Source organism: Hermetia illucens, chromosome 4 (genome assembly GCF_905115235.1).
Source record: "Hermetia illucens chromosome 4, iHerIll2.2.curated.20191125, whole genome shotgun sequence".
Lineage (NCBI taxonomy): Eukaryota > Metazoa > Arthropoda > Insecta > Diptera > Stratiomyidae > Hermetia > Hermetia illucens.
Genome location: NC_051852.1, coordinates 161,979,723 through 162,268,080, shown reverse-complemented (window position 1 = coordinate 162,268,080; position 288,358 = coordinate 161,979,723). Strand labels below are relative to the sequence as shown.

The following is a 288,358-nucleotide window of genomic DNA, read 5'->3' as shown; positions in this document are numbered from 1 at the left end:
GTCAGTCAGTCGAAACTCGACTGACCTTGCGCCAAGTCCTGCTCTCTATCATCGCGCCACCGATGCAGAGGAGATGAAAGCTTCAAAAGGCTAAAAACCTTTTACCATTTTTGTTTCGTTCACCTAAACTTTGCCTCATATGACAGGGTAAAGTGTTAAAATTCATCTTGGTGGGACATTATACGCGCGCAGAACCTACCATAAGGTTTCAACTGACCAACACCGTACTAGACCACTATGAAATTAGCAGTTGATCTAGGTGCTATCTCCTGGATGTGCGTATAAGAGAGGTACTGACATCGGCCTTGAAAAGGGTCACTATTTAATGGTTGCTTACGTTCCCATGCGTGTTGCGTCCGCCACTTCTCGTAAAGTTTAGGAGCTGTGACTCCATAAGTTCAATATAGACCGCTTGTATGATCCAACTGTCGGCCGACAGTGAGAGAAGCAGATATACTAAGTAACCCGCCTGAAAATATCAATGAGCCTTGGGCCGCCATGAAAACTACTCTTTTATCGGGAGCTACTGAGGTCACCCGCCGCGTCCTGAAGGGGCGTCCTAAGATTTGACTGACTGCGAAATCGTGGAAGTGAACCGACGAAAGGAAGGAATTCAAGAAAGCTTTCAATAGAGTGAGTGGGTAGATTCATAAGTTCTGAGTCATTGTGCCATCTCAAGGCTTTCTGACTCATGAAATAATTTATCTCATCGAATCACAACTAAACAAATGTCTTTCCTTTGGATGTTACTGTGGACAATGGGGCTGAGTTTCGAGTGTTAAATTTTTAGTTCCTTAGGATTTGGAAGTCATCAAGTTCAAGTCAAGTTATCACTAAAATCACAATCAAACTTAATTTACTGAACATGTCTGCAACTCGTGTAAATCAGCAAACAACACCGGATTTCCTTCGCACATTGAGTCCCTCTCCATTCAGAACTCAATTTTCCGTCGAGATTCGAAAGGCCGTGAATACACATAATGATTGGGGAGCTTTCCCGCAGGCATTTTCTCAATGCCGTTTTGCCGAAGTCAGCATGTGGCTACGCCCTCAACTGTATTGGATTGGGTGTGGTTGGGCTTGTAATCGGACATAGGGAGAATTATGGGAAAAGACATTGAGGGATTCAGGGCTATATCCGGGGAATGACCGCAAAAAATCGGCCTTAATCCTATCCCCAAGGTTAAGCGTTGTTCCAAGTTGTTAGTACTTAAATGGGTACCAATATGGAAATATAGATTCAAATAGGTTCAATTAAGTAAGTAGTCGATAATTCGTGTGGTAAACTAAGTAACAAGGGTGCTAAACTGCTTCCAACAGCACAACCTTTGAATTTGATTTTTTGCCTATGTGGACATTTCGAGCCTTTGTATTGGGCACATCCATCGATTTTGCTTTCGTAATCTCCTCCCTATTATGTGGTCACCACCATCTAACTTTTCTCAATTCTCTCAAAATTTAGGGCTACTAAAGTGTTGCTTCCTACGCTACTTTCATTCCATGAATCCTGGAAGAATCCTTCATCCGCATACAGACCATAAATATTTGCTTACTGAAAGTTAGCGAATGAAAGCAAGAATCCCATACTTTGCCCAACAGGAGAGCATCCACCGCATTTTGCTTACTGAAACGGAAAATTCCTTATCTGACATCAAACAATTAAAAGTGGCTCCTGCACTTTACGTTCTCTAATGCATGATATTTGTCCTTTACTCCAGAAGTTTTCTTTATCGCACTCTCAAACCTGCACCAGCTACCGGTGACCGTTACTATTCCACTTGAGTTATAAATGTGCAGAAGAGAAGTTGAAGTAAGTCAACAAGGTGAACTTATCGCATATACGAGTCCTATATATATACATATATGTTTTCACGTGGAAGCAAGTAACAACAAATGGCCACCGCAAGCAACCCTTTGTTCGCTCTGTCGTCGGTCAACAAACAATATTTTCCCTGAGATGTTATGTGTAGAGTAGAAAAGTGATATAGGTCACACAAATAACAAATAGACCATTGAAGCTGCTCCACCCACTCCACCCCCAACTGAACATGTTTACGGCGACGTGTTAATAACAAAGCGAAATTTACGTAGCGGAATGGCATATAATTCAGCGAGAATTTCCAATGAGGTATTGGATACAAGGCTCGAAGTTTGATTGTAACCAGTTGGTTTGAAAGTTCAACATATTAAGGGTTTGACTGGGAGGACATGTTGAAACCGCTTCTATGAAACATTTTTTCATAACACTCTTGCTGCTTGCTGTTATTGAAAAGCAAAAACTGTGCCAACCACATCAAAGAAAAGGATTAATTGGTTCACCCTTCAGAGGAAGCTAGTGTTCAACTACCCCCTTAACATGATGTTATTTTTCTACAGAGAAAAGCACCTCCAGTCTCAGTTAACATAACAAAGATGCTGACCCTAGGGTTGAAGTCTATTCGAAAATTAATGATGATCGACTTCTCAGGCCGGTTGTGTCGTAGCTGGTTTTACCATATCTGAAAGTCCAATGTCAGCTCAAATGCTTTGAAGAATAGGTGTTCCCAAGATGCCTAGATTCCTCCTCCACTATTTTGCGCCATACGATTCAAGTCCACCACTCGTCGGTTACTCTGACAAAATTGAGTCTCATTGCATGGCATTGTCAGCAATGGATTCGTCGCCCCTTCTTAAAGTGTCCTATCCATAGCCACTTCCACCCTCGACTTTACATAACGTCGTACGAGATTTCATCAGGCTAGTGTACCCGGACGACACAGGAGAGATAGGTATTAACGAAGTCTGGAGCTTTCGAGTAACAGCGGTAGCCATTGCCCATGCATTACTCCCAAAAAACGCACATTGACAACATTGGCTCGGAACAGTATAGTATCGACGACAGATTACAACCCTGCAGGACTTCACTTTGAACTTCAAACGCCTCAGACGTTTTACCTTGATGCAGACATAATGCCCCATTGCATATTGCCCTCCCTCATAATAGTTCTTAGCTTTTCCGGAATGCTCCTGCTGCGAAGCTTGTCCTTATCGATGCATTGCTTGAAAATAATCCACAGATTGTTGATATACTCAACGCAGCAGGATCCAGAGCGGAAACTAGCCTGGTCTTTGTCGCTTAACCTTTCGAGATGTTCTTTAATGCGTTCTAGCATAATTTCAGTTAGTATCTTTTCGGAGTCATGAAGCACACAAAAGCTTCTCGAATTGTCGCAATGAAAACGGGTACCATTCTTCGGAATTTTGATGATCATCTCCATCTTCCACTCACTGGGAAAGATCCCGGATTCCCAAGATGTACGGATGAGCTAAAGCCAGCGGCCCTGCCCCACTTAAGCACATTGATGGTCGCGATGTTACCTCTCTTGTTTGGAGGAGTAGCCCAGGTTTGCATCTGGCAGTGATTAGTCATTTCACCTACAGGAGGTGGAGCCTCACCAGAAATTATGAATTGCTCGACGTCATAAAAGAAAAGTCTACAATTTCGCTTGCACTGAAAACAAGAGCACTTTTGATAGCGGACAATATTATTAGGCGATCTGTTCAATATGTCTACCGTTCGACCAGCAAGATAGTTATTCCACAATAGAACAACAGCTGGGTCCCATAAGCGAATCGTCTTTAGCTACGGGAGTCAAAGCTCCTTATCGCTGATAGAGAATGCAGCAGTGACACGCAAGCTAAGGCGAATGACCATCAAGTCCGCTCGTTAGCGCCCCTCTTGTTTCGCATATCCAGAGGACAACTCCTAAGTCAACTGCTTATCGCCATGTGATCGACCTAATTAGATATATGTTTCCGGGTAGTTGAAGTCCAATAGGCGTTATGTCAAGCTCTTTACTCAAAAGAGTTGCTGTCCAAGACGAAGCGTTGAATGCTACAAAAGCCGAAAATTTCTCACCTTACTCAATACATTCCAGTTCAAGCAAGTTGCTGTCAAAACATGCCTTGACATTCAGGTCCCTCATCGCAATCGCATTATCTCCTTTAGGAAACCTCTCGTGGACTGCGTTGATTTGCTTATAGAAATCCTCTTTCGTCTTTACCAAGTCTCTTTTAGGGCGTGACACTACACTATCGAAATGTTCCTCACCCTAAACCGGAAAAGTACTATATTCTGACTGACACCAATTCCCAGTACATGAGGCCTGCCTAAGCGATACGGTAAGCGCAAATCCGACAGTGGCTCGCTTCCGGTAGACTTTCCAGTACAGTGCCGCAGTAGATAGAGGGTACTATCCTACCCTGCTTAGCCGCAGAATATCCAACCTGTATCACTGAAATTCTCGCTGAAGCTAAAGAGAATGAGCATTCTAGGGAGTCTTGATATCTTCGTTGAGAAAGGTTGGTACATTCTAAAATCCAGTCATGAACCATTGACGAAAACAAAAGGTTGCTTCGAAAAGATCAATTCGGGCTAATCCAATGGTACCTTCTATTGATACTGTAAGGTGGGAAGAAGTGACTCCCTGTGTTTTGAGGATGGTGAACTCCACTCAAAGTATTTCCATGCCAATCCAGCGAACTTTATTTCGAAAGCTACGGATTACAGTTCACAAAACTTCATCCCATCTTTATTTTTACCTACTCATCCAAAATAGTAGAAAAAGGCTCTTTGGTGCTGTCAAGATAAGATAAAGAGGCATTTGATGTGAGGATGCACCCAATGTCAACGAAGAGACAAATGACTGATACACGCTGGGACACACTGAGATTCCCCCGGAGTCGTCAGCACCTACTTGTCGATATCGATGGGGTGTTGTAAGACTAGCTCTGCCAAGGTGGTAGTTGTGGCACGTGTATCACGAGCCAGACCCTTCTGGATCCTGATCGGGTAGTGTGCCTTGAACCGGTATTAGTAGACCGAGTTGTCCCGAGCGAGTGCTGAACCGTCCGCGAGTTCCAGGATCAGCTAAGTGTAGGTCGGGCCTCAGGGAACTGGGGGGAGGGGTAGTTTCCCCGAAGGTATGCCCATTCCTGGCTGGTGTGGCTATTGCACACGATGTACTGGTAAAAGCCTAAATGACGAAAGAAGAAAATTATAAATGAGGGGGAACGGAGAATGAGTTGGCAACGATTGCATGCAGCACCAAAGCGACGGTCACCCCAGCGCCCAGCGAAGGAGGCAGCAAGGGCTGAAATACCCGACAAGCCATCGTGATGCGCAAACTGAGAAGAAAACTCGCAGAGTAATACAACATCTACAATGAAAACGGCAACCGGGACTGTACCATGCAATGCTGTTGTCGCGGAAAGAAGCATAAAGTGACGACACACATTCATGCGCAAGCCAACGAGGAAAGGTTTATCAAGAAATTTGCAGCAGTTTTGAAGCGCATGCGGTCTGTGGCGTTCCTTTAGAGAAACGTCAACAAAGAGGTGAAAAACGAACTGACAGAGTTGAAGAAGCTCTTGAGCTGTATTTCGTATTACAGGCGGACATGTAGTGTAACAGAAGATTCTCGAAAAGCAGAAATAACCGCATCCCCCGCTGAGAACATCGCAAACGCCAAATGACTGGCAGACAGCCTATTGTAGAGCGAACTGGGCAAAAAAAAACACAAGGAGGAAGGGGAATCTGAAGGAGACTTCACCCAGATACTCAGAAGAATGTGAAGATGGACAAGAGGCAACAACACACCGCGTCATCAGGAAAACCTCTGCCTACAATGAAGGGCGGATATGAAGGACGGACCACCGAAAGACCAACAGGGAGAAGAAAGAGGACTAAACTTTAACAAACTCTGCTTATTAAGCCGATGAAAGGTAAGACCTTTACAGAAGTCCTCGGCGAAATACGAAATCATCCAGAAAACGAAGGATGGTCGAGTCCTGGTCCAATTAGGCCTGAGGACAACAGATAAAATACGCTTTGTGAAGCGTCCAAGAAGTTACTGGGAGAGAAAGCTTTGTCTTCTAGCCTAGAACCCACGTGCTCTCTGAAAATCCGAAATCCAGGCTGCCTGGAGAAAAAGACCGAGGTATGAGGGACTATCAAGCGCGAATGTCCGGAGGTAAAAAGTGTCCGAATTGGTATCACCTCTTCAAACTCGCTGTGGTGGAAATTGCGGAGCTTTGTTGGGTGAGCTGTAGGATTCGAATTCGGGCCGCCCCAACCAAATATTACAGATGTTTGGGTTATGGCCACATGTCTGCAATCAACCGGGACCCTGACAGGAGGCCAACCTGCCGCAGATGTGGTCAGGCAGTCCATAAGGCGAAAAACTGCAACAAAAAACGGGGTTGCATTATATGCAAGGATCGTGGCGCGTCCGGTGACAGCGTCGCCCACACTGCGGGCCGGGCGCGGTGTCTAGTCTTCAGAGTAGAACTGGAAAGTGCTAGAATCAACTTGATCCACATTATACAGATAAATATGCACCGGAGTGCAACCGCTCACGAGTTCCTGACGCAGTTCGCTGCGGAGACCAAAACCGCGGTAGTGCTCATCAATAAGCAGTACCGAAATAGGGACCCAGTTTCATGGCACCCCGACATATCAGGTACCGCTCTCGGGAAGGCACCCATCTTAGAGTTCTTGCCCAGGGTCGGGGCTACGATTTTGTCTGGGTTCGGTGTTCGGAGGTAACGTTTTTCAACGTCTATCTAAGGCCGAATGAGACGATGCTAGACTTTCGGCGTAGACTTGATGCTCGAAAGGACGCTATCTTGCGAGCAGAGGGGCGGATCCTGCTTGGGGGTAACTTCAATGTCAGGACACTTGAATAGGACATGCCTTACCCAGACTCAAAGGGGAAACGAACTCTCGAAACAGCAAGAACTGTATTTGTTGTTTTAAACACCGAATCCACCCAAACTCTCCGGCGTCTAGGCTACGAGAGAAGCATTCCCGACGTAACCTTTGCGTCAGAATCACTGGTGTCGCTGGTGGACGGGTGGCGAGTTCTGAAAGACTATACGACAAGCGACAATCAATATATTACCTTCAAAACGGCCGATACAAATTCTCAGTGTGCGCCACTCCGGCGCTCTATCGGTGCGTAGAACGTCGCGAAGACGAACGCCGAGAGGTTTGTCGAAACTTTTACAACAAATGACACCACTGTGGTGGTTATGGAGCTACAGCTGACACTGTCGTAAATTCAATTATGATCCTGACAACGGCAGCCTGCGGAGCTTCCATGTCCAGGGGGACATCGACACGTGCCAAGACTTCTATGTATTGATGGAGGACGGAAATTGCAATCTGCGGAAGGAATGTCACAAATTCTGCCGCATGATGCAACGTCTTGACGGCCGGGAAGAGGCATGTACCATAATCAGAGAGTACAGGTCAGCCAAAAAGAGACTCCACAGCACTATGAACAGGGGCAAGGCTCGCTGCTGGCAGGACTTGGTAGACGAAGTGAATGGAAATCCGTGGGGATTCGGTTACAAACTGTTAACCCGAAAACCCTGCTCACTTAAGGCAGAACAGATGCGCGGTCTGTATGGGATGATGACAACAGTACGGATATCGCCGAGGACTGCCCGCTTTTCTTTATAAAATAGTTGGAAAACAAGAAAACGCCAGTACCAGATCGCATTCCAGCAGAGGTATATAAACTGGTGCTGCCAGACCTACTGCTCGGCACATTCAATGCTTATTTGAAAAAGGGTCGGAGGAAGAAGGAGGTCACATCAGGGGTAGTGCAGTGATCCACCCTAAACCCGAACCTCTGGAACGCTTCTTACGATAGACTGCTTAGACTCGACATGCAAGAAGAGTCGCGTCAGGTCGGTTGCGCAGATGATGTTGCAGCGCTTGTAGCTGGATGCACTGTCGAACAGGCGCGTAGCAGACTTGGCATATTGATGCAACGGGTAAACGGGATAATGACTGCTCATGGTGTCAACCCAGCACTGGTAAAACTGAAGCAGTCATTATTCCGACCCTGCGCCCTATATCGATCGATGAGTCGATAATTGAGTCAAAATCAACGGTAAAGTACCTTCAACTGACTCTTGATTCAAAGATAAGCTTTTTCGAGTAAGTCAAAGCAGCAGCGGACGAGGCTGTAGCTGCAGTTTCGACCATAAGTCGACTAATGACAAATATTGGAGGTCCTACATCTATCATAGAAGGCGACGTCTCCTGATGAGTTCAACGCAGTCGATTCCGCTCAACGGCACAGAGGTATGGGCTAACGCTCTTGGCCAGGAGTTATATCGTAAGCATCTTGCACAAGTACAGAGACTCGGAGCTTTGCGAGTGGCATCTCCCTACAACACTGTCTCTGAACCGACCGAGAGTGGTCACCGTTACCGTTCTTAGTAAGGAGCGTCAGGCCATATAGAAGAGTGACAGAAAAGAGATCTTAGTGGTTGACTAACAAATTTGATGCAAAGGCCCTCTTCACCCATGTTTCAAAAAAATAGGCTTCATCTCATGAATGTCGGCGATTCTTGGAGACAATGGAGAAAAGGGATAAAGCAGTACATAAGCAAGACCTTTGAAAAACACCCCACGCGTGCCCATGGAAAAAAGCCCGCTGGCGAGGTGCCTATGGGACACTTTTAAAACCGATTCAAGGGTCTACCTACCAAAGGAATGAATACGGTATGTGATAGATGATCCACTTACCTTCCTTGGCCACAACAGATGGAGACTGTTATGTCTATAGAAAACCCGAACACGCCAGGAGAACAATTAAGATCTTGTTTTTGAACACAAAGTACCACCATGTCACTCCATGACTGGCAGAATACTCTCTCTCCCACTGTGAGTGGAAGAGAGAGTATTCCACGTTATAACCGGAAGTTTAATTTCAGTCCCTGCAATTGATTCTATTTTATACCGAAGAAAAAACGGATGGAAAGAAAACGCCTGACAACACATGAATGACCAGAACGAAACCCTGGAACCACAACCCACAAACTAAACAAGGTTTTGTTTAGGGTGGGGATGGAGTGGGTTTCTAACAGCAATGAAAAACCAGTTTAACCTCAGTAAGGGAAAATAGAAGTCTTTAGGAAAAAAAGTGGGACCTACTCAAGAAGACTATATACGAGAGATTCGTTTCCCGCCGTCTCTTCCAAAGCCAGCCAGACTAATCCTTTGTCAGACTACCATTGTTCGTAACGAGGAGAAAAATTATTGCATCCTCCAAAAAACTCTACAAATAATTCATGATACTAAGTGAGAATTTTATCGTGTAGACAACTTCCACTTACCCGAAATTTTCCAACCCCCAAAATCCACCTCAAACAAAAACAAAGAAGAATGAAATTTAAAGTAAGCGTGTGGAATGAATCCAGGCCAACCGCAAATTATCTCTGATGGTTGAATGACGCATTTCATTTTCCGACCGTCCTGTAAGGTTTGCACTTCCACTTTCCTGTACAGCTTTTCCCAGAAAATTGACTCAGACTCCAAAAGATACGGAGACCGATATTTGTATAAATCCTATAAGAGACTAAGAAAAGAGCCCTTAATGTAACTCCATGCGATTGTGCGATTAGAGTCCTAATATTATCGAAAATAACAACGTCAACAACAATAGCATGGACTTGGACAGGTCCTTTTTAAACATCTAAACGATATTTTAGGGGATAAATGGATATGACAGAATACATTAACATAACACCATTAAGTGTGCCTTTCTGACAATAAAATGTCAGAAACTGAAATGGACAAACTTAAAGGCTGGGCCGGAAAGTATCCAGAGGAATTGAGTAATGCTGCTCGCATTACCGATGCTATCAGTTGATCCTTTATCTTTAAGAGATTATTATAGCTTACGAGAGCCAAGCAAGACAAGGTAGTGAGCATACTATGCCCACGGGCTTTTGTGAGTATGCAAATGGATTTGGTTTGCTTCCAAGCTGTTACGGAAATTAATTTTGGGACACATTTTTATGTTCAGTTTAAAGGAGGTGTGATCTGTCCTTTTCAATATTAACGTCGTGGACACTCTACAATCACTTAAAACTTAAGAAAAGGTATTGGTTTTGGCTCCATAGTATCCTTTCGAAAACGATTGTGTGGGGACAGGTTTCCGTAGTCAACAAAAAACTTCTTGTAAAACATTTTAATTGTATCTGACAGTTAAGTTCTCTTAGACAAGCGGATCGTCCTTCCTAATTATCGTATTGTCAAGGTTCATAAGTCCTAAAAAGTGACAAGGTAGGAGATTGTAACTTAGGAGCAGCTGATAGCTAGCCGTTCCTGGTGTCACTCCAAACGGTGTCATCGTATCAGCCAATAAGCTTCACCTATTCCTGGATGAAAGCGCTGTCATTTCAGGAAAATGGCAACCTTTCCCAATGGCAAAAGAAACGAAGTTTCGTGCCAAAATCACAGGAAAGACACTCAATTTGTTGCCTGTTCCATCGTTGCCTGATTTATAGGCTTGATCCTTTCTGTAATCACGTTGTGTTCGGCTGCGTTCTACCCTTCAAGTCGGTATTCAACACCTTCACTAAGTCGTCCTTTCAGCGGCAGAACTCTTGTACTAGGGCGATGTCGACAAGCAATTATGCCAAGGCACAGTTCGAGTGCTGCAGATTTATTGCGCTACCCTGCGCATGATATGCTTGTGTAGGGAGTTCATCAGTCCTCATCGGACCGTGGATCCTCATCTCCTGCAACAGCTCGTTGGTGGCGTCAATTAGATCAAGGTCGTCGTCTGATTTTGTGGAACCTTTTCCAATACCTCCAGGCACTCTCCGTTTATACGGAGCAGGAACGATTGGCTGTTCGACTGGGGTTCTTCCACCTTGATAACTACCCAGTCAGTGGGGGTTTTGAAGGTGTAGGGATTGGACAAGCTTGTTCTTATTAATGCGGATCTTCGGTAACCAGATGCAAGCCACCGGTCTCTTGCGTATATCGTCGTAGGGTATGACTGTGATCTTTACACCACCCCAGAAGTCTTAGCGAAGCACGAATCGAGAAACAGACCACCCGAAAGGAATCGAAGCAGGAGATGTATACCCTTTGGCATCCAGGAAAACCCTGGCCTCAACATTGGTCCATATCTTCGGAGCTAGTTTACCGAACGTCTTCTGCTCATCTATCAGACTTTTGCTGTTATATTCCTCAACAATCGCCTGGAATTTAAAGTCCTTTTAATTCCGCTCGTCGGCTGTACCAGCCTCCTTATTCTTCACAATCTTGCTCAGTATATGCATAGCCTTGTGGTACTGTTGCTTGAGCAGGACTCCAGTGGACCCCCGCTTCTTAGCCTATTTGATTTCGGTGGCCGACTTTCTTGTCAGCCAAAGAGGCCTCGACGTCGACGGTTTCAGTTTAAGAATACTAAGGCTGGTACTCCCTATACCTAAATCGAGGATAATGGATTCCAAACTGGAAACGACTACTGCACCTGTAAGCAGGGTTTCAACACAGCGTTACTGCGGCTGGCTCCGACTGTACTCCCCTCGACAGCTACTGCCTCCTGGCTGGATGCCAGCAGCTCATCTTTCGAAGATGCTTTTTGCAGTACCTACGCTCTTCGAGAAACACGATGGTGTCGTACAAAGTGCTGCGGCATAAAATGTGAACGCTTTAAGGTGGTTGTAAACTCGTTTGCTTTGAGAACCTGCATTCTCCCTTATCTCCAGGAGCTCCCGTGACAATCTCAAACAACACCTTTGTTTGACGATCGCGGGATTGCTTAGTCCGCCGTCCTCCGGACAGCTCACTTGTCGGTCCACCCACACGCAGCCACTCAATGTCACGTTAATTTATCGGTCCAGAATATAAACCCAGCATTCATTATCAGCTGGGATAATAGCAAAACTACTTCGAATTTGTATGAATTTTACATGGCTCTATTTTTTATCGAACCCACAACCCCCACCCCCTACCCAACAACAAAATATCCTTCATATCCCTACATTTACATTTGCATACTTAAAATATTGTCGTAGCCCAAAATGGATGCTGAGCTTTTAATTCACCTTTTGGAAGTCTGGGGCTGATAGCAGAGTGGGGAAAGATGCCCTTGTCGGGAAGTCAAAAACTATGGACTATGAACACTGATGTCAGGTTCTTTTTTTCTAGAAAAGGATAGGCCCTAAAATGATATTTAATGAAAGTTCTCTTGCTGATGATAAAACAAGAAAGGCTACCAATGGCTACCATTGGGCTGAACACTAATAGGTTGACACTAGGATGAGACTTCTTTACAACCGGAGAATACATTCTCCCTTCTTTTCAACCGGTGTTCCGAACCACGACGTGAGCGTGCAATGACGGGTGTATTGACTTAAAAAATCTGCATGATGGCCGAAGGACCTTTTAAATTCGCCGAAGTCCTGAAACCTAAAATTAGCCGTGGAAGTCGGCGCGCCAAAAATTCAACTTCACTAAATTATTCCGTCTATGCGCGCCTGCGTTCTTCTTTGCTACCTAGGCTCGGGAATAAAACTTCAGTTCCTTAAGTTAGTTTGGTCCGAGCAATGGAAGTGAAAAGATATATGTTGATGCTGCGCGATGTGTGGCGATGGATGGAAAGATATGAAAGTGGAAAAAACGAGAAGTGAATCCAAAGCATTACAGAAACAAGTATCCCCGTAAGTATTGAGAGGCAGCTTTTTTTCCTAAACATTAGTTCTCTAGTTTCAGAATAATTTTGGTGACATTCAGGAAGCAGTCAATGACTATCTCGCAATGCCACAGGATGACCTACTGGTCATATCTTAAGGGCAAGTGGATCTGGCAGGGGGATGAGCCGAAGCAACAGCCCGGGGATCGGCCTCCCTGCACTTGAGAAGATGGCTAACAGGACCCTACGCCAAGGTGAAACATCATACCCCGAGGACTACCTGGTCAATATGTGCGAACTCTAAATTATTTGAGCACCTTCAAATGTTTCAAATCAAACCCTTACCCTGATGGCCGGGCCAGCAATCAACAGCCGATGTGGAGGTTCGTTGGAGTCACAAAAGATGACTTTGGTGTCAGGGAGAATGAGAAAACGGCCCCACCTTTTGACAAAAAACATAAAGCAACCGTTTCACAAACCATGAATTAACAAACAAAGTCATGATTATCCGTAAATTCGACAATATCCTCGTCACCTGTGTTCATTTTCCTTTTCTCCCAAATGACCATTTAGATTTCACGTTACAGGCCTCAGAAGTGGTCCTTCTCGGCATTGGATTGACCTATCTGTACTGCGCAAATGGGAAAAAAATGAAGGGCGTGGCCAATTGAGATAATAGTGAGCTACAACAACCGGTCGCTCCTTTAATGGCGCTCAACTTGCTTATTGGCATATGACTTGCGGTTTCGTCCAGGTCAGAGGCAACTCATCCGACGCTGCCCCACCTCTACCCTAAGAGAAGCGTGACTGAAGTGGTTATAAAGTGGAATTTGCTACCCTTATATCAATTCAGAAACACGTCATCTGTGTGAATTATAACGAAGGCAAAAACCACCTTGCAAAATTCAGTCCGAAGTCGACCGAGGCTAAACTCGATTTTTGTTGAAGAATCGAGGGATTCTTAAGCCCATATCCGCTTCGGGCGAACCGGACCAGTTGACAAGCAACATATTTCCATGGTCGTGGTTCACGGAACCCTTATTCTTGGGCAAGCACCTAAGTTGCAAAAAGTATTTGACGTGCGGTTTCGTCCAGGACAGAGGCAACCCATCAGACGCTGACTCCCCTCTGCTCCGGACCAGAGGAGGAAAACAACCGTGGAATTATGTTGCTTTCGGACTGGCCCGGTCCATCATCAAGTGGACGGCAGGAATCCCTCGATCCTCAAACAAAGGTCTTGTTTAATGATGTCACGGGAACTCCTGGAGATAAGCGAAAATGTAGGCTCTCAAAGCCGCAGCACTTTGCACGACAACATCGAGTTTCTTGAAGAGTGCAGGTACTGCTTTTGTACTAAAGGGCTCTTGCAAGTTTCTCGGTCTTGTCATCAGGAGTACCAATATTAAGTGCGCTGGCACGGATTTGTTTTGTTCGGACTAGTTTGCTTACGCCGAAGTTTCTAATGACCACCTCAATTAACTCCCTTATTTTTCTTTACCTTAACTCTTGAGGAAATTTCGAAAATATCCGGAAAAATCTACCAAACGGAAACGCAACAGTATATTGTTAACCATTTATTTATTTTTGATGATAGATAACCACTCCCTGACGAAGATTTATTCACCTGGTTGGGCCAGCAGCTAGCATTCATTTGAATGAGGAAATCAGAGCGTGAATTCACGTTGCCACCTCATTCATGTACACCTTATTGGCCAACATGATTTGTTACTACATAAAAATCCTTCAACGCCTCTGTCTCCATGTTTTCTACGTTATAAATTATACGGTCAAGCAATAAAGAGCTAGCCATGAAATGAGTCTATTAAGGTAAACCTTATTACTTAGATTACCACAAGTTTTATGGTGACCACCATTCCGGGATTTATTCCAGTGAGGCAATGTGCCTTTCTAGGAAATGATTGGATGTATCAGTGCGCATTGAGGCAGCATATAGCACCCTTTTTCATGATGATTAATGGAATAAGTGCCACAATGGGCTCAGATTCCAGGCTCCCTCGCTCCACTAGACGAGCTACGTGAATTCGTTGAAATGTTTGTAATTGGATTGCTGTGTCACAATTTCGAATGTAAATTGGATCAGATAAGGATAATTAGTCCTTTCACCACCACACTATCGGAATCGTACGTTCGACTCCTTTTCAGAAATCCAGGTACATATGAATGTCATACACTTTCAGTTAGCTCCCTACCTCCTTCGTCATAGATCCTTGCAGGCCCTTGTGCATGCCTAATTACATATTCAGTCCCCACCTAAAACAAGTTTCTAATTTCAACCTAAAATTTACCTTAAGCAACTTCACTTTTGGGGCTTTTTTGTATTTAGAAATTGAATGTGAACTTTTGACATTTTGTAATCAATTTGAAGTGAATACTCATCACTAAAGGTCACCAGGATAACAGCCTGCTGCATGCGACATGAATTGAAAACTGAAAATACCACTGCATGTGTGGATACACTCACATAACATATCCATGCACATAGACTGGATGCAATTAACTTGTTGCATTACTTTAGCTTTCCCACGCTAGAACCCACTTTAATTTTTTGTATATATCCTCGTGTACTACGGGATGACGTAAATGGGTTGCAAAACTCCTTTACAGCTTTATATTTTCACCAAATTGAAACACCGCAACATCCTTTGGAGTTAATTAAGTTCAAAACTTAAAGCTGGTAATGGGTTTTAGTTGATGCAAGCGCTGCATGTAGCTACTTTTATCGTCAAAAGGGCGCATAACGCGTAAAACACATCTACGCGTCACCACTGTCGATTCTCCCAAACGTCCTTCAGTTCTTCCCCCGTCTTCGCAAGAAGTCTACAATGCTTTTCTATTGTTTCGTGCTAAATGCTCCAGGGGTGACCTAATTGTCACTGCGTGGCACCGCCTGCAATGAAACTCGTGTCCCTTCAACACCTGGCGTGACCCACAAGCAGTAGTAATGTGACCTATCCACTTCCACTCTCGACTTCCATTAAATCAAATAAGGTTCTCTTTGTATCGGTATGTTTGCTTTATATTAATACTGTTGGGGTTTTCCACCAGAAGGTTTATCTTAATGATATTTTATTACTTCAGTACTTTATTAGTTGCAAGCATCCGAATGCCACGTACTGATCTAAGACATGACATCGCATGCAGAGTTTATTGCTTTTATGAACCAGCCCTGTTTCAACATAGGAGCGCCTAATCACTTCCACGATTAACCTTTGTATCTTGTGCTTTTCATTGCCATCTCCTAAAAGTAATCTCCCCCAGTAATCAATTGGTGAAGACACTCCTTCGTGTTCAAATCATATACTTTGTTTTCGACTTGTTGGCCTTTAGCCTGTCCTCCATGATACTCAACTTTACTCCCTGGAACACTCCCTTCACAAAAGGTCAGCGTACAGTATTAGCTGTGCAAATTTTCTAATAGCGATTATGATCCCAGATCCCCACCTTATTTTAGCCCGAACTTGCTCCAGCAGTCAGCTGATTTACGATTCGTGCCTGTTTTCCAAAGAGACTCCCTTTTGCCAGAAAGACTTCGGGGACACTCCGAGCTTTGTATAATTCGATACAAATAATGCCACTTTAAGGTTAGCAGAAATTCAGGAACATTTGGAAGAACGGTACACTACAGTACACTGTAGGAGCCAATGTGGTCAGCATTGCGCTTGCCCTAGACTATTACCTTGATTTGACTCAGGTACTCACCCACAGCTGAGTCGACTGGTATCCCACTTCAAATCACGACACAAACCCAACTGCTATTTGAACCGTGACCTTCCGTACGGCAGCCTTGTGCTCTAACCACTCAGCTATCCGGACACTCCCTAATCTCCACATAATTTGGCAATGTGAAATGTAGGGAATACCGAGTCTGGCGGCATAGTGCCTTATAGCCCCCAGTCTCGTGCAGACCGCCATCACCTTGTACGCATTTGAATCCTCCTTCATCTTCACCTTTACCTTCCGTCAAATTCACCGGAGTTGTATTCCTTTCAAAGCGAGCTATTAGTCCGCGAAGAACTTCTGACCAGCGTGTTCGTCCCTCTCCATATATCAGTATGCCCACTTCAAAGCAAATTTTTTAAACCCGCTCTTGACGAGATAATTAAAATGGTAAAACGATCACTAGACAACAAGCAATATACTCGAGTTGCCTTTCTGGATATAGAAGGAACATTCAACAACGTTAGTTCCACTCTTATAAGGGAAACTCTAACCAGAATAGAATAGCATAATCTAATCAGAGTTGCGAGACAGCCACTTCTTAAGCTGTGAGCTGGTGCTTTCAATGTTCTGACAATAGCCCAGCCAGGACTGCTTCCTTACAATCTTGATGGTCGACTTGTACCCCTTCAGGCAATTCTTATATGACTGCCAGTAATTGGCCAACTTCCGGAAGTACGGTAGATCTTCATTCCACCGGGGTAACAACATCTCCCTTCTGTATTTTGCAGGGTACAACACCTTTAACTCCAGTTCGTCTATCATACCAATGCTAACGGAGGGTTTGTTCTTGACAGCCTAACTAAACATCCTCCAGTTAATCTCCCTAAGGTATCTGAAAGGTTTGAAGGCCTCTGCAGCGAGACTCAGACTGGAAAGTATTCAACCGTAATGTGAGAAGGATGTCTAGTCAGACGCTCTCCAATTCTTCACCTCAAAAATCCCATTATCTGTTAGCAGGATAATATCAAGCAGGACAATCACAGTTCTGTGAGGTAGGGATGTAAAAGTTTGATGTACTGTCGCTGTTACACACTGACACCAAGAATATTTCGCTTAAGTCCTTAGCAGGTAACGGAACGAGTCGAAGCGTATCAGAGAAGAAACCTTAACAAAAATTTATAGCTTTTAGGACAGATCCTAAATTGTCGGCTTCTCGTTGATTTGGATGTCATTTTGTGCGATGCGGGAAGTGGGTCGAGCTCGCCAGTGAGTCGTTGATCATCGACATTTTTGTCATTACGAGGGCTAGTCCCCCTCCTTCCCTTACTATACCTCTAAGGGGCGGGGCTCACTGCCGACATTCAAGTCAGCAGGAGAGATTAAATTGTTTATTGGGGCAAGGCTTAGGCAGCAATGCATTGTCGCCAACACTTCGTCGAATTCTGATCAACACGTCTACAGGTATCTGGTCCATATCCCGCGACGCAGGTAGTTGTTTAGTCCACTCACCTCTCGTTCAGGGCTTAGCACCCAAATTTAAAAATGTTAGGCGAAGACTACTTAACGGTTTCTTACCAGGGCAGAGGGAGATCGCCAGACGCTGCTTCACGCTGCTCCCAAGGCAGAGGCGAGGCAGCGTCTGACAATTTGCCTCTGTCCTGGTAAGAAACCGTAAAGCCACCAACATAAAGGACTTCACTGGTATCAAAAAGGAGTTGCATCGGTCGACTTTGAACTTCAAATCCCTCCGAAATTTTACCTCCATGCAGTACAAAACTTGCAATAGAGGACTCTCTTCTAGAAAATATGAATTTCAACTCAGCGCTGTTTCCATATAAAACAAAGGTAATGATCATGCTGCAACAGTAAAGCTGGTTACTCGCATGCATTGGGTTTAAATTCTAGGATAAACATTTCTGTGTACGTATTTCTTCTATTCTGAAATTACGAACAATACGGTCCAGATACCTAACCTAGGAGCAGCGTGACCGGGCGAAGCGTTTAATATTTGCAAACTGCTTTGGTAACACTGCTTCCAGAGGTGAGATAGTGTCTGACGGGTTGCTCCTGCGCTGATACGAAACCGTAAAGCCGTCTTCGCTTATTTTTTAAGCTTGGGTGTTTTGCACGAAAAGGGGGAACCCTGGAACAAAAAAAGGAGGTTGTAAGTTTCTCCCATTTGTTCCGGTCAGATATCAAGTGAATGCGGACTTACATAGGATCCCTCAATCCTTTAACAGATAAGATTAATTATAGATGAATGCGCCTGGTTTGTTAGCGCACTATCCCTTGATGATTCGTCGGTTCTCTGTAGCTGACTCTTTCTGCCCCTTTTGATTTGCCCATAGAAATCGATGTCAATGGCCGTCATGTAGCCATTCTCGTTCGTTGTTCTTGCAAGAAGAAAGAAGGAAGCGTGGGTTACAGTCCATTGTTTAAAGTGTGATGTGGAATCCTGTTGTGCCAAGATAACACTAGCAGCTCCAATGTTGTGCCAACATATCTAATCGCCCGTTGGTATGCTTTGCCTGCTGGGAACACTCCTTCATGTTTACACAATACATTTTGTTTCCAACCTGAACTCGCTAGTCACTAACTTAATTCCTTGGAACTATTGGCTGAACAAATTTTCTTACAAGGGAGCTGCTTTTATGCATTTAGAGTACCTTTCCGACCTATGACTCCAGTACTTGTTCTTCGATGGAAAATAGACGATTATTTAGGACCCTTACTCACCAAAACCATCTCCTTCTCCTTCCCCTCTCCCCACAGGACTCCAATTTGGTATTACGTCGCCTAGCTGCCTCAAAATTTATCCTCCATGAAACCACCTTTAAATATTACATCACGGTGCGGTGTTATTTTACTTTAGCTAGGTCTCCTTTCTTCTGTCCGCGGCAACGTCTTCTACATTTCGTAGTTGATCGCATCCCAATCCTCCTGACAAGCTACCGTTCTCCGGACTATATATTCAGGTGGTAGCCCTTCACCTAGAGTTTCTTCTCAGATTTTTGCAAACCTCAAGCCTTGGAAGAATACGCGCGCTGGGTTCTCCGAAACCAGTTTGGACAATCAAATGAGGGGTCCAATTTAAACCTATATAAGTATTCGCAGTATCCACCATGGCCGGTAAGAAACCACGCATTATTTGTTGGTGCTTCCCTTTCCGTGAATTGCATTTTTTGCCAAGCCAATTTGATGGTTGATCTAGCCTTGCGGAACCCATAATTTTCTTAACTCTCAGCAACTGCGAGCAATATATTATATTATAAATTACCCGCTCTAGAATTCCCGCTTCGAACAACTCGGCGAACATGTCCGATCTGGATTTCACGACGAGTTTAAGGGCCCTATTTGGTATTCCGTCCAGGATCGGAAGTTTGTTGTCACCCATTCTGCTGCAAATATTGCGTAGATCATCTGTGGTGTCAGACAAAATTGCCGTCACATTCGAAGATCTCTGTCAGGTCAGGTGTCAGCGCTTTACTCTTGCTGGGAGAATTATTTTCAACAACATCTTGGAGGAGGGAATTATCGCATCACAACTCTATAGACGCTCCCCCATGGGTTTACATCTGCCTCCGAGCAAAGCTCCTTAAAAAATTCCCGTTTGTTCCACTGGATGGCATGCTTATATGCGTCCCGATTAGTACTTTCCAAAGCCGGTATTAGTTTTCATATCAGTTAGGGGGAGTGCGGGGCTGAAAGTGAGCATTTATTCAAAGGGGCCATTCTCTGAAACTACCCCACTGAATATTCTAAAAAAATCATGAACCTGCCACTATCCGATACCTGGGGCTGAAAATACTTTCTATACCGATATTTTTTCAATAAACTTCGGAAATCGGCTATTGAAGTGCTCTCCTGGCATCTATCAATATCTCAAACTGAAGAAAACATGTATAAAACACACAGGACACCGTTTAAATGTAAAAGGATACCAGCGATAAATTATGTACCGAAACGTCAAATCTAACTGAAAGAAAATCGTATGGGGAAAATGGACTCAAAGAGGCAGACGGCGTTTCTTGAGACGCCGCGATGTGGTGCTATGCAAGAAAAGGGCAAACAAATCAATAATTGTTAAACGTAGGCCTTCAATCATCATCATCATCATCATCAACGGCACAACTACCGGTATCCAGTCTAGGCCTGCCTTAATAAGGAACTCCAGACATCCTGGTTTTGCGCCGAGCTCCACCAATTCGATATCCCCAAAAGCTGCCTAGCGTCCTGGCCTACGCCATAGCTCCATCTTAGGCAGGGTCTGCCTCGTCTTCTTTTTCTACCATAGATATTGCCCTTATAGACTTTCCGGGTGGGATCATCCTCATCCATAGGGATTAAGTGACCCGCCCACCGTAACCTATTGAGCCGGATTTTATCCACAACCGGACGGTCATGGTATCGCTCCTCCGATCGCCCAAAGAAAGTAAGCGAAAGCAAATCCTGGATGAAGATAATGGCTCAAGAGTTGTTGTCTTTTATCAGCATAATTCAATAATTAATTAAATTCAAGTTCTTTTCTAATTTCGCATCATAGCACAGGGCTACGTCCACACCTTAGTTTTTGTGCATACGTTTCTTGCCAGGAGCAATATGTCAACATTTTCTAAGTCGGCATGCAATCGAGATTGTACCCCACCGGACTTGTATCTATTTCCCAGAAAAGGGGCTCAAATCTCAAGTAAGATGTGACCCACTGCCGACAGTGGGTTTCCCAAAAAAATTCTTCACGTCATTGAAGCGAAATAAGGATTTCTAAAATTAATTCATATAAACTATAAGTGCGAGGACGCAAGAAACGACCAAATCCTTCGACCATAAATTTCAACTCCCGCCTGAACTCCTTGAGAAATTTACTCTGATTTGCAGGATACTACATATCACAGCCTACACAGTAATGGTTCCACTACGCATCACGGCCTACATGGTAATCGTTGCTATTTTTCTATGTTTAACTAATTCAGTGTCACTTCCATCTTCTAGTTAACTAGTCCCCAAGATGACGTAGTTTTCATTAGTGGTGTGTCAGAAGGGAACATCCCTGAAGCAAGGCTCAGCAAAAGTGTAGAATATTTGAAAGGTACTGGTAATCAGATTGACGTGGAACAACACGAAATTGATAGTAGTATGTAGTACGGTAACAAAACTTCCTATATCGAGCCCACTGCTCCCGTCAAGAGAAGTAACGCTTCATAGATTGACATCTCCATTTTTCTGTTCGGTAATGCAGAAAAGAGAATGAAATTACCCGTCGGCTTGACAATCGTTTGAATCCTCTTTGCTTCCTGTTCTCAATCCGGAGTTATTTTGCTAGGGTTCACGGCACTGCGGGGGAGCCGTTAAATGTCATACAGGTGATATGGGCGAAATCTTGGAGGGTTGATGTTATTGTTCACTGAACTCCTCTAAATCACAGAGGTAAGGGAGAGTGACGAAAAAGAATACTATCTGTAATTCATGTGACATTTTCCATTGACATATATTTCAATGAATATAGTTTTAGGCTAGTCCAGATTGTCCCTGAGACACACCGTTCTCCCCAATCATATCAAGCCTCCTCGCAGATAAAGCAGGTTAAGTAATAATCTCAATCCATTTTATAGTAGCACTATAACCTTCACAAACGAACGACGAACAAAGATTACTTAGTGTGCTTAAGGAAAACTTTTCCCTCCTTGTTGATACTATGATATTCCCGGACCGTAGCCAGGAAATCAAGCCCCCCATTGATAATTATTCGGTCCTCCTTTTATCCCCTAGATTTTATTAAAGTTGAAAGTCAGTATTCCGGGCCCAAGAGGGATAACCACTTCTCCACCCGACTCTTATTAGTTCTCTTCCTGTTCACTTCTTTATGAAGCATAAGGCACCCATTCACCCATTTCTTACTTACTTACTACCCCGTGTACATATATGGACACATAAAGCCCACGTTCCCTCTTCCGGCAGAACTAGATCGAGGCGTGGCCAACCTACGGATAGGCTGAAAGAAACTTCGAAAGGCCCACATATCACAGCAAGGATGCGTTTCAACTCTAAGTGCTACATCCCCCAACTCTTGTATGTTAGAACAGCCCTCGGATCGAGTATCTTCACCAACCTATGTGAATCTTTCGGAACTAATCCTGACCCATTTCTCAATACACTGGATAAGTGTGCTTACACAGCAACTTTTTTGGAAGCGTCCCATACTGCTCCCATTCTATGCATATTACCATTTTCTAAACAATTTCTTTTTAGTCCTACGAAAGTCCGCAATTACCTCTGACAGATTCGACCTTCATCTCTGGCCAAGAGGCGTATTATCATTCGGGAAAATGGTTAAAAGGATAATTCCCACGATAATACACAATACTTCAGCCAGTGGTGTCCTTTATACGCCGCACACTTCCATCGCAGTTGGTCGATATACTGAACTCTCGCTCTTCCGATTTAAAGCTTTATCCAACTCTCCCCCGAGACAGCATTTGATGCCTTCAGTGGCGCCCCCTACAGATAAGCATCCAGATGATCCGTAATCACTTACGAATTGGATTCTCAACGGCCAAAAAGTCATCATCCCTGCCTTGCTTATATAAGGTGTGCCAAAAGTCGTGGCCAACAGTTGAGGGTCTATCTTCCTGTCAAGATAAGCGTTATCAATGCACTGGTGCAAAGGCCACTAATATCATTGTCAGAAATTGACGAACGGTGGCAGTAGCTGAAGATACTTCATCGTAGAATTTTTGCACCAGCTACAATCCAGAACAAAGTGGAATAAGGAAACCCCTCACGAAAAGCCTAGCATAGCTTGTACTTATTCGAGAATGCGACACAGTCACCTCCTTCCCCCACCCAACCCATACAATGTGCAGAGATAGGTTTTCTACACTCGCGTTTTTCACCAAAAGGCACGACATGCGCGTGTTCATAATACACCCGCTGAGCACAAGGACACGTCCGTGATGGTAGATTTAACTACTTCACACAGGATATATTCATCTGGTTTGCCTCAATCACGCTTACACGTCATTGTTGGTGATTTGAAGAAATGTCCTTCAGTTGCCCGATGATTTTCCGAGCAACATGTACTGATCCTCTATTGTTTATGCTGCGTATATCCTGGATAAACCACACATCGGCCATTCTGAGCTAGTGGTAGCCTACAATGAAGATGTAACCTTAGCTTAATATATGACCTATACACTGCCACTTCTGCCATAAGATATTGAAAATGTTCATTCCAATCGAAAATGTCCAAGCAGACTAGATTGGGAGCCAAAACACAAGTCCCTCCCTGGGGCTATTATTTGGCTGCAAAGGAAACAAGCCTCCTTACTATCAAAACCCTGTACTAGGTACCCTCTCGATTAACAAAACCCTACGAATCTAGACTGAGGACTCGAAAAACACCTCCCCGATCGAGGGTGTTATACCAACCGTGCCCATTAGATGTTTTACAATCAGGAATAACTGACAGTATTCCGTGAGTAATTTTGGCATTACCATGCTACGGGGGCTACAGCACGGCGGACTTCCTTCCCTACTGCGAAGATTGCAATCAACTAAGGAAAGCTGCAAGGGCTCTAATGACTTACAGGTCCATAGCAGGAAAAAATGGGGGATGCATTCCGGAAATACTATGCTGTATGTACACTACCATAGTAAGGCCAATAACCACCTATGGGCGGTCGTCTAAACAGATAGAATTGAATTCAGCACAACAATCAGGAAGTTACCTAAACTGCAAAGACCGGCTTAGGTGAGTGTCAATGGGGCATTGAGGACATGTCTAATGACATTTCCCTTCTGGCATTTAGTCTTCTCCGCAAGCAAGCAAGGCAATCTGAAGAATGTCTGGGATATTAGCGGGTGGTATCTCGAATTGCTGATACTTGCTTATGTCTGCTCCAGACATGTACCACTGAAGAAGAGAACAAATGGTTCTTGAAGTATCGGTATATGCGTTTTAAAATAAAATACCAGCGAAAAAAAGCCTTCCATACATTTCAACTATGACAATGAAATTTTACTTCGGCAAATGATACACAATTGAGCCACAAGGTAAACTAGGAGAGCGGGGCTTATATCAGTAACCGATTATGTTGGCACCCTTCCGAGTGCCTCACAACAAAGGGAACGGGCACAGAAGTCATTGGTCAGAGGTCAGAAAGAATACGCTTAGCCCCCGCAATAAAGTCCTTGTGCTCTCAGAGATCGTCAGCGATCCTTAACAGGTCGCTTCCAATACGGAGAAAGGCCTTACCAACGTGCCTGAGCAAGTAGTTCTGAGCTTCTTAGTAGTAACCTGTCGGAAGTTCCTTGAACACATTGGGAGTTCCGTGAATCGACGACGTCAATGTGGGGATGTGAGCCCAGCTCTGCCAAGGTGGTAGTCGTGGCGTGTGTCAGGGGACCTTTGGGACCTTTCTCGGGTAGTGGACATTAAATCGGTTTTGATAGGCCGCATTGCACGAGCGAACGCTGATCCATCCATGAGTTTCGAAATCAGTTGAGCATGTGTCAGGCCGCAAGGAACTTCGAATGCGACCCGCTCCCTTGCACATGATTCTGAAAAAAAGACCTGGTAAAAACAGCAATAATGAACAAAAATTGTATAAGTGGGAATGAAGAAAGAGTTGGCTGCGATTGCGTGCGCCACAAAACTGCGTCGCTCTCCACATGGGCAGGGGGAAGTGGCTGGAATACCCGAGGAGACATCGCAACGTGCAAATAAAGAAGGAGACTCGCAAAGTGATTGGGCACCCGGAACGGAGACGACAACCCAAATAATTCCACGCCGTGCTGTTGTTGCAGAAAGACATCGTGGAAACTACTAAAATTGAACAGATTGCTTCGAATATAAGTAGTAGAGAGTAGGAGCGCAGTCGGCTGTTTTTGCGAAAGCCGAAGTGAAAAGGTTTATCAAGGAATGTGCGACACGTGTGAAGCGTCAAAAAACATCAGCAAAGGCGTAAAAAATGAACTGATGGAGCTGGAGGAGCTTCTGGATCGCATTTCGTACGACAGCGGGACATGGAGAGCAAGAGAGGATTCGGGAAAAGTAGGTACAACCGTGCTCCAAATGGGTCGCAGATAGCCCGTTGCCGAGCGAACTAGAAAAAGAAATCAAATGGAAGGAGGGATATCTGAGAGAGAATTGCCCCAGGTACTCTCTAGGGCTCAGTGTCTTCTATTCATAAAAGAAAGGGTGGTGGAATCCTCGCCATTATGCCCGGAAACAACACATAAAGGTAAGTCTTTTCATACCGTCCAGGGGCTATTGGGATAGAAAGGTTTGGTTACGAGCCTAGAACACACGTGTTCTCTGGAAATTCGAGATATAACTGCCTCACAAAAAAGGACAAGGTAGAAGAGTTGAAGGAAGAATTTCCGGAGGTAACCGTAGAAGCCGAGGCCAAAAACTTACTGCCATGCCAAGCAAAATGCGAGGAATCCCCGCCCCGCGAAACATTATAGATGCTTAGATTGTGGGGACTCGTATGCAACCTGTCAGAGACCTAATAGACGCGGCCTGGTAGGTCATAGAGCTAATAAGAAAGAGTGTTTTGCGTTCAATACCGGGGATACTGTGGACACGGGGCAGTGACCAGTCTCCAGAACAGAACTGGAAACAGCTAGAACCCGGTTAACTATTATAACTATAGATCTATATGCACCTGAGTCTAACGGTCCATGAGTTGCTGGTGCAGTTGGCTGTACCAAACAAGGATCTAGCTTCATGGCACATCGCTGTATATGTCGGTGCGCTACCTATAGATACCGCTGCCATCCGGCTGAGGGAACTGGTTTGTCTGGATTCAATGTCTAGGGGTCACGTTTTCAACGTCTTTCTAACACCGAATGAGTCGATACCGGACTTTTAACACTATCTTGGACACGGAGCGGGCAGATGATGGTCGGGGTGACTCCAATGCCAAGGCACTTGAATGGGGCATGTCTCAATCTGACTCAAGAGGGACACGAATTCTCGAAATGGAAGAACAGGAATCGTATTTTTAAATATCGGCAGTATTCTCGACGTAACCTTCACGCCGAAATCGCTGATGTCGCTGGTGGACGGGGGGCAAATTCTGGAAAACTGCTCGGCAAGCGACAATCAATTAAACGCCTTCAAAGATGAACCGTATTATGCGCACACTATTCCCTGCGCATCCCATACGAGATGATGACAGCAGGCGGAAGGCACCGAAGACTCCCTACTTTCCTCCATAAAAGAGTTGGAAGAGGCAGTTCTCCATATGAAAAACAAGAAGACGTCAGGAACCGATGGTATCTCAGCAGAGGTAAACAAACTGGTGTTCCTACAGCCTACAACAAGACCTATTGCTCGGCGCATTCAATGCATGCCTTCTCGTTGAAAGTTGTCAAGACTGGCGCCCAGTAAAGTGACCTTGAGTTGCCGTCTTCATACTGACCACTTCGTATGCTTACCACTGCTGGGAAAGTGGTCGAAAAGCTCATCAAAAGTAGACTCACTGAAGCGATACTGAAACTGCCGACAACTTATCCCCACTGCAATTCGGCTTTAGAACAGAAAAATCCACATTTGATGCTGTCATACAAGTCGTGGATGACGTTCATCGAGCGTAGGCACACAGCGGCGGTTCTCGACGAGCGGTATTCCTCGTAACGCTTGACATCAGAAATGCTGTTAATTCCGTAAGATGGAAAAACAGTCAGGCACATTAGAGAATACTTTCTACGAGCAAGAAGAGAGGGATTATCTGAGAAATCGCTCCTTGCTCTATGAGAAGTTAGAGGGCCAGCGGAGGATAAGGTCACGTCAGAGACGCTTCCTATGATAATCTGCTTAGACTCGACATTCCAGAAGAGTCCCAGCAGTCTGCAACTGAAGTTTCGGCCCTAAACCAGCTAATGTCAAGGATTGAAGATCCTACGTCTAGCAGACGACGACTTCTGCTGATGAGTCAACCCAGTCAATTCTGCCCTATAGCGAAGAGATCTGGGCTGATGCTTTTAGCAAAGAAGTATATCGTACATGCCTCGCCCAAGTACAGAGACGGGAAGCTTTGCAGCCGGGATCGCAGGAGTAATTCCCGCTGCCCTTCTTGCTAACGAGTGTAAAGCCATATGCAAACGAAAGGGAGGAGAGCCAAAGTAGGTGGTTGGTCGTGAAGAACTGCAACGTACACAAGATGAGTGGTAACTTTCTTGACAAAATAAGGTAAGTGGCAGATGGATTGCGCAGTTCATTGACAACTCAAGTGTTTAGGGCTGAATCGCAATCATGGTAAAACTCTCCCCTCTCTCCAGCTCCTAAGTGAGTATGAAGGTTTTCAGTTTTGCCTGCACATGGAGAAGGCATGATCTCTTAATTTTGTGTTGCACGATGGGGTTGCAGATGACGTCCATGTGATACCTTTTTCAGGTCTCGTGTGAAACACACATCCTGGAAACATCACATGCACTAACATAAGCCATCTCCCTCGACGATTACCTACCTTGTCGTGGTGAGGGAGCTCAGTAAGGAAGATCCTCCAGGAAACGGGAGGTGACACCTGAAGCCAAGCGGTAATCAAAACCCCAAGCCAAGGTGTGACTACCGTGCCGAGGACTGAATGGTCACAGAGGTCAAGATGTGGCCGTAAACGGTGAACTCTGGGTACCAGGCGACCCCCAGTTTCAACTAGCCTTGTCTCGGCAAAAAGGGGCTCTGCCGAGATGGACTTACTTTCCCCGGAAAAATTGAGACCATGGCAGCCAACTATGAAAAACAAAAAAACAAAAACATAAACCTATTAAGCAAACACAGTTAAACTTCGATTGTGACGATCCAACCCCGAGTGAAGGGGCAACCCTGAGCTCATCGTTGGAGAACCTGAGTCGAGACTCAGATTCACCACTTATTCAAGTGGGAACCAATTCAATTGGGACCCAGTCCTTAACGGACGAGCCGAAGCAGACCCCTTCTGTCAGTACTCCTGACCCCAGGCTCTAATCGGCGCCACCTGCTGAGGCTAAAGTCTTGCCAATGGGTAAGTACCTGTCCACGGACAGCAAACTGCCTTCGGGCAAACCGCCTTTGGGCAAACAGCCTCCGGGCAAAACGCCTTCGGGCAAACCGCCTCCGGGGAAACCGCCTTCGGGCAAATCGCCTTCGGGCAAACCGCCTCCGGGCCACGCACAACCAAAGAGCTGTGCCAAGGTTCAGGGAAAGGAGCGTTCGGGGCACCTGCGGCTAAGGGGAAACCGAAGCGGCAGCGATCCTCGGACGATCCTAACTCTTCGACACAAAAGGCAGCAAAGAGGGCTCGGCCGGCAACGACTAGGCCTTCATTTGCAGTCAAGGCTATCGAAGCCGATGGATGGGTCCTGTATGACGACTCTAATCCATCCGGCTACGATACTGAGCAGTGCGAACAGCTTAGGAGGAAACTCCTCCTAGCTGTAAGGACTGCGTCCGCGCAAGGCATTAAGCTTTGCTTTGAGTCGGTAGGTGTATACCGTAAAATGTTACGGCTGAACTTTGCCGACGAAGACACGAACGAGTGGCTCAGGCAGTACTGCTCCTCCCTTAACGATGTGTGGGAGGATGCGCGACTAACCTTGAAAAGGGTCTCTGAGCTTCCATCAATCAAAAAGTGCTTTCTCTGGCTTCCAGAAGAAGAGCGAAACGGTGTTGGGGTTCTGGAACAACTTGGTGTACAGAACAACCTTAACACTTCCACCTGGTTGCTGCTAGGCAGCAAAACAGGAGAGAGAAACGATAGGCGGGAACTTTTCTTACTATCGGCGTTCCCGAACCTGATGTTAAGAAGTTTCGGTAAAAATCGGGTTGCCGGCTCTACTATGGGCTGGGGACCGTCACGTTACAAGTGTTGGCTCCTAAAACCATTGAAGGGGACATGCAGCCCCCGGCATCTACATCTGAAACGTAAATGAGGTGCCACATTTCCCAAGTAAATTTGCAGCATTGTAAAGCGGCGACTGCACTTATCAGTCGTCGGATCAGTAGCTGCAAGACATTTATATACCTCATACAAGAACCGTGGGTTGTTGATGGGGCAGTCAGGGGCCTAAACTTCCAACATGCTGACCTACTGTATGCCAATGGAATGGCCTAAACTTCCAACATGCTGACCTATTGTATGCCAATGGAAGCGATCGACCCCGGACCTGCATGGTAGTCTCCAAAGACTTCCAGGCTAACCTGGTTAACGACCTATGTGATGGCGACACCTCATTGGCTAAGCTAACCATAAAAAGTCAACAGGGAGATAAAGAGATACTATGGTGCACTGCATATTTCCCCGACGACGCAGAAGACGTTTCCAGTGGAACATTCATCAGAGTTATCCAATATAGAAGCATGGGGGTAATAGCAGGATGTGATGTCAACGCTCACCACATATGCTGGGGAAGTTCAAACATCAATGCAAGAGGATCGAGACTACTGGAGTATCTAGTAGGAACCGATTTGCAGATCCTAAATGTGGGTAATGAGCCCACTTTCTTCAACGTGGTCAGGCGAGAGGTCATCAACATCACGGTGGCATCTCCTGACATCGCGGCTCTGATCGGAGAGTGGAGAGTATCAAACGATATCACACTCTCGGCTCACAGACGCATTGATTTCGTTATGGGCATGGATCCACCTCCACCCACTCCATTTCGGAATCCGAGGAAGACAAATTGGGTAATGTATAAAAGACAATCGAGCTCCCGAGTCACGATCCCTGGGAAGCGCATCAAATCCATTGCTGGAATTGAGAAGACAACCCAGATGATCACAACTAGCATGAGAGAAGCTTTCGAAGAAAGCTGTCCACTCAAGATGCCAAAGAAGGGTAAAACACCATGGTAGAACTCGGATTTGGCAAAACAGAGGAGAACGACAAGGATGCTCCTTAATCGTGCTCTGAAGGGTGAATCAAGCACTAGCTGGAATCGCTATAAAGAGGCACAGAAGGCTCTAAAGAAGAGCATAAGATCGGCTAAACGATCATCTTGGAGACGCTTTTGCGAAGAGACTAACTCTCTTGAGGCAACCTCAAAGCTGAAGCGGATTCTGGTCAAAGAACGTAGCCAGAAACTGGGTTATTTACGTTTACAGAATGGGAAGTACACAGAAAGCGATGAAGAAACGGCAAATCATTTGCGTGAAGTAGACTTCCCAGGCAGCATCCAAAATCTAATCTCGGGGCCAACAGGTGCATACAGCCCTCAACCGAGAGACTGGAATCTGGCATGCAAATTAGTATCACTGGAGCGAGTGAAATGGGCATTTAACTCGTTCCATAGATACAAGTCTGCAGGTCCGGATGGCATCATCCCTGCGCTAGTAATAGAAGGAATGGATGCCCTGGGTCTACACATTCGGAATATATATCGTGCATGCCTAGCACACGCTTATATTCCAATTAAATGGCGGGATGTGAAGGTGTTGTTCATTCCCAAACCAGGAAAACCCACCTACACAGACGCAAAAAGCTTTCGACCGATCAGCCTAACGTCCTTTCTGCTAAAAGGACTAGAAAGACTAGTAGATCGGTTCATAAGGGATACACACATTCCTAAATGGCCACTTCACCATAGGCAACACGCCTACCAGAAGTTGGATCCTTTACAAGCTAGAGTGGAGAAAAATCCATATATCGGTCGGCCAGAAGTCTATTCAAGCAGGATGTCTCAGGGGCTGCCCACAGGGAGGGGTTCTCTCTCCACTGTTATGGCTCTTGGTGATGCATACCCTGCTGTGGCTCCTGGAGACCAAAAAATCTTCGCGCAAGCATTTGCGGACGAACTAGCCGTAATAATTACCGGCAAGTTTGCGGACACAGTATGTAACCGCTTGAATGCAACTCTGCATGTAATCCACAGCTGGTGCCTCCGCAATAGACTCACGGTGAACGCTAGGAAGACTGGACTAGTTATGTTCACTAAGAACGTCAGATGGGGCAGCTATACGCTACCCACCTTAGCAGGGGCGGAAATCCAGCTGGCACAAACAGTCAAGTACTTAGGAGTACATTTCGACTCCAAGTTAACGTGGAAGCATCATATCAGAAATCCTGCAGATTACTCTGGGGCTGTAGGAATGCGATAGGTAAGACCTGGGGACTTTCACCTAAACGGATATACTGGATGTATACATCCCTAATAAAACCCATTTTGATGTATGCATGCATCGTATGGTGGCCAAGACTGAACTTTGTTAACAGCAGGAAGCTGTTAACGCAGATTCAAAGACTTGGTTGCCTAAGTATTACTGGAGCAATGAGTACTACGCCGACTGCGGCACTTGAAGCTATCCTAAATTTACCTCCCATTCACTTAGAGGTGAAACGGAAATAAAACGACGCATATAGGCTCGATACCATTGGGGCGTGGAAAGGCGGCCAATCCAACGGGCATGCGTCTATCTGGAAATTGAGAAGAACATTCGGTAGCCCTGATGCCGACCGATCATATGGTTTCCAGATTCGTCTTTGAAAAGACATACACTATCTTAATCACCGAAAGAGAAGAATGGTCGACAAGTGGCCATGAGTCTTTTCAGATTACAGACCTAATAATCCTCACCGACGGGTCAGTCAAGGAGGATGGTTCGGGTGCAGGTGTGTTCTCGGAGAATCCGATTATAGAACTGGCCCGACCCCTCGGAAAAATAACGACCATATTCCAGGCGGAGATATATGCCATTTCATTGGCAGCAGAAGAATGTCTGCGACAAAAATGGAGGGGTCGCACCATTCGAATCTGTTCCGACAGTCGGGCGGCATTATCAGCACTAAATGGTAAAAACATATCAAGCCAGTTGGTGTGGAGTTGTCATCAGGTGCTGTTGAAACTTGGCCGACTGAATGAAACATTCCTGATGTGGGTGCCGGGGCACTCTAACATCGCCGGTAATGAGGAGGCTGACAGACTGGCTCGCCGAGGGTCTGGATCCACAATGGTGGGGCCAGAACCAGCTCTTGGAATCCGACCATCTACTGTCAAGTCTACTCTGAAGGGCGAAATTGCAAGGATACACGCAACCGAGTGGAGAAATTTGGACTCTTGTCGGCAAGCGAAAATCCTTGTGAAGGAGCCTAGGGCCACTAGAGCGGCATTTTTGTTGTCCCTTAAGAAGTGGGACATGAAAACCCAAGTAGGGCTTTTGACGGGACACTGCCCCTTAAACTACCATGTGGAAAAGATTGGGGTAGTGGTTTCGGCTGTGTGCAGCCAATGTGAGGAGGAGGAGGAGACGGCGCTGCACTTTTTATGCAGCTGCCCGGCATCCTCACATCTCAGACGAAGACACCTTGGCAAGGTTTTCTTCAATGAAGAATCTGCACACTCTCTGCCTCTTGAGAATGTTCTCAGATTCGCTAAAGCCTGCGAACACCGTAGGCGGGAAGCCATTGAATAGACAACTTACGAGGATAGTACAATGGGCCCCAGTTAACTAAACTAAACTAATTATAAGCCATAATAAGAAGCATGATGTCACCAAGTTTGGTAGAAATCGCGCTAACTTATAATAGATCCAAATTGTCACTTTAGTGTAAATTCTAAGACAATTGGTTTCCCGATGGGGGGATGGGATTCGTCAACAACTTCATTTAAACCCGGGGGATCTCTCTGCAGACAAAATTGCCGAAGAGATGCTGAATAGCTCTGACAAGGGGAGGCAACATGCCTTTACGTTCGGGTCCTTCTCGTTGCAAAAAAATATAGCTCGACCGATGGATAGCTTGATGGCCAGGGGCTCCGTGAACTAACAGTTCACTTCCTCCTCTCCGCTCCCTTTGGTGAATGGAATTCACCAAGGCGGGAGAGCTCGGAGCTAACCGGTTCCAGGTTAGCCCTCTGACGATAGAGAGGTGTTTAGTTGGTAGTCTGACGGCGTACCAGGAGTCCAACACTGTACGTAAACGCATTCACCTACCCTAATCAAAAAAATAAAGAAGATATTATAATTCATTCATTCTAATGACTAAGGGCTGCATTCCAACCTAACTTGCCATTCCATCCCCGTTACAGCTATCTACCTTCAGTTTATGAAAGTCCGGTGTAGTATTTACTCCTCCAAAAATACCTCAATTCGGTTTAGATTTGGTTTAATAAATCATCCCTCTTCATTTCTATATCCCACCAAAGAAGATATGATCTTGGTACCGAACGGGACAAAGACTGTAGAATAAGATAAGGACGAAGACCAAAAAAGTATTATTTTCCAAAGGATCATAATTCTACTGCCCAGACGTCATAGATTCTTAGTCCTCCAGTATGCAGGATGCATTTGAATTGAAGTTATTGGGTTGGTATTCGATAAATAAATGCGCTCCATGACGACCCATAGTACTCCCGCTGGAAGGCTATGCAAAACGGAAGGACTTCTTATCGGTTATCCCACTATACCTACTGACCAAAACGTTGATATCAATTGATTGATTGGGGATCCTTGTACAGACCAAAAGGATTTGATTTTTATACTCTGGATGCATTCCATTCCAGTGTTCATCTAAAAGTTCTACGAAAGGTCAGATTTCATCGATACAATGTCTGAAAAAGGTTAAACCTTTTGCTGTTGGTGCATCCTTCAATTATTTTGGTTACAGTCCTTACTATCATACATATTCTTTCAATATAAAATTCGAATTCGGTTCTCGTCTGCGTTCAGAATATTTCAACCCCTAAATTTGGACATTTGATACTTTTGCTGATTGCTCGCAATTGTTTGCCGATATTTGAGATATCTTCCTTCAAGTTGCCACCTCCTTCGTCCCTCACACCGGCCAACATTCGAATATTTAGGATGAATTTTTATCGTAATTTGCATTCTTCTTCGGTACGCTCTATCCACGTCATAAAACCATGAATAAATGTTTACAGTTTGTCGTAAATACAATTTAAGGATTACTCAGTCCTACGTTATCGTCCGTTGCGGATGACGCCTTATGGTTTTTATGTTCAAACGTCTGTTGACTATTCTGTGCGGATTACTTCTAAGCCATAACATGCGATTTATATCCTTTCCATGTTGACTTCTTCCTTCAAATGGTCCTCGAGTGGGAATGTGAGCCGAAGGTGGCGGTGGCGATGACGGTGAATTTCGAGATACAGGGGAGGAAAAATAAAGGGCACAGCATACACCACACATAGACATAGCGACGGGGGATGGACATTGAAAGGGGGTGAAACCAGTAGCAGTAGACTGATAGTCGGACTGGGACACATGAAAACTAAACGAAACAATTTGAGGGTGTTTTAATTGGGATCAGAGCGAACGTACTGGAATCTACGTAAAATCGTGGTATTGGCAGACTCCTCACCTGTTGTTCGTGGAGTGAATGGCGGAGATAGGGCTGTAACCGCTTACACAGCATGGCTCCGAAAAGGACTGAAGTACACACACTGGCCAGGTATTTTTGGAGAGCTGGAATTTACGCGGTTACTGAACTTTCTGTCGAACTGAAATTGGCATTACTTTAGGGTTCGGATAAAGGTAAAGAGAATTTCCGAAAATTGCATGTTCAGGTGATAAACAAGATAATCTGGATTTGTAATTTGGTTTGCGGTCGGCGAAAGCTGGAGCCGAATTAAGTGCTCTGAAAACGATATAGTATAGAGAGATACATTTTTTTAAAATTAAGGCTCTTGCCAGCAATTCAATATAAATTACTATTCTCCATCTCCATAGGAAAGACCCAAATATTATTTTAGTTTCGGGGAACATTACCCTCATACCGAAAAACTTACCCTTTTTGGCCTGTTGTTTTACATACCTTCAATGGAAAAGATTGGGGTAGGGGTTTCGGCTATGTGCAGCCAATGTGAGGAGGAGGAGGAGACGGCCTTGCACTTTTTAATGCAGCTGCCCGGCATCCTCAGATCTCAGACGAAGACACCTTGGCAAGGTTTTCTTCAATGAAGAATCTACACACTCTCTGCTTCTGGAGAATGTTCTAAGATTCGCTAAAGCCTGCAACACCATAGGCGGGAGGCCATTGAATAGGCAACTTACAGGGCTAGTACAATGGGCCTAACAATGGCCAGAGTACTCGGAGCTGCGGCTCCCCCCAGTTAACTAAACTAAACTAAAATTCATACATTCAAAAGTGTGAAAAAAGGCCCCTCTATACTGGGAAATTGCGGCGACGCCTCTCTTAAAAAGTTACGGTACCTCAAAGGCTATTTTAGCGTAAGAACCCCACCCCGGAGGAAATAGAAGAGTCTAGAGTGATATGAGGAAGGTCTTCTTTCTTTAACTCCATTGGAAAATTGCGACGGTTACTCCTACCCCTTGAAAAAGTGATCATTGTAGTAAAATTTAATTTTTCAACCCCACTAGTTCAAAGGAAAGGTATAAGGAGGGTATGAAGCAGGAGCTTCTTCTGTTTCTCACTCTCTCGCCCAATTATTGAACTATGCTGCTTACCCCCTCTTGAAAACTACAGTCTCCCGACACCCGGAGGAATGAAAGTCCTGGGGGCTTAACGTGAGTACCTGCCGTGAAGGCATAATCCCACGGTCCTCTTCGGACACGGATTGATTTTTGGACCACATCCCATGCAAGCACAGCGGTCCTGGTTTATACTGAGTGCAGGCTCAGCATTCATACCAGTGGATGCGAGGCCTATCTAACACCTCTGCCGCAGCTAAGGAGTACAGCACCCGAGTTGTACAGCGCAACTCCACGATCGAGCTCCGAGGAGCTCTGCCCGCGATGTAGGCATAACCACAACCACCATGAAACTCCTACAAGGGGGCCAACCGCAAATAACCGAGCCGAGAACACATCCTCCAGGAATTCTCCTGGAGCATATGCTCTCAGAGGGCCATCCCGGTTCCCATGGTACCAGATAACCTCCGGTGAGGCTTCGTGGCAGAGCCACTTCAGATGAGTCCCTTGCAGACTCGGGTCTGATCGTCCTCCTCGAGTACGTGGGGACAACACCCGGGGGAATGGGGGAAATCGCCATAATTCTCCAATCGAGCAAGAAAAGAGGGGAGTTCCTCGTTATCGTACAAGGCGACTAAAAGAAATAAAAATCTGTGGATTAGCAACCTATTGTCCCAATGTTAATAACGCCCTGGATAGGGCTTGTCCTCAAACCAAAGACCTTTGGCAATCCGAAACATGATGAGATAGGTTCGACAATGGTATCGAGGGTCTCTAGAATGCTTCCTTTCTCCAATTCGAGTAAGAATTCCAACGTCATAAACATTCTAGACCGAAGCAAAGTAAGTAAGGTTTAGAGATTTCTACAGCTTCCACCACATCGTCATTGGTAGGGAACAGAGATTGTCATAAGTTCATAAGGTTTGAAATTGAAGTCACCGCACAAGCAATCAGATTGGAGGCTGACATCGGCCTCGAAAAGGATCACCATCTGATGGTTGCCTACGTTCGCTTGCGTGTTGCATCCGAACTTCTCCCAGGGTAAGAAAGCCGCGACCCCTTAAGTTCAACATCAACCGGTGATCCAGTTGACGTTCGGCAGGGGGAGAGCTATATTGCTGATCAGATGGCTAATATTCTGAGTACCCCGCCTGAGAATAACAATGAGCATTGGACTGCTATCAAAAATGTTTTTCTCGGCTGCTACGCAGGTTGTTGGCCATGTCACGAAAGGGCGTCGTAAGATCTGCCTGGCTGCAAAATCATGGTAGCGGATCGATGAAGGGAAGGGACTAAAAGTTCTATTGGCCGCTGGTAGTGATGTCCGGGGTGACGCGCTCGATATCCGGAATTTACTTTTGGACCGACGAGGGAAATATAAGATACCGCGGATCGTACTGATTCCAGAGGCGTTACCGTATCACGAAAGGACTTGCTTGCGGCCATAAATCTTTCGATAGTCCTATGAAATTTGCTCAATGCACTCAAACAGTGTAAAGCTACTGAACCTAGCGGTCTTCCCGTAGAGTTATTGATCAATAGTTGATCTAGCTTCGTGGATCCCATACCGCCGATCCGAAAGGCCTCCATGGCTCTCAATAAAAGAGAGGGACCAATAGGACATTATTATTATTCTGTTAAGGGAAAGTCGCACCGCGTCCTTGAAGAGCTATTGGATCCCCCCCCTTTTCGCGTACTTTTGACCGTAATTCAATGCAATATCGTAAGGCCCCATTTTGGCCACCAGTGCCGCTGTTGGATCAACAGGTTTTGGCTTCTCCTTAAAACGTCTTTCTTTCTCCTGCGACCTATTATAGCGGACTCTAATAGTTCTTACCATATTCGTTATGGCTCGGTGCACGTCGTGCTTGTCTTTGATAAACTCGGCCAGCTGAACTATTTTTGTTCCAAGCCGAGTGAAGGGTATTTCCCTCAAATCAGAGTTCTGTTCTCCATGAGTCCAAATAGTGGTACTCCTTTTATAACGCCTTTTCACCTTTGGCATGTACTTACCTTCCCCATACTCAATTTTTCACGGTCTTTGACATTGATGGAAGTTTCGGAGTCAACGAGCTTTTAATAAATGGATCTTCTTCTTGGTCCTGAAGAACCTTCTGTTACCTCTCCTTTTGAACATACATACGCGGTGGCTGTTGTTCTTTTGTTTTATTACTGGTGTTCTTGGCAAGGAGGTACTACCTATGAACACTTCTTTCACCAAATCTAAATCACTTCTAGCGTCATAAACCACGTTGGCCAAGTTGTCCACCGTAGAGGCACTACGATCGAAGGATATTGACGAACGGGAGCCCGCTTGCTTACTTCCAAAAGGCACTGATTCTGGGGTTCCGAGCTCCTGCACCGTAAATTTACTTCTTCTTCCAACTTGGTCGTGGTTTGGGTATCCTTAAAATCGCCATTTTGATCCACATCCCAGAGATGAGCAAACACTAGCCAGTGCAGAGTCTAAAAAATCGCATCAATACGTATGCCCCTAACCTGGATTCGTGCTTGATGTTATGCGGAGATAGAAAACATCGAAGGCAATAGGATGGGACTTTAATCCATTAAAACCACCTCTCCTCATCCGCTATGCTCTATAGCGAAAACCATTCTGTTGTGAGGACATGCCTCCTACTTCTTCTATTATTGGTGGCAATCTAATGCCCTGGGAACAGCTTTCCTATACTGTCCAAAAAACAAATTGAACGATGACTTATTAACTGGTTTGCCACTCTTTGATAGCTGCTCCAGTATCTGCTGTTTCCACTGGGTGGGGAAGATTTCCTATTCCAAACAGGTAATTTAAATTGGAATTGAGTCAACCCGGTCATGCTTTTATCGTCGCCTTAAAAGCCGCGAATGGTATTCCCTTCAGCCCGGATGCTTTTAAACACCTAACTTTTCGCCCCCCAAAGATCGTTAGCGGCCACGCAATAGTTGATGTTTACCTAGATTAACCTTGTTTTGTTCGGAGTTGTTTGTAGGCCCTTCCTCCACAGTAGGAACTTCCGCTTTTTGAGGGGTGGCATTATCATCAAAACATGCCTCTTTGCACATCATGCATTGAGGTTCTTTCTCGCACTTCCTTGCCTAGTGGTCATTTTCGCCACATTGTTCAGATCGACCGTGCTTGTGTGCGCGAGATCTAGCTGTATGACCGTACTCCAGCCATTTAAAACAAATAGTTGGCGATACTTTCTTTCGGATCCTATAGACAACCCATTCGATCTTGCCTTTGCCAGCTTCCAACAACTTGTTGGCCCAAACAGCTCATAGTTGCCGATTGCGTGCCGTCGTATGCTTTCCCCAAGTTCTTTACTCTTTCGACAGTCTGGTGTGCAATTCGAAATTGTCGCGCAATTGTATACTCTGCAGCTATCTTGTGTGTCAATTGCATTACAGTAAGCTCCTTATTTACCTAAGGATCTACATACCAAGTTCCGGTAGTTGAACGTCTTTTAATGCTTTGTCTCTTAAGAGCTCCCGAAGAAGTTCTCCCTTCTGCGTTCTTCCCATTCTTGTGACATTATCATTTAGGCCGCTTAACGTCGGATCTCCCTTGACATTCCGCAGAATCTCAGCGCAAGAAAAGTCGCCTCTGGTTCGCACTGGCTCGCTTCGTTTCACCTACGTCATTGGCTTCGCAATGGTCTGAAGATTTCCGCTCAATCTCCCGGGTATTCATTTGTGAACCGAATTTGAAATCTGGACGCTGTCCTTTCCTGCTGATAAATCCTTGGACTTTTCCTCCTCTTTCTCTTTACGCTAATATCCTCGATCCCTTCTTCGCTCTTTTTTATGACCTCTACAGCTTCCTCCTTTGGGCTGTTTGAGTGCCTCGCTCTATGTTCTTAGTATTAGCAATAGGTACCTCCGTATCAGACAATCTGTCCATGACCTTTTTCAGGAGTCCTTAAGGTTTCGGACCACCACCTTAATATAGCGGTGTACGTTGTACTTCGTAGATCGTGTTCAGGATATTGCCCATCTCATTCAGGTAATTTTCGATCCTAAGTAGTTCGCTAGCAATCAAGCCATCGTTGGCACGTACAACTTCTTCCTTACAGGGCCGATCACAACCGTTGCTAGTATCAACGCCTGGCCTTCCATTCGTCTGTATGGGTCTGGGTGGATCACCTAGCGTAAATCGATCCAGGTTATTCGTTCCTTATATCCATGATTTTGTTCGGGTAGACTCGAGGTCACGGATCACAGCCGCGATAATCTCGTTTTCCTCCCACCTACCGAGCTTGCCCATTAACATGCCAATCTACGCTCGCTTACAAATGGGTACGAGGGCATTTTCGTGCATCATAAGAATGCAACCACCTGTTGGGAGATTCGACAACTCGTTACAAATGTATGTCTATCAAACCTCCCGTTGGCTCCTAAGGTACGGCCAATGAAAACTTCGCTAGCTAAAGTCACACCCCTTCCTTCGCTCACTGCGCGGGACCACCATTTCGCTATTACGTCGCGAGGCAAGATCAGTTACGAACTACTCTTCGTGTTGTTATGTACTGCTTTCCTGTGAAGCCCATCCTTCCTCACCAGAATGTGGATTACCTTAATTAATAATTCCGACGATAGGTACGGAACTCGCCAATTGGATATGATAGGTCATAGAAACGTCTACTATTATTCACGAAGATCACGAGGGGGACGATGCCTGCTACCCACACATGTTGCTTCATCTGTTATTGGGTGGCAAGGGCACAACTATCACCAGTACACACAATCGGTATAGGGCTATTTGCTTCTTGTTTTAATACTAAGAGCCAGATAGGTGCTACATAAAACAAGATGGAACTGGCAATTCCCTAGATAAGGAGCCGACGGCTTTGCCTTGGGCAATGCAGCAATCCCGGAAACCTTTGTTACTGAACTCTCAATATGCGGGCTTGAAATTTCATTTTTGGTTAATCATAGCTCCTAGGTTCGCAGCTTTCGAATGTATGGTGTGTTAGCAAATCCTAGCCTTCATCGACGTTTGGTTCCTTCGTTTGGTGACCAGGACTACCTCGATTTTATGCTATACAAGTATCTTCTTTACATGGATCTATGCCAGGTATCGAGTGAGAATCTGATAATCTTCAGCCCATCACCAAGCAGACGACCAGCCAAGCTTCGGCCATAGACGACTGCGAAACGCAGAAGGTAATCCCAGTCCGTACTTTTTTTCAAACAAATCCGCTTGTGAACGCTTCATTCAGCAATCTCGAAACTGTCTTCCTTGAATTGTTAAATGACGCTCTTCCCCGTCATTATACTGAGGCACTATCCTACTTCGCTTAATTTCAAGGCCAAAACGGGTAATTAGTCACAAATCTCACAAAAATATTCCTGATTACGATTTTTTCTTTTCTTTTTCCCTACACCGCCTCCAAACTCGATTTCCTTAAAATTCAAATTACCCAATACCGTCATATGCCGGCGACAGCTCTTCACAAACTCCAGGAGTCCTCGTTCTACCTTCCGAATCCGGTCGTCAGCGAACCTTACTGGGCCGCATACGATACTAGAGGTGGCATCCCCAAAGTGCCCCAACAAGTAGTTCTGACCCCCTAGTTGACATAATACCTGCGTCCTAGGTAATAGCATCAAAGAAGTTTCTCGATGAATAACGAATTACGAATGACCGATACACCCCGGGACACACTGGGAGCCCCCGGAGCCGTCCATAACTCCTTGCCCACGTCGATGGGGTGGTGTGATCCTTGCTCTGCCAAGGTGGTCATTATGGTCCCTTCGGAATCCTGGTTGGGTAGTGTGCATTTAACCGGTATTAGCAGACCGCGTTGTCCCGAGCGAGCGCTGATCCGTCCGTGAGTTCCGAGATCAGCGAAGCGTAAGTCGGGCTCAGAAAACTGAGGTAGGGGCTTTGTCCCTGAGGATAAACCCATTCCTGACTAATGCGACTCGCTCCCTTGCACATGATGCGTTGTGTGTGTGTGTGTGTATGGCGGGGGAGAAGCTACAGCTTCTGAGCACTCAGGCCGGGTTGGCCCATCCTGTAGCTTTGTCATTCTCTCTGCCAACAGGTAGGAGGGAGCTTTGGCATGCTGCAGGTTGATTTGACCAATCTTTATGTTTTTCGACATAAACTTAGTCTATTGTCTTATTGAAAACAGTTAGAAGCGTATGCGGCAGTCCACGTATGGCGGGGTTTCCCCCACACCGTACCGCCAGAGACTCGATCCCCTCGTGATTGATTTCTCTGAGAAAAACCCTACTTGGAAGTACCGCAATTCCCATGTTCTCATCCAAGAAAGATCTCATCTCATCCCGCAGAGCATTCGTCTGTTTTCCACTTAGCACCTTAATTGGTTTGCGGTGTCCGGGTTGCATAGATTCGGTCACTCGAACTGGCATCAAGTCAGTTGCGTTCACGTCTCTGGCTTCCCTTCCTTCCGCCTGTTCCTTGGAAGGTGTAGGAGAAGTTACTAGCAGGTAGGATTTACTCTGTAGTCCCTTCCTCAGTGCGAGCCCCCATACGGGGGGCACACCGGTCCTAATCCCTGCGAGACGCGTGGATATAAGCCCTGGTGCGGAGCACAATAAAGCGTTGGCCACAGCCGATGTGTTGGTCTTATGCTTCTTGCGTGCATTACCGCTGACAGAAGAGTCTGGTTCATCCAGTGTGGATCTTACCGGGTTTTCAGTTTATCCCCACCTTCCGCCGGAGATTCCGCTTCCTTGCGTCCGATTTCTCTGGGCGTTACCGCGCCTAGTGGTACAGCCACGTCCATGTCCTCATTCCCAAGGTGCTTCATCTTCCTTCGCAGTGCTCTCTTCTGCCGTCGGCTTAGGACCTTTCCAGGTTCACGGTGTCCGGACCGCTTGGATCCATTTCCACACACCGGCGTTAAACCAGTAGCGTCCACGTCACCAGCTTCCCGTTCTTCCGCTCTTCCCGGTAAGGATGAAGGAGAAGGTTCTGACAGGCAGGATTCAGCCTGTAGTCCCCCTTCCTTAGTGGCCGAAGTTCCCTTCCGCCGGGCCTTCCTCTTCCGCTTGCGGGTAGATTTGGGCTGTAGTACCGCGGACGAGCCGGCCTTAGTCGGATTTCCAGTTTCTCCCAATTTAAGAGTTTCCGTACTTTCCTTTCTGGCTAACTTCGCCGTAGGCATCAAGTGCAAACTTTCCACTGAGTCGGAAAGCATGCCTTCTACAGATTGATCTGTAGGCGAAAATGAATGTGGTGAGGCCTCCAAAGTCCGCGCCTCGGCCGCGACATGATTGCTCATGGTCGCGGGTGGATTCGAAGTCTGTGACTTCCTACCACTTGGAGAGTTTAAATCCATCGTTTCCATATTCATTTTTTTGGACACCCTTAGTGTAGTAGTAAACTACTACAGGCTCCCCCACCACGGCAAGGTGGTGTCCGAGGGGGAGACTGCGTGGGTAAGAACTTAAATGGCGAATAAAGAAAATATAAACGAAGAGGTAGGGGAATGGAGAATGAGTTGGCTGCATTGGTACGTAGCACGAATGTACAACGCTCGTCCCTGCGCCCAGCAAAGGACCCAGCAAGGGTTGAAATACCCGACGAGACATTGGATGAAACAGACAACAAGGCTCACAGAGTGATGCGGTACCTGCGTCGTGGAATCCACTCTCCCAAGATGGCCGACGAGTGGGTTGCCCCAAGGGCTCGTGGGGTAGAACAGTAGAGGACGGGTACGAGGGTCTCGGGAAGTCGTGGAAGGAGCTGATACGGGTAGGTATGGTTGACGCGCTATACCCCACCAAGGGGTGGGGGCAACCATATGATGTTGTCTGCATCACAAGCGCAAAGCAAGTCATCATGCAACGAGCACCTCGATCCAAACTTAAAATTGTACAACGTCTACCCCTTAAAGTTAAGCTTCTTAAAGACCAATTAATTTGGAAAGATACGACTCGAAGCAACTTCCGTATATTTCTTTCTGGAGCCCACTATCTTCTTGATTTCATCTCTCTGCAATACTTTTGCCAAAAATTCAACTTCAAACCGAAGCAGTCAACCCCCAGACCAAACGCCTAATGTGTCTCCTGTTCACTTTTCGGTGGAGCTTAGGGCATCCACACAGACTCTTCTCTGGTATTGTTATTTTTCTTTTAATCTTAAATACTTAATTTCTATCAAATTTTCAAATCCGCCGCTTAGCAACGTGAACTGTGAACTTATTCCCATCAGTACCTTCCCACCTGCAACATATCAAATTATTCAGTCCCATGATCCATAGTTAATATCTTTCCAACAATACATATTTGTCGCAAGAATCAAGTTTCAGAATAACTTTGCAGAGTTTTTATACTTTTGTGCCCTTGCGTTATCACAGAGAAGGGACAAAAGAGCCATTAAAACTTCCCGACTAGTTACCTAATCTCTTGGCTAAAAGAAAACTTCTCAAATTTTATTTGGTACAGCAGAAATGGCACCCCACATCCCTGCGTGTCTTACCTGAAATGATTGCGCCTCATCACATTTAACCCCTGCAGCCTACATTTCGTCCTGAAGCTTCCATTATCCAGGACTCTGTTGAGTTTAGTGTCGATTTTCAGGCGAGATGCTTGCTTCATTCGAGGACATTGTTTTCAGGCTGGCGCTTTGAGCGTCTGATGCCAATTATATTTTCACTTTTACGTAAAAAGTTGTAAGCTTTTAATCTACAGGACACTCTGCCGGCCGCCATGCTCAATTTACGATAGGATCAGGAGGCGAAAACTAATTTCACCTTGTTATAGCTCATAAAGTTTTCCTAACTTCTCAGGTGTCAGTGATTGCTATCTTTCGAAAAGGCGAGCAGCTTCGATTCTATCACCGGAGTTCATTGTCCATACATAACGTCGTTAACACCTCCAGGACTCATATATCGGGAAGGCGCGTGTACGAGGGTGGATAGCAGGTGAATGCACCCGTTTGAAAGCGTTACGACAAAAATAAGGGCCCGGCAGCAGCTGAGGGCGAATCAGATAAAATCGGGACCACTTACGTGGAACTTATTTCGCCAGAAATGAATGTTATTGTCCAGCATTAATAATTAAATGACAAAGCTAATTTTGGGCGGGAAAATAAGCGAAAGCTCAAAAGGATACCATATCAAAAAGGAAACCCCTTAGACGCAGCCCAAGTTGATAGATTTTTATGACGGACAAAAATAGACCACATCAATCCAAAGCCACCCCCCGGCAAACTCACTTTGGTAACTTGTTGCATCACTGGTAGGAATTCCGATCCTTTCACACGTAAATAGCACCCAAGGAGTCCGCTTGGGGACCATCAACAATTAGCCTTCACACCAATAATACAACTTCCCATTTCCAGGAACCTCGAGGGAGGGGGTGCGCGAGTGAGTTATTATCGGTTAAACGACCGACTAGGGCTTGACTTCCTCTTGACCTCGAAATTTTCCCAGCTTCTCCAGTTCGCCTTCAAAACCAACCACGCTAGCTAGGTGGGTCAGGAGGGTACACGCTTGGACGTCAGCCAAGAGCTTTTTAAGGAAAAAGGTTGCGTGTTTACGTATTTAACCTGGGCCCGAAAACAACATCTATTTGTAGACAGTCGTCGTCGAAACGGTTAAGGATAATTAAAGTTCAGTTCGGCTAAGGACAGAGGGAGGGCAAGCAACAATTTCCCAACAAGACGAACATGACGCTATGCGTATGTGTTCGTCCTGTAAAAGTTTTTCATGCAAATCGACAATTTTCGTGGATCATTAAAAGGTCTGCACTTTTCTTTGTCGTGTAATTGTCGTTATTTATGGATGTGATAATTTTCGGGTACTTGAAAATAAAACACAAGTTTTTTAATAGCCATGTAATAAAAACGGGCTATTTTCTAAGTAGATTGAAGAAGGATAAGGCTAAATCGAAATGTCTTAACAATAAAGCGCTGGAATAAAAGTGAATTTTCCGTGAAATGATAATGGATCAAGAATTTGGCCTCGTTGGAAGGAGGTTCCGGTTACGTAAGTTGTGCTATCAGCAGTTTTTTCGTTGTCGCGATTATTAGGAGCATATTCGTATTTGTACACTTTTAATGTAGCAATTAATTCCGTTCAACTTTTCGTCCTTGTACAACTTAGTTTTTACACACTTCGTGGTTACCTTTTTCCAGGAGCGGAAAATGATTTTCTATAACCTAACAGACATCGGTATAGAGGGTATATCCAAACCTAGGCACCGGATTTTTCGGTTAGGAAGGTTCTGAAAATGGGCCCATGAAAGAAGCGACCACTTTCCAGCCCCATCCTCCTCTCTTTTTCGGAGAAAAATTACTAATTGAGAGCTTTTATTTGATACCCCACATGACTATATTTGGGGAAAAAAATAATCACACCCCCCCCCCTTTTGCATGTATGAAGATCCCCCTAAAGTTCCCCATAGTATCCTATCATCCGAAAACAAATTTGGAACCATATTTTTTGAGAATTGTGAGGTCCTAAAATCGCATCAACTTAATGCTGGACCTGACCAAATGGGGAGCAACTTACTCCCTCGTTTTTCGTCCATGGACTCCTCGTTTAGGGCTTAGCACCCAAATTTTCCAAAAATTAGGCGATGACGGCATTACGGTTTCTTACCAGGGCAGAGGCAAATCGTCAGACGCTGCCTCACCTCTGCCCTGGGAGCAGCGTGACCGAAGCGTCATCGCCTAATTTTTGGAAAGTTTGGTTGCTAAACCCTAAAGGAGGGGTCCGTGGACCAAAAAAAAGGGAGTAAGTTTGTCCCCATTTGATCCGGTCCAGCATTAAGTTGATGCAAACTTAGGACCCCAAAATTCTCAAAAAAAAAAAAAAATATTTTCAGCTCTGGCCAAGCTATGGCCAAGCTCTGGTCAATGATGGGATTTGCGCTCAATATAATTGGTAGTCATGTTGTGAATTATATAAAGGAGCACTCAACATCTGCGAGCCGTTTCGATCACGCTGCTCCCAGGGCAGAGGTGGGGCAGCGTCTGACGATTTTTCTCTGCCCTGGTAAGAAGCCGTAAAGCCGCCATCACCTAATTTTTGGAAAGTTTGCAAGCGTTAGACACATCAGCTTGGGTTAGCCCTCCCGTTCCTCGGGCTTTGGGATCTGCTGTTCTATTACATGTTTGCACAGTAAGAGTCTAACATGGTCAGGAACTTATTAGGTTTCTTTGGAGCATCGAGTGACCTACATAACAAATGGCTCGTATGATTATGAAAAGACCGCCCGGCAGGCTAAGTTCCGCAATCGATGATACAATGGCTTTCCCTCCATCGTTTCTGTGAGTTCCATCTGCGGCGGATTCTAGGGTGGTCTGGACCACCAAGTACATATTTTGCAGCGATAAACGACGAATATGACCAATTTTTAGACTGCGATGGGTTCTGTGGAACTCCACGCCACGCCAAATGTTTGGGGATTTCCTCTTTCGTTCATAGATATTCGCGCAAAATGTTCGACCCGACGTCATCCGCCAGCCAACTGAAAAAACAGCCTCCATCCGAGGGACATGTTCCCTACTCAGCATCCACTGCGCTACGCACTTCTAACGATTGTCCTACTGTCGCTGAATTAGCACCACCACAAGTTTCCTCACGTGCATCATCGACGTCCGCCATCGCTGAACCGCAGGCCCCTCTGACCTCATGTCGCCCTAGTAGGCCCGAATTGAACGTCGCCTCGTCGCCGAAGCAACAGTTCGTGTCAAGGCTAGCATACTCCACTAAGTCCGACGAAATTCTGACCTATATCAGAAGCAAAGCCAACTCAACTTTGCCACCTCCCTCATGTGTGAAGCTGACGAAGAATGGCTCTCCTTACCGGGTGATAGCTTCCTTCAAAGTGACATATCCCCACGACTTCGAATGTAAGGGGTCTAAAGGCAAAGTTGTCCGATTTTAAACTGTCTGCCTTAGCATTCCAACATCATGTCATCTGCATTTCTGAAACCTGGCTGGATGACAGGATTTTAGATTCCGACCACCTCGAAGGTTGCTCTATCTTTCGTTAGGGCTGAGACAGTGCTGCACTTGGCAAGACGACTGGCGGAGGTGCCCTAGTAGCCGTTAAGTCCCATCTCCATGTCCTCCTCCTCCACCTACGATTCTGTCACCATTCGTGTCATTCCACCAAACGTGTGCCCATTTATAATATCGTGCGTATATTTTCCCTGCCTCAGCCAACCTTCTCTGTACGAGAATTTCTTCGACAGAGGTCAGAGGTCCTAATCGTTTTGTTTCCCTCACTTCCTTTCATCCTCTGTGGCGACTTTAATCTTCCCATGCTCTCCTGTCCATTACTCCTAGCCTTCGCTCTCGCCCTAATAACCCCACCCAGCCTTCCCTTCCTCTATCCACTTTCATGTACACCTGTGCCGTCCTCCAATTTAACCTTTCCAAAAACCACTTAGATCGCACTCTTGACCTTCTCCTCTCTAACCTTCTCAATCGCTTCATGCCCCGTCTGCTTATCATCCTGCACTCGATTTCGATGTTCAGATATCACGACTCTACTCTCCTGTCGCTCGCAAGCCTACCAAGTTCAACTTTCCTAAGACGAACTTCGAAGGTCTGAACTCAGCCCTGGCGGCAATCAACTAGATCCTCCTCCTCTCTCAATTTTCGTGTGACCAAGCACTCAACACCTTCTATACCATTTAACCTGATCTTCTTCCTTGTTACGTCCCCTCCTCTCCTAAGTGTTTAGTCTGGTTCACCACTGAAGTTCACAGAAAAACTACGCCAAAAACACACTGTGAGGAGGAAGTTCCTGTCTTCGAGGACCTATGTCCAGAAATGAATATTTGACCAGTCTTAAAGATTCAATAAAACGCGGAAACCGCAAACCGAATACTGAATTCTCTAGCTCCTCAGCTAACTCCCCCCAACTATCTTGTGATTTACTCTGCCGCTACTTTTCCTCAGTCTATGTTTCGCCTCCTTCTTCCGAATCCCTCCCGATAGGGGATGTAGCCTGCCCCGCATCGCGTACCATTCCCCTTCCTACCCCTATCCTTGTTGAGTACCTCATTGGCAAACTTGATACCAATGTCGGACCTGCTTGTAAGTATATCCCTCTTCCCCTAGCTCTTATTTTCAACAAAAGCCTCGAGGCTTGTGGCTCCCATCATCCCCATACACAAAAGTGGCGGTCATATGCTTGGCGAGAATTACCGTCCCATTTCCCTCCTCTCCTCCTGTTCCAAAACCCTGGAAAGAAATATCAGCGACTGGTCGTCCGCCCAATTTGGTCACCGCATAGTCAAAGAGCAACACGACTTCGTTAACCTTGCCCGCGGTAACTTGAAACCCTTTTGGTCACACACTTGCTACCCTCATAATCCCACTCAATCTCTCCTTTGTTCTATCAGTTTTCCTGACTCCACTACCAACTCCCCACAATAATCCTGCGACCTTTTCTGCACCTACTTCTCGTCCGTGTTATCTTCCTCGACCACTCTACCCTCTACGCCTCTTCTAACTGCAGACTGCTCCGAATCTCTGGCTATTCCTCTCCTCACGCCTTCCTTGGTTGAGTTGCTCATTGGAATGATGACTGACCCGTCGGTGAAAAGAAGCCGCGTGACGAACACCAGATGCCAAACCCTGGTCGTAACGTTCACAGAGGTGGACATCATACTAGCCAACGTTGGATGCTCACCCACCTCTCGAGACACAGGTTTAGGCTAGACTTACTTCGGTACCTCATTGGCCGGTAGGATGGTCTATCGGTTGAGCGAACACTACATACCCAGTGACCACTAGGCCATCTTTCTCAATATTAGAAACAGAGGTTGCGAAGTTTGAATAAGCAACAGAAGTGAAAAAACCAGGATAGCTGGCTGGTCCACTAGAAGAGACATTCCAGATGGAGAAAGAATACTGAGATCTTCGAAGTAGCTTTAAAAACCATACAGGAAAGTAAGGTTCCGGGATTGGACGGAATTCCGAGCAAAACCCTCGAGTTGGCTACTGGCCCACATGGTTCATAAGCACATTTGAATCGTGAATGGCGAAAGAAGTGTTTCTCGTCCAGTGGAAGAGGCAGCAGGATGGGTTTCAGAGAACACGTTCTATAGCCGATGCAATAGCAATGGTCGTGGATCTAGACGGGATCAATTACCACGTGGAGATCGATATCTGTGGATTTGCTTTTGAGGTAGGCGTGCTGAGACTTAGAGAAAGATGTTCTCTCCATAACCGCCTGTGTAGATATCCAAGACACGCTCCAGGATCTTCAACACGAAGGAGGTGAAGCTGATTGGTCGAAAGTGCTTCGCGGACCCATGGCTGCGCCTGTCCACTTTCAGTATGAAAACCACTCATGGGCGTCTCTAAGACTGTGGGACGTATCAGATACAGCTCCGGTAAATTCAACAAGCCACGGTACAACTCTTTCCTGTTGCTTCTGTAGATTGACTGACATTATGCTTTCTGGACCTGGAAATTTATATGCGGAGAAGCTGTTCATAGTCCAGCGATTTTATCCTTGGTAATTACCGATTTGATAGTCTCGCACGGCGAGAGCGACTGCAAACGCTCCAGCCAAGGCTCCGACTCACAGTCCTCCTCACTGGCGGAAAAGTGCATCTGAACCAGAAGCTTTGCAGATTTGCTGGTGCTTTCGATATATTGACAATAATCCACCGCCTTTTGGCGGTCTTGATGGCCGACAGGTACCTTTTTAAGCAGTCCGTGTATAATAATAATCGTTGACGCAACAATCATATTGGATCAGGGCCTTGAAGTATGTTAGAACACTTCATTCAAAACCGTAACGGTACACTATAGGATTAGAGACAATGCGGTAAGCATTGCGCTCGCCCGAAATTATTACCCTGATTTTGAGTCAGGTACTCATCCACAGCTGGGTCGACTAGAATCCAACGTCAAATCACAATACAAATCCCCCTGCCAACAGTGAGATTTGAACCGCGACCTTCCGCTACGACAGCCCAGCGTCCTAACCACTTGAGCCATCTGGACACTAGTCCGTGTAGGGTTGCCAGTGTTTATATCTGCAGCAGATGTTGAAGATTTCCCAGGTCAGCCTCCTGAGGCTGGAGAGATCTTCATTCCACCACAGTGGCAACGTCTACTTGCTGTATTTAGCAGGGCAGAGACTTCAAAGGCGGTATCGAATGCCTTCTCCAGAGCCTCGACCTTTGACTCCAGTTCGTCTGTCAATCTTGCCAATTTGCGCACCGAAGAGTTTGTTCTTAACTACTTGACCAAACTTCCTTCAGTCAATCCTCCTGAGGTCTCTGAAGGGTTTAGAGACCTCAGCGACGAGATCTAAACTAAAAACTATCCAACTATGATCACTGATCAGACACCGTCTAATATGCCACCCTAAGAATTCCATTGTCGATTAATAGGGTAATATCAAGGACCTCTTCCCAACTATCACAGTTCTCCGAGCTGGGGAAATGCAAGGTTGGTGTACTGGCCCTGCTACACATCGATAGATTTGATAATAAAACCAAAGAATGACGCACCTCTTTCATTGATTTCCAAGCTGCCTCAAAGCGTATGACTTGCGTTAGTGTTCCAATCTATCAATAGATTAACCTTCTTTGTTACTATGGTGCTCGTCAAATATTGTAGTTCTCCTAGCGGAACTGATCGTTCGTGAGCCATGTAAGCCGAGGAAATATACACGTTCTCTGCCCCCGCCTTCAGTTTAACCACGACCAGGTCTCTGGAACTCTGGTCCGGATACAGAAAAGCGTGCAGACTCTTCCTCGCAAGGCTTTAAGTCTATCCTAATCAGTGTCTCTTCTGCTGTGGAAGAAATTATAATGTTTGCTTTGTAGTCCTTTGAATGTTCGGTCGCCTCCGATCCAAGGCTCCTGTATTAGTGCAATCTTGATGTCTTCCTCTAGGAGGAAGACAAGTAGATTAACCGAGGCGGGCTTCGAATGCTGCAGATTTATCTCCGTGGGGAATTCGTCAATCCCCGTTGAACCGTCAATTCTCATCTCCTCCAACAGCTCGTTAGTGGCGTCGATTGGATCCAGGTCGTCGTCCAGTTTTGCAACGCGGAACATTTTCACCTTTGCGTTCCTGACTCCGAACCACACTTTATAGTTGACCGTTCCAGTGCCTCCAGGCACTCTCCGCTTATAGGGAGCAGAAAAGGTTGGCTGCTTGTCTAAGGTTTTTTCCTCCCTGATGAGTAGCTAGTCGTCTACGGGAGTACTGGGGTTTTGAAGGTGCAGGAATTGGACGAGCTTACCCATATGCATGGGGATCTTCGCAACCAGATACAAGCGACCGGTCTTTTGGGAATCTCGTTGTAGGGGATTGCTTTGAGGTTTACACCCTCCCAGGCGTTGCTGACCTTAGGAATGCACTGGCCGAGAAAGTCTCTGGAGAATCGGTCCTCGCAAGCTGAAACCCACGGACCACCTGAGTGGAATCAAAACAGGGTATGGATCCCGTGTTTCCACCTCTGGCGTCCTCCGACAGTCTAGCCTCAACACTGATCCAAATCTCCGGCACTAGTTTGCCGCTGGCGAAATTGCCATCCGCCACATGTAAGTGGTTCCTGCCCACGTCGTTGAAGGGTTTCGCAATTCATGGCTCGTCGACTGTCGGTTGCTGCTTACTTTTCTCCAGATGTTACTCAGCGTACGGGTTCTTTCCTACTCTGCTCCGCTTGTGTTTTTGTTCGATCTCGTCTTGAGATCGATTGCGTTTGAGAACGGTGAGCTTCGCTTTCTGCTCTTCAGCCAAGCGTTTTCTGTCATATTCCTGAACAATCGCCTGGTATTTAGTGAGAGCCTTTTCATCCGGCTGGTCGACAGTACCGGCCTCCTTATTCACAGTAATTTTGCTGAGAATGTGCATGGCTTTCTGCTACTGGCTCTTAAGCAAGACACTTGTGGACCTTCGGTTCTTAGCCGATTTCCGGCGACTGGCGTTCTTGTTGGTCCTTACTTTTGAGTGATCTCCCGACGTCGTGGAGTTTCGAGTTAGGAGTATAATGTCTGAAACTCGCTACACCCAGTTTGATGGCAGTCGACTCCAGGCTGAAAACCACTAGTTCGTCTGTCGCCTCGCCCCGGGAGGTCCCCGCGGTTTGAGCGCAACGGTCCTACGGCTGGCACCGATGATGCACCTGGCATCACCACCTCTTCACATCTCGTCGGTTTATTTCTTTTTTTTTGATAATTGAGTCCATGTCTTGGTCCCACGAGTAGTCCGGAAAGAATATCCATCCTGGCTAGCCCGACCACCAGGGTAACGCTGTTACTTGAAACTGAAGGTGTCCCAGGCATTCAGAGTTCACATACTAAAAACCAAGCTCCCCATTGGCCACGCAGCCCTTGGCATAAGTTGTTCCCCTTTGGCTGGGGCTCCTATCAGGACCTTCTCCAGTACAGGGAGGACGATCCCCAAACTGTTACTTTTGCTCATCCCCCTAATACATTACCAGTTAGATAGCGTCCTCAGGGTGCTTTATGGAAGTAAAACCATTTACGCCATCAAAGCTTGGTTACAAATGGGTAAATGAGACCTGATGGATGAATAGATGGAAGCGGTCCTTATTACCGCAGGAAAACCAATACCTTCAAAATCCAGGTTGGTAATCACGGGGTCTTTACCCTAAGCCGAAGGAGCCAAAGTACAAGAGGACTCAATAAAGGAAAGATACGAAAAATGTAGAAGTCGCTCTGTCTTCATCTGTGTCCCGCACAGGTTTCATCTTAAAATTATTTTATTCTTTGAAGATAATATGATGTGATTGCCACTATGCATTCATATTTTACCCTCTTTTCCAATAACTACCCGAAAATAGAACTTTTGTTATTCAGCATCCGTTTTTATCCCGTCAGTGTGACGCACAAACCACTGAAATGGAGGATGTTTGCGCAACTCGAGAACTGACTCGCACATTAGGTTTTTCCTGGAACAATTTCGGAAAGCGGACCACTGCGTTAAAACAATTTATGTATGTTGAATTATGACATTGCAAATCATTTTACCCAAACAATTCGAAGGAACCCATCAAGCTCCGTGGGCATATTGCAGGCACTCAAGCAACCAAATCAGAATCGGTAAACGAAAACCTGAAAGCAAGCATGGGTGATGTAAAAAACAAGAACCCTTGACGGTACCTTTCCCAAATTTAATAATAAAATATTGTCAAAAAAAAGATTCTATTATCAACTCTAGGCTTCTTACTTTCACCCCTCACACACCCACTCGCCCAAACACTTTCCACTCAAATATTTTCTAATCTGAATCCTATTTTCCAGTTGATGTGGTTGACGAGGTACCGCACCGAATGAAATGATTTAGTCGGAGCTTCGCATTTTCCTTTTTCGGAAAAGACGGAAAACGCTGATGTTTATATGTGCCTATGTGTAGGTATATTTCAGGACAAATTGCTTTTTTAAAGAGTGGCTCAAACGAAGATTTACTTGAATCAGAACTACCCCACAGTGTTCGGGAAAGCAGGAGACATTGGCCTTCCATTCTCTTGTCGTCTTCTCCCATCCTTTGATTTCCTATAGGAACAAATTTCTGTGAAAAATTGGACCCAATAAAAGTCGGAGAACATTCTTTTTTTTTGCAGAGGACGTAGGAGACACGGAGATAAAATATAGAGGAACGATTGAAGACGGTTGAAAAGGTAGAGGACAGATACAGATTTTGCATCAAATTGAAATTGATTGATAGTAAATAAATGTAGTAAAATAGACGAAGGATCCTTTTGTGGATTGGAAACAGGACAGGGGTTTGTTAGGGAGACTACAGCAATATTATCTTTTTTTGCTATAAATACTCGATATCGCTGCAGATAGTGACAATCGATTCACGAGGAAAAAAGGCTAAATGTTAAAATATTCATCCCTAATGAAACAAAGGGTGTCAACTTTGTCAATAAGATACTAATAAATTGGAAAGAACGAGCTCTCTCCACAAATTCCGACAAGAACGTGATTTAAAGCCGAATTCAAATAGTAGATCCCAAATTTATCTAAAATTCATGCAGTCATCTCTTCACAAAAGATTCAAAGTCCCGGCTTTCCTTCACAGAAAATTACAATAAAATCCGAACTTTAACCTTATAATCTCCTTTCATCATAAAACCTTTAGAATTTAACGATAAAAATGTTAACTCTTTCCCTACCTTGTTTTCTACCCAAAGTTACTTAATGACGGCAAAAGATAATGCATAAACAGAAATGCAAATTGACGACAATGAAGGGCAATTACGAATTACAAATTGTTGCTCAGCACTTGCCCTTTTGTCTAGACTCCTTCACAAACAGTTCATTATACGCATCCTTTGCATTGACTGCAGACGAAAAAAGCTATAAAATTTTATCAAAGGACATGTAACTTTTACAATTACTGTGGGAACTGATTGTAATCAAATTATACTTTTTTTCAGGGGTGAAAAGATACTATTTGGACCGCTCTCAGCTTGGAAATGGAGAATAATGTATACGTGAAGATTACTCCAAACAAGTAACAATAAGGGTTTCAATGGTGCAACGACCACTCTAAGATTGTCTATAATTAGATAGATAGACAGACAACACTAATTCACCTTGACCATTAGTTATACCAGTACTTCCTGCAAAGTGTTATCGGGTATGATCTTAACACTCCAGACCTCCCCATGTACTCAACTACATGTGGAACGCCATTGCTTTCCAGGTTAAACCGCCTCTTAGGTGCCGGCTGCGTGGAAACCCTGCAACTTCACCAAGGATTTCCTGCGTCTAATCCTTAAATACTTCTCAAAAATAAAGAGAACCACGCAATCTTTATGAACTGTCTTGTCAAAAACTAGACGAAGCTCTTCAGTTCTACTCTCCCTTCGGAGAAAAACAAATATCTTATCACTTGAGGCCTAGACGCAACTGCAAACAGGAGAGGACCTGAAGGCCTAAAGTGTTTCCATAGTGCTTTCCTCGAAACCCTTCTTCACAATGAAGGCGAAGGAGGAGGACCGGAGAACGAACCTGTGGTTAGTCAGTTTTGAAGCATTTTTTGAGATCGATAATCACCGCATAATTACGACGATAAACTGATCTTTGGTTTCTCCAATGCGAGAACTGTCAGCGAGTCAATCATGGAGAACCGAACTTGAACACTTCTGCGTCAAATGTGGCGACACACACGGGGCAGCAGAGTTTTTGAAGAAGCCGGAGAAAATTCCTAATCGTCTCACCAACTACTGCAAATTCTCTATCTTCGTCATAATTATGACCAGAAGAAACGTCAAAAAACAAGATCTTCCATCAAACGCTAACCTGATCTAATAAACCAAACTTCACATATCTCAACTCCTTTCATGACTCGGCCATTTGTGTCCTTCACTGATGCTCTACGCAGGTGCAACTCAATCCCTTCAACTCTACAAGCATCACCAAACCAAATTGCCCTGGATATCCGTTGGTTTCCTGAGTAATCTCACCAGTTTTTGAAGATGTTCAGCATAATAACCATGGATATTACTGAATGGAACATTAACTCTGTAGCCAGCTGGGCCTATAGATATGAACTGTTCCTTGGTTCACACAATCCCCAAATTGTGAAACCAAGCTACATTACTGTCATAAGCCCTTATTTCCCAATTTTAACCTTTTTGGTACTGGCAGACACCATCGTGATCAGTCAACTACACACTTTGCCGGAGATACTGCAATATACGTCTCTGACAAATCTCTAGCCGCGCAACACTTTTTACCTACCGTTGCCTTTAAATTCTTGAAGTGACTATCGCCTCATTAAAAACCGCATCCGGGTTCGTCCATAATGTTTCCCTCTACTGTCCAAACTAGCTCTTTAACCCGAAAGTCATCTCCACTATTGTATCATTCTTCTTGGACCTACCCCTCCCAACTGGCAATTCATGTTCGTCAGTTACACCATTGGCTGACATCAAGTCCTGCTGCACGAGCATTGTTTCCCAGGAGTCCCACTTGTCTCGGCAACGTTAAGTGATTTTTCAAATTGCATAAGAATTTTTTTTATCAAAATGTAAGGCGTTTAAGGATCACACTGTCTAGTTTCAACATATCTGCCTTAGTTTTCCAGTAACCTAGTCAGGTTCACCACGAAAGTTCAAAACTTCATCAAAACTTGCTACTTAGAAAAGTTCCTGATTTCTGGAAACCATAATTACCCCTTTCTTTTCAAAACTCTGCGCTCTTCGGTCAAATCTCTAATAGTTAAGTCCAGAAAAGAATATCCGGTCAGTGCTGAAGTCTCACTGGAGCGCGGAAAACTCAAATCATTCTGGTCTCGCATTCGCAACTCCCACCAACTCGCCTAAATATCTCCACCTTCCATCAACTTCATTGGTTCCTCTATTAACTCACCACAAGTATCCTGTAATTTACTCTGCAATTACTTTTTCCAAGCCCTCATTCTCGTTCTCCATTCCCTATCTTACTCTTTTTTAAGTCAATTACCTTATTGGCAACCCTGACGCCAATGTTGGCCCTGATCACGACGATCTCCGGAACTACTTTTTAATAAAATTAGGCAGTCCATTTCCTTTCCTGCACCATAATCTTCAACAAGGGACTTCAAGAGAACTGTTTGACTAGCCAGTGGGAAGTGGCTCAACATTCTCCATTCATAAAAGTGGCGATTCCAATCTTGCTTTTGTTTACCGTCCTATTTCGCTCCTCTACTTCAGTTTAAAAATCAGGTAAAAGTACGTGAACGACTGGTTCTCCGTCCGTTTTCACCATCTCAGAGTGAAAGAGCAATCTGGCTTTATTAAACCTAGATCCACCGGTTCAAAGAGTCCCGCATCCACTTAATGACGGATCGGACCAAATGAAGAGCAACTTGCTCCCTTCCCTTATGATCTGCGGACTCCTCTTTTTGGGTTTAACACCCAAAGTTCAAAAATTAATAGAGGGACGACGATGGTTACGGTTTCGTCCCAGGCAGAGGCAACTCTTCAGACGCTGCCTCACCTCTGCCCTGGAAGCAGCGTGACCGAAGCGGCTCGCTCATAAGAGTGTGAATTATATCCAATGTAAACCCGCCCACAGTTCGGACCAAACCTTGGCCGGAGGAATACCATTGTTGGAGGGATTAAGGGATCCTAAGTCCGCATCCACTTGATGTCGAAGAGTAGAACACCTGCGAGCTGCTTCGGTCACGCTGCTCGCAAGGTAGATGTGAGGCAGCGTCTAATGAGTTGTCTCTGCCCTTGTAAGAACCGTAGCCATCTTTTAACTAGACACTCTGGTTAGCCGCAGAGCATCGCTAATGCCCCTTAACTTCCTTCAGATCCTTCGTTAGAAGTATCCTTGGGTACTTCTCCATTACCTGATCACCCTCCCGAAACTGTGATTATCACACTCTACAAAAGATGCAACGTGAATTCACCCATTACCTCTTCCTTAAAAGAAATTTTTCTCCGTGAGGACTACCCTTTCGGCCTTCGCTCTCTTAGCCTTACCTTACCTTACAACAACGTACAACCTACCTCGATTTATGTACCTTTCTAAAACTTTCTTTAGGCTTGGTGGACTACTCCGCCTCTAACAACATCATTTACCGCTCCACCTTTAAATGCACGCCGCACAAATATTTTCAGCCTGGCGGACCCAAACCCACCTTTATTTCTAGAAATCCACGATGCTATTATCTTTAATATAGATTTCCTCAAAAGAATCATACATCTGACGCCGTTAACAAACAAGTGGTAGCAAACGCGGCGTCGAACTGTTATAGCGGCTTTCATGACCTTTTTTATAGCTGGCAATCGTAGCAAGACACTGCCGCGCCAGGTCACGTGTGCCTGAACTCCCACCCACTAAAACCACCCCAACTTTTTCCTTCTTCCATGCTCAGGTGGATTGCCCTTTAAGCGACCAAGCCGTCCGTGCTTCACGTTGCGCCCTCCGCTTTCCCAAGTTCGCCCTGAATCCTTTTGATTACGAAGTTCACCAGCCACCAGTTTACCTTTGACTTCAGTATTTCCTTCACGATGTTCTAAAAGCTTACGCTGATTTTCAGAGAACCTTTTAGACTCCGCCCCTCTGAGCAAAACTTTAGATAGTATAGAACATGAAATGTTACGGGTTTTCCAGGGCGCAACCACACTCAAGGCAAAAAAGGGAATCATCCAAACTGAATCGATACAGATATTGCTTGTAACCTGCACTGACAGGAATTGGGGCAGAGGGTAGTTGTTATCGCCAAGTCGTTGCTAAATCTCGTGCTCAACACGGAGAATCAGCATAAGGGTCAGCGACCCCTCTGCGAATTATTCAACCATTGTAGCCACTTTTTCAGTGACTCCTGCCTTGCTGCCCTTCGCCCATTCTCCCTTTCTCATAGAGACAGCGTACCTCATTTGCCAGAATTTCCATCGCGACCATTCTCGCAATAAGACACGCTGCTCGCCTGAAATTGTCCTGAAGACACTGCACACTCTTAAAGTCATCATGCAGTAGGTTATGTTACCCTCTTCCAATTTCTCTCACACGGCAATGCTTTCTCCTAGACCGGTACTGCGTAAATTGTGTAGAGCAAAGCACTCGGGCTGTAATTTGATCCTGCAATGTCAAGGATCATCCCTGCTAACGATACGGTGTTATCCACCGCGTTCTCACAGGCATAATCCAGGTGTCCCTTGAAATTGATCTTTGCGTCAGTCACCACCCGCAGTTATTTGATAACTGGCTTTGAAGTAATAATGAAGCCACCAAGACCAATACCAATCGTATTTCTTTTCCTACGGTTGGTAATCAAGACCTCCTTTGTCTTTTGTTCCACAAGGTCAAATTGAACTACCTGCAGACACGCTTTTATAGCGTTGACGGTTTCATCTACGAACCCTACAAAATTGTTAGGTTATTTCGCGACGAGAACCACGGCTAAATCATCTGCGGAATCAATTATCGTCTTAGAACGGGAAGGACAAAAACCCTATACTGAACGCTGTGGTATTCCAGGTGACAGTAGGTTACTCGCTTAGGTCGCTCATCCGTATCATACCAAAGTGTCCTTTCCGAAAGGTTACTTTTGAGTAGCTTAGTCAAGTAACTAAGGACACCCGTTCTAACCAATGAGCCTTCTGTCCACTCCCAGTTGGCTTAATTTGACGCATTTTTTGACGTCCAATGTTACCAAGGCACAACATTTGTTGGAGGACATCGGGGAAATCCCGTGTTGATCAACGGTAAAGGCAAGACCCAAGAAGTCCGCCAACAGTTATGCTGATGCGGTCGAGAGCATTCGACCGGCTATACTCCTGAAAGTATTTCTGAAGCAAATACTCACTCGTGGGGAGCAGGAAATCATGAAGAACTTGTCGTCCCAGCGATGTGCAAGGGATGGAGTACCAAGCTCGCATTCACCGGCATACGCTTTCGACCACGTCGTATATTGGTCGACTGCGTGACGGAGAACACTGCCTGCTATCTTAGAATTATATTCCTTAAATTGCCAGGCTGAAAAAGAGAGTATTATCGACATTTTCTGAGGATGATATACTAGGGACACACGGGGTGATAATGCAGCTCCCTAAAACCGCAGGATTAGAGATGGAGGATTTTATGGGACTCCTAACTGCTGAAAATGATGATCTCCGTACGCGATTATGGAGAATATCGAGTAGCACCGTGGACGACAAAGGCAGACTCTCCACGATTGGAGTGGATAGCCGGTCCCTGTAGGTTATCAAACGACAAAACTGCCTTATTAATTATGCATTTGGTAACATATCGAGAAGCCAAGGAAAGATACTTCGGATAGTACGTCGTCGGGACTATTGACAATTGCCGCAGCGTAGGTTTGATAAACATACCAGCCCTTGCACTCTTATGACAACAAACTAGACCTGTCAGGGGCTCTGGTGACAGCTATCCCAAATGTAGCACCTTGTCGCCTAACAATTTAGGACCCCTTGAACCGGCGCCACTACTTAGTCGATACAGACGCTGAGGTTTCAGTTTTCGAGCGCACAATTTACACGACGAAGGCATAGTTTTGACAGTCAGTTGTTTTTGCGTATTCTGCAACTTTCGGACATTCTGAGAATAGATTTCTTCATTAGCCTTTTTACGTTAAGATTAAGAGGTCCAGTCTTGGGCCTATTCTTGTGATTTAGGTGATACAAAAAGTCTCTTAGAATGTGGTACTGTTTTGGTAGCATTGGGTTGTGTGTGTGTGGTGGGGAAGAAGCTACAGCTTCTAAGCACTCAGGCCGTATTGGCCCATTGTACTCGCCACCCCCGTCTAACGGAATCGGATCCGACTCCGAATTCGTTAACGTATCGCAGGATTTCCGTTAGTGGATGTGATGCTACTCGTCGCAACTGGGGAATATCGGCACCAAAGATCTGATGCCTGATGCGTCTATAGGCAGGGCATTCCCATAGGAAATGTTCCGTGGATTCCGCTTCCTCATTACGGGAAGGACACGTATCATCTTGAGTAATTCCTATTCTGAGCATATGCCCAGCCAGTGAATTATGCCCTGTCAGCATGCCCACAATACACCTGCAAGTCCTCCTGCTTTTCGACAGGATAAACTTTGCGGTACGCATGTTCGGTTCTGGCAGGAAAAGTTTGGTGCGTCGAGCAGCATTTAGGCTCTGCCACCTGTCATTGTGGGAAGCTTGTCTGGAGCTCGTGAAAATACGTCGGGTTTTCTAGGAGAGTCCAACTTGGCCGACTCATCCCTTTTGAGGACTCTTCACAACCTTAAAGTCTCTCTTTTGCCATCCAGTTCCTCACAGTACGCTCTAAAGGAGTCTCATTGCGAACACCTAACAAGCCTCTTATATTCACGTTGTAAGTTCCTGAAATTTAACCAGTCCTCGTTCTTATTACTTTTGCGAGCACGGTTCAGAAGTCACCTGGTTGATTTCCTGAATTTTTGCAGTTCCCGGTTCCACCAAGGAACATTTTTACCGCTTTAGCCTAGGGAAATAGGACAAGCCTCTTCATAGCACTCTAACAGTGTGCAGTTCAGAGTTTTCAATTCATCTTCCAGCGCCAAAGGAGTCCTTAGTCGCCTAGGGAACTGTACTTTATTGAACTTTGTCCAATCCATTTTCCTAGGGTTCCGTCTTTGTACTGCAGATTGTTCGCCCGAAATAGTCAGATTGAATTCTAGGTATTGGTGATCTGACAGTGAGACCTCGTCCAGGACTCGCCACTGTGTAATCAACTGTAACAACTTTGAAGTGCAGATTGTTAGGTCATTTACTTCCCTTCTTCTTGGCCCCACGAACGTTGGGGTGCACCCTACGTTCGCGGTCATCAGACCAGCTGAAGTAATAAAATCAAACAGCTTTTCTCCTCTAGGATTGCATTTGCTACTGCCCCAACAATTATGCTGAGCGTCCACATTAGTGATACCATGACCGTCAAGTTGTGGATAAAATCGGGCTCAATAGGTTACGGTGGGCAGGTCACTTAATCCGTATGGATGAGGATGATCCAGCCCGGAATGTCTATAAGGACAATATCTATCTGGACCTCGACGCAAAACCGGGATGTCTAGAGTTCCTTATTAAGGCAGACCTAGACCGGATACCGGTTGTTGCGCCGTTGTTGATGTTGATGTTCGCATCACAACTTATTAAAAGTTCAAAGCCACTTGATTCTGCTTACACTACCAGATCCCTTAGTTCTTGCGTCGGCGGAGGGCACAACGAATCATAGGGTAAGTAGGCAGAGGCCACTATAATGTTTCGCCTCTTACCATTATCCTGGTATTGTAAGTTGACCGCAACAAGGTCCTGGGAAGAAAATTGTCTCAGCATGGTTGCCTCTAACAATTTTGACATCAGAACGCAGGCCCTATGTCTCGAGGATCTTTCATTGAAGAAGATCCTGGTCCCCTTGACTGATACAATATCACAGATTCTGTTAGAACGAACCCATGGCTCTTGAACCAGAAATATATAAAGACAGTCCTGCAACTTGCCAGCTTTACCGCCAGCAGATAGGAAGGAGCTTTAGCATACTACAGGTTGATTTGACTAACTTTTATGTATGTAGCCATAAGTGCAGTCTAATATGAAAACCGCCGCTAATTGAAAAGTCTACTGCGTTCAGTGTAGATCCCCCCGAGGTTACCAGCTTGTCCTCACCTTCCATCGAAAGTTCCGCATTCTTGCGTCCGATTTCTCTTGATATCGCCACGCTTGGTGGTGTAGCAACGCCCACGTCCTCACTCCCAAGAAACTTCGCTTTCTTTCGCAGTGCCTTCCGTTGTCCCTCCTAGGTTTACCAAATCCAGGCTGCATGGACCTATTTTCACATACCAGCGTTAGACCAGTTGCGTCCACATTACCAGCCTCCTTTTCTTCTGTTTTTCCGGGTACAGGCTGAGGACAAGGTTCTGACAGGCAAGCCTGTAGTTTCTTCTCCTTTGCGGCTGAACTTTCCTTCTGCCGAGCCTCCCTCCCCCGTATTTTAGAAGAGTTAGGTAACAGTGTCACCGGCCGTACTTAGATTTCCAGTTCCTCTCAGTAAGGGAGCTGCTGTACTATCCTTTTGGACTGACCGCGCCGTAGACACCGGATACAGGTTTTCCACTCAAGTGGAGAGCTTGTCTTCCATAGATTTCTCCGTAGGGGAACATGAATTAGGTGAGGCCTCCAAAATCCATGCCTCGGCCACGACCTGATTTCTCAGAGTCGTGGGTGAATTCGAAATCTGTGACTTCTTACCGCTTGGAGAGTTACAATCCTTTGCTTCCATCTTCATGTGTTTTTCGACACTCTTAGTGTAGTAGTAAAATACCACAAGCTCCCCCACCACGTCAAGGTGGTGTCAGAGGGGGTTCATCGTGTATTTTTTTGTTATATACCCTAGACTCTTTTGGAGTAATACTGCGAAATGGCCTCTTTGGTCGGAGTCCCTATTTCTCCACATCTCATTGTCTGCGTTAGCAGTATAGTCGCGAAGAGAAGCAGTAGCACCTTCGCTTGGCAATACATCACTAATCTATAAATTTGCTCCGGTGCGGCTCGCATGTCATACTGGTGCTTTTGAAGGACTAAATCTTTTCTGAGCTTTATTGAGGACTTTCTCTGGGAAGCCTTCTTTTATACAGCGCGGATACCATTTGGCTCCTCCGCCACTGAGGGCTGTTTTCTTGGGCCTTGTATTCTGATCCTTTTTCGATCCGGTTTTCGCGGTGGGTCAAGTTGAACTTGGCTCCGCTAGTTGACTGTTCAGTCCTTTCCTTTTTTGGTGTTATCACCCAGCTGCCAATGTCGTGGAGATTCGCTTCCAATTGATGTATTAGTTTGCGAATAGTATGAGGTCCCTCCTGCTTTTTATCAGCAACGCTATCAGAACGTAACTGTGAAATTATCCCAGCATAGAAGGTAACCAGTTTTCGATTGAAGTACCTACGGTAACCTGCTTACACTGTAAATATTTTTCATAATTGCCCACATTGACCTTCCTCGGCCTGTCAAAGCCATTATATACCAAGTGTACCCGGGTGTTGGTACCATTTCAATAAATGAACTGCCTCGACCCCTTTGGCGGAATAGCAACCGTGCGAAATAAATTCCAGGGAAATCATCATTTTCATTATTAGAAAAGCATTTTTCGGAAAAGTATTAACTTATTCATTCATTCGTTGCTTTCAATTTTTCCATTTCGGTTAACAAGCCCCTGGGGATGTCCCTCCCTCCAGTGTTTTTGCATTTGAATGAATGTTCTATTCATTACCCAGTAATTAAGCAATTTAATTTGAACACGAGAGAGACAAGAGAGAGAAAAACTTGAAGATTTCCCGGAAAAGGACTCCATAAATAGGCCAGGGAGTAAATACCTTCACTTAGGAGTATGCCAGGATATTTTATTTCATGATGGATTCCAGGTAACAGTTGCTCCCGCCTTAGTCCTTCTTATTGTTATGTAATTGTTTTGCTTTTTTGCTCGAGTTAAATTTTATATGTTTCTACGTGCATAGCAAATTGATGGGGGTTCCTGGAACGCGAATTAATATGGATGTTGCTGGTTGTTGTTTGTGATGTACATAGGATAAAAGTCACGTTATTTCAAGTGGGTGAGGCTCCTCTGCACCACGGGCTAGGCGAAAGGGGTGTTAGTAAAATGTTTTTAGATTAAATTGATTCCAGACAAATTGTAGTACTGAAATGTTGTAGATGAAGAGCTCGCGTGGGGTGGGGGATCAAATGTTTTTTCTGTAAATGGAAATAAATTTTATGTTGACATTTATGCGATCCTGAAATGTGTTTCGAAATGTTATGGTACTCCAGCACTCGGTCTTCTCTGTTATGGCAAAAATGATTCGATTCTACTCGCCATGTTTTGATGTTGTGTCTCGTATTATTATTGTCTAACCACCTTTGCTTGACGGTATTTATTGTCAGTGTCATGGTCACATTAAACGCCATCCTTGACCTTTCAATTTGTCATTTTCTTCGAGTAACTGATGCATAAGCATCTATTGCCTTACCAGCATCCTCTTCTGAATGTTTATGGAGGGAGAGGAGACGGTACCCCGTCTGTAAGTCCCCTTGCGCATTGATTCTGTGATTCATCATCATCAACGGCGCAACAACCGGTATCCCATCTAGGCCTGCCTTAATAAGGAACTCCAGACGTCCCGCTTTTACGCTGAGGTCCACCAATTCCATATCCCTAAAAGCTGTCTGGCGTCCTGACCTACGCCATGGTTCCATCTCAAGCAGGGTCTGCCTCGCCTTCTTTTCCTACCATAGATATTGCCCTTATAGACTTTCCGGTTTGGATCATCCTCATCCATACGGATCAAATGACCCGCCCACCGTAACCTATTGAGCCCGATTTTATCCACAACCGGACGGTCGTGGTATCGCTCATAGATTTCGTCGTTATGTAGGCTACGGAATCGTCCATCCTCATGTAGGGGACCAAAAATTCTTCGGACCCATATTTTTTCAAGGGGAGGGGGGAGGGTGGTTTGTTTGACCACCGCGATTTTTCAACGAAATTTAAGAAAAATGATCTCTCGTTTCTCTCTGCATACCCTCTTTTAAACCTGTGTGAATAGGGTTCTAAATTAAACCGCAACATTTCGATATGAATGTAGCCCCACTTTGAGGTACCATAATTTTTTTAAGGGGGGTTAAGCGCCACAATTCTTTAATAGAGTTAGAAATGGAGGGCCTTTCCCTTTCTTCAACAGATATTCTCTCTCTCACGGGATCCAGTTGAAAATTTAAACTTGAGGAAGAGGGAAGTCCTTTTTCTAAACCCCGTTGATAAATTGCGGCAGTGACTCCCTCCCGGGGTAAATTACACCGGCTCAAACTGAAACTATTTCGATGTCATAAGAGTAGGGTTTAATTTTAGAAAACAGAAGTGGGAGGTCCTCCCTCAATCCAGAATCGTGGCTAAAATGTTTTTTCACTTCACCACAAACAGCATTCGACATTGTATTCCCCTGCGAACAGATACAGCGGCGACAGGCAAGTTAAAATTAGCTTCCATCAGATGATACCCCTTTCGAGATAAATGTAACTCCTTTTTTTCTTACGCGCATTCAAAAAACAACTCCTAAATCTACTGCTGGTCACAATATCGTTGAAAAATAAGTTTCTAATTACATATTGTCTTGCATTCAAGATTACGGCGGTCTACACAGGGCACTGGCCCATAGGGCACCATGCCCTAAGCTCGGCATACCCTACATTTCGTATTGCCGAAGCTGCGGAGAAGGAAGGGAAACCCTCATGCACTTTCTCTGCGATTGCCCAACTCTAGCTAGAATCAGGCTACGGACACTGGGTAAACTATTATTTGTAGACCTCAGAGAAATTTCTAGGTGAAGGGTGGGAGAGCTGTTTCCTTTTGTGAATGCTAAGGGCTGGCGCTGAAGATCCGAGCCGGCTAGACTCTGCCTCCCTGCCCCCATAACAGCAGTCACGGCCTTAGGAGTTTGTGGCATCAAAACGGCGCACCAAAGCGCTAATTAGCTCCTCGGAGCGGCCCCTGATACCTACCTACCTGCATATTGTCCTCAGAAGGAGGAGTCAATTAGTCCCTTTAGTTAGACTAAAAAAGTAAGTAGGAAGACCCAAGAGCTCAGGCTGTACCGCGTTGTAGGATCGGCACAATCTTGTGATCGGAGAATGAACATTAAAAATCTCTGTTGGTACGTAACATTGCAAAATTCTGACAGTTTTTAAACTGGACCTGAATCTAGCGGCCATGATCCCTCCAAACCGGCTTCCAGACCATGTGAGTGTCCCTGCTCCAAGGAAAATTAATAGACTTGTCCCAATATATAAAGAACGTACATATGACACCACGTCGTTAAGAACATGTTTAAAGTTATTCCAGTTCTGTATAACAGAGTCAAGGACGAAAAAATTCCTTGAAGAAGACAAACGTCAGGTAACACAAGTGATGTCTCCTAAAAGCTGAACGGGTGGTAAATTCAAAAAAAGGACTAGAGGGGAGCGAACGTTTGTTTAGACCGTCGCAGGAGGCTAACAGGCAAAAAGGTCACTCACCAGAGAGGGGAAACTTCATCTTCTTCTTCAGTTTTTGTCCCGTTCAGAAGCGGGGTCAGCTCGCCTTGATCGTTTGGGCTAATTTGTTGTGTCAGAAACTCTATCTAGGTGCCATGGCGAGGCTTTCAGATCGCTATCCAGTGCATCATACCGCCGTTGCTTCGACCGTCCTTTTGGTCTCTTCCCATAGACTTCGATGTTCAGACAAATCTTGGGAAGTGAATTTACGTTAGCACAAATTACGTGACCATACCATCGAAGACGCCTCCCTCGCAATTTTTCCACGATGGGTGCAACTCCATATCGATCTTAAATATCTTTCAGAGAAGAAAAACTCCAAAAAATTAATCGCAATTGTAAACAGCCGCGTCGGAATCAATGAACTCAAGGTAAATAAAGCCCCAAAAACGAACCGAGGAAGCATGGATCAAGGTTGGTTCAAAAATGAGCGACGAGCAAAAGAGAACTACTACCCTAATTGATCATCAACCACAAAAAAGTAATATGACATCCGCCTGTATTCTCAGGAAAGTACTAATGAACTTTGGAGAAGACATCAGCCAAATCTTACCTTCCTAAAAAGGAGATTTGAAGCTGGAACTGAAGGAGTCTTCGGCAAGTCGGCTGAAAATTTCCTTGGCAAGATGGTGAAGTCCCTTTTCAGCTCCCTCGTGGCTTATGCTGCTCTACATACAAGCGGGGGGGGGGGGGGGGGGGGCATATAAACAAGGGTTGGACGCTTTCACCATATCTGATGAGGCTTGCAAAAATTCCTCAGAGAATCCTTTGGATGCTTTTCTTAACAGAGTCGTAAAACTTGCTATTATGACCAGGCCCGACTGATCTGTCAGCATATTTGTCTCATACATGTTAGAAGGGGTGGCCTGTCAGAACGACACTTTCATTTTCGTTGAGCTAATTGAATGGTTGACATCGTAAATATAGTTTCGAGGCTGTTCGTTCAGGATTGGATTTTTTGGGAGCATACTTGGCCCCCTGCCGCAAAAAAAAATCGGAACGGCTGGTTTGACGATGAATGTAAGCTAGCAACGGAACGGAGATATGCAGCATACCGAGTAATGCTGCATTCTCAAAGGACCCGGGCACGCGCAGAGACTTATCATGAACTCTGTCGAGTAAAGAAGCCACGTCACAGACGGAAAAGGGAGCCTGGGAGAACCAGCAAGTCTGTCAACTCGAAAAGTAAAGGGAGCAACCGCACCAGACGCGGAAGTTTTACCAACAAGTCAGCAGGATCAAGCCTTACACACCTCGAAATCTGATTTCCGACAGAATGGGCATATTGGAGCGATGGGTTGAGTACTTTGATGAGCTACTGAACAACCAGAACATCGGCGAGTTGGAGGTCCCGCCAACTGAAGACGATGGACAAATACTGTCACCACCAGGTATAGAAGAGACAGTCCATGCAATTCATCGGCTTAAAAATCATAAGGCGCCAGGAGCCGATGGAATTACAGCCGAATTGGTTAAATATGGAGGCGACCAATTACACCAGCTGGTTCACCAACTTGTGCTCAAAGTATGGGACAGCGAATCAATGCCTGACGATTGGCAGCGAGGCATAATCTGTCTCATACATAAAAAGGGAGATATCACACAATGCAGCAATTATAGAGGTATCACGTTACTGAGTACCATCTATAAGATATTCTGCACACTTGCTAAGCCGGATAGCCCAATACGCTCAAAGCATCATTGGCCCATACCAAAGAGGCTTCACTCCAGGCAAATCAGCAACAGATCAGATTTTTTTTTCTGCGGCAAGCGATGGAAAAACTGTTGGAATATGGACAACAGTTACACCATCTTTTCATCGACTTTAAAGCCGCCTATGATAGCATAACCAGGATAAAACTGTACACGGCCATGAGAGAATTCGGTATCCCGATGGAATTGACAAGACTGACTAGGCTGATCCTGACTAATGTGCGAGGCCAGATAAAAGCAGCAAGATCACTCTCAAGACCATTCGACATCAACAACGGTCTACAACAAGGGGACGCCCTATCATGCGTCCTCTTTAACCTGGCCCTCGTGATGCTGAGGTAAATACAAGAGGTACGGTCCTCTTTAAGTCCACCCAACTACTGGCCTGTGCTGACGATATCGACATCATGGGAAGAACCACCCGAGATGTACCAACTGCCTTCATCCAGATCGAGCAGCAATGGGCGCGAGATTTTGGGCTGCACATCATTGAAGGCAAGACAAAGTTTATGGTGGCAACGTCAACAACAACAAACCGCACTGGTCAAACGGGAAGCATAAAGACCGTTGATAATTTCTCCTATCTAGGGTCGAAAATCACAACCGATAACAGATACGATGATGAAATCCGCGCACGGTTGTTGGCAGTCAACAGAGCCTATTTCAGCTTACAAAAACTATTCCTCTCGAAACTTCTCACCATAGGGTCCAAGCTCTTACTGCACAAGACAATGATCTTGCCAGTCCTTATGTATTCCTCGGAGACTTGGGTTCTTAGCAAGAAAAATTGCGAACTCTTTGCCACGTTCGAGAGAAGAATCCTCCGAAGAATTTTTGGCCCGCTACAAAAAGATGAACGATTCCGTGGCCTACATAACGACGAAATCAATGAGCGATACCATGACCGGCAGGTTGTGGATAAAATCCGGCTCAATAGATTACAGTAGGCGGGTGATTTGATCCGTATGGATGAAGATGATCCAGCCTGGAAAGTCTATAAGGGCAATATCTATGGTAGAAAAAGAAGACGAGGCAGACCCTGCCTGAGATGGAACGATGGGGTTGATCAGGACGCCAGACAGCTTTTAGTGATATCGAATTGATGGACCTCGACGCAAAACCGGATTGTCTGGAGTTCCTTATTAAGGCAGGCCTAGACCGGATACCGGTTGTTGCGCCGTTGATGATAATGTAATTCCCAAATATTTAAACTTGATTGTTCGTTTCACCTCCATGTCGGGGAAGATGTTAGGCAAATTGGTTTGACAGATTTAGGGTGAAAGTATCCTTTCTACCCGCTTTCGGAATAAAGACCACTTTTTCCCATCTCTATGCCCTTGTTATATGTCCCAGAGCTATGCTTGTCCTTACCACACCTAAAAGAAACTCTACGATGATTTCTAGACCTCTCTGGATTAGTGCTGGGAAACTGTCTTCTGCTCCGGGTGATTTCACTTGTTTAGTAGTTCCCTCATCCTAGCTTCTAAGGATTCCTCTTTCCCTAGTTTCCAGTTCTCCTTTTTTCCCCTTTTATTCATTGTTGGAGTGTCAAGGGTGTTAAGCAGAACGTTGTCGCCTGACATAGGACCCCAGGAAATGAGTTCTGAGAAGCAGATTTACTCTGTCGTCCTCATTTCCGGTAACTGTCCCATCCTCCTTCTTCAAACAGAAGATATATATTGCGTCGGCTTTGGCCACAGCTTTATAAAGCCTGGTTGCTTTGGTGGTTTGTTCGATCCCTTCACAGAGTTCCCTGAAGCTGTTCCGTTTTGCTTCCCTGATCGCGTTGCTATACCCAGTCAGTACATTTTTGTACCTCGTCCAATCCCCGGTTTGTTTGCCCGGTTGAACCGTTTTCGTACCTCCGTTCTCATTCTGGCTAAGTTCCTATTCCACCAGGGTATATCCCTTAACTGTCTTAACCGTACAGCTGTCGTCATATGTGTCAATGACAACTTTATTGAGGTTTTCTAATTCCAGTTCACCTCTGATGTCGCTGCCCCTTGAAGGTGAGCCATATTGTTGCTCAGGTGCATTACATTGGAGTCCCAATCCATTCTCCTGAGATTCCTTATGATTTCTTTTTATTTCGGAGTTGCCCTCAATCTCGAATCTGATTCTTCTGTGATCAGGCATAGAGTACTCATCCCGCACTCTCCAATTCCTGACCAGTCCGTTCCTCAGGGTATTCTCAAAAGTTATGTCCAGTACCTCTTGTCTAGTCCGCTTTTTCTTCAGCCTTTGTCTCGTTCACAAGCGGGATTGGCTCATCGCGGTCGGTTTCACCATTTTATTTGTTGCTTCGGCCGACCATTTGGTCGTTAACCATCGACTTCGAAGCTCAGACCAATGCAAGCCGAATTACGTGACCATACCATCGAAGACGCTTGTCTCGTAGTTTTTCCACGATAGGTGCAATCCCACATCGATCGCGGATATCCTCATTTTTCGATGTGATCAAAACGTGGAGTGTTTCCTTTGTTATATATTTCTAACTTATTACTAAGAATAAATTCAAGAAGGTACTCACCTCTTCGATTGGTGTCGCTGCTTTCGCAGACTTCGTGATGGGCGTTAGCATCGCAGCTGAGGAGAAGTGGTGACACCCTCTTCTCACATTACTTCACCAGTTTAGTGACTAGCTCCAGTGGGACCCGGATATCGTCACCTGAGAAGTAACCCGATCTCACCACTGGCTCTTGAGTCCTCCTCCCGAATTCCAATGAGATTTGAATAACCGCATGGTCCCAAGTCGAAAGCTCTGCAAGAAATTTTAAATTTCGTTTAAGAATTATGCAAGCTCTTGGTTTTTCATCGCCATCATCATCATCAACGGCGCAACAACCGGTATCCGGTCTAGGCCTGCCTTAATAAGGAACTCCAATTCGATATCCCTAAACGCTGTCTGGCGTCCTGGCCCACGCCATCGCTCCATCTTAGGCAGGGTCTGCCTCGTCTTCTTCTCCTACCATAGATATTGCCCTTATAGACTTCCCGGGTGGGATCATCTTCATCCATACGGATTAAGTGATCCGCTCACCATAACCTATTGAGCCGGATTTTATTCACAACCGGACGGTCATGGTATCGCTCATAGATTTCGTCATTGTGTAGGCTACGGAATCGTCCATCCTCATGTAGGGGGCCAAAAATTCTTCGGAGGATTCTTCTCTCGAACGCAGCCAAAAGTTCGCAATTTTTCTTGCTAAGAACCCAAGTTTCCGAGGAATACATGAGGACTGGCAAGATCATAGTCTTGTACAGTAAGAGCTTTGACCCTATGGTGAGACGTTTCGAGCGGAACAGTCTTTGTAAGATGGAATAGGCTCTGTTGGCTGACAACAACCGTGCGCGGATTTCATCATCGTAGTTGTTATCGGTTGTGATTTTCGACCCTAGATAAGAGAAATTGTCAACGGTCTCAAAGTTGTATTCTCCTATTCTTATTCTTGTTCGTGTTTTTCGGCAGTCCCAAATTACCTGCATGCTTCCTCCTCGCTTATCGCGAATCCGGTACACCCCCTGACCAAGCACTATTCCAATGTTCTCCTTGGAACTTGCCCTTGCAATTTTTGCAGATGCAACTTTCGCATGGTGGAGCTTTATCTGTGTTATCTTAGTGCTGCCCACTGGCTCTTCTCCACCGTCGAAGTATCACATTCCTCCTCCGACATGGCGCTTTCCTGCACGTCGCTGCCCACCCTAGACTCTATAAGATCTAGGTGTTGGTCGCCCAGCTTCTGCTTCTTACTGGACAGCAGGACTACTTCCCTGACTGATTCAGTCCTTTCCATCTCTATTGTCTTCGAGTTTTCTTCGTTTTCCACCCGATGTCTCCTCCGAAGTGTCTTTTCTCGGCTTTTCCTCGTGCATGCGCGAACGTATGTTGCCAAATCAATAGCTGATATGGCCAATCCGGCTTTTGATTGCCTCCAGGGATCGGTTATTCACCCCGATCGTGAAGAGTCTACCCTTGCCCTCTACTTTGCTTCTGAAGACTATATAATCGCGCGATTAGGATTCTTATAAGATCTTCCGTCCCTATTTTTGCGGCTTTCGGAAAAAACACTGTCACCGTGTATGCTCCTGGTATGTCATCCCCAGCACATGTTGCTCCTTTAGGAACTATGACCCCATTATCCTCCGTCGCGCAGTCCACCAGCATGTGACCTGGTGGAGAGCGTATCCCGATGAACAAAAGCTTTGCACTCCATCCCTCGCGCATCTGCCTGACGACATGGTCTTCGATAATTTCCTACTTCTCACCAGTATTCGAGAAACATTTTTGGCAGTATAGCCAGTTGAATACCCTTGACCGCACCAGCATAGTTATTGGCGTGCTTCCTGAATCCTGCCTTCGCCTCTGACCTACCGGGGTTTTCCCCCTCCTTAGGCTCGGGTTTGGATTTTTTGGGAGCATTTCCATCTTATGGGCTAATCTCCGCTACTCCCCGCTTTCTTAGTTCCGATGTTGAAGGCTTCGGTCTGTGCTGAACCTTCCTAGGTGCCTATTCTAATTTCAGGCCTTCCTTCAAATAGCGGAAATACCATTTAGCACGTGTGCCATTGAGGCCTGTCTCCTTCCTAGCATCTAATATAGTAGTTTTGGTTGTCCCTGCTTTCGGACCAGTGGCCTTTGTTGGTTGCGGTCTTCGCGATGGGCCAAGGTTGACCTTGCATTCACTGCTTGGCTTGCGAAGTTCTCCTTTTTTAGGTGTAGTTACTTGGCTTCACGTTGGTTGGCCAGCTTGTGTGCGGCAAGGGTTCTGTTGATTACCCTGAGTCTAGGGTTAGAAACCTCCGTTGCATGGTAAGGTTAAGCTTACTCACTGAAACGACTAAGTATCAGTGAAGCTCCGTTCGAATACGTCCAGTTACCCCCGAAATGGAAACTATCCAATAGCCACGGTTCACATGACACCATGGATTTGGGGAGATATTTTTCGACTCCTCAGTCTAAATTCGAAGCATTTTGTTGATTGTGCCACCTCAAACAGGGAGTCGCTATCATTAACGGTCTTGGTAGACGAGAGGCTTGGCTCCTGAAGAGCCTGAAGAGAGATAGGTTGGCTGCCAGTCCACTGCTTGACCCCTTTGATTGGTCACAGTCACCAATAGTCTCGGGTGGATTCGAAATCTGTGATTTCTCACCACTGTTACGGGCGACCCCACTATCCCAAGGTGGTGTGTGGAAGGATCAGGTACGGATGTGGAAATAAGTTATACAGTAATGTTTATTGCACCCCTAATTGCCAGAATTTTAGTAGGTCAAATATTATTCGATTCATTTAATTCACGCAAGCGATAACATTTATCCTGAATTCCCTCAACTTCATAATTGCCCATATTAGCTCTTCAAGTCGAATTCAAAGGCAATTATAATAATCTAAATACATTTAATATTTGAGATAGTCTGACACACATAATTAGCAAATGTGTTCATAATGAGCTCCCAAAGGAGCTGACGATATAGTAAGCTTACAACCTGTTCAGACAACATCTATCGATCCCGAAATCGGTGATACGTGCACCACAAAAACAATTAATGCCATTAGGTGTGAACGCTTCAAATATCCCTGACGAACTTTTCCGTCGACTCCTCCATAAGTTTCCTTTCCTGCACCCTCCTTGATACTTTCTTCCCCTAGATTATTAATTCTAACACGATATTACTAATTGAATCTACTTATTCACAGCCTACTCAATTGAAGCATTAACTGTGCCTATCAACAACCTACAAATTAGATAAGGGAGCGAAATTGCCAACTAGTCCCAGCAATATTGTGTGCGAAATATTGGTGGACTCCGTAAAAACCAAGAAATAATCTAAGGAAATTTTTCGAACCCGAACCGAAATAGCATAAACGTCACACGAGAAGGGATGGGAAAATTGAGAATAAAATGCGTACATTAAACGGAGAAAATTGAAGAAAGTCTCGCGGGGATCTACCCATAGAACCTCAATTAGGCGGACGAAACCGAGTTCAATGCATCATCCACAGAATAAATGGACGAGGTATGATGAGAATGGAGGAACTAGAATATTCCTGAATTGGGACGAACGCACCCCCAATAATTTAATTGATGGCTATCCAAATAAACCAATTTCTGGGAAATATTTTGCTGAGGTAATAATGCAAATATTAAACTTACCAAAATCATTTGTAAATATGACGTGGTTATAAAAAGCTCCTGCGCGATTTAATGGGTGGTTATTTTTGTGGTGATACCTTGTTGCTTTTTCGGTGGTGTTAGCATTGGCAACCGCAATGCAACCCCGAAAACCTACACAAAATTTCGCTGTTAATTTATATAAGAACGGTGGGCTTTACGCTGATAGTGCGATGCTTTACTCTAGCCAATACTATTTCTGTCATTTATCAGACAATTCAAGCTACTGGGGGGATGAATAAGGGAAGAACTCCTCGCAAGAAACTAACAATATGTCATTCAACTCAATTTTTGATCCTTCGTCCGAAGAGCCCAATTAGCATTGTGGTGCGCCGTTTTGACGCCACAAACTTCTAAGGCCATGACTGCTGTTATGAGAACCTCTTAGCGGTCTTGAGGGGCAACTTGTACTTCTTCAGGCAGTCCTTGTATGGCTGACAATATTTATGCCTGCAGCAGATGTTGAAGATTTCCCTGATCAGAGAATTTGTTCTTGATAAGCTTGACCAAACTTTCTCCAATAGATCCTCCTGAGGTGTCTGAAGGGTTTGAAGACCTCTACCACGAGATCTAGACTGAACTTTGATCTGAGGAGAATCTCTGGTCAGACACTCTCCAGTTCTCCACCCTAAGAATCCCATTGCCGGTTATCAGGGCGATATCAAAGACCTCCCCCCAAGCGTCACAGTTCTCCGAGCTAGGGAAATGGAAGTTTTGTGTACTAAACCTATTACACACCGAAGGATTGATATTAATAATAAAATCAAAGAATAGCTCACCTCCCTCCTTGATTTCCGAGCTGCCCCAAAGCGTATGCCTTGCCTTGGAGTCGCAACATATCAACAGATTGGCCTTCTTTGTTGCTTTGGTGGACGTCAAATGTTGGTGTTCTTCTGCGAAGCTGATATGTCGTGAGCCAAGGAAGTATACACGTTCTCTGTCCCCGCCTGCTCCAGTTTAGGCTCGATTAAGTGGCTGGAACTCAGGTCCGGATACAGGAAAGCGTGCAGACTCTTCCTCGTAAGGATACATGCCCTAGATGTTGGCTGTTTGTCTGGGGTTCCTCCTCGTTGATAAGTACTCAGTCTTCCACGGGAATCCTGGGGTTTTGAAGCCGCAGAGATTGGACGTGTTTGTCCTTATCCATGTGAATGTTCGGCAACCAGATGCGTGCGACGGGTCTTCTGGATATCTCGTTGTAGTGGATGACTTTGAGCTATACGCCCCCGCAGGCATCGCTGATCTTAGCGACGCACGAACCGAGATAGTCCTTGGAGAATTGGTCCGCGCAAGCTATAAGGTCGAACCCACAAACCACCTAAGAGGAATCCAAGCAACGGATGAATCCCATGTGTTCGCCTTTGGCATCCAAGAAATACTGAATGTCCACACCTCCGGAGCTAGTTTGCCGCTAGCGTCGCTGAAAGGTTTCGCAATTCGTAGCTCGTCGACTGGCTGTTGCTGCTTGCCTTTCTCCTTCGCCTCGCCTCCTGGTTGTCTGCTAGATGTTTTCTTTTATCTAAATAAAATAAAATAGAATTGATTTTTTCCCGAAACGGGATATATTATTTGTTAGTTTTTCACACACTAATGTTTCCCGGTGTCACCCTTGCCACCTCTCCCAGAAGCTTCGATTGCATGTTGCACGCATTGTAGTATAATATGTTTCCTTCTGGTTCCCTTAGGATTCCCACCCACCCCACTGTGCCGTTGGACAGAGCACGAGAGAGACCCGGAAACTGCCAGGAAAAAAGTCAATTGTATTTTATTTTATTTAGATTCTTTTAGAAAGTGTGGATAGAGCCACAAAATTGAATTTGTTGTTTTCTGTAATATTCCTCCTGATATTTAGTGATATCCTTTACATCCCCTCGTCGGCAGCACTGACCCTCTGATTCATCGCAATCTTGCTGAGAATATGCATGGCCTTCTAGTCCTGGCTCTTGAGCAGAACCTTCGCTTATTAGCCAGTTTCCGGTGAGAAAGGTTCTTGTCGGTCTTTGCTTTTGTAGCATCCCCGACGTCAATGGTTTCGGATTAGGAATACTTTGTCCAGTACTCACTACACCTAGCTTGACCGCAATGGATTCCAGGCTGGAAGCCACTAGTCCGCCTCCCGGCTTGCTCCGAGAGGTCCCTGTGGTTGGTTTCAGCACAGCTGTTTCACAGCTGGAACCCATTGTCCAGCTTTCGGCAGCTAATAGCTCTTGGCAGAATGCCAGCAGCTCGTCCTCCAATGATGCGCACGGCATCACTACCTTTTCTTCTCTTGTCGATTTTTTATTTCGTTTTTCGTTAATCGAATCCCTGTCTTAGCCCTACGAGTAGTTCGCGAACTACGTCAACCCTGGCTATCCCGGCGACCAAGGTATGAGTCTTATTTGAAACTGAGGGGGTATAAGAGAGTTCGCATACTGAAGACTAAGCTCCCCGTTGGCAGCGTAGCCCTCGGCGTATGTTATTCCACCTTGGCTTGGGCTCCTATTAGAACCTTCTCCAGTGCAGGGAGAATGCTGCCGAAGCTGTTGCTTTGGTCCATCTCCCGCTAGATCCACGTGGGATATCTATTGCAGGTAGTTCGACAAGGGGGGTATTAGTGGTCGATTGGAGCAGCCAAATCCGACACTCCATAGTACGGGCGAAAGCCTTCACTATCTGGAGACATCGACGGCCAAGTAATGCGAGTAAATTCTCCCCTTCAGTCGACGGTAGGACGTAGCCGGTTCCCGCCACGGGAGTATCAGGAGTGGAACCCCATCAGGCCATTTCAGTGGCCGGTTCATGCCTTTCTATGCCTCTATGGCTGAGAACTCGGAAAAGTGTGACTATAAGTGCACCCCTCAGAGTATTCAGCGCGTCTCTGCACTGGTCCTGGGCAAAGGGTGTCAAAGGCTTAATAGAGGCTTGACTGTCGGTAGGAATGACTACGTTGCACTTGGGGTTCAGATCATGACTCTGCTTGACGATCATAAAACTCGAATACACCGCACATATTCGAGAATACCCCCGTTGCGACACCAGAGATCATGTTTAATCCCTTGGTAAAGGATACTGCACTGTAACCTCTCCACTCTGCTCTAGTGGTAAAGTCCACCATTGCGAAAGTGGAGAGCAGCAGAAAACGCGTGGAAAGCAGAAACAGCAGCATTCCCCGCTGAGGACACTGGAAGCGCCAAACGGATCGCTGATAGCTGAAATGTCTTCCTTATGGAAAACGAAGGGTGGCGGAATCCGAAGACGACTAGGAAGACTAAATTCTGCGAAGCGGTCAAGGGGTTACTGGGGGAGAAGGCTCTTGTTTCTAGTCTAAAGCTTACGTGCCCTCTAGAAATCCAAGATATTGACTGCCTCGCAGAAAACGTCGAAGTTGAGGAGGCTATAAACGGTGAATATATAGAGTTAACCAATGCCTGGATACTTATCACATACACCCTCGGCCAAAAATTCACTTTGGTGGAAGTCCCCGCACAATATTCGAAGAAACTCCTTACCAGCGGGAAAATCAAAGTTGGATGGTTAGTATGCAGGGTACGAATGCGGAAGAAAAAAAAGACCACTCTCTCCTCTATGGGTTGGTAGAGGGCCAGAGCAAGATAAAGATCCCGTCGGGAGTAGCATAGGGATCCACCCTAAAACAGGACTTCTGGAACGCCTCCTACGATAGTCTGCTAAGACTTGCCATGCCAGAATAGCCACGCCTGGTCGGTTGTGCAGATGACGTTGCGGACGCGCTGTTGAGCAGGCGCAAAACAAAGTTGGCATATTGAGGCGACGGGTAAGCTACTCATAGTTTCAGCCTTACACTAAAAAAGACCGAAGTAGTCATCTTGACCGGAAAGAGAATTCTGACCCTGCGCCCCATATCGATCGTCCAGTTGACTATAAAATCAAAACCAGCTATTAAATACCTTGGCTACATGCTCGACTCGGCTGCAGTTGGAGTCTCAGCCTTGAGTCAGCTAACGGTGAATATTAGGAGATTATATTTACTGACAACGGGGTGCATCATAAGCGCCTTGCTCAAGTGAAGAACGTCAACGTTCCCTTGCCGAGTGGCAACTCTCTTGGCAAAATAAGCCAAGAGCCAGAGAGACGCTGAGGAGCGCTGGCAGATTGAGACGTGTTACGCATTATGTTCGGGCTCTTCTTATTGCGAAGAAGATTCAAGTCGACCGGGGGAAGGATCGGATGGCAAGGTGGTTTCTGAACTAAGAACTCCTTTCCTACCCTTCTCTTCAGTTTGACTTAAAGGCTCCCCGAGGGACCGGTGGGGCAAGCCCGAAGTAATGTGTCAAACGGTCCAGGCTAATTTTCTGATGACTTGGAAGTGTTTAGTTGGTAGTCCGAGGACATACTGTTCCGGAAGTCCAACACTCTGGGCGCAAACGCATTCACCTACTCTACTCCCTAAAAAAAAATAAAATAGGGTCTGTCCCCTGCGTACGTCAGTGCCTGTTAACAATGCCCAGAGTTCCGTGGTACTTTGCTTGAGACGCTATTATGGGCGTAGGGTTCCGTTGCCCAGCATTTTGACTTATCTAATTTGTCGTCCGGACAGTTGAGCGGTTACAGCACAAGGCTATTGTACGGAAGGTGGGAGCTGGGGAAGTGGAAGGCTGGTGTACTGCCTATGCCACTACCTGACAGGTTTGAGTTAATAAAAAGTCAAACCTCTTTCGTTGATTTCCAAACTCTACGGAAACGTATGCCTCGAATTGATATCGCAGAGAATGAATAACTTGGGTTCCCTCAATGCGACGATAGCCGTGAGTTGGAGATGCTGATCAGTGATGGGCCAAGTATATAGATATATAAGCTTTCCGCTCCCGCCTGCTCCAGTTTGACCTCGGTCAGATCGCTGAACGTGGGCTCTCGATAAAACTTGCTAACAAGACTTGTTAGCGCTGATGAAGGGAACAAGTGGTTCCCGAAATATCGGTTTTTGCAAGACCAATAAATAACAGTAGCGAATAGAAAAAAATAAGTTTTAATTATTGCAAATAGCCCAACACGTGGCTGAAAAAGAAAACGTCATTGTGGACGCTTTGCCACGAATCTCTGTGGTCACAGTCCTCGCCGCGGTCGATAATACGGCTATCGCGGAGGCAACGCAGAGCTTGAAAGCCTGAATATAAAAACTCCAGATACAAATTGAAGCGGCTTAAACTCCTGCTTATTCTGCGAGACCTCAGACAAGCGACCTAGGCCATTTATTTCGGCCGATTTTCGCAAGGAAGTATTCCACACAGTACAGCATCTTGCGCACCCAGGCATCAGGACGAAAAACCGATTAAGTCACTGGAAAATACTTCTAGCCGTCCATGAACAATGACGTAAACTCTTGGGGCAGACAATTCATCGCGTGTAGAAATGTCAGAACAACAAGGAGTAAAAAAGGAGGTAGGTGTATTCCTTTGGTCGACCAAGCGCTTCCACACCATCAACCTCAACATCATTGACCCTTGCAAGATTCGCACGGATACAAGTATTGCCTCACAATCATCGACATGTTTACGCGGTGGCCTGAAGCAAAACCTCTGACTGACATTACGGCGCAATCATGTGCCGAGATCCTCTGTCGAGAATGGATCGAACGCTTTGGTGTAGCAGCCCTAATCATCACGGGCTAGAGAAAGCAGTTTGAGTTTACTCTTTTGTTAGAATTAAGCAAGACCCTGGGTTTCAAACGCCTTAGGACCACTGCATACTACCTGCTGAAACGTTGGCACCAGACTACAAAAGTCGCCTTAATAGCTTGCGACGATCCACCGTGGTCGCAGTCCTTGCGTTTCGTCCTCCTCGACTTTGGCACAGCACACCCAGAGGAGTTCACGGCCAGCCCCGCAGAAATAGTGTGCGGAGCGATTCTGTATTTCCTCGCCGATCCTGTGCTGTGTATCAGAGCAGGGTCTAGCGACTCCAACATGCTGCGCGATTTCGAAACTGCGGTCGACTCCACCTTCCCCACATACAACCCGAGAGAGCGGCACCTGCCAAGGACCTCAAACCATGCTCGCAGGTCCTCATTAGGGTGGACGCTCCTCGGAGGCTGTTGCACCCACCATACGAGGGCCCCTTTAATGTCCTGGAGCGACGAAAGCACTCCTTCGAGCTCGACGTTCGGGGCGGGCCCAAATGGGTCTCCTTGTCAAGGCTCAAGGCCTTCACCGAACCGCGCGGTTTCTCCTGGGGGCGCAGTGATTTGGCGGCATATCGGAGACAATAACCAGCGACTGCATTGTCGGCAGTACACTGAACTGCCGCGGATACACCTGACGGCCTGACATGAATCCAAATGATAACAGTTGTTTATAATCTTAGCTGGATTTGGAAAAAGAGGCAAGTAGAATTGGACTGAGGATAAACACCAAATCCAATGTTCTCAGCCTGACAGATCATCACACTCTCCCTATCTGCTGACGATGGCATCAAACTGGATGTTGTCCGACGCGCTGGATTCGCTTCCGTTGCCTTGTCTAAAATCTGGAATTGAAGTTATCTCATTGTTCGGCGTACTTACTTTGCAACCGACAGTGGATAGGTCACACATTAAGAAGGGGCGACACTTGCATTGTTGGATCCCAAGATGACCGACGAGAGGATCGCCCCGAGGACACTTGGCAGAGACCAGTAGAGAAGTAGTATGCAGTGTCGTAGTAGGAGCTAAAGCACATTTCAGGCAACCGAATGGGATGGCTCGCAGGTGTGGTTGACGCACTATACCCGACCAAGGGATTAATGGTAACCATATATATTCGGCTAAAATGTGAAACAGTCATGAAGGCTTGCGGACGCTTTCAGATGAAAGACATGGTGATTTTATCTTGCAAATCCTGATGTACAGGAGGAAATTGTCCACCCAATATATTCTCATTGGATATCTCCCAGTCCCTCTGTTTCTAATGGACTCCTCAAATCGTGCTAAATTTGGAATTAGTGCAGCACAATCCTGACATGTTGCTTATAACCTCGACCTTCCTAGTGAAGCAACATGTAAATTCCTGGAAAAGTAAACTTTATCCATTCACTTCTCTCATGATTACGGCATACATACCCCCACTTGGCGCGAGAGTAAATTTACATTTTCGCCTGTCACTTCGCTTATCCTTTTCACGTTCAGTCGAATGTTCCCCCAGCATTCCCATAATTCCTCATTCGCTGTGAATAAGGAATGATAACAGATAAACTACTTACCGTTCTTCGGAGTGAATGTCATCGTTTGCGGAAAAATAAATGTACCACAACCTCTTTAGGATGATTTGAAAGAAAGTGGAGTCATTCTTCTAAACAGGATATAAACGCCCCACCTTAGACGATCGCGTGATATTCCCGAAAATCCACTCTACATCCCGTCATCCCTAAAGAGCCTTCACAAAGTTTCAGAATTCTGTCAGCAGCCGGAAAAGTTTAAGGCCAGGTAAGGTAGGCACATTTGATGGTCAAATGAGGAAAGGTATTGTCCTGGAAAGCATCGTTTTTTCGTGAATGGAAGACATTTTGTATACAAATTCGATTTAATCTGGAATTTTGAAAGCTGTGAACTTCTCCGTCATGAGGGCTATTTCACTCTGGTTATAAGGAGCAACGTCTTTGTTGTTTTCCATCAAAAACTTATCCGTCACGCTCACTTGCGTCACTTCGAGTCGAAGTCGACTTCCTGACACAGAGTGTATAACCGTCCTTATATAGACACATCATAAAATCCTGGAATTTTTGTCAGGATTTCAAAGAAGATATTAATAACTTCATTTGCGGTTTTGTTCCACCTACCGCAACCATATTGAAAAGGACATAAATTTTCAAGAAAAACTAGGTCAATGTATGCATGATGGAGCCTCTTGTTTTTTCGCAAGAAAGATACTTCAAACTTTTTTGGATAAATTATTTATTGTTCGTTGTTGATAAATCGAAGGACATCCAGCTGGTGATGATTGAGATACATTTAACATTTTTTATTCATTGCCATTTTTATTTCTTCTTCAATAGGAAATTAAGCCTCCTGAAATCGTGGGCAGCCAACGTCCTTCATATCGAAAGTTTTCAAATGGATGGTGAAGGAAGATAAACTTTGTTTGACTCTGACTAGCGAACTATTCCGAAATGTATCTACATACTTCCTCCCTGGTTCCAAATCGCTTAATTTATGTTCCGAAAATTTGATTTACATAATGGAATGCGCAACTCATTACAGTGATTAGAATTTCCACAAATGCTTGTTCCAATGTCCGTGGGTGTGCAACGTCCTTATCAATATGCATTTCTATTTGCTCAGCGAATGCAATTCACATGCATCTAATTGCTGCCAATAAAATATGCTCATTACGCTGAACAAATCAATAGTCAGGAATGCAGGATTCATCAGTTAATTCATATTCGTAACTCAATCGTAAATTACACTTCATTGCAGATTACGCCACATAATGAATGCGTGGGAAGGACATGCCGTCAATGTGCAATTAGAATAGATTCAGAAGATATCGCTGGCATTTATAGGAATTTCTACATTTTGTGAATCCTGGGAATTCCTGCAGCATATTTAAAATAAATATCATTTATGTGAAGTTGACTTATCCAATATTCGGAAAAGTGTCTACCAAATTTGCATGCTCCATAATGGAAACCTCGTCCTCCACACCACAAGCTCCCCCAAAAGGCCGAGTGCATCCATGCCATCTTTCCCTAAGTATGTGCCTAAACGAATCCAAATCCTGCGGCGTGCTACATGAATGGAATCGAAAATATAAAGTTTTCCAACCCTCTGTCTATCACACTACAATCTTCCTAGCTATCAAGTAGACACCCCATTGCGGAAACATGACTTTAACGAAAACCGAATCAAGTTCTACCACTTTGTACCGTACCAACCTCGTGGGGACTAGCTGCACACTGCTAGCTTGGTCCTGAATTTACCTTCCAAACTCTAAAAGTTGTCAGATTTTGGATCAAGTCCATCTTTATCGAGCAACTACCCGAAAAGTTTCCGGACGACTCAATTGGTTAGAGCCCTGGACTATCGTAGCGGAAGCCGGCGGTTCAAATCTCACTGGTGGCAAAGGGATGTGCCAGTCAACTCAGCTGTGAATGAGTATCTCAGTCAAATCAGGGTAATAAGCTCGGGTGACCACAATACTATCCACATTGCCGCCTGAATGTTAAAGGGCAAGCTCAACCACCCGCTTCCCTAATCGAACTCCGACTGACATCGAAAAATAATTTTCGCTGTCGAAAATTGTTTTTTGATGTTGTGGCCAACTTGATTCGCACTTGCGTACGTGCGACACGAAAGTTGCTCGTTCCACCACAACATTCCACCCCCAGCTGAAACCAAAAGGGATTTCAGCAAGGAACCAAAAGCACGGCCCCCTCAACTTGGCTGCCGCAAAAGTGGATACGTCATGCACCTCTCGTCCCTTCTTGCTGGACGAAGGACTTTAGTCGAGCCAAAGAGCCCCGTTTGGTCACGCCCCCGACGTTGAAACTATAATAATATCGCCCTTGCTCGTGGACTTCGAAGGGCCCTCATAAGGTGACTGCAGCCGAAGATTGTCCATCTTAATTAGGACGTGCGTACAGGATTCAAGATCCCAGGGCACATCAGTCACGGTTTTTGCGGGGTTTGTCAGTTTGGTGGTGGCGGCTTTAGTCTTCACATTGTGCCCTTGACCAGACACAACAGACCGGTAGTGTTGAGTCCCGACCGGATGTCGAAAACAGGGTCACTGGAGAGTATCAGATTTTCCCCGTATACCAACTCCACGGGACTTGCAGCAAATTCTTCGCGATTGGCTGTTCGGAGGCCAAGAAGAACGAGCGTCAGGTCCGGGGACCAAGAAGGTTTGTCTTGGGCTATTTTAGCAGCCTTCAGCGTCCTATGGCACCTTTCAAGCATACCATTGGACTTTTATTTTATGGACTAACTGAAAAAGAAGAGGAGGCAGACCCTGCCTGAGATGGAGAGATGGCGTAGACAGACAGCTTTTAGGGATATCAAATTGGTGGACCTCGGCGCAAAACCGGGATGTCTGGTGTTCCTTATTTAGGCAGACCTAGACCGAATACCAGTTGTTGCGCCGTTGATGATGACTGCGAGTGTCCGGTGGCGTCTAAAACCTTGAAGTTTGCCCAACCCTGAAACAAGTCGCGATACCGGAAGGTCGGCGCTTCAGGTAAAAAGTTCTGTGTTCATCTTATGTGAGCAACTCTTTATGCACGATTTTCCATTCGTACATAGCTAAGAATACAAAATGTTCCGCCATATTTTTCTAAACTGTAACTGTAATTTCTAAAACATGGTAATATACTATTATTAACCTTAATTGTGCAGATATCGGAACGGGATGTATTTTAAGGCCTAGATTTCATATAGATGTGTGAATTTTTTTTTTTTTTTAATAAATTCTGGGAGCCAGACCTGTTTTACTTGTTGGGGCGCATATTTTCTGCCCTATCTCCCCTATGTTTTACCCAATGTTAGAAAGTACTATTCGAGCCCTTTTATTTGATATCCCACATGACCATATTCTGTAAAAAAAATTACACTCCCCTTTCGCACGTATGGGGAGCTCCTCTTCAAACGTAACACAAACTGGCACCACTCGCTGCGTTTAAAGGGGCATACAGATCATATATTCTCACCATATTCCGTGACAATCGGTTCAGCCGTGCGACAGACTGACAGACAGACAGTCAGACGGACTCTAGTGAGGAGTGACCAGATCTCCCATCAGGCACGATCACAGCTGGCGGATTGGAGGATACCCATTGATGTGTAAATATCCTGCCCTAAGGGTGTGCTCTGCCTTCATATGTGTTCATGCACTTTTCTTTTCTGACTGTGTATGGGCTAGTGTTTGCTCATCTCTGGTGCGCCGACCAAAGTTGCTACGGGAAGGATACCCAGAACATAAAACCACTATGAAAGGCTTGAGAAGAAGGAAACTTACGGTGAAGGGGCTCAGAACCCCAGTACCGGCAGCTTCTGGGAGTGAGCAAGCGGGCTCCCGGTCGTCTATATCCCTCGGCCGCAGTGCCTCGGTGGTGGACAACTTGGCCACCGTGGCATATAATGCTACAAGTGATTTGGATCTGGCGAAGGAGGTGTTCAAGCGGAATACCACTCTACCGAGAATACCAGTAACAAAATCAAAGAAAGATGAGTAGAAAGCAGATCGCTGGACGACAAAAACGGCAACAAAACTAATCGCACATATTCAAGAGGAGCCACAGGAGAAGGTACTCTAGGACCAGGAAAAGGACCCATTCAGAAGAAGTTCGTCAACTTTGAGATCACTGCCAATGCCAAACATCAAAAAAGATAAAACAGAGGGAAGTTCAATGAACGCGAAATATGAAGGACTATTTAAAAGTAGTAATCCGGTCAGGACCCATGGAGAGCTGAGCCCTGATCCACAGTAATCACCCTCCACACAGTCTGGTACAAAAAGAGTTGAGCTGTCCCAGTCCATCAAGCACAAGCACAACGTGCACCAAGCCACAGAAAATATGGTGAGGGCTATTAGAATGCTCTACAATAAATCGCAGCAGGAGGAACGAAATTCCAAAGTGTCACAGGCGACCCAAGGGACGCAAAAGAATTCGGGAAAAATATGGGGATTCTCTGGGAAATCAGCAAGCATCTAAGAGAAAAAAGGACATACGAATAGTTCCGACAAAAGGAACTAAATGCACTGAAGAGAGAAAGCAGGTCCCAAGTGTGAGCTCCGGCAATCGAATCGACAAAATCCAAGGGGATTGAAAACGGTAGATGGACCAAGGTAATTAATAGAAAGGCGAAAAAAGAGGCAAAAGTGCGAATTCGCCCAGAAGCAATTGGGATCTCCAGCAATGGAAGTTAAAAAGGTCAAGGTTGACCCCTAAGTAAAAGATCTAGGTGGAAATGTCAGCAAGATTCGAACGACCCAGAAGGATGACCTTATGTTTGAGCTCAAAAAACCAGCAGAGAAAGCAAATTTCTCTAAAGAGGTGCTTCAAGTACCTCGCGTTTTGTCATTTCGCGAAGGCATGCAATAACAGCATTGATTGGTCTGATCGATGCAGAAGGTGTGGAGAGAAAGGCCATATTGCCAGAGCGTGCAATAGAGACCCCAAAGGATCATTGTGTGAAGGAACTGGGATACGGGTTTACCGTCATATTGCCGGAAGTGCTAGATCCCCGGAATTTCGGAAGTCACTGATTTCAATGAAAAATGAGGTTTATTCAAATAAACCGCAATCATTGCAAGGTCACTCAAGATTTACTCGAGCAAACCACCTACGAATCCGAGGTAGAAATTCCCACATTAGCGAACCCTATAGAAACCGTCACGGTGGCGTATGGGTTATTGATGGAGGGGCGATATGGGCATGCGGTCGACAAACCATACAATGTACTGGAAGTCAAACATACAGCGGCTTTGTGTGGGCGAAAATAAACGGGGTACATGTATACAGCTGTTACGCCCCACCAAGTCTGACCCTGTCCGAATTCGAGGAAATGCTTGACAGTCTTGTTCTCAACCCAAGAGGTCGTAGTCCAAAGGTGATTGCTGGTGACTTCAATGCTTTGGCCGGTGAGTGGGGTAGCAGAGAATCAAAGGCAAGGAGGCGCAGTTTATTAAAAACTTTGGCGCAGATGGATATAGTTTTAGTTAACGAAAGTACTGTAAACACTTTTCAGAAAGGGTCCTGTCGAGTGGTATGTCCTGGTGGGTTAGTGAACGCTACACCCACAATGATCACCAGGCAATCTTCTTTGAGACATGTGTCGAGCCACAGGGCAAAGAGCTATCATGCCCGAAACCGAAAAAGATTTCAGGCTGGTCTGCAAAATCTTTGGATGACTAGACCTTCATAGAGGTGTGGTTAGATCAACCTGATAAGGCAGGCGCCTCTACGGAAAAAGCCGTCCATCTGGCTCAATGCATCGCCAAAGCATGTGACGCGTCGATGCCTAGGAGGTGCTCATTCGCCACTAGAAGACCAAACTACTGGTGGAATGCTCGCCATCCAGCGAAGCAAGAGGAAATTCTTTCATTCAGAAGCGGACATAAACCCGTGGGGGAGTGCTTACATAATCGTGATGGGACGATTCAAAGGCCGTTCCTCTCCGCAGATCACGTGCCCCACCCTCTTGCTGAAAATCATCCAGGAGTTATTCCCCCAGCAAGAGGAGAGTACCGACATATTCCAACCACCTCTGAATGTGATGGCAATTCCTCCAGTCACCAGACACGAACTGATGGAGATCTGCGGCAGAATAGGAGACAATAAAGCACCGGGTCTGGACGGAGTACCGAATAAGGCCTTTAAGCTTGCCGTGAAATCTAGGCCGGACATGTTCGCTAAGTTGTTCGAAGTGTGCATGTCCGAGGGAATATTTCCAGCGGTATGGAAGCGGCAGAAGCTGGTGCTCCTGCCTAAGCCTGGTAAACCTCCAGGTGAACCATCCTCATACCGACCCATATGTCTTTTGAACACTGTGGAGAAAATGTTAGAGCGGGTAATCTATCATATAATAGATTACTCCCGGTTGTTGAGAGCCAAGGCGGCCTTTCAGATCGGCAGTATGGGTTCCGAAAAGCCAGATCAACCATTGATGCCATCAAATTGGTTACTGGCTTGGCAGGAGGAGAGGTGCTGGCACCAGAAAATCTGGTGCCAAAAATACTAGCACATCAAGAGAATTGGGATGCGGTCAACTCCATGATCGCATCTATTCAAGATAAATTGCGAAAGACAGAGGAAAGGAGAAAAGCGCGGTCACGTGCGCCGCGTATAGAAGAAAAGGGATTAAGCTAGAGTAAGCTAACTCCGCCCCGTGATGTAACACCTTATGGTGGTTCCGCGGGGCAGGGAGGGAGTCGGGGGTGGTTTTAGTGGGTAAAAATCCCACACGCTGGTGTGTCCAGACCAGTGTCTTTTGAAGGTTTCCACCTCCTCAAAAAAAAAAAGACAGACAGACCCGCTAAACGGCATCGGAAAACTTTTCGAACGGGTCATCTTCAATAGACTTGTACCAATCACAGAAAGGGAGGGTAGTCTCTAAGACAGGCAGTTCGGATTCCGAAAGGCAAGATCTACTGTCAATGCCATCAGCACGGTGACGGAGATTGCAGAAAAAGCAATGGAGGCCAATAAATCTTGCGCGGTAGTTACTCTCGATGTGAAGAATGCCTTTAATACGGCAAAATGGAACAAAATAAGTGCGGCTTTAACCAAATTGGGCGCTCCTAAATATCTGGTGCACATAGTCATGGAATTTCTCCGGGAGAAGATATTGTGTTACGATTCGGACGACGGACCTAAGACGTATACAACAACCTGCGGGGTTCCACAAGGATCAGTCCTCGGTCCTCTCCTGTGGATAATAATATATGACGAAATTTTAAAGTTGCAACTACCCAAAGGAGTGACAATCATTGGCTTCGCAGACGACATCGAAGTAACTATCGTCGCACAAGACATTGATGAGATCGAGGTACTCACAAACGAGGTAATTTTTTAAATCAGGTCGTAGCTAGAGGAAGCTGGTCTGACACTCGCGGAGCATAAAACCGAGGTAGTTTTGATTGCAAAGCGAAGGAAGCAGACATCAATAAAGATCAGGATTGGAGAACACATAATACAGTCGCAGCCAACGCTTAAATACCTAGGAGTCATGGTTGACCAAAGACTGAATTTTAAGTCTCATCTTAAAAATTTAGCAACCAAGGCTTCCGGAGTGGCTACATCGTTGGCAAGAATGTTGCCAAATATAGGTGGTCCTAGGCAAAGCCGTCAGCTCCTGATCTCCAGAGTTGTTAGCTCCATCTTGCTTTATGCAGCTCCAGTCTGGGCATCGTCTTTGAAGGTGGAAGCAAACAGAAGCCCCATACCGATTGAGCGCATTACGTACGTCATGCGCTTACCGTACAACTTCAGATGAAGCAGCTTGTATGATAGCTGGCATGGCATGATCCCCATCGACATCTTGGCGAACGAGAGTCGACGCCTCTATGACCCATCATATGCAATCGGTGAGTCTTATACCAATCGTCGACAATTGGCACGAAGTGATTCTATTTTGGAATGGCAGAAAAGGTGGGATGATTCACATAAAGGACGCTGGACACACAGGATTACTCCAAATGTCTCTAAATGGATCAAGCGAATGCACGGTGAGGTTAGTTACCACCTAACCCAATTCCTAAGCGGACACGGAGGGTACCGTGCATACCTTTATCGCTTCGGGCGTGACGACTCCCCGTATTGCCCGACATGCGTGATGACCCCGGAAGATGCAGAGTATGTTGTTTTTAACTGCCCGCGGTTCGCTGCACACAGAGCGGAGGCGGAAATTGACGCCGAGGCACGGTTAACACCCGAGAATATCGTGGACTACATGCTAACCTCTGAAACATATTGGAGGGCGGTGGAAAAATTAATGAAGGCGATACACAATCTGCTGATGAGGGAGGAGCTTCGGAAGAAAGTTACGACAGAGGCTGCAGTTCATAACTGATCCTACCCCGGGATGTAATACCGAAATGGCAGTCCCGCGGGATAAGCGAAGGAGAAGGAGGTGGTTTTAGTAAGTAAAAGTCTCACATAACCATATGGCAGGAGCCAGCGGTTGGTTTTGAACCTTTCCACCTTCCAACGTATAAAAAAAAAAAGAAAAGACAGACAGACGGACAGACAGACAGACGGTGGGGACGAAGTCCAAAGGTGTCCCTAGAGTGGGGTAGCAGAGAATCAAATGATAGGGGGCGCAGTTTATTAGAAGCTTTTGCGCAGATGGACATGGCCTTGACTAACGAAGGTGCTGTAAATATCCTTCAGAAAGGGGGGTCACGCTCGGTTGTAGACCTGACCTGTGTCAGCCCTGCGCTGGCATGTGGTATGTCCTGGTGCGTCAGCGAACGCTACACCCACAGCGATCACCAGGCAATCTTGTTTGAGACATGTGTCGAGCCACAGGGCAAAGAGCCTTCATGCCCGAAACTGAAAAAGATTTCAGGCTGGTCTGCAAAATCTTTGGATGAACGGACCTTCATAGAGGTGTAGTTAGATCAACCTCATAAGGCAGGCGCATCTACGGAAAGAGCCGTCCATCTGGCTCAATGCATCGCCAAAGCATGTGACGCGTCGATGCCTAGGAGGTGCTCATTCGCCAGTAGAAGACCAAACTACTGGTGGAATGATGAACTGGCAATGTTTGTGATAAATAATCCATTGCTAGTATGGCCCTGGCGAGGATGATTCCGAACGTAGGAGAGCCACGACATACATCTAAGTTGCTTATAGCCAGGGTGGTGACCTCAATCATGCTTTATGCGACCCCAGTTTGGAGCGAGGCGTTGCGGATGCCAGTTAACACTAGCAAACTGAATGCAGTCTACAGGAGGACAGCTCTGAGGGTATGCTCTGCCTTCAGGACTGTCTCGGATGATGCAGCATTCGTCATCTCTGGAATGATGCCGATTGACATCTTGGCAGATGAGATAGCGAATAGATACCATGCAAAGCCAATTTCTCCCTTATTGCAGACGAAGAACGCTGAGAGGGAGAGATCCATAAATAGATGGCAAGAGCGGTGGGAACGCTCGGGAAAGGGTCAGTGGACTCACATCGCATCTATTCAAGATAAATTTCGAAAGGCAGAGGCAAGGAGAAAAGCGCGGTCACATGCGCCGCGTGTAGAAGAAATGGGATTAAGCTAGAGTCAGCTGACTCCGCCCCGTGATGTAATACCTTATGGTGGTTCCGCGGGGCAAGGAGGGAGTCGAAGGTGGTTTTAGTGGGTAAGAATCTCACACGCTGGCGTGTCTAGGCCAGTGTCTTCTAAAGATTTCCACCTCCTCAAAAAAAAGAGAGGCTAGGTCCCTGGAAAGCAACACATCACCTTAGAAGGGAGACACGTCACTCTCAGAGGAAGATAGGTTGGCCCCAAGGAGCTATATTCCGCATCAATCTGTCCTGCAGAGCGCTGCTTGACCCCAAACGCACGGTTGGGAATGCAATCGATGGGCGAAGGGTGAGGCTAGAGCCATTTCCACCCCGCTACGAAATACTTTGTGGTGGTTTCGCAGAGAAGAGGACAGAAGTAAGGGGGTGGTTTTAGTGGGCAAAAATCCCACACGTTGGGACATATGTACCAGTGCCTTTGGACGATTTGCACCACCAGAAAACAAAACCTTAAGAATTGATAATAGGCGGCAGGTGGATCATATTTACTTAAATTTAAATTATTCTTGTACATGTGGAAAACTTCCCCTTCCCGTAACTGCTCTTCCCGTATTTCCACTTCATTGAATTCCTCAAAATAACTCCCTCAAACCTTGTCAGGGGAGATAAAAATATTTATATATTCCCAGAATATCAGCTTTTAATTGCTTCTTCCATAATGAGTACGCTTGAATTACATATGTACATTCCCAAATTACGAAAATAGATTCATTGAGATTCATTTTTCGCCAATTCGCTCCCTCTAAAAGTTTCCTACGAATCACCGATACCACCCCCAGGTTTCTTCCCTATCGGCACATTTTACTTAGCTTCCAGTCATTGATTTATTAATGTCAAATGAATTTACAACGCCACAAACATACATATGAACTCACCTACATATATGTCGAATTCTCTTTAAAGGAAACTCTGGAACCTCTGCGAAAGCATTTCGATATGTATTGATGAAAATCATTTCCTTCAGAGCTAAAAGAAAATATTTCCGAGAGAAACCAAAACACATCCGGAGGGAATTATTTTTTATTCTCCTTGAATACTTCCGAACCGTCAAAGGAACATCACCACCAGAAATCTTCAAAGATTGTATAAATACGAAATTCGTCAAATATCTCGCAGCTATTTCTGACGGCACCGCCATCAAATCGGGATCATATCGAAAGGTAGACTTTTCATCTATAGGAAGTATCGTTTGACCTTAAGTCCTGGAAGCTGACGCGAGGCCTTCAATGGTGGTGTTATATAACGTTTTATACGGTATCAGAGCTTCCAGAACCTCCTTTCTGTTTACTTGAATGTCCTCGATATTTTCTTTCAAAGGACGCATATCATGGTCCTTGGATGTTGCCTCATAGATACGCGCCAGGTGGGTGGAAAGCCTGCAAATTTCGGGGAGAGCTGACACCAAGGGAGGCTCCAGTTCAACACCTCATATTCGTCTTAATTCAACTCTTCCTGTCCCGATTAGCTTCCACTAATTGTTGAAATGGGACCACAAATCATACATGTGCCTTCCATCCCCCCCGCGGGCCAGGAGCAAGGTGTTATATGAAAACATTATGTCAAGAAATAATTATCCCCAGATAATACCATCATTAAAACACAGAAATCCATTAAGCGACCTCGTTCAAGTAATTCTTCACTTTGGGGACGGCAATTTATTAAACGCCGAAATGAACATGTTGACCGTATCCAGGGCGGGGGTAGCAAAGCTCGCAACGGGTACGTAGATGGTTTCCTGTCTGCACAATATCTGAAAATCAGGTTGGGGATTAAATAATGAAGACACGGTTCTGTTCACGTTAGCGGAGGCGGGGGGGTAGGGGGTATGCCAAGAAAATTTACACTGTAAATATCATATAACGGGGGCTGCGTGTGGCGTTGTAGCAAACTTCTCTATGAAACACTCATGGTCATATATTTCCATTTGCTCGCCTAGTGAAGACAGAGTGCCGAAGGGGCTAGTGGAAGCGAATACACATGTAGGTGGGTAAGAATAGCATTATTTTGACCTTCAACAATCCTTAAAAAGGACACTCATCCCTCACCGAGGCAACTTACCTGTTGCGAAACAAAAATGAAACAAGCGCAATATTTTCTCATAATACTGTTCGACTTGGCTTTTTTTGTTCCGAGATTTTCCCATCCTTTAAAGGAACTTAAAGATATTTCAGGAAAAGGAAAACGCACAGACGAGTGGTTACATAAATTTTCGTAATAATATACCAAGGAAACTTGAGCAGTTTTCCTTTATTCAATGCCGAAACCTTAGAATGAAACCGACTCGCTTTAATGGCGTCAATTTCCTTACCCGATAGGGTTTTCATAAAATTACGAACCCAACCATTCTTATTAGCTCTGTAGTGGGGAAGCCTTAATTGGCTGGCATCTTTCTTTTCCCGAATTGCTCCGGTAATAGAATCTTAAAGCGCAATTTCTAAAAGAAGCCTCACAAAAACTTCCACCATTTTAAGGAAAATTCAGCATAATTAGGGCAATTGAGGTACCCAAAAAACATTTTCATAGAAAATCAAAACCCAATTTAAGCCCTTCATCATTGTCTTCATTTCAGCAGATATCGAATGTACTTCTAAGGTTAGACTTTTTTGGGGTATCATCATGATATTTTTCGGTTTAATAATGCCAGACAGTCAAGCTAGTATCAGAAGGAACAAATGCCCATATATATATATATGTGCACACCAACACGGGCAATACTATATCATCCGCCAGACAGGGAGGCAGAAAGCGAATCCACTCTAATAAAAATTTCTTTTTTGTGAAACACAAAGCATAAGGCCCTGATGGGTGTGATAAAAGCCAAACTACTCGCCTCCTGCACAACACATATTCCCTTGATAAATCATACCGCCATGGCCTAGGTTCATAAGTCGTAAATTATGCTATGCCAGGAGCAGAACCAGACCGACTAGCATACAAATGCTATTCAAAAGTAAATAACCGTCGGCACCCTGTTAAGGGGTGATTTTGCTTATTAATTTGGTTGCGACTTTATCTACTAATACTAGACTACCTGGTTCACACCTGTCAACTCCTTCTGCAGGATCAAATGTCAATATAGGTTGTGAATACTAATTGGAAGTAAAATATAGGTAGGTAAGTAAAAGTGGCACAATTAGCACTGTGATGCGCTTGTGGCGGAGCGTTAGACTACCACCGTTTTGGCAACGGAACCCGGAAGTTGGTTGGCGGTCGTCACGAACCTGTCGGTAAGTGAGACAGCCAAGCTGAATCACTTACTAACGGATCTGGCTCGGAGCTATTAAAGTCATGTGGCTTCAGCGACTGACGTAGCTTAGCTGAGAAAGCCGCGGGGAATACTTTACTTTGGAGAGATCAGTTGTGAACTTCTTTGACGTCCACCTCGAGAAATGACCGTTCGTAGCAGCACGCACCAGTCCGCATCGAACTCCGACGTGTGCTAGTACCATCGTCTGTTCGCAAATCAGGCCACGAAATATATCAGCCCATGCACGTTTCTCACAACCTCAAAAAACTGAACTCACTGGGAGAAACGGCGGCATCTTTTTTTTTGGTGTGGAATAGGTGAATGCACTTACGAGCAGAGTGTTGCACTCCCGCTACGGTACTTCGTCGGACTACCAATTTAACACCTCCCCATCGTCAGAGAGCTAGCCTGGAACCGTTTGACGCATTACTTCGGGCTAGTACCCGAAATCTCCCGCCTTGCGGAGCCTTCAAATCAGGGAATTCCTTTCCCCAACGGGAGGGGAGAGGAAGGAGGGAACTGTCAGTTCAAAGAACCCCCTGCCATTCGGCTCCTCCACTTACCTTCAGTCTATCTTCTTTGCAACAAGAAGAACCCTAACGTAATGATCAACACGGCACCACCTGTCAACGCTCCACAGCATCTCCTCGACAACGATGTCTGGAGAGAGAACCCCTGTGCTTAAATAGAGCTGCTGACGAATCCCATCCCCCCTTCCACAAGAAAAAAGGTGTACTGAGCGTTTTTCACAACTCCATTGTGAAACACACAATCCGAAAATCGTGCCTTTCCAAACTTGTGCAGGTACGATTGAAAACCTCCATGCCCACTTAAGAACTGGATAAAGAAACCCAAGTCCACTCAAGTCTCATCATGCTTCCGATTCAGCCCCGCACCTAGGTTGCCAATGAGCCGCGCAGTTCGTCTGCCTGTTTCATTTTTTCAAGAGGATTACCCGTCATCTAGCGTGCGTTCCCGTTCTTCACGACCAGCCAACTCCTCTCTCTTGCGCTTGTATATAGCTTGACGCTTCTTATCAAAAAGGGCAACGGGAACCACTCCTGCGATCACCATTACGGCCGGTTCAGAGACAGTGCGATACGCAGACGCCACCCGCAGAGCTCCCCGTGTCTTTACTTGCGCGAGGTGTTTACAATGCCAAGAGCGTCAGCCCATACCTCTGCGCCTTACAGCAGAACAGGCTGCGTTGAGCTCATCAGGAGACGTCGCCTACTAGACGTAGGACCCCCAATATTTGCCATTAGCCGACTTACTGCCGGAACTCCAGCTGTAGCCTTGTTCGCTACTGCTTTGTTCTGCTCAAAAAAGCACATCTTTGAGTCAAAAGTCAGCTCAAGGTACTTTATCGCTGGTGGACTATTATCGACTCCTCGAACGTTATGGGACGCAAGGTCGGAATTCTTTTTAGTTAGGATGACTACTTGGGTTTTTTTTCAGTGGGAGGTTGAAACCATGAGCGCTCATCCCTTTGCTTACCCGTCGCATCAATATGCCAAGTCTGCTTTGCGCCTACTCGACAGTGCGTCCAGCAACAAGCGCCTTAACATCATCAGCACAACCGACCAGGCGCGACTCTTCTGGCATGTCGAGTTTAAATAAACTATCATAAGTAGCTATCCAGGGGTCCGGCCCTAGAATGGATCTCAGCGCTACCCCCGACATGACCTCCATCGTCCTGACCCTTTAGCGTTTCATAGAGCAGATAGTCCCTCAACATCCGTAAGAGATAAACCGACACATAGAAAGTAATATCTAGTGTGCATAGAATGTCTTTTCATCTTACGGAATTAAAGGTATTTCTGATGTCAATCGTCACGAGAACCACCGCCGTCGAATTCGGCGGCTATGTGTCTCCGCTCGTCGAACGGTATCCATGACCTGCATGACAGTATCAACTGCGGATCTCCCTGCTAGAAAACCGAACTGCCGTGAAGATAAGTCTCCGATAGTAGATCTGGTCGATGTTTAAATGCCGGTTTGTATACCTCTGTTGGAATACCATCGGGTCCTGGCGCCTACTTGTTTTTCATAGAAAGGATTGCCTGTTCCAACTCTTCTATAGGGAAAAGTGAACAGTCCTCGGCGCTCTCTGCGCCGACGTCATCATCCCGTACGAGGTGAGCAAGGAATAATGTCCGTACAGTGCGGTCCATCTGCTCGGCCTTAAGTGAACAGGATTTCCACAGAGCCCCGGTTTTTCGGGTTACCAGTTTGTAACCGAGTCCCCATGGGTCCTCCCATTCACGTCGTCGATCAGATTCTCTTGTTTATTGCGCTGTGGAGTCTCCGTTTGGCTTATCTGTACTCTATCATTATGGTACATGCCTCCTCTGTCTGAGATACTCCTTGCGGAGCTTTGCAATTTCAACCGTCCACCAATACATAAATGGTTTGCACGTCTCGATATCCTCCACCGTCCACCAATGCATAGATGGCTTGTACGTCTCGATATCCTCCAGCGCATGGAAGCTCCGCAGGCGTCGTTATCAGTTTCATAACTTAATTTGCGGCAGCGTTATCTGCAGCGCCACCACCCGCAGGAGTACGCTCCAGCGCGGTCCCACCTATTCCAAGAGTTTCGACTAACCTCCCGATTTTCACTTTTATTACGTTCCATGCACAGAAAGAGCGCACACCGAGAGTTTGTGTCCACCAGTTCGAACGTAATGTATTAAAGGCCGCTTACCGAGAAGTATTACAGAGTCCAACACCCGTCCACCAACGGCATCAGTGACTCCGAGGCGAAGATTACGTGTGGAATGCTCCCCTCGCAGCCAGAGCACCAGAACGTTGAGGTGAATCCAGTGTTTAAAACCACCAGTCTTGTTCTCGCCGCCATTTCAAGAATTCGTTTCCTTCTGGAGTCTGGGTGAGGCATGCCCCATTCAAATGCTCTTGCATTGAAGTCAACCCCGACCAGGATCCGCCCCTCTGTGCCCAAAATAGCGTCCACCAGAGCATAATGCCTGCGTCAAAAGTAGGCCATTTTCTCATTCAGCGTAAGATAGACACTGGAAAACGTTATACCTAAACACTGAATTCAGACAAAGCCTGAGGAGGGTGGCGTCCAAAACCCAGATGACAACGGCCCCTTGACTGCTTCACAGAACGTAACTTCATTTCTTGTCCCCGATACTACTTGTTTCAGCTTCCTCCGGATTTTCCCTTACTCTCCATGCCCGCCTAGAATATTAAAATTCTGTCCAGGAGCTCCTCCTGCTCCATCAGCCCGTTTTCACCCCTTTAGTGATGTTTTTCTGGAGGAACGTCGCAGGTCACATGCGCTTCACAACTGCCGAGCATTTCTGAATAAGCCTTTCCTCTTTAGCTTTGACCAGAGTAGTTGACAGCGCTCTCACTCGGCTTATATTCGAAACCATTTGGCTAGTTTCAGGAGGTTCCACTGTGCCTCATTCCGCAACTATAGTACTGCATGGTACTGTCTGGGTTGCCGTCTCCGTTGCAGGTGCCGCATCACTTTACGAGTCTTCTTCTCTATTTGCGCATCCCGATGTCTCCACACTTCGACCTTCCTGCGTCCTCTGCTGGGCGCTGGGCGAGCGGCGCATTTTCATACTGCACATAAACGCATCCAGCTCACTCTCCATTCCCACTATCTCCTCCTCGTTCATATTGTTTGTGTTCACCATTTGAGTTTTTTATCAGTGCATCGTGTGAAGGCTGCAATATTCAGGGACGGCTGTAGCCTCGAGGACAAAGCCCCCACCCCAGCTCCCTAGCGTCTGACCTACGATTAAATGATCCGGGAACTCACGGACGGATCAGCCCACGCTCGGGGCAATGCGGTCTATTAATACCGGTTCAATGCACACTAACCGACCAGGGTCCCAATGTATTATCCCAGCTAAGAGGTCAGAACTACTGGGTCGGGCAGCTGTGTGACGTAAAGAACCCGTTAAGGATCGTTGACGACCACTGAGGGAACACGACGATGTTTACCCAAATTGCAGCTAAAAGTCCCCTTACAGTTTACGACCCTATTAGTAGGCGCAATTATCTGATACGAGACCATTCCTCAGCAGCTTTTTATGTATGGGTCAGTCGCCAGTCGTCAGACATTGATTCGCCAACCAATTCAGCTGTAATTCCATCGGCTCCTGGCCATTTATGATTTTTAAGACGATGAATTGCTCCATGTACTTTTCGAATTTACAGACCTGTTGGTTCTCCCAGGCTTCCTTTTCAGTCTGTGAAGTCGCTTCTCCACTCGCCGGAGTTCGTGACAAGTCTTCGCGCGTGCCGGCTACTTTGAGAATGCAACATTACTCGGTATGTAGAATTCTTCCGTTCCATTGCTAGCTTACATTCATCGTCAAACCAGCACGTGGTCAATTTTGTTGAAAATGGTCCCGTCTGGAGAGGCCCACGTATGTTTGTGGACCGCTTTCCACGGCAAACCACGTACTTCCACAACCACCATTTCGTGCTTCTTGAATAATCCGCAGTCCGCTATCATTCGTATTTTTATATAAAATATGGGGGCCCACGTGTCGCCTGAATACGGGCTCTATCCCTAATTGCCTGTTAAAATCCCCAAGTATGATTTCGATATCATACCTGGTACAGGCTTCGAGGGTTCGTTCTACCGCCTGTTTTCAGAGCCGATAATAACAGGGTTCATTTTTTGGCTGACTAAGAAACCTACTTCGAGCACATGATTTACTGGATAGCCACTATAATATATGGTGTAGTGGCTCTTCTCCAGGAAACCGGTCCCTGTCCAACGCATCTCCTGTAACGCTGTTACATCAGCTCTACCAACTCCCAACCTGAAGAACCAGTCGGTACAGTTTGTCTCATTTTTAGGCGCGAGAGACTCGCCTTCATTCTTCTTTTCTTGGTAGTAGAGCTGTTGGTGTTGGTTCAACAAACCTTTCCCAGGTTTTATGCTCCATTGTGGGTACCAATCCACGCTTTGCCCTGGGACGTTTTCTCATAAAATCTAAATAAAAAACAGTTAATTTCTGAACCCGATTAACAATCAATTTTCAAATGAAAACGCACTCCTAAGATTTCCAACAACCACACAAATTCCCTCAAAAAAGCAGCGTGTGTGCCATCTGCCGCAGTCCGTTGTCAAATGGATTAGCAAAGACAAACTTGGGTTTGTGTATCTGCTGGACGAATAAACTCTAATTTGAACGAAATTTTAACCCTTTTTCACCAGCCAAACCTTGAAATTAACCAATTTCCCTCCAGGCGAGGTGCACAGTCAAGAAATGATATAAGAGGGCTTCTATTGGCTGAAATAGCGAAATAAACTTTCTTAAAAATTTTTAGGTTTCGCTTCAACTCCTTGAGAGAACACACCTTTCCCCCACTGTTCTTGGAGCGACCCACTTGTCGAATATCTTGGCGGAGCGGGATCCCCTGCATGGCGTAGCCAGCGATGCATTTGTCGCGCCTCCTTAATGTGTGACTTAGCCATTATCATCTCATCAACTCGTTCATAAGTAACTGTCCTGCGCGTCGAACAAAGAGTATCAGGCTAACGAACTACGATGGTTTGTCGCAGACAAGTGCGAACGAAGGCTTGAATCTTTTGAATAGCAGCGTTGGCCACCTTTCATGTGCTACTCCCATATAGCAACACAGAAAGTACGTTAACACGGAACAGTCTCAACTTGATGTTGTTATTGAGATAACTATATTTGCAGATTTTAGACAAGGAAACGATAGCAGATCTAGCGCTTTTAATGCGTTGTGCAACATCCAGTTCGGCGACACACACAATATACAAATTGAACAACGCCTTCCATGAAGATAGGGAAAATGTAATGACCAGCAAGACTGAGAACCTTGGTTTTCGTGGTGTTTATCTTCATTCCAACTCTACTTGCGTCCCTTTCCAAATCCAGAGACATTTGGTCAAGGTCCAAGACCCGCTAAGAAAGCAAACAGATGTCAGTCAGTCAAACAGCTGGTAGTCAAGTGGTTTGAGGGAAAATGTCATGGTCCATTGATACCGTTCACATCTTCCCAATAAGGCACCATAAAGAATGCCGGCGATAACAAAAAAGCAGTCATCTCTTTGAACCTCATATTCCTCTGTGATTTTGCTTTGATGTAGCGATTGACATCTTCCGCCATCATATGGTATGTCGTTCTCATAAAAGCTATTATAGTTTCTCCGGCACTCCAGACACGCTGTCGAAAGTCTTCTCGGAATTGATGAGAAGCAGGTGAAGTAAAGATCTAAACTCCGCCAACTATTCCAAAATGATTCGGAAGTTGGAAGGTGTTCCTTGATGCTTTCCAGGACTATTCTATTTATCATCTTTGCGACGGCGGAGAGTACGCCTACATCCCTCTAATTGTCACACTCAAGATGGGAGTTTTAACGATTATCTCTTTCTACCACTCTTTGGGAGGCGCCTCGTATTCCCAGGATGTCCGTATGAGTGATGATGATGGCTGAGGTGATTTCTCTCGTATTCACATATCATGGCGACTAGCCATTCAATCCACAGGAGACGGAACTTCACCGGATGTGATACGGTGAACAACCATGGTGAAGGGTTCCTTCCGCTATTTCACCCGAGAAAAGAGCATTTTTGATGAAATGAATTCTGAGCCTGCACTCAGTATAAGTAGTATTGCAGTACTAATCACAGCGTTCTCCCAATCAATCAATTTCTGGACGGGCCCGTGGAATTATGCCTGTATGGCAGGTACTCACATCAAACCTCCTGAACCTTCCACAATATCGGAAGTGTCCATTGGTGCATAGGCATCCATGCATAGTGTCAAAATCCTTTCACAAACCGGTATCCAGATCAAGAAAACGGGCTTCGCAGTAGCCGTCAATAATAAACCGATTCCGGATTCGCATCTTCGCACTTCTACCCTCAAAAACACATTATCGCAAGATGGAGAGGAATACTATTTAGAATCCCACAATCTTACTTGGCTTAGGCCCGGATTGCTCAGCATAAATCGTTGGAACTCCAGCTCGAGTTTGAGTAAGCCAGCGTTCTGAGGACCCTCGCTCCCATTTTTAAAGAACGTGTGCACGTTCCAACAATCAATTATAAGCCTTTTTCGATCGCCAAACATGGTAGTTGTGGGGTCAGCCTCCTTCCGAGGTATTCTTGATGTTTCGATAGTAGTGTAGTTGACTAGCCCACAAGTTTCTATCCCTTTTAGTCGCCTTTTACGACAAGCAGGAAAGACTTTGAATATATCTTTAAACCCCAACCCACAGGACAAATCAGGCAATGTGTTCCACCAGAACACCGCCAATGACGAGGAGGTGAAAGCTGCCAACCCGCTGCCGTTGTTTTTACGATCACCAAAACTACACCTCCTCGCGATCAAAACATCGCCCCTATTGATTTGATCCTTCTCCTATACATCTGCAGTAGTCAGTCGAGATTTTCTCAGAAAGGAGCTTCTTGCTTAGGAAAACACCGGATTGGCGTCTACTACCACTAAGCTTTCAAGAGCACAGTGCCACAAGAGGAAGTGGATACTCTCCTGAGTTCCACCGCCTCATAAATTGACAGGCTTCTAGGTAAATTCCTAAAGTAGAGTATACATCTTGAGTTGTTCTTCCCATAAAGTCAATATCGTCAGCCTAGGCCATTAGTTGGTTGGACTTGAAGAGGATGGTGCCTCTTGCGTTGACATCTGCATCGCGAATCACTTTCTCTAGAGGTTAAAGAGGACGCATGATAGGGCATCCCCTTGTCTTACACCGTTGTTTATGTTGAATGGTCTCAAGAGTGATATGCTGCTCTTATCTGGTCTAGTAAATTTGCCAGAGCCAGCCTAATCAGTCTTATTAATTTCATCGGGATACCGAATTCTTTCATGGCCATGTACAGTTTTACCTTGGCTATCTGTCATAGCGGCTTTAAAGTCGATGAAAAGATGGTACAATTGATGGCCACATTCCAGTAGTATCTCCATCACTTGCCGCAGAGAGAAAATCTCATCTGTTGCTGATTTGCCTGGAGTGATGCCTCTTTCATATGGACCGATGATGTTCTGGGCGAATGAGGCTATCTGGATCCGGTGTTTAGGGGATGACCTTTTTTTTTTGGCATTGACCTGACGCCAATGCCTGACTTTCGGCGCTGACTTGATGCTCTAGAGCATAGAGGGACAAATCCTGGTAGGCGGTGATTTTAATGCCAGGGCCTGGAATGGCGCATGCCTCAGTCAAACTCCAGAGGAGAACCGATTCTGGAAATGGCGGCGAGAACCGAGCCAAGGATTCGGGGCCCAGGCTATGCAGGAAGCATTTCTGACATCACTTTTGTGTTGGAATCTCTGGCCTCATCAATGGACGGGTGGCGAGTCCTAGAAGACTTCTCGGCAAGTGATCACCAGTATATCGCTTTCGAAGTGGTTGACGCTACTTGCCGGCGAGCACCAACGTGACGCTCCCCTGTCTATGGAATGTCGCGAGGGTGAACATCGGGTATTCCGTCGAAGCTCTTGGAGCAGGCCGAACCGCGCTGGAGGGCGCTCCTAAGGGTGGTGGCGTCGCAGTTGACATCGTCGTAAATTCAATGATGAATCTGATAACGACAGCCGCAACAACCCTTCTATGTACTGGTGGACAACAGAAATTGCCGACCTACGGTGGGAGTATCATAAGCTCCGTTTGGCACAACGTTTCCACGCCAACGAGGAAACATGCACCATAAAGGCACAGTTTATATCAGCAAAAAAGAGACCCCGCTGCGCTATAAATAAAAGCAAAGCTCGCGGTTGTCAACGAGGTGAATGAGGACTCGTGTGGACTTGTCACCCGAAAAATCGGGGCTCTGCGCAGGCCCTGCATACTAAGTACCGACTAAATGTTTGTACGAGCATTATTCCCCAGACATCCTGTACGGGTTGATGTCAATTGCGCGGAAAGCGTCGAGGATTGCTCCCTTTTCATAATGAGAGAGCTCGAAGAAACTGTTCTCACTATGAAAAACAAGGAGGCGCCGGGTCCTTATGACATCCCTGCGGAAGTTTACAAACTAGTATTCCGCCAGCCGCCAGACTTGCTGCTTGAGGCGTTCAATCTTTGCTTGAAGGAGGGCATTATTCCTTGTCGCTGGAAAGTGGCCAGACTCGCGCCGATCAACAAGGGTAAAGAAGACCCGACCGTTGTGTATGTTAGACATGGCCGGAAAAGTGCTTGAGAAACTCATTAGAAGAAGACACGCAAAAGAAATCCGCGCTGCTGGGAATTTATCCCCAAGATAGTTTGGGTTCAGATCAGGGAGATGCAGAGTGGATGCTACTATGGAGGTCGTAAATGCGGTTCATCGAGCCGAGGCAAGCCGCTGATCTCGACGGATAGTGCTCCTCATAACGCTTGATGTCAGATACGTCTTCAATTCCGTAAGATGAACAGATATGCTAGGCACATTAGAAAACTCATGTCACGTGCCAAGCTATCTCCTACGGATATTGAGAGATTATCTGAAAGACCATTCCCTTCTCTATGAAACCCTAGAGGACCAGAAGAGGATGGAAATCACGTCGACAGTAGCACAGGGATCCATCCTAGGGCCGGACCTCTGAAAAGCTTCCTACAATCGTCTGCTGAGACTCGATATGCCAGAAGAGTCACGCCTGGTCGGTTATGCAGACGACGTTGCGGTGCTTGCTGACGTACTGTTGAACTGGCGCAGAGCAGACTTGGGATATTGATCCGACGCGGTTTCAGCCTTGCGCCGGAAAAAACCGAAGTAGTCGTCTTGACCAGAAGGAGAATCCCTACCCTGCGACCCATACCGATCGGCGAGTTTAATGCTCGATTCGAAGATAAACTTCTTCGAGCAAATCAAAGCAGCACCGGACAGAGCTGCAGCGGAAGTCGCAACCTTGAGTCGGCTAATGGCGAATTTTGGGGCCCTATGTCTACTAGGAGATGTCTCCTAATGGGCCTTGATGGTGATCGGGGGAGTGATCCCCATTGCCCTCCTTGCCAAGGAGCGCAAAACTATCGACCACCGTAAGGGCGAGAACTTAAGAGAGGTGATTACCCGCGAAGAACGTCAACGCACCCTTACCGAGTGCCAATTCTCTAGGCAAAATGGGAAAAATGGTAGATGGACTGTACGGCTAATCGACAATTTAGACCCGTAGCTGAACCGAACGTACGGTGAGATTGATTACTTCCTTACCCAACTTCTAAGCAGGCATGGATGTTTTGGAGGTTTTTTGAGTCTTACCTGCACAGGATTGCGCAGGCGCGATCTTCTGATTATGTGTTCTGCAATGGACTGGTGATCGACGCTGAACACACCTTTTTCTCTTGCAAGAGGTGGGAGAGCTTTCGTCAACAGCTTTATGCAGACACAGGGAAGCTCTCTCCAGATAACATTGTCAAAGAGATGCTGAAGAGCGCTGGCAGCTGGAATCGAGTTGCGCATTATGTTCGGGCTCTTCCCTTCCTCCCCTGATTCCCTGACTTCAAAGCTCCCAAAGCCGGGAGAGCGGGAGGGCTAGCCCGAAGTAATGTGTCAAACAGTTCCAGACTGGTTCCCTGATGACAGGGAGGTGTTTAGTTGGTAGTTCGACAGCGTACTGTTGCGGGAGTCCTACACTCTCCCTACTCTCAAAAGAAATCCCTGCCAAGGTTGTAATCATAGAGTTCTGGCTCATACAATATAAATAAACTCGAAAGATAATTTCAACTACTTTTTCTCTAAACCGCAAGAAGGTTATTTCGCCTTTAATAATAATCGTTGGCACAACAATCCATATTGGATCAGGGCCTTGAAGTGTGTTAGAGCACTTCATTGAAGACCGTAACGGTACACTACAGTAGACTGTAGGAGGCAATGTGGTCAGCATTGCGCTCGCCCGAGATTATTACCCTGATTTGACTCAGGTACTCATTCACAGCTGAGTCGACTGGTATCCGACATCAAATCACGATACAAATCCCACTGCCGCCAGCAAGATTTGAACCGCGACCTTCCGTACGACAGCCTTGTGCTCTAACCACTCAGCTATCCGGACAACCTTTGTTCAGTAATAATTCCATTTTTATGTTTCCCACTGATAAAAATTTGCTTGACTTTTAGAACCTTTCGTATATTAAACTGGAAATTCAGAATTGTTCCAAAAGACTTAACGGAAAATCTATGAATCATTGACGTCCATTTGCATTTATCAACCAGAGCCATATTTCACGGAACAATGGTGGAATATACCTTATTGAACCGGAGTCTCACACCTTTGAGATTTTCGAAGTTTGCTCATACATGCTGGAGAGTCAGCCGCCATGCAAAATAATTAACTCAAAGCTTACAAGGTAGACCTGCTCCACAGCAAAACCTGAATATCGCCCTTGAACTGTTGCTAACAAAACAATCTTAAGAGATTATGGCACATATATCTGTGCGATAAAAGATTGTTACAAAGAATCTTTTAACAGGATTACGTTTGCACCACGGAAGCTGAGCAGCATTTGGGACAATCTTTGGTTGTCTATAGTACTGGCGTCGATATCAAAACAACGCTTCAGGTGAAGGTTCCCACTCAGCTTAGTGATAAAGCACTCAGCCAGATGGCAAGGCATACAAAGATACCAATAACCATCTTAATCTCGATGTTCCTGTTGTTCATTACTGCACTTTATGTGACAACGCCAGCACTAGACCAGAACAAAAGTCGCTTTTCATATGTAAATTCTGCAAAAAAAAGCTACCCATCAATGGGATTCAAGCTTGAGCACAGTTTGTTTGGTACGTTTGTATCTTTTATCTTTTTTATTCAAATGCGGATGAAGGTCTTCCACGGTGGGAGTTGCACCAACAAAAAGATCTCATAGCCAACTTTGAATAGCAGAACCAGGTGGAATCTTGAAGTCAAGGTTGTTATCTCATTTATTTTTATCGCATTCAAGATACTCTTGGTGAGAATATCAAATAGTTATCTTCTCTAGTGAATATGCTCAGATACCATGAACTCTCAATGTCAAGTCATGGGACAGGTGAGAATTGGTCATTGATCTGTTGCGATTTGTACGCAGATGGAAGCCGTTTGTTTTCCATTAGAGCTCTTTGTGTACGAGTATGTGGAATTTCTTGTTTAACGTCCAGGAATGACCGTTGAAATACTAAACCTGTAACATGTGCTAATATGTAAAGCAGTGAAAACCGGATACTGGGATTAGGTCGTAGTTAAAATAGTCATATTGGAGATATTTACGTAATCACACAAAAGGGGCCGAAAACAGTCAACATCTTTTCCAATACTAATTATTTATAAAAGAAGATAATTTTTCCGACCACCCTGATTTGTGCTGTTACTCATCATGCATACAATTTTCAAAAACTTAGATAAGCAATCTCTAAGAGAAATTCAGATTCAGATACCATGGCCTTGAGACAATATAATTTATTAAGTGTGCAGTGACGAAAATAGCGCAACTGATCTTGAAAATATCTCCAGCCGTGGGGACAAAGACCCTATTTCAAATAAGATACAAACTATCTGCATTCATATACATATGTGTTCTCAGATACTATATTTTAGGCATCAACACAACCCTCATTAGATATACACTTGCTTTGGTTGACTTCAATTTTCAGCATCTTGGACAGACTCATTGGAGAAAAGCGGAAATACATAAGATTTCTCCCCAGTCATCGGCGCCCTAGTCTAAAAATGAACTAAAATTAGGTCTGTTGATTTGACAAGCTCATAGGGACAGGAATCAGATGCGGTACCATGCGTACCTTATGAAGAATATTAGTCACAGTCATCTCTTGGAAGGGAGCGATCTTAGAGAATTATTTGAAAAAAGCAAGAAACAAAGATTTTGTATAGAAAAAACCGTGGATGCTTCGCAATCATTCTAAAGGGAGGTTCGCCTCTATCATCATGGCCGGCTTGAAAATGAAGATATGATTCCTAATTCTAATAGAAACATAATTTGATAATAAGGATTACTTCCTTTCCACGCAAGGGTCAATCCAGCGCTGTTTAACACAACCTTAACATTGCTTGGAAAGCGTAAAACTCAGTATCTCCTGAATGTTTTAAGATTACAACCAGTGCTATGCGGTCGCACAACCCACCATTGTGGCTTTCTTCGGGGCTAAAATGAAAAGCGCATCATTGTATAGATCTCCTCCATTAGTAGATCCAGGACAGGGCCCTATGGAATACCTTCAGAAACAACCTACTTTTCGGGTCCATCATCCGTGTCATACTAGAGCCTTCCTTTTGCTAAATAGCTATCGACAATAGCAGTAAAATAGACGGGAGTACTGACCGCCAGCAGGGACCGCCGTAATAAGTTCCAATTGGCCAAATTGAATGCATTTCTCTCACGTCGAAGGTCACTATCACGCAATATTTGATTGTACCACTTTTTTTCGCGCTTCCCGCCAAACCAGAAACCAACTCGTTTGGGGCATAGCACTCAAGCATACAAAAAGAAAGACTAGCGCTTTGTATGCTTGGGTGCTACGAGGGGTCCGTGGATAAACAAAAAAACGTGGGAGTAGGTTGGTCTCCTTTTGGTCCGGTCCAACATCAAATGGATGTGGTCTTTTGATCCCTCATATTCCAAAGAAAAGCCTAGCTCAGGGGACCTTTAACGGGTCGCTCACGATGCGGAGTGGGACATCCCCGAGATGACTGAGCAAGCAGTTCTGACCTCGTAGCATCGCAGCATACTTACATCCTCGGTAATAGCCTTGAGAAAGCTTCCCGGTAAAGAGCGAACCGCGAATGACCCGTACACGTCGGGACACACTGTTAGTCCCTGGAACCGCCGACAGCTCTCTGTCGACATCGATAGGGTAATGTGAGCCTAGCTCTGCCAAGGTGGTAGTTGTGATGTGTCAGGAGCCAGCCTATACGGGACCCCGGTAGGGTAGTGTGCATTGAACCGATGCTAGTAGACTACGTTGCCCCAAGTGAGCGCTGACCCGCCCGTGAGTTCCGAGATCAGCTTAGTTTAAGTCAGGCCTCAGAGAGCTGGGGTAGGGACTGTGTCCCCAAGGGTAAACCTATTCCTGACTATTGTGGCCCGCTCCTTTGCGCATGATGGTAAATTTTCCATCGAAATCGAAACAAACAAAAAAAATCGACGAAATAGCAGCGAAGGAGAAAGAGCTGACTGCGTTTGGGCGCAGCACAAAAATGCGTCGTTCACCGCAGCAATCAGCAAAAGAAGCAGCGAGGATTAAAATACCCGATATGGCACAGAGAAGCCAAATAAAGTGGAAGCCTTACCAAGTAGTGTGACTGACTATACGGGAACGCAACTCCAATACCCTGTAGTGCCCCTGTTCCGAAAAAAAACCCAGTCAGAATTGCTTGTCCTGAGCACGTGAATTCGGACACGAACCGAGTAGAAGCGCAGTCGACCGGTCAAGCTAAAGCCGAAGAGGAACGGCGCGGAAGTGGTGAAGCGCATGCGGCCCGCAACGTTCCTCTAGAGAAACGTCAGCAAAAGTGACAAAAACGGGCTAATGGAACTGGAGGAACTACTGGACCGCATCTCCTTTTACAAGCGAACATGGAGAGCAGCAGAAGACGCTTGGAAAGCAGAAACGGTCACACCTCCCGCTGAGAACGCTACTGGCGTCAAACGGACCGCAGATAGCCCACTGCAAAAGGAACTGGGGAAAAAGCAGAAAGAAGACGGCGTGCCTGAAGGAGATTTTATCAAAGTAGGCGAAGATGGAAAAAAGGAAACAACTGGCTATATCGCCAGAGACCCGTCTGTCCAAAGACAAGTAAGCTACACACCAAAAGCCAGTAGCAGAAAAGACGAGGAAACGAAAAAAAACTAAACCGTCGCCTCTGCTCATTAAACCAACTGAAGATCCTGGTTGCCTCACAAAAAGATGAATGTCCAGAGGTAACCATACCCGATAGGTATCACCTCAGCAAATGCTCGAGGCCAAAAACTCGCTGTGGTGGAAGTTCCCGCGTAATAAGCGAGAAAATTCCTTAATAACGGGGAAAATCAAAATTGGGTGGGTAGTATGCAATGTACGAATATGAACCAAGTGTTACAGGTGTCTGGACGGCGGTCGCAAGTGTCCAACTTGCAAGGGACCCGACAGGAGTACAGCATACTGCAGATGCGATCAGGTAAGTCACCAAACGAAAACCTGCAACGAAATTGCGATCTCTGCAGAAGATTGTGGCGCGTCTGGTGAAAGTGTTGCACGTTCATGATCCAGTCATCAGGGAGGAATTAGGAAGGGCTGGGACGCGATTAGCATGATCCGGATCCTACAACTTAACATGCACCGGGGCGTTGCTATGGTAGTTCGCTGAGAAGACAAAAGCTGATCTAGCACTAATCAGCAACCAATACTGGAACAGGGACCCATGTTCATAGCATTTCTACTTATCGGGTACCGCTGCCATCTCGGGACGGCGTTCAATTTCGTGTTTTTGTCCCAGGCCGAGATGCTTTGCCTAGATTCAATATTTAGGGATAACGTTTTTTCACGTTCACCTGATGCCGAATAAGGTGCTCAGAAGTGGCGGGGAGGAAGACGTGGCGTAGTGATGGCACCGGAAGACGCTGCATCGCATTGATTTGCCGGTCGTGATGCAGTAAGCGAATGATCCAAAGGCCTAATTAGGGCGATCGGACCAGAGTCGGGACGGGAACTCATCTGAAGTGGCAGTAGGTCACGAAACCTTACCGGGGGTATACTAGTACCATGGGAGCCGGGATAGTCCCTGAATTCACATACTTCAGGAGAGTTCTTGTTGTATGCGCGTTCAGCTCGATTGTTGCGGTTGGCCCCCTAGTGGGAGCTTCATGGGGTTTGTGGTTACGTTCAAGCGAACAGAGACCTTCCGGGCTCAACGTGGTGTTGCATTTCAAGAGCCATACTCCTTAGTTCGGTAGAGATTTAGGTAGGTATTGCATTCACCACCATCGGTATAGACTGCTCTGATTGTGGTCATAAAATCAATTCGTGCCTTAAGAAAACTTTGTTAATTATTTCGTGCAGTTTTGCTATGACTTTTTTACTAATTTTTATCACAGAACAGAAATACAAGGAGACCAACTACCAAATTAAGCAGTTCTTCACGGTGCACAGTAGTTGCTACAGGCAGTATCTGTGCCGCTTTAGACGAGATGCCGTGGTGTATCGGAAGATCTGAAGTATGTGATGTTTCACTGCCCTAGGTTCGCAAACGAAAGAGAAAATCTGAACCAAGCGCTGGGAAGGAGCGAAATCCTGGGGAATATAATTACGGGTATGCTGAGATCGGAGAAGAACTGGTTTACGGTTTCCTCCGCAATTGTAAAAACACTGAATGAGCTGCTGAAGAAGACAAGGAGGAGAAAAGTCTAAGGGAACGAAGCCCGAGCTGGAAGGACCGGACATGGCTTTTAGTGATTGCAAATTCCACACACGCTATGTACTAGCTACTCGTAAGAGTACCATCGGAATATAATTTGTATATCTTCTTCCTCGTCTTTAGGCATTGTCCTTTTCAGAGGCGGGGAGGGCTCATTTTGATCGGTTGCGCCATTTTGCTTGATCAAGAACTTAGTGTGAATGGGGTCACAAGGCTCTCAAATCACCATCTAGCGCATCGCATAAACGATGTTAAAGCCAACCTTGGCAAGTGTGTTCTCATCAGCGCGAATTACATGCCCATATATACCATCGAAGACACAACGCTCGCCTTTGTTCCACAATCGGTGCAACACCATGTTGATCGCGAATCGCTACCGATCTAGTTCAATATTTTCGCCTCCATTACCACGAGCCGCCGTCCATTATCTTTGATAGTCAGCCAACACTCAAAACGAATAAGGGCGAAAAAGCGAACGGCATTGCGGTAAATTTTGGATTTGAGGGGTTTGTTAATGTATCGATCGCAATAAATACCAGTTGTGGAACGCCACTTCATCCAAATTGTGCTGATGGCTGAATAAATTTCATAACGCAGTTCATCTTTGGGGAATAGCGTTAATATAAGTTATTTAGAACGCTCGAGGCTAAGCAAATCACTGCCACTATGAGTAATTGTGTTTCTGCCATTGGGGTGGGTCATCAAAAGTTCTGTTCAGATTCAGTCTCAGACCGTGCTACATGAAGTGTATAGGACGTTGGACATTGGATACCGTGTGACAATAGCTTTCATGATATACACCAGTTCCAAGTTTCCCTTTTCCAGTAATGTTGAGAGTTCTACTAATTGTGTCACATTTATCTTCTTGTTGATGCGCTTGATGATAGGACCTCTCTGGAACACATTTTTTCTTACACTATCTAATGATTTTTTCTGCTCCGTTTCACGTTTGGTGTAAATGGTGCAATTTTTTAGGAAAAGGCGTGAAGTGACCTTCGTCCTTCCAAAAGGGGATGGGTGTTCAAATACTATGGTATGATACAGTACAGTTCTTCAACTCCAGTTCCCGAAAAAGGGGGTAAAAAAGGTATACAGGCCTGCTAAAAACTGCCCACCCATGAGGGTGAAGCGAAAAGGGCGGGCCCTTTCCAACCTCCATTACAAATCGCGGCGATAGTTACCTTACCACTAAGCTTGTTAATAATATGAAAATAGCCCCCTTTGGGGCACCTTGGCTCTTCATGGAATAATGAAACTATTCCAAGATCATATCAAAAAAGCTCAGTCTCTTTGAAGCGCCATAACGTTTTAATAAAGTTGACTACCATAATTTCTCAACGAGTTTGAAGAGAGGGGACCGCTTACTACTCTGTCCATACCTTTCCTAAACCGTCTGGGGGAGGGGTTTCAAATTAAACTTTGGCGTTTTGTCATCAAAATAGCTTCATTGAGATATGCAATCACTTTTTAAGAAGGGGCGATCGTCACAATTCTTCAACGGGGCTAGAATCGAGACATCCTGCTCTTCCACAGGTATACCCCTCCATTTCTTCTACCTCTGGGAATGAAGCTGAAAAATAAAGCTTCACCAAATAAGAAATCTCATTTTGGAGGCTCCCATTTTGAAGTTGGGTGACCGTCACGAATTTCCATCGCCCTTCTCCCTCCGTAGCTTCACCGCTACCTTAAAATTCAACATTTCCCAAAGCAGCTCACATTTTTCATCAAAATAAACAATGTCTCAATCAGGTTCATTTCCAAACTCGAAAAAACTCCCGCAGAATTACCGCAAATAGTTTGCGATAACTGTTATCTGCGGTAATAGACCTGACTCAACATCAAACTATCTTTCGTCCGTCGCTATTACCGGTTTTTACTGATAAGAATGTAACGTTTGTTAATGCTGAAAGAACTAGGTTCTTGGACCCCAAACGTGATCCCAGAAAATATAAAGATACCTGGGAATAGATTCCCATATCCTGCAAAATATTCAATTCTTGGTCATTTCTGATTCACGCCGACAAATTCCTCTATGACTGCACCTTCCTTCCATATTTGCATTCTATCATACTCTGAAAACCAACACAGCCACGAACAGCGCACCACACCTTTTCTTACCTGATCAATTTAAAAGGTAGGCAAGGCACGTCTGTTGTATGCAGCCGAAGCATTGAAGTGCAAAAGTTGACAAAGCAAAATTCTTGCAAAGTAACTTCTTAGCGGTGGCTAAAGGCAATCTGGTTGGCCTCTTTAGAACGTGGAGTTAGTGGCTTTAATCAGAGATGGTTTTTAAGGGGAGGCAGTGAGGTGAGGCGCAGAGCGTAATTTGAATCGTTATTTGCGCTACCGAAGGTCAGACAGCTTCAACATAATTACGGGCAACAGCATCTGTTCAGCACAAACAACTTCTAGTTTTTCCATAAGGTTTAAATTGAAGATAGATTGGTTTTCATCGTCGAAAACTATGCATTTGATGCTGAAGAGCGTATGGTCTCCTATGACCTCTGAAAGATTATAATAAAGAAGAACCAAATCTTCTCTTTCAAAAGTGGAACAACCTTTGCTATTCGCGTTAAAATTTAATATTTTATTACACCTGAACCCTCGACTGACCGCATCTCAACTCCACAGAAGATACTCTAGCTGAGTCAGGTTGACTCAGTCACCCAAACAATTCTTATAAAAAACTATTTTCCTTGAAGTATACTTTATGATTATTTGGTCACATTCCAGATACAATATCAGCAATAAATTTGTCATTAAACCTATACCCGCTACCGATGATTAACTCATGCCTCAGTAGTAATCCAATCTTCCCAGTGAAATGATAAGTCATTATTATCTTTTACTTCCAAATATCTTATTCAAATAATTGTAGGCTTCGGAAAACTTTTGTCATCTAATCGCTGGACCGGAAATATCAAATTTTCTAAAATATGAGACGCTATTTGCGTACGCACATATTAATATTCCATTATAGACAGGTACCACTTCAAGAACTGAATAAAGATTTTAGATTGCAGGAGTATTCACTAAATTATACTACGGAATGATCAATTTCTTTCCAGGTGTATCTGCGATTATACTATTATAACATATCTGAAATAGAAGGTCACAACAGTAGCAGGAAGCAATTATTTATAATATGTCAATTAAAATCTACGAATGTCCATAAATAAAGCTTTTCAACGATAAATCTAACTTGATGTTATTAGCTCTCGGTTATGGGTTCCATTGGATTCAAAAAATTGACATCAGCAATTTACAATTTTTCAGCAATGACTGCACCTGTTAAGATGAAATTTGGTGCGCATATCCAAACTGTGAAATCCTAGGCATACGGTGAAAAACGTGACTTTGGACTTTAAGGTTGGGGAGGTCCCAAAGAAGCGAAGAGAAAGCTGTAGTATTCGCCGGTTTTGTAACCTTGAGCCGATCTGGCTCTCCTTTCTCATTTCCCCAAATACATAGTATAATCATCTTATTCCCAATATCTTGTATCCCACTCCGACTCCGCAATAATAAAGACTAGTTTCTTATAAGCAGTCAATGATCACTTAATCGTTATAATTTAGCTTTAAGATCTGGCTTCAAACCCCCATCGACCTTAAAATCTTCTGCAACCTTAAAACTTCCTGTGCGAAGTTGCCAAATCTCCCATCAGGCGTGTCCCTTCGTCCGGATAAGGGAATGCTCGGCGAATGTGTCATGGACATGCACATGCACGCATCCGGAGATGTGCGTGTATGGGCATGCTTATGCGCAGGCCGGGTAGGTGGGAAGTAAACGCCCATAAAAATTGGCTATGGGAAGGACACCCAGAAATTAAACCAAATATGGAAGAGGAGAAAAGTAGTTTTTTTACGGCGCAGGACTTCGGAAACCCAGTGCCGGCGGTTTTTGGCAGTGAGCAAGTGGGCTCCCGGCCGTCGATATCCAACGACCGCAGTGCCTCAGTAGTGGGAAACTTGGCTACTGTGGCATCTAATGCTACAAGAGATAATGGTGGAGTGGAAATAAGGTCCCCACCGGATCCTTTTACGAGGAGTTCGAAGCTTGAGAGATCACCACCGATAACCATGGTTCCTTTTGGTAGTCGAGATTCATCGCGGGGCTCTGAAAGAAACATGAATAGTTCCTTGATCGACATCATTCCTTGTGGCGTAAGGCGCGAAAGCAAACGGGAACATACCGGAATGACGTTCGTTACACTCGGGGACCAAATAAGTGAACTGTGCGAGTTCATCAAGGAGAGGCGGATTCCCAAGCGTCAGGTGGCAAGGTCACAAGGGAAACGCAGGTGACGCCTCCCCATGATAAGGCAGGCAGGAAGACAGGAAAACGGGATAGAGACGGTACCAGCGAGCCTCTAGGACCACAGCAAGTCCCGAAGAAGAAAAAAGCCTCTTCACCAAAGAAGGCGGAACCGGCGAAAGTCGAAGTCGAAAGTCGGTAATCTCACGATTGCAGCCACAACACCTGCAAAAGTGGAAGAAACCAACGCCCGGAGGCCCGAACAATGGACTAAGGTGAGCAACAAGAGGAAAAAGGACAAAAAGAAGCTCCGCCCGGAAATAATAATTATTTCCAAGAAGGGAAATATGTCCTATGCCGACATCCTCCGAAAGGTGAAGTCAGACCCAGAATTGAAAGATTTGGGGGATATCGTAAGCCGTATCAGGCGAACACAGAGAGGGGATCTGATGCTGGAGTTAAGTAGATCCGCCGACAACTTCCGCGGGAAGGTGGAAAGTGTACTAGGAGAGGAAGCTGAGGTAAGAGCTCGGAAACAGGAGATAGTGGTTGAATACAAGGACGTAGATGAGGTCACCTCACGGGAGGACATCTGTGCTGCGCTAAAGCAACAGTACAACCTTAGCGATATAGACCAGAGTGCCATAAAAAAGATGAAGAAGGCATACGGCGGCACACAGACCGCTATTATTAGTTTGCCGGCGGAATCAGCTATTAAGTTAATTACCGCGGGCAAGGTAAGAGTAGGTTGGGTCGTGTGCAGGCTCAGGGAGCAAATATCTCTAAAGAGATGCTTCAGATGCCTCGATTTCGGCCATTTTGCGGCGGCATGCATTAGCCAGCATGATAGGTCGAGGAGTTGCAGGAAGTGTGGGGAAGAGGGCCACCTCATCAAAGATTGCACCGGAGATCCACGGTGTATGCTATGTAGTGGGAAGGAGGGCGTGGACGACCGGCATGTTGCGGGAAGCAGTAGATGTCCGGTATATAGGAGGGAGCTGAACCTTACAGGCAAATGAGATTGATACAAATCAATCTCAATCACTGTGAGGCAGCTCAGGACCTGCTCTCGCAAACCATTCGAGAGTCGAATGTGGATGTCGCGGTTATTTGCGAGCCGTACAGAAACCACGGCGGTGCGACTTGGGCGGTGGATGCGTCTGGCAACGCCGCAATCTGGGCGTGCGGAAGACAGGCCATTCAGGAAGTCATGGCCCCCCGGCAGCCGGTTTTATAAGGGCGAAGGTCAACGGTGTCCATATTTATAGCTACTACGCTCCTGCTAGTGCAACCTTAGCACAATATGAGGAGATGTTAGACAATCTGGTGTTGGACGCTAGAGACCGCAGCCCTAAATCATTGCGGACGATTTCAATGCGCGGGCCCTGGAGTGGGGAAGCCGATCGACGAACACCAGAGGTCAAATTCTGTTGGAGTCATTTGCGGAGCTGGACATCGTGCTGGCCAACGTTGGATGCGTCCCCACCTTTCGAGGAAGAGGGTCGGGTCCGATCGTTGACCTGACATTTGTTAGCACTTCACTGGTGAGAGAGATGAATTGGTAAGTGAGTGAGCACTACACCCACAGTGACCACCAGGCCATCTTCCCCCGCATTGGGAACCGGGGAAGCAGGCAACGACGCTCTGGAGGTGGAAAGGTTAAGGCGGTTGGCTGGTCTATCGGAGCTTTCGACGAGGAAACATTCCTGGCCGCATTGGAGGGAGCCGATAATCCCGATGGAACAACGGTGGAAATGGTCACACAGCTGTCTCAGCGTGTAACCGAAGCATGCGACGCTACGATGCCACGACAAGAGGCCAAACTACTGGTCGAACACGGAGATCGCTGCCTTGAGATCCTCTTGTCTCCGAGCTAGAAGACTTTCCCACAGGACAAGGGGAAGGCCGGAGCACCAGGAGCGTGAGGAGGAATACAGGGATCTGCGAAACAACCTTAAGGAGACCATTCGGAGAAGCAAGCGGGAATGCTCCCAGAAGCTCTGCATGGAGGCTAATACGAATCCGTGGGGTACAGCCTACCAAGTTGTAATGAAGAAGGTCCGTGGGCAAAAATCACCTCAAGTGACATGCCCCCGGCTCTTGTTGCAAATAATTACAACTCTTTTCCCGCAGCAGGAGCAGGACGAAAGAAAAGCCCAACTGGCAGCTCAGCAGGACGTCTTCTCGATCCCTGATGTTACCGCAGAGGAACTTCGGGAAATCTGCAGACGTACTGGGAACAGCAAGGCTCCGGGATTGGACGGAATTCCGAACAAGGCTCTGAAGGTGGCGGTCAAGGCCAGAGCAAGGTGGTTCGCAAGCACATTCGAATCGTGCATGGTGGAAGAAGTGTTTCCCGCCCAGTGGAAGAGGCAGAAGCTGGTGTTGCTACCGAAGCCCCAAAAACCACCCGGCGTGCCCTCTTCATATCGCCCTATTTGTCTCTTAGACACCACGGGGAAGATGTTGGAGAGGGTGATATACAACAGGCCGCTCCCGTTCATCGAGTTTGCGGGTGGTATTTCAGAGCGGCAATATGGGTTTCGGCGAGTCCGTTCTACGGTCGATGCAGTAGCAAAGGTCGTGGAATTGGCTCGAAATGCGATGGCCATGGGCAAATGTTGTGCTCTGGTGACGCTGGACGTCAAAAATGCTTTTAACTCAGCCAACTGGGGCTGGATTAAGGGCGTTTTGGCCAAACTGGGTGTTCCAAGCAACTTGGCTCGGCTCATCGAGAGTTACCTTTCGGACAGACTTCTCTGGTACGAAACGGACGACGGGCCGAAGGAGTACATTGTGACAGCAGGTGTGCCTCAAGGTTCTGTATTGGGACCGCTGCTGTAGAACATAATGTATGACGGAGTGCTTGGCCTTCGCGTGCCGGAGGAGACAACGCTGATTGGTTTTGCGGACGACCAGGCGGTAGTTGCAATTGCAAAGCATCCCGAGGACGTGGAGCTTTATGCAAATGAAGCCATTCATACCATCAAGTCATGGTTACGAATGGGCAAATTGGACCTGGCGGACGAAAAGACGGAGGCGATCCTCATTACCAACCGTAGGAAGAACAACACAGTTACCATCCGGGTTGGTAATCGTGAGGTCGTTTCAAAATCAGTCATCAAATACCTGGGGGTGATGATCGATGCCAAGCTGAGTTTCAAGAGACACTTGGATTATGCGCGAGAGAACGCAGCAAATGCCAGCTCATCCCTTGCAAGGATGAAGCCTAACGTGGGAGGGCCGAAGTATAGCCGCAGGCTACTCATCGCGGGAGTGGAGAGGCCGATCCTGCTATACGCGGCCCCTGTCTGGGCGGGAGCGTCGAACCACGCTGTCAACCGGAGGAAGTTAAGTTCGGCATACCGGCCAATTGCGCTAAGGGTGTGCAGCGCATTTAGGACGGCGTCGACGAAGGCAGTGTGTGTCATCGCGGGAATGATCCCTATAGATCTTCTAGTGAGCGAGGCACACTGGCTCTACGAAAAACGGAAGGCAAATCCAGCCGAGGTGAATGCGGATTTCCGAAAAGCCATCAGGAGAGAGTTGCGTGGCGAGTGACAACAACGGTGGGATAACTCCGACAAGGGCCGGTGGACCCATACATTGATCCCGTGTATCGAGAAATGGGTCAACCGAAAGCACGGAGAATTGAATTACCACCTGACATAGTTCCTTACGGGACACGGTGGCTATAGGAAGTACTTGCATCGCTTCGAGTTGGACGAGTCTCCAAACTGTCCTGAATGCAGTGCTACACCCGAGGACCCGGAGCATGTTATGGTTCATTGTCCCAGATTTCTGCAGCAGAAAAGGAGGTTGAACAGCATCTTAGGGGCGGACATCGAGCCTTCGAACCTGGTGGAAGAGATGATGAAGTCGGAGGAAAACTGGATGGCGGTAAATGAGGCAGTAGCCGTGGTGCAGACAAAACTCCTGGAGTTGGATCGAGCTCGGACGGCGGCGCGACGGAGACGCGACATGGACGAGCTGGTATAGCGAACCAGAGCCTCCCCCGCGAAGTAATACTTCACTGTGGTCCCGCGGGGAGGGGCGGAAGAGTGGGGGTGGTTTTAGTGGGTGCGAATCCCACACACTGCTGCAACCTGGCGCAGCAGCGTCTTTCTAAGATTTCCACCTCCATCTTTAAAAAAAAAAAAAAACCTTAAAACTTATTTAAAAATTATACACCTATATATTTTTGAAAGCAAAAATGATCATTGCCCTTTTTTCTCTCACATTTTTTTCATTACATTGCTATGTACATATCCATGCCAGCGTGCAATTAAATGCCTTTTATCTAACCTTTGTACTGCTTCAGAAATATGGAAATATTTATACAGGTAATGGAGTAAAGACGTTGATTTTTTCTTTCAACCGGAAAAAGAAACTCCAAAAGGATAAACAGCGAGTGGGAACAAATCCATCTTGTAAACAACGACCAAGAAGATCATCAATGTTAATAATAATTTCCAATTTCGGATAAAATTTTATTCATTTACTTTTTCGACGTACATACATAAAATAAAAAAAAAACTTTGTCATCTTCATTGAACCCGGTAGCAAATTGTAGTTATTTTAGCACTGGGTAAGGAATTGTTTAATTCAGAGTATAAGTTAATGTTTGATTCAGCTCCCCTAGCATATATTAGAGAGTGCTCATTAGAAGTACAAAAACCCTAGCTGACGGAGGTTTAAATTTTTTCGCGTCATATTCTGCGCCCGCAAACTTGCCGATAATTATTAGGGTTGGTGCGGAGACCTTTGTACTCTCCAGTAACCATAGCAAGGTGTCCAGTACCAGGCGCCATAACAGAGAAGAGAGAACCCCTCTCTGCGGGTAGCCCCTAAGATGCTTCAATGGACTTCTGGCCGACCAATATGGGGATTTTTCTCCATTTTAGCATGTGAGGGATCCAACTGATTAATAACGGTTCGATCCCATGCTGTCTTACAGCGAATGAGGCACCTTCGATGTCCATCAATGGGCTTAAGGCGTATTGCTTTTCGGACATCACTTTTTCAATTTTTGCCGTCAGTTCATGAAGTGTTGTCTCCGTGGATTTGCATTTCTGGTAGGCGTGTTGCCTATGCGGAAATGGCTACTTAGGAATGTATGTATCCCTTATGACGCGATCTACTAGCCTTTCTATTAGTAGAAAGGCCGTTAGACTGATCGGGCGGAAGCTTTTTGCGTCTGTGTAGGTGGATTTCCTTGGTTTGGGAATAAAACGCCAACTGGTTAGAATATAAGCGTGTGCTAAGCAAGCGCGGTATATATTCCGAATGTGTAGGCCCAGGGCATTCATTCCCTGTATTACTAGCGCAGGAATGATGCCATCCAGACCTGCAGGCTTGTATCTATGGAACGAGTTAAATGCCCGTTTTACTCACTCCAGTAATACTACTTTGCATGATGGATTACAGTCTCTCGGTTGAGGGCTGTCTGCACCGGCCAGCTCGGAGATGATATTTTGAACGCTGCCTAGGAAGTGCACTTCAAACAAATGGTTTGCCTTTTCTTCATAACTTTCTGTGTACCTCCCGCTCTGTAAGCGTAAATAACCCAGCTTCTGGCTATGTTTTTTAACAAGGATCCCGTTCAACTTTGAGGTTGCCTCAAAAGAATTAGTCTCTTCGCAAAATCGACGCCATAATGATCGTTTAGCCGATCTTATGTTCTTCTTTAGATTCTTGCCTCTTTACAGCGATTCCAGCCAGCGGCTGAATAATACTTCAGAGCACGATTGAGGAACATCCTTGCCATTGTCCTCTGTTTTGCCAAAACCGAGCTCCACCATGGTGTTTTACCCTTCTTTGGCGGTTTGTGTGGACAACTTTCTTCGAAAACTTTTCTTATACTAGTTGTGATCATCTGGGTTGTCTTCTCAATTCCAGCAATGGATTTGATGTGCCTCCCAGAGACCGCGCCTCGGGCGCTCAGTTCTATCTTATACATCGCCTATTTTGTTTTCCACGGATTCCGAAATGGAGTGGGTGGGAATGGATCTACGCCCATGACGAAATCAATGCGTCTCTGATCTGAGAGTGTGATATTGCTTGATACTCTCCACTCTACAAACAGATCCGTAATGCCAGGAATGCCACCGTGATGTCGATGATCTCTCGCCTGACCACGTTGAAGAAAGTGGGTTCATTACCCAAATTAAGAATCTGTTAATTGGTTCCTACCAGATACTCCAGTAGTCTCGATCTTTAGCATTAACTTTGCAACTTCCACAGCATATATGACATCACATTCTGCTATTACCAACAAGCCTTTACTTTTGGCATATCGGAAAGCTCTAATGAATGTTTTCCACTGGGAACTTCTTCCACGATATTGGGGAAATATGCAGAGCACCATAGTATCTTTTTATCTCCCTGTTGACTTTTTAATGGTTAGTTTAGCCGATGTGATGGCGCCATCACATAGGTCGTTAAGCAAATTAGCCTGGAAGTCTTTGGAGACTACCATGCAGGTGCGGGGTCGATCGTTTCCATTGGCATACAATAGGTCAGCATGTTGGAAGTTTAGGCCCCTGACTGCCCCATCAACAACCCACGGTTCTTGTATGAGGTATATAAATGTCTTGCAGCTATTGATCCGACGACTGATAAGTGCAGTCGCCGCTTTACAATGCTGCAAATTTATTTGGGAAATGTGGCACCTCATCTATGTTTCACATGAAGATGCCGAGGGCTGCATGTCCCCTTCAATGGTTTTAGGAGCCGACACTTGTAACGTGACGGTTCCCAGCCCATAGTAGAGTCGGCAGCCCGATTTTTCCCGAACCTTCTTAAAATCGGGTTCGGGAACGCCGATAGTGAGAAACGTTCCCGGCCTATCGGCTCTCTCTCCTGTTTTGCTGCCTAGCAGCAACCAGGTGGAAGTGTTAAGGTTGTTCTGTACACCAAGTTGTTTCAGAACCCCAACCCCATTTCACTCTTCTTCTGGAAGCCAGAGAAAGCACTTTTTTATCGGTGGAAGCTCAGAGACCCTTTTCAAGGTTAGTCGCGCACCCTCCCACACATCGTTAAGGGAGGAGCAGTACTGCCTGAGCCACTCGTTCGTGTCTTCGTCGGCAAAGTTCAGCCGTAATATTTTACGGTATACACCTATCGACTCAAAGCAAAGCTTAATGCCTTGCAAGGACGCAGTCCTTACAGCTAGGAGGAGTTTCCTCCTAAGCTGTTCGCACTGCTCAGTATTGTAGCCGAATGGATTAGAGTCGTGATACAGGACCCATCCATCGGCTTCGATAGCCTTGGCTGCAAATGAAGGCCTAGCCGTTGCCGGCCGAACTTTCTTTGCTGCCTTTTGTGTCGAAGAGTTAGGATCGCCCGAGGACCGCCGCCGCTTCGGTTTCCCCTTAGCCGCAGGTACCCAGAACGCTCCTTTCCCCTCAACCTTGGCACAACTCTTGGGTTGTGCGTTGCCCGGAGGCTGTTTGCCCGAAGGCGGTTTGCCCGGAGGCGGTTTGCCCGAAGGCTATTTGCTCGAAGGTCGTTTGCCCGAAGGCGCCGATTTGAGCCTGGGGTCAGGAGTGCTGACAGAAGGGGCCTGCTTCGGCTCATCTGTTAATGACTGGGTCCCAATTGGATTGGTTCCCACTTGAATAAGTGGGGAATGTGAGTCTAAACTCAGGTTCTCCATTGATAAGCTCAGGGTTAGCCCTTCACTCGGGGTTGGATCGGCACGATCGAAGTTTAACTGTGTTTGCTTAATAGGTTTATCTCTTTGTGTTTTTTTTTGTTTTTTCATAGTTGGCTGCTATGGCTTCAATTTTTCCGGGGAAAGTAAGTCGATCTCGGCAGACCCCCTTTTTGCCGAGAAAAGGTTAGTTGAAACTGGGGGTCGCCTGGTACCCAGAGTTCACCGTTTACGGCCACATCTTAACCCCTGTGACCATTCAGCCCTCGGCACGGTAGTCACATCTTGGCTTGGGGTTTTGATTACCGCTTGGCTTCAGATGTCACCTCCCCTTTCCTGGAGGATCTTCCTTACTGAGCTTCCTCACCACGACAAGGTAAGTAATCGTCGAGGGAAAAGTCTACCATAATGATATTAAAATAAAGTGAGGGTTCATTTGAGGCACCATAATCATGCGCTGTGATTTTCTAACCGAATTATGAAAGAAATGAAATCTTGCCGTTATGGCATAAAAATAACCCCATTTTAAGGTGCTATAACTTTTTAAGAGGTAATGACCACCGCAATTCTTTAAAAGATTTAAAAATAGGGAACCTTCTCCTTTTTCCTAGATACCTCTCCCTCCGCGTGTAGGGTTAAAAATTGAGACGTTACTATTTGAGGCGCCATAAGTTTTTAAGAGGGAGTAAATGCCATGAGTTTTGAAAGCTCGCTTCTCCCTGCATAAACTCTTAAACCCCTCTGGGGATGGGGTTAAAATTTCAACCTTTACTAAATTCGATGACATGCATCATCGAACAATTCTGATTATGAAAACCTGAGGGTCTGGTGTAATTAGAAAATCTGAAATATCGAAAGCTACTCCAGGTTTCGCGTAACAGTAACCTAAATAGTGTAAATCATCGCGCAGGAGACTTACTACCCATGAAAGTCGGAAGTACTTTTATGCTACAGAGCCGAACTCTCGCGAGCGTACTCTCGTCATATAAATAGACATTTCATAGGCACTCATCGAGAATCGCTCTCTAGATCAAACAAGAAAAGATTCAAATGACAAATGTTTATTGACGATTTTTGTTCCATTGTTATTATAGTTACCGACCTTGTTAGAAGCCCTCAAACTTGTTTCTAAACGGGTGTAGCATTAGCAGTGAATGTTCACTTGTCTCATAAAAATAACTTTGTGATCAGCGAACACAAAATAGATACACAGATATTAGTATATATCTTTCCCAACATTATGGAGCACGATTCAAAAGTATCTTGAACCATCGATCATGCACTCTTAGTGCGTTGCATCCACGATTCTAACTGTGATGGACCTCCTTTATGCATGTCCGATTATAGCTCTTAAGTAATTCGTGTTGTTGATCGAATGTGTACGCGTATATCTTCCCAACTCCTCCTCATAAATGAAATGAGAACCCAGAAGTGTTTTTATTGTCGTCCCAACTCCATTTATGGTATACGGCGCGACATATGCGAGACCAATGCACCGACGCAACAAGCACACATGACATAGCCATATGCGCATCCATTGTATGATATATCTGCTGACAAACTAGCTTTATAATGAGAATGCAACCACATATGAAGCAGAAATGTAGGAGTTGAAGGCTAATGATTGGGAATGCGTAATCGGGAAGCAGCGAAAATACATATTCCGTTCAATCAGGCTATCCCAGCACAAACTGAACTTGGTGGGATTAGGGGGTGAACTTTGTTACATCTGTTTGAAGGGCGTGTGTCATATGCGACACGAGACACGAGATCCAGACAGCAGATAGAATTAATTCTAAGTATAAAATTCTGTTTATAATATGGGACATACCAGAGAATAAAACTTCAGATGCAGATACAGATAACAGAGAGTAAGACTTCAGATAGAATTAAGGAAGAAAATCGCTTAGAAAATATTCAACGATTGTCATGAGAGTATAAAATATTCTAGTTTTGCACACTATCTAGTTTAGTAATTTAATCTAACTTAATTCGTACTTAATCGGCCAGTTTGCTCCTGGTAGAACGTCCAGGAGACGACGTCTTATAAAATATTTTGAATATACTATCAAAGTGTATCCGGGATGTTGGAGGTAGAAAAAAAACAAAATTTTGACAAAAATCCGTTTATTTTCCAGCAGAAAAAAAATTTGGACCTGAAGCTAAGCGGTAATTAAAATCCAAGCCAAACTGTGACTACCGTGCCGAGGGATGAGTGGTCATAGGGGTTAAGATGGCCGTAAACGATGAACTTTGGGTACCAGACGACCCCTAGTTTCAACTAGCCTTGCTTCAGTAAAAAGGGGCTCTGCCGAGATTGACTTATTTTCCCCAGTAAAACAACTATGAAGAAACTAAAAATTAAAAAAAAACAAAAGAAATCAGCAACAGCACTTTTATCATGACCATCCAACCCAGGAGTGAGGGGGCAACCCTGAGCTCTTCGATGGTGAACCCTGAGTCTAGACTCAGATTCGTAACTTATTCAACTGGGACTCAACCCCATTGGGACCCACTCCTTAACGGACGAGCCGAGGCATTCCCCTCCTGACAGCGTTCCTGACCCCGGGCTCAAATTGGTGCCACCTGCTGAGGCTAAAGTCTTATCTACGAGTAAGCATCTGTCTTCGGGCAAAATAATGCCTCCGGGCAAATCTTCTCCGGACAAATCACCTTCGGGCAAACCGCCTTCGATCAAACCGTCTCCGGGCAAAACACAACCCCCGGTTTGGAAGAATGTTTAAGGAAAAGGGTCGTTTAGGGCATCTGCAACTAAAAGCAAATCAAAGCGGCAGCGATCTTCTGACGATCCCGAATCTTCAGCTCAAATGGCTGCAAAGGAGGTTCGGCCGACAACGACCAAGTCTTCATTTGCAGTCCAGACAATCCAAGTCGATGTAAGGGTCTTGTATAACGACACTAATCTTTCCGGTTACGATACAGCGTGAGCAACTTAAGAGGAAACTCCTCCTAGCTGTAAAGACTGCATCCTTGCAAGGGATTGCACTACGCTTTGAGCCGGTAAGTATATACCGTAAAATGTTACGGATAAACGTTGACGACAAGAGCACGAACGAGTGGCTCAGACAATACTGCTCCGCTTTCACCGATGCGTGAGAGGGGACGCGACTGACCCTGAACAGGGTTTGCGAGCTCCCATCTTTTAGAAAGTGCTTTCTCTGGCTTCCAGAAGAAGAGCGTAATGGTGCTGAGGTCCTAGAATAACTTGGAGTTCAGAATAACCCCAACATCTCCACCTAGATGCTACTAGGTGCCTCACTGTCGGCGTTCGGGAACAAACGGGCTACCGTCTCTACTACGGACTTGGGATCGTCACATTACAAGTGTCGGCTGCTGAAATAATCGAAAGGGACGTGTAGCCCATGGCACCTTCATCTGAACCATAGATGAGTTCCCATATCATTCAGATAAATTTGCAGAATGTAAAGTGGCGACTGCATTTATCAATCTTCGTATTGATAGCTGCAAGACATGTATATACCTCATACAAGAACCATGGGTTGCTAGTGGGGAAATATGGGCTTAAACTTAAACTTAAACGGAATAAAAGCATGATGTAATGTTAACGCCCTGTGTCCGGATAGCTGAGTGATTAGAGCACAAGGCTATCGTACGGAAGGTCGCGGTTCAAATCTCACTGGTGGCAGTGGGATTTGTATCGTAATTTGACGTCGGATACCAGTCGACTCAACTGTGAATGAGTACCTGAGTCAAATCAGGGTAATAATCTCGGGCGAGCGCAATACTGACCACATTGCCTCTTACAGTATACTGTGGTGTGCCGTTTCGGTGTTGAATGAAGTGCTCTAACACACTTCAAGGTCCTGATCCAATATGGATTGTTACGCCAACGATTATTATTAATGTTAACGCCCACCATATATGCTGGGGAAGTTCTTACATCAACGCGAGAGGATCGAGACTACTGGAGTATCTGGCAGGAACCGAATTGCGGATCCTTAATTTGGGTAATGAACCCACTTTCTTCAAGATGGTCAGGCAACAAGTTGCCGACATTACGGTGGCATCCCCTGACATTGTGCCTCTTGTCGGAGAGTAGAGAGTGTCAAACGATATCACGCTCTCGGATCACAGGTGCATTGATTTCGTAATGGGCATGGATTCACCTCCACCCACTCCGCTTTTGAATCCACCTAAGACAGATTGAGCGGCTTACAAAACAGAACTGAGTGCCAAAATTACGTTCCCTGGGAGACGAATCAAATCCATTGCTGGAATCGAGAAAACAACCCAGCCTATCACAATCAGCATAGGAGAAGCTTCCGAAGAGAGTTGCTCACTCATGATGAGAAAGAAGGGTAAAACACCATGGTGGAACTCGGATTTGACGAAAAGAGGAGAACGACAAGTGTGGTCCTCAACCGAACTCAAAACTATAATTCAACCGCTTGCTGAATTCGGTACAAATAGGCTCGAAAGGCTCTAAAGAAGAGCATAAGGTCGCCAAACGATCATCATAGAGACGCTTTTGCGAAGAAACTACCTCTCTTGAGGCAACCTCAAAGCTAAAGCGCATCTTGTCAAAGGACGTAGCCAGCAGTTGGGTTATCTACGTTTACAGAACAGGAGGTACACAGAAAGTGATGAGGAAACTGCATACCATTTGCTTAAAGTGCACCTCCCAGGCAACGTCCAAAATATCATCTCGGGGCCGACAGACACATAAAGTCCTCAACCGGAAGATTGGACTCTGACAAGCAAAGTGGTTTCACTCAAACGACTGAAATTGGGCATGTAACTCGTTCCAGAGATACAAGTCTGCAGGTCTGGATAGCATTATTCCTGTACTAGAAATAGAAGGAATGGAAGCCCTGAGCCTAAATAGACGCAAGAAGCTCGATCAGTATAACTTTCTAAAATGACTTTAAAAACTACTAGATCGGTTCATAACGGATACATATATCTCTAAGTGGCCACTTCACTGTAGACAACATGCCTACCAGAAGGGGAAATCCACGGAGATAGTACTGCAGGAGCTATCGACTGGGATTTTGTCATACTCAGTCGGCCTTTTGTTTTTACTCAGCTTAATGGACCTTGCAACCGTTTTGGCGTTGTTGAAGTTAATTGGTGAGATAGAACCAGTGCCAGGCGCGGAACAACCTGGTTTCACTGCTTGTTTTCTAATATGATGGTATGAAGTTAAGGGCTTCGAAGCTTTAGTATGCTTTCAGTAAGTAGTTTGCAAGAACGCTTCCGAAGAGGAGATATTTTTGGTCAGAATATCGCAGAATACTTGGGGCAGAATGTATCGCCTTAACTGGAGCAGGATCACCGATTTCAAAGGAAGCAAAAAGGGTGACTAGCCATATGCTCGATCTACTTCCCTTTGATTCACCTTCGTTGGGCTTGGGCTGAAGCTCTTTTTCGTCTGAATTTTGTGGTTGCTTACACTGGATGCTTGAACACGTTCGGAAAGAGAGAAATGGAGTCTGTGATAGATATCACATTTGTTAGCGATGTTTAAGCTAACGATCTCCAGTGATACGTCAGTAAAGAATATACACAAAGCGGCCGCCACCATCATTTTTCAAATCATACATGGTTCACGAAGGAAGTGTTCCCGGACAACAGCTGAACCTGGGCAGGCACGAGGCACGAGGAGATTTTCATAGAAGTTCTTCAGCAAAATACAGCGCTTGAAGGAAACGCAGAAGATAAAGCTTTACAGAGCGGCGAAAAGTTACGGCGAAGATGTGACGTCTCCATGCCAAGGTGTGCTGTATCCCAGAAGTGAGTTCCGAACTTTTAGTGGAACTCTGAAGTCGGAGAATACCGCAAGGCCTGCCTCTAGAGCAGAGGCCGTAATCAGCGAAATAGAAACCAATCTGAATACGAGTAGCTACAAGAAGAATATAAAAACTCTCGGAAGAAGCTACATGTGGCCATAATAAAAAGTAAGAGTGAACATTTTAAGTGACTGTGTAAGAAAGCCGACAGGGACCCTTGGGGAGGCGCCTATAAGACCATAATATCGAAAATCAAAGGAAAATGCTCCCCACCAATTTCTTGCCCTACTCGGTTTAACGGAAGATTAAAGGATATTTTCCCACAGAATGTGAGTACCGCTAACCTTCCCACTGTCGAGATTGATTTCACCGAAGTTCCCATGGTAAGTGAAAAGGAGGTCCTAGAATTGCGGAAAAAATAGTTGGAAATAAAGCACATGGCTTGGATAGCATCCCCAATAAAGCTCTCAAGGCAGCAGCGAAAATAGCGTCAAATATGTTTGCCGAGGTATTCACCACATGCCTTAAAGAAGGAACATTTCCGATACAGCCTACAAAACGACGAAATCTATGAGTGATACCATGACCGTCAGGCTTTGGATAAAATGCGGCTCAATAGGTTACGGTGGGGGGTCACTTAATCCGTATGGATGAGGATGATCCCACCCAGAAAGTCTATAAGGGAAATATCTATGGTAGAAAAAGAAGACGAAGCAGACCCTGAACTTTTGGGAGAAGCTTCATCCTACAGACCGATATACCTTCCAAATAATACTGGCAAACTATTCGAAAGAAAAATAATCTATAACAGATTACTTCCAATTGCAGAAAAGGATGGCAGTCTCTCTGAGAATCAGTTCGGTTTTCGAAAGGAGAGGTCTAGAACGGACGCAGTTGTCCTGGTTGCTAACACAGTTAAGATCGCACTCGACTATTGTGCAGTGGTGTGCAGTGATCAGTCTCGATGTGAAGAACGCCTTCAAATCGGCTAGATGGAGCAAGATACTTGAGTCCCAAATAAACTTAGGCGTGCCAAAATACCTGGTGCGTATGGTTGCCGACTTCCTAATCCTAATCATGCGAGGAAAGTGCACGTCCATGAAAATCAAAGTTGGAACACAAACAATTCATTCCAAGCCTGCGCTCAAATACTTAGGCGTAGTGATTGACCAGAGACTAAACTTCAGATTGCATGAGGAGGGTGCAGCAACTAAAGCATATAACATCGGAGCGCTGATTGCGAGAATGCTACCAAATATAGGTAGCCCAAGGTCGAGCCGTCTCAGGGGTCGTCAACAATTCTTAACCGGTCACTTACGACACGGGGAGTGACGTCCCCGAGGTGCCCGAGCAAGCAGTTCTGACCCCCTAGCTGGCAGAATACCTGCGTGCTAGGTAGTAGCCTCCCTAATGACCGATAAATGCCGGGACACACTGGGAGTCCCCGGAGCCAAGGAGTTGTCGACGTCGATGAAGTGATCTGAGCCTAGCTCTGCCAAGGCCCTCTTCGGGCCCAGGATCAGCTAATGACCTACAGACCTCAGGGAACTGGGGTAGGAGCTTTGTCGAAGATGGTATACCCGTTCCTGACTATTGCAGCCGGCTCCCTTGCACAAAATGCGATAGTAAAAGAAACTTGAATGACGAAACACTACGAACGAGGGGATAATAGGAAGTGGAGAGTGAGGTGGCTGCGTTTATACGAAACGTGGAAATGCGCCGCTTGCGCCCAGGGACCAGCGACGGATGCAACAAGGGCTGAAATACCCGACTATACATCAGGATACGCAAACAAAGAAGAAGACTCGCAAAGTGATGATATAGTTGCGGAAGGGGGCCAAGTCGAAACTCCTGAAACTAACGAGATGGTTTCGAAAATAAGCCGTATAGGAGCGCTATCGCCTACTCTGGTGAAAGCTGAAGAGAAAAGGCTTATTAAGAAAATCGCGGCATTTGTGAAGCGCATGCAATTTACGACGTTCTTCCAGAAAAAAACGAAAACGAAGGGGGGGGGGGGGGGGGGGAAACGGGCTGATGGGGCTGGAGGAGCTCCAGGACAGAATTTCGTATTACAGGCGGACATGGAGAGTAAGAGAAAATCCGTGGGAGGCAGAAACAACCGTGCTTCTCGATGAGAGCACTGCGAGCACCGAACGGATGGCAGACAGCCTGTTACAAAGCGAACTGGGGAAAAAACAAAAGGAGGAAAGGCATTTGAAAGAGACTTCAGTCAGGTACTCTCCAGGATACAACAGAAAAAGGTCAAGAGAGGCAAGAGGCAACAATACGCTGCGTTATCAGAGAAATAATAATAATAATCGTTGGCGCAACAATCCATGTTGGATCAGGGCCTTGAAGTGGGTTAGAGCACTTCATTCAAGACCGTAACGGTACACTAGGAGGCAATGTGGTCAGCATTGCGCTCGCCCGAGATTATTACCCTGATTGGACTCAGGTACTCATTCACAGTTGAGTCGACTGGTATCCGACGTCAAATCACGATACAAATTCCACTGCCACCAGTGAGATTTGAACCGCGACCTTCCGTACGACAGCCTTGTGCTCTAACCACTCAGCTATCCGGACATTATCAGAGAAACCTCTGCCTAAACCACGAAGGGTGGAGCACTAAATGAAAAAGTAGGGAGACGAAGGAAAACTGGGCCGCCAACTCTGCTTGTAAGGCCAACAGAAGGCAAGACTTTTGCAGAAGTCCTCAGTGATATCCGTTACGAGATGAAGCCCAAAGATAGCGGAGCAAAAGTGTTTTCCATTCGGAAAATGAAGGGTGATGAAGTCCTAGTCGAATTAGACCCGAGGACAACGGAGATGAAGCAATCAAGGGGCTACTGGGGAGACACAGCTTTGGTTTACAGCCTAAAACCCACGTGCTCTCAGGAAATCCGAGACCTTGACTGCCTCATAGAAAAGAACGAGGTTGAAGAGGTCATCAAGCGCAAATGCCCGGATTGGTATCACCTTTGTGATCTCTCAAAAATTCGCTGTGGTGAAGTTCCCGAGCAATACGCAAGGAAGCTTCCAAACGGTGAAAAAATCAGTATTGGTTGGATAGTGTGTGGGATACAAATCGGGGCCGCCCCAACCAAATGTTACAGATGTTTGCTACTAGATGCGATCAGACAGACCATAAACCGAGTACTTGCAATGAAAAGGAGAGTTGCTTTCTATGCAGGGATCGTAGTGGGTCTGATGAGAGCGCTGCGCACACTGCGGGCTCGGGCGGTGTCCAGTCGTCAGAGCAGAAATGGAAGGAGCTAGGACGCGATTAACATGATCCCCATCCTACAGATAAATATGCTCAGAAATTGCTTGCGCAGTTTGCTGCGGAGTCCAAAGCTGATCTAGTACTCACCAGCGTACCCAAACAAGGACGCAACTTCTTAATACCCCGACATATCAGGATCCGCCGCCATCTGGGTTCGGGACGGCACCCACCTTAGGGCTCTTGTTCAAGAAGTTACGTTTTTCAGTGTCTACCTAACACCAAATGAGACGATGCCGGACTTTCCGCGCAGATTGTTACTCTGGAGAACGATATCGTGGCGACAGAGGGTCGGATCCTGGCCGGGGATGACTTCAATGGCAGGGTACTTGAATGGAAGGTGCCTCACCCAGACTCTAGTGTGGTGCAAACCAAGAATGAAGGGGAGTGCCTCTTTCTAAAGGGAGATTTTTGACTGGTAAAATCCATCAAAAAAGTAAACAAAGTCACAGGATAAATTTATCCCCTAACTCTCACTTTTGCCACTAATTAGATTAGACTCTTTAGATACTCTTTAGATCAGACTATGGACTATGAACCCAACCGGCCTCTGAGTCATGGTATCAGGCAATTAACATGACTAGGTCTATCCTCAAGTTTGACGACATCATGCCTGTCTTGTTACCTGGCAAGATAGTAAGGTACCTCGAATGTATCCTTTGCATACTAACACAGCAGATACAAAATATGGCAACACCTTCAAAATGGTTTAGAGTATTTCAAGCCCAATGAACAGTAGGTGCCCTAAGTTTGCTGATACACATCCTTAACTGAAAATTCCAATCTATAGACTACACATCCATAGATCGAGCTTGATTCCCAAATAGATACATATCTTAACTGTCCTGAGAAAAGAGCCATCCGGATGTGAAGTAACCCTTCTGCAGAACGACCATATATCATAAGTGGCAGTCGGTAGCTGATTTATTCCGATAGTATCGGATATCTTTGTAGCTGTGATTGGTTAAAAGGAATGTATCCGTAACTTATCCAGATATGTAAGTATTCAAGTGCTTCTCGCTAGTCTTGCCAGTTCCACTTAGCACAAAGTGAGCATTTTCACTCCATGATCTGCCTCTCTGCGCGCATGTTCACAAGACATATCTACATACATACAATCCATTACGAGCGCGAAGTACTTGAAAAATCGACTCTTTCTTAAAGAAAAAGATTAAGATTTTGACCCCACTTCTTGGAGTTAGCCGTACTACCGCGGCGTATTTCTGTACTTGTGTGTACACTCATAGCAATTGACTCGCACTGCGCGCAGAAAACACCGCGATACGCCGTCGTCGTTTGGCTTTTAACATGCTTAAGCCGTGCTAAGATCCCAGCACTCGTATCTATCTATACACATATGGGAGTAAGAAAGATACTGAACCGAAAAAAAAATATCTGAAATCAACTAAATCCGCACTCGCGGTTAGTTCGAGTCTGGAACTGGAAAAGCGTGGACTGAACGGGTCGCCTCAGTTTAGATACTTTAGTTAGCACTTGCAAATAGATGTATCTTGCGCTCTAGTACTTCGGTCAAGTATTTCGCGCACTCAACTGAAATTTTGTGCAGAAGAGAATTCTGAATGTAAATTTGCAGAACAGCTTTGTTGTTGGGAGTTAATTCTAATTTTTTTTTTATTGTGAAAAATCTTATGTATTAATGTAATATAGTTTACGTATCTACGCTAACTTGCCAGATAATTGAAGTTCTACTATTGTCGTGAGTCACGTCAGTTGCGAATACTGCATTTGAGTGCAAAGTGGTGACTAAGGCCGGAATCTTATTGTTGAGGAAATCTAAGTATCTGTTTATAATCGCCCATCAATTACCGAGTGGAAAGCTGCACCTGTGATCGTTCATACTGCGCACAGTAATTACTGCAACTGCCATTGCAATACGAGTATCTGTTCGGTAGTTAAAAGTGAAAAAGAATCATTTCCGTCCGTTTGGTGCGTGCGTGCTTGTTCGTTTTGCTTTGCGGCATACGAAAAGAAAGAGCGAAAAATTTTTGTTCCGGTGTTTAGTGAAGAAACGAATTTCACTTGAGGATTAACTGTGCAGTATCTGATTTTTTTTCGGCGAGCTATTAGTGTAAGTAGAACGCATTTAATATGAAAATGATTATTTATTGGAAACCGTATGAATTATCATGCGTTTAATGCTGCTGAAAGAGAGATTGATGCTCCATGGCTTTAGGTCGGAGAATTTACTTTGACCCATATCCACGTGACCTATTTATCGCACGTGAGAAACGGAAAATTGAGGCATTTCTCAAATTTCCAGTTGGAATTTATCGGAATCTAGTAGAGGCTAAGATTCGACACACATATCTAAACATGATTACTAGATACTTCATCGAACTACATAGATGCACTCTAGCCGAAACTAATCAATTTCAGTGAGTGTAGGAGGCACTTAGGTGCATTAGATACAATCGGCGTGACTGCATGGACCAATTTTTTTCTCATAGGCCAAAAGAAGAAGAATTAAGTATGACTAGCAAAGTATGGAACCCTTTCAAAAGATACCCACTGTGGAGCTTAAGTAGGACTAAACTCGTAGCTCAAAGCTCTCACAATGCAGTTCAGCCATTCAACCTGACGTCGACTTTGTCTCATTGTACTCAGTCTTGTGGTCCTTGGTTGACAGACACATTCTCAAGGAAACAACTACTACCTTCTTTTATGAGTGGAGATGCCCTTAACATGTGTCACCCACTAAAACCACCCTCACCTCTCCGCCCATTCCCCGCGGGACCACCGTCAAGTATTACTTCGCAAGGAGGGCTCTCTATACCAGCACAACTAGTCACGCGTCCGTCGTGCTTTCCGGGGTAGTTTCATTTCCTGCAACTTCTCCTGTATTATCGTTTATCGCACCCCAGTGTGCTGCGGGGTCCAATAACTGCGTTAAGGGCATCGTTTAACCTCCCTCTTTCATTCGCGAAACTCGGACAGTGGAGCATAACACACTCCGCGTCCTCGGGTGTAGCGGTGCATTCAGGACTGTCTGGGAACTCATCCAATCCGAAGTGATGCAAGTACTTCCTGTATCCACCGTGTATGGGTCCAGCGGCCTTTTTCGGAATCATCTCAGCCTTCCCAGCTCCTTCCTAGTGGCTTTTCAGAAGCCCGCCAGTCATTTCGTCGTCGGACTCAAGCAGACGTTGCAGTCGAGGTGTTCTAAATGCTCGGACCTAGAGGAAGACTCGACCTGAACATCATCATCACATCACATCAAATATAGGAAACAGAAGAGTGGATGAATCTTTGAAAGGTTTGCGCCTCATTGCATAGTCCAAAAGTCGTCCTAGTGAACTCGAAGAGTCCGAAAGTTGTCCATGTTGCCGTTTTCGGAGTGCCTTCGGGAGCTACAGGGATCTGATTGTATGCCTTGAGTAAGTCCAAGGTTGAGAGAACACGGCAGTTAACGATGTTGAATCTAAAGTCGTTGATGAGTGGGATGGGGTAGCGGTCAGGAATGGTTTGAACATTCAAACATTTGTAGTCGCCATTGGATTTAGGGACCATGTGAAGTGGCGAAGACTAACAACTGTCGGAAGGTCTGCAAAAACCCTGGTTAAGAAGTTCTTTAAACTCTTTTCGCGCAACTGTGAGCTCTTGCGGTGATAATGGACGCCACTTAGAGAAAAATGGGGAGCCAGTGGTGTTGATGTGGTGCTGAAAATCATACTGAACGGACTCAGAGAGACTACGCTCAGTAGTAATGTTGCGGTATTTTTGTGTGAAGTGCGCTAATACGTGCATCGGTAAAGTCTTCGCTGGGTGAGGAGGATGAGATTTTCCCTGATGGCTAAAGGGAAATTGTGGGGCCAATGAGAGACGTATTACGAATAGCAAACCATAGTGGCACAGGAGATCCGCGCCTAAGATGGGAATGCTAATGTCCGCGATTATGAAGCGTCGAGAAAAGACTTAAGTGTCTGTATCAACCAGGTAATTGCGCCTGCTGAAGAACTCGTAGATTGAGAGGCGACGTGGTACTGCATTTCGGATAGCACTCGCCAGAACTTCGGGAAAGTTTGATTTGTTTGGCGGGAAATTTTAGGGCTGTTGTTGTTTGTTCAGGGAACCTGCGATGGTACCAGCACGTCCCGGTACCTGCCAAAAGTCCCGACGGATCTAGACCTTGATCAATTCTACTCCCTGAATACAAAGCACCAACGGTCTCGGCTAACGAGAAAAAAACGGTCCTGCGCCGTCTCTCATGGCCGCTACGATTGACACTTACGCGCATCTGACACGCAGGTTGCTCGTTCTACCCCACTGGGTTTCCCAACCGCCAACATACTTTCAGAGCTTCAGATCACTAAAGCACGTGATGTTAGTTCATGAAACATGATCAGCGACCTACGGAGATCGTCTTTAGCCAGAGCTGATCATCCTGATCATGGCCTTGAGTTCATGTCAGTAAGAAGAAGAAAAGCTTGCCTCTTATAAAAACTTGACCCCAGATGCAAGCTGTGACCGATAGTATTGTAGCTTTCATGCGCTTCCCAAGAAGCATCGCATGGTGATGAGAGTGATGATGCGGCTCACGGGTAGTCCCGCCGCGATGAATACGAAGCGTTAGTTGCAATTCCCCCGAAGCCATCTGTACTTGTTTTGTACCGATCTTGAGAGATCCGGTTTGTACGACGGCAGCACGATAAATACGACAATAAGTGGAAACCATTACTAAAAGCGGTAGATAAAAAGATATTGTCGATGAATTCACCTTCCTTTTCAGGTCTCATTCGCTAGAAGATCGAAGGAAATCATCCCCGCGATAACACACACTGCCTCACCAGATACCATCCTATATGCACTGCACACCCTTAGCAGAATTGGCCAAACTTATACTTCCCTGGTTCATTGTGTTATCCAGTCCGCACGCCCAGACGGGAGTCGCGTATAGCAGGATGAGTTTCACCATCCCTGCGATAAGCAGCCGGCGACCCGATTTTGGCCCTTCAATATTTGTCATCATTCTTGCTAGAGATGAGCTTGCCGTGCGCATAGTCCGGATCCCCCTTGAAACTCAATTTCGCATCGATCATTACCCCCAGGTATCTAATAATCGATTTTTCAACGAACTCGTGATTACCAACCCGGATTTCGACAGTGTTATTTTTCCTGCGATTAGTAATAAGGACCGCCTTCGTCTTATTTTCCGCCAAGTCCAATTTCACCATTTGGAGCCATGCTTTGATAGCATGAATGGTTTGGAGAGAAGTCTCTCCGACAGGTAACTTCCGATTATCCGAGCTAAGTAACCAGTGACACCCAGTTTAGTCAGAGTGCCCTTAATCCAACCCCAGTTGACCGAGTTAAAGGCATTCCTGATATCCAGCGTCACCACCGCGCAGCTCTTACCAACGGACGATGCCTTCCGGGCTAAGTCTTCGACCGTTGCAATGGCATCGACCGTGGACCGTGCTCTGCAAAATCTATACTGCCGCTCCGGTAGACCACCAGCTAGCTCGACGAACGGAAGCAGTCTGTTGCATATCACCCTATTCAACATCTTCTTCATACTGTCTAAAACAAAAATAGGGTGGTAGGAATAAGGTGTGCCACTTTCTTCCTATTGTGGGAAAAGAATTGCGATTATTTTGAAGAAGAGTCGCGGGCATGTCACTTGGGGTGATTTTTGTCCACAAACATTGTTCATTACAACCTTATAAGCAGCGCCTCATGGGTTCGTATTTGCTTCAAGACACAACTGCTTGTAGCAATTCTGCTTACTTTCCCTTGCCTTCTTAAGGCTACTTCGAAGATCGCGGTATCCCTTCTCCGACTGCTGATATTCTTGCTTCCCTCTAGTCATTTGGTAAACGATGCTCTCAACAGCGCAATTTCTTGGCTCCACCAGTAGTTTGATTTCCTACTGTGATGGAATTTTCATCACGGCATTGTAAATTCACATGCCTCAGTTATACGTTGACATAACTGGCTCACTTTTTCCAGCGCCGTTCCCTTCGTTTCGTAACCTCCATCTAAAGCCGCCAGGAATGTCTCTTCTTAGAAAACTCCAATGGGCCACCAAACCGACCTGATTTTTCCGCTTTTGTTGCTCACTTAGCTATCGCCTCCCCCGTTGCTGAAGTCGAGAAAGATGGCCTGATGGTCACTGTGAGTACAGTGACCACTCACCGCCAGACCATCCCTCTCGCCAACCAGTTACTGAGGTAAGTGAAATCGACGATTGATCCTAGCCCTCTGCCTCGTAAGTTGCGCAAGCATCCACTAGTGTTCGTCACTCGACTTCCCCCATCTAAAGCCCACACGTTGAAATCGCCGGCAATGATTTTGGGCTGTGGTCTCTAGCATCCAACATCATGCTGTCTAGCATCTGTAGCTGTAGATATGGACGCCGTTGACTTTCGCTCATACAAAGCTGACTCCTGGGAATGCCTTTGTTTCTTGAATGGCTTTGAGCCTTTCACCCACGTAGCACTAACGTAATTTCGACACGGTACACATATTACCGCCGCATCCATATTCGACTTTCGAATGGCTTACAAGAGCAAGTCTTGAGCTAAATCGCAATGGTTGAGATTGATTTGTATCAACCTCATTTAGCCCTACGGTTCAGCTCCCTCCTATATGGCGGGCACCTGTCACCACCTGCAACGTGCCGGTCAAAAAAAAACTATCCACTGTCTTCTCACTAGATTTGTTTAGTTTCAGCATCAGATCCCCTTTTTGCGTACGTCTCATACGGCTTACACTTCCACCCAGGTCTGTCAATTCCGGATTGAAAATAATGATTACTTCCGGATGAATCTTCCTTTTGCTGCTTTTTGGCACCCACCTTCATCCATTGTTCGGGAGGAGTCGTAGTCGAAGAACCACCCGGAACTTTTGCCGGCTCGGTTTTTTTCTTCTTGGCCGCTTGCTCGACACCAAGGGATTCACTCATTCCATTCCTACTCCGTTTGCCTGCGTTCCCACCTACCTTATGTTGGGGAGGCGTCATCCGCGTCTCCCGCGTAATTTTGACACAGGGACGCTTAGGCGTTTTTCTCCTCCGCTGCCCTAATATAGGACAACTTAATACCTCGTATCAGGGCCTTGATATTTCGGTGGCCTTTAATGAACTCACAGAGTTCATTTATGCGTTCCCCCAGTGAAATAAACGCTGTTGAAGTTTGTTCTCTTCCACGATCGTCTTTTACAGCATCGATAGTTATGTCAGTCCGGGGGCTTTCCAAGTTCCTTTCCGAGTCCCGTGACGAATCTCGATTAGCCAAGAGCCCGCTTGCCTACTCTCATAAACTGCCAGTGCTAGGTTTCCGAAGCCCTCCACCGAAAAAAACTACCTTTCTCGTCCCTATTGCGTGATATCTTCCTTCAAAGTGACCTACATGAATTAAATGAAATCACCAATCCTTATTCTGAAGGCTAGGTGTGCTCATCAAGACTTGCGATAGTTCGCAGTCAAATTCAGCGAACTATATATGGAACCTAGCTGCCGGCCTTCATCCAAGGTGTTAGATACCGAGTTCCCTGGAGGATACTCCATTTTCTGTTACACTGCGGGGCTTGCCTTCCACGTTGAACCACCTCCCTTAGTTTATGGGTTATATTGCATGTCTCCCTACGGAACGATGCTCCTTGCGCGTGTCTCTGTCTATCTGAAGTTCTCACTACGACGTTCTTCTCCCTTCACTCAAAACTTTCCTTTTTCCTCAAAATTTAAGGCTTTATTTTCAAAAATTGTTAGCACATCCGCCAGCAAACGAACGCCGCGTCGAAAGGACTCGTCATTTTTTGAGGCGATTTACGAATCAATCCAATTTTCACTTCATCCTAAAAACCGAAATGCTGATAGGCCAGGTCGTGCGCCATTGATCGGAAAATGTGATAATCAGATGGTGCAATATCAGGAGAGTACGGCAGGTGGGGTAGAACTTCCAATTTCAGCGTCGCGCCGCACGGGAGCGAGCATTGTCATATAGCAAAATCACTGCCGTTCCTTTCCTAGAACTGAGGCTGTTTTCCTTCAGTGCCCATCTCAGACGCAACAATTGAGTTCAATATCGTTCGCCTGTAAGGGTATCACTCGGTTTTAGCAACTATACCGGGCTGGTCTCACCAAATACAAAGTATAACCTTTTAGCCGTGAATATTGGGCCTAGCTGTCGATGTGGAAGCAAGACCAGGCAAATCGTATGATTTTCTGCATTTAGGATTATCGTAGTGAATCCATTTTTCGTCCCCAGTCGCGACCCGGTGCAGAAATCCCTTCCAAATGACGATCGACGTGTCTCGGCTTCGACTCGACACCTAATTTCCTTGCTCCTAAACCATTCCTAGAGCTGGTTGAGCCACATGCAACGATTCCGCCAACTCTTCGTTGTTTTCTGTCCAGCACGAGGCTCTTTTCGTGACTTGGTAACTCGGGTTTTCACCCCTACCCAGCCCCCAACCTGGAAGACCAATTGGTACAATTTGTCCCGCTCTCAGGCGTGGACGAGTCGCCTTCATCCTTCTCCGTCTGTAGTTTGATAGTAGCCCTGTTGATGTTGGTTCAGCAGGTGTTTCCCAGGTTTTATGCCCCATCATGGGTACCAATCCACAATTCCTTTGCCCACCCACACCGACTCACATTAAAGTTCTGCTTAAGTGCAAAGAAGTATACTCAATTTTCAGCTATATCACCCTCCTTGTGAAATCCCGCCCATTAATTGCCTTCTTTTGCCAAAAAGCTTATTGCGATATTTCGAACCGTTCTTCATATTCTCCTTGCTCTGTACCTTTGGTCACTTCAGATGTAGCTTCCCTTTCTTCAGCTTTTATTCCATTTAACAACAGGAGTAGTTCGTCTGGCTAGATTGGAGTCAAGCCACATTTATAGATCCTTATCTAGCATGTTAAACCAACCACGTTTCGAATGACCTTTGGGTTGTTTCGCATCTACTTAAATATTGAGGTCTATTTTAGGCACCGGGTTATCGTCAGCCTGGTTGAGGGGAGTATATCATGAAAAACGGATGCATTTCTTAATAAAGGACGTGATTCAATACAGAATCCCCGTCTTCTAATTTCGAAAGTCATACTGAGGTATTGCACATGGTGAGTCATACATTTTTGAATATTGCTAAACGTTGGTACACATCCGATGAATCTAACGTCACTCACCATTGAGTGCCTGGTGATCCTGCGAGCACGTTCCAAGTTCCGAAATTCGAGTTATTCAGTTTTGATATATATGTAGAAAATGACATCCACAAAGCGGAGTCATTGGTCTTTTGACAATTATGGTCCCCATTTTACAAGCAATATGAAGAAGCAGCAGGATGTTGATCATGTCGCCTAAAGGCCAGAGACCAACTAACTTGATTCTGAAAAAGAAACGTTCTGGTATTCTGGGACCATTTGTGAAACTGCACAGCAGAATTAAGAAAAAATTTCTGTATTTGGAGTGAGAAGCAACCCGAAGAGTTTCAACAGCTGCAACTACATCCACCAAAACCCTCCATCTGGAGTGATTTATGGTTCCTAAACTTTGTGGCGGTACATCGGAGGCGCGAACCTAGGCACCATTATGAATTCGCCTCCGCTGCTGCGTTCAATGGCCGCAGAAACAGCTGACAGACTGACATGATACTGAGATGTCAAATGTCAAAAACAGACATTTTGTCAACATTCTCATTAAAACACTCGGGGCCTGTCCGCCGATCAGTAAAAGACATAAAAACAGTAAAGTAACAACTGAATTGACAAAAAACCTAGATAATCGTAAAATAGAGTTTAAGTTAAAAGGATTTTGTTTTGTTCTTATATCGTATCTTTTTTCAATAGATTCTTAGGTATTTCCTTCTCTATAAGATCTTGCCTATTGTCTATCGCATGCTGTCTATTCGGTTGCAGTTGCACTTCTATAAAGTCAACCCTGGATAAGCGCACATAAATCTCAACATTACGAAATATTTCTAAAAAACGATTAACTTCAGATACAACACCAACCTGTTTTCTGAATTTATCCATTTGGCCGCCTCCGAATAGGAGCCCAATGCTACTCTTACCTAAACCTACAATATTGCATGCAAAACCTATAAATAAAGGCCGAATAAATGCACATCATGCTGGAGCCAAGTCAGCTTGGGGGCATTCATTGTAAAAAAAAAGTTGTATAAGAGTTACAAAAAATTAAACACTCATAAAGAGTTGATGGACGTACTTAACAATGGCTGTAGGAGATTGTATAGGGTTTCAGGTGTGAAGTGACCATAGTCAGGTATTTGTATACATTCTGATTTTTGCAATAGAAAGACGGAAATATTACAACAAGGTTAATTGCTGAATTATTGACCGTAAATACTGGTGTAAGCAGCTTATGTTCTGATAGAAGTTTCTGCATAGGTATATGGAATGCATTCCATCGGAGAACGTAGTGTCAAAGAAGAGCTCATGAAGGTTATCCTTCCTATGTTGTATATTTTCTCAATATTAGAACCAGGAAATCCAGGCTATCAGAATTCTTCGTTTCGCTTCCGTTTTCTCAGACTAGGTGGAGATTAGATTTTTTTGCCAGTTAAAGATACATTTCATCCCCGATCGAAAATCAAATTCAGATTACTTATTGGCGAAGAAACGTCTAAGCCTTCAAGTCTTTAGGCGAGTTAGGCAGCATACGTATTAAGTTGAAAAAACAGACGACTTGCGGTTTCGTCTAGGGCAGAGGTAGCTTATCAGACGCTGATTCACCTTTGTCCTGGGAGTATTGTCACCGAAGTAGTAACTGAGAGAGTCCTCAATCCTAAACCAATGGATCCGGGAGACCGAACCCATTGGAGGAAACCTTTCTCCCATTTTTTTGGTATCCGCTATTGGATTTGCACCCTATTTTGAAAAACCAAGACCAAGTAACTTGTTTTGTAAAATTGGCCCAGAAGGGTCTTGTTTGTTTTTACCCATGGACCTTGACTTCATAATCGAAACGACTGCTGACCCTAAATTCTACTTCATTTGTGCTAACTCTAGTTCCCAGCTCATCTCCTTCGCAAGAAGTATTGATGGAGCGCTATTATTAACATCTTTTATGTACAATGGAGAGATCAGTGGTTAGAGCACTAGGCTGTTCGCAGTTCAAATCTCATTGGTAGCAGTAGGACTTCTATCGTACCAGGTACCAGTCGACTCAGCTCTGATTGAGAATCTGAGTCCAATCACCGCAATTGTATAATCACCTCTGCCTGGATTTTGATGACTTTAGCTAGTGGGCGGACAGAACTTAAGTGATGACAAATGTCATTCTTGAAATTTGTCACCCCAGTCCAGTATCAGACCGTCAGCTGTTTCTACGGTCATTGAATGCAGCGGCAAAGGCAAATTCACAATGACACTCAGGTTCGCGCCTCCGATATGCCGCCACACCCCCAAACAGGCACAGATGCCTGTTACACACACTATTTGAGATCCTTGATTAAAAATGTATATCTCCAAATTTAACTTGCCTCATCACAGGAGTATCTCAAACTGAAGTCTGCGCATATGCTTTATGCATACATGGCGCATTTTAGGTAAAAAAAAATCAAAACCTACCGCTGGCTCCTTTTACTCACTAAAACCACCTCTTTCTCCTTAACTTACCACGCGAGACTGCCATTTCGACATTCCGTCGCTGGGCAGAATCATCTTACTGCGGCTCGTGTCGTTATTTGCTACTTTCCACCGAAGCTCCTCAGGACATGGTGGACCGCCTTCATTAATTTTACCACCGCCCTCCAAGTTTTTTCAGAAGCCAACATTTCATTCTCGGGTGACAACCGCGTCCCGGCGTCAATTTCCTCCTCCGCTCTGTGCACAGCGAACCTCAGGCAAACAAAATCAACATGCTCCGCATCCTCCGGAATTATCTCACATATTCGGCAATATGGCAGTCGTTACGCCCGAAACGATAAAGGTATTTTTTTTTTTTTTTTGGGGTAGGGTAGGTGAATGCATTTACGCACACAGTGTTGGACTCCCGATTCGGTACGTCGTCGGACTACCAACTAAACACCTCCCCATCGTCAGAGAGCTAGCCTGGAACCATTTGTCACATTACTTCGGGCCAGCCCCCGAACTCTCCCGCCTTGCGGAGCCTTCAAATCAGGGAATTCCTTTCACCAACGGGAGAGGAGAGGAGGAAAGGAACTGTCAGTTCAAGGAACCCCCTGCCATCCGGCTCCACCACCGGTCGAGTTCTATCTTCTTAGCAACGAGAAGGGCCCGAACGTAATGGGCAACACGGTTCCAGCTATCAGCAGTCCTCAGCATCTCTTCCACAATGTTGTCTGGAGAGAGATCCCCTGTGTTCCTTCCACAAGAAAAAAAAGTGTGGTGGGCATCGTCCACAACTCCATTGCAAAACACACAATCCGGAAAACGCGCCTTTCCAATCTTCTGCAGTTAAGACTGAAAACCTCCATGCCCACTTAAAAATTGAGTATGGAAATAGTCAGTCTCACCATGCTTCCGATTCAGCCACGCACCTAAGTTGCCGATGAGCCGCGCAGTCCATCTGCCTCTAGTCTCATTTTGCCAAGAGAGCTGCCACTCGTCTAGAGTGTGTTGCCGTTCTTCGCAAGCAACCACCTCCCTTGGCTCACCTCCCTTGCGCTTGTATATGGCCTGACGCTCCCTAGCAAGAAGGGCAACGGGGATAACTCCCGCGATCACCATCACGGCCGGTTCAGAGACTGTGCGGTACGCAGACGCCACCCGTAAAGCTCCCCGTCTCTGTACTTGCGTGAGGCGTCTACGGTATACCTCCTTGTTAAGAGCGCCAGCCCATACCTCTGCGCCGTAGATCAGGACAGACTGCGTTGAGCTCATCAGGAGACGTCGCTTACTAGACGTAGAACCCCCAATGTTTGCCATTAGCCCACTTAACGCCGAAACTCCAGCCGCAGCCTTGTTCGCTGCTGCTTGGATTTGCTCAGAAAAGATCATCTTTGAGTCAAGAGTCAACCAGAGATTTTGACTCGATGATCGACTCGCCGAACGATATGGGACGCAGGGTCGGAATTCTCTTTTTAGTCAGGATGACTACTTCGGTTTTTTCCAGTGCAAGGTTGAAACCATGAGTAGTCATCCATCCGCTTGTCTTTCCATCTTACGGAATTGAAGGCGTTTCTAACGTCAAGCGTTACGAGGAGCCCCACCCGTCGAGTTCGGCGGCTATGTGCCTCTGCTCGTCGAACGGCGTCCACGACCTGCATGACAGCATCAATTGTCTATCTCCCTGCCCTAAAACCAACCTGCCGGGGAGATAAATCTCCGGCAGCGCGTATCGCTTCAGCGAGTCTACTTCTGATGAGGTTTTCGAGCACTTTCCCAGCAGTATCAAGCTGGGCAGGCAGTTCGGGATCGCCTTTCCCTTTAGGGATCAGCGCAAGCCTCGCAACTTTCCAACGAGCAGGGAAAGTGCCCTCTTTCAGGCAAGCGTTGAATGCAACGAGCAGTAGGTTTGGCCGGTGTTGGAATACCAGTTTGTATACCTCTGCTGGAATACCATCGGATCCTGGCGCCTTCTTGTTTTTCATAGAGAGGACTGCCTGTTCCAACTCTTTTATAGAGAAAAGTGGATAGTCCTCTGCGCTCTCCGCGCCGTCACCATCCCATACGGGGTGCGCAGGGAAGAGTGCCCTCACAATGCGGTCCATCTGCTCGGCCTTAAGTGAACAGGGTTTCCGCAGAGCCCCGAGTTTTGTTGTTTGTAACCGAGTCCCCACGGATCCCCATTCACCTCGTCGATCAGATCTTGCCAGCAGCGAGCTTTGCTCTTGTTTATTGCGCTGCGGAGTCTCCTTTTGGCTGATTTGTACTCCATCATTATGGTACATGACTCCCCCCCGGTCGCCTAGACGTTGTGTTAAGCGGCGGAGCCTGTGACACCCCTTCCGGAGCTCTGCGATTTTCACTGTCCACCAATACATGGAAGGTTTGCCGCGCCTCGATGTCTTCCTAGGCATGGAGGCTCCGCAGGCCGTCGTTATCAGGTTCATAACTGAATTTACGACAGTGTCAGCCGCGGCGCCACCGCCCCCAGGAGTACCCTTCAGCGTGGCCCCACCTGTTCCCAGAGTTTCGACAAACTTCCCGGTGTTCACTTTCGCGACGTTCCATACACAGAAAGATCGCTGGGGTGGCGCACACCGAGAGTTTGTGTCCACCACTTCGAAAGCAATGTATTGGTGGTCACTTGTCGAAAAGTCTTCCAGAATTCGCCACCCGTCCACCAGCGACACCAGTGATTCCGACGCGAAAGTTACGTCTGGAATGCTTCCTTCGCAGCCCGGGCGCCGGAACGTTGGGGTGGATCCGGTGTTTAGAACTACCAGTCCTGTTCTCGCTGCCATTTCCAGAATTCGTTTCCCTCTGGAATCTGTGTGAGGCATGCCCCATTCAAGTGCCCTAGCATTGAAGACACCCCCGACCAAGATCCGCCCATCCGTGCTTAAGATAGCGTCCTCCAAAGCCTCAAGCCTCCGACGAGCGTCCGGCATCGTCGCATTCGGCGTAAGATAGACACTAAAAAACGTTATCCCTGAACACCGAATCCAGACAAAGCCGTCCCCTCGGCCTTGGGCAAGAACCCCCAAGAGGGTGCCGTCCCGAACCCAGATGGCAGCGGTACTTGATATGTCTGGGTGCCATGAAACTGGGCCCTCGTTTCGGTACTGCTCACTGATGAGTACTAAATCAGCTTTGGTCTCCACAGCGAACTGCGCTAGCAACTCGTGAGCGGTTGCACTCCGGTGCATATTGATTTGTAGGATGCGAATCATGTTGACCGTATCCTAGCTCTTTCCAGTTCTGCTCTGAAAACTGGACACCGCCCCGATCCCACAGTGTGCGCAATGCTCTCATCAGTCGCGCCACGGTCCCTGCATAGGACACAGTTTTCCTTTTCATTGCAGGTGTTCGCTTTATGGCCTGCCTGACCGCATTTACGGCATGTTGCCCTTCTGTCAGGTCCCCGACAGTTTGCAGATGTGTGCCCATAATCCAAACATCTGTAACGTTTGGTTGAGGCAGCCCGAACTCGTATCCTACACACTACCCAACCAATTCTTATTTTCCCGCTGTTTAGAAGCTTCCTCGCGTATTGCTCGGCAACTTCCACCACAGCGAGCTATTGGCCTCGGGAGTTTGCGGAGGTAATACCAATCCGGACATTGGTTACCTCCGGGCATTCGCGTTTGATGGCCTCATCTACCTCGTTCTTTTCCGTGAGACAGTCAAGGTCTCGGATTTCTAAAGCACACGTGGGTTCCAGGCTAGAAACCAAAGCTTTTTCTCCTAGAAGCCCCTTGACTGCTTCACAGAACGTGACTTTATTTATAGCCTTCGGGCCTAGTTCGACTAAGACTCCACCACCCTTCGTTTTACATATGGAAGACACCTCCGCTCCGTTGTCTTCGGGTTTGATTTTGTAACGGATTTCGCTGAGGACTTCCGCAAAAGTCTTGCCTTCCGTTGGCTTAATAAGCAAAGCTGGCGGTCTAGTCCTCCTTCGTCTCCCCACCTTTTCTTTTGGCACTCCGTCCTTCGTGTCCGCCTTAGTTTTAGGCAGAGGTTTTTCTGATGGCGCGACGTGTTGTTGTCTTTTGATCCTCTTCGCCTTCTTCTTTTCAGCCCTGGAGAGTACCTGAGTCTCCTTCAGATGTCCCCTCCTCCTTTTGTTTTTTACCAAGTTCGCTCTGCAATGGGCTGTCAGCGATCCGTTTGGTACTCGTGGTGTTCTCCTCGGGAAGCGCAGTTGTTTCTGCTTCCTGTGAATTTTATCTTACTTTCCATGTTCGCCTATAGTATGAAATCCTGTCCAGGAGCTCTTCCAGTTCCATTAGCCCGTTTTTCACCCCCTTACCGACGTTTTTCTGGAGGAACGTCGAAGATCGCATGTGCTTCACAACTGCCGTGCATTTTTTAATAAGTCTTTCCTCTTCCGCTTACGCCAGAGTAATCGACAGTCCTCCCACTCTGCTTATATTCGAAACCATTTTATTAGTTTCGGCAGTTTCCACTGTGCCTCTTTCCCCAATTATAGCACTGTGCGGTATGGTCTGGGTTCCTATCTGTGTTGCAGGTGCCGCATCACTTTCCGAGTCTTTCTCTCCGTCTGCACGTCCCGATGTCTCGTCGGGTATTTCAGCCCTTGTTGCGTCCTTCGCTGGGCGCTGGGGCGAACGCCGCATTTTCGTGCTGCGAATAAACGCAGCCAGGTCACTCTCCATTTCCACTATCTCCTCGTTTCGTTCGTTTTTATTCTCCATTTGAGTTGCTTACCAGCGCATCGTGTGCAAGGGAGCGGGCCGCAATAGTCAGGAACGGGTATACCCTCGGGGACACAGCCCCTACCCCAGTTTCCTGAGGCCTGACCTATGCTTAGCTCATCCCGGAATTCACGGACGGATCAGCGCTCGCTCGGGGCAACGCAGTCTACTAACACTGGTTCAGTGCACACTACCCGACCAGGGCCCCGAAGGGGCTGGCTCCTGATACATGCCACAACTACCACCTTGGTAGAGCTAGGCTCACATCACCCCATCGACGTCGACAGGGAGTTTTCGACGGCTCCGGGGACTCCCAGTGTGTCCCAGCGTGTATCAGTCATTAGCAGTTCGCTCTTCACCGAGAAACTTTCTCGAGGCTACTACCTAGGATGCAAGTATTATGTCAGCTAGGGGGTCAGAAGTACTTGCTCAGGCACCTCGGAGACGCCACTCCCCGTATCGTAAACGACCCATGGATCGTTGACGATCCCTGAGGGAAAACGATAAAGGTATGCAAGGTACCCTCCGTGTCCGCTTAGGAATTGAGTTAGGTCGCAGCTAGCACCGTGTCTCCGTGTGATCAATTTGGAGACGTCTGGAATAATCCTATGAATCCACTGTCGTTTAGTGGAATCATTCCATCTTTCTTACCACCCCAAGATAACTTCACTTCGTGCTAATTGCCAACGATAGGTACAGGACTCGCCAATTGCATATGATGGCTCATAGAAACGCGGACACTCACATATGCTGCTTCGTCTGACGTTGTATGGTAAGCGTACGACGCTTGCAATGCACTCAATCGATACGGCGCGATTTTTATTCTATTTGCTTCTAGCTTTAATGCCGAGGCCCAGACTGGAGCTGCATAAACCAAGATGGAGCTGACAACTCTCCAGATAAGGAACTGACGGCCAACAATGTTACAACCCGGGAAACCTCTGTTGGTTAATTCTCAAGATGGGGCCTGAAATTTAGTCTTTGGTCAACCATGACACATAGGTATTTAAGCGTTGGCTGCCAATGTATCATGGGTTCGCCAATTCTGATCCTTATCGAAGTTTACTTCCTTCGCATGGTGATTAAAACTACTTCGGTTTTATGCTCTGCGAGCGTCAGATCAGCGCCTTCTAACCAGGATCTCATTCCATAAATTGCCTCGTTTATGAGTACCTCGAACTCCTCAATATCTTGTGCCACGATAGCCACTTCGATGAAGTCTGCGTAGCCAATGATTGGCACTATTTTCGGCAGTTGCAATTTTAAAATTGCGTCGTACATTATTATCCACAGGAGAGGACCGAGGACTGATCCTTGTATGTTGTTCTATGCGTCTGAGGTCTATCGTCCGAATCGTACCACAATACCCTCACCCTGAGAAATCCTATAACTATGCGCACAAGATATTTGGAAGTGCCGCAATTATTTTACTCCATTTTGTAGTATAAGGATCATTTTTTATCTCGAGAGTAACTATCGCGCAAGATTTATTGGCCTCTACTGCATCCTCAGCAATTTTCATCATTGACAATAGATCTTGTTTTTCAGAATCCGAACTGCATATCTGAAACGTCACCCTCCCTTTTTGTGATCGGTACAAGCCGTTGTAAATGACCCGTTCGAAAAGTTTGCCAACGCCGTTTAATTGGCATAAGCATGCAAGACTAAGGATCATCCAGAGGTTTATTTGACTTCGAGGTTAGGACAAACTTCTGCTTCCTCCACTTTTCTTTTTTGTTTCAACGAACCACCTTGGAACTGTTTTAACTGCCACTATCAGAGTGTTATTCGGAATGCCATCTAAGCCTGGGGCTTTATTTTCGACAAACCACTCCTCACTGTATATTGAGCAACCTGTCACTCAGTCAGAGGAAATAATTCCCCCTAAAATCGATTCTTCTTCTTTATGTAATTTCACAGCGCCAATCATTTTCAAATTAACAACTCAGAAATCGTTTACACGCCACTACTCTCAGCCAAGGACTCTCTGAAACAAAAACTTAACTAGAAAACAATTACATGCTTACATAGTTTTTTTTATATCTTTACTCGTACAAGGAACAATCGATAATCACGTCCAATATCAATGACCTCTCTGCAAATTAATCCAAACATTTTTCATACCATTTTATCATTAAGTGCATGAAAAATTGAAAGCCATCGTTTAAAAACAAGTTTATGGCCTCATTTAAGTGACTTAGCAGGCATTCACCAGAAAAGGCACGAGAATATGATTGGGGTGTATCTGATGGCATCAAATGTATGACTCAGTGCTCTAAATAAGATTTTTATTTTCTGAAATAAAATTCGGAAATTTATATTCATTCGTCTTATCAGTGATTACAATTATTTATTTATTACTTAAGAAATTATTCATTTCCCTTTAGAAAAGTAAGGCGTAGAAGTAACAAATAAAGATACATATTTGTTTGTGAATAGATGGATTCTTGGAAATTTATTAATAAAAAACTGGGGAAATAAATAATCTAACAAAGAAAGACAGACATGACTAACAAGGGGCAATAATATTCAAAAGATTGATCATGTTAATTGATGAGTAGATGAGCCGGCAGAAGTCCAAAACATTATCAGCGAAAATATGTCTACTTTTTTATGTATCTTTTATGCGATAAAGTGTTATATATATACATGCTGCTTGCTCCAATCTCGGATTGCTTCCAAACATACTGATAAAGCTTATCACATTCGCCCAGTTCCTAGTACCACAGGGTGTCTGAATAGGTATTTGTACAAAGTATCTATGAATCTTTTTGGAAAAGATAAAAAATATTCATTTAATTTCGGGATTTTTGGTTTTATTTGTTTTTGAAGTTTCAAATTATTTCAAAACCAAGAGTTAGATCAATTTTCAAAACTCGGCCCACAAGTTTTCTCAACCAAATCCTGATAAAAATAGGTAACCTCCATTATCACTCCCCTGAGGAAAAAATATCCGCCTGCGTAGACTATTTCAGCCACTTATTCAGAGCCAAATTGCCAGCGGATCCCATCTGGAACTGGGTGGTTGCCAATGCTGTCAGCGATAAAAGATTAAGCTTGGAAGGGTCTTACCTTTGCCCCTTTTTTCCCAGATGCCCGGCTGATACAGTCAGAACAGGCCCGTTCGCCTCCTTTTTTACCTCCCTAGAAGAAATCGAACTTGCAATCTCCCCTAACTTTTTTCTGCGGAAGTGGGCGCCTACCATCAGTGAACGTCTCGCCATCCTCTTCAACAACTGCCTGTACAACGGCCACTTCCCGGTATCTTGGAAGTCAGGCCTCCTCATACCTATCCCTAATAAGGGGTGCCCAGGCGATCTCAAAGATATGAGGCCTATCTCTCTTCTTTCCAATATTGGAAAAATCTTCGAACGGATCCTACTAGGTCACCTCAATAGACACTACTCCACCATCATTCCACTTACTCAATTTGGCTTCGAAAACCTCAGATCCACCGAGCAGGCAATCCTGTACCTGCAAGCCCATATCCTCAATCAACTGGAAAACAGGCATTGCACCGTAGCCTGCGCCTTAGACCTCAAAAAGACGTTTGATTCAGTTTGGAAAGAGGGATTGCTTGACAAACTAATCCAGTCCAATTGCCCCCTCCCCTTATTCAGAATCCTCGCAAACTTCATCTCCAACAGAACTTGCCACGTGCACTTCGATGGATTACGCTCCATCGACTTCCCGGTAAACTCAGGAGTCCTTCAGGGGTCTATTCTAGGCCCCAAACTTTTTAACATCTTCCTCCACGATATTCCCCTCCCTCCCATAAACTTATCTCCCACGACAACGGCAACCTTGGCAGCCCTTCTCCCGCCCTCTTCCTCCAACGGAAATGGCCCTCCCACGTCAAGAGGGATCCTCTTCGTTGATGACACCATCCTATATGCGAGTAGTCTCAGGCCCGCACTAGCCCCCTCTCTCTCTCTCAATCTCCTAACCAATAAGGTCATCGCTTATTTCAACCAGTGGGCTCTTACCGTTAATTCCCGTAAGTCTAAGGTTATTTGCTTCAGAAACCCCAGTGGCGCATAGTACCAGAAAGCAAAAACCTGCATTTACGCATTGCTAACCACACTCTCAAGCCGAAATCAAACATTAAATACCTGGGAATTTCCCTCAACAACAAACTCAAATCCAACCCTCACGTCAGATCCGCTAATGCCAATGCCTATAAGGCCTCAGCTGCCTTAAAAAACCTCCTCTCATTCCGGGCCCTGTTCCTTAGCATCAAAACCTTTTTATACAAAACTCTCATTCGTCCAATCCTGATCTACGGTTTCCCAGCATGGGCTACCATGTCACCGAACGTAGCAGAAGCCCTCCAACGCTTTTGAAGGGATGATACTCGGGAAATGCACCGCCAAATACAAAAGGCCAAACCTAAAATTTCACAAAAACTCTCTCCTGTACGACCCTTCCGGGGTTTGCCCCATAATTCCGCACATGATCAAATTGTCGGGTGTCAGACTGAAAAAGTGGCTGTCCCAGCCTAACCCGCTGATAAAAAATCTCGCTAAACGCAATGCATTGTTACGCGAGCAGAGGTACTACGTGTCAGAGCTGGCTCTCCTCTCGGACAGTAACTCTCTTCTCAAACAGCATGCCTCCCCTCCCTCCTTCATCCCCTCCTTTTATCATAGCTCCTCCCCGGACTTTCACAGAGGCTAAACGCATACGTCCAATGTTCTGGCAGTCAATCCCCGCGCAAGTGTTCTCTTTCGCAATCTTTGCGCTCAATATTTTCCACCGTGTAAATTGAACAAATCAATTTGATGCAAAAGAGTGGCAAGACTCCGGTGCTAGAGAGCTTAAAAGTACCCATCCGTCAGTATCCTTGTAGATCCGTGACGTCACACGATGACCAAAGAGGTGATCTTAGTACAGCGGGATAATTTCGCCAGTCTGAACAGACTGAGCCGAAATCATTTGAAGGACAGCAGGGAGAGGCATTCCCTTGGCTATTTCCAAGAGCAAGAACACAACGACTGGAGGAACTGTGGCAGGCTTGCCGGAAAAATGAAGCAAGGAAACAAAACTTGTGCTTTAACTGCTTGAGGAAGGGACATGGCGTCAACCAATGCCCCTCGAGTAGCAGGTGCCGGACATGTTCGAAGAAGCACCATTCGTTACTACATAACAGTGAAATCACAAGCAATTCAAAAAAATTGACAGTTGATGCTAAACCGTTCATCCCGACTACCCAAGCGTTGTTGGCTGGGGATAGAACGGGGGATCAAACAGTACTACTCGGAACCGCTCGAGTTGATGTACAGAGTGTTTCGGGCGAATTTGTGACTTTGAGAGCTTTAATAGATTCTGGGTCGCAAAGAAGTTTCATCACGGAATCAGCGGTTCAATTGCTTGGTATACGAAGGCGGTTCTCAAAGATACATATATGCGGAGTCGGAGCAAGTACAAGAATGCAGAGTAGAAGCAGTGTGGAGTTAGTGATCAAGGCAAAGTGTGGAGACTTCACAACCAACGTGTCAACTTTAGTACTACCGACCATAACGAACTTGCATTCGTCAACCGAAACCCCAGTCAAGCTACCAGCAGGACTATCAGTCAAAAAATTAGCTGATCCCCAATAGGGGACTCCAGGGTGAATCGACATCTCGTTGTAGGTGTCTGCTCCAGGCAGCAGACACCTACAACGAGATCGTGTTAGCAGGGTTCAAAAAGGGACTTCCTTGTGCAGTGAATACCAGATTTGGCTCGATTTTACTCGGTCCGACTTCTGAAACAATCAAGAGGGCATATTGACATTTATCGCTACTGAAGACAGCACAGATAAGCTGGTCAAGAGGTTTTGGGAAATCAATGAGATACCGAGCGAACAGCCAGTAACAAGGGACGAGCAGGCAACTATGGAATGGTATCAGCAGACCACCAGGAGGGACGAGTCTGGCAGATACACTGTTCGGCTGCCTTTTAAGCAAAATTCGGGTCCCGGAAAAACCGTGTGCAACTCGCAGCAAAAGGCGTATATTCGCTTCTCTCAATTGGAAAAACGATTGAATAACGAAGATGAGTTAAGGAGCCAATATATAGCATTCATGGAGGAATACCTTGAGCTTGGCCACATGGTGGAAGTGCCAGTCGCAGATAAGTTTACAAAACAGACATATTACTTGCCTCACCATGCCGTACGCAAGGATGACAGTACCACCATAAAGCTTCGGGTCGTTTTCAATGCGTCTCAAGCAACACCAACAGGCAAGTCACTCAACGATATCTTGCTCGTCGGTCCCAACATTCAGAATAGCATTACTCGTGTATTGATGAGATGGAGAATGCATCGATACATGATAGCAGCTGACATCGAATTCCTGTTTCCGATAGAGAAGCGAACCCACCGTTACGCATCGACGAGGAAGATCACATCAAGACGCTAGGACTACGATGGCATCCAGCAAGGGATTGCTTCTTCTTCAAGGTTACCTTAGAGGAGATCACAGATACTGTGCTCACGAAACGACAATTGCTTTCTGAGGTAGTAAAATTATTCGATCCAATGGGATGGTTGCAGCCGTGTATTGTCGTAGGGAAAATAATAATGCAGCAGCTGTGGTTACAACACAGAACCTGGGATGAACCAATCACAGAAGAACTTAATGCGAAACTTCCGTTCACAGTTGTCGGTTCTCCAGGAAATTACTATCCCAAAATGGCTACACTGTAGTGATACTGCAGCTATTCAAGTCCATGGATTTTGTGACGCCTCGGAAGCAGCATATGCTGCAGTCATCTACGTATGCATTGAGGAACGTGACCGTTCCACAACTGTTCAACTCATAACGTCGAAGTCCAAAGTCGCACCATTAAAGGTCCAATCGATTCCACGGTTGGAGCTGTACAGCGCTGCGCTCTTGTGCGACCTGATGTCAACTACGTTAAAAGCCCATGGTTGAAAGCAACCAAGCCGCTCAACCAGCCAAATCTACTCCACCAAGGGTAAGTCAGGAAAAATTCCGCCGCTAATTATCCGCGCGGACCCCACAACCACTAAAGATATCATAAACAAAATTCTGTCCACAATCCCTAACAATATATCCCTAAAAAAAACATCAGTACGCTCAACCCACGTCCTCGCCACCTCCCAGGCAGATTACGAATCTGCAAAAAATTTACTTAAAGAAGGAAACCACCCCTTCTTCACGTATATTCCGTCACACCTCAAACCAATCAACCTAGTCCTCCGGGGACTAGGTTTTACATACTCCCACGATGAAATCCTCAAGAAGCTACACCGCCTCGGCATCTCCCAAGCCACCAGCGTTCGTCAATACGAGACTAGCTCCTCCCGACGGAACGCGAAACCCCTCCACCTCTTGCTTGTAACGTTTTCCCCCAAATTCCAGCAGGCCACTCTCACGAAAGCCAGGGCGATGTTTCATTGCATCGTCAAGTTCGAGGACGTCCAGCTACACGAAATCACCCAATGCCGGAACTGCCAGCGCATTGGGCATGCAGCGTCAAATTGCAATCTGGCTTACCGTTGCGTTAAATGCAACACCCCTCACGGGCCACGACAATGCCCAAAGAAGCAGGAAGAAAATCCATCCTGCATCAACTGCGGAGCCAACACTCATCCGGCTAGTTATCGCAACTGCCCGGTGTTCGTGCAAGCTCGCGCCCGCCAAACACAACAATCCCCCCCCCCCCACAAAGCATAACCCTGCTCCACCAACCAAACCCGGTCCCCAACTAAAACCCGTTCAGGTCCCCGCCCCGTACAACCCTACGTCCCCACCACTCTCTTACGCTACGATGGCCAGGAACGCCTCATGCCCTTTGACCTCGACTCCGAGATCCACTCCCTCTTCAACACCTCCACCACCCAACTAGCCTCCCGACTCACCTCATTCCTCTCCACATACAACTCCCTTTCCTCGCCGATGGAGAAAAGACTCGCTCTCCTCTCCTTCCTCTGCCAAGTGTCCCCCAGTAATGTCCACTAAAGTGGTATTACTGAACATAAATTCGGTGGTCAGTCGACAAAAACGTCACGAACTAACTAATTTCCTGTCCGTCCACAAACCTAACCTACTCCTCCTCACTGAATCCAAACTGCACCCAAGGCATAAGCTGCACATTCCCAACTATACCACCTTCCGACTGTGTTGACCGCCCAGGCGGAGGCACAGCCATACTAGTGGCAAATCCCCTAGACGCTCAACGGGTCTACATCCCAAACACTATTGCCCCATCCATGGAGCTAACCGTTGTCTCCATCGCCACACCTTCCTCCATCACATTCCTAGGTAGCCTCTACTGCCCCGACCAAACCCTCAATCCCGCTGACATCTCCAACCTTACACAACACCTCAAAGCCCTCCCAGTCAGCCGAAACAAGCGTTTCTCCCTTATACTAGGGGGCGACCTAAATGCCAAACATAACACCTGGTATAACACCACTATAAACGCCAAAGGCAATAGGTTAGCCAACTGGTACACACAACACTCCCACCCTCTACAGCTCACCCTCCTCCCCACCAACCAACCCACCTACCACAGGCAAAATACCCACTCCTTCATCGACCTCTTCCTGGTAAGCAACCACCTTCTCGTACACCCCAGCACGCCTACCTTCCCCCAAGACCTCCCCACCATTCCCGGCTTGAGCGATCATGACGGAGTGGTTCTCCACTTCAACATCACCGATCGCCTCCCCAAAACAGCCAAGGGTTTGTTGTATCATTCTCAGAATGATACCACCATTGAGAAAGGACTGGGCTTTACTCTAATTCCGTCGATCAATCCTGTCCATCGGTGCCTAAAAACTCCTTTTTCTTTTCTTTGCTCAATAAATAAATCTGAATCAATTTTCAAATCTGAGCATACTTCAAAAAACTATCCAGTTGATACCCCCACATCTGACAGTTTGCTGCAAGTTCACTACGCACGCGAAGTACAAAATCTTAAAATAGATAAAATTTCCGTTGGTATTTCTGCATAAATAAAAACTATCCAATGATTCACAGGGACTTGCAATGGATTCGGGGGGCAAAGTCAGAATCGAGGGACCAGACTCACCCTGGCAAGCCATATTCATGATTGTGACATTGCAGAAGATTACAAGCGGGAATTACCCATTCTGATAAGCCAATACATAACGTTTTACCCTAAGCTTACATAAGCATGTTTGACATGTAAATCAGATAAGTTCCATTGTAACCAAGTGCAGACTAACTCGTACCAAATAAACAAAAGCTCGTAAAAAAAACAATGCAGCCATTAAACAATTTCGCTTAACTAGTACACGGGAAAATAAAGATATAATTCTCCGGAAATGTTCATATTTCACTGGGAGAAGGAGAAAATTTATGGTAGCCAGAATAGAAAAATAATAATTTAATTTTTTTTAATAACCCAAATACCGGATATGTGATAAGGAAGCCAGTATCTGGGGATTTCAACATGAACACTTCATATGAATCACAAATTTAAATGTATATAAAAATCTGAAGCGTTTTGAAATTAAATGAACTTTGGAGCTTTAACGGAATCGAAAATTATCGAATAATCGCATTTTTATAATTCTTTTGTGATATTTATATCAAAGATGATCACATTTTAATGCGGAACTTGATTGTTCTATTATCTATATTGGACTATGATAATACGAGTCTATGCGGAGCATAAATTTGGTTAGCACGCGCATAGACAGACAGACAGATAGTAAGCCGATTTCAATGAGGTTTTGCTTTACTCAAAACATAAAAATGGGAGGATATTCTTCTAATGAAGTTATTACCACTAGAGAGCCATGGTTGAAATGTAAATGTCATCAAGTACGGGTGTCATCCGCGGAAAAACTGCCTAAAATTCGAATTTGCTGGTGCCCCAACCAATGCTGCACAATACCACCCTTTCTAACGTTGCTGGCTCTATCGGATCTCCTGCCAATTTTACCGTTACAGCATTTTGCTACACTGCTGTAATTAAACAGACACCAGTAAAATATATCAGCAATCCCAAACTCTCGAGTCCGACAGCTCAGGTTCTGTCCCCACTCCTGTGTAATGACAAAACGGAACTGTCGACGGTCAAAAGATCTAAGTGGCCGAATACAACCAAGAGGGTAGAGCTATCTCAAAAAATCTAAAAAGATGGCCAAATCGATCGTGAAGGTCCGCCCGCAAAAATTGAAGCTTGATCCGTTGACACGTGCTTGTATGCTTACGTGCTAGGCAGACTCGGGAATGAAGGGGAAGGTCCTTCAAGCGCTTCGATCCCTCACTTGTCAGTGTACAAAATTCACGAATCCTTCTGGTGGGTGGGCCAACACCAGATCCTGATAAATAAGCACAAACACGGGGATTCGCATGCACCTAGCGAAATAAAGTAAAAAAGAGGGCTCTACCACGCCCATGTAGCCGTGAAACTCCGGACCAAAGTACCGCGATCGAAAATCTAGGATCCATGGCAGATCACATCTTCGTTCAATGTTCTTCCTGCGTCAGATGTATTTTGATGCGCAGCCTCTGAGGTTCCCACACTACCTTGACATCCTCAGGCCATGATATTGGAGGAGATCTTCTTTTTCAGAGAGAGGTTTGCGGGGTTCGAGAGGGGTAGGGAAAGAGGAGGTCCTCAAATTAAAAAGGAAATTAGTTTGGATTCATTCCGATATGAAATTCATAGAAAGGAAAAGATATAAATTCAGAGTAGAAAAAAATATAAGAATAAAATCGTAAAATAAGAAAATATATTATAAATAACAAAAAAAAAAATAAAAATATAAAAATAAAAATAAGAAAATATAAATAAAAATAAAAAAAATATAAAAATAAAAAGAAAAAATATAAAAAAAAAGAAAATAAAAGAAATTTTGATGAGGCAACAAGAAATATGGGATACAACCCCCCCCCCCCCTCATCAGGGGAGTTTACATGAATTCAGAGGGGTTTACATGAGTTAAAAAATGAATCGAATTCCAACTGCAATTTATCATGGACAAATACGATTCTACTAATGCTTCTTCTTCTGCTTCTTTGCTGAACAGTTTATAAAAGAGATTGTACTAATTGGAAAATTTTCCTTTTCCGGCACGTCCTCAGGTCAATACTTCAAGTTTGCCCTCAAATCCGCACAATTTATCTCCTTCAGAAACGTTTTCCCGAAAAAAGCACTATTTAAAGGTGCTGAGAAAACACACTCCTCCTTTGCGCGTTAAACATGTACGATCCCCGAACGAAACAGTTTCTCTCGTTCTCAACCACTGCTAGCGTATTTTCACTTCCTAATATTTCGACGGTGCACTAGCATGAATATGAAGAACGCAGGCGAAATAAGACCCCGGGCAGAGGAAAACGCAGCTATCCATTGGCTGGCTGCGCGCCGTAACAACAACACACAAAAACGACTCAAAGGAAGACGTCGAATTGCGACCACCCATCCGAAACTCCCATGCCGACCAATTTCCTACAAATTTGATTTTCCTCACAAGAAAGGGGTGTGCCCATCAGATTTTTCACTGAATTTCGCCCTGAATTAGTCAAAATTAGGTTGGGAAAACCAGATTCTCCTTTGTTTTTTCATCGAATATTTTATTTGACACACGTACCGAACTCAATCTTTGCCAAAGTTTCAAAACCTTCTGCGAACAAGTTTAATACCTTTCACCTCTATAGCAGCCTCAAATCAACTCCCTGATTCAGCTGTTCCGCTGTCAATCAATCAGCCGGTCCGTTCTATCGGTGGGCTAAGTATACGTGCTATGAGCGTAAGACTTCGAGGGGCGTACAAAGGAAAAAATGTTGATGGGGCGCGGGGTCTGCCTCAAGGCTGGTTGAGGGAAGCGTTAACACCTTTGTGCGTCTCGGTTAGGAACCGCCTTAGTGAAGGTCGAGCAGTTCCGGTAGTTTGCCGGATGTTCATTGCAACCGCAGTTGACACACTTGGGCTTATCTTCTACAATTTTCGGACTTGGTCGCATTTCATGCAGCGGTATTCGAGGTTACAATTATGGATGGCGTTACGAATTTGTTTATTCCAAATTTCTTGAAAATATAGCCGAGCAAAATGGCACCAATGATCAAGACGAAATTTTTTTTTCGAAAAACAATTGAATAGATTCAAAAACAACCTGCTTTTGCTGTCGTGATGAAACTCCACGTTACTTACTGTAACGACTTTCATTTTCTATCTTCTAGGATGGGAAGCTCGCCCCAATGTCACTTCTTTCTGCTGTCAATGTAACTTTATGAATTCCTGGGCTCGTATTACAAGCATGTCTAATTATTCCGCAAAGCAATTCATCATCATCAATGGCGCAACAACCGGTATCCGGTCTAGGCCTGCCTTAATATGGAACTCCAGCCATCTCGGTTTTGCGCCGAGGTCGATCAATTCGATATCCCTAAAAGCTGTCTGGTGTCCTGACCTACACCATCGCTCCATCTCAGGCAGGGTCTGCCTCGTCTTCTTTTTCTACCATAGATATTGCCCTTATAGACTTTTCAGGCGGGGTCATCCTCATCCATACGGATTAGAGAACCACCTTACCGAAACTTGTTGAGTTGGATTTTATCCACAACCAGACAGTCATGTAGGAGGCCAAAAATTCCTCGGAGGATTCTTCTCTCGAACCCGGCCAAGAGTTCACAGTTTTTTTGCTAAGAACCCAGATTTCCGAAGGATACATAAATCTTGTACAGTAAGAGCTTTGATCCTATGGTGAGACCTTTCGAGAGAAACAGTTTCTGTAAGCTGAAATAGGCATGATAGGGCATCCCCTTGTCTTAAACCGTTGTTGATGTCAATGATCTCCAGAGTGATCCCACGGCTTTATTTGGCCCAGCACATTGGTAAGGGTGAGGCTAGTCAGTCTTATCAATTTCATTGGGATAGTCTCTTTTGAGGGGGCCAATGATGTTCAGAGCGTATGGGGCTATCCTGCCTAGCAGGATAGCGGAGAATATCTAATAGATGGTACTCACCAACGTGATACCTCTATAATTGCTGCAATGTATGATATCCCCTTTTCATGTATGGGACAGATAATGCTCCGTTGTCAGTCACCAGGCATTGATTCGCTGTCCCATACTTTCAGCACCAGTTGATAGACCACCAATTCGGCTGTAATTTCATCGGCTCCTGGTGACTTGCGGTTTTTTAGCCGATCAATTGCACTGACTGTTTCTTCTATACTTGATGGTGGCAGTCTTTGTCGGTCGTCTTTAACTGGCGAGACCTCCAACTCGTCGATATTTTGGATGTTGAGCAGTTCATCAAAACACTCAACCAATCGCTCCAATATGCCCATTCTGTCAGAAATCAAATTTTCCTCTTTGCCTCGGCATTCTGCTGACTTGATTGGTTGGTTGGTAAAACTTCCGTGCCTGGTACGTCCCTGTACTTTTCGAGCTCACAGACTTGTCGGTTCTCCCAGGCTTCCTTTTTCCGTCTGTGGAGTTGCTTCTCCGCTCGACGGAGCTCGTAATAGTTCTCTGCGCGTGCCTACGTTCTTTGAGAATACAACATTACTCCATATTCAGCATTCTTCGTTCCCTTGCTAGCTTACATTCATCGGAACCAGCCATTCCGAATTTTTTTGCGGCTGGGGCCCGAGTATATTTGTGGCCGTATCAATGATAACGCTCTTCAAGTGGTTGTGAAGATCATTTGTTGATGTTTCACCTCCAGGACATCTGTTAGCTGCGGATATCCCCCCCCCCCCTTATAGGTGTCACGGAGGTCTATGTTATCAATGGCTTTAGTATTCATTCTCATCGAAGGGATCGTAGGTGGTGTTGCAATTCGAGCCCGGAGCACTATGCCAACGAGCTAGTTATCCGAGTCTGTATTGGCCCTGTGGCGGCGTTCAATCAGCACGTGGTCAATTTGGTTGAAAGATGATCATCTCTGGAGAGGCCTACGTATGTTTGTGGACCGCTTTCCTTGCAAACCAGGTACTTCCAACAACCATTTCGTGCGATACTGCTAACTAAATAATCCGCAGTCCGTTATCACCCCTATCCCTGTCCTAACATCCCCATGTAAGTTATGGGAGCCGACGTATCGCCTGAATACGAGCTCTGTCCCTAGTTGACTGTTGAAGTCTCCAAGTATGATTTTGATATCATACATGAGACAAGCTTCAAAGGTCCGCTCAGCTACCTCGTACAAGGTATCCTTCTCCGACTCTACAGTCTCCTCCGTTGAGGGGTGAACGTTAGTCAGGCTTATATTATATTATATTTCTAAATTTGCCCCCAACCTGGAAGACAGTTGGTACAATTTGTCCCGTTTTTAGGCGCGGGAGACTCGCCTTCATCCTCTTCCGTCTGCAGCTTTTCGTTAAGAAAGAGTCCCAACGTTTCTGTATGCGAAAAGTGTGTCGAATTTCTCACAAGAAAACATTTTTATATTACCTGGACCGGTATGGTTCGGCAAAATGCATCTAATTGTGCACTAGCATGGAAATGTGCATAGCATTGCGATGCTAAAATACGAAATTTAGATGCCGTGTAGGGAAATATTAATGATTTTCTTATAGATTTTTCGTTGGGTAATTTCGGAGAATTGGTCCTTGATTTAACAGTGCACTATTTAAAGAAATGAATGATAATGTCCACGCCTTACTAGATTAATGTATGGCATCAATTAATTGGGTGCAGTAGGTATTAGGTCCGCTGTAGCGCATTACTCTCACCGTGTTGAGGAGTCTTCATTAGGTTCTGAGTTGTGGTTGAAGAAACTTCGGTAAGCCAGCTAAGATGCGTAAACCACCAAAAGAGAGGCGGAATTATCTTCCGAAGATGTCCAAAAAATATAACAATGAAGACCTTTACACGGGAAATAATAACGAACCATAATGCTGGTGTCTGGCAAAGGTGAACAGGGCAACCCGGCTCAATTCGCGAAAAGTTGCCTCTGAAATAAGTCTACCGCTAGCAATGCAGGTCGGTCTTGCGTTCAAACCCCGTGTTCCTGGTTCAATACGGATGTTATTACAAACATAATAAGATTAGAAACAATTAACGCTTTAATCAACTGAAAAAAAGCAAATGACATCATCTCACTTCAGAAATCATGCTAAACTCACAACAAAGCGAATAAGGCAAAGGCCACATTGTTACCACAATCTCCCTTTTCATCTCAACTTCTCTAGCATAAAAGCTAACGCGATGAATAATAACCGCGGAGTTGAGGAGAAAAGCTTGCGATCAACAATATCGCCATATCTGCATGTGCGGCTGGCTATAAACAATATATCAGCAATGGGAGCTGAAAAAAATACGCCAAACTGATCCAAGACTGGTGATCATATATAGCACTTAGTACATGACAAAGCGGCACACACGAGCGGAAACTGCGCAGAACCCAAACAGAAACACAAAACAATCACTAAAACGTACTAAATCTACAGACTAGCCATTGGTGCACCCATGCGGTGTTGAAAAAGTTAATGAAATCCGAAGCATTGTGGCAGATAAGATACATGGGCTTCCACCATAGTTCATAAGGTACCTGACCACAAAAGCCAGGTTTAAGGCAACTCGTTGGAATGTCGATGGAAACCGAAAAAGGAGAAAAGAAGGTCTTGAATATGATAGACGAGCTAGATGTGTTGTGCCTTCAGGAAAAATCAACACACGCTATTGGCGAGATGGGAAACCTGTCTCTTTGTTTGCAATCCGCTACTATTAGTTTTCCACCGAGAATATCACTTTTTTGCCTTGAAGCAAGTAGCGGTAACTATCGGATTCCGTTCAATAAGTTAATTAGCAATCTCACACTGAAGTGCACCTGGAGGGAGCACTTGTGGTTGGCAAGATACAACACAGCATGGATGTAGCCTCAAGAGGGATATTTTCCATTGAAATGAATGTCAAGCATCAATGCAGGTTCGTCGATGTTGAGAGACGACCAGAAAACTGAACTCTTTCTGCATATCATCTCCATCAGATCTTCAACATTGCTGTTATGTTATCTTAATGAGAAAGATATTTGCGACCAATTATCAGATATTTTTCCAATCATCAGATCGTCAATCATCACCGTTTCAAACGAGATCACATCTGACTCAGTGCCCGCAGCTTCTCCACGCTATCCCGAAAGAAAAAATAATCTTGGCAAAAATTCAATGAAATTAAGATAAAATTTCGCATTCTTTGTAGGAAAAATCTTAAATGACTTTATCGGAAAATTCAGTGACACACATGGACCAGCGGATGCTGTGTAGCATAGTTAGTCATCTAAGTTTCTCTGAAAAACTGACTAAGTGTTTTCCACCAGCAGCAGGCGTCTGATGTCTGTCTGCCCGTTGACCTTATTCATCATTTATTTGTCACAACAATCTTCAGGACGTCCTGGTGAATCTGTCAATCTCCAATTTCAGGTGAAACCGCGTAAGTGCTACACATGAAAACCCTGAGTTGGAATGGGGCATTCACATAAATATGTACAGATTTGCTATGGCGCTTTTACCGGTACGATGGCTGCTGACAAAGCATGGGCTGATCTTGAAAATGTATCAAATCAACGAGTTTTTCAAGTTCAAATTAATTTCATTACTATCATGAATTAACAATGAAGAAATTTTCGTCGGGTTAATGGACCGCATCAATAGATGTATAGTGCGCGGAGTCAGATGTCTGCTTGGTTAGGTGCAAATATATTTATTTGCGGTTTCAAATGTTCATTAGAAAGGTGAAAGTGGATACGAGTTAGTGAGAGAAAATAGATTTTAGATTTGAATATCTATCTTCAGTTATGGAAATAAATTGAGAACAATTCTCCCGTAGAAATGATAGTTCCATTATAATTCCTCCGCTCTCTACTCTCACTCAGCAAGCCTGAAACTATAGCTGATGTAGTTCCGGGAATAACCACCGTGTGACGCTGCATTTGGTCTACCTATTAACTATAGTATCTCAAGCAAGCCTATTGCAACTCTGCATCTGGTATTAAGTGTTTTCCCAGGTGGCCGACCTACTTTGCACAAGTGTCAGACACTGTCCCAGAACGTGTATAGAGGTTTCAACGCACTCCGCACTGTGCGCTGCCTATCCCCTAGAAGCTGCAGGAGGTGTCCGTAGATATTCCTAGCTTCCCCAGGTGATATTAGTGACCAGTGAGAATTCCCACTATGATTTGGAGGTTCTTCTTGGTGAGGGTTAAACAGTCATTTCTGCGCTTGGATTCGTATCCCCCAATAAGCACCCTGCTTCGCTGTCGGTTAGAATAGCAATGTTCTGCCCCCTGTAGTTCTTTGCCAGGTTGAAGGCGGCATCTCTGTTTATAGCATATATTCCCGCCTGGAATATGCTGGTATGCTTACCCATTGATTCAAAGGCTTTTTCCTTGGACCAATGATCCCGGCACCTGCTCACTCTACTATAAGGGATCGTCAGTGTACCAAATAATTAGTTGCTGGTTTAAGCCTTATGTCAGTGCCACCCTCTCCCAGTTTGCCCTGTTATTCCAACGTGTTTCAAATTTCTTATCGAAGTGAAACCTCGTTGTCATGTTATCCATTGGTATCAGTAATTCGGAATGCCTAGAGAGAATATCAATTGTCCTTTAATTTGGGCAGCTCCTCGCCTTACTGGTACTCCCGGACATTCTGAAGATCACCCTCCTTGACTGCATTTGTATGTACAGATGGACAAGAGTTAATCTCTGAAGGACCTCTAAGAATGCCATTGGGCAAGTTCTCATTGTCCCCCGGTACACAGGCAAACCAGTCTTTGGGAAAAAGAAAGAGAGAAAATCCTAAGATTATTTCAAAGTTTCTCTGTAGTAGTTCTGGTAAAATGCCATCTACTCCGGGTGATTTCAGTGATTTAAAGATACCCACTGTCCATCATACTCTAGCTTCCAAACATGCCTCTTTCGCCAGTTTCCAGTTCTCCTTGCTTCCCCTTTTGTTCATTTTTGGGCTATCAGTTAGAAGGTTATCACCTCCTGCCGTTGCGTAGGACCCCGGGAAATGAATTTTGAGAGACAGATGTGCCCTGTCCTCATCATTCTCACTAAATGCCCCATCTTCCTCCTTTAGCCGGACAGAAGATATTGCCTTGTCCTTGGTTGTAGCTTTACATAGCCTGGATGGTTCTATGGTTTGTTCTATCCCTTCACAATATTCCCTGCAGCTATTACGTTTTGTTTACCTGATCGCGTTGCTATACGTCATCAGCGCTATTTTGTACCTCTGCCAGTCACAGGTTTGTTTCGCCCAGTTGAAGAGTTTTTGAATATCCATTCTCATTCTGGCTAGGTTCTTGTTCCACCAGGGTGCGTCCCTTGGTAACTTGACTGTCTTAGCCAGACAGCTCGCTCTGTGATCCAACATAGAAGACTCATCCCACACTCTCCAATTGTAGACCAAGCTATACATCAGAGTGTTCCCTACAGTGATGCCTAATTCGTCTTGCGTAATGCTGGTCACGAATGTTGGAGTGTTTCCTACATTATGTATTTCTAACTTATTAATGAGGATGAATTCCAGAAGGGGCTCACTTCTTCGATGAATGTCGGTGTTTCATAGACCTCATGGGGGACGTTGGTAACGCAACCGACAAGAAGTAATAGCGCTTTTCTCTCGCAGAACTTCGCCAGTCTATCCCACCAGAATTAGTCATTAGACCCCGGTTTCCAGTTAGACTTAGACAGCCACGAAGTTTTAAGTTAAAAACCGCGAAAGACATATGTATCTTAATGCAACCTCTTGGTTTTTCACAAGAGAAATCACAAATTACCTGCATACCGGTAGAATGTCCACCCGATGTGTTCTCCAAAGCATCCTTCCTTTGTTTCTCCCTGTGCACGTGCACATATATGCTATCAAATCTGTAATTCATGAGGCAACTACGACGTCCAATTATCTCCAGGGATCGGTCATCTACCCCGATCGTGAGAAGTTTACCTTTGTTATCCTCCTCGCTTCCAAAGACTCTTCATAATCGTGTGTGGAGATCCATGTTTTGAATGATGAGGAAGCATAAAAGCTTCCCTGACTCAAACGCTGCGACGTTGGGAAGGTACACTGTCATCATGTTTGTCCCTGGTATGTCATCCCCAACATATATCGGTAGTTCCCTTCCCTTCCACTCTAGTTTAGGAACTATAGTCCTAAGCCAGTCCGCCGTGTCTTCCGGCGCGCAATCTATAAGTATAAGACCTGGTCAGAAAGTTCCTTATTCCATCCCTCACACATCTCCATGCCATGACGATGAGATCCCCCATTATTTCCTACATCTAACGAATGAGTATTTGTTTCAAAAATGCTTTCGGCAGTATGACCAGTCGAATGCTCTTTGCCGCATTAGCGTAGCATCAGCGAGTCTCCTGCTTCCTGCTTTCATCCCTGATTGCCCAGAGATTTCCCCTTTCTTGGGCTCGGATTTAGGTTTCTTGGGAGAATTCCCTCTTGCGGACTGATTTCCGCTGGTACCCGCTTCTTTGCCTTTGATACTGAAGGCTCTGGTCCATCCTTCAGATAGCGCCAATGCCATTTAGCACATACACCATCGAGGCCTGTCTCCTTCCGGACGTCTGATATCCTGACCTCAGGCGTATCCTTGCTCGTCCCTGCCTTTTGAGCAGTGACCTTCCTTGGGTGCGGTCTTCGCAGTAGACTAATGTTGACCTTGGTTCCACTACTTGACCTACCAATGCCTTCTTTTCTGGGTGCGGTTACCGGGCTCGCAATATTACGGAGATTTGCCTCCGCCTAATGGGCCAATTTGTGCGCGTCACAGGGTTTCGCTAGTTTATGATGTGTCTTTCTTGTGTCTTTTTTTTTGTGCTCATTTTAATGCCACGAATATGGCGGTAAGGTGGCCCGCCGTACCATAGTTCCCCGTGGCACGGTAAAGTCAAGCTTACAAATTGAGTCGACCAGGTATCAATGAGGCAACTAGGTAAATCTCCCATCGTCCTTCTTCAAACAGACAGAAGATATTGCCCTGCCGTTGCCTATAACTTTGTATAGCCCAGTTGCTTCTGTGGGTTTTTGATCCCTTCACCGAATTCCCTGAAGGTATTCCGTTTTGCTTTCCCGATCGCATTGCTATACGCTGTCAGTGCATTTTTGTACCTCGGCCAGTCTCCGGTTTGTTTTACTCGGTTGAAGAGTTTTCGCCCCTATTAATTCTGGCTAGGTTCCTGTTGCACCAAGTTAAATCCCTTGCTGATTTGGTCAGACAGCTGGCTTCATATGCGGCAATGATGATTTTGTTGTGATCTTGCACCACTTTCTCCAGTTCAAGTTCCCTCCTGATATCATTGACCTTTTGTAGGTGAGCCATGTTGCTGCTCAGGTGCATTTATTATTATTATTTTTATTTCGGAGTTGCCCTCAATATCGAATCTGATTATTCTGTGATCCGACATGTATAGAGGACTCATCCAACAGCCCTAATCCAGCATATTCCCTAGAGTTACGCTTTGTACCTCTTGTCAAGTGCTGGTCACGAATCTTTTAAAAAGGTACTCACCACTTCGATTAGTGTCGCTGCTTCCCTAAATTTCGTGATTAGCGTCGGTATCGCACCCAAGGTGAAGTGGTAGCACCCTCCTTTCACAAAAACTTCACCAGTCTAATAACTAGCCCCGGTGGGAACTGGATGTCGTGTCCTGGGAAGTAGCCAACTTACCCTTGTAATTACTGCAGATGCAACTTTTCATAGTGGAAGTGGTGGCTATCTTAATAGTGGCCATTGGCTTCGTCTGTGTTTGAAGCTCTTCTCCATTGTCGGAGTATCATCCTTTTCCTCCGACATGACGCATTCATGCATGTCCCTGCCTACCTTAAGCCCTAGAAGATCAAGGTCTAGGTCATTCAACTTTTCCTCTTTCCTGAGTAGCAGGTCTTCTTACCTGCTTGATCCAGTCCTTTCGGCCTCTGTGGCCTCCGAAATTCCTTTCGTTTCGTTTCCTCGACTTACATCCCCCCCCGCCTTCGATAGTTTCCCGCTCCTCACGACTGAGTATTTGCTGCGAAAACGTTTTGGCAGTATGGCCTGTCGAATGCCTTCGACCGTACCAACATAACTAATGGCGGGCTTCCTGACTCCTGCCATCACCCCTGACCTACCGCGGACTTCCCCCTCTCTTGAGTTCGGGATTGGGTTTTTTTGGAAGCATTCCCCTCGTGTAGCCCACAATCTCCGCTGCTCCCCGCTTTCTAGGCTCCGATAATGATAACCCCAGTCTGTCCTGAGCTTTCTTAAGGGACTCTTCTGGTTTAAAGCCTTCAGATAAAGCAGGTATCAATTAGAACGTACGCCATTGAAACCTGTCTGCTTCCTGACGTATAATATACTGATCTCAGACGTGCTTTTGCTTGCCCACGGTTTTTGAGCACATGCAAACTATCCAATGGACACTGTTCGCTTGACACCCTGGATTGGGGAGATGTTTCTCCCCAGTCCATGCAACACTAAGATTGAAATGTGTGCAGAGAATCGCTCTATCGTCGTAGACAGGTACATAGGCGTTTATCTGAGACTTGCCGTTCACTGTACATTACAGTCAAAATGTTCAGAGGACATTCATTAATTTCTTTGAAATTCCGGTTGTGCATGCGCTATTCGCGGACAACTCGATTATCAGACCGAGTGATAAAGTTCCGAAGTTATTGAGCGAGCACAGGGTCATTTAAATACCAAATACATTATCAACACCCGTCCAACGATACGATTGGCCTACACTCCTTCGTGAACAGTATTTCTTCGGGATCGTACACAATACACAAAAAATCGAAAAGAAAATCAACAAAAACATGTGCGGCCGAAAGCTAGCGTACCGTCTCCACAACGCTGAACGCAAAACTCTTCCCAAACTATGAATAATTTCCCAAGTGCGTACCCTCGGTATCACACAATTTCAAGCGAAACTGACGCAAGAACGAAACTCAACATTGTAAATAGCCTTTTTGCGATTCAAATTTTCCACTTAACAAAGAAAAAATTTTGAACTTTCACCACGCTCGGTTGCTAACTTTGCAAGTTTTCAGGCTATGAAACCCACCAAAATTTAAAGGAAATTGCACGAAACAATTAACTACGGAAAATTTCCCCGAACTACAATCTCTTTAGATAAATTCTCCTTCATTGTAAAAGGAAAATCGCGGAAAACCTAAGAGCAAACCTCCCGTTCGATGTGAATCCGTTGCGAAAAACTCACGTTCTCCTTTGTTCGTTTGTTCTCCCCTGCCGGTCCCGCTAAACCTGGTTTTGAACTGCTCGAGTTTATGTTGCCAGCAAAATACACAGTAGCGTTGACGGATGCGGCAGATCATTCCTCTCTGTCACGATCAATTCGCCCGAATGCACCCAATAATGTGCAATATGCGGCGAAATTTAAGGTAATTGGCCACTAGACAATGCATTCTTTGATCCAATTTATCCTGAAAAACGGGATATTACATATTCAGTGATATTGGATATCTCTTTGATATCGCACCTGACTATACTCAGCCTTCCTCTCCTCCCCATTAATTTCATCCAACAAAGATTACTGCATGACGCAGAAATTCCAAAAGTCACAGTTTTCACCTGGTGGCAAAAAATCCTTTACCACGAAAAATAAAGATAAAAGATACTCATCGCATAGCTGTGATAATTTAATTTAAAATTACCCAACTTTGTCCAAGGCAATAAAATATTACTTAATTGAAAGTAAACCGAATCCGCTGGCACGATCGAAGCAAGTTACTACAGATACATTGAACCCAGCGGGACTTATTTTGCTCGATCATTCAGAATACCCACGAAATCTACCAATATCTTTGGAAAAGGTCGAATTACCTTCGCCACAGTTGTCGTTGACGAAATACCTCACCAATAATTTGCAATTATCGTGTTCAATTTGTATCGATAATGCTAATAGTTGTGAAATGCTTTCTGTTAGCAGGAAAAAATCGAGGAATTTATTGCAATGACTGCCGAGTGCCTGTAACAAGGTGGGTTACTCCACCTTCACAGGTCGGCTCGCAGATATGTATAAAAAATTATCGACACGACAAAGGCATGTCGAGGAGGTATTGTTGCAAGAAGACTTTGTATGAAGCTATATTGAGTGGGTTTATATGACTAGATACTTGGAGAGAGCCATTGTTGTTCAGTTACAACCCAAGACCTTTGGTCTCTTCTCCCTCTGTTATATCTTTTCATTTAAGATATTTATCACGTTCGGAATGTCATAAGATATAATGCATGCTGTATACATTTATTTCAATCACGTTTCTTGACTCGATTGTGAATGAACTCATAGTTAGGTGACAACGACATCAGGTAAAGTCGAGATGCAAATCTTTTAAACAAATATTACGTGATTGTTCTGGCACAACCGAAATCCGATAGAATATCTTAAAAATATTAGGCGAAAACGGCTTTACGGTTTCTTACCAAGGCAGAGGCAAATCGTCAGACATTACGGCTCGCAGCTGTTAAGTGCTCCTTTATATAATTCACAGAACACGACATGACTGCGAATTATATTGAGCATAAATCCGACCATACAGCGAACATAGAGCTGAACATATTTTTTTAAGGATTGCGGGGTCCTAAATTCATTTGTTCCGGTCGGACATCCAGTGGATGCGGACTTAGGACCCCGCAATCCTTAAAAAACAAATATCTTAAAAATATTTTAAGAAGACAGGAAAATAAATCATTTTAAAAGTCGGTTTCCAACATCCATTCACCGAAAAATATCTTTTTTAGCAATTTTCAAGGAACATGAACAAGTCAATTACCTCCTCCTACAATTTAAGAAAAAAAATCTTACTAAAAGGCAACCACATTATCTAAACTTAGCATGCCCTAATTTTCCCAGATGTTTTCTTTCTTTATTGTTTTATAATCTCATTGAAAACATGAAAAATTCTTCTATCACAGTGCATTCCACAAGTATGTTACGCATTTGCTCCGCGGGGTTGGAATTTTCATAAACAAATTTGCTCGTGCTTTTATGTATGAATGTTGATTTAAGAGAACCTATCGACAGATACAAGTGTACATGCGTTCCTAAAATACTCATACATGGCGGCAAATTTTGCTTTTATCTGCCTGGAATCCGCATCCAAGGGTAAATTATACAATATTATTGCACAATGCACAAACAGATAAGCACAAATTAAAAAGATATTCTTGGAAAATCAAATAAAGAATTTCCAGGAAACGTTAAAAGATTTTTTTTTACTTTTTTTTGTCTGAAGAATAGAAAACGTTTATTTATGGAACATTTATGACACTTAAATGGTGACCTAATCGCTGCGGCTTTAGGAAGGTAAACTGTCATCCCTGGTATATCATCGCCAGCCGGAACTATAATTCTAAGCCAGTCCGCCATGTCCTCCGTCACGCAGTCTACCAGTATAAGCCCTGGTTGAAAATATATGCCGGTAAATAATACCTCCTTACTCCATCCCTCGCACATCTCCCAGACGATTAAGTCCAACATTATTTGCTGCTCCTCACGACGCAGTATTTACTTCGGAAACACTTTCGGCAGTGTAGTCAGTCCAATGCTCTTTACCGAATTAGCATAGCTAAAGGCAGGTCTCCTGGCTCCTGCCTTCATCCTAGATCGCTACGAGATTCCCCCTTTCTTGGGCTCGGGTTTGGGTTCTTTGAGCATTTTTCTCCTGTGGGCTGATTTCCGCTACTACCCGCTTTCTTGGCTCTAATACTGAAGGCTTTGGTCCGTCCTAAAACCTCTTAGGGGCCTACTCGTTTTTCAGACCTTCCTTCAGATGGAGCAGACACAATTTAGCATATGCGCCACTGAGGCCTGTTTCTTTCCTGACGTCTGATATACTGACCTCAGACGTACCCTTACCTGTGCCTGCTTTTTGAGTGACCAATGCTGAACTTGGCTCCACTGCTTGATCTTTCAACTTCTCCCTTGTGTACTCACATGGCTCTCAGTATTCCGGAGATTTGCCTCTGCCTGATGGGCTAGTTCGTGTGCGGTACGGGGTCCCGCTTCTTTATTGTGTGTGGTTACATTGTACATTTTAAAACAAAATTGGATCATCAATTCAGTTCTCAAAAAAAAAAAGGTTTTTCTTTGTCAAGCGAGAAGGCAGTGTGTACTTCTCACGATTACTTGTTGTTTTAACCGACCTCGTAGCTGGCCGCGCTCTCTCCGGGGGTTAGTATTGTTCCACCACAGTACTCCGCTCCCTGCTGATACCTAGCGACTTCGACGAGCACACCCGTGGCAAAGCTGATCGGCTAAAGTCGCCCGGCGAACTTCAAAACAAACGCAGTGCTCTCGTTTTCTTCCAGTGCCGTTTGCTTCCAGAAAAGAATACTTCACCGACGCCCAAACTGAACGCATGCTCCCCACACTCGAAGACCTCATAGGAACCGTTGTATAGTGGCTGCAACTGCTTCCGAAGGGCATCAGGCCTCACCAGAACTGTACCCACGTTCGAGTTCCCTAGGAGTGTCGACTGCCGGCTGCGTGTGACGAGATGGTGGAGTTGGCTTTAATCTGGCAATGGCCTCTCGTAGTAGACGCAACAATCCGGTCTCCCCAAAGCCGCCTCTCCTGTCGAGTACCAGGATGTCAGGGATTCGAAAGTTCTCCCCGTCCAACAACTCAGCAGGGCTGGCAGCAAACACTCTCTGCCTTAGCGTTCAATGCCATTGAGCAGAGGTTATGAGACAAGAACCAATGAAAAGTTCTTCATGATCACCACTTTATAGATTTTTTTTTTATTTTACTACATTATCTTAAATAATATAAAAATTATTTTTCTTATTCATTTCTCACAAAAACGTTTTTTCTCTGTCAAGTGAGAAGGCATGGCCAACTTTACACGATTACTTGACTGTAAAGTAGTCCCGGTTTTCTTAACCTGCCTCGTGGCCGTCCGCGCTCTCTTCCTACCTGGTTTCGCTCCACCACAGTGTCTTTATTTTTTGTACTCATTTGAATCCCACGAGTATGGGGATTAAGAGATTCGCCATGTCATAGCCCCCATTGCAAGGTAAGATCAGGCTTACTCACTGAGGCGACCAAGTATCAGTGAGGCTCCGTTCGAATACAGTCAGTTATCCCCGACCGCTATCTTTTCAGTGGGCACGGTTCACATAAAATCCAGGATTGGGAGAAGTGTTTTTCAACTCCTCGGTCGACATAGACCCGCAGTATTTTGTTAATAGTAGGGTGACCTCGTACAGGGTGTGGCTGTCACCACCCACTAATGGTCTTAGTAGACGAGAGGTTCCTGGGTTATGAGGTACACGGTTATGTGGACCTCTTACTCACTAAAACCACCCCTTTCTCCTTCCACTCTCCCCGCGGGATTCTCATAAGATATTAAGTCGCAAGACTGGATCAGAATTTATCCTGCGCACGTATTAATATTCGTGTTTCTCTCGCGTTCATTCTTCCGGCTGACTTCTTCCTATCTAAGCTTCTTATCGATGGCTACAATCATCTTTTCGACTTCGGTCCATATCCCCTTTGTTTCACCATATCTTCTTTCTCTCCAGCTTTTGTCCCGTTCACAAGCGAGGTCGGTTCGTCGTGATCGGTTTCGCCATTTGGGTTCTATCAAATACCTGATCTGGATGCAATCGCGTGGCTTTCAAATCCCCATTCAGCGTATCAAGCCACCGTTGTCTGGTCCGGCCTTTCGGTTGCTTACCATTGACTTCGATGTTCAGACCAACCTTGGCAAGTGAGCTCCCGTTAGTGCGTATTATGTGGCCATACCATCTCTCGTAATTTTTCCACGATACAATCGCGGATATCCTCATTTCGGATGTGATCAAAATATGTCTCGCCACTAGACCAACGCAACATCTTCGTCTCCATTACCGTAAGACGCCGTTCATTGTCTTTTATAGTCAGCCAACACTCAGGACCATAGAGAACGACAGGACGGACCACATTGCGGTAAATTTTAAATTTGAGATTTCAGAACGCAGTTCTCCACTGACTAACAGCATTGGCCCGAGATATTTAAATCACTCAGTCCTAGGGAGGTCACTGCCGCTGGCAGTGACTGACAGAGCAATTTAACCCAGCAAACATGAGATGAGTTCATGTGGCACACGGTCAAACGTTTCCTCTAGATCCAGAAACGCAATCTAAAGATGCTTCTCACGGTGTTTCTCCATGAGTAATCGCGCAACGTGTATTGCGTCGGAGGTTCCGCGGTCCTTGACAAACCCGGCTTGATTCACGGTTATTAGAACAATTTCGCGATTGTCAAGAATGCGTTGAAAAATCTTCATGGTATGGGAAAGTAATCGGATGGGACGGTAATTTGAACATTCTGCTGAACTACCTTTCTTTTTCCATATTGCAACTATGGTAGTTTCTTGCCAATCAGATGGTGCTCTACCTTCCTCACTAACCCGATTAAAGAATTCACTGAGCCGCAGTGTTAGGTCCCAACTCCTCGATTTCCAGAACTCAGATGCAAGTGTTTAGGATAAGTGAGGGATCCTAAGTCCACAACCACTTGCTGTTGGACCGGACCAAATGGAGAGCAACTGACTCTCACGTTTTTTTGGTCCACGGATCCCTCGTTTGGGGCATGGCACCCAAGCATTCAAACAATATAGGACAAACGGTTTCATCCAGGACAGAGGCAACTCGTCAGATGCTGTCTCACCTCTGCCCTCGGAGCAGCGTGACCGTGAGTGGCATCAGATGGAAAACGCTCCTTTATATATTTGGAAAAGCAAGCCAAGGGTGAGAGGGCGAGAAGGCATCTTTCTCGGCATCAGGTCGACCCGTCTATGGTACATCAGTGATAAAGAAGTGAATTGTGCGTTCAGCTGATATAATGGTGAACTTCATCAACCGGTCATCAAATCGTTCGACTTCTTTAATGGTATCATGGGATGGTAATACCGACATAGTATTGAGTGTGTGGGCTACCGAAATTGAGAAGTTAATAGTGACTCCTTCATTCGTGTTCTACATGGCAGCTTTTGGCACCAAACCATCGAATTTCTCGCAGACCGCTAATATCAATGCGGCTTTTCCAAAGGGCTCTTGAGAGTTCCTCAGTCTTTCCAGTTAGGGTGCCAATATTTCTTTTGCTCGGACTAACTTACTTACGTCCTGATGCTATCCATGCCTCAAGAACCCTTACCCGTTTCTCGACAGGGCCGGAGCCCACCCTACCGCGTCGATTGAGGTGAACGTCCTAGCGTTGCTGCTCAGACCATCATGTTGGTTTTAACGACATTGGATACATTTTCATAGTTCTAATAGTCACAATAATATTGGCTACGTTTTGTACTTCTAAGATGAACTTAAGGGAGATTGCTGGGCAAATTTCTAAAAATCTGGAAATATGCTATTATTAACTTTATTTGGATGTATTTTGAGGCCTAAATTTCGTAGATAAGCACAGGCCTCACTAAAAATATGTTCCCTATGGAGAAATCTGCAGAAGGCGTGCCCTCCTCCTCAATGAAGAGTCCACGGTGCTACTATCTAAATCAATCAGGAAACCGAACAAGAAGGCTTGGCAGAAGGAAACTACAGGCTAAATCCTGCCTATCAGAGCTCTCTCCGCCACTCTTACTAAGAAGGGCAACTGGTGATGCGAATGAAGCTGGTCTAATGTCATTACAAACGAAACCATGCGAACCGGACACTGTGAACTTGAGAAGGCTCCCAACAAACGGCAAAGGAACTACTGCTAAAGAAGGCGAAGCTCCTTGAAAATAAGGAGGGGCGTATCACCAGGTGTGGCAATGTTCAAAGAAAATGGAATTTGAGCGAAAGATGGGAAACAACTAGTAACCGCAGACCAAGTTGAATAAACAAAAGACGAGCAAATCAAGTGTCATGGGGGCACCGAATGTCATTGCGTATTTGTGCGGTAGGAACGAGGTAGCTAATGGACCCGTGGCCCTTGTGGTTTATGTATTGGTATGTTGGTATGTTACTGGCGCCTAGATGGACACCCATCTTTTACCAATGAGGACGTGGTCAATTTGGTTGTCGGTATATGTGGCTGGTAATTTCCAGCTCTGTTTGTGAATGCGCCGATGGGTTAAGCATGTCGAGCTTCACCACAAAAATTCTATTGCTGACCGTTATCTTTGCATTCCTCATGGAGTCTGTGTCCTCCAGTGGTTCCTTGATGCCAGCTTTTGTTTCCAATTTTCACATTAAAATCCTCCAACAATATTTTGATATCGTTTGTTAGGAGTGAGTCAAACAGTGTCTCCTGACGTGCATAAAACTCGTCTTTCACTGGATCTTCTTTCACTTCAGTCGGGGTGTGCACGCTGATGAGCCAGAGGTTGAGAAAACCAGTCCTGATGAGAATCGCGCGCAACCTTTCGTTGATAGGTTTGAAGTCAGTGACGTGCGGCTTGAGCTGTTTGTTCACCATAAATACAACTCCAAATTCCTTCTAACCCGATGGTTTGCCACTTTTGAAAATTGTGTGTGAATTAATATCGCTTATTTTGCTACTAATCTAATTCCTTTCCTGGACTGCAATCATACTCAATGTATAAATCTTGATCTGTTGAAGGAGGACGTTGACGGGCCCTGGTTTGTTCAAGCAGCATACATTCCAGGATTCAAAAGACATTTGCGTGGTCCTCGTCGTTTACCCCTCCAATCTGAGGCAAATGTTCCAGGTTTTTTGACATGGAGTAGTTTTTACATGGATGGGTTGTATCCAGAGGTGCCCTTGATGACAGCTGCGTCAGGTGGTTCGAAACATGCCAGACGGTTAGGTATAACTCAGCCATTCAAGCTACAGCTATCCCCTCCTCCTTTATCAAACATGAGACAGGCTACGTGTATGTAAAATAACATTTTTTTGTAAAAAAAGGAAGCTACTTGTTTTATAAATTATAGTATATTACTATATTTTGGAAATTCGTTAGGAACTCCCTTGAATTTATCCTACGTACAAGAATGAAATAAAAAAAACCATAACATGAAGCATGATAATGGAAAGTTTAGTGAAAATCGTATTGTTACTAACAAAATTATTTTTTCCGCGAAGATTTACTGCACCCTGAGGCGTGATAATGCAAGGGGTCACGAACATACAAAAGTAACCGTCATCAAACGAAATGTTCCTATTGAGGGATCTTTCGGTTTCCGACTTGTTTAAAGCTAGTTGCTAGCGTTCAAAGTTATGAAAACGCCCACGAATTTTAAAATAAAAGATAAATTTGCACAATTTCATAGTTTGTTATTTTTCGGTAAATTTCAATAGCAGAGCAAGTGAACATGTTAATTTTAGCCCCAAATATTAACTTTGCAACAGCTTTTGTGCTGATAAGAACTTTAGAAATGGAAGCTTATTCGGTATTTCCTGTGTGTGGTTTTCAGGTCAATAATTCTGATATAAAAGAACAGAATTTTGATTACATGTTTTGGTAGATAATTTATCAGCTAAGTCAACTAGGGAATGATAAAAATTGGAAAATGGTGTCAACAACATCAAAGTGTTATTGGTTGGATGATGTAAGCTAATATGGCGACATGCGTTTTTGCAAGAATCTAGATAGAGATTATCTTGCTCCGATAGTGATTGATATATGTATCTATGCTGGATATGTTGTAAAATTTCATTCGGGAAAACTTGATAATTTTGTTGTTATACATAACGTACCTTCATAAAATTATGTGTTGCTACAATTTCATAATCTCAAGATACATATGTATAATTATCTTCCTTCTTGAAAAGCTGACTATCTTAATGAGTCATAGTGCAACAAACTCATCTAGATAAAAGCTGAAAAACGCCGTGATGTGGCACTAATAATCATTTCAATCAAAGAACTATTAACTTTAATTAAAGTGCTTTCATAACTCTCCGCATTTCACGTTAGGTCGACTATATATGTTGGACAACATATAGTATGCACATGAGTATCTATAGTGCTTTAGTGTAGTCTAGGAGGAACGCAGATATAATTATAGAAATAAAATCGAAAGTGAAGAATACAATTAAGTGGTCGTAACGATATAGTAAAAGTCCCAATACGACAGATGAAAATACAGCCTTGTCAATGGCAGTGACCACCATATTTAGATTGTCCATATGTCGATGAATATTTTGAAATAATGCAAATTAAATAAACTGCGGAGTATCTTACTATAAATATTACGTACAACAATAATCGATGGAGTTCACGTTAATAGAAATTATCCTACATATTATAGGCCAAGTGTCGATCATTTCACTACAAATGGCTCCAGCTCCATACGGTATGCATGCCTTAAGCAGTGCTAGACTCATTGAGGAGTCAACGTAAAAGTTATCTACTCGAAAGATGCATATGATTTGCATATCTTTTTAGAAAGATTGTTGATTAATTGTTGAATATTGATGGTGATTTTTTTATTATTTCATACTTACTTGCTTTATACGGTGATTGACAATACCAAGTGTTTTAGTATCTCTAAATCGCCCACGCGAATAAGTTTTGCATAATTCATCTTACAATCTATGGGAGTATACCACAGTATGTATACCACAAAATATATTGGGTTGGGGGGAAAGTAATGTCGTATTTGTGATCGAATTTTAACGCTTTATTTAACATACTTAAAATTATCCGATTTAAGTCAAATATGCGTCGTGTTGTTCGCAAACTCGTTGCCATTTAGAAGACAACTCCATTATCCCCCTCTTATAAAATCCCCCCTCCTAATTTGCAAAAAAAAAACCAGACAGCCAATTTTCGCAAGCCTCTTTTGAGGCCTACTTAGTAGCACCAATAGCGTTTTGCATGGACCGGAAGAGATGGTAATCACTTGGTGCCAGGTCCGGACTATAAGGTGAGTGCGATATGACATCCCATCCGAGCTCCCGTAGCTTCTGGCGGGTTATTAACGGGAACAGAACACCATTCCTATTGACCAATCCTGGCCGCTTCTGGTTAATCGTCTGCTTCAAACGGTCGAGTTGCTCACAGTAGAGGACCAAATTCAGGATCTGGCCATAGTTGAGCAGCTCATAGTGGATGACTCCCTTCCAATCCACACCCACCACCACACACAGCAAAACCTTCCTGGCCGTCAATCCGGGCTTGGCGATGGTTTGGGCCGGTTCGCTGCGCTTCGACCACGATCTTTTTCACTTGAGATTTTCGTACGTGATCCACTTTTCATCACCAGTCACCACTCGCTTCAAAAATGGGTCGAATTCATTCCGTTTCAGCAGTGCATCGCAGGCGTTGATTTGGTCCAAGAGATTTTTTTCCGACAACTTGTGTGGCACCCAAACATCCAGCTTTTTTTTGGAATCCAATCTTCTGCAAATGGTTCCAAACGGTTTTATAGTCCTTACCCAGTTCCTGGCAAATCGAGCGAATGCTCACATGCCGGTCTACTTAGATGATTTCGACGATTTTATCGGTTTCTACGACGATTGGCCTACCAGCACGGGGTGCATCTTCGACATCCACTACACCAGAACGAAATCGATCGAACCAACGCTGTGCTGTACGAATTGTTACAGTATCGGACCCATAAACTTCACAAATTTTTTCGGCCGCCTTCGTTGCATTTTTACCTCTCAAGGTAGTAAAAACGTAAAATATGACGAATTTATTCCTTGGTGGACTCCATCTTTGACGCGCTATAACATGAGACTGAAACGTACGATCATAAAACTGTCAAAGAGAAACTTGATTGTCATCTTCAAATCGCCGTATAGTATGACCCGATGCGATGAGTACAACATGAGATATATTTAAGTGTCGCCATCTATTGACAAAATACGGCATTACTTTTTCCCCAACCTAATATATTTTAATCTTACAGTGTTCATAGATATTTATAATAATTATTAGAGCATTGAGAAATTGAATGGATCAGGTTGAATTGAAAAGAATTGAAAAGAAAAGTTGCACAAAAATGGATGGACTTCTTAAAGCACAGTAAATATCATTATATATTTCTAGTCTGTAATGAACCTGGGGGAAATAGGATGATCAAAAGACCATCCTGAGTGACCGAAGACGACCTAGAGGGGAGAGCTATTCTAGTAACCTAAAAAGTTGATAAAATTGACTGTGAAGGTCCGCCCGCAAATACTGAAGCTCCATCAAAGTGCTCGGTTGGCACGTTCTTGCGCGCCTCTGTGCTAGCCAGGCTCGCGAATGTGGGGACGGGGTCGCTTGAGCACTTTGACCACCGCCCCCTTCCCCATGTCATTTGTACAAAATTAACGTGTTTATGCCGATGCGTGGGTCCGCACTGGATCCAAAAATGAAACAACGAATAAAGGAATTCACGACTGCCGAACGAAATAAGCCAAAACGTGAGCTAAATCTGGAAAAAAAACGGCTCGACCGCACGCGTGGAGAAGTAAGCTTCCGAACACGAGTGCCACGATCGAGAGGGAAGATCCACGATGGATCACAGTCTCGATTCTTGCTTATTCTGCCTCAGATGGTGATTGAAGCGCGACCACTGAGGTTCCCTCTCATCCTTGACATCCTCAGCCCATTATTTGGGAAATGTACGTAGTAAGGTTTTACGGGGTCAAGGAGGAGGAGAACGAAAGGAGATCCCAAAAATTAAAAAATTCATATTATCCACCATTCCAACAAATGTCAAAGGTAAGACCAGTTTTGGAAAGTACTAACCGAGGCCTTTTATTTGGGACCCCACATGACCATATCTGGTGAAAAAAAAATTATACCCTCCTTTTTGCATTCCCTTAAATTCGACGTAAAAGGATGTAACTCATTGTATGCGGGAGTGTTCACAGTTCCCACCTTTCCACCAAATTTAATGTCAATCGCTATAACCGTCTCCGAGAAAAATGCGTGTGACGGACAGACAGACAGTAAACCGATTTTAATAGGGTTTTGTTTTACATTACGAGCTCGGCGTAGCATGTATCTGTTGTTTTTTGACGAAGGAAGTTACTTATCTCAAAATAGAAATATAATAAAGTACTAGACTTAGGGTAAGAATATACCGGAATACTATTTTTCTCTTTTCCTTGTTTTCTTTCCTGAGTTTTCACAGCGACGCACATGCGAACGATAAAATCTCTCGCACACACTCCGACCACAAATTCTTGGAAACTATTATACAAAAGCGATATTCTTTGTATGTCGCACACTCAAAGGGGAAGGTGTCCCCGCAGCGCCAATCCCTCCGCCCTTGATCAGCTGTCCGCCAAGTAGAACATCAACCCCTCGAGATCGACACAGTACTCAACGTCGGGAACGAAAAAAGAATGTGCTACGGACATGCGCTTCATGTTGTCCATAAAACTCTCACTGATGTGGTCGCAGAAGATGCCATTCGACGAGATCTGGTCCACGCCCATCTTATCCCACTCATCCGAGTCAACCTCTTCCACATCTTCGTCCAGTTGCATTGGAACGGGCTTGGGCTGGTGGTCAGTTCCCTATCATCCACGTTCTCCTTGTTGAAGCGCTCCAGGTTCTCCTTAAGCTTTCTACTGTTCAAGTCATTGTCGTGGGCATTTTGTGATGAGAACTGTTTTCGACAAACGTTACAATGAAGGGTCCATTCCTGGGAAGCTTCGATATAGACCTCTTTATTGGGTTCCGGGATTGTTGAAGCCCTCAACTGTCACGGGTGGCAATTCCGCGACGCGTCGCTTCAGATTGTAGCGATGCCAATCGGTTTTGTAATGTTCACGTTGTTTGTCAGCATTTTGTAATTTCACGTCACAATTTATACACGTGTAAGACATTTTAACGGACATGTATTGCTCGAAAAGTTACTGCGAGTTTTATCGCGACGTTAGGGAGATGACACATGGGTTTTCCCACTGTCCACCCATGAACCGGTCCCAACCCCGCTGCTCTCGTCTGAGTTGCAGCAACATGAGCATGCGTCTAAGGTTGCGGCAAATCATTCCCCTTTGTCAAGATCAATTCGCCCGAATGCAGTCAATATTGTGCAATCTGCAGCAAAAGTTAAGGTAATTGGACATTATAGAATGCATTATTTGAGCAAACTAATTCAGAAATAGGCGAATCAGGTTCCGCTTCAGTCACGTTATTGGCCATATCTTTAGTTTCAATTTAAAATAAGATCTTCCTAGCCTCCTCTACGTCACAAAATCATTTGGTGTGTAAAAAAAATCGGTCTGAAACACAAAAACAAAAATAGTAGTCAGGACCCCTGCAATTATCGTGTGAACCTCCCATTTAAGTCCCCGATTTAAAAAAAGAGAAAATTCAGTATGGAAACTTGGTTAAAGCGATTTTGACCAGTTTGAATCAATTCCCGGGCCGTACAGTACTCCATCCTCTAAGATGCCTTCCTCCTCGGCTCTTCTCCTGGCTTTCCTAAGGGAGATCTTCGCTTTTTTTGTTGCAGCTGCTGCTTGGGATTCTGACTTTGCTATCCTTTCAGCATTTTTCTTCTCCATTGTACTGAAACGTTGGCTTCCTGTAGTCACACCTAACTCTTCCACGACTGTCATTAGAGTGAAGTGCCCTTCATTGAACAGGCAGACAACAATATTGCAAGTTGTTTCAACTACCACTTTGCCATTGGTGCGATTTGCCAAATCATGCTGTTGAAACTTTCATTTGCATTTTGATTAGAAGCTCCTGCATATCTTGTCAGCAATTCTTCTCTTGTTAGGTCCTTATAGATTGGTCCCATTGCACCTATAACTTCATAGGGAAGGGCATCCTGGTCCTGAATTCGTGTGGCACAATGTCGAACGCCTTTTCTAGGTACAGAAATCCAATGTGAAGAGGGCGGTGCTTCTCACGATGTTGCACCATGAGCAACGGGGCAGCTACTACTACTACTACTGACATACAGTAGTTCCGCAGTTCTTGACAAACCCGACGAGTGATCGTCAGTACATTTCCTTTGAAGTGTCAAATAGCTCTTCTCAATGTTTTGACGTCCGGCAAATACCCACCAAGTGGAGCGTCCGGACAATCGGTATTGGCAAATTTGCCGAAGCTCTCTCGTGAAAGGCAAACTAGCCACAAGACCTAGATTTGAATGGAAGAACTGCGACTGAATCATTAGGGAACTCAACAATGAGGTTTATTACCGCAGCTTGCGATGTATCGGCACATAAAAGGAGACTCCGTTACGGACGGGAGTGTCCTGGTAGACCGCTGAAAATGTCTACGAATGAACTGTCTGAGATTTTGTTTAGTTGCACAACGTTCAAGAGGCCAACATGAGGTAACCCTTACATCCACTAAATACAGGAAAGTGAAAAAAGAAGTCCGCTACGAAATCAATGGGCAAAAAACACGTCGCTGGCAAAGTTAGTCAGTAAGACTAACAGGAACGCCTAGGCCCTCAGGTATAGGGTGATTAACAAAAAACTCGGTGCTCATGGATCTCCCTGTTCCATGAAATCAGTGGAGATGAAAGAAATCGTCCAGGCACTTTTCCCTGCCCATTTAATCTGAGTTGGTATTGTCTATGAAAGGAGGTGTACTGAGGACTATAAAAGAACTGGAAGAGGCGGTTTTGTGCATGAAGGACAAAAAGCAACAGGACAGCATGGTATTCCCAACGAAGTGCCAAAAACTTTATTAAAGTATTAGTCGGACTTGTACATTCAACGCATTTTTGACGCTGGAAAGTTGCACGGCTCGTGCTGATAAACAAAGGCAACAGTCACCCCGAGGCACCATTAGCGTGCCATCCTCTTAGTACGTTGGACACAGCGAAGAAATTCTTGGTTCGTACCTTTAGTCTTCTAGTCTGCTACGACTCGAGATGTCTGATGAATGGCATCTGGTCGAATACGCGTTGGATGTTGCGGCACTCTCCCTACTTCTGGTAAAAACCAAACTGGCCGTCTTGACCAAAAAGAGTTTACCCACAGTCCTCCCTATTCAGGTTTGTGAAATCATGGAATCATGATAGACCTGGGAAATTACGCTTGCTTGACCACATTTTATGCAAAGATGTGTTCCACAACTTTTTGTTCTGCAGAAGGTGGCAGTGGCATCCCCATAGTCTGTCGACGGAAGTGTGTCAAGTGTCTTCGGACACTATAATTGAGACCATTCTGCAAAGCTAGGACACGTGGAGCAGAGTGGCAGGTTGCATCCTCAGCCGAGGTCTCTGAAATAATGTGGGTAGATGAAGTTTGTTTGGTCTGCGAACCCCTTTATATTTAGTAAGTGGCGCCATTTTGTGTTGAGTGTATGGGGGCTCCCCATACATGCGAAAGGGGGTGCAATTTTTTTCACCGAATATGACCATGTTGGGCATCAAATGAAAGGGCTCGATTAGTACTTTCCGAAACTGGTTCCATATTTTATATCGGGTGAAATTTAGGGGAGATAGGGCGCCAAATATGACCCTGAAAAAATGTAAGAGGTCTCGTTCTCAGAACCTATCTAACCGAAAAATCTGAAAAAAACATAGTGGCGTATCTAAACGAAATCATGCGCTAAAAGTATGGTTGAAGTTTGAAATTTATTTATCAGCCGGTGATTAAACAAAAAAAAAAAACAAATTGAGGAGAATTTCCCTTTCTTGACTAAAATTATCTGTTACTGAAAGTTCTTTTGATTTCGCCGATAAATCCTCTTCTCCCTGGTCCAGCCCTCTTCTGGGGAATTCATCTACATTTCTACAGTTGCTATCATAGCTGCTCGTTATTAGAATCTATTATCTTTCAATTTAGTAATCACTGAACCAGTGCCAGTCCAAAAACACCCATATGAAGTTATCCCAAAATCCAAGCTAATTAAAAAGTAACAAAATATCTCTCCTTCTACACTTTTATTCTCTTTCCCGTTGTTCATTAAACGATTATCTTTTTGAAGAAAGTAAAATCTCAAACAAAATAACAACTAATTACAATAGAAAGAGCTTTATTAGCACAGCAGACGAATAAGCAGCGGAATTCAATGGAAAAACCATGTAAAACGGATAGTGGAAAATACATTTGAACGGCGGAAATTTTCTGGGTCAGATAAATTGTAGTTAAATAAAAAATTAAAAAAAAAGATACATTTATTATGGTCGTAGTGAAAAAATTATATTATAGTAATTGCAATTGAGAATCGTGTGTTAATGGGTAGCTTCGTAATTCCTCTTTGAAGGCTTTCGATGGTGTTTCAAAACTGCAAATATGAGATAACCATCTTCCATCTTTTTGGAAACATAAGAAAAGAAGGATTATTTTTTGGCAGATGCGAAATGCTTGTAACGTTTGCTGTTTTGAAATAAAGGGACATTTGGAAGTTCGAAATCTATTATGAAAGTTTGATTTAGTATTTCAGAAGAAATGGACGCTTACAGTTTGGAGTTTGTCTTACTCTAATTCACTCACTATTTGGGAGGGCCTTAGGGAGTTGGCCAATGGGAAGGTGCTACCCTGTTGGTACAGTTGCCGGATTATTGGATTTTTGTGATCCTCCGTTGAAAAAAAGCAACCGATGGCTTCGTCCAGATAGGTCCGTCATCAAGTGCATATGGACTCAGGGCTCCCAGCATCCTCAACAAGAGATCCTCCGTTCCTTCGAAGAACCCTTCCACCAAGTTGAGAACGAATTTTCGAAGAGGTTTTACTTTAGCGCACTGATACACTTCAGCGTTTCTCCCAACCTTCTTAGTTTTCCAATTGTTAGAAAGACCAGTCTTAAAATCCGGCATTCGAATGCCTCCTTGGGAGCTCCATAGCAGATGGATGGATCTGATCAGGGTCTTGTAAAGAATCAGTTTGGCCTTGGTACTTGGAGTCCTACTTTCTTTTGAAGAAGAAAATAGATCCCACTGAATGCACAGCGTGCCTTACCAACAGCGAGCTTAAGGTGTGGTTTGAACTTAGGGAGCTTGTGAAGCTTAGCTCCTAAGTTTTTTTATGGACTGGGATCTGCTGACTATAATGTTTCCGATCTTCAATTTTAAGGGTTTAGCGTTCCTATAGGTTCCTCTAGAACCAAGGTATCTAGATTTCGTCCGAAAGGTGCAGAATTGCATTTTGGCATCATTAGTTTTACTGCCCCATTGCATTGCATTTCTCGACCACTTTGGCTGCCCTGTTGGGGTGAAGGCTTGAAGAGAAGATAAGGGCATCATCGGCATATTGGATAAGGTCGGTGCCGCTCTCAGGTGTTAGGACGTCAGGCATGAAGATATTTTGAAAATGGTGGGTCCAGGCATGGATCCTTGTGGTACTCCCGATGTTACCGACAAGAAATTGGAGAATTCATTTCCCACGCTGACATAAAAATACCTATCTTCAAAGAAGCTTAGTGCAATTCTAGTTATCGGAATTGGGGACTCATCTGTTAGCTTATAGATTAGTCCATTTACCTATACGGAGTCAAAGGCCGTTAAGTCTTGCCACGACAGTGTCGTGAAGATAGCTAAGTGCATGTCGTGTTCCATGTTTGCTGCGCAACCCGAACTGGAGGTTGGGTATAATCTCTTTGAGATTGCAATACTGGACTAGCCCGAATGTCCATGCTCTCTCAAAAAGCTTGCCCAGATTGCACAATAATGAGACGGATCTAAAGTTGTTAGGCTCATTAGAGCCGCCTTTTTTCCGGATCACAATAACTTTAGTTACTTTCCAGGTGGTGCGAAACTAGGCATTATTTCTGCACCAGATCTGTCTCACCTTCGTCTGCAGCTTGATGTCATGGGGGAATTTGCTATATACAAACTCATCGACTTTGATTAGCCTCGTATTCCTGCGAATAGTAGTGTTAATGGCATTTGTAGCCAAAATAACAGCTTCGTCGATTTCTTTGTCCGATAGAGTACGATCTCTTGCGAGTTTCTTCAAGTTCAGCATTGGTGCTAAATCTGGCTTGAATTTGTCCCAGTTAGTGCGGACGAATGATCTGATGGTTATCTTAACTCGCTTCTGCAGCTGTAAAGATGAAGCAGGTTGTAAGTCAACTGCCAAATGGTCAGACATGCCTGCCAAAGTTTTACAGGAAGTTACCTGAAAGCTTTGTTTGGCTTCGTCAGACAGTCAAGTCAATGGTGGACACACTAGTGGGTCTTGTCGGGGGTTCCGGCGAGACCACCTCAAGATTGGCTGGCGTGGAAGGGTCGTGAATCCATTTGAACAGGGTTTTCTCATTTCAAATTTCTGCCTTACCGCCCCAAGAGCTGTACCGGGAGTTAGAGTCGCCACTGAAGATAAAGTATTTGGATTTTAACTGGAGATCGCCCATAACTTTTAAGTCATGGCCCAGTTGCTCACTTCGGGAATTGCATTTGATATAGACGGAAACTACCAAGATCCGCCTATTATCGTTGGTTTTTACTATTGTCCATATTGCCATCAGAAGGAGGAAAAAGCAAAGATTGTAGTTTACACTTAGAACTAAAGTGCGAAAAGGAATACACGGAACCAAGCAGTAGTCCATCATAACACCGACATAGTCTCGGGATCGGGGAATGGAAATGGTCTTCGAGCTGCGCGAAGGACACATTGAAAATGTCAGCGTTACAATGCTGTATGACGTGTTATGAAAAACGATATCAGCAGAGGCGGAGCAGTTCATTAGGCCGGGAGAGAGTTTGAAGAGGGTCCAAAGATCGAGGAAGATTCAACGTTGTCTGAAGTAAAGGAGACGAAAGGTACGGAGATGGGCGGGATAGTCAACACGAGGGAGGTTTATCTTGAAGAAGTGTGAGCGGGTGAATTCGCGCTGTATCTTCTCTAGGGCAAGATAATCACAATCACGGAAGGGGGACCAAACCACGAAACAATACTCAAGGACGCTTCTCACGAGAGAGTTAAAAAGCATTGTGGAGGATTCGACCGAGGTGAAATCAGTACAGAAACGCAGTATGAAACCTGATATTTTGGAAGCACGGTTGGTGTAATGGAAGTAGTGGCTGTCAAAACGGAGTCTTTCGTCGAAGGTTACGCCCAGGTCGAGAATGGAGTTCAGATAGGACAGAGAGCAACCACCAAGGGAGTAGGAGAAAGGGGGGGGTGGGAGTAGCTTTAAGCGAGTAACACATCAAGTGGCATTTGCTGACATTAAGAGCCAACCTATTAACTGTGCACCAATGGACCAAAGTATCCAGATTTACCTGCAGGGAAGCGGGGGGGACGAAACAGAGAAAAACAGCTTGAGGTCATCGGTATATAACAAGCAAGGGCAAGTGAGGATAGAGGGGAGGTCGTTAATAAAGCATAAAAAGAAAAGAGGTCCTAGCATGTTCCCTTCTGCCACACCAGAGAAGTAGCAAAAAGGACTAGAAGTGCAACCATCAAAGGAAACGCTACAGGTACGCAAGGAGAGGTAGGAGGCAAGCCATGCAATAAGTGATGGAAGAATGTTGAGAGAGGCGAGTTTGGACAATAGTATCTCGTGGTTAACGAAGGAAATTAGACCTTCGAAATGATGTGTAGGTTGAAAGGTCTAGGTGGCGGAAAATGGCCGTAAATTGGGGGAATCTTTTGAAAGGTTTTAAACAGGCGTATCTCCATTAATATTGAGAATTTCCAGAAAAGGAGCTTAATTCGTGATCACTTGTTTACAGAACAATTAAACCTTCGAAATGATGTACAGGTTAAGGGTCCTAGGTGGCGGGAAAATGACCGTAAATTGGGGGAATTTTTCGAAAAACTTTTAAACGCCCGTATCTCCGTTAACAGTGAGTCGACGTTTTATGAAACCGTGCTGCCCTTTAACTATAAGGTGGCCAAAATGGGTGGTCAACCAGTCGTTGACGTACCTCTCAAAGATCATGGAGCAGGATGAAAGAAGCGAAAGAGGGGGGTAATTCTCAGCAAGAGTACCGCCTTTGTGTATGAAAAAAATAAGGGCTTCTTTCTACATGCTGGGAAAACGACACTCTTAGAGGTTTTTATTGAAAATAATGGAGAGAGGAAGGGAAATGAACTTAAACGTTTTAATCAGGAAGAGGTTGGGAAGACCGTCGAGCCCGAGTCCGCATCAAAGTTGTCAATAAGGTACTCCACCAAAGAGCGAGTAAGAAAGGGAATGGCAGAAGATTCAGAGGAAGCTGTACTCTGAAGGGAGAGAGAGGAAGGGGAGGGAGAAGAGTTATGCACCGAGAAGAAGTAACTGCAAAGTAAATCACAGAATACCTGAGGAGAGGTAGCAGTAGGGGACTGGGGGGGGATGTTACGGATGTGAGACCAGAAAGGTTTCAAGTTACCACAGGCCAATTCAACTTCAACACTGTCCAGATAATCCTCCCTAGACTTAACTGAAGGTCGCAGAGCGCTGAAATGGTCAAAGTCTGCACGGCTTTCGGTGGATAAAAACTTTTTCCTCGCAGACGAAATTTTTCATGGATTTCAGTGCTAAACCATAATGGATAGGAGCTCAGAGATTTGAGGGAGACAGGAACGTAACTAGAAAGGAGGTCAGTCAGAATAGAATAAAAGGGGAAGAGGGCTACTGGTCGCAACTTAATGATGAGAGAATGGGAGCCCAGTTGATTGACGCCAGAGTTAAGTTCAGACCCTCAAAGTTGCCCTTACGAATGTTCAGTTTAGGGGACTTGCGGATAGTATGGGAGTTGAGGCGTGGTAGTTGTACCTCGAACTCAAGAGCAGGGTGATGGGCGTCAGGAGTAACATAGGGAAGAGCAAGAGGAGGTTGAAAAAGGAGCCATTCTGGCACGTTGTAGAGGACTAAATTGAGAGCGCGATTTAGATGGTTGGCGGTGCGGTTGAACTGAAGAGCAGCACAGATGGTTATGAAAGTGAATAAAGGGAGAGACTGATGAGAGGAAGTTGTGACGGGCCGGGAATGTTAGTCCAGGCAAGCAAGGGAGGTTAAAGTCACCACAGACAATGAAGGGAAAAGATGCAGTAAGTACTTCTGTCAGACTGTCGTAGAATTCATCGTTCAGCTAGGAGGGACTGAAGCAAGGGAAGTACGCGCAACACATAATAAAAGGACCGGCGTTGGGAGGGAAAACACATAGTTTAGTTTAGTTTAATTTACTGTGGGAGCCGCAGCTCTGAACACTCAGGCCATTGTTAGGCCCATTGTACTATCCCCGTACATCGTCTATTCAATAGCTTCCCGCTTACGGCGTTCGCAGGCTTTTGCGAATCTGAGAACATTCTCCAGAGGCAGAGACAATTTTTTAAGGGACAACAAAAATGCCGCTCTAGTGACCCTAGGCTCTTTCACAAGGATTTTCGCCTGTCCAAATTTCTCCACTCGGCTGCGTGAATCCTTGCAATTTCACCCTTCAGATTAAACAGTAGATGGTCGGATTCCAAGAGCTGGTTCTGGCCCCACCATTGCGGATCCAAACCCTCGGCGAACCGGTCTGTCAGCCTCCTCATTACCAGCGATGTTAGAGTGCGATCCCTCCATTGTTGTCACAGACATTCTTTTGCTGGCAATAAAATGGCATATATCTCCGCCTGAAATATTGTCGTCATCTTTCCGAGGGGTAAGACCAGTTCTATAATCGACTTCTCCGAGAACACCCTTACGCCTTACGAAGTGACCCGTCGGTGGTGGTGGATTATTAGGTCTATAATCTGAAAAGACTCATGGCCATTTGTCGACCATTCTTCTCTTTCAGTGATTACCACAGTGTATGTGTTTTCAAAGACGAATCTGGAAACCATATGATCGGTCGGCATCAGGGCTACCGGATGTTTGTCAAGGAATTCCCAGATAGACGCATGATCGTGTGCTTGGCCCCCTTTCCACCCCTCAATGGTATCGAGTCTATATGCGTAATTGGCTGCCTTCCGTTTCACATCCAAATGAATAGGGGGTAAATTTAGGATAGCTTCAAATGCCGCGGTCGGCATAGTACTCATTGCTCTAGTAATACTTAGGCAACCAAGCCTCCGAATCTGCGTTAGCAGCTTCCTGCTGTTAGCAAAGTTCAGTCTCGGCCACCAGACGATGCATGTATACATCAAAATAGGTTTTATTATGGTTGTATATATCCAGTGTATCCGCTTTCGTGAAAGTCCTCAAGTCTTACCTATCGCATTCCTACAGCACCAGAGCAAACTGCAGGATTTCTGATATTTTTCCTGGATATGGTGCTTCCACGTTAACTTGGAGTCGAAATGTACTCCTAAGTACTTGACTGTTTGTGCCAGCTGGATTTCCGCCCCTGCTAAGGTGGGTAGCTTATAGCTGCCCCACCTGACGTTCCTAGTGAACATAACTAGTCCAGCCTTCCTAGCGTTCACCGTGAGTCCATTGCGGAGGCACCAACTCTAGATTTCATGCAGAGTTGTATTCAAGTGGTCACATACTATGACCGCAAACTTGTCGGTAATTATTACGGCTAGGTCGTCCGCAAATGCCTGCACAAAGACTTTTTTGTCCTGCAGGAGTCACGGCAGGGTATTCATTACCAAGAGCAATAACAGTGGAGAGAGAACTCCTCCCTGTGGACAGCCCCTAAGACATCCTGCTTCAACAGACTTCTGGCCGACCTGCAGAATTGTATCTATGGAACGAGTTGAATGCCAATTTTACTCGCTCCAGTGGTACTACTTTGCATGCCAGATTACAGTCTCTCGGTTGAGGGCTGTATGCATCTGTTGGCCCCCAGATTACATTTTGGATGCTACCTGAGAAGTCCACTTTAAGCAAATGGTTTGCCGTTTCTTCATCGCTTTTTGTGTACCTGCCGTTCTGTAAATGTAAATAACCCAGTTTCTGGCTACGTAAGGCGACACAATCGTAAGGGGTAGAAGATGAAGAAAAGATGGATTCGGCTCGGAGGGGGGACTTAACCGCGATCAAGGTACCTCCACTAGCCGACTTACCTGCTATTCCGCTGGTAAGGCTTAATGAATACTCCTTGCAACCAAAAGGAGAGTTGGGTGACGGCATCGAAGTCGTGAGGATACGGATACACTTTGAAGGATGCCATTACGTGGTCGGAGGAGCGTCCTTCGTCAGTCTGACGCACGGAAAAGGCGACGGAGATAAACCGGCTTTACTTCTGATGTAATTAAAAACTTCATCAGAAGAAGTTGAATAGACAAGTCTGGTAACGAAAAGTTACTTAGGCGGGGATGCGACTTGCAGCAGAGGACCAGCCCCAGGGTGGTATTTTTTGACTAGAAGGGCAGCGCCTGTGTTGTTGTCACGCGGATAGTGTTGTATCTGGTGAAGTTGACATTATGTCTATATTTTAGGTGAGTCTCCAAAACGCAGAATATGTCTGATTTCATAGTGTCCATCAACTCTTGAACAGTGACACGTTGAGCATATGAGATCAGGGACTTCGGAAACGATTGCCAGAGATGGACATGTAGCATAGATTTGAAGTTTAAAATGTTATTTGAAAGGAGATATTCCGACTTCCTTACCTGCTGAGTGACACGTTACATGTTTCCGCAGTCATATGAGATACCTGGATTTATCTGGCTAGTGTTCAGGAAATAAAAATTGAATCTGCATACGATAATTGATTAGCTCAAAATGAACAGTACGTAAGCAGAGAAACACTCATGTGCATCTGAGTTGAACGAACAATTGGGAGTTAGTTTTCATCGGGGAAAGAGAGCACATACATCTATCAACTCGTAAACAGATGCATCAAGTGTCTTAAATAAATCCCCTTATTTTTCCCGCAAGATTCCGGAATAATGATCGGTTTCCACATGTAAAATTTTAACTCCAACCATTTTTTTTTTGTCCTACTACCTTACATTCCCTCTTGTGTAGTGCATCTCGGCTTTTTGCATTGTTTAAATTTCATTTAATTAAATATCTTTTCTGCCGTTGTATCTTTTTCTTCAATTTACATCTCTTTCACGCCAAAACAAAGAGTTACAATGGCGAATTTAATAGAGGTCAATAGTATTTTCGTGAAAATTTCAACATCTTACAGATACAGAGGATGCTGTTTTTACCCATATATCATTTGCTACCTTTTTTTCTTTGGCTTTCAAGTCAGAGGCAGAGATTACTTTTGATAATTCCAAATGCTTTGTAACGAGAGATGGAGAGATTTCTTGAAAAAGAAATTTCAGTAACGGAATTAAGCTATAAAATATAATAGATACAAGTATCTTATGCTGGGTATTTTCATAAGTTGTTGAGTTGCTAGTTGAGTAGTTCATTGCTCATGTCGATGCAAATATTGTGAAAATATTTTACCGTTTGCTATCTATTATTACCTTATTGTTCTGGATAATAAATGATTTACTTATTCATCAAGGAGTGATTGATGCAATCATATAAAGTCAAATTGAAAAGGTTAAGTGGCCATGAAATTGTAAAAGTATTGTTCATGTTCATGCTTTCTGCCCCTTAGTTCCACAGGGAAAACGCATTGGAAAATCCCAGTCCCATATTGATCTGGAAAGTTAATTCAATGAAATTTCGAGGCATCATGGCTTATCAAACCAGTACAGGGCTACCTCATAAATCATCTAATACCACACCTTACCCGACACCATTCATAATAAATTATATAAGCCAAATCGAACCTGGTTGAACTCCTCTCAATCTTGGATTGCGTCAGGTTTTCTAATTGAAATAGGTTTTTACCGGAACGGCAGCATTCCATCTAATTACAGGTTGCTAATATATCATTAATCACTCCTTTTTAATTTGCCAAAAAAAGATAGTAATAACGGAACAGAAGAAAATTCTGCAGTGGAATAGAGCCAAAAGTGTATGAATACATTCATGTGTATGTGCATACGTACTCGATTATATTGATATGATATTTAGTCGGGATTAAAAAGAAGTAATGCCATTAAAGGTATTTCTATGATCGAGTGAGTTATGACCCTTAAATATCTCAGTGAAGTTTTGTGGTAACTTACTTAAGCAGTTGCTTTCATATCCGAAAGGGTCTTATATAACATTCATATGGACGTATAGAGCAAGTAATTATTTTACCTGATTATGACTAATAAGAGTACGCTGGCCTGACACAACCTCAAACGAAAAACTTAGTCGACGCACAAGTCTGACACTCAGACTATCATCGGAAGACGGAAGTGGCAATGGATGGGTCACACATTAAAGCGGGGAGACAATTGCATTGCTAGCTATGTCATGCAGTGGAATGCACTCCCCCAAATTGACAGACGAGTGGGTCACCCCAAAGGCATTTAGTGCAGAACAGTAGAGGACGAGTCTGAGCATCTCGGAACGTCGTGAAGTCAGAAAGAGATTCTGTGAGACTGAGTTTTATCAGATTTAGCTTTGGTGCTAATTCTAACCTGAACTTTTCCCAGTTAGTGTGGACCAAGGATCTACTTTTTCACTCGCTTTTGTAGCTAAGAGAGCCGCTAAGGTTTTGAACGTTAACGCCTGTAATGTGAGTCTGGTTTGTGTAGACATCAGGAAACAGTGAAGTATGGATTGACTTTCAGGTCCTGTAGGTGTGTCGGGGAAGACAATCTCAAGTTGGTTTAATGGGTCTTGGTTGTAGATTCATTTTTCAAGGGTTACCCCATTTCGACTTTTTGCCCAATCACCCCACGAAGTGTGCCTCGAGTTTCCTACAGATGGCTCAAGGTTTCACTACCAAAAATCTGATGTCTGATGCGTCCATAGGCGGGGCACCTACATACAAAATGTTCCGTGCATTCCGCTTGTTTATTACAGAATGGGCACGTATCATTTTCGAGAATCCCTATTCTGAACATATGCCCAGCTAGTGAATTATGGCCTGTCAGAATGCTTACAATATTTTTGCAAAGTCTTCCTGCTTTTCGACAGGATAAACTTTGCAGTATGCTTGTTTGGTTTTGACTGGAAAAGTTTGGTGTTCCTATCAGCATTAAGGCTCAGGCACCTGTCATTATGGGAAGCTCGTTCCCAGTTTTTGATAGCAACATCATCCAATGCTGCTGACACCCTAATTGCTGGTTCCGGTCCGGGCATGGACAAATTGAACCCTCTTTTACTACTCATTTCTCTCTACATCACAATGACCGGACACCCAGAGTAATTCCACCGCATTGAATCTAGAAACATTGTTCAATTGGTTCACACACTCCTGAATGATTTTTGAAGTGATCAAATTACTACTCAAAGCCCTCAATGCAGCTTGACTATCGCTACAAATTGCGATGCGCCTGCCTCTTAACCGCTCGTCTATTATTCAGGTTACCACCCTTAGGATCGCATACACTTTAGCCTGAAAAACCGTTGTGTATTGTCCCAAGGGAATAGCTCACTTCTCGTTTTTATTTGAGAGGCAGACTCCTGCTCCAGAATCCTGTTCTGTTTTTGAGCCATCAGTGTAGAAGACGTCAGTATATTCTAACACGCATTCTTCTGATTTGTGCCGGTTTTCTCTTCGTTTCAAGATAACATCATATTTGCTGCTGCGTTCAGTGTGGATTTCACCGGGGTTATCAACTTGTCCTTACATTCCCTCGAAAGTTCCGCTTTCTTGCGTTCGATTTCTCTAGATATCACCACACTTGGCGGTGTAGCAACGTCCATGTCCTCATTCTCAAGAAACTTTGCCTTCTTTCGCAATGCCTTCCGTTGTGGTCAGCTGGAAGCCCTCCCAAGTTGACGGTGTCCGGGCTGCATGGATCTTTTTCCACATACCGGCGTTAGACCAGTTGCGCCCACATAACCTGCTTTCCTTTCTTTCCAGGTTAGGCAACAGTGTCATCAATATGCCGGTCGTAGCCAGGTTTCCAGTTCCTCTCATTAAGGGAATTGCTGGAATTGCTGTACTATCCTTTGTGGCTAACCGCGCCGTAGACACCGGGTGTAGGTTTTCACTGAAGTGGAGAGCCTGTTTTCCACAGATTGCTCCGTGGAGGAACATGAATTTAATAATGCCTCCAAAATCGGTACCTCAGCCACAACCTAATTTCTCAAAGTCGCGGGTGGATTTGAAGTGTGTAACTTCTCACCACTTGGAAAATTACAATCATTTGTTTCCATCTTCATGTGTTTTTGGACTTCCTTAGTGTAGTAGTAAACTACCAAAGGCTCCTCCACCACGACGAGATGTTTTTACACTTCCTAAATTGGCTTCACTTTCTCAAGTAAAATCTTTTGGTAGAGTATACATACATTTCTCTTTAAAGGCTTCATTGAGCTCTTGAGAGAACAGCCCCGATTACGACTTGAACTGGAGTTTCGGGTTCTGGCTATGAAGAAGCATACCTGCTCGCGTGACTAGATTCGAAACGCTTTTGACCTTCAAGTGTGGGTGCTCTTCATTGAGCTCTCGCATTATGTCAGCCGGGTCTGTCAGTCTGTGGAGGCCGCAGATTACGAAAGACTGAGTCCTTAAGGCTACTGGAATGCCGTTGTGGCTTGTAACCTCTTTTCTTTTATGAAATTGACGATCGCCGCATAATCTTCAACGCTCTGAGCAAAGATGAGGGTCCTGTAGGCTGGGGTACATTAATTTTATACGCAATGATCGGGGGAATATTCTCTTGGACGGGTAGTGTTTGCCGGAGGGGCATTTACATAGCTAACACTAACCTTAAATTTTTGGGGTCCTTCTCTTCTTGTGCTGCATAAAGTTAAACTCGTCGCCTTCCTCTTCTTGAATTAAAACTTTGAAGCATATTTCACTTTCTCCTGTTGTCGCTGTTGTTCCTGGTTTTGCTGACATTGTAGTTGTTGCTGCTATTCCGTTGTAGTTATTGGCATTCTCCCTTCGCGTGATGCCTAGCGTTACTCTAATCTCTTGATGATTCCCTGCTGGAAATCCAACTGCTAGGCCATGGCGGCCTTTTCTTGTTTCAATTCCTCGATTCTTTCGAAGCTAATGAAAAACCAAGTCGACGTACGACCCTCCCATGAACGTGTTGATCAGGAAGCGAAAGTGGATAGATCACACATAAAGGAAGGGCGACAAATTCACTGCGAGTTATGCCATACTGTGGAATCCAGGTGTAATTCGCCTTAGAACTATGCGGCGCAGAACAGTGGTGGAGTAGTGCACCCTTTTCAGAAAATCGTGGAAGGAATTGAAGCGTATTGAACGGAAAGCTTAACGCTTGTCTAAAGTCATTACGTCTGTCGAGGAGCCAAAAGGGCAAAGCATAATAGTCCACGATAATTGGTGAATATTGACTGACCGTGTGACTCATGTAGCTGAACTAAAATGGGGGAGGTCAAGTTTCAGCCTCTGTTACAGGAATACAAAATAAATCATATCATCATCGCAACCGGATTTTCGCGCTAAACGTAAACTTCGTCTAAGGACGAGAGAAACCAAGAGGGACTAGTAATTTGGACATAGAAAAAAAAACCGACCGATCGCAAGCAGAGCCGGAAGATTCGGACCTAGCAGCGATCGTAGGATGAAAGATCCTCGATGGATCTCGATATTCGCAAGCCCGCATGAATCAAAATGGTTCTTAGCACGATTTCTGTGCAACTAGTTCCTACATAGAGGGATGGAGGAACTGGAAATAGACAAACATCTTCAGCATTTGCTTTCTGAATTTGAAATAAAATATTCTGAAATTGATTAGGAAAAGTCTAAAGTTAATTTCCCACATCCGACTCCAGCTTGATCCATCACGTTGGTCATTATTCTCTAAATTGCACCCGTGAGATTCGTGGCATCAGCAAGTTCACATTCACCAGGAGGCAAATAGTTGTCTCCAGAATCCCAGAAGAGTCTTGCCTTGAAATATTTGGCAAGAGATCATCGCGCGGGGATGATGACAATTCTGACGACCACGGATCCGCTTTCGTCCATCATCATTTTATTGTAATTATTCGTTTTGGAACTATATTAATTACTTACCCACTACTTACTCTATTTCTGCCAGTTCACATGCGGTCATGTATAAATACGCCTGGAGAAATTCAAACTTGCTGTGCCTACGTCTGTGACGATGGGATCACAATCTTAGTCCACGTTCCAATTTAAAAAAATGAATTTATACACAAAAATAATCAAACGACCGCTCTGATATTTTAAGGCCACTCCCTCCACTCTGCTTTTCTGCACAACTCGAATTTTGAATTTATCTTCCAGTCAGCTAATTCATCGGTTGATATTCTTCAGCTGCTGAACGTCTCCATAATTTTTCGGTCCAGACCTTGAACCCAAAATTCTTGCCCAGCTTGGACAACAACAAAAGCTGCTTCGCATTTTTCTATAAATTGAATGTCCTGGTCTGAACCACCCTCATTGTAATAACATCCTTGCCCCCTCCATCACTTGCACTCACATGCATTTCATCCTAGCCATAAATAAACGTTAGAAATGCATTTTATAATATGCAGCAGAAGTAGGCTTATCTGAAAACAACAATAGAAAGGTTAATGATCGTTTTCGGAATATTAGGTAATGACTATATTAAAATTTGGAAATATTTGAATGCAGTTTAGGGTTTTTGGGGATATTAGAAGATGGTAGGGATTTGTAGATGAACCTATGAAAAGGAAGATTATAAAAAGTGATCATTTTTAAATCGATATTTTAAATTAAGTGAATGTCAAGATGAAAAGTAATTGGAAGAAGAGTAATGGAGGGGTTGAATGAAACTAAGTAGGTGGAAAAGGAATAATGTTGCATAAAGAAAAAGAATTTCTCGACAGCTCGTCACAGACCACTGCGAACAAAATAATACACATACTACGGACAACGCTAACGACGATCGTAGCGAGTATGAAACGCTATATTTCCCCAATGCCAGCAAGGGACCGGCAACCCCTTCTGGGAATACCCTTTTGCCGCCCAACCAGGACAACAGCCACGGACCAAACGGGTTCATCGGCAACGACTTCAGCAAAGGAATATAGTTTACTCTTTTGAAACTTGGAACGCAGACACTCTAAACATATCAAAACAACAATTTTTTACCTATGGCCAGTGAATTTTCACGCATCAACGGAAGAAGAAGACGACGATTAGCGAACCAGACGTGCAGAAAAAACAGCGAAAATATAACAATGACAGAATATTGGAACTTGACAACGACATGAAAAATAAAAATTTATGAGCCGCATACGGCGCGGTGGAACATTGCGTACGCCACAATAGGCCGCAGACAAGTCTCTGCAAGGATGGCCAAGGAAACATCCTAGGTAACCCGGACGATATCAAGAAAAGATGGATGGGATACTTTAACCAGCTACTTAACCTAGTGGAAGCGCCAGCGGGGAGTACAGCTTTCACGGACCCCTCACGAACACACCAGTCGAACGGCCTTCTATTGAAGAAGTGAAAGCTGCGCAACCCAAAACTGAACAAGGTCAGGGATTCGATGGTATTCCAGCTGAACTATTACAGAAAGGAGGAAATTGCCTGGACCCTCTCCATAAACTTATTTCAAAAATTTAGACAAGTGAAAAATTACTTGACGATAAGCGCAAGAACGTAATTTGTCCTCTGCACAAAAAAGGAGACTAGGTTACCTGTGACAACTACAGAGGTATTTCATTGTCGTGCACGTCGTACAAGATCCTGACAAAAATCATCGAAGCTAGGTTAGAGCCATATACAGACAAATTAATTTGTGAATACCAATGTAGCTTTCGAAAAGGACGATCCACGATGGACCAAATTTTCACGGTTAAACAACTACTGGAAACGAGTTATGAGCTCAATATCGGTGAGCATTAGTTCTTGGTCGACTTTCTTGAAGGGTACGATAGCATCAAACGACAAGCACTATATCGTATCATACGCGGGTTCCGTCTACCAGAAAAACTGGTAGGAATGACTGAAATGACAATGGCTGAGACTGAATCCCATGTAAAGGTGCTTGGCAAGCTAACGCAATGTGGCGAAACGAACCGCGGTTTTAAAAAAAAATGGACTCGCTCCCATGCTTTTTAACCTAGTCCTTGACTATGTTATCCCCAAACTGGAGTTAGGTACCACGGAAACGTTGCGCTACAAATCTTCGCAAACGCTGACGATATAAGCAGCATGGCACGTTCAATTCCAGACGCCAAGGAAGTATTCCTACTATGAAATCAAGCAGCGCAAGAAGGCGGCCTAAGAATTAATGAAAAGAAAACAAAGTTCATGATCCAATCAAAAAGACAGCGCCAATACGACAAAACCTGACAATAGACGACTTTAAGTTGAAAATATGGACAACTTTGTGTACCCAGTTCAGCGACGAATAATGATGGCCAACAAATCATACTACTACTACTACTGGGTAATGAAAAGTATAAGGATTTCTCCAGAAAAATAAGTTCCAAATTTGCAAGAGCATAATGCGACCTGTGCTACTGTACGGTTGTGAAGCGCAGGCGTTAGAGAAGTCCATCGACACGTTGGAACGTATGGTTCTACGTGGAATAATTGGACCGGTAAAAGATGGAGCTGACTGGCGAATTAGATAAAACCATGAGCTTTATCAGATCTATCACGACCCAGCAGCAACGGTGGTGGTAAAACTACGAAAATTGCAGTGGACAGGTCACGTAGAACGGATGGACGACAAACGATTACCTAACAGAGTATTCAAAGTCACCCGGAGGAAGCCACCCAGTGAAAAAGCCACGCAAATGATGAGAGATCTCAGTGGACGAGGCCAGTAAAAAGGTGCTGAAATTGTCCAATTGGAGGACGCGATAAAAATATCGAGATGGCTGGAGAAAGTCTATCGTGGAGGCCAAGGGTCGATTTGGCCTATCGCGCCATTGAAGAAGAAAGTCTCCAACGAAGAACTGCGGCGGTATACAGACCAGATATCGATAGATGTATTATTTAGGAAACAAAAGTGGCGGTTGATAGGTCACACTTTCAGAAAGAGCCGCAAATTCGTTGCTGCTATATCACTATCCAGAGTAGGTCGCCCTGGAAATACATGGCGCAGCACAGTAGAAAAGAAATGTAGGCTTCTCGGGAAGACGGACTCGGAAAGAGCTGAAGGGCATTTTGTCAAACCGACAACGATAGCACGTAATCGCGGTGGATACACTATTCTCCATTTAAGGGAGACTAAGAACCATGTTGATTGCGCACTGTTTTTACTCTAAGTCACTCTTTTCAATTGATCGCTGAATTTTATTTAATGCTAAATTTCAATGATATTTTTTTCTAATTTTAATTAAAACTATTTATTTATTTATTTCAGATATGTCGACTTCAGGGACATAATAATTCCATTCCGCCAAAATAGCTTCCTACTAAGGTTTGTACCGAACATTTCATTGACTATTCATATGACATTATATATAATTACTCCAAAATCAGGAAGTACTTGCGTTACACAGTTCAAACTCATTTTACCATAACACGTATTTTTTTTTTATCTAAAAATAGGTTCGCTATAAGTAAAATTAAATCCAACAATTCATCGTTAAATTATTATATAATTTTATAAAAATGAAGTCACTGTAAAATTAAATACTAATTTTTACTCTTCCTGTTTATATCATAGAAACATATTTCGAACCGCGACTTTTCCACTTTATAAACAGGTGGTAAAAAACCATAAAATTCGGATGATAAAAAACCGTATAGCATGGAAATGTAGCCATAAAACATTAGATAAAACTTTAAAGATAAACGAAACGAACATTGGAATTTTGATACACAGATTCGCCTGTAAGTGTGAAGCCTACTTAAAGCCTATCTACAGTATATTGACTCAAATCAATCAAAAGATAGCTCGGCCTGGAACTTAAGGTGTTGAGGGTAATATAACAGCTTTAGATACATTTTAAATCTAATTTATTGAGATACGTTGTCTAGGTAATAACTTCAAGTCACAAGTTCAACAGCAGCTGTTACTACCATCTTAAACCACGTAAGGAAACAAGATATTTTCCAACTGGTTTTCCCAGAAGTATGAACAGTGTACAATTAATTAGGAAAACAGTTATAGTGAAAATTACGATTTTCTTAAGTATTTGTGATTAATTACAACAGTTAACATCAGAAAACCCAAGAAAAGTATCGATAATTTCGGTTGTAATGTGGCTACTTTGTGTTAGCAATTGCAACCATAATTTATCCAACTGCAAGTGTCAGTGCTAACTATCTTTAGATATTGTATTTTCAAACATAAGATTGCAGTCAGCCACCGTAACGTCTTTAAAGAAGTTTTCAAACCGAAATTAGGTAATACTTTGCAGCTTGTCTACTATTTCCCAAGGCATAGATACGTCAATACACGAGTTCATACGAATATATCATGATATGTGCAGTGGAAGTGAATCCAAGAAAACGACTAAGTAATATCATGCATACAATGTGAGTATAGATGCAAGTTCGTACGCATTAGATGAATGTATCTATTATTCTTCCGTAACGAAAGCTGTAATTATCTTCCATTTTTGCATCTTGTTCCATTTTCGCCACCTCAGTTGAATCATTGACACCATAAGCAAGGTGCGAATCCAATGCATTGTGGAAAGTGAAATGTTTTGTTAGAGAGGAAAACCGAATAGAAAAATTCCGCAGATGTCTACGTATGCTACAAGCTATGCACTATTTGTTTCTAACCGTTCAAAAAGTTAGTCATACAAGTCTCGGAACTGGTTAACTGGGAACTAATAGTATTACATTAGGCATGCGAGTTAGATCGAACAAGGCTGTTTAGCAAATCAGGCTCTATTGAAAACAAAGCCTCCCTGAAAATGTATCTGAAGATACTGTTGTACTTCTATCAGTTCCGCATTAATTGGCAACAGAATTTCATTTTCCGCGAATATTGCCTAATGCGTAGATACAAAAGTTTCCGCACGTGGATTAATTGTGCGTTACATTTAACGTGCATGCCTAAAACAATCATATTATCACGTCGTTTTTTCAACAAGCTTTTCTTAATCACACAAGCTTGAATTATAACCGACATATTACACGCACGTGCCATCTTACGTCTAAGCTGTATGCCTATTGGAAATGGGTCGCTATCACAATTAGTTTTCCAGCCAACCTTCCTTGAAATCTATGTACTTTGCTGTGCTTATTCTTAGAATATATATATACATCGATCTTGATAATTTATCTTTTATCCTAAAGAACGATCTTTTCCAAACGGCGCTCGCACTAAAGAAGCGGGAAGTAAACCTCCTATACTTAGACTAATTAAAGTTGTTACCAAATTATCTAACTTACAGTTCTAGTTCTTCTAGTCAGTTTAGGTTATTGGAAAGAGACGCAGCTCCAACACTCAGGCCTTTTGTTAGGACCCTAACATTGTCTACTCAATGGTCTTCAGCCTGCTGCTGTCAAGAGAGAGAACATCCTCCAGAGGCAGAGAATGCACCGATTGTTCGTTGAAGAAAGCCTTACCGAGGTGTCCTCGTCTGAGATCTGAGGACACCGAGAAGCTACATATGAATTGCAGGACCGTCTGCTCCTCGTCCTCACATTGGTTATACATAACCAAGACCACCACCCAATTTTTTCCATCTGGTAGTTTAAGGAACATCGCAAATACCAAAGAAATGAGAATGTCCTGTTAAAAGTCTTACTAGGATTTTCATGCTCCTTCTTTAAGGTGGTAAAGATCAATTGAATGCATTTAATCACACAGTGTTAGACTCCCGATTCAGTACGTCGTCGGACTACCAACTAAACACCAACCCATCGTCAAAGAACTAGCCTGGAACCGTTTGTCACATTACTTCGGGCTAGTCCCCGAACTCTCCCGCCTTGCGGAGCCTTCAAAACAGGGAATTCCTTTCCCAGCGGGAGGAGAGAGAGGAAAGGAACTGTCAGTTCAAAGAACCCCCTGCCATTCGGCTCCCCCAACGGTCGAGCTCTATCTTCTTAGCAATGAGAAGGACCCGAAGGTAATGGGCAACACGGCTTCACCTGTCAGCACTCCTCAGTATCTCTTCGACAATGTTGTCTGGAGAGATCCCCTGTGTCTAAATAGAGCTACTGACGAAACCCATCCCACCTTCCACAAGAAAAAACAGTGTGATGGGCGTGTCGTCCACAATTCCATTGCAAAACACACAATCCGGAGGTCGCTCCTTCTCAATCTTGTGCAGGTAAAACTGAAAACCTCCATGCCCACTTAAAAACTAGGTAAAGAAATAGTCAATTTCACCATACTTCCTATTCAGCCTTGTACCTAAGTTACCGATGAACCGTGCAGTCCATCTGCCTCAAGTTTCACTTTACCAAGACAGCTGCCACTCGACTAGAGTCCGTTGCAGTTCTTCACGAGCAACAACCTCACTTGCGCTTGTATATAGCTTGACGCTCCTTAGCAAGAAGGGCAAAGGGGATCACTCCCGCGATCACCATCACGGCCGGTTCAGAAACAGTGCGGTACGCAGACTCCACCCGCAAAGCTCCCCCTCTGTACTTGCGCGAAACGTTTACGATATACCCTCTTGCCAAGAGCGTCAGTCCATACCTCTGCTCCGTAGAGCAGGATAGACTGCGTTGAACTCACCAGGAGACGTCGCCTGCTAGACGCAGGACTCCCAATGTTTGCCATTTGCCTATCTAATGCCGAAACTCTAGCTGCAGCCTTGTTCGTTGCTGTTTTGATTTGCTCAAAAAAGCTCATCTTCGAATCAAAAGTCAGCCTGAGGTACTTTAACGCTGGTTTTGACTTGATTATCGACTCGCCGAACGATATGGGACGTAGGGTCGGAACTCTCTTTTTAGTCAGGATGACGACTTCGGTTTTTTCCAGTGCAAGGTTGAAATCATGAGTAGTCATCCATCCGCTTACCCGTCGCATCAATATGCCGACTTTGCTTTCCACCTGCTCGACAGTGCTTCCAGCAAAAAGGGCCGCGACATCATCTGCATAGCCGACCAGACGCGACTCTTCTGGCATGTCGAGTTTAAGTAGACTATTATAGGAAGTGTTCCAAAGGTTCGGCCGTAGGATGGATCCCCGACGTAACCTCCATCCTCCTCTGATCCTCTAGGGTTTCATAAAACAGTGAGCAGTTCCTCAAATAGTCCCTCAATATCCGTAAAAAATAGTTCGACACGTGGAAAGTATTGTCTAGTATGCCTAGAATGTCTTTCCGTCTTACGGAATTAAAGGCGTTTCTGACGTCAAACGTTACGAGGAACACCACCCGACGAATTCGGTAGCTATGTGCCTCCGCTCGTCGAACAGTATCCACGACTGGCATGGCAGGATCAACTGTGGATCTCCTTGCTCTAAAACCAAACTGCCGGGGAGATAAATCTCCGGCAGCGTGTATCGCTTCAGCGCGTCTGCTTCTGATGAGCTTTTAGAGCACTTTTCCAGCAGTGTCAAACATACATAGCGGGCGGTATGAAGACGGCAACTCGGGGTCGCCTTTTCCTTTGTGAATCAGCGCAAGCCTCGCCAAATTCCAACGAGCGGGGAAAGCGCCCTCTTTCAGACAAGCGTTGAATGTGCCGAGCAGTAGGTCAAGCATATATAGTGGGCGGTATGAAGACGGCAACTCGGGGTCGCCCTTCTCTTTGTGGATCAGCGCAAGCCTCTCCACCTTCCAACGAGCAGTAAAAGTGCCCTCTTTCAGGCAAGCGTTGAATGCGCCGAGCAGTAGGTCAGACCATGTTGCAATACCAGTTTGTATACCTCTGCTAGAATACCTCGGGTCCTAGCGCCTTCTTGCTCTTCATGTAAGAACTGCATTTTCCAACTCTTTTATAAAGAAAAGTGCGCTCTCCGCGTCGACGTCATCATCCCATACGGGATGCGCGGGGAATAGTGCCCTTACAATGTGGTCCATCTGCCCGGCCTTAAGTAAACAGGGTTTCCGCAGAGGCCTGATTTTTCGGGTTACCAGTTTGTAGCCGAGTCCCGATTGGTCCCCATTCACCTCGTCGATGAGATCCTGCCAGCAGCGAGCTTTGCTCTTGTTTATTGCGCTGCGGAGTCTCCATTTGGTTGATTTGTAGTTCGTCACTATGGTACATGCCTTTTCCCGGTCGCTTAGACGTTATGTTAAGCGGCGGAGCCTGTGACACTCCTTCCAGAGCTCTGCAATTTACACTGTCCGCCAATACATAGAAGGTTTGCCACGTCTCGATGCCCTCCTGGGTATGGAGGCCCCGCCGACCGGTCTGGAATGCTTCCCTCGCCGCCCGGGCACCGAAACTTTGAGGTGGACCCTGTGTTTAGAACCGCCATTTCCAGAATTCGTTTCCCTCTGAAGTCTGTGTGAGGCATGCCCCATTCAAGTGCCCTAGCATTGAAATCACCCCGCCCAGCTATGCGCAACGTTCTCATCAGTCGCGCCACGGTCCCTGTGCCGCAGCTTTCCTTTTCATTGTAGGTGTTCGCTTTATGGCGTGCCTGACCGCATTTACAGCATGTTGCTCTTTTGTCAGGTTCCATAATCCAAACATCTGTTACATTTGGTTGGGGCGGCCTGGATTCGTGTCCTACACACTACCCAACCAATTCGTATTTTCCCACTGTTTAGAAGCTTCCTCGCGTATTGTTCGGCAACTTCCGCCACAGCGAGTTTTTTGGCCTCGAGAGTTCATCGAGGTGATACCATTGCGGGCATTGGTTATCTCCGGACATTCGCGTTTTATGGCTTCTTCTACCTCGTTCTTTTCTGTGGGGTAGCCAAGGTCTCGGATTTCCAAAGAGCATGTCGGTTCCAGGCTGAAAACCGAAGCCTTTTCTCCCAGAAGCTCCTTGACTGTTTCACAGAACGTAACTTTATCTATTGTCTGCGGGCCTAGTTCCGCTGGGACTCCACCACCCTTCGATTTACGAATAGAAGACACATCTGCTCCGTTATCATCGGGTTTAATCTTATAACGAATTTCACTGGCGACTTCCGCAAAAGTCTTGCCTTCCGTTGGCTTAATAAGTAGAGCTGGCGGTCTAGTCCTCCTTCGTCTCCCCTTCTTTTCTTTTGGTGCTCCGCCCTTCGTGTCCGCCTTTTTTTGCAATTATAGCACAGCGTGGTATGCTCTGGGTTCCTGTCCCTGTTGCCGCATCATTTTGCGAGTCCTTCTCTCCGTCTGCGCGTTCCGATGTCTCGTCGGGTATTTCAGCCCTTGTTGCGTCTTTCGCTGGGGCGACAGACGCATTTTCGTGGTGCGAATAAACTCAGCCAGCTCACTCTCCACTTACACTATCTCTTCATTTGTTTTTTTTTTGTTCGCCATTTAAATAGTTTACCTGCGCATCGGGAGATCGCAAGAGAGATAGCCGCAATAGTCAGAAACGGGTATTCCCTCGGAGACAAAGCTCCTACCCCAGTTTCTTGAGGCCCAACCTACGATTAGCTGATCCAGGAACTCACGGACGGATGAGAGCTCGCTCGGGGCAACGCAGTCTACTAATACCGGTTCAATGCACACTACCCGACCAGGTTCCCGAAGGGGCTGTTTGGGTGTCTGTACACGCCATAACTACCACCATGGTAGAGCTAGGCTCACATCACCCCATCGACGTCGACAAGAAGTTGCCGACAGCTCCGAGGACTCCCAGTGTGTCCCGGCGTGTATCGGTCATTAGCAGTTCGCTCTTGATTGAGAAACTTTCTCGAGGCTACCACCTAGGAGGCAGGTATTATGCCAGCTAGGGGTGAGAACTACTTGCTCGGGCACCTCGGGGACACCACTCCCCGTATCGTAAGTGACCCGTTAAGGATCGTTAACATTCCCCTTGGGGGACAGCAGAAACGCCGCTCCAACGGTCATGGGTTCTTTCACAAAGATTTTCCCATGCTGACAGGAATTTAAATATCCAGAACCTTGACGAGTCAGTCTGTCACCTTCCTCATTACCAGGGATGATCCTGTGCCCTGACACCCATGGCAGGAATATATTATTTAGTCGGCCAAGTTTCAGCAGCAACTAGTAGCAGGCAACACCAACTGGCTTGATATGTTGTTGCTGTTTAGAATTGGTAACGCCGCCCAACTGTCGAAACAGATTCGAATGGTGCGACTACGCCATTTTTGTCGCAAGCATCTCCGCTTAAAATATAATCGTCATTCCCCAAAAACTTCCGAACAGTCCCATAATCGGATTTTCCGAAAACAACCCTGAGCCGATCCGCCTTCCATGGCTGACCTATTAGTGAAGATTATTAGGCCTGTAATCTCAAAAGACTCGTGGCCATTTACCGGCTATTCTTTTCCTTTTTTTTGAAATTACGACGGAGCATGTCTTTTTATGTGATGATTTAGGATAGCTTCGAGTGCCGCGGTCAGCGTAATTCTCATTGATTCAATAATATTCTTTCTTAACGAGAAGCTGCAAACGGAGAAGGATGAAGGCGAGTCTCCCGCCTCTAAAACGAGACAAATTGTACCAACTAGTCCCCCACATTGGCGGTTAGGTAAAGCTGACAATCCTACACGGAAAACCAACGTTACGAAGCCACAGAAGGAGCCTCGGACAAGATGGACTTTACAACGACGAACCCGGCAACAACAACGGAATAAAGATTTGCGCATTTTCTCATAGAACGTGCGCTCCCTGCACAGAGATAGAGTTACCAAGCAACTAGCGTTGCAGGAAATGTGTTTTACAGGGACCGGTTTCCTGGGTAAGAGCCACTATACCATATATTAAAGTGGCCATCCAGTAAACCATGTCTTCGGAGTAAGTTTCTTAGTCAGCGAAAAAATGGAACCGGCTTTGAAAATATAAGCGAAAAGCTATGCATTCTGCGTTTGTGAGGCTCTCAGTTCCGGTTCCCATGGTATCAGATTATTTCCTTGCAGGCTCAGATCTGATCACCCTCTCCGAATACGTAGGGATGGTACTTCCCAACGGCTAGGCACGAGAATTAACCCAGTACGGAGAAACGTAAAATTTTGGCTACAACGTTTCCCACCCAATATCAGAGCCATTTTAGCTGTGAACAATCAAGATAATCTGGAGAAATTATAATAGCTGCTGCCGCAGATCGCGTCGCCAATATTATCGTGCCGAACGCCATGCGTTCAAAGAGATCGAAACCGACAGTCTACTCGCAAGAACGAGCCTTTTGGTGGTTCCAGAATTATATATGGAAATTAATCGCATCAAAATGCTGTCTCATCAAAGTAGCCCTTCCGATTGTAGCACCTGTGGTTCCTCACGTCAAGCAAAAATTTAATGGTATTACGAACCCTGTGATAAGCAGAGGTGCACCTAACTATGGTACACGACACTTCGTTGTGATTGTTAGCCCACCTGTGTCAAACTGCCCTCACATGCTTAACAAGAAAAAACTCGAAATCGCGAAGGCGGAGTTTCATTAATGTACAGAGGTTACTGCCGACCGTCTAAGAGTCCTTACACCTCGCCCCTAGAAAGAAAATTCCTGGTACCCGTGGAGTAACTATCGCCGTTTCAACGTTGTGGCAGTCCCGGAGTATTAACTTAGGTGGTATATCTACATCTACATCTTTTTAAATATACGCTTGTTCAAGACTTTCTATTAAATACCGACAGCGGAAACTGATATAGCGAATATACATATGAGCGGCATCTACAAGATGTCTACGTAGGGCAAACCAGATGGCTAGCCAGCACTCGGGTCAAGGAATATTTAAAAAAAAACTGAACTAATAAAACAGGGCAGAAAAGCACATACCAATTATGCAGTCGCACGGCATATTGTAGAACATGACCATAAAATGGAGAGAGTAACGCTGCTGAAAGAGCGTAACAAATTGGACCCTTAAGAGAGATCCTTCATTGGAAAAGAGCCTCAGGAGCATCGGTTGAATACAGATCATCGTAATATGTCCTTAGTAATAGGCTAAAAACACAAAATGTAGAAAGTATGAGAACATTTGTGGTTAACCCCAGACATAAGCCTAGGGAACGTTCGTTTGAACTTTTGAGCTCCATACCAGTGATGAACCCACTTTAGACGAGTTGACTGCACAATCGGGCGGGATAAAAACTAAAGAAAAATAAAGTTTTGATTCACATAAAACCTTAAAAAGAATGCAGGGCCATTGTGACCAACAGCCAAGCGGACATCAAGTCCTTGTACTCATCGACGATACCGTCAAGGCTGGTGGAGCAGTGCAGCAACGCGCTGAACAGTCAAGGTAACCCTCCTTTGGGTTCTCGGGCATAGGAGCATAGAGGGGAATGATCGGGCTGACGGATTGGCCAGATGGGGTTTTGCTCTTGGCAGCCCTTCGGCGGGTACAGGCGATGTCTCGCTGGAGGTTGTCAAGGGCGGAATCTACTCGCCTACTTAGCAGCCACGGGCCTTAGATGGCGAAGGCTTACCAGCTGTGTCAAGCCAAGAAGGATCTAACCCGCTTATAACATAGCCCGACCACGAGAGTTCCTGTGCCTGACACGTGCAAATGCATTCAAGATTACTGCGGTCTGCACGGGGCACTGGCCCATAGGGAACCATACCGCCAGGCTCGGCATACCCTACAATTCGCATTGCCGAAGTTGCGGAGAAGGAGGAGAGGGGGGGGGGACCCTCAAGCTCTTCCTCTGCGATTGCCCAATTCTAGCTAAAGTTCACTGGGTAAACCATTCTTTGGAGACTTCAGGGAAATTTCTAGTTTTGTGAATGCTACAGGCTAGCTCTAGGGATATGAGCACACTGGACCCTATCTGCCTTCTAGTTTTGATGAAAAAAAATGTAACAAAATCTGATTCCACGAAAAATCTCTGGTGAATCTCATCACTTCGCACTCAGTTTAATTCAGATAATCTGAATTTAAAATGAAATGAATAAAAGCATGAAAAGCTATTCAAGCCACTCATAATGTAGCGTTGTAATGTCCTTGTCCTTCGCATTGTGTTAATCTTAACAGAATGTCGCTGCACCAGATCAGATACACGTATGAATCAGGTAAATAGTATTTCAGTTAATTACTGCAGATTTTAATGATGCATAAAGATAATAAAACAAAAGCACGGTTTTGTAGCTGCCTTTTGTGCGGAAAAAAGCGCCTGGACCCGGAAATACTCTTACAACACTTGGGGGTCGGTATATATCTAGGTCAGAGCAGTAGATTCTACTCCCTATAAAATTAATTAGTCTAGATACGAGTATCTCCTCAAATTGCTCGCAATTTCGGAGAATAAATTGATGTAGAGTGGTCCATATGAGGCTTTGAGCGTTCTAATTAGAGCATAATAACCGAATTGTTTGTTTTGAAGATTAATTACTGATGAGTCTGGAATTTTCTTGTGGCTGGAGTATCTATCTGTATCTATCATGTCTACTGCTGCATCATTAAGTAGGTAAATTTCCAAGTTTTCAACTACAGCTAACTGAAATTTATTATCGGCGAGGGAATGGCTTGATTTTGAGTTTTACAGTTTCAAGTTAATTCAATAAAAAATCTTTGTTCCATTTCAATTATACAATCAGAAAAATTTTCATTAATAAATGTATCTTTACGATTAGAAACTGTTACTATGCAGAGAAATTATGAAATGTTCAAATTGATTGTAGAATCGTTCATTTGCCGTAATAGAGAATATAATACGCATAAATTCACAGGTATGGTGTGTTTTTACGATTTACTGTACTTTGCAGACTGAACCAGAAAATTTACTATTCTAAGAAAGGTTATCTTTGAAATTATCTATCTTCATCCAGACAATGATGGTACAGTAAGTGAATTCGATTTTCTAGAGAAAGGTTGTTTAATTGCAGACCCTCAGATTTAAATGTAGGCCGACAACAAAATGTTGACTGACGATTTCGTCCTGGGCAGAGGTAACTCATCAGACGCTGCCTCACCTCTGCCCTGGGAGCAGCGTGATCGAAAGTAGCAACAGGTGGTAATCGCTCCATTTATATATAATCCCAAACACAACATGAGTGCGAATTATATTGAAGTGAAATCCTGCCTCCGGGAGAGGTGAGGCAGCGTCTGATGAGTTGCCTCTGCCATGGACGAAACCGTCGGTCAACTTTTTTAGAAAACTTTGGTACTTTACCTAAAAAGAGGCGTGCGTGGATTACAAGAGAGGAAGTAAGTTACTTCCCATGTGGTCCGATCCATCATCAAGTGGGTGCGGACTAAGGACTCCCAGCATCCTCAACAAAAAAAGACAAAGTGTTATTGATTTTTAGTTTGTATAATTTCTCTGTACTTCAAAAAATATTTCTAATTTCAAAAAATCAAGTAGCGGATCATAGCCCGAAACTTGGGAATAAGATATCCGCCAAAAGGCTGAAGGCTTCACTCCCAGGGGCGTATAAAACAAAACCTCCTTAAAAATCGGTTTACTGTCTGTCTGTCTGTCTTTCTTTTTTCTTTTTTTTTTTTTTTGAGGAGGAATCTTAAAAGACACTGGTCTGAGCACTCCAGTGTGTGCAATTTTTACTCACTAAAACCACCCCCGGCGCCCTCCCTGTCCCGCGGAACCACCCTAAGGTAGCTCATTCTAGCTTCATCACCTTTCTTTTATATATGATACGCGGCGTACGTGACCGCATTTTTCTCCTCTCCTCTGCCTTTCACGGTTTATTTTGGATAGATGCGACCATGCAGTTGACCGCATCCCAATTCTCTTGTTGTGCTACAATTTTCGCCCGCAGATTCTCTGGTACCAGCACCTCTCCTAGAGTCCCCTCTAGATTCCTCCTTGCTCCCACAAATCTCGGACAGTGGAAGAATACAAGCTCTGGGTCCTCTGGGACTCCATCGCAATTTGAGCAATCGAATGAGGTCTCAAATTTAAACCTGTGCAGGTATTGGGGATATCTTCCGTGCCCCGTGAGAAACTGGGTGAGATTATAATTAATCTCACCGTGTCGTCTCTCCAACCACTCCATGATGGCAGGAATGAGCCTGTGAATCCACCGACCCTTTCCCGAGCGTTCCCACCGCTTTTGCCATTTATTTATGGATTTCTCTCAGCGTTCTTCGTCTGCAATAAGGGAGAGATTGGCTTCGCATTGTATATATTCGCGATCTCATCTGCCAAGATGTCAATCGGCATCATTCCAGAGATGACGAATGCTGCATCATATGAGACAGTCCTGAAGGCAGAGCACACTCTCAAGGCTATCCTCCTGAAAACTGCACTCAGTTTGCTAATGTTAACTGACATTCGCAATGCCTCCCTCCAAACTGGGGTCGCATAGAGCATGATTAAGGTGACATACTGCACGTGTTGCCTATAGTTGAGCTTCTTGTCTATCACCACCCCCAAGTATTTGATGGTCGGCTTGGGAGGGATGATATGTTTACCGATTCTATTACAGGCGTAATTTCTCTTCAGGCGCTTAGTGATGAGGACCGCTTCTGTTTCTTCCTCCGAAAAAGTCACCCCAGAGCTGTCTAGCCAACTGTTAACAGCACTAATTGCCTCGCTTGAGTATAACTCAACATCTCCGAGATGCTTTGCGACACCAACCAGTGTCGTGAGCGTAACCCACCACTGTAGCCTCCCTCGGAAGGAGAAGACTAAGTCCATCGTTGTACATAATATTCCAATACGGAACCCGCGGAAACAACGTACTCCTGGGGTCCATCATCAGTGGCATACCAGAGCCTCCTTTTAGTTAAGTAACTGTCGATGATAGCAGCGAGATAAGCTGGAATAACAATCTTCGCTAGAGATTTGCGTATTAGATTCCAATTGGCCGAATTGAATGCATTTTCAGGTCCAGGGTTACTACCACGCAATATTTGCTGATACTACCCTTTCCGTGGATTACATCTTCGGCCAAACCAGTAACCAATTTGATGGCATCAATGGTTAATTTGGCATTACTCATATTGCCGATCTGAAAGGCCAGATTTTGTTGACATTTCCGCTCAGATCTTTTAGGTTGAGATCAGCTATGACCTTTCTGAGTATCTCCGCGTAGGGCATATTACCCTTACTGGAGATGACAATCGCATCTAAATGAGTTCGCACTTTTACTTTTCGTTTCGCTTTTTTGCTGATAACTCTAGTCCATATATCGTTTTCGTTCGTGTTGGGCTTCGCAACGCTGGTCGAGTTTTCTACATTCGCTGTATGCTTTCCTCTTTCTGAGCTGTTGGTGCTGGTTTTCAGAATGTCCTGTTCGGCTTTTTTCTCTTAGGCGCCTGCTGATAATTTAGAGGATCTTCCTCTTTTTCACGTACTCGTTTATTTCGCTGTCATTTCGATGGTAGTACGGTTAGGGGTCACTTGGGTCGCTTGTGACATTGTTGGCACAGCGGGGTTCGTCGTATTCTTAATATTCTTCTCCTCCATCTGCGATTGTGCTTGTCCTTGATAAACTCGGACAGTTCAACTATTTTTGCCCCAAGCTAGGTCAAGGGTAACTTATCCGGATCGGGACTCTGCTCCCTATAAGCCCTGGTAGGGTCACTCCTTTTGTTGTTGGCCTGTACCTTATCCTTTACCGTCTTTGGCATCGGTGGAGATATCAAAGTTGACGAGCTTCTTTTAAATGGATCCCTTCGTTCCGGGAGACCTCCTGCTGTCCTGGTGCTCCTGCACCAACGATCTGCCTTCAGTTCATCTTTGCTTGGTATTGTTACTGGTGTTCTCGGTAAGGTCGCACTTCGCTTGAACAGTTCGTTCTCCAGATCCGAATCACTTGTAACATTATATGACAAGGTGTGTAATGATAATTAAGGAGATATGAGATCCAGTCGATCCCTTGAGTGGCCGATAACGACCTAGAGGGCAGAGCTATCCCAAAAAGCTAAACAATTTGGCAAAATTTGACCGTGAAGGTCCGCCCACGAAGATTGCAGCTCTATCAAAGCTCTCGGTCGACACGTTCTTGCACGCCTCTGTGCTAGCCAGGCTCGGGAATATGGGGGGGTCCTTTGAGCGCTTTGATCCCTCACGCTTCATTACTAAAAATAACGTGTCTTTACCGGTGCGTGGGTCCGGAGACAAACGGCTCCACGCGCGCGGTCGAGCCGTTTTTTTTTTATTTTTATTTTCCAATTTAGCTCGCGTTCTGGTTTTATTCGATAGGCCGTCGCGAATTCTTACATGAGATCGATGTTAAAATCCGGTGCGGACCCACGCACCGGTAAAGACACGTTATTTTTAGTAATGAAGCGTGAGGGATCAAAGCGCTCAAAGGACCCCCCCACATTCCCGAGCCTGGCTAGCACAGAGGCGTGCAAGAACGTGTCGACCGAGAGCTTTGATAGAGCTGCAATCTTCGTGAGCGGACCTTCACGGTCAAATTTTGCCAAATTGTTTAGTTTTTTTGGGATAGCTCTGCCCTCTAGGTCGTTATCGGCCACTCAAGGGATCGACTGGATCTCATATCTCCTTAATTATCATTACAGGTGGCCCAGTTGTCCACCAGCGAAACACTGCGGTCGAGGGATATCGACGACCGGGAGCCCGCTTGCTCACATCCAAAAGCCGTCGGTACTGGGATTCCCAGCCCCTGCACGGTAAATTTCCTGTTTCTGTTGCCTTCCATGGTGGTTTTATGTTCTGGCTATCCTCCCATAGCAATTTTGGTCCACGCACCAGAGATGATCTGCCTGTCTGCCCGTCACACGCATTTTCATCGGAAATAGCTATAGCGATAGGCGCCAAATTTGGTGGAAAGGTGGAAACTGTAAACACTCACGCATACAATGAGTTACATCCTTCTACGTTGAATTTAAGGGGGTTCCCATACATCCAAAAAGAGGGTGTACATTTTTTTTTCATCAAATATAGTCATGTGGGGTATCAAATGGTCTTGGTTAGTACTTCCCGAAGCCGATCTTAGTTTTAACATTTGATGTAAAGGTGGGGAATGCGGGTAGTCGAAAGTGATCATTTCTTTAACGGACCCATTCTCAGAAACCACCTACCCGAAAAATATGAAAAAACACGGGAGGTTTCCACAATATGGTACCTAGGCTCCGAAATACCTTCCATATCGATATCTGTTCAAATAAAGTTAATAATAGTATATAACTACAATTTTTAGTCATTGACTGCAAGCCCCCCTTAAATTCAACCTAGAATGTAGGCTATAGCATAGAGCAGTATCCCGCCACACCCTACAAAAGTCTAATCCAGCAATTGTCATGTGAGATTCGTGATTATCTCTGATAAGCAAAGTTTTTCCAGTGCTGCATCGCATCGTGTAATATCTGAAGTGCTGCAACCATTCGAAGAACGTGTCGTTAGTCTGCCATCCCGACCCGTTTGCTACTCCCCTCGCATTCACAGTCCCATGTAGTAAAAGCTTATCCTATTTCGATCGGTCTATAAGTCGTTTCGATATGGATTACCTAACCATTGAAAACAGCGCTCCCACAACATTTCCACAAGGGATTCAACCCATATGATCATAATGGTCTTCATCTCCATTATCGACAGGCGGCGTTCATTACTTTAATATTCGTCCGGCACTGAATACCTTAGAGAGCGACAAGAGGAGAAGACGACACTGGGGTAGATTTTGGACTTAATTTTGATAACCTCCATAACAAGGACAAAGAGGAGTATTGAGGGTGAACTTGTTTGATGAACACCGAAAGAGATGCGGATCGATTTTGACATACAACCACTGCCCTTGGCCAGGGATACCTTAGCCTGATGAAAACCAGCCAACTGTTCTGCTTCTCATTTTTATTAGGGATTGGGTAAAACAATATATATACAAGAATTGACTCAAAAATACGAATACACCATTGGAAGCGTTGATCTTAAACTATTTTTCTACATAGTCCCCTTTTTTTCTACGCATGCTCTCTGAGAAATAATCCACTTTTGCACTCCCGCCTCAAAAAGTCTACCACCAACTCGCTGAGACACCTGCGTCTTACAACTCGTCGTCCGTCTCGAATCGTTTACCTACATACGTACTCCTCCAACTTCGAAGACTGATGGAAATCGCTGGGTGCAATGTCAGGGCTTTAAGGGGGATGGGCAACGACTTCCCAGCCAAATCCATCGATTGAATGCTTCGTTTGTTGCGGGACATGCCGACGCGCATTGTCGTAGTATAGTCTTACATCTTCGGTGAGTTTTCCCCTACGACGACTTTGGATTGCCCATCTGAGCTTTTCCAAGGTCTCCCAATAACTTGTTGAGTTTATTGTAGTTTCTCTAAACTTCTTTCGTTTGGGCCACTTGGTGTGTTTACATTGCTGAGATTGTCTTGTTTCCAGAGTAGCGTAATGAGACCTCATTTTATCCCTCGTAAAAAGGGAATCCAAGAAGTCTTCCGTATTCTCGTCACATTCACTTGAAAACTTTCAAGCACAGTCGACGCGCTGCTTTTTGCAGACTTCTGAAAGCATGTGCGGTTCCAAAGCACGCACACACCTTTTGAAACCTTAACTTTTCTTTCAAAATCCTATCAATTAAAACTTCAGAAGCCTCAAGAATTTCAACAGCCAATTGCCGGATCGTGATTCGCCGATCTTCAAACAAGATTCGCTCAATCTTCGCTGCACCTTCGTCGGAGATCGATGACCTCCCCGCTCCATTGTTCATCGTGGATGTCCGTGCGAACTCCCTACACCATTTGCCGAGATGTTGAATGCTTATACACGTTTTCCCATACACTTTACTTAACTGGCGAAAAATTTCTATGGGTGGTTACTTTTTGCATGTAAAAATCTGATGACTACACGGATTTCGCACCTGGCGGTGACGGCTATGACGAACTCCATCGCGGATGGCTGTCAGGCCGGTAGTAACCATCGCATACGGGCGATTGCTATTCGGATCAGTGGTGAGGAAACCAGGGAACAAGGCAGTGTTGCCAAATTGCGTCGTTACAGCGTTGGGAGCCTTATTTTTGAAACAACCCCCGTTTTATAATAGTAAATGAAGCCAAATATGCATACGAATTAAGAGCGTGATGACATTTTGCGCCTGGTTTGTTACTGCCACGTTGTCTTTCCAATACATAAGCTTCCCATGATAAAAGATGGTAGATGAAGATACAAATGATAATGAATAACTTCGAAATATCTAAAGACAATAGTCTATGAGCGTGTAATCCACGGCACGTGCATGTACTATTAAATCAACGCCTCTGCCCAACACAAATAACCTAATCCACAAGCCAGTCACGGTTCGTTCAAAATGAACACTTGTTCAACCGTTCAAAGATAATTATCATGTAATAATCTTGAATCTCGTGTCGAATTTACAAAATTTCAATAACCAAATACTTGGAACTCAAAATTCGATCAAAAGCTTGTATAATTGACCGCATCTTCCTTTTGGCAATGAAATTTTATGCAAATTTCCGACACTTTTCCCATTGCTCCATTGACGATAATGAAGTGAAAAGTCTGGTGTGAATTGATAATGCTTTTACCTTTAACAAAATAACGTCAGAAGTTTGCGATGGCATTATTCAGCTCGAATTTATAATATCTATCGAAATAGCTCGAAATAAATTGAAAGCAGCATAACAGACGGTAAACGAAAAGCAATTGCTGCGGCATAGAAAAATGATAATGATCAACGTTTTCTCAATTAAACCGGAGCAATAATTTACTTTCCACTTCCACCTAATACGTCAATCACTCCATGGTCTCGGCTCCTCATCTCTCCACATCTGTATCTGCCGTCTTGTTACTTACCATCATTAGTTACTCGCTGGCTGCAGGTAAGGAAGACAACTTCACTAGTAATTGCAATGACAGTGGTCGTCCCGGGAAATCGAGAAAAACCATTGACTTGGCGATAACCTACTTTTGATCCCCTGAATTAATCGAAATCAATAAATTAACTCTTAACATATTGGATAAATTGGCAGACCTATGCCAACACTGCTGGATGAGAAAGATCGATTGCTCAGCAATAGATAGATTATGCAAATTATATATCTTGGATGCAGTTACTGCAATTTACATAAATCCCAACAACTGGAGAAATTAAAACAAATCCCGAAACCAGAAGCTGGATACTTCTGATATGAAGCAATCTACTGTAACTTTGTTAATTATGGTACAATTTGCGAGAAATTTTCCAGTCTTGGGATAAGAGTTGATTTTTTTTGCAATTTTATACTTCTAGGGTGAGCTTAAGTTGGGTTTTCCGGCTAATTTCTTAGATATAATAAGGTACTATTATGGCAAGCGATGATTCTTGAGATACAAAAATTTCAGATTAATAGATTCAGATAACGAGGCAATTTGAACCATTAATTAGCCCAAACGCTTCATATAAATTACCTAATTGTTTGGGGTGCTCCTGTCGCTCCGGACCCTAAAGAGCTGCTTCGTCTGTTTTGCAGACATACACAGAGTTTCTTGAAAATCATATGAAACTTCTGGTCCTTATACAAAGCGCCTACATAACACCCAAGGGATTTGTCAGTCAAGTTCGTGCAAAGTTATCAACTGGGAAAAGCTAACTCACGAAGCATCGGCGGGATTTTAAAGGTTTCCCTATATGAGGTCATTCCTAACCGTAGTGTAGGATCAAGCGTGGAATAGATCTGCTGCTCAAGAAGGAGGACAGGCTAGACGACTCAGACCTGGATCGACCTTCAATCGAAAGTACCATGTAGCACGTGGGGGATGTTATTCCGACATTGAACAAGAGATTAATTACTGGAGCCAATGGCCAGCTATAAAATAACCTAGGCAAACATCCACCATACCCATGCATCTGCACTAAATGCAATGGCAATTTCCAAGGACAACATTGGAATATTTTTAGCTGAAGCCCATCGGTCGTATCGGATGCAGGTTTTTAAACCCAATTTGAAATATATATGTGTTTTCGAATTCCTGACTGGAGATTTCATCGTTGTTCAAGTTCCATTAGAAGGCGAGAGGAAAACTTGGGAGTCAGTCGTGGCATCACGCTGCCTCCCAGAAGATGACCTCCGGGTCTTTCCAAAATTAGTCGTTAGATTGGGGAAATTCTGCGGGAAGAAAAATCGTACGACTAGAAGATCCCAAGAGAAGACCCCAACAGAGTTGTTATTGACGCGCGGCTAGTTGTCCAACTAAGACACGTCATGAAGGGATGTGGTTAAAGGTTAAAAAGGAACCTAATCAGAATGTGAACAAAACTCCGAAGACTCTTCAAGCAAAAGTAAAAATATAGCACTATACGCTTTTTTGGACGTCGAAGGAGCCGAAGCGGAGAATACCCTGGCTTGCTCGATGGGCAGAATGTTTATAGAGCAGGCAAGAAGAAGTGCCGATAAACACAAATTCTATTGTCATTACCACTACTTAAGGTTGACTAAAGGGTGGGGTACAATCACCGCTAATGTGAAAGTGAATACGCCTGGCTCCCACAATAAGCTCTGGATACTCTGGGTCTGGGCAGGGGGTTAGAAGGCAATGATGCAGTAAATGAGCTGGCCGATAACTCCCGCGTCATAAATGTGGGCCCGAAATAACGAGATAGTTCTGACAACAAGGTCTTCTATACTACGTACATTTGTAGCCCTAACTCCCCCATATTTCAACCAATATCCAAAATTAGCTAAAAGCAACACATCTGTTCCAACTGAGTGCTCCACTACTTTTCCCAATTTTCCGAGGTAATCGCAATCCCCCCACTCCTGGACAAACAAAAAAGTGTGAGAAAACGACTTAGAGCCAGCCAATGAGAAGGTATAAGAGGCCGAGAGATGAACCAGGTAATAGCGTAGCTGCGGTTTCTTAATCATGAGCGCTTAGATGGATAGCCCGTCTCCATTTCAAAATCTCCGCCGGCGTCGAAGTAACCACCCACAACCCAATCCACCGGTACGAGTCCTTAGTAATTTATTCAATTCGGATTATGAAATATCCGATATTAGCTACATGAAGTGTCTGATGATGTTCCAAAGCAAGCTGATGGGCAATGGTGAAAATGGTCTTCTTTATCGCCGATAAAGAAATAGGTAAGCCCTGGTAAAGAAAGAGATCCCAACTCTAATTGACCTCCCTCAAACTTCACTTGCTACGTTACTCTCGGGATGGCATTAAATACAATGAGATCCATTGTCCAAAAATCTCCAAAAACCTCAATGAAAGATGTAGATTTAGCTACGAATGGGGTTCGCCATGTCATCCTTCATCTTAAAAAGAAGTGCTCCTCTCTGTTTAACACTGCATATGGACCCTCATATGCTGGTCGCAGAAACTTCCAGGAAGCCTCCACGCGAGCCAAGACGTGTGTACAGACGTTTAGGTCATTGTGGAGGTTAACCTTTGTCGCAAAATGATGGGATCGCGAGGGTGATTTCCGCTTGGCCAAGGTGTCCCGAAACAAGCGCAAAAGCCTAGTGGTGGAAAGGGTTGACCTAGTGGGGCCAGACAAGTAGACGTTGAGGAACACTTGATGTTGTGCAGCTTTTGGGAAGAAACGACAATAGAAGTTTAACATGCCCAAAAACCTTCGCAGATTCTTCACTGTTTTTGGTTGCGGGAAGTCTGTGATGGCCTCAACATTGTCTGGATCCAGCTGAATTCCCTCGGCCTCAAAACTTCAGCTGTTGTTGAGGGAATTTACATTTTTCTATGTTAAGTAAAATTTAAAAAAAACACGGCAATTAACGAGGTTATGCGCAAACTCTTGGATGAGTGGTATGGGATACTTGTCTAGAATGGTCTGAGCATTGAGACGCCTGTAATAACTACATGGTCTTCATTCACGTTTTGACTTTGGGAGCATGTCTAGCGGAGAAGACCAACAGCTATTTGATGGTCTGGAAATACCCTGCTTTAAAAGTCTGTGTGCAACAGCGACCTTCTGGGGTAGTAATGGGCGCGCTTTCGATAAGATAGAGCAGTCAGTAGTGCGGATGTGGTGCTGTACATAATGCTTAAGTGGCTGCGAGAGACTACTTCCGGTAGTTATGTTGCTGTATTTTTTGAAGGAGCGCGCGAATACGAGGATCGGCTACTTCCTCAAAAATGGAAGAAACATTGACAGTTGAGCAGATGGCAAATTTTCCTAAAGACCTCAGCGAGGTTCTCGGGTCTATAAGGGACCTGTTCTGTAGATCCACTAACAATCCATAGTGGCTTATGAAGTCTGCACCTAAAATGGGACTGCTGATGTCCGCTATGAAAACGTTCGTCGAAGTCGTAGACCTACGTCCGCTTGCCTGTGTAAGTGTATATGGTTGATTAGTTTGCCGCCACTAGTTTGAATTGTTACGGGATTAATTTTTTGATTCCGCGATACCAGGGAGACTTAGACCTCTCTGCTTGTGACGACTAGGTAATGGCGCTTGCCCAAAGGATCACAGATCGCTAGGCGGCATGGTCCTGCTTTCTAGGTAGCCGCCGCCTTAGTTTAATTTCTTTGATGGTGTACTGGTGGGACCAGCAAACGGCACGACTAGTTGAGATCCCCGACGCGAGACTACTCGAGCGCCCATTTTGGTTAGCGGACCGCGAACGAGTTCAGGACCTGCCTCTCAAGCGTAAACCTCCCACAGTTGCCACTAGTTTAGAAACGGTAGCCGCAAGCGGGGCCACCATCTGCTGAAGATCGGCAATTTGGCTCATGGCCTCAAGCAGCACCTCACTGACCACGGGGCGCGCATGTACCTTGTAGATGTTGTCAGCGGTGTTTGCTAACACTTCCAATGATCCGAAGTCCGCACAGGCCAAAATGGTGTGGATGCCCTCCGGGAGTCGCTGGGACCAAAGTGACTTCAGAAGCTCAACACCGACCTTGCCCCCGCTCAATTGATTCAGCTCATGTAGCAATTGGGTCGGGGAGCGGTCGCCTAAGGTAAGCTCCGTCAGCAAGTGGTCCAGCTTTGCTGGTTTACATACTGACAGTCGATGAGGGTGCCCTTTAACTTTAAGAAAGAGTCCTCGTCCAGTCAAAAGAGCGCTGCGTCAGTACTGATGCCAGCAGGCGCCAACCGTTTCTTAAACTGGCAAAACCAGGCCTCCGGTTTACGTCGCCAAAACGGAAACTCCAAATTGGAATTTTACGATTTTTTTCCGTTGCAAGTGTTTTATAATCGGATCTTTAGTTATTTGTTATAATGGAGTGCGAAGTACGCATGTGACAATTTTTAGCTAAGCCCAATAGAACTACACAAATTGATTGCCACTGCTATGGGAAAACCACTGCGCGTTCACTATTTATAACGCGAAATTCGCAAATTAGGCGGAGCGACTGTCGGGGCCACCAATTTATGCATTAATCATTATGTTGAAACGTTTATTGGAAAAACCAAGTTGACGTTAGGATATTATAACGATTCAACTTTTCTTCTCAAATATTAAAATATGACAACTCCTTATGTTTTTAATATTTTCCTTTTCTCCTCAATTGGTTTATTTTTAGACTGACTCGGCCCGGTTTCTGGGCCGGCCCCGTAGCTGTCATCTTACTAACAGGCAGGCGGGTGAGTTTCGAGTTACTCAGCCGTGATGAGTTGTGCTGCGCTTCTTTAGTGTGGAGCTCAGGTGAATTCTCGCTAAACGATTCCACATTGTAACGCCTCCACAATGTGGTGGATAGCCTGTAGTAGTTTGGTCAATAAGTAAATATGTAAGCCAAGGATTTGTTCCCTCTACATAGTAAAATATATCAGACTTCGAATGCACCCGCGACTTTAATGAATTATTCCGTGGCTGGAGCGCGGATGGAAGATTCACCAGGTTCATGTTCCCTCCCCTATGGGCAAATCTGTGAAAAACTTCTCTTCACTCCAGAGCCTTTATTCAGTATTTATAGGTAGTCCTAGGATAATATGGAGCAGGTTTAATGGGTAAAAATCCCATCCCAACAGATCCAGATTCGTATCTTTTAAAGATTTCCACCTGTGTAAGACAATAATTTGTTTCATCAAACAGGACATTGTAAACTCCTCCATTGTTGCCTTAATTTTCTCAGAAAATTTCTGCGCTTTTCAAAATTTCGTATATTTCAACCCCTAAATGGTTATTACCCTTCAAATTGGTTTTGGCTTTGAAATAAATCCTGTGGCGAAAGCCCCTTTGGGAAAATTATGTGTGACGTCAATGTAAATCCAAGCCAGCACACCCAAATTGTATAACAATAGGGCAAATATTCAGTTAGGGTAATTGTTAACAGATGGCTCAGGTCCAGTAAGGAGATCTTGTCAAAGGCACAAAGTCATTTTCTAGTAAAATGTTTGCATACTCTTCTGGAATGTACCGCGGAGTATAAAAGGACCGGAGGTCTGCCCACCGAGTCAGTCTAGTTCTCGAGTTAGAACAGATTGCGTCGGTTACAAATACGCCTCGATTTATACCAATTGAGGGAATTGTTCTATAATTAATTGTGCAGTATGGTTGTATAATTCAGTGTAAAATAAATGCTTATATTAAAGTTATAGAACGGGTTTTTGTCTATTGCTACCCAATCCAGTGATACGTAAAGCAAGAACATATCACTATTATATTCATTATTTGATATTTGGCTTACTTCTCGTTGCGCTTATTAATCTTACCGGCCTCTCTGTTCGTGGCAGCCTTGCCTCGAATATGGATGGGTTTCTGGTGCTGGGTCTTGAAACGGATTCAAAGGATTTCAATTTTTTATAGTGTTACCGCGATGTCTGTCTTCGTTTTCCATGTTAGTTTCACAAAGAGCCTCTGATTTCGATGGTTTCGGCGTAGGTACCTGGCATCCGCTACAACCATTTTGACGACTGCGGCTTCCGTGATCAGTTTTATCATCTAAACCTGGTACTCGCTACGCTGTCAAGGGGATTACTATGAATGAAATCAATGGATCATGCAAAAAATATTTATCTTTACATCATTAAATCCGCATCCACTGAGTGGCGGAACGGACCAATTGAAAAGAAGTTTCCTCCGAAATTTGAAATAATAAAAAACTTGTTGTTCCTTTTTCGCTGGTGTAGATATTTATTCTTGCAAATACCGATATTTCAGGAACAACTTGTTCCCTTCATTAGTGCTAACAAGTCTCTCGGATAAGGACTTATTTTTCTCCTTGTTTAGTCTCAGTTCTTTCGGGTCTTCTGGCTCGTCTACCCCAGACGTCAGAACATTAGAAGGGACCGTTTTTCACTCCGAAAGAAATGTATTAGTGATCACCGGCTGTAAAATCTTCTGGTATCGTTCATCGTTGCACCGCTGATAATAAGGACTCCATAGCAAAAGTCACATCAAGGATAGCCGCAACCAGAGCGTCGGTTATGCTCCCATAGATTCACCCTTATCCTAAAAATAATAAATAAATAAGCTTCTCAGGAACAGTGACAATGACTAATTTTAGTTCTCTGGAGTTCACAAATGTAACTCCCACGATAAAGTTACTCACATCTAAGTAACTCCCTTTTAACGCTTTCACCGCTTCTTCTTTGTCCGAGAGATAGCCCAGTTCTTTTGTTTCAAAAGTGCAAGTGAGTTCTAGGCAGGACTGCTTTCATGTCTAGAATATTCGGGACTTTCTCGCACCCCCTCTACCGGAAATACGGCTCAGGTATGCCCATGACATTTTGGCGATTGCTCCACTACTAGCTTCAAAATATTTCGACACCTGACTGGCTTCTAAGCAATGTGGCTTGCTAATATGTAGATGTGTTTAATCAGACGATATTTTAAGTTCTACAATTATTGCGTCAATTTTCTTCACATCATGGTATATTCCTCGGAAAATCATATTTCAGCCGCTTTCCCCCCATGGCACCTATTACTGTCGGCCTTTTTACTCACGTAACCATTAAGATTGCCTGCAGTGATGACCTGTCTGTGGTGCGTACGCGGCAAAAAAGTGAAAAGTGCGATCAGCTGATAGAATGATGAGCTTCATTAGCCGGTCCACACATCTTTCGACTTCTTTAATGTCATCACGGAAACCCTCTGAGATGGCAATGCCAACACCATATTGAGTGTGTGCGCTGTCAAAACAAATTAGTTTATAGCAATTTTTGCTACGTTCGCATTCTATGTGGGACATTTTGGCACCAGACTATCGGGTTTCTTGTTGAACGCAGATATCGATGCGCCTTTTCCGAAGTGCAAGTTCCTCGGTCTTTCCAGTTAGGGTGCCAATATTTAGCGTGCAGACATATATTTGATTTGCTCCGACTAATTTACTTACGTCGTGGCCTCTTCATTGAGAGAAATCGGCTTGGGGAGGATTGGATTCAACCATCTTAACCAGATTACCATGCGAATCCGCAACAGAGTGCTAGGCGTTCACTTTTCCTATAATTGCCGCCAGCAGAATCGAATTTTACCAACTGGCACCTGAATGCAACTTATAATTTCATTGTTGATAGTGAAGATTCACCGATCGCTAGTTATCACAAACAATACTTGCAAATAACTAAAATTAATTTCAGATTCGTTGTGTTTGTGGAATAACACGATCTTCCAAAACTCGCATCTCACCATTTAAAATCAAACTAAGATACATATTTCCCATTATGAGGAGATAGCAATCTGCATTTCTTCTCTATACATTTTCCCAGATATTTCGTGTGAAAGAAGATTTGACAAGCTCATTAAAAGATACTTGTTCATACATGAGTTAAGAGTCATTTGTTCAACAGAAAATTTAACAGTTTCAACACTTTCGCTAAATAGATGACGGCGCAAAAGAAAGTAAAAATGTTGTTTTATTTCTTCTTATTTGATGCGATAGATAACGTCTTTAGATTAATTGTTGAAAGATATGGGTAAAACCGACTGGCAAGAAAGGTATATGTTAAATAATTTTATTATTTTCTTTTTATGTAATAATTAAAACTTAAAAATTCGTCAGAAGTTATTCGTTATTATTATTCTTCCGGTGCAGATTTCGCAAACAATCGCGCTTTGAACAGGAAGTATCTGTGAACAACCATTTCTTAATCGAGCCAATCTAATTGCGATTCAATGATAATGTCCGACCATCTTAATTGAATACAATTCAGATTTAATTTATTTAAAACTGAGATATTTGTTCCTATTAAAGGGGAATACACTTTTCGCTTTTTTTCACTTTCAAACACCTGAAAAATGCATCCACTTACGCAATTTAGAAAGCAGAAACGAATCCAAATTGCATCATTTTGAATACAATTTTGAATAATTCATAAATCCCTAAATGCTCTTAATAAAATTCTATTAAATTACCAAACTATGCACACAAATGCATCCATTTATGAACATTAATTTCAACGGTAGCTGTTATATGCGCACGTACCAAGCAGATACATCTATATCTCATGAATTTACTTCCAATAATAGATACTATACCCACCACGACTTCTTCCTTCTTTCTCTCTAATTTCTCCTCTTCATTATTCTCCATAAAATGTAATAAGATACTCGCAACAGTGCGGTACAATTAATCATAGTCTTTACTAAGGAATTAATAAGAAAAAGTCACGCTTGCGTAAAATGAGGATTTAAAAAGAAAGAAAAAGAAAAACACGAATAAGTAACGAAAAAAAAAATGCAATTATCAGTTTTTATGGAAAAAGTTAAGTTTAACAACTTTTCCACCTACAACCGTCTCTGATTAAATAATTTGCTGGCTGCACTATAAAGATACTCCACTACCTGTTACAAGATACAAGATAATAGCCCGAGTGCCTGAAGCTGAGCTAACTATGGAAAGGCATTATAAATGCGTGTAAAATGAGACTGGTCCTAACTTTGTACGGGATTTTCGTGGTTAAATGTGTAAGGTAAAAGCTTGACCTTAACCCTAGAAAACCTATGCATCGACTGAGATATTGTGCCCTCAATGATGAAGAACTTAGCACTTGAAAAAGTAACAGCAACGGTTTTATTTAAGCGAAAAGAAATTTAACAAGTTTAACGAATTGCAGGTTAGGTGTTGACTGGATGGCTGCTTCAGTTCCACTGGTCGCTACGTGCGACGTTGTCAAACATCTCGCGCCCCTGGTGGTAAGCGCAGCAACCTGCGGTCGGCACAGTACTCCCCCCGAGTGACATTCCAACATTGGATGCCACGATGAAGGGTTACTATTGTTGTTGTTAAGCTGCACGTCCTTCCTGCTTGGCGGATAGGTCCTTGCGCCGACGGGAGGAGGATTGATAGGGCTACGTTGCCTAGCCATCATTGGTGAAGAACGCGTGCTTACATAGATAATACGTTGCGTCGATGGTGTCATGCGACTCCTTGACGTAGTTAGAGCAGATCGTCACGAGGTAAAGTAAAGTGGACACGCAAGGACTGCTTAGGAAATATTCTCCGATAACTTTTGTAGGTCGGCTTCCGCTACCGCGAACACTGGCTTAAGTCTCTCGGTAGACACGTTTACTCGGCGCACTCGGCAACTTCTCAAAGGTGCTTAAGGACTTTATGTGGTCTAGAGTAGGGCGGCGACAGAGCCTGTGCATGTGCTAAGCTTTTTATTCACGAAGGTTCTCTGTCAATTTCAGTGGGTCGTTTGTACTTCCCGGGCATGCTATTCACCATCACTCTAGCCTGTTTAGTTCGCCTGCTTTGTCGTGTTGAGTAAACGTGTGTTGGTGGTGCTTGTCACGAAAATGGAGAAACGAAATCTAGAGCAACGCGTCGCAATAAAATTTTGCGCCAGATTGGGCGAAAAAGCTTCGGAAACGTACGCTAAAATTGTAAAAGTGCATGTTGATAGTGCTCTTAGTCGTGCCCAGATGTTTCGATGGCATAAAAAGTTTAAGGAGGGGCGTAAAAGCGTGGAAGGCGAGGCGTGGAGTGGGAGACCAGTCTAGGTGCGGACTAATGCAAATGGGTGGCGTGTACATGCCCTAATCCATGAAGATCGGCGTTTAGCAGTTTGAATATTGGCCTCGGAACTGGGTATGAATCGTGAAACAGTCAGACAAATTCTAACAGGTGATTTCGGGATGAAAAGGTTGTGAAGTGTGAAGATGGTTCCAAAGAACCTTTCTTAGGAGCAAAAGCAACATCGAATGACCGTCACAGAAGACTGTTTGGAATAAGTGGAAAGCGATCCCACGCTGCTTGATCGAGTTATTACAGGCGATGAGAGCTGGTTTTTCCAATACGACCCGGAAACGAAACACTAAAGCTGACAATGATTAGGTGTTGAAAAAAACTCACCTGTGCAAGTCGAAGGTGAAAACGATGATTATTACCTTCTTTAACAGCCATGGAATCGTCCACAAAGAAATTGTTCCACCGGGGCAAACCGTAAATCAAGTCTACTATCTCTAAGTACTCGAAAGATTGCGAAAACGAGTCAGCGGGGTCCGCCCAGACATCGCTCGTAACTGGATCCCTCATCACGACAACGCGCCATGCCACACTAGCCTCACCGTATCCCAGTATTTAGCCTCTAAAGGGAGCGCCGAGTTGCAACAGCCGCCTTATTCGCCCGATATGTCACCCCTTTGTTCCGTAGAACAAAATCGGTGGTCAAAGGAACCCATTTTGAGTCAATTACGGACATCCAAGCGACCATGACGAGGGTACTCGCGGACATCCTAGCCGAAGCGCTCCAGAAATGTTACGAAGAGTGAAAAACGCGCTGACTTCTATGAAATCAGTCTCATTACTTAATTGTCTAACCTCGTAACGTTGCGCAGATTGCTAAGGAGCTCGTGCGGGCCCGTCGCTGGAAACGAGCAATTATCCTGGAAGCGACAGGATAGTTCCATAGAGCATCTCCGTGCACAAAGCGTCTAGAGCTTCCTTGCAGCTGGTACGAAGTCCCAATAGGACGGTGGGCAGTATGTCTGTCGAGGCAGAATTTTGACCGTGCCATGCAAATTTTCAACAATTCCGTTTGGCGCGAGGTGATAAGGCAACGTCCTGGTCCTAGAGCATCCGATGAAGTTGATTAGCGACTTGAACAAGGCCGACTCTAATTGAGTACCCTGGTCCGTTGTAATCGTACAAGACGTTCCGTAGCGTGCAACTCTGTTGTTGTAGAAAGTCTTTGCCACGGAGTCTGCAGTCTGGTCAGCCATTGTAATCGCCTCAGGTCACCGGGAGAACCGATCAACTACAGTCAAGCAATACCTGAAACAGTCCAGGGATCTACGATGTCTCGAAAGAAGTGTTGAAAACGCTCATCGGGTACTGGAAACGTCTGGCGCGGGTTCGTTTTGTAGCGAGAGATCTTCGATCGTTGGCATGGTATACAAGCGGGGACCTAAACACGGACCTCTCTTTTCATTCCAGTCCACACGAACGAAAACGTCTAATATTGCAAACATCCACGAGACACATCGTAGACGATCGCAGCGTTTGCGTATCAGCTTCAGAGATGTAGTGTTGTCACCAAGCAGGCTTCGTAGCCCCGTGTCCAGGGATTGCTCATGGGACAGATCATCTTTGCTGATGAAGCAGGCATTTCGGTGGTTTCGGCACTGGAGAGTACATCTAGTACTTCGTTGCTTCAGCCAGGAATAAAACTTTTGTCGCGGCGAAGCTTTGTCAGCTGACTTAGCAAACACATATGTCAGCGGCTTATGGTCTGTTAACACAAAGTACTCGGAACTCTCTAGATAATGGTGGAAGTCACGGACGCTGCTGTAAATCGCCAATAACTCCCGGTCGTTGTTGTTGCTCCATAACTGCGCCGACTGCGATATTGGAGGCGTCGGTTGGCCTAAAAATGCACGAGTAGTATGGCGTGGGCTACACTGTTTCGGCATCCTCGGCTTCTGGCATCCACGCGATGACGGGCTTGTCTCCCTTCTTGGTCCTTGCGCAGTATTTGTTTGAAGTTTGGAGCGTAGCGGTATTGCAGGCGAAACTTCGACAAATGCTACCGAGGAATCGTCACAAGTCTCTGGCGGTGGCCGGTTTTTTGAATTTGCGGATTGCATCAACCCGAGACGTAAGTGGCGAGGAACTTTTTTCGCTAATAACATGCCCAAGATACTCCAGCTCGTTGATACCGAAAACGCATTTTGAAACGTTGATGACGATTCCAAACTTCGTGAAACGTTCGAAAATCAGGTGCAAGTGTAACATGTGCTCTTGGTCCGACTCTAACGTAACCAATATGTCGTCCATATGGCAAAAGCAACAATCCAGTGCCTACCAGATCTCGTCCATAAAACGTTAAAAGGTTTGCGCGGCATTACGGAGACTGAAGGTCATCGCCGTAAACTCAAACAGACCGAACGGTGTAGTGACCGCCGTTTTGGAAACATCGCTTTCGGCGACGGGTATTTAATGGAAGGCCTTCAACAAGTCAACTTTGGAGAACACACATTTGCCAGCAAGGTTCACGGTGGCATCCTCGATGTGTCACATCGGGTATTTTTCCGGGGTGGCCACAGCGTTGAGGCGGCGGTAGTCTCCACACGGGCGTCAGGAACCGCCTTTCTTTGACACAAGATGTAGGGGGTTGGCCCAAGGGCTTTTGGAAGATCAGCAGTAAGCTTTGCTTATCATGATCTGGAATTCTTCTTCTCAATTTTCAACTTTTCAGGGTTAAACCTGCGAGGACGATTTGATACGGGTGGGCCGATGGTGGTGTTGCAGTGCCGTGTGCCGTGAGTAGGGGCAGCTGTGGTTCACGCAGGACTCATAAGCCCAGGAAATTCTAGTATAATGCCGAATACGGGGAATTCCTGCTGACAGTCGATATAGTCTGGTGGATATTTTGACTGACCCTGCCGAATGCGGAGGCGTGTGTGGCAGAGTCCAAGTACTTCCTGTTTTTTATGTCGATGAGTAGTCCAAAACACTTGAGAAAATCGGTGCCTAGGATAGGGCGGGACACTTCGGCGATGCAAAATTGCCGGCGGACCAGACGCGTGAGGTCTAACTACAGGGTAAGGAGTTTAGTACCATATGTGCAGATGGAAGTTCCGTTGGCTGCAAACAACTTGTACAAGGAGGCCTTCTGGGCATTACTTGCGAAGGAGGCTGGAACGACGGAAATATCTGCACCCGTATCCACTAGGAACTTCAGCCGCGACGTTAGGTCATAGGCCTCTAGACGGTTTCTCAAGGAGCCACTAGTTGTCGCCTGCTCGGCTAGTGGCTCGATGCGTTTTCCGACCGCCGCTTCGGAAATGAACACGGTGTGCGCCACCGTTCCGCAGCGATGCCAAACATCTGTGAAAATAGCAAACTTGGTTGCTTACCTCAATTTCACGCCGAGGAGGTGCTACTGCAATTTGATGAGCTGCCCGGGCGAGATCGCGCGGTGATGCCTCTTAGTTTCAACCAACGCTCTTCAACCTACTTCGCCAAGGAGTCAACCTCGGGCACGAGCTGCGAGCTAGTTTCGTTCGGAATGTTCGATATGGCGCTCTGCACGCAGACGCCAGTGACGCGATCTGCGGCGATAACTAACTTCTCCACGTCATCTTGGTCGTTAATGGCTACAATGGCGTGAACGTGGGTTTGGAGCCGCTGTAACCACAGCAATTTCACCAAAGACTCTGGCACGGATCTCCCGGTGGTGCACTACAGGTACGCAGGAATTGCGATGGGCGCTGGCCGTCCAGCTCATAAAAAAAAGAAAAAGAGTTGGTGTGTCCTCTCATCTTCGGTGACGGCAAACACGGCGAAAAGCCTTTACTTAAGTGCCTGGTATTTATATACGAACCGCAGATCTGATTTGCTTTGCCAAAAGGGGATAGATTGAGCGTAATTGCATTTACCTTAGCAAGAGCGGCTTTGGCACTTGAGAAATTAGAAATTGGTATTCGGCATTCTTAAATGCAAATCGTTACCTTAGCGAGGTAATCAATGTGCTCTCGAGTCTTTAGGTACGGCATACGCCGTACCACTTGAAAAAGTGACAACATCGGTTTTATTTAAGCGAAAAGGAATTTAACAAGTTTAACGAATTGTAGGTTAGGTGTTAACCAGATGGCTGCTTTAGTTCCACTGATCGATACGAGCGCCGTTGCCAAACATCTCGCGCCCCTGGTGATGAGCGCGGCAACCTCCGGTCGACACAATACTATGGCAGCTCGATCTAAGAAGCACAATCCTACTTAAAAGAGAAAGAGGGAGGACTGAAATGAGGATTTCAATTCAAACTTCAACCTGCATTGACGGACATTCTCGACGACACAAGTTACATCACGTACGGTAGGGTTAAAGCAATGCACCTCTAAAACGCCTCCACATCTTCTATCTTTAAATTTAAAACCGCACACAAGTAAGACTTTAACCTTTAAAAAATTGCCACATTACTTTCCTTAATGAGACTTTTTATGGTTGCTCTAACGAAATTCATTGGTATCATAGCTTGCCACCCCCAATACTGCTCTCTTTGCAGAAAATATGTGTTGGATAAATTTCAAACTGCTACGTTTACTTTTCATAAAAGGTATCAGCAAAGAATATAAAACGCACATACGGACATATGGGCAGGTATCATATTAGATACCGTCACCATCTCAGTTTTCACCTCGGCATACGTGTGGAATGCTGCAAGAATGATATGTGATCCCATGGAAAGTCAAAGCAGTCGGAAAAGTCATGGGGGACGTAAATGTTTATTATGAACTTGTGAACTTACATCGAACAGCTCTTCATCTCAGATAAAATTTATTATGTGCCCGTCCCTGAGCGTTACGCAGAACTGAACACTCCAACCTGGTCTATCATGTTATCATGCCATGCACTTTGTTTAACTTGCACTTTAGCGCCTGTTTTCACAAGCTCCATTCCATGATTATGGTACATCATATAAACTGTGGAATGAACAGAATAATATGTCGAATATTCACCTGAGATTCATCCGCTATCTGGTTGCGAAAGTGAAATAATAAACGTTGTTTTACATAAGAGCGCCCTCGATTATAGTACAAACATGTTTATTGTGCATATGGCGTGAAATAGTTCATCAGTAATTACATATTTAGGTTTTTTCCACTAATTTGCTGCTAATGCTATTGTTTCCCCTGGTATAACCACTGATGACGGTTAACCATTTCAAAATAGCTTACAAATCGACATCAACCCTCGACGTTTGTCATCTCACTCAGTTCGGAAAAGTACTGCAGAAAATTCCACAGCTATGGGTGATTCCTCCTTCATCTTCTGTGGTTCCCGAAATTTCAGTTTTTACTCTTCACAGTCAATCAACTCGTTGCCATCAAAGCTCTACAGCCCGTTTCGGCCCTTGGTCTCCAGACCATGTCCTCCAATTTCGGAATCTGCCCAGCGCTTTCAAGGTTCCCCCATCGATCAACGTCCTATATTCTCCCTTCCAACCCCCTTTGAGGTATCCATGCCTCATCCATACATTGACGTTAGGCAGCCCATTGCGGCTTCCGAAGTTTGGTTGTCCTACCAAAATCCAAAGAGACCTCAGGGTCGTCAAATATTTGATACAACTTATAGGCAGCGGGTATATCGCCACGTGTACGTCTTTCTCTATAGGTCTGCCAAAATGCAAGCCTCTTCATTCCATCCGAGAATACCAAAACTAAACTAGAAGATGACGCGTTGTTGCAGTTGACGTATCGATGGCAAAGTTCGAAGTCCGCTGGGTTTGTTCAGCTGAGTTGCCACAGTACTGAGTGAGGAAGTCCGGGCTGTCTTTCACCCGCTTCCGTGGCTGGTGGATAAATTTTGGCAGTATGCTTTGGAGGTGTGTTGAGTCCATCGAATCACCCTGTCACTTCAAATCCTCTGCATTGGTGCAGTTGTCGAATTGCTTGCTGATATCGATATGTTGTTTCCTTCGAATGCTGTAGCCTCGAGGAATGCAGGCTTCAGACTTTCCATAGAAACGTTGATTTCCTTTCCATTGAGGTTAATTTTATATACAACTTGGGATATTCTGCTCAGGATCTTATGAGGTCCGGAGTGTGGTTGTACTAGCGATTTGCGGACAGGGTCCAATCAAAGCAAAACCTGAGTGCAGGTTTCCAAAATCTTGCTTCGAAAAACTTTAGGTTGACAATGATGTGTGCTTGCATTAGGCCTTGAAAAAAGGTGGACTCAAATTGTGTCCTCTGATCCGAAGTCACTGTGCGTGAGACACCGAACTGGGAAATCCAACTCGAATAAAAAACTACTTCAACGGATGCGGACGTTTGACCCGAGAGTGGTACTGCTTCGGGCCATCTTGACTACCGGTCCATCATGTTCAGACACTATCGGAAACCATTAGATGATATCATCGGGCCGTCTGGTACTGCGAACTGTTGGATCAAGTAAACTGTGTGTTTTCCGATTTCGAAGCGCTGGCACGGTACGCAGCAACGGTCCGAATTATGAATGTCCTTGCGCATTCTAACCTAAACAAATTTCTGTGCAATGGATTTCCGCTTTGCGCGTCCGCTAGGATGTGACGGCTCATGGAAAGTATCGAAGACGGGCCTGCTCATGGGAGGTCTGCTCATGGAAGGCTTTCGAGCTTCAGCGACGCTCTATTTGATTTTAACAACGCCCAGAGCTCAGGATCCTCTTGTTGTTCCCTGGTAAATTCCATAGCATTGATCGCGGCAAGCTGATTGTTTCTATATAACAACACCACCCAGAATCCTCTTTGACAATCAGGAGAGAGTTAACACTGAAGCCATCCACAACCCAACCCTCCACGACACCTAGGAAAATGGATGCCGCAATAACCGCAGTCAACAGAGAACCTGGAGATGAAGCATCAACAAATGATCTTCACACTCACCTGAAGAACGTTATTATTGATACAACCACAAACCTACTTGGCCCCAGCCGCAAAAGGAGTCGGAACGGCTGGTTTGACGATGAATGTAAACTAGCAACGGAACGAAAGAATGCCGCATACCGAGTGTTGTTGCATTCTCAAAGAACGCGGGCACTCGCAGAGACTTATCACGAGCTCCGTCGAGGAAGAAGCGACTTCACAGACGGAAAAGGAAACCTGGGAGAACCAACAGGTCTATGAACTCTAAAAGTACAGGGAGCTACCGCACTAGGCGCGGAAGTTTTGCCAATAAGTCAACAGATGAAGCATTATACACCTCGATGCTCATCCTGCCGAGACAAAGAGGGAAATCTGATTTCCGACAGAATCTGTATATTGGAGCGATAGGTTGAGTACTTTGATGAGCTACTGAACAACCAGAACATCGGCGAGTTGGAGGTCCCGCCGACTGAAGACAACGAACAAATACGGCCAAGTATAGGAGAAACTATCTCTTGCGGCTATTGAGGGATTATCTGAAAGACCGCTCGCTGTTCTATGAGACGCTAGAGGGCCAGAGGAGGATGGAAATCACGTCGGGAGTAGCGCAGGGATCCATCCTAGGGCCGGACCTCTGGAACGCTTCCTACGATAGTCTGCTGAGACTCGATATGCCCGAAGAGTCGCGCCTGGTCGGTTATGCAGACGACGTTGCGGCACTTGTTGCCGGACGCACTGTTGAACAGGCGCAAAGCAGACTTGGCATATTGATGCGACGGGTAAGCGGATGGATGACTGCTCACGGTTTCAACCTTGCGCTGGAAAAAACCGAAGTAGTCATTCTGACCAGAAGGAGAATCCCGACCTTGAGAGTCAAAACCAGCGATAAAATACCTTGGTTTAATGCTCGACTCGAAGATGAGCTTCTTCGAGCAAATCAAAGCAGCCGCGGACAGGGCTGCAGCTGGAGTCTCTGCCTTGAGTCAGCTAATAGCGAATGTTACCCTTAAACCCTTAACGAATGGCAACTTTCTTGGCAAAATGGGTCAAGGGGCAAGTGGACTGCGCGGCTCATCGACAAATTAGACCCATGGTTGAACAGAAAGCACGGTGAGATTGATTACTTCCTTACCCAACTTCTAAGTGGGCATGGAGGTTTTCAGTCTTACCCGCACATGGTTGGGAAGGCGCGGATGACGCTGAACACATCTTTTTCTCTTGCGAGAGGTGGGACGGCCTCCGCCAGCAGCTTTATGCAGACACAGGGGAGCTCTCTCCAGACAACATTGTCAGAGAGATGCTGAAGAGCGCTGGCAGCTGGAATCGTATTGCGCATTATGTTCGGGCTCTTCTTACTACGAAGAAGATTGAAGTCGACCGGCAGAGGGATCGGACGGTAAGGGGTTCCCTGAACTAACAACAACTTCCTTCTTCCCCTCCCCTCCCGTTGGTAAAAGGAATTCCCTGTCTTGAAGGCTCCCAAAGCCAGGAGAGCGGGAGGGCTAGCCCGAAGTAATGTGTCAAACGGTTCCAGGCTAGTTCTCTGATGACAGGGAGGTGTTTAGTTGGTAGTCCGCCTGCGTGCTGTTGCGGGAGTCCCACACTCTGTGCGTAAACGCATTCACCTACCCTACTCCCAAAAAAAAAAAAAAAACAAGTATAGGAGAAACAGTCCGTACCATTCATCGGCTAAAAAATTATAAGTCGCCAGGAGCCGATGGAATTACAGCCGAATTGGTTAAATATGGAGGCGACCAATTACACTAAGTGTTGCATCAACTGATGCTCAAGGTATGGGACAGCGAATCAATGCCTGACGATTGGCAACGAGGCATTATCTCTCTCATACATAAAAAGGGAGATATCACACAGTGCAGCAATTATAGAGGTATCACGTTGCTGTGTACCATCTATAAGATATTCTCCACTATCTTGCTAGACCGGATAGCCCCATACGCCCAGAACATCATTGGCCCATACCAAAGAGGCTTCACTCCAGGCAAATCAGCAACAGATCAGATTTTCTCTCTGCGACAAGCGATGGAAAAACTGTTGGAATATGGACAACAGTTGCACCATCTGTTCATCGACTTTAAGGCCGCCTATGATAGCATAGCCAGGGTAAAACTGTACATGGCCATGAGAGAATTTGGTATCCCGACGAAACTTGTAAGACTGACTAGGCTGACCCTGACCAATGTGCAAGGCCAGATAAAAGCAGCAGAATCACTCTCAACATCATTCGAGATCAACAACATCAGCACCGAAACCAACCAATAAACATCAAACTGCACTGGTCAAACGGGAAGAATAAGGATAGGGGAATACAACTTTGAGACCGTTCATAATTTCTCCTATCTAGGGTCGAAAATCACAACCGATAACAGCTACGATGAGGAAATCCGCGGACGGTTGTTGTCGGCCAACAGAGCCTATTTCAGCTTACAAAAACTGTTCCGCTCGAAACGTCTCACCAGAGGGTCAAAGCTCTTACTGTACAAGACAATGATCTTGTCAGTCCTCATGTATTCCTTGGAGACCTGGGTTCTTAGCAACAAGAATTGCGAACTCTTGACCGCGTTCGAGAGAAGAATCCTCCGAAGAATTTTTAGCCCCCTACATGAGGATGAACGATTCGGTAACCTACATAACGAGGAAATCTATGAGCGATACCATGACCGTCCAGTTGTGGATAAAATCCGGCTCAATAGGCTATGGTGGGCGGGTCACTTAATCCGTGTGGATGAGGATGATCCCACCTGGAAAGTCTATAAGGGCAATATCTATGGTAGAAAAAGAAGACGAGGCAGGCCCTGCCTAAGATGGAGCGATGGCGTAAGTCAGGACGCCAGACAGCTTTAAGGGATATCGAATTGGTGGACCTCGGCGCAAAACCGGGATGTCTGGAGTTCCTTGTTAAGGCAGGCCTAGACCGGATACCGGTTGTTGCGCCGTTGATGATGATGAAACTGATTGTTCCTATCCTCGATAACGCATCAGCTACCTTATTTTTTTCGCCCTCAATATGTTTTATATTATTGGTGAACTCCGAGATGAAGCTTACCTGAGGCTGATTTTTCTTGAAGTGGACCAGCGATTGCTTTCGGCAGTGATTCTTTGCAGTCTAAGAAGGCTTTCTCTGACTTAGGAGTCTATTTTATTGGTGCGTTATCGCCTTTCTTCACGTTAGCTAGGCACTTTTTCAACAGTGCTTGAAGATGTGCTGCATTTTGTAAAAAAGTGTGTAGAAGTTCAGTGTGCCGAGAAATTTCTCTTCTTGATATTCTCCAGTCTCTTGAAATCCCGTACCGCTTCAACGTAGGACTTTGGGGGGCTTATGCTGTCTTGGCTTATTGTGTGCCCTAGGTATACCATTTTATCAACGCCAAAAACAGTACCTCATCCATGGAGCGTTGAAAGGACTGGCGGTGTTTCGGAGGCTAAGAACATTATCATAAACTCATAGCGCCTGAACGGTTTTTACCGCTGTCTTAGGAATGTCCTGCTCTGCTATCGGGATATGATGGGATGCGCATATTAGATCCAATTAAGCTCATCTTCTAACACAATATCGTCTGGAGGGATAACCTCTTCCTCGCTGTGGAAACAGATTCGTTGCTCCTAAGGAGCTCTGTCGGCTATATGGGCTTAACCACAACCACCATGAAACGCCCTCAAGGGACACACCGAAAATAACCGAGCCGAAAGCACACCGCCTTGGAATTCTTCTGAAACATATGCTCTCAGAGAGCCATCCCGGTTTTCAAGAAACCAGATAACCTCCAGTGAGGCTTGGTGGGAAAAGCCACTTCAAATGTGTCCTTTGCAGGCTTGTACCTGTTCACCTTCCTCGAGTACGTATCGACAGTAAAGTCTATGGTTTGACCCAATGACTAACAAATATAATGCAAACTTCAACGGTGAAGCAGAATGAGTTTTCTGGAAATTTTCGCGTTGTTATCCGAGGCATATTCAATACACTAGGAAACCTAGAAATGCGGAAATTATTTTCCCTTGATAGAGAGTGATGATAATAACATTCGTCATTCGCTTCAACGTATTTAAATTTTTCATTTTTACTGCTTCGATATATAATCAAATCATACATTATCAAAAAACGCCAATTTTGTTAAATAGATACAAGCGCGAGTCATTTAAGTGAGCAAATTGAGCTTAGTCAAGCGACAATGTCACAACAACAGAATCTGGTATTATATCTTTTGTCACACCCTCAAGCGTATTTTTTCGACGGGGAAGAGGTTGATTTACTCAGCATCACAAAGTTACATTTATGAGTTTTTCCATATAAGTGGAGGTCAAGGTTAACGCGTGATCGAAAACCATGACTCAGACGATTCACTTATGAACACACCCACGACTGTACGACTGAAACACTTCTTAACAATACATCTTTGATTCGTATCCACCTAAATGCTTAAGAAGATAAACGATGAGTTGGAGTTTGAAGATTTTAGTGTAATAATTAAATTTGTTTGAAGTTGTGAACAATAGGGATAGGAACAATAGGTTGAATTAAGATTTTTCTAATTTGATGGTTATTAAAGACTAACTATATTTTGCTATTTTAGATATTTTCAATTCTTTGAAGACTAATCTCCTTGATTTAAAGAAAGCTAATTTTTTTGTTGTTTAACTACCAAATTAGCGGAACTAAACAGCCACGAGCCCAGTCTATAGTCTCCCTATAGCCTTTTTACCTCCCATCACCCTTACTATAGTTTGTAACTTTACATTCTTCATTACATTACAATTCCACGTTTGTTTGGTTTAACGGGGTCCACCAACTGGGAGATCCAACGATCCTGTGACGTTCGAACCAGCACGCTCATCACAAACTCTTGTTCAATGGAAAGTCACTTTCCTCTTCTCAGCGTTCCACGAAGGTAATGCGCCACTCTGCTCAACGCGGTCTTTATTTATCAGGTACCTGGAGTCTAAAAGTGCCAAAGGTCAGACCGAGGACAGATCCCTGGGCCGTCTGCGATGTAACACTCATAGAGCTGGGCAAAGCTCTTCAAATAGTCCCTCAATACCCACAAAAAATAGCCTGGAATAAGGTAACAATTTTCTAAAGCCCTAAGCATGTCGCACCATTTCCCAGAATTGAAGACATTGCTCACAGCCAGTATCACAAGGAACACCACTGTTCGGCAGTGATGGCTGTGTTCCTCAGCCAGTTTCACCACTTATCCAACTTCCTCAATCGCATCAACTGTGGATCACCTCTCTTCCATCTTCGCTGCTTCCATGGAACAGAGTGATTAGTACTGAGTTTTTTGGTAACGAACTTATACCCTAGGCCCCATGAGTCCCAGTTAGTGTCACTGACTAAGTCCTGCAAGCAACTTGCTTTTCACCTGTTGGTTTCGTGGCGGAGTTCCTTTTTCGTTCTCATGTATTCTGCAGATCTAAGGGTCACCTCCTCTCTCTTGCAATCCTGAGGCAGTTCCTACGTAGGCTTGCAATTTTAGCCGTATTCCAGGACACAGGTGACTTCCCGTGACGGAGACTCCTTTTGGGCGCGGACGTGTCGGAACTGCGGTGATAAGGCCCATTGTTGAATTCACTAAGGTTTCAGTCACAGTTTTTCTATTCCTATCGTATCTTGTGGCTCGTTCACCCCTCTTACGAGAGCTTCGGGAAAGTTGTTGCGAGCTTCTGGAAGACCTTCCTCGAAAGATCTCCCTGCGTTCGATTTTATGAAAAGGACCTCTGCTTGTGATTTTTCCTTTCTCTTTTTGTTTGGCGCTGATGTCAACGTTGTAGTTAGCCATAACTTTGATACAGTGAATTCACTACTGTCAATCTCGAGCCTACGCAGTTTTTGCTGTATTTTCGACTTCTTTCGACGCTGCTTAGTCCATGGCGTCATCAGCACTGTTTTCACCTCGTCTCCTTTGTTTTTCGATTCGTTTTTTCTTTTATCTGTCGGAAAAAGCATCAAATACGTGGAAGGATAAGTAAATTTAATATTTGTTACCCCATGAAAGGGGTATACCACAATGGTTCGATTGAGCCGTTGTGAAAATAGGCTTCAGTTTGGATATTACTTCGTCATCGAAAACAAATCTCTTTCCATGAAACATCTTTTTGCAAATAGTCAATAATTGCTGGAAGTCAGATCTGGAGACTAGGGTGCTTGTCAAACATTTCAAAGTGTACAGAAATTCACTTAGTTTGACCATCATTTCCATCAACTTGTAAGATGGCGGGCGCACTTTGTTCTTTTGCATTGAATGCCGTGTTCTCTCTACTTCTGCACTTAATCGATACAATAATGTCATGTAATATTCGCTATCGGTAAATTTACCCTTCACTTGTCGTTTGTCGCTTTGGACGGTTTCACCTAGTACCTTGGGTTTGGCAAACGCGGCAACCAATTTGAAGACAATTTGCTCATTCTCAAATGGTCGTGTAAAATTGTCAGCTATCTCACGCAACTTCAAGTTCTGATTGGCCTAAACCATTTTGTGAGTTTCTTACATTTTCTGGGAAAACTGACAAATGTAGGCGACCAGAGCGCTGAGCGACATTGACATTGGTCGTAGAAGATGCAAACTGTCCTGTTGCTATATGTTCGCGTTGATCTCAAGCTCGTCCTGAAGTCCAGTTGGTTTGAATCTGGTTAGGTATTGCCCCGGGTCTTTACCATAGATGCAAATTGTGAATACTTGATCCTTAATTCTTAATTCTACGGGTTTATGAGCTGGAGGCTGTTCCCCTTTCGTCACAGTTGAACCCATAATCGAAGAACTACCCGGAACTTTCGCCGACCCAGCTTTCTTTAGCGATGAGGTTTTTTTCTTCTTGGCCGCTTGTTGGACACCAAGGGATTCACTTATTCCATCCCTCTTTTGAGAATTTGGTATGGCCATAATATAGTGGTTCTATCAGTTTTCTGACTGGCTGACATATTTTTCCTGCCTGATTATTCGGGACTTGATGTGGCCATATCCTCGTCCATATATAATTCTCCGGAAATTCGAAAACTCATTTCATAGAACATTTGATCAATGGATGCATTGATGTCCTCTTTGCAAAAAATGTTGAGTCCTAGCCGCCGCTAGATCGATCCAAGCTAGTGAACGTTGGCAGATAAGAGCCGATTTGGGAGAGCGATCGGATCGCTCGACTAGCCCATTCGATGCAGAGTGGTATGCAGTGGTTCGAATTCTTCTGGATCCTGTCAGCAACTGTGTTGGATGCGTCCGTTCCTAGTGCCAGTTGACTATATAGACCTTCCAAATCGGTAAACCTTACCCTGATTAAACATCTCCTGGAAGCCCAACGTCAATAAACGGCACATCTCCCCAAACAATGGTTTCTGGAAAACATTTTAGGAAGCTAGAAATGAAATTTCCCCGATGTGAACAGCAGACACAAGTGGTTGTTTAAATACTGTCGCCTATCTGCTTACGACAAACAATCTACCATGGTCTTTCACTATTGCAAACGTAAATTAGGTGATATTGGGTGCTGATTTTTTGCATCGTCATGGACTTGTCGTTGATCTTCGGAATCGAGGATTAATCGTTCCGTTCCCTTCGGGTCGTAATCTCCTTCTAAAGCCGACAGGAATGTCTCTTCCTCGAAAACTCCAGTGGACCACCCAGCTATCCTATTTTTTCCGCTTTTCATGCTCACTCGATTGTCACCTTCCCCGTTCCTGATGTCGAGAAAAATGGCCGGATGGTCACTGTGGGTATAGTGCTCACTCACCCGCCAGATTATCCTTCTCATAAACGAGGTGCTGTAGGTTAGATCGACGACTGAACCTATTCCTCTGCTTCGGAAGGTCGGCACGCATCCAACGTTGGCGAGTACGATATCCAGCTCCGCGAAAGTTTCCAGCAAGATTTCGTCAGTGGTATTCGTCACTCGACTTCCCCAGATAAAGCCGGCGTTGAAATCGCCGGCAATCATTTTGGGGGTGTGCTCTCTAGAGTCCAACACCAAGCCGTCTAGCATCTCCTCATATTGCGCTAATGGTGCACTAGGAGAAGCGTAGCAGCTGTAGCTATGGGCGCCGTTGATTTTCGCCCGTACAAAGCCAGTTGCCGGAGATGTCATTGTTTCTTGAATGGCTTGCCGTCCATATGTCCATATCGCCGCATTTTCCACCCATGTAGCACTACCATAATTTCGGCACGGCACGTCCCCATTCGACTCTCAAATGGTTTGCGAGAGCAAATCTTGAGCTGTCTCGCAATGGTTGAGGTTGATTTGTATCAACCTCATTTAGCCGTACGATTCTGCTCCCTCCTATATGCAGGGCACCTGCCAACGTGCCGTCCTCCCCTTTGCACAACATGCATCGTGGATCTCCTGTGTAGTCTTTAATAAGGTGGCCCTCTTCACCACACTTCCTGCCTATCGTACTCGCTAGTACATGCTGCTGCAAAGTGAACGAAATCGAGGCGCCTACGTAGGGAGCATTCGATTCATCATATCAATTTTATCTGCCTAATAGCATCCAGGCAGGTGTTGAAGTTATTCTGGACTCCAAGTTGTTCCAGGACCTCAGCCTCATTACGCTTCTCTTCTGAAAGCCAGAGAAAACACTTTGTAAACGATGCTAGCTCGGAAACCCCTTTTCAGGGTCAGTCACGCACCCTCCCACACATCGTTGAAGGAGACGCAATACTGTTCGGGCCACTCGCTCGTACTTTCGTCGGTAACGTTTACCTGTAACGTTCTATAGTATACACCCACCGATTCAAAGCTATAAGGATGCGATCCTTCCTGGAGACGGTTTGCTAGAGGCGTTCTGTCCGAAGGCGGTTTGCCCGACGACTTTTTGCCCGGAGGCATTGTTTTACCCGAAGGCATTGTTTTGCCCGAAGGCATTGTTTTGCCCGAAGGTCTATTGCCTGAACGCAGATGCTTACCCGTAGGTAAGACTTTAGCCTCATCAGGTGATGCCGATTGGAGCCCGGGGTCAAGAGTGTTGACAGAAGGGCACTGCTATGGCTCGTCCGTTCAGGAATGGACCCCGATCCGGTTAGTTCCCACATGGATGAGTGAAGAATCTAAGTCTAGATTCAGGTTCTCCATCGTAGAGCTCATAGTTACCCCTTCGTTCAGGGTTGGATCGTCATGATTGAAGTGCCGTTGTTTCCTTCTGTATTTTAGGTTGTTAATTTGCTTGCAGTTGATAGCCATGGGCTTAGTTTTACCAGTGAAAATAAGTAGATCGCGGCAGAGCCCCTTTTTGCCGAGACAAGGTTAGTTAAAACTGGGTAGTCCACTACCCAGAGTTCACCATTTACGGTCACACTTTAACTCCTGTTACCATTCAACCCTTGGCACCGCAGTCACACCTTGGCTTGGGGTTCTAACTACCGCTTAGCTTCAGGTATCACCTCGGGTTTCATGGAGAATCCGGCTTACTGAGCTCCCTCACCACGACAGGGCGGGCAATCATCGAGGAAATTCCATTCCTTCTTCCTTCGTGTCACTTCAATCAAGAACACTAATTATATAGCGGCGGTGTTGAGAACTCACATAAAGACCTAGAATATCAACAAAAACTTTATTCGAAGAAAAATTATCCTTACCACGAATCTCTTTAAGCGGTCAGTTTTCCACTTGCAGTTGCAGCATTATGAGCTACGCTCATTGCACTCCTTTGAATAAATATATCCAGAGGCTGATGAGTAATGCATCTAGACCTGCCCCGGATGTCGTGCTCATGGCACCAATAATACCCAAAGATACAGTTCTTGCAGTGCGGCTAGTTTGCGAAGAAAACTCTTTACGGATTCATAAGCGAACACCGGCCTAATAATAGCAACATATATCCACATTACCACATGAGGCCTGAGTCCCCATGTCGAGGCAGAGGTCCTGCACAAGCCGTAGGCTATGGGAGTTCGTTTCAAATTTACCTCTACATGTTTGTTCCAACATGCGGCTCCACTTCTTCGGAGAGTTGAAGAGGTCTACCCCTCATCTCTGGGAGGCAAAGCCCATCAAGTTTTCTCCTTTTTGTAAATAATACGATTGTGGTTTTTTTTGGATTAATTTAAAGTCCATTCCTGAGGCATCAACTGTCAATCACCACATGGTGACTTCCCCTGAGCACATTTAGATTCTTTTGGTCTAGTTCGAACACCAAGTTGAAACCCTCCACGTTTGTAGATTTGTCCTTCTTAGTATTCATGAACTTTACCCACATCCACATCCAGCATGCGGATGATGTCCTCTACCTTCCTTCGAGGGCCCGGTAGCCAACATCCGACATGTTCTGTCCTGTGTAGCTCAATATTCACAATAGTGTAGTTGGGCCGACCGCCGAAACTCAAAGTCGAAATTGCCTGCTGGAGCCACTTTAAGGCAGCCTCGTCAGTACACTCCAAATGGAGAAGCCCATCGCGAAAACCTTGCTTGTTAAATCGTGGCTGCGTTCCAGGATGATGCATTGTCACTCTGACATTTTGCCATCCTTGAAGAAAACTCCCAGGGCAGTGATTAAAAGTGAGGCTGCAGCTTGCGCATACGCCCTCGTCCTTCCCGCATTTGTGTCCGTATTCCTATAAGAGGGGCCAGCTTCATTGAGATCTCTCTCGCTTATTTGATCACCTCTTGGCACACCGGTTCTAATCCGGGACACAATATGGTGCTGCCCACAACAGATGTGTTGACCTTATGCTTCTTGCGCGCAATACCGCTGAATGAGGAGGAGGCTGGTGCATCTAGTGTGGGTCTCACCGAGGCAACCAGTATGTATCCTTCTGCCAATTCCATCCGATTTCTCTGGATTTTTTTCACCAAATATAGTCATGTTGGGTATCAAATGAATGGTCTTGATGACAGTATTAGTTTGGACTTTTCTTGAAAAAACGGGAAGTGCGGGTGTTCGAAAATAATAATTTCTTTAACGGACCAATTCTCAGTCGTTGTTCCCGATAGCAAACCTGTTAGAGGAGTTTGCTTCGTTGACAGCCTTGATGACCGTGTTGGCGCCAAGGTGATGCAACGGCGGACTCTCTTCGTAACAGAATACTACGCACCGTGTCAGATAGGTGCTCGAAAAAAAATGTTTTTGTAACCTCGTCTGACGCTTCTCCAGCACACAATTGTTCAATCAGTCAGTCATTATCTTTACGAATTTGCGTTGATTTTTTAATCGTTCGAATCGCAGGTCACCAATGTGGCAGATGGTACCGGATAAGGCCGAGATTTACAATAGAGAAACAAAGATTTATTAAAACGAGTATGAAAAATAACAACTAATGTACCCTGCGTGAACGTCAAGAGAGGAAAGAGCTGGAAACGACCAAGATGGCAGCTGAAGTGGTTCCTGGAAAGAACAGATGAAGTATGACTGTAGCGCCCTGTTATTTACGGCGGTCAGAATTGGACGTTTTGAACTATGGGGCTGCCACGACAAGTTTGTCAGTAGTAGTATCAGTAGTGCTACCTATGGATCTATGCAGAAACTTATTGCGTGATGTGCTGGTGGCATACACGCTCTTAGATGCTGGTCGTCCCATTTTTCTCGAAACTCTCCATGAAGATTAGTACATGTCTGTTGTTCGTAATAACATTCACCGATTTAACTATAATTTTTTAACATGTTTTCATGAGTACATCTGCCGAGATAGTATTTATTGAAAAAATATCCATTAAGATAAAACATACCAACATAGCCCATGAAATAACAATAAACTTTCATTACTAAAGCCGCTGACCTCCAAAAAAAATTGTTGTACTAAAAACAGAAATTGTATTTTTCATCCAATTTTGCATTATTTCCAAATCGCAACACTCATCCAATGCGTTCAAAAGACAAGGTTATGCGGGGCCTCTACAATGGTAATTCTTTTAGTTATGGTTCACTGTTCAAGTCATACCACAAAATGTTGGCAATGAAGTGCATGTAACCATTTGCCGAAATGTTTTAAAACGTTTTCGGAGATGCAATCCGCTAACACGTTTCCAGCTAAGATGCAGATTCATAAAGTCGCATGATCACTCCTCTAAGTGGAGTGCACCGGGTGGTGGGGGTCTTTTGGAAAGTGGAACAACTTAGTACAACTGTGCAAGGAAAAAAGCGTTACAAACAAAAGTAACGCCTATTCCAGGTAAATCCAACAACAATCTTAATTTATCAGTACTTTCAGTGAGATTGGTTTGCTGAATTGCGGCTGTAATTACGAGGTCAATATCAACAACCAGCGAACAAGCTGGCAAAATGCATACACACCAGATATATGTATCTTTTTGAAATTTTTCGAAGGAAAACTGGATTTGTTTGAAAGGAAATAGTTTGGGTGGTTCTTATGTGCGTATCCAGTTAAACAAACGTATTAGATTCAACACATATCAAATGGGGCCGAAAGATACTAATTGCATTCCTCAAGATAGTCAATTTCTCTGCAAGAACTTTCGATAGCACAATCCACCTTACATGTAGATTTTGAAAACATGAATTGCACAAAAAGAACCTCCGAAATTAGAATGTAATCACAGCCAGATGGATGAAGATACTTTTCCTAAATTTCAAGATACTTCATACAGAAAGCATTTTAGAAAGGTAGAACAAGATTGTTTGGACTTTCCATTAGGACAAAAGGTACAAGTGATATTTTCACTCTTTGCAGTCGTGATCTTGGCACGAATTAGCTCCACAAATGCATGCTTCTGCATATATGCATACGTGCATGCCTATAAAGTATAATTAAATTTATAAGATACTATTCAGGTCCATTATCGCTCCGACCGAGTGAAGGGAAAATTCTGCAGAAAAGTCGACTTTCTGGAATGGAAATCCGGTAGGTGATGGAGATGTGGAAAACAAGTTTCTCGGTCTTAGCATAAATGCATCACATACAAACATAGTCGTACTTATAAACAACGAAAATTGCTGTGAAGTATCTCAAGAATGTGAATTGGTTTTCGAATAAGTTTAATCTTGATTATCCCCCCAACGGTTGATACGTGGGACTTTGGTCTTTACTTCTTCTCCGTGCTAAGCTCTCTACAGTCCCAAGCAAGGCAAATTCTTGAGATTGAAAATCTTTTTCTTCGTTGATATGCTTTGATTCTAACGCGGTCACATTCTCTACAGAACGTTGATCGGCTTAAAAAAAAAGATTGATAGACCGCAATGGAAAATTAGACTGGTTTTAAATAACTACATGAAATAAGGACAAATATAACTGAAAATTATGTACTGTAAATGGTTGGAAATTGAATTTGAAATTCGGGTCAAACTGTTGTTCATTTTCATTGATGTTTACCTTTGGTTTTATGGAGAATTACGCATCTCTTTGGATCATCATTAAGATAAACTACTGCATGACTTGGTGCGAACTTTTGTTTAATTTAGTAGCTGCCCTGGTTTGCGTTCGTTGGTCTAACCCAATCATGACTTTCATTGCATTTGTTAACCTCTTCCAACCGATTTAAAGCCTGATAATGATAATAGTTTTGCATTTCAAGCATCAAAATAGTAAGAGTATAACTGGTATCTACAGAGCTCCGATTTTTCCAGGAAGTAATCATCGAACAACGATGTATACATTTGACCGCTATATTACCTTGAAAATGTTTACTTAACCCATTCAATTAAAGGTTGAATTGATTGATATCATCATGGTAAACTTTTGCTTGCTAAATCCATCCGCGGGGGGTAAGGTTCTCTAACCATCTCTAACCTTACACTCACGGTGAGTCCGTAGCAAACTACAACACCCGTAAAGGGGGCTGTTTTCAAATCATTACACGCTTATATCCCCCTAGATGTAGTCGCCAAAATACCGCCTTTTGAGACACAATAACTTTTTAAGAGGGTAGATGGGGCCACCGCAACTCTTCAACAAATTTATGGAGGCGGTACTAACCTTTATGAACCATTCACTCCGAATCCTTAAATCAACATCTTAATGCGGCCGGTAGGATCAATGATGTGGCCTTGATCTTCTTCTTTAACCTTTTTCCCATTTCATAACGATGTAAACCCGCAATGTTTACCTCGGTCATCGGCCTGACTTAGGTGATCCCGGAAGGATCTCAAATCACCATCCACCGTATCAAGCCATCGTTGTTTCACTCAGCGTCAGACCAACCTTGGCAAGTGAGTCCATGCCAGCGCGGACTACATGTCCAGGCCATAAACGGTGCAACCACTTGTCTATCACGGATATCCTCATTTTGTAAGTAATCATGCTTTGTTAATTCAACGCAACATCTTTGTCTCCGTGACTGCGAGGGGTCGTTCATTGTTTTTGATAGTCGGTCAGCACTCAGAACTAATTAAGATTTCAAACGTTCATTGATGCATCGATCGCAAAGAACGTCAATTGTTGAACACCACCACATCCAAGCTGCGCTGATGCGTGAAGAAATTTCATAACGCAGTTTACCCTTCTGGAATGGAGTTGTGAATTCAACCGTTACCCAATCGTCTTCCGCCTGCAACATTCGTAAACCATTGCGAATCTGAGAACACCTTCCAGAAGCAGATAGTGCGTAGATTCCTCGTTGAAGAAAAACTTATCAAGGTATTTTTGCCTGAGGTCTGAGAAGACCGGGCAGCTTCATATGAAATGCTCTTTTTCATATTGGCTAAATATAGTTGGGACCACCACCAATTTTTTCCATGTCCTAGTTTAAGGAACAGTATCCACTTCTTAAAATGCCGCTCTAGAAGGCCCTGGTTCTTTCGCAAAGATTTTCATCTGCCCGCCGGAGTCCATTCTTTTCTCTATTCGGCTGTGTCAACCTTTGCAATTTCACCCTTCAGAGCTGATTTGACAGTGGATGATTGGGTGCCAAATGTTCCATCAGCGATGTTCAAGTCCCCTGGCACCTAGATCAGACCAAGTTTCAGTAGCAACTGGTGGTAATTCTATACAAATAGGCTTGACATGTTGCTGTTATGTAGTGCTGATAGCGCTGCCTGACAGTTGAAACAGGTTGGAATGGTACTATACCTCCATTTTGTCGGAGGATTTTTTCAGCTGCCAGTAAAAACGAATGTATGGAATGCGGTCGTCAGTTTTTTCAGAGTTCGAGCCAGGTCCATAATCGGGTTTACCGATAACACCCCTGAGACCGATCAGCCCTCCGTGATGGACCCGTGAATAAAGCCTGCAATCCTAAAAGGCTCGTGGCCATTTGTTAACCATTCTTCTCTTTTGATGATTATGACAAAGTATGTCTTCTCAAAGACAAATCTATCATCAAGAGGCATTAGAGCCGCGTGATGTTTACCAAGGAATTTTAAGGTGCATGACTGGTCACTTTTCCACACACCAGTGGTATCAAGCTTATATGCGTCATTAGCTATTTTTCACTTCACCTTCAAATGAATGGGGGAGGAATCAATTTAGGATAGCCTCGGGTGCCGCAGTCGTCGTAGTACTCATTGTTCTAGTAACACTAAGGCAACCCAGTCTTTGAATCTTCATCAGCAGGAAAGTTCCGTTTCGACCGCATACATCAAAATAAGCTTTATTATGGATGAGAACATTCAATGAATCTATTGTGATAAAAGCGCCCAGGTCTATCGTAGTCGTAAAGCACCAGAGTAATCCTGGATGTGATGCTTCAACCGTTACTTGGACTCGAAATATACTTCCAAATACTTGACTGTTTGTTCCAACTTGCTTTCCACCCTTGACAAGATGGGTAGCATAGAGATGAGCCCATTGCGGGAGCACTAACTTGCTAGTAATCCTTACAACTAGTTCATTCACAAATGCTTCAGTAAAGACCTTTGTCTCCTCTTAGTCCATTACCAGGAGACATAACGGAAGAGAGAGAACCTCTCCCTGTGGACAGCCCATAAAACATTCTGCCTCTATAAACCCTTCAACATGTAAAAAAATCAACTGATTAACAGCGAATCAATTCTGATTACTGTGTCACAAATCGCCGCGCCTCTCTGCTGGATACGTTGCCACAATTTGGTTTCTACCAGATATTCTAATAGCATCTCGTATTGATGTTGCAACTCCCCCAACAGATATAATGGGCTTTAACATGGCATTCTGCAGTTATCCCCGTGCCTTTACCCTTGGCATATTGAAGAGCTCCAACTAATGGTCCACTGGGAACGTCGTCGGCGGACATTCAAACACTAACACTCATCAAACCAGGTTATCTAGGGTTCATTTGTCGCTCCTGCCTGAACTACAGGCTCGACTCCGTACAACCAAAGTGAATTGTGACACTAAAAAAATGCTTATCGTCTACCTCTCATCAAGTAGATTTTTGGCCGCCTTCCCAAGGCTTGATGCATTCCGACAAATTCCACAAGATGAGGCGTCTACAGAGAAATCCCAGGACACTCGCTCTGTCACTTCTGAGCATGTCGTGTGTTGATAGAATACACTCACGAGAAATTAAGCCCCTTCCAGTCTTCACCGTTCAATAGGAGTGACCCATACTTCCTTGTGCCGTAAAGCCCTATATTTTGATTGATATCATCATGGTGAACTTTGGCTTGCTAAATCCACCTGCGGGGGGTATTGTTCTCTAACCATCTCCAACCTTACTAAACACTCACTCCATAAGAAACTACAGCATCCGAAACAGGGGCTGTTTTGAAATCATTACACGCTTATATCCCCCTGGATGTAGTTGTCAAAATACCGCCTTTTGAGGCACAATAACTTTTTAAGAGGGTAGATGGGGTCACCGCAACTCTTCAACAACAACAACAATCGATTACATTATTTAGCTCGGTCATGGGACTGACTTAGCTGATCCACCATATCAAACCATCCTTGTTTCAGTCAGCCTGCTGGTCGTTTCCCATCAGTCGATCTTCAGACCAACCTTGGCAAGTGAGTCCATGCCAGCGCGGACCACATGTCTAGACCATCGAATACGCTCCTCTCGTAATTTTTCCATGATCAGTGCATCTCCATGTCGATCGCGGATATTCTCATTTTGTAAGTGATCATGCCGTGTTATACCACTAGTCCAACGCAACATCTTTGTCGTCGTTACCGCGAGGCGTCGTTCATTGTTTTTGATAGTCTGTCAGCACTCAGAACCATTTAGGGTTTCAAACGTTCATTAATGTGTGGATCACAAAAAACGTCAATTGTTGAACATCACGCTGATGCGGGAAGAAATTTCATAACGCAGTTTACCGTTGACTGCTAGTATTAATCCGAGATACTTCAATCATTCCCAATAGCACTGATAGTGCCTTTTCATTGGGGTCAGTAGCCGAAAATTCTGTTTTTTTTTCTCCAGATGCAGGTCCAGACTGGGCTATCATTCCACTTTTGAAAAAGGTGTTTGAAAGTTGCCTTGAGGTAAGACGCTAGGAACACGTCATCTACATGGAGCAGGATGTGGGCCGCGGGCTAAAGGATGTCCTGTGTGATAGTTTCCATGATGAGAACAAAAAGAATGGTACTTGGAACTTCGGATCGTAATGGAGCAGTTTAACTTAGCCCATTTCTTGTTCTGACACTAGACGCAATGAATGATAGATAAATCTTGCTCGAACGCATTTTCTAGATCCAGCAAGGAAAGGTAAAAATGAATATACTCACCACGGTTTTTTCCATGAGTAACCATGCAGTGTGTGTGTAATTTTTTTTTAAGGTTTTATTGAAAACTCTTCGGTGGACCACCGTTCTTATATTACTTCGCGGGGCTGTTCAGTTGACGACTGACTAGATGGGCTGCTATCGCTTTGTATCGTATTAATTGTAATAGATTCCATTCTGTGTCTTCGCTCCGCTTCTGCTTCTTCGCCTGTGCATTTATTTTTATTTTTTTAATAGACAATAAACAGAACAAACTCCAATTACTTATTGTCCTCAGGAGGAGGAGAAAGCATTTATCATATCCTACTTCAAGAAGAGAAGTTAAAAGGACCAAGTTTTTTTGAGAATTTTTCTTTTTTTTAGGAATTGCGGGGTCCTAAGTCCGCATCCACTTGATGCCCGACCGGACCAAACAGGGAGCAACTTATTCCCCCCAACCAAGTTGTTGTGCGTTGTAATTTTGGCAAAGGTATCCGGGAGTAGAAGTAGACTTCGGGCCCTGCGAAGGGCGTGTGTTCTAAGACGCAAGATGACGTTAGCGGCGAAGCAGTCCATCAGATCCGGGGAAAGTTTAAAATAGTAAATAAATCCAGATAGGATCTAAATTGTTGTAGGAAGGGGAGGTTCAGAAAGCGGAGGCGGGAGGAGTAGTCCACACGAGGGAAGCTTTTTTTAAAGAAAAGAAACGGGTGAATTTACGTTGCACATTTTCAAGCGCTTTCAAGGGCATTCGCTTAGGCGACATGACACCGAAAAAACCTGCTGTGCATCGATGGTGGGCGTCGATGATACACAGGAGGCCTTGTGCGGTGGCGCTTATGCAGCGACGGTAGGACAATCGTCAGAACTGCGTAGCACAGTCGATGCTGAGTAGGAAACATGTCCCTCGGATGGAGTCGACTTTTAAGTTGGCTTGTGGATAGTGTCCGGATAGCTGAGTGGTTAGAGCATAAGGCTGTCGTACGGAAGGTCGCGGTTCAAATCTCGCTGGCGGCAGTGGGATTTGTATCGTGATTTGACGTCGGATACCAGTCGACTCAGCTGTGAATGAGTACCTGAGTCAAATCGGGGTAATAATCTCGGGCGAGCGTAATGCTGACCACATTGCCTCCTACAGTGCTCTGTAGTGTACCGTTACGGTCTTAAATGAAGTGCTCTAACACACTTCAAGGCCCTGATCCAATATGGATTGTTGTGCCAACGATTATTATTATTATTATTATTGCGGACAATACGGCCTAATACGATCTTTTATAGACACACTAGAATTGTGCGTGGCAGATAGAGATGAAGAATTACTCGACCGAGGTGACTTAGGTATGGTACCAGTATTGCTGGGCGTAGTAACCGGCAGGGTATCAGCAGAGCCATTCAACGGCGTCTCAGAAGCCGAAGCTACGCTGGCGCTCGAAGAAGCAGCAGCTTGAGGGAGCAGAATTGATAGCGATTTTAAAACTGCATTTTAAATCGCCGCTGAAGTCGCCTTACCAGACGTCGGTAGTTAGCTCAGTGTCTAGGTTTTCCTTGAATTTCCGAAACTTGGGCAAGTGAAGAAAACGTCTCCTGCATCTTGGGCTGCACCTTCATACGTTGGACGGTTCACCGAAACCGGACCTATAGCGGTAATTTCTATAGCCACCATGTCTAATTGAACATCCCACCGTAGTTTCACGTAGTCCACATATTAATGTGTTGGATAGGCCTCTGTGTCCAGCGACTATTCCTCGTCTGGTTCCCTGCTGTTTTCCACGCAGGTAACGACTTTATCCACTCCCTTTGCTTGCTTCGATTCGCTTCCTGAACTTCGCACCCGCAATTACGCATGCTGCCTCAATTACGCATGCTGCCTCAATTACGCATGCTGTCCGGTAGACGCAACATATTCGAAGAGCACTTAGTTGATTGAAGTTGTCTGCGATTTGCTTCAATTTTTATCGCGACTGCCCACACTGACTGCTGACCGAGCCTTGCGGAAGCCAAACTGCCTATCTAATAAATAATCGCCACTATCACTTATTTAATAAAGCATGTTATAGATTATCCACTCGAGAACCTTTCCTGTTGTATGCAGAAGACAGATAGGTCTATAGGATTGTGGTTCACCTATCAGGACCAATACAAACTTTTGTAATTTCCTCTTTGCGGGGAAGGACCATTCCTTTGGGCAGTCTGTGAACACCCGTGGGAGCATGTTTGGCACCATTCTCATTGCCAATTTCAACGCCTGTTGGATCCAATTCCATCAGTACCGGGGCCTGCGTTGTCCCAGACTCTTGTAACTGCGTCCAGAACTTCATCTGAGATTACTGAAGAGATGTTTTCTGAATTCATTGGTCTTGTTGTGAAGGTGATTTTCGGATGTTGTGATCTTGGCGACTAACCTGTTTCCGGTCTCTTCAAATGAGAATTTATTGTTATGAGTCATTTATTAATGTTGATATACAGAGTCTGATGGTGGCTATGTGTATACTCTTCGCTTACATGCCAGTGAAGATGCTTGACCAGCCAGTCACTTACAAAACTTACATCCACGAAGGAGCCTAGTTTTCCACGCCTAAAGGTGTTTATGATTCCGATGTTAGACACAGTGATATTTAGGCAGCAGAACGTCCCAAGTAGAATTCTTTCCCTTTCATTGGTTTTCCGACTTCCGCATTCCACTGCCCAAACGTTGAAGTCGCCAGCAATAATTTTGGGGTTATGCTCTTTGGTGTCTCTTACTAGTGTGTCTAGCATATTACAATACTGTAATAATATCATACTTGGAGCGGAGCAACAGTTGCAAATGTAGATGTCATAGCTATGATCACTGTCTACATCCCGCCATACGCTCTCCTTAGGATCTTGATATTCGTCTCATGCACGTCCTTAGTTTCAAATGGTCTTTGATGGGCTGTGCAAATTTCCTATTTGATGGTGACCTGTATGTCTGTTTGTCTATCTGTCACACTCATTTCCTCAGAAACGGTCACTCCTATTGATACGAAATTTGGTGGAAAGATGTGAACTATGAATGTCCTTGCATCACTGCAACAATGTAACATCGCTCTACGTTCAGTTTACATGCGAAAGAGAGTGTAGTTTTTTTTCATCGAATGTAGTCATATGGGGCATCAAATAAAAGATCTCGATCTGTACTTTTCAAAGCAGATATTAGCTTAAACATTGATTGCAAAGGGGAGAGTGTAGGGGTCCGAAAAAATCAATTATTTCAAGGACTAAAAACTACCCGGCCTAATTCTGAAAAAAAAATTTGGTGATCCGTGCGCATGGTATCCAGTCCTTAAAATACTCCCCATTACGATATCTACTCAAATAAAGTTAGTAATAGTATATTATTATGTTTTGAAAATTTACTGCGGGCACCCTTTCAGTTCTTCTTAGATTTGTAAAATTTTGCAGTAAGGGACTCTTCAACAAGAGTCATCATATTGGAAAGTTTGGTGAAAATCCTTTTATTATTCACAAAGATATAGAAGGCTAAAGTTGCCCCGTCAACCTACATACGCTACGGGCGTGGAACCATCGTATACCCAAATATTCTTACATAAAAAATCAACGAAACCTTTCATACCTGAAGCCTCCAGCTTAAAGTTTCCCGACTTGTTTTGGATTAGGGTAGATGATTTCCAGCTAGCCCCCCCGCTCTCAGATCAGGAGGAGAGAGAAAGTAGAGAATTGCTAACTACAGGAACTCTTCGCCATGTGGTTCCTCCACCGGTCAAGCTCTATCTTCTTCGCAGTAAGAGGAACCCGAATGTAATGCGCAACGAGTCTCCATCTATCAACGCTCCTCCACAATTCTCTAACAAGATTGTCCCGAAAGAGCAATTCTGTGCCTACATAAATTTGCTGAAGATTACCGTACCATCTCCCGCGAGGTGAGTTGCTCTCACTCACAACCCTATTACAGAATACATAATCAGTCATCTTGTGCAGATAAGACTGAAAACCTCCACGCCCACTTACGTAAGAAGTCATTCTGCGAGAGAATAGCTACTCATCTAATGTATTTTGCCGTTCTTGAAAACCAACCATTTCCCTTAAGTCTTCTCCATACCAAGTGCGATTCTTCTAGTTTGTCAAGTTTTAACAAACTATTGTAAAAACCGTTCCATATGTCCAGGCCCAGGACGAGTCCTTGCGCTACCCCCGACATGATCTCCATTCTTCTCAGTCCCCCTAGGTTCTAATATAGCAAGGAGCGGTCTCTCAATATCCTTAAAAAAAATCGCCCGGCACGTGGAATGAATTTTGTATAGCACCTAGCATGTCTCCCTATCATTCGAAATTAAAAACATTTCTGGCATCAAGTGTTACAAGGAGCATTACTCGTCGAGATCGACGGCTGTTTGCCTCTCTCCCGATTATATGACAGCATCCACCATATAGTTTCCTGCTTTAAAACCGAAATGTCTTGGGGATAAGTTCCTGACAGCACGTATCGGTTCAGCGAATCTACCTCTGATGAACTTTTCGAGCCTTTGAAATGCAGGCAGCAGCTTATGGTGTCACTTCCCTTTGTTGGTCACTGCAAGCCTCACCACTTTCCACGACTGGATACCTTCCAGGATTTGGAAGCCTCGCAGGCTGTCGTTATCAGGGTCACAACTTCCGTATTCGTGTATTCCATTGTGACTGCCTGTTCCAAAAACCATAACGATTCTATACAAAGGGAGAACGCAAAGGTGGTCCACACAGACAAATGTTGATAACCACTTCGAATGCAATGTATTTAGGATCGCTTGCTGAGGAATCTTCCAGAACTCGTCACTCGTCTAGTAATTCCGCCGTGAAGGTTACATCGGGAATGCTTCCTTCGCAATCTGGCCGCTTTTGGCATAAATCCTGCGTTTACAACCACGAGCCCTGTTCTCGCAGCGCTTTCCAGGAACTGTTTCCCTGTGGAGCCTGGGTGGGGTATGTCCTATTAAAGGGCCCTGCCATTGAAGTCACCCTCAACCACTCAAGCAACAGTTGTTCCGCTGGATTACCTTTCTTTTTCCATATTGAAACGGTTATGCCACATGGTGTTCTATCGTCCTTAGTCATACAATTGATGAACTCACTGAGTTAGTTCTGTGTCCTAGCTCTTCAATTTCCGGAAATCACCGGCACTGTTATCAGGTCTCGATACTTTCCCGGGTTTCATTCGTTTATTTCATCTCTTAGGTTCAAATCCAAGTTTGTCATCGATGTTTACGCTCCTCTTTGTGCTTGTCTCATCGCTATAGGTTTATCATTTGCATAACATTAAAGATGATGGTAGTAAACCTGTAGAATAGTCTCATTTAGAACGGAATATGAAAAAATAGCGATTAGTGAACAGGAGACCCACAAGATTCCATTAAAATTTATATTGTAATTAATTTAACTATCATTTCCTTTATCTTGCAGTTACGTCCAAAATGCTTAAACAAATCCTACGAGATATGTACGTAGACCCGGAAATTCTAGCGGGTCTAGATGAAACGTACAAACAAACTTTATTCTGCAAAATGCGCGAGGAACAAGTGCGGCGTTGGCGAATATGGGACGAAAAACAACAAAAAATGGCATCTTCCAAATCAAAAGACTCAAACAAGAACAGAATCAAGCGCCATGTTGATTTCCGCGTAGGAGATGATGGTGAACCATGGGTTTGGGTTATGGGAGAGCATCCAGATGATTTGTCTATCGAAGAAATTTTAGAGCGCGAAGCAAAGGATAAAGCCAGACAATTAGCTGAGAAGGAATTTCGAAAATCCGTTGAAGCCCAACTCTCAGACATAATAGATTTTGATAATAAGAAAAATAAGATAAATGAGGCCGATCTCGAAACTCCAAAAATTGAGGATATGGAAATTTATTGTTCAGTCGATGAATTGAAAGAACGAATGAAGCCACAAATTCCACAACATATTAACGAAATCCAACACAATGCTTATAATAATCGTCTTAATACCTCACCTAGTAGCCGCACCAATAAAATTGATGTTCTTCAAGAGATCACTTATAATAGACCAAAACCGTCGGCTAAAATAGCAGCTCGAATCGCACAATGGGAACAAAGAACTATTGGTCAGAGAACTACCGAGATCTTCAAACAAATTCAACAGAAGAAACAGGAAACTGTTAAGGAAGCGGAGGAAGCTGCTCGAAAAGTCGAAGAACATTGGAGGGAGCAAGGTAAGATCAATTTTTAATCCTTGAATACACAACAATTAGGACTAGAGTATGACAATTGTACCTTAATAATACTAAATTCTGTTAAGAGAAGTTGCATTGCGTCCTAGAAGAACTATTGCCCTCATTTTACTGATCATGGTGGGCCCATTAACTATGGTATGTCCAGCAATCCCATAACCCAAGTATTTCAACTTTGCACAAGTGCTGGACACTGTCCCAGAGCATATATGGAGGTTTGGTCACATTCCGCACAGAACCTGCAGACAGTGTCCGCAAATATCCCTTGCTTCCCCAGGTAATAGTATAGTCTGCAGTGATCAGTGAATATTCTCACTATAAGGAGACTCTTCCTGGTGAGGCTTAAACAATCCACAAGGTCTTCATTTGATTACTTTCAGGGATTGATCACCAACCCCAATCGTGAGGAGTTTGTCTCTGCCCTCCACCTTGCTTCTGAAGACTCTCCAGAATCGCATGTGGAGATCATTTAAACAATTAGGAGGGGTTTTAGTCGCTTCGTCTCTAAAGCTGCGGCTTTGGGAAGATACGCTGTCACCATGTGTGCCCCTGGTGTATCATTTCCAACACATGTCGACAATTCTGCTCTCTTCTAGCCTTGCAATTTAGGGACTGTGATTCTAAACTATTCCGCAGTGTCCTCCGTCATGCAGTTCACCAGTAGGGATGGAATAAGTGAATCCCTTGGTGTCCAACAAGCGGCCAAGAAGAAAAAGGCCCCTTCGCCGAAGAAAGCTGAGCCGGAGAAAGTTCCGGGTCATTCTTTTATTATGGCCCCAACTTTGAAAAAAGGGAAAGAACCTACAACTCGTAAACCCGGACAATGGACAAAGGTGGGCGGCAAAAAACGACAGAAGGAGAAAAAGAGAATTCGTCCGGATATTATCATTATTTCCAAGAAAGGAGGCTGTTCTACGCCGAAATCCTTCGAAAAGTCAAAGCCGATCCGGAATTGACAGACTTGAGCGGCAGTATGAGTCGTATCAGGCGTACGGAAAAGAGAGATCTGATGCTGGAGTTAAATAAATCTGGCGAGAAGACAGTGGATAGGTCAGGTAGAAAAGGCGTTAGGTGACGTGAAAGCTCGAAAGCAACAGATAGTAATCGAGTGTAAATACCTAGACGAGGTCACATCACAACCTCAGCGGAATAGAAGAAAGTGCCATCAAAAGGATGAAGAAGGCATATGGACGATCGGTACACAGAGGTACACAGATCGCTATTATTAGCCTCCAGATGGAATCAGGGATTAAATTACTGCAGGCAGGGTAAAAATAAGATGGGTCGTGTGTCGATTCAGATGCCTCGATTTCGGTCACTTTGCGACAGCATATACTAGTGAGCACGATAGGTCGAGAAGGTGCAAGAAGTGTGGAGAAGTGGGCCATCTTATTAAAAACTGTATGGGAGATCGACGATGCATGTTATCCAAAGGAAGAAAGGGAGTAGACGAATGGCACGTTGCAGGTGGCAGGTGACCGGCATATAGGAGGGAGCTGAATCGTAGGGCTAAATGAGGTTGATACAAACCAGCCTCAACCGTTGCAAGGCAGCTTAAAACTTGCTCTCCCAAGCCATTCGAGAGTCGAATGTGGACGTGGCACCGTGTCTGCGAGGGAGGAGGCTTTGCCAACGGACCAGACCATGGATACTGCATTCTTCGAAGATAGCCTTAAGGAGGCTATACGTAAGTAAGCGGAATCGCTAGAAGCAGTGGTGCCTTGAGGCAAATACAAACCCGTGGGGCGCTGCTTACAAGTTCAGTACAACAAGAAGAAAGCGGACCTTATCCAATGGTTCAACAGGACATCTTCATTATCCCCGGGCTGACCAAAGAGGAACTACGGGAGATCTGCGGACGAATTGGAGACAATAAGGCTCCAGAATTTAACGGGAATCATGACGAGGTTGACTGCTAAAATTACGCCCGCATGGTTCAGAAGCACATTTGAATCGTGCATGGCGAAAGGAGTGTTTCCCGCCCAATGAAAAAGGCAGAGGTTGATTCTGCTACCGAAGTCCTAAAAACAACCTGGCGCACATTCTTCATATCGCCCTATCTGTCTTTTAGACACTATAGGGAAGATGTGTATGTCCGGAATGCCTTTAACTCGGCCAACTAGAGTTGAATTAAAGGCACCCTCGATAAACTGGATGTCCCTGATTACTTAGCTCGGATAATCGAGAGTTACCTTGCGGAGAGATTTCTTTGGCAGACGGACGACGGGCGGACGAAATATTTTGGGACAGCAAATGTTCCCCAAGACTTCGTATTGTGTGGAACATAATGTATGACGGAGTGCCCGGCCTTCGCGTGCCAAAAGAGACAACGTTGATTGGTTTTGCAGGCGACCTGGCGATGGTAGTAGTTACGAAACACCACCAAGGCATGGAACTGCATGCGGGCGAAACCATTCATGCCAAAAACACTGTCAAATCCGAGTTAGTAATCACGAGATCGTTTCAAAATCGATCATTAGATATCTGGGGGTAATGATCAATGCCAAGTTGAGCTTCAAGGGGCACCTGGACTATGCGCGTGAAAAGGCAGCAAAGGCTAGCTCATCTCTAGCAAGGATGATGCCTAATATTGGAGGGCGAAAATCTCCTGTAGGTACGTGCGCACTGGATAAACAGTGAACCAGGGAAGAATAAGTTCGGCATACCAGCCAATCGCGCTGAGGGTGTGCAGTGCATATAGGACAGTATCTGGTGAGGCAATGTGTATCATCGGGGGGATGATTCCCTTGGATCTTCCTATCTTCGAATGCGGCACACTGTTTATATTGGAGAAAGACGGCGAATCCGGCCGAAGTGACTGCGGGCTTCCGACAGGCCACTAGCAAGGAGATGTACCCGATATGGCAGCAACGGTGGGATAATTCCGAAAAAGGCCACTGGACCCATACACTGATCCCGTGTGTTGAGAGAAGGGTCAAGCGCAAACATGGAGAATTAAATTACCACCTAACGCAGATCCTTACGGGACACGGTTAATGCAAGAAGCATCGCTTCGGATTGGATGAGTTCCCAGACTGTCCCGAATGCGCCGCTTCACCCGAGGACCCGGAGCATGATATTGTCCACTGTCCGAGATTCGCGAGTGAAAGAGGGAGGTTAAACGACGGAAACCATGACGGACGCATGACTTAGTTATGCTGGTGTAAACCAGCACCCTTCTCGCGATGTAATACTTCACGGTAGTCCCGCGGGGATATTGGCGGAGAAGTAGAGGTGGTTTACTGGGTCCGAATTCCACAGACAGCTACAACGTGGCGTAGCAACGTCTTTTTAAGATTTCCATCTCCACCCATAAGAAACCTCCTTGCCTGCATTTGTATATGAAGATGGAGAGGCGTTATTCCCAGAAGGATCTCCAAGGATGCCGTTGAGTATGTCTTCATTGTCCTATAATGACCTTGCCTGGATTGAAAAATTTAGAGTGAAAAAGATCCTATTCATTTTTCGCTCGCCTCTACGTCCTTGATACATATCCCAAGGCTACGCTGCCCGTTGAAGAAAAGACCCTTTAATAATTTCTAGACCATTCTGAAGTAATGCTGGGAAAATGCCATCTACTCCGGATGATTTCAGTAGTTTAAAGGTTTCTACTGCCCATCTTACCCTAGCTCCCGAGCATACCTCGTTTACTGGTTTCCAGTTCTCCATTATACCCCTGACTGTCGTGGGGTAGGACCTCGGAATGAGTTCCGAGAAGCAGATTTACTCTGTCCTCCTCATATTCCGTCTTCCTTATTCGGGTAGGTAGGAGATATTGCGTTGTCTTTGGCTATGGGTAGGTAGGTAGGTATCAGTTATCGCTCCGAGGAGTCCAATTAGCAATGTGGTGCCCCGTTTTGATGCCACAAACTTCTAAAACCGTGACTGCTGTTATGAGAGCAGGGAAGTAGAGTCCAGCCGCTAGCTAGAACTGGGCAGTCAGAAAGAGAGTGCCTGAGGGTTTCCCCATCTTCTCGGCAGCTTCGACAATACGAACTGTAGTGTATGCTGAACCTAGCGACATGGCCCCCTATGGACTAGTGTACCGTGCAGACCGCCGTAATCAGGTATGCATTTGCAGGCGTCTGGCACGGGAGATCTCGTGATCGGGTTTTGTTATAAGCGGGCCAATTCCTTCGCCATATGAGGTCCGCGACTGCTAAGAAGTGCAAATAAATTTCGCAGTTGAAAATCGCCAGCGACACACCGACTGTACCTGCGAATGGCGGAGCCCCGCCTGGACAATCTGACAGCCCGCTCATTCCTCTCTATGCTCCTATGATCGGGAAGACTTCGCTGCCCAGCATCCGGACTTACGTAGTCAGACGACACTGCACGCTGCAACGTATTGCGTATGGCATAGTCCGTGGGGAATGCCCAAATTTCCTAGGATGTTACAATGGCGGTAGGGCTTCGGTGTCCAGCATTCGGCCTCACGTGGTCTGAAGGCACTGCACGCTACAATGCATTTAATGTGGAAGTCTAGGAGAGAAAATCAGTGCTTTTTTATACCTCAGTCAGTCTTCGGTTTGTTTTGCCCGTTTGAAGAGTTTCCAGACCTCCGTTTTCACCCTAGCTACGTTCCTGCTCCACCAGGATGCATCCTTTGATGACTTGGTCTTATATGCATCTATGACGACTTTGTCTTCCAAAACTGTTTCCAGTTTCAGCTCGCTTCTTATAAATGAGCCATGTTTTTCAAGTGGCTTGCATAACAGCCCCAATCTATTCTCCCGGGATTTCCTACTGTTCCTTTTATTTCGTAGTTGCCTTCGATGCTGCATCTGATTATTCTATGTTCCGACATAAAGGGCTTATCCAACACCCTGAAATTCTTGACCAATTTGTTCATCGAAGTAATTCCATCCCTACCCAATGCCTTGACTGCCCCCGGCTCCCAGTAAAATTTGGGCAGCCACAAGGTGGTTTGATTGCCTCCAAGGATTGGTAATTTACCCCGATCGTGAAGGGTTTACCTTTGCCCTCCATCTTGCAATTAGGAAGGTCATTACACCCTTCGTCTCTAGCGCTGTGACTTTGGAAAAATGCACTGGCACTATGTGTGCCCCTAGTATATCATCCCCGCAATTATCGATGGATAGAAGGAGACTACAACTCTGAAATCGTTGAAAATTTCGCCTATCTATCTGATGAAATCTGTGCAGGGTTATTGGCAGCCAACAGAGCCTATTTCAGCTTACAAAAACGGTCGAAACGTCTCACCATAGGGTCGAAACTCTTACTGTAAAAGACTATGATGTTTCCAGTCCTTATGTGTTCCTCGGAATTGGAACTCTTGACCTCGTTCGAGAGAAGAATCCTCCGAAGAATTTTTTACCCCTTACATGCTGATGGACGATTACGTAGCCTATATAACGATGGTATCTATGAGCGGTACCACTACCGTCGGGTTGTGAAAGTCCTGGGGGGTTTAACGTGAGTACCTGCCGTAAAGGCATAATCCCACGATCCTCTTCGGACACGGATTGATTTTGGGACCACAATCAGAGCCCCGCCATGCAAGCACAGCGATCCTGGTTTATACTGAGTGCAGGTTCAGCATTCATACCAGTGGATGCGAGGCCTATCTAACACCTCTGCCGCAACTAAGGAGTACGGCACCCGAGTTGTACAGCGCAACTCCACGCTCGAGCTCCGAGGAGCTCTGCCCGCGATGTAGGCATAACCACAACCACCATGAAACTCCCACTAGGGGGCCAACCGCAAATAACCGGGCCGAAAACACATCCTCCAGGAATTCTCCTGGAGCATATGCTCTCAGAGAGCCATCCCGGTTCCCATGGTACTAGATAACCTCCGGTGAGTCTTCGTGGCAGCACCACTTCAGATGAGTCCCTTGCAGACTCGGGTCTGGTCGCCCTCCTCGAGTACGTGGGGACGGAACTTCCCAACGGGTTGACTGGACCGTCAAGGTTGTGGATAAAATCTGGCTCAATAGAAGAAATTTTTTGAATTTCCTGCTCCTCACGAGTGAATTTTTGCTCCGGAAGTGTTTTCGACAGTATGGCCAGTCGAATCCCACACTAGGAGAACTAACGGCGGATCTCCTGGCTCTTGTCTTTCAGTCTTTCAACTCGTACTTTCCTCTCTCATGGGTTTGGGTTTCTTGGGAGCATTCCCTTCTTGTGGGCTGATCTCCGTTGCCCCTTAATTTCTTGGCTCTGATATTGGAGGCTTAAATCTATTCTGAGCCTTCTTAAGGGCCGTTTTAGACCTTTCAGATTGTGCAGATACCATTTAGCACCTACTCCACTGAGGTCTGTATCCACCCTGATGTCCGATAATACCACTCTCAGACGTACATAACACCCAGGATTGAGGGAGGTATTTTTCGACTCCTCAGTCTAGATCCGTAGCTTTTTGTTAATGGTAGGGTCACTTCGAACAGGGTGTGGTCATCACTCTTGGAGAACCACATATTACTTCCAAAGAGAGACAGGTTGACTCCCAGGGTACTATATTCCGCGTCAGTCTATCCTGCGGTCCACTGTTTGAACCCGAATTGTATCTTATTCCATTTAATGAATAAATCACTAAATTTTCTTATTATCTATCATTCTACAGAACGTAAAGCGAAGGAAGCAGAGGTTCAAATGCGCGAAATTGCACGTCGCGCTCGTGAAGAACACAGAAAATCCATCCTGGATGATAACTCCACGAATTCAAGTCCAGCCGCTAGTCTCGATATCGCTGTACCACGTCCACCGAACCAAGAAGCAGTTGTGCAATGGTATCGAAATACGGAGTTTCCCAAGCGTACTGGCATCGATCCAAGTGGAAAATTGGAAAAATGGTTTCATGGTCTACTGAATAGAAACGACGCCGAGGCTCAGCTTGCTAACGAAGAACAAGGAACATTCCTAGTTCGTATTTCAGAGAAGATTTGGGGTTATGCCATCTCATATAAGGATGTCGACCGTTACAAGCACTATTTGGTTGATGCCAGTAACGGAAAGTATCAGTTTTTAGGCCAGAACCAACTGACACATAACAGCCTTAGTGAGTATAAATTTTATATCAAAAGATCTTTTAAGGAGTATCGTGCTCATGAAATCATTTTTCTTTTTTTTCCAGGTGATCTCCTTAAATATCATTCAACTGTTCCTATCACAATACTTGGTAACGAACTCCTGTTAAGATCGTGCTCAAATAATGGCCATATTCCAGCCGTTCTAGAAGGGCTTGTGTAAAACCTAAGAATATAGAATTTAAGATTTTTTTTAATAAATTTATGGATTTCACATATACAATCGAAATTGTGTATATCTAAGTATCCGTTAATGTCGGGAAAGTATCCTGAATACAAGGAACAAATGTTCTGTAATCATTATTTAGCTCCAAAAGTATCTTATCACTGAAGACGCCGCAATTGTTCAGAAACACATACGATTTCGGTGAATATTTAGATAGATTTCCTTAGACTATTATTTATGGCTGTTACAATCAGTTATCGATCTTTTTGTGAAAACCGTTAACTGGTTACGGATAGGTGTACACCAGTTGTTTATTGAGGATATGTTTTCACATTTCAGCTCGAACAAAATACATAGAAACTAGATACCCGTATCTGTACTAGAAAAAAAGATAGTGCCGCTTCAAATGTAAAAAAATGTGAAACTTCAATGACTGAAAATTCACCAATTGATGAATAATTTTCATTTATTAGTAATATAAGTAATAAACATTTATTTACTTACATCAATTCAGTTGAATTTGTTGATTCAAACAAATTTATCTTGAATAGTTATTCGAAGTGAATTTTAAGTTAATATCTTAATATTATATTTTATGCATATTCAAACTCAACTTTGAAAAGACGCAAAATATCAATTTTTTGTATTTGTATTTGATTTTTATTTAATTTTTGACATTGAAAAGCAACCACGCATTTTATTTGTGATTCTTAGACGTTGCAACTACCCGTGAAAGCTATTTGAATATTTGTGTGTTTTAGCCAGTTAGTATTTTAAAATGATAATAAAATGATAATGATGACGAATTTGTTATGAAAGCGATAGATCAAATGGAATATGAACCAATAAATTATTTTGGTGCTCTTTTTTATAAAAATATATTGTTTTATTGATGAATTTCTGCCGGACTGATAGTGTCAAAGAGTCTACCCAACAAACTAAGTATTCCATTCAGATATATAACCTACATTCTGATAATTTATGATAGATATATATTCTAGCGAATTCTAGATACTCAAGATAAAAATTTAAACATTTTGCATAACTATCAACGATCATGGAGTTGACCGCATCCCAATTCTCATGATGTGCTAGCATTTTCGGTACCAGATTTTCTGGTACCAGCACCTCTCCTAGAGTCTCCTCTAGGTTCCTCCTTTCTTCCACAAATCTCGGACAGTGGAAGAATATATGCTCTGGGTCCTCTGGGACTCCATTGCAATTTGGACAATCGGGTGAGGTCTCCAATTTAAACCTGTGAAGGTATTGGAGATATCCTCCGTGTCCCGTGAGACACTGGGTGAGATTATAATTAATCTCACCGTGTCGTCTCTCCAACCACTCCTTGATGGCAGGAATGAGCCTGTGCGTCCACCGGCCCTTTCCCGAGCGTTCCCACCGCTCTTGCCATCTATTTATGGATCTCTCCCTCTCAGCGTTCTTCGTCCGCGATGAGGAAGAGGTTGGCTTTGCATTGTATATATTCGCCATCTCATCTGCCAAGATGTCAATCGGCATCATTCTAGAGATGACGAATGCTGCATCATCTGAGACAGTCCTGAAGGCAGAGCATACCCTCAGGGCTGTCCTCCTGTAGACTGAACTCAGTTTGGTAGCCTTCCCTGACATCCATAACACCTCCCTCCAAACTGGGGTCGCATAGAGCATGATCGAGGTCACCACCCTGGCTATAAGCAACCTAGAGGAATGCCGTGGCCCTCCCACGTTCGGCATCATCCTCGCCAGGGCCATACTAGCAGTGGATGATTTATTACAAACATATTGTAAGTGTTGCTTATAGCTGAGCTTCCTGTCTATCACCACCCCCAAGTATTTGATGGTCGGCTTGGAAGTGATGATATGATTCCCGATTCTAACACAGGCGTAATTTCTCTTCCGGCGCTTCGTGATGTGGACCGCTTCTGTTTTTTTCCTCCGCAAGCGTCAAACCAGAGCTCTCCAACCAGCATTTGACAGCACTGATTGCCTCGCTTGAGTATAACTCAGCATCTTCAAGATGCTTTGCGACAACAACCAGTGCTATGTCGTCAGCGTAACCCACCACTGTGGCTTCTTCCGGAAGGGGAAGATTAAGAACATCGTTGTACATGATGTTCCACAGTAGTGGGCCCAATACGGAGCCCTGTGGGACACCGGCGGAAACAACGTACTCCTGCGGTCCATCATCAGTGTCATACCATAGCCTCCTTTCAGTTAAGTAACTATCGACGATAGCAGCGAGATAGGCGGGAATACCAATCTTCGCTAGGGATTTGCGTATTAGATTCCAATTGGCCGAATTGAATGCATTTTTCACGTCCAGGGTTACTACCACGCAATATTTGCTGGTACTACCCTTTCCGTGAATTGCATCTTTGGCCAAGCCAGTAACCAATTTGATGGCATCAATGGTTGATCTGGCTTTTCGGAACCCATACTGCCGATCTGAAAGACCGCCTTGGCCCTCAACAACCGGGAGTAATCTATTATAGATTACCCGCTCTAACATTTTCCCCACCGTGTCCAAAAGACATATGGGTCGATATAACGATGGTTCACCTGGAGGTTTACCAGGCTTAGGCAGAAGTACCAACTTCTGTCGCTTCCAAGCCGCCGGAAATATTCCTTCGGACAGCTCAGCGAACATGTCCGGCCTGGATTTCACGGCAAGCTTAAGGGCCTTATTCGGCACTCCGTCCAGGCCCGGCGCTTTATTGTCTCCTATTCTGCCGCAGATCTCCAGCAGCTCGTCTCTGGTGACTGGAGGAATTGCCGTCACATTCAGAGGTGGTTGGAGTATGTCGGTGCCCTCCTCTTGCTGAGGGAATAACCCCTGGATGATTTTCAGCAAGAGGGTGGGACACGTGATCTGCGGAGAGGAGCGGCCTCTGAATCGTCCCATCACTATTCTATAAGCACTCCCCCACTGGTTGATGTCCGCTTCTGAGCAGAGCTCCTTAAAGCATTTTGTCTTGCTTCGCTGGATGGCGAGCTTGAGGGTTTTGCGGGCTGCCTTATAGGCACACTCTTTCTGCTCCTGATCGACTCTACCTACCGCCCTCTGAGCCGCTCTTCTGGCTCGGTGGCAGGTTGATCGAAGACCGGTCAGTTCATCATTCCACCAGTAGTTTGGTCTTCTACTGGCGAATGAGCACCTCCTAGGCATAGACGCGTCACATGCTTTGGCGATGCATTGAGCCAGATGGACGGCTCTTTCCGTAGAGGTGCCTGCTTTATCAGGTTGATCTAACCACACCTCTATGAAGGTCTGCTCATCTAAAGATTTTGCAGACCAGCCTGAAACCTTTTTTGGTTTTGGGCATGATAACTCTTTGCCCTGTGGCTCGACACATGTGTCAAAGAAGATTGCCTGGTGATCGCTGTGGGTGTAGCGTTCGCTGACGCACCAGGACATACCACGCGCCAGCGCAGGGCTGATAAATGTCAGGTCTACAACCGAGCCTGACCCCCCTTTCTGAAAGGTGTTTACGGCACCTTCGTTAGCCAAAACCATGTCCAGCTGCGCAAAAGCCTCTAATAGACTGCGCCCCTTAGCATTTGATTCTCTGCTACCCCACTCTAGGGCCCAAGCATTGAAATCACCAGCAATCACCTTTGGACTTCGTCCCCTTGCGTCGAGAACAAGATTATCAAGCATTTGCTCGAATTCAGGCAGTGTCAAACTTGGTGGGGCGTAGCAGCTGTATACATATACACCACTTATTTTCGCCCACACAAAGCCACTGGCTGCCTGACTTGCAGTACATTGTATGGCTTGTCAACCACAAGCCCATATCGCCGCTCCACCAGTCGAATCTGTGACCCATACGCCACCGTGACGGTTTCTGTACGGTTCACTTATGATGGCAACCTCCATCTTAGATTCGAACGTGGTCTGCTCAAGTAAATCCTGAGCGACCCTGCAATGATTGAGGTTTATTTGAATAAACCTCATTTTCTCCTTGCAGTGAGCGCCTTCCTAAATTCCGGACATTTGACACTTCCGGCAATGTGCCGGTTATCCTGTCCCTCTTGGGCTACGCACAATAGGCATTTGGGGTCCCTATTGCACTCTCTGGCAATATGGCCTTTCTCCCCACACCTTCTGCATCGATCGAACCGATCAATGCTGCTGGTCTGTCTATCTGTCTGTCTGTCCGTCTGTCTGTCTGTCTTTTTTTTCCTCTTGTATTCTTTTGATTGCGGAATTCACCGCACACCAGTTTCCCTCCGACTTCAACATTTCCCCGACGATGTTCTGCGGGCTTAGGTTGGTTTTGAGGGAGTCTTCCAGACGCCTCCTTTCTGAGAAAAATCATGAACAATGGAACATAACATGCTCCGGGTCCTCAGGTGTGCAACCACATTCAGGACACAAGGGAGAATCATCCAGCCTGAATTGGTGCAGGTACTTCCTGTAACCACCATGTCCTGACAGGAATTGCGTCAGATGGTAGTTAATTTCGCCCTGCCGTGGCTGGATCCATTCCTCAATACGAGGAATCAAAGTGTGGGTCCAGCGACCCCTCTGCGAGTCGTCCCACCGTTTCTGCCACTCGCCGCCGGTATTCTGCATCCTTTTCAGGAGGATTTATTTTCCTTATCTCGTACAGGCAGCGTGTCTCACTTGCCAGAATATCTATCGGGATCATTCCCGTAATAACACACGCTGCCTCGGCTGATATTGTTGTGAAGGCACTGCACACCCTTAGCGCCACTAAGCGGTAAGTCATATTCACTCTCCTACGATTACTCTCACACGCTAGTGCGAACCACTCCGGCCACAAGTAATCTGCGACTGTATCTTGGGCCTCCAATGTTAGGCATGATCCGCGCTAATGATACGCTGGTATTTGCCGCTTTCTCACAGGCATAGTCCAGATGTCCCTTGAAATTGATTTTAGCGTCAATCATCACCCCTAGGTATTTGATAACCGGCTTCGAAGTGGTGACGTGACCACCAACGCGAATATTAATCGTATTCCTCTTCCTACGATTGGTAATCAAGACCGCCTCCATCTTTTGTTCCGCAAGGTCAAGCTGAACCATCTCCAGCCACGCTTTTATGGCGCTAATGGTTTCGTTAGCGTACATTTCCACGTCTTCAGGTTCTTTCGCGACGACAACCACAGCTAGATCATCTGCGAAACCGATTATCGTGGTATTCTTTGGCACGGGAAGGACAAGGACCCCATTGTACATGACGTTCCACAGGAGAGGACCCAACACTGAGCCCTGTGGTACTCCTGCGGTGACGGTGTACTGCTTGGATCCCTCATCCGTGTCGCACCAAAGTGTCCCAGCTTGCGGAATTGAACGCATTTTTGATATCCAACGTCACCACGGCACAGCATTTTTTAGACGACATCGCGTCTCGAGCCAGCTTCAAAACTATGTCTACGGCGTCGATCGTTGAGTGGGCTTGACGAAATCCAGCATCTTTCCTGCAGTGTCGATAAGGCAAATCGGTCGATATGATGATAGATGTCCTGGGTGCTTATTCGGCTTCGGGAACAAAACTAGTTTTTGCTTCTTCCACCGGTCGGGGTAAACTCCTTCTATCATGCATGTTTTAAACATGTTTATCCGGGGGGAAGAACGCCGTCATGATTTCGAGCAGAAGATGCGGGCAGGTCAGTTGTGGTGTTCGCCCTCTCATCTTCTTCATAACTATCCTGTACTCTGTTCCCCAGGGGCTTTGGTCTGCCTCTGTGCAAAGTTCCTTGAAGCATTCTCGCTTGCTGGTCCGTATAGCCTGCTTAAGCCTACCTCAAAGGTTCACATATGCTAGCCGTTTCTCGTCGAAGTCTGGTCTTGCTCTAGATCGTTGGCAGATCCTTCTAGCACGAAAACATGCATCCCGCAACAACGCGATCTCTTCATTCCAACAATAGTTTGGGCAGCGTCGCATGCTCTCGTTATGCGTCCCATCATTTGTTCTACCTTTTTCGTAGCCGCACCACCGGGATTTTTGCTTCCCAATAGCATCTCTATGAATGCATCCTCCTCGAGCCCTTTCACGGACCAGCCTCGGTTTCCAGCCTCTCGGGAACGCACATCGACGCATGGCCCATATTCGATCTGGAGGAAAATCGCCTGGTGGTCGCTGTGAGTATAATGCTCACTGACAAGCCATGTCATTCTCCTAGCCAATGTGGTACTCACATATGTCAGATCGACTATTGAGCCCGACCCTGTCCCACGAAAAGTGGAAACGTTTCCCGTGTTGGTAAGCACCAAGTCCAGCTCCGCGAAAGCCTCGAGCAGGATGCGGCCCCTAGTGTTCGTAATGCGTCTGCCCCAATCCACGGGCCACGCGTTGAAGTCCCATACGTGCAAAAGGGGGGTGTACATTTTTTTCATCAAATATAGTCGTGTGGGGTATCAAATTAAAGGTCACAGTTAGTACTTTTCGAAGCCGGTCTTAGTTTTGACATTTGTTGGAAAGGTGGGGAGTGCGGGGGGATGAAAGTGATCAATCCCTTAAGGGGGCCATTCTCAGAAACTAGCAAACCGAAAAATCTGAAAAAATCAGGAGGCTGCCACTATATAGTGCCTAGGCTCCGAAATACCTTCCATACTGATATCTGTACAAATAAAATTAATAATAGTATATTAATATAATTTTTAGCAATTAGCTGCAAATGCCCCCTTAAGTTCATGCTAGCACCACGAGATGTCGCGACAATATAGGCTATAACATAGCGCATGATCTCACCAAGTTTGGTGAAAATCGCACTATTACTAACAAAGTACGTCAAAGTTGTCGCTTCCTTGCAAATTCAACACTATGAATGTCAATATCATCCGAAAGTGGATATTCTCACATAATATATTACGTGCTACGTACTAAGAAATACACAAAACCTTTCGTACCTGAAGCGTCCAGCTTCCGGTTTCCCGACTTGTTATTACAATCGGTCTTTTTTTTCTCTTTTTTTTTAGGAGGTAGAAATCTTCAAAAGACACTGGTCTGGACACATTCCTTCCCTGCTCCACGGAACCACCATAAGGTATTACATCACGGGGCGGAGTCAGCTCATTGTACCTTTCTTCTATACGCGACGTACGTGATTACGCTTTTCTCTTCTCCTCTGCCTTTCGCAATTTATTTTGAATAGATGCGACCATGGAGTTGACCACATCCCAGTTCTCTTGTTGTGCGATACCTTTTTGGGCACCAGATTTTCTGGTACCAGCACCTCTCCTATAATCTCCTCTAGATTCCTCTTTTCTTCCACAAATCTCGGACAGTGGAAGAAAACATACTCTGGGACCTATGGGATCGCAACTTGGACAGTCGGGTGAAGTCTGCAATTTAAACCTGTGCAGGTATTGGCGATATCATCCGTGCCCCGTGAGAAACTGGGTGAGATTAGAATTAGTTTCACCGTGTCGTTTCTCCAACGACTCCTTGATGGCAATGCCATCTATTTATGAGTCTGTCCCTCTCAGCATTCTTCGTTTGCGATGAGAGAGAGATTGGCTTCGTATTGTATATGTTCGCCATTTCATCTCCCAAGATGTCAATCGGCATCATTCCAGAGATGACGAATGCTGCATGACACGAGAGAGTACTGAAGGCAGAGCATAACCTCAGGGCTGCCCTCTTGTAGACTGCACTCAGTTTGTTAGTGTTAACTGACATCCGCAACGCCTCCCTCCAAACTGGGGTCGCATAGAGCATGATTGACGTCATCACCCTGACTATAAGCAACCAAGAGGTATGCCGTAGCCCTCCCACGTTCGGCATCGTCCTTGCTAGGGCCAAACTAACAATGAATGATTTGTCGCAAACATACTGCACATGTTGCTGATAGCGGAGCTTCCTGTCTCTCACCACCCCTAAGTACTTGATGGTCGGCTTGGGAGTGATTATACGATTCCCAATTCTAATACAGGCGCAATTTCTCTTCCGGCGCTTAGTGATGAGGATCGTTTCTGTTTTTTCCACCGCAAGTGTCAGGCCACAGCTCTCTAGCCAACTTTTAACAGCACTGATTGCTTCGCCTGAGTATAACCCAACGTCTTCGAGATGCTTTGCGACAACACATAGTGTTCCACAGTAATGGGCCCAATACGGAGCCCTGCGAAACATCCGCGAAAAGAGCGTACTCCTGGGGTCTGTCATCGGTGTCATACCAGAGCTTCCTTTCAGTTAAATAACTATCGACGATAGTAGCGAGATAGGCAGGAATACCAAACTTCCCTAGGGATTTGCGTTTTAGATTCCAATCGGCCCAATTGAATGCATTTTTCAAATCCAGGGTTACTACCACGCAATATTTCAACAACCGTGAGTAACCTATTACTTCAAAAATAGGTAAGCCTTTTTCGCGCGACAATAATGCCGTTGTATGGTATGGCCTACCAAGTGTCCGGATTTAAATCCTGTTGAGGCGCTGTGGAAAGATGTTGATTAAATAAATGAAGTGAAAAAAATGACCAACATTTCCGAGTTGCACCGCGTTATAAAAGAAAGGCAGATCGAATCAGTACCCCACAGATGACAGGCAGTAGTTGAAAACAAAGGAGCACCAGCCAAATGCTAAGTTTTAGCGAATTGTTAAATTTTATGATATTTTTTGTTTTTGTTTCCAAAATTACCTATTTATGTGCTCGCCAGGCTTTGAAATTATTTTTATTTTCAAAAACTCACTCTGTCAATGTTTCATTTGAATGTTATGTCTTCGATATTCTTAAATGCGTACATATTAGTCACCTGCGTTCAAACTTGTGCTCCGGCAAGCCACTGCCGCTTTCAACGATGGGTAAAAGTTTCTCCACCATCTTTCTCATTGTATCCAACAGGCAAATCAGGCGATATGATGCTGGGATCCCCAGTTAGCTCATTAGGTTCGGGAAGCAATATCAACTTTTGCTTTTCCCACTGAGCAGGGAATATTCCTACTTTTAGACACACCTCAAAGATGTTGGCGAAAAAGTCGGGCCTAGTCTTCACTGCTAGCTTCAAAGGTCTGCTTGATCTGCCATCCAAACCCGAGCCCTTATTGTCGACGATCCTTCCTGCAGTTCCCCTCGGTAACAGAAAATACCACGCAATCGTTAAGCTGGACCACTGGTTGCATTCCATTTTTTGGTGGTGAAGAAAGAGAGTGGAAATAGCTTCTTTAAGAAGGTGCGGGCTGGGATGATTTCAGTAACTTCTTTATTATTACCTTGTATGCACTACCAGGTTTTTTATCGGCACCCTCGCACAACTATTCGAAGCAGCTCGTTGTGTTCTTTTCAATGCCTTTTTGTTAAACAAGCCCAGAGTTGGCTGTGATCGTCCTGCCGATTGTTACTGTGCTCTATGGTGGCGGTGAGACGGGGCAGCATTTCTGTCAGCAACCCAAAACAAAGTGGCAGAGGACAACCTCCATAGTGGTGGCACCAGCAAACGCCGTCTTTACTTTGGTTTGCTGGCCCTGATGATGGAACCGAGATAACCCTCTAAATTTACATGTCTAAGGAGAATTCTTGGTTCATGTACTTTCAGCTCGGTTGTAGCAGTTGGCCCCCTAGTAGGAGTTTCATGGGGTTGTGGTACCGTCCAAGTGAACGAAGAAAACTTCGGGTCTCAAACGTGGAGTTGCGTTTCAACTCGGATACCGTACTCCTTAGCTCGGTAGGGATTCTGGTAGGTTTTGCATCGACCAGTATGAATGCTGAGCCATGCACTCAGTATAAACTGAAACCGCGGTTGCTTATCACTTATGGTTATTCAATCATTATTATTGCTCTGATTGTGGTCACAAAATCAATCCATGTCTTAAGAAGACCGTAAGGTTAAGGCCACGCAATAGGTACTCACATAAAACCATCAAGGACGTGACTATCAATCATCTCTACCAAGTTTTTCCTTAAGCCTCTCGCAAAGCCTCATTGCCCGGAAACATGCGGCTCCAAAGTTGCAATATCCTCATTTCGCTAATAGTTGGGCTGGGAAGCAGTTACCTTCTGGGCACCCAGTGGGTGATCTGGGTGACTTTTTCTATAGTCATACCATTCAGACTCGCGAGAGCGTTTTCGGGCTCGATTTACCCTTGATCTGGCGGTCAGTGTGGGTATAGACTTCAACAACTTGCTAGGCAGCACAATTTGCCTGAAGTGGCACTCATGAATGTCAGGGCTACTGTAAACCTCACGTTCTTTGGAAGGAAGTATACGCCGTCTAATTTCGCATATGCTTCAAATAAAAGAAGTCCGGTACCGGAACCGGTATTCGGTTTAGAGCTGCCTTAGTAAGGAACTCCACACATCCCGGCTTTGCGCCAAGGCCCACCAATCCGATACCCCAAAAGCCATCTGACGCCCTTTTTTTTCTACCACAGATTTTGCAATTATAGACTTTCCGGGCTGGATCATCCTCACCCATACGCATTAAGTGACCCCCCCCCCCCCACTGGAAAATACCCATTGACCCAGATTTCACCCATAATCGTTATATAGGCTACTGCAACCGATGGTCATATTCTAATAATTGATGATCAATGATCATTTACCCTTTTTTTAAGGTTTTGTGTAAACACAAAACCTTATTAAAATCGGTTTACTGTCTGTCTGTCTGTCCGTCTGTCTGTCCGTCACACGCATTTTTCTTGGAGACGGTTATAGCGATTGACACCAAATTTGGTAGAAAGGTGGGAACTGTGAACGCTCACGCATACAGTGAATTACATCCTTTTACGTCGAATTTAAGGGGGGGTCCCCATACAGGCAAAAGGGGGGTGTAAAATTTTTTTTCATCAAATATAGTCATATGGGGTATCAAATTAAAGGTCTCGATTAGTACTTTTCAAAGCCGATCTTAGTTTTGACATTCGTTGGAAGGGTAGGGAGCGCGGGGGGTTGAAAGTGATCACTTCTTTAAGGGGGCCATTCTCAGAAACTACCAAACCGAAAAATCTTAAAAAAGTCAGGAGGCTGCCACTATATGGTGCCTGGGCTCCGAAATACCTTCCATGCCGATATCTGTTTAAATAAAGTTAATAATTGTATATTACTACAATTTTTTGTAATTGGTTGGAAACCCCCCTTAAGTTCATACTAGTACCATGAAATTTTGCAGTGATATAGGCTATAATATAGAGCATGATCTTACCAAGTTTGGTGGAAATCGCACTATTAATAACAAAGTTATAATACCTCAAATTTGTTGCTTCTTTGAAAATTGAAGACTATGAATGTCAATATCACCCGAAAGTGGATACTCTCACATAATATATGGATATATTACGTGCTACGTACTAAGAAATACACAAAACCTTTCGTACCTGAAGCGTCCAGCTTCCGGTTCCCCGACTTGTCTTATATTTAGCATCGCAATGCTATATATATCTACGGACCAACATACAATTAAGTGCATTTTATCTAGCAGGTCGTCTCAATATAAAACTATTTATATATGCTACGAAGTGGAATTTTTAGATGTACGCTATATTTGTTCAAGGAAGAATCAGGTTCTGGTTATGGTAAATCCGAACAGTTGATAGGATACGAAGCACATTTGAGAGTGTTCGCAGTTCCAGAATCTTATTGTTATCACAGAAACTTCAGATATGGCTCATAGCGCGTCAACTCCACCTGCACAATGTCTTCTCTGGAGTCCGACATCCACTCAGGCAACGCTAGATATTATGTTCCTCCTCGAATCTATTCCTTCCTCAATAAAAGAAAGTTGAAGCAAAATTTAACGTGTATATCAACTGTGTGTGTGTGAAAGTTGTAATCTATAATACAATATCCACGGATATAGGCAGGTGTACAAAGCATCCAACCGTAAAATCTTTTAATCTATTCCGAAAGCGAAATCATTTTATTAATTATTACAACTGGAAGCAGTGTCTGATACTAAGGCGTTAAATATAATAAATGAAACGAACTAATTAATTTACCATCAAACTTTCAGGTTTCGCTTATTGCATGACTCCATTACTTCTGTGTGGTTGATTTGATAAATGAGTTAAAATCCCATAATCAAACAATCCGCCTGCAATTCATTTCCAGCCATGGCTCACGGACTCCTTAGCATTGTATCTCGTATTTATCCAGTATTTGTATCTTTTGTGTATGGCAAGCAAATGCAATCTGATCCAAGCCCCAACTGTTCAAAATAAGTAATTGGAGTGTGCGTTAGACCTGATAATGAGTTCAACTGCGGCCTTCAAGTATATTTGTAAGTTATGCGTGTAGCAATGTGCATAATACCATCAGATAGTGCTACCATGAACTGCATTTATAAGCGTCTCAGACGGACGACGGTTAAAATTAAGAAAACAAATTCGACTATATTTGAGCAATTGCTGGATTTGGAAAAGACTTCAAAATTAACTTAAACTACGCTAAATAGAGTGATTTTAAAACAATCCACAAAATCATTTGAGATAAAAGTATATGCAAGAAGAATGAGAATAATTAGAGGAAAAAATCAGAGGTATACAAGAGATTTAACTCCCAGCGCAAATTTTATAGTAGAGAAAAATCATTGCGCATCTTCGACTGCGACGGTAATTGGCGAAAAAAAAATTCGTGCATAAGGTTTGGTATTAGTTTTAGCGTTCTATGTGATAATAGTAACCTAAAGCACACTCCACCAAAGATTGAACAGGACACTAGATGGAATTTCTCCCACTTTTATGCAAAATGGAGTTCGGTATCGTAGCCCGAAAACCGGCATAACAAGGACGAAGTCTTCAATTAGCCTACAACATTCAACACATGTCTGGAGAAGATGACGTGGTTGCTCACGCTTTGTCACGTGTTGCAGAGGTCAAGATCCCCGCCACCGTTGATTTTCCGGCAATCGCAGAGGCGCCACAGGATGACGCAGACCTTCAGAGTTTGAGGGCCAACTCCAAATACACATTTGGAGAGTTTTCTATTTTCGGCTCAACATCCAGTATATACTGCGAGACCTCAGACAAAGGACCACGGCCATATATTCCGGCCACTTTCCGAAAGGAAGTATTTCACGCTGTTCACGATCTGGTGCACTCAGGCATTCGGACAACGAATCGGTTAGTATTTCTGGCCATCCATGAACAAAGACATTAATTCTTGGACCAGACAGTACATCGCATGAGTCCCCCAATTGGCAAACTCCTCGGCTTTAAATGTCACCGGACAACCGCGTACCACCCGCAATAGGATGCTCGAAAGGTGGCACAGGACGCCGAAGGCCGCAATAATGGCCCAATACGACCCTTCTTGGTCGCAGGTACTGCAACTCGTTCTTCTTGGCCACCGAACAGCTAATCACAAAGAATTTGCTGCAAGTCCCGCTGAGCTAGTATACGGGTAGAACCTGAGACTCCCGAGCAACCCTGTTCTCGACATCAGGTCGGGACTTAACGCTACCGGTATGTTGCGTCTGCTCAAGGACTCAATGTCAAAGCTAAAGCCGCCACCACCCACAACCGTAGCTGACGTGCCCAGGGATCTCAATTCCTGAACGCATGTCCTAGTTAGGACGGACGCTCCTCAAAAGCCGCTGCAGCCACCTTATGAGGACCCCTTCAAAGTCCTCGAGTGTGGCCAACATCATTTTAGCCTCAACGTGGGGGCACGGTCAAATAGGTCTCTTTGGCTCGACTAAATCCTTTCGTCCAGCAAATATACGACACGCAGTGAGAGGCGCGCGACGCGGTAGCCGAGTTGAAGGGGTCGTTTCCTCGCTTAAACCCCCTTGGTTTCAGCTGGAGTAGAGTGTTCTCGCTTAAACCCCCTTGGTTTCAGCTGGAGTAGAGTGTTGTTATAGGGGAGCGAATAACTTACGTGTCGCACGCGCGCATGTGCGAATCGAATTGGTCACGACATCGACAAACATTTTTTGACAACGCTGCTTCCTCTCGCACGGAAACCTTGGGAATCCGAAATCTTTAGCAGAGAGTGGAAGGAGGAGATGATCATCGAGATGCCAAAGAAGGGGACCCGCGTTGAATGTGGCAATTGGCCCTGCCGCCGCAAACATAATAGCTAAAATAACCTTGGAATGCGTCAAAGAACATGCCGAAAGCTTTATCGACAGACGCTCCATGTCTTCGTGTATTGACCACATTAACACCCTACGGCTCATTTTCGAACAGTGCGCAAAGTTTAGATCTTCGTTGCACCTGGTCTTCATCGCCTAGGCTACTTCTCTGCCACCGATATTATTATATTTATTCTTGTTATCGGTGACGTTCTTTAAGCTGCCTTGTCCGGACGACGTGAAGGAGTTCAATGGACAATGGCTTCTTTCCTCAAACACCTCGACTTTGCGGATGAAATCCACTTGTTCTCTCACCAGGTCACAGGCCTTCGCCAAATGGTTTTGAATTTTACTAGGGAGTCAAGTAGAGTTGTACTGAACAAAACTAAGGTTCTCAGTCTGACGGGTCAACGCACTCACCCTGTCTACATAAATCTGCATCGAAAGCGTCAATCATCATCTAGAAAGTGTGGTTTCCGCGGACGTTACACCCAACTAGATGTTGCCCGACGCATTAACAGCGCTAGATCCGCTCTAGAGGCCCTGTCTAAAAGCTGGAAATGCAGTTGTCTCAACACCCAGATCAAGTTGAGACTGTCATATGCTACTGTTCTTTCTGTGTTACTATACAGGAGTAGCACATGGAAAGTGAACTCCACTGTTACTCAAAAGCGCCAAGCTTTGATCAATAACTGTCTACGTCGTATCATCGGAGTGCGCTGGCCTGACACTCTTTCAAACAAACAACTTGGCCGGCGTACAGGCTTGGCACTCAGACGCACTGTGATCGGAAGAAGGAAGTGACAATGGATAGGTCACACGCAAAATGGATTGCTGGCTACGCCATGCAGTGGAATCTACTCCACTCTATCCACAAAGATGGCTGAAGAGTGGGTCGCCCCAAGGAACTTGATGCAGAGCAGTAAAGGAGGAGCGCGAGCGTCTCGGGAATCGGAAAGTCTTGGGGGGGGGAGTTGAAGCGTATTTCAGGTAATCGCGAACGATGGCGCATTGGTGTGGTTCCGCGCTATATCCACCAAAGGGTGAAATGCAACCATATATATGTAAACAACAAGTTGGGAAACCGGAAGCTGGACGCTTCAGGTACAAAAGGGTTTTGTGTATTTCTTAGTACGTAGCACGTATATATCCACTTTCGGGTGATATTGACATTCATAGTCTTCAATTTTCAAAGAAGCAACAAATTTGAGGTATTATAACTTTGTTAGTAATAGTGCGATTTCCACCAAACTTGGTAAGATCATGCTCTATATTATAGCCTATATCACTGCAAAATTTCATGATACTAGGATGAACTTAAGGGGGGTTTCTAGCCAATTACAAAAAATTGTAGTAATATACTATTATTAACTTTATTTAAACAGATATCGGCATGGAAGGTATTTCGGAGCCCATGCACGATATAGTGGCAACCTCCTGATTTTTTTCAGATTTGTCGGTTTGGTAGTTTCTGAGAATAGCCCCCTTAAAGAAGTGATCCCTTTCAACTCCTCGCGCTCCCCACCCTTCCAACGAATGTCAAAACTAAGATCGGCTTTGAAAACTACTAATCAAAACTTTTCATTTGATACCCCACATGATTTGATGAAAAAAAATTTTACACCCCCCTTTTGCATGTATGGGGACCCCCCCTTAAATTCGACGTAAAAGGATGTAATTCATTGTAATGAGCGTTCACAGATCCCACCTTTCTACCAAATTTGGTGTCAATCGCTATAACCGTCTCCGAGAAAAATGCGTGTGACGGACAGACAGACAGACAGACAGACGGACAGACCTGTGAGGAGTGGCCAGATCTCCCATCAGGCGCGACCCCAGCTGGCGGATTGGGGCATACCTATTGATATGTAAATATGTGCTCATGCACTTTTCTTTTCTGACTGTGCATGGGCTAAAGTTTGCTCATCTCTGGTGCGCGGACCAAAATGGCTATGGGAAGGACACCCAGAAAATAAAACCAACATGGACGAATTGAGAAGGAGTAAAGTTACGGTGCAGGGGCTCGGAACCCCAGTACCGGCGCTTTTGGGAGTGAGCAAGCGGGCTCCCGGCCGTCGATATCCCTCGACCGCAGTGCCTCGGTGGTGGACAACTTGGCCACCGTGGCATCTAATGCTACAAGTGTTTTCGATTTAGAAAAGGAAGTGTTCAAGCGAAGTACCACTCTACCAAGGACATCAGTAACAAAACCGAAGAAGGGTGAATTGAAAGCAGATCGTTGAACAACAAAAACAGCAACAACATCGACCGCACATATTCAAGAGGAGCGGCAACAGGAGGTACTTCAGGACCAGGAAAAGGACCCATTCAGAAGAAGTTCGTCAACTTTGAGATCTCCGCCAATGCCAAACATCAAAAAAGATAAAACGGAGGGAAGGTCAATGAATGCCAAATGTGAAGGACTATTTAAAAGTAGTAATCTGGTTAGGAATCATCATGGAGAGCAGAGCCCTGAAGCAGAGGAATTACCCTTCACACAGCTTGGTGCAAAAATAGTGGAGCTATCTGAGTTCATCAAGGACAAGCACAGCGTCCACCAAGCCATAAAAAATATGGTGAGAGCAATTAGAGCGCTCTACAACAAATCGCAGCAGGAGGAACAAAATTCCAAGGCAAGTCGAAATCTGTTGCCCCAACGGTGCCACAAACGACCCAAGTGACACCTAATCGTGTTGCAATCGGCCTGCCACCAAACAAGAGAGTGCGGGAAGGAGATGTGGATCCTCTGGGAAGTCAACAGGCGCCTAAGAGGAAAAAACTAAAGGCACCGAAGAGAGAAAGCAGGTCCCCCAACTGCGAGCTCCGGCAATCGACTCGACAAAATCCAAGGGGAATGAAAAAGGTGGTTGGACCAAAGTAGTTAGGAAAAAGGCGAAGAGAAAGGCAAAAGTGCGGATTCGCCCAGAAGCGATTGTAATCTCCAGCAATGGAAGTTTGTCTTACGCTGAGATACTGAAAAAGGTCAAAGCTGACCCCGACCTAAAAGATCTAGGCGGAAATGTCAGCAAGATTCGAAGGACCCAAAAGGGTGACCTCATGTTTGAACTGAAAAAAATCAGATTGAGGAAAACTGATGGCTTCCGAGCTCAGGTTAAGAGCTCACTTGAGGAGAATGTCACAGTACGGACCCAAAAACGTGAGGTCTATATACAGTGCAAGGATCTCGATGAAGTGACATCCAAAAGAGAAATTTGCACTGCCTTGATGGAACAGTTCAAGTTGGAGGAACTTGCCGAAGAGTCCATTGTGAGTTTGCGGAAAGCCTATGGCAATACTCAGACGGCCACATTGCGATTGCCAGTGGACGCCGCGCAGAAGTTATTGGCGGCCGGGAAGGTTCGAATCGGATGGGTTGTTTGCCGTCTGAGAGAGCAGATTTCTCTAAGGAGGTGCTTCAAGTGCCTCGCGTTTAGTCATTTCGCGAAGGCATGCACCAGCGACATTGATCGGTCCGATCGATGCAGAAGGTGTGGGGAGAAAGGCCATATTTCCAAAGCGTGCAATAGAGACCCCAAATGCTTATTATGCCAAGGAAGTGAGGGACGGGATTACCAGCATATTGCCGGAAGTGCTAAATGCCCGGAATTTAGGAAGGCGCTGACTTCAATGAAAAAATGAGGTTTATTCAAATGAACCTCAATCATTGTAAGGTCGCTCAAGATTTACTCGAGCAGACCATCTACGAATCCGAGGTGGAAATTGCCATCATTAGCGAACCCTATAGAAACCGTCACGGTGGCGTGTGGGTTATAGATTCGTCTGGTGGAGCGGCGATATGGGCATGCGGTCGACAAGCCAGCCCAATGTACTGGGAATCAGACATACAGCGGCTTTGTGTGGACGAAAATAAACGGGGTATATGTGTACAGCTGTTACGCCCCACCAAGCCTGACACTGCCCGAATTCGAGGAAATACTTGACAGCCTTGTTCTTGACGCAAGGGGTCGTAGTCCAAGGGTGATAGCTGGTGACTTCATTGCTTGGGCCCGTGAGTGGGGTAGCAGAGAGACAAATGCAAGGGGCCGCAGTCTATTAGACACTTTCGCACAGTTGGATGTCGTTCTGGCAAACGAGGGAGGTGTAAACACCTTTCAGAAAGAGGGGTCTACCTCAATCGTAGACCTAACTTTTGTCAGCCCTGCACTGGCACGTGGTATGTCTTGGGGTCTCAGCAGCCACTACACCCACAGCGATCACCAGGCAATCTTCTTTGGGCTATGGGTGTAGTCACCGGGCATAAGATCATCATGCCCGAAACCGAGAAAGATGTCAGGCTGGTCCGCTAAAGCTCTGGGTGAGCAGACCTTCATGGAGGTGTGGTTAGACCAACCTAATAAAGGAGGCGCCTCTACGGAAAGAGCTGTCCATGTGGTAAAATGCATCGCCGAAGCGTGTGACGCGTCCATGCCGAGGAGGTGCTCATTCCCCAGTAGAAGACCAAACTACTGGTGGAATGCTGAACTGGCCAGCCTTCGATCAGCCTGTCACCGAGCCAGAAGAGCGGCGCAAAAAGCGGTAGGCAGAATCGACTAAGGGCAAAAAGAGCGCGCCTATAAGGAAGCCCGCAAAACCCTCAAGCTCGCCATCCAACGGAGCATGAGGGAATGCTTTAAGGAGCTCTGTTTAGAAGCAGACGTAAACCCGTGGGGGAGCGCCTATAGAATCGTGATGGGGCGATTCAGAGGCCGATCATCTCCGCAGATCACGTGTCCTACACTTTTGTTAAAAATCATCCAGGAGTTATTCCCTCAGCAAGAGGAGGGCGTAGACAGCTTCCAGCGACCTCTGAACGACACGGCAATACCGCCAGTCACCAGTGACGAGCTGCTGGAGATCTGCACTAGGGTAGGAGATAATAAAGCTCCGGGTCTGGATAGTGTGCCGAATAAGGCCCTTATGCTTGCCGTGAAATCCAAACCGGACATGTTCGCTGAGTTGTTCGAAGCGTGCATGTCCGAGGGGATATTTCCTACATCATGGAAACGACAGAAGTTGGTGCTACTGCCTAAGGCTGGCAAACCACCAGGTGAACCAACCTCTTACAGACCTATTTGTCTTCTGGACACTGTGGGCAAAATGCTAGAGCGAGTAATCTAGATAGATTACTCCCGGTTGTTGAGAGTCAGGGAGGTCTCTCAGATCGGCAGTATGGGTTCCGTAAAGCCAGATCAACCATTGATGCCATCAAAATGGTTACTGGCTTGGCCGAAAATGCAATCCACGGAAGGGGCAGTACTAGCAAATATTGCATAGTGGTGACCCTGGATGTGAGAAATGCATTCAATTCGGCCAATTGGAACCTAATACGGGAATCACTGGCGAAGATTGGTGTTCCCGCTTATCTTGCAGCTATTATCAACAGCTATTTCCAAGAACGAAGGCTTTGGTATGACACCGATGACGGACCCCAAGAGTACGTTGTCTCCGCTGGTGTCCCACAAGGCTCCGTACTGAGCCCACTGCTATGGAACATCATGTACAACGATGTTCTTAATCTTCCCCTTCCGGAGGAAACCACGGTGGTGGGCTACGCCGATGATAAAGCGCTGGTTGTTGTCGTAAAGCATCTCGAAGATGCTGAGTTATACTCATGCGAAGCGATCAGTGCTGTTAAGGGTTGGCTTGAGAGTTCTGGTCTGACACTTGCGGAGGAAAAAAACGGAAGCGGTCCTTATCACCAAGCGCCGTAAAAGAAATTTTGCCCGTATTCAAATTGGGAATCATATCATCACTTCTAAGCTTGCGATCAAATACTTGGAAGTGATGATAGATGGGAAGCTTAGCTATAAAGCACATGTGCAGTATGTCTATGACAAAGCATCCACTGCGAGTGTGGCCCTGGCAAGAATGATGCCGAACGTGGGAGGGCCACGGCATGCTTCCAGGTTGCTTATAGCTAGGGTAGTGAGTTCGATCCTGCTCTATGCAGCTCCAGTTTGGGGAAAGGCATTGCAGGTTACATTTAACGATAAACTGAGTTCAGTCTACAGAAGAACAGCCCTAAAAGTGTGCTCGGCATTCAGGACTGTCTCAGATGATGCACCATTCGTCATTTCTGGAATGATGCCCATTGACATCTTGGCAGATGAGATGACGAATATATATAATGCGAAGTCTATCTCTCCTTTACCCCAAACGAAGAACGCCGAAAGGGAGAAATCGTTAAATAGATGGCAAGAGCGTTGGGAACGCTCGGGAAAGGGTCGGTGGACACACAGGCTCATCCCTGCCATCAAGGAGTGGTTGGAGAGACGGCACGGTGAGATTAATTATAATCTTACTCAGTTTCTCACGGGGCATGGATGATATCGCCAGTACCTGTTCAGGTTTAAACTGGATACCTCACCCGATTGTCCAAACTGCGATGGAGTCCCAGAGGACCCAGAGCATGTATTCTTCCACTGTCCAAGGTTTGTGGAGGAAAGGAAGAGCCTAGAGGAGACTCTAGGAGAGGTGCTTGTGCCAGAGAATCTGGTGCGAAGAATGCTAACATGTCAGGAAGACTGGGATGCGATCAACTCCATGGTCGTATCTATCCAGAGCAAACTGCGAAAGGCAGAGGAGATCAGAAAAGCGCGGTTACGTACACCGCGTAGAGACGAAAGGGGACCAAACTAAAATGAGCTGACTCCGCCCTGTGATGCAATACCGTACGGTGGTTCCACGGGGCTTGGAGGGAGTCGGGGGTGGTTTTAGTGGGTAAGAATCCCACACGCTGGCGTGTCCAGGCCAATTTCTTTTAAAGATTTCCACCTCCTCAAAAAAAAAAAAAAAGACAGACAGACAGACGGACAGACATCGAATCGATTCTAATAAGGTTTTGTTTCACACAAAACCTTAAAAAAAGAACTTTTTCGGCATTATAGGAAGGTTTTGTGTTTTCT

The 288,358-nt window shown here is 45.0% G+C and overlaps 1 protein-coding gene across 1 annotated transcript; it reads left to right on the top strand.

Moving 5' to 3' along the window:
- Nucleotides 1-133,477: 133,477 nt before the first annotated feature.
- Nucleotides 133,478-268,349, top strand: LOC119655149 (SH2 domain-containing protein 4A-like). The gene is made up of 5 exons (XM_038060888.1): nucleotides 133,478-134,257; nucleotides 202,348-202,404; nucleotides 259,476-260,246; nucleotides 266,850-267,284; nucleotides 267,360-268,349. Exons 3-5 carry the CDS (start codon nucleotides 259,487-259,489, stop codon nucleotides 267,473-267,475), a joined length of 1,311 nt encoding a protein of 436 aa, XP_037916816.1. The 5' UTR covers nucleotides 133,478-134,257; nucleotides 202,348-202,404; nucleotides 259,476-259,486; the 3' UTR covers nucleotides 267,476-268,349.
- Nucleotides 268,350-288,358: the final 20,009 nt, after the last annotated feature.

Coding starts and splice junctions, on each gene's coding strand:
- LOC119655149 (XM_038060888.1), top strand. CDS start 259,487: ATGCTTAAACAAATCCTACGAGATATGTACGTAGACCCGGAAATTCTA. Junction 260,247..266,849: donor AGAACATTGGAGGGAGCAAG/GTAAGATCAATT, acceptor ATCATTCTACAG/AACGTAAAGCGAAGGAAGCA. Junction 267,285..267,359: donor ACTGACACATAACAGCCTTA/GTGAGTATAAAT, acceptor TTTTTTTTCCAG/GTGATCTCCTTAAATATCAT.